Below are 255,822 nucleotides of genomic sequence, written 5' to 3' on the forward strand. Positions count from 1 at the left end.
CAACTACCGCGTAGCACTCTGGTGATGCGGCTGTTAAAGGAACAGTAACATTAAATCACCGAGCTCCATAGGGGTGTGGGGATGGAAGGAGGGAAGCCAGGAGTCTGGTAAGGCAGAGAGCATAAAATAAAATAAAAATATCCCTGCAATGCGCCCATAAGCCACTGTCACTAAGGGGAAAGAAGCCGCCCAGAGTTACAGTGTAGATATATAGATATAGATATATTAAAAAGGTAAATGATAGCACATAAGCCTTTGGAAAACATAGGTGTTTGGGGAACATCATTGCTAGCGCTGACCTATTGCTACTAAAATGGGATATAGCTTTTTCCTCTCGCTGCTTCTCCCCCCGCCCTTCCCTAAGCAATCGTTGTCGTTCCCCCCGCCCCCAAGGGAAGCATGATAGTACTGGAGGGAGGTTTTTAGTTTTTTCTTTGACAAAATAATCCATCCATTCCTCCCTCCCCTTTCTCTGGTTGGCCACTGTGAGAACAGGATGCTAGACTAGACTAGGCCATTGGCGTGATCCATCAGGCTTGTCTTATGTTCTTAATCTAGGGATGGGGGAAGAAATCTTTTGACAAAATGCTTCTGGGGGATGGAGAGGCTTTTTCAGCCCAGGGGCCACATTGTCTCATAGGTCCAGGTCTCGGCACCCAGTACAGGTGAACCAGTTATGCTCTCCTCTGCCTGCCTGAAACCCCGAAGAGTCGCTGCCAGTCAGTGAGGACAGCAAGGGGGGAAAGGCTAATAGCCACCACCTTCAGCTCTTTGGAGAGAAAGGTGGGATATAAATGCAATAGAACAGAAATGAATACAGTGGTACCTCGGGTTAAGTACTTAATTCATTCTGGAGGTCCGTTCTTAACCTGAAATTGTTCTTAACCTGAAGAACCACTTTAGCTAATGGGGCCTCCTGCTGCCACCGCTGCACGATTTCTGTTCTCATCCCGAAGCAAAGTTCTTAACACAAGGTACTATTTCTGGGTTAGCGGAGTCTGTAACCTGAAGCGTATGTAACCTGAAGCGTATGTAACCCGAGGTACCACTGTAAAACCATGGGACAGGCCAATAACCAATATTGATTTGCACCTAACTAAGTTTCACCCATCACAGATCCATTGAAATGAATGAATTTCGTCTGGCAGATCCCAAAGGTTTTCAGGCTACCGTTCCCTTGGTTCCACAAACTCATCCTCACTCGGTAAGAAGCATAATGCAGAATAGCATTTTGCACAGCCCACAAAGGAAGATAGCAGCACAGTAAAATTCAAAATGGTCACAACAAATAGCAGATTTATTCAAAATCCAATTAAAACTATTTAGTTTAATGAATTCAGCAACTTGATCCAGTGATGCCAGCTTTTCATTTTTCAGATATATTTAATGCATTTCCAGAAATTCCACATATACATTCCAATACATAATATATTTTTGTTTTGTTTTGACTTCCCATCCTATTTTCCATGGTGTTTTTTTTAAAAAAATTCTCCCTTTTTCTGAACTCTATCTTCTCTCTCTTATATCATAACAATAGTACAATATTCTCTAATACCATCTGCTGCTCATAGTTCAAATCCTGCTCCTGAATTCGTCACGCTATAATATTTCTTTAAAGAGTCCAAAAAGGGCTTCCCTTCTTCCATAAAGCAATTATCATTAAGTTCTCTTATTTTAGTTGTTAGCTTTGCCAATTCTTCACAGTCCATCACTTTACTTATCCACTCTTCTTTGGTAAGAACTTCTTCTTCCTTCCGTTTTCGTGAATAAAGAATCCTAGCTGCTGTAGTTACATACATAAACAGCTTAATCATCTTTATTGGAACTTCTGTCCCTATAATCCCTAAAAGAAAAGCTTCAGGGTTGTTGTTGTCGTTTTTGTATAATCACTTTAAACATCCTTTTTTATCTCATCATATATCATTTCCCAAAATCCCCTCACTTTCTTGCAAGTCCACACAGTGCCAGCTTTTCAAAGTCTGATAGTGATTGACACCTCCCCCTGCCAATCCCTTGCCTCTTACTGCCACCTCTAGGTAACCCCACCACCCGTTACTGCTGGTGTAACCTAATGGCCTTTAATTTCAATAGGCCTACTCTGAGTAGGAGTAACATGGGAGAAAATCCATTATCTCTGAATATAGATACATTTCCCCTCCCATTCCTTAGAAAAGAGAGTTTTGTAACTTTTAATAAGTTCTTATCCATAGCACAATTTCTTCACCATCGATGGGGTTGAACCCGGAGTGAATTTGATTCAAAGGTAACCAAACTCTGTTCTCCTGTGTTCAGTCTTAATGGTTATCTCATTGGCAGAGCTAGTCCTCTCCCTCCTCCCTGCCCCGCCGCTGCCTCCCGCCTTTCAGAAATGGCCACCTTGTCCGAATAACTTCTATCCGTTTCCCTAATACAGTAATTCAACAATAACAGCCACGGAGAGCGGCTCCTGCACGAGCCTGGCCCGGATTATAAAGGCCTTCGCGAATGCTCTCTGCGGACAGCTGGGGGCTGTATGGAAACCAGATGAATGCTCTGAAAATCGGAAACAACTTTTTAGATGTACTTGCGCCCTGATACGATCGCATCACCAGGATGGGTTGAATTTGCAATCTTTATCCAGGAGTTTCGCTCATAATCAGCACCAGGTTGGCTGCTCCTCCGATGCCGCGCGAGATTTCTTTGTGCTATCTAGAAAAGGTTAGGACACCAAGAAATAGGAAGCAACAGGATAAAAACTGACTTCGTTGTGGTGTGCAAAGGTAACCTTTTTAAAAAATCATCTCATTTCTTACATTCACAGCCAATCGCTGCAGTCTGTAGGAGAGGGCATGCTGGAGGTACCATTCTGCACAGTGATGGAATCAGGCCTTCACTGTGGCGCTGCCTGCCCTTTGGAGCTTGCTCCCACTATATGTCAGACAGGAACCTTCCCTGCTATTCCTTTAGTACCTGCTAAATGCATTCCCCTTTCAATAAGCTTTCCCAATGGTGATCTTTATTCCAGCAGATAACCGTATTGGATCTGGATTGATTTTATATGTGTGCTGCTGCTGTTTTCGTTTACATAACAAATTTAGTTATTATGCCTGCAAACAAAGAGGTATTTATATATATGTGTGTGTGTGTGATTATTCTGTGTTTGTTATATTGTAAATCACTTTAAAGTGTCTCGTGGGAAGGGATTGATAAATGAAATAAGTAATAATAATTTACTATATATATTAAGGATAGTTGTTTGCCCATTTGGACATCTCTAAAGCATCTTAAAAAGCAGAGACATCACCTTGCCAACAAAGGTCCGAATAGTTAAAGCTATGGTTTTCCCAGTAGTGATGTATGGAAGTGAGAGCTGGACCATAAGGAAGGCTGATCGTCGAAGAATTGATGCTTTTGAAATATGGTGCTGGAGGAGACTCTTGAGAGTCCCATGGACTGCAAGAAGATCAAACCTATCCATTCTGAAGGAAATCAGCCCTGAGTGCTCACTGGAAGGACAGACCCTGAAGCTGAGGCTCCAATACTTTGGCCACCTCATGAGAAGAGAAGACTCCCTGGAAAAGACCCTGATGCTGGGAAAGATGGAGGGCACAAGGAGAAGGGGACGACAGAGGACGAGATGGTTGGACAGTGTTTTCGAAGCTACCAGCATGAGTTTGACCAAACTGAGGGAGGCAGTGGAAGACAGGAGTGCCTGGTGTGCTCTGGTCCATGGGGTCACGAAGAGTCAGACACAACAACAACAACAACAACAACAACAACAACAACAACAACAACAAAAGATGTTACAACCAAATGGTGCAGGGTGGTTCCTGTAATCAAGAAACGGTTTTTCATTTATGCTTGGATACAGTTAGATGCCAATTTGAATCAATGTGGCAGACGGAACCTTTCAAAACTGCACTGATTTTAACCACTGATTTCAAAACTACACTGATTTTGTTTGAAAGGGAGGCACAGGTATCTGTCGAATGGTTTAAATCTCCATCTGCACAATGTGCATCTATGCTTTTAAAAAGCCAGTGGCTTGAACATGCAAGAAAATCAATTGGTTTAAGATTAGGCATAGCATGTAATTAAACTATGGAACTCACTGCCACAAGACATAGCCATGGTCACCAAGTTGGACTCCTTTTTAAAAAGGATTAATAGATGAGGAGGCTATCAATGGCTACTAGCTATGTTGGCCATGCTTTACCTCCACTCTGAGAGGCTGTATGCCTTTGAATACCAGTTGCTGAGGAACATAGAATAACAGAATTGTAGAGTTGGAAGGGATGCCAAGGGTCATCTAGTCCAAACACCTGCAAGGCAGGAATCCCAACGAGATCATACATGGCAGATGACCACCCAACCTGTAGCTCTGGGTTCCCTGGGTAGAACAGAGGTTGAACTTAAACGGCTCAGGATCGCAATACTTCAAGGACTGCCTCTTTCTATATGAATCAACCTGGACCCTGAAATCATCTTCTGTTTTAAGTGAGGACATTAATAGACAGGACATTAAACTGTTTTTATACACAACAACAACAACAGCAAGAGTATTGTTGGCCCAGAAATGGAAGCAAGAAGAAATACCAATGAAAGAAGAATGGCAGACGAAATTAATGGACTGCGCAGAATTGGACAAAACGAGATTCACAGAAAACTGGAAGAAATATATGAATTATTTGAAGAGCAACCGTAATCAACAAATTATGCTAGTATAACTACAAGAAGTTTTGTAAGGAGGAATATATGAAATATTGCAAAGAAGAGAAAGAAGAGAGATATTAGTTATGATATATAAATGTAATAGTGAAAGTAAGAAATGTAAATTAAGTGGAAAAGATTGGAAAATTTTCAGATGTGATTGATGGAAGTCAAAAAATTGAATAAGTATGTTTAATAATTGTTGAAAATGATATGTTAAAACACACACACACACACATATATGAGATCATCTTCTGAGACCCTCCTTCATGTGCCTCCTCCTCGAGAGGTCTGGAGGGTGGCAACACGAGAACAGTCTCTGCAGTGGCTCCCCGCCTGTGGAATGCTCTCCCCAGGGAAGTTCACTTAAAGGTGCATAATGAAGGCACCAGGCAAAAAAGTTCCTTTTTAACCAGGCCTTTGGTTGACCTGATTGACATCCTATAACCTTTTAAAATGTGGCTCTTTTTAGGGGGGGTGTTATTGGGTTATTGCTCTTATTTTGATTTTACATATTGTCATCTTTTCTGTGAACCGCCCTGAGACCTTCAGGTATAGGATGGTATATAAAATAAATTAATTAATTAAACTATGCCACCCTCAGGCTCAAGACGGTTACCCACCTGAACCCTGAACATCCAATGAAACTTGACAAGCAAGTGAAGGGACTTCTTCACATAAAACATTGTTAGCCTATGGAATTCACCCCCCACAAGATGTGAAGATAAGACAACCAAAGGTTACCAGCCACAATGACTATATTCCACCTCCACTGCTGGAGGCAGTCTGATGCTGAATACCAGTTGTTGGGGATCACAAATGGGGAGATTGGCTGTTGCACGCAGGCCCTGCTTATGGGCTTCTCTGTGAGAACAGAATTCTGGACCACATGGGCCATTGGGCTGACCCAGCAGGCTCTTCTTAAGTTCTTAGTGCTGCCTTCCGGCTTGCATCAGTCTCAACTATACCCATGTAATGAATCAGCAGGCTCACCGACTCGGGAAAGCTTTTTGCGGGGTGGGGGTGTTACAATATTCCACCTTAACAGATATGTGGAATTGTTGTATGTCACATGTCTGTTTACATTCCAGCACAGCTTGCTGGGAACGTCCATTGTGTGTATATCTTTTGCTTATGCTGCTTGCTTGGACACAAAGAGGAGAAGACATGTTTTTCCTTTGTCCTGATGCTGAATAAAATGCCTGTAAATACGCTTTACACAGCCTCTACCTGCCCTTCTGTTGCGAAGAGTTCTTATCTCTGCTGAAGGTTTCTGAAGCTCGAGTCGCAGTTACATGCTGATCCAAGGACCGGAGATCACCCGGCTGCCGGCCGGTGGGCTGGAGCTAGCTGGGGGCCTGTCAATTGCCCCCACTTCCTTGGACGCATCCCAACAGGGGGTAGGGGTGCTGACGTCATGTGAGACGTCACGCCGACGTGTCTGGGCATCGTGAGCGACATCACAAGGTTGTGTATGACGCCTGGACACTGGACGCAACTCCCAGATTGTCAGGGACTGGACAGAGGAGGAATGGTGGAGACCGCCTCCCCAGCCTGACCCTTCCAGAGAAGAGGAAGACTGTATAGGTTTACAACAGTGGTTTGCGGAAGGTCACAGCTCAGAGGCAGAGGAGGGGGAAATAGTTGGGAAATGATGGGAGTAGAGGAGGACAAGGAGGCAGAGCTGGCTGACAGGTTATCACTAGAAAGCATTCCAGACCCCCCCCCTTCTCCCAGCAAGCATTGAAAGTAGGAGAGCAAAGTGCTCAGAGATAGATGACTGTCATAGAACTGGACTCTCTGACAGGCAGAGACGAGACAGATACAGTGGAAGAGGGGGGAGAAGCAGTCAGCCACAGGAATTTGACCTTTGTACACACAGAGACACAGAGAGCTGAAAAGCAGCTGCAGAGCTCAAATAGTGAAACAGACAGAGAAATAGTTGGAGTACAATCTCTCCGATCTCGTAGTCTCACGAGATTAAATGAGAAGTGTGAAACTAACAGGAAGCGAAGTGGGGGTTTTCCTGTTGGGGAAAAAGGAGGCGGACCTTAGTTTCAGCAACTGTGCTATCTGAGGATATAATAATAATAATAATAATAATAATAATAATAATAATAATATATTATTTATACCCCGCCCATCTGGCTGAGTTTCCCTAGCCACTCTGGGCGGCTCCCAATCGAGTGTTAAAAACAACACAGAATTAAATATTAAAAACTTCCCTAAACAGGGCTGCCTTTAGATGTCTTTTAAAGATAAGATAGCTGTTTATTTCCTTCACATCTGCTGGGAGGGCATTCCACAGGGTGGGCGCCACTACCAAGAAGGCCCTCTGTCTGGTTCCCTGTAACCTCACTTCTCTCAATGAGGGAACCGCCAGAAGGCCCTTGGCACTAGATCTCAGTGTCCGGGCTGAATGATGGGGGTGGAGACGCTCCTTCAGGTATACAGGACCAAGGCCATTTAGGATGATGAAGATTAGCTGAGCTCTGACCTGGGGCTTTGTTATTTGGCTAATAAATCTGAAATAATTAATTTCCGGAGTCGTCTCACATGTGTGGGAGAGACCCAAGCCAGTACAATGGCCCTAAGCAGCAACCGTAAGGTGGGTGGTGCTGTTGACGTTTGAGGAGATAAGAGGGGTGGAGATTACTCAGAGCAACACCATTGCTCCAATAGGCTGCAGTTCTAAGCCTCTCTCTGTGATGAATATTGAATAAAAGACATTGGTAAGAACTTTCCTTGTCTCATCCATTCCTGACAACCTACTGTTGCTCCTGGGAGCTGCTTCCCCTCTATGGCAGGAGGAGGAGGAAGAGGAGCTGCCCCATTGCTGGCTTGCTCTACAGCGTTGCATCCAGGAGTCATGTATGATGTCGTGATGTCACATGTGATGCCCAGATAAACATTGAGGGAGGCCACATTCACCCACTAACATATATAGCCGAAAGGAGTTCAGCCACTAGAAGTCGGTGCTCCTGCCCATCAGAGAGAGGAAGCGTTGCAACAATATCAAAAGCTTTGGGGCATTGCTTCATGATATGTGTTAAATGTGAAGCGGGTCATCACTGGGAGATACAAACCAAAACCTTTGTCAGAAACAGGTGTATGGTGAGCCTAAAAGATTTCACATACTGATAAAGTTTTAGAGGACAAATGGCTTCAGGTAGTAGCTATGCAATATGAAGTATAGAAACAAAAATCACATTATTTATTATCAGTGTTAGTGAGTTGCAGCCAATTACATTTTACTCACAGTAGATCCACTGACATTAAAAGATCTACGTTTGTCATGTCGATTAATTTCAAAGCGTCTTCTCTTGAATAGGCCTAGCATTGGATACAACCGAAGATTGTGAGTGTTAAAGTTCAACACACACAACTTCCTAAGCACTTGAAGTGAAAGATATTTTGAAAAGGTTTCAAAAATCGAAAAACCTGTGTTAAAATCAGAGCTGTGTGCAAACGGCCTATCACAATTCTCTGCCCTCTTCATGACCTGAGAAATCATTTCACTGAACTTCACTAGGGGGAGGATATATTTTCCAATAGTTTTGAGTGTGCGCAGGGTGTGTGTGTGTGTGTGCTTATCATTAATGGCTGTATCACTGCTTGTCACACATTCACCCTGGGCAAACTTTGGGGAACATTTTTCAGCCTGAAGATCTAGATAACCTTCCAGGAGACCACAGGATTCTATGAACTTTCTTTCAAAGGCTGGAGAACCAAAGCTTGGAGGTTGGCTGAAGCAGAAAAGTTAATGGGGTGGGACAGATGTCTGAGGGACAGGCCTGGCCCACCTGTGCAACAAGGTGAGGCAACTGCCTCAGGTGGCAGAATTCACAGGGGCAGAAGATATGGCCTCTAAGGAATGCATCACTGGCTGCTACTGCTACGGTGGCAGAGACAGCTGCAGTGGGCTTCTTGGAGGCTGGATCTGTCTCCTCCTCAGCAGCCCTGCCTTACAGCAAGATTTGGAGCACACACTCCCTCCCCATGGTATTTGATTCCCACTTCAACAATCACTTTGATTCCCCCACTCCTTGTTCCCAATGTAGATTTTTACTCACTCGCTTGATCTGGATGGATATATTAATCCTTCCTTGTTTCTGATATAGATTTCAGATCCTCCAAGTGCCCCTGCTTTCCAGGGACATCCCTGATTTAGAGAAGCCATCCCGGTTTCTGATTTGATCCTGGAATGTCCCACTTTTCCTTAGGATGTCCCTATTTTCACTGGAAAAATGTTGGAGAGTATGGAGTTATCCAACCCCCAAGCCATCTGAACATAGCTGTCGATGTTTCCCTTTTTTAAAGGGAAATTCCCTTATTCTGAATAGGATTCCTCTCAAGAAAAGGGAAAAATTGACAGCTATGCATCTGAAGGCAATCCTGTATAGGGAAGGGTTTTGGTTTTTTTAATGTTGAATGTTTTATTATGTTTTTACAGTCAAACATCGGTTGTCGAACGTAATCCATTCCGGAAGCCTGTTCAGCTTCCGAAATGTTCGACAACTGAGGTGCAGCTTCTGATTGGCTGCAAGAGCTTCTTGCACTCCAGCGGAAACTGCGGCGGACATCTGGCTTCCGAAAAATGTTCAAAAACCAGAACACTTATTTCTGGATTTTTGGAGCCGAAATGTATGATAACGGAGGCGTTTGGGAACTGAGGTTTGACTGTATATATATTGAAAGCTTCCCAGAGTGGCTGTAACCCAGTAAGATGTGTGGGGTATAAATACTAAAATTATCATTATGGAATGGGACTTCCCTATTTTCATCCAAGAAATGTTGGAGGTATGAGATCTTCACTCACCCCTTCTACCCTGGCAGGGTGGGGGCACCGTTTTGTGGTTTGCCTCAGGTGCCACAATGTCATCTCGAGAGGAGTCAAACTGAAAAGTCTTTGCTACCTTCTCACAATTTATGCCATCCAGCCACAGGCCCAGATTCCTCCACCTGCATATCAAAATTTTATGTGGCTGAATACAATTCCCATGCAGTCTTGGTTGCTGGATTGAAACTACAGATGCTAAGACAAAAACAGCATATGAGGTTTATAAAGCCCTTTCCATTTTTATTGTGAATATGCAAAAATGATTCCCAACTCTCTTGCTTTCATCGTAATGCTGGAGTTTGTGAATAAACACTCAGCCTATCTTTCCTTTTGGTGAGTCCCCTGTGTTCATTCTTCTTCACTTATATGTTGTATTTGTTTGTATACTTTGCAAAAAAAAACCCCCACAAACCCTTCTATAAATATGGGGGGGTGGGATCCTTCATTGGTGATCATTGCTGAGATGGGAGGTAGAGAAATATGCTTTGGATTTTATTCCTGATGAATACCCAAGCTCTGCTTTGCCTCCTCCACAATGAGTTCTACTTAAATTCTGGCAAGGTCAAATGCCGACCTTTTTAAAACTGGTCAGCCAAGTTGCCTGGCAATGAGCATTAGTACCACATCATTATGTTCTGATAAAACTCAGTTACTCTTCAGCAAAACCCCATAAATCATACGACTTCAGCCTATCAGGGTTCTGTCACTGTAACTAAACAATGACTCAAGAAACACCAGGTTTCTATTGGCTGTGACAGGGTGATATAAATTTCCCCCTGGCCAATCCACTGCAGGCAGCAGGGCATGTCAAGAAGAGTTGACAGCCGATCAAGGATTGTGTACCTCGGAGATCAGCAAACTCCCCCTCCTCCTGACTTGATGAAAGCGAAGCTCACGATGGTTTCAGTTTGTAGTGCCTGTCGTGCCACTAATTTTACAATATGGCGAAATGTTATTTCACTTATCACTATTGGGAAAGGTCAGAGTGTTTTGTACCAGAGAAAGGGGCTGAGCTTTTGTGTAGCAGGAGGAGGCAAGGATAAGGTGAAGTGTTGCCTCTGTTTGAGAAGCTGAGCTGTTTTGCTTGTTTCTTTTGCGTAGAATTTGCGAAATACAAGTTAGTGAGCTGTTTGGAAGGCTGGATGGCTGTTTCAGTGAGGGAGGGATAGTTCTATCTTCCTGCTTATCTAAGCTATGGATTTCCAACACTACACTTGGCCATCTCCATCCTGAGTGTCTTGTTTATGGACTGATACCTCTTCTTTACCTGGTCAGTGGACAGGGCCTTTTCAGTCAGGGCCCCTAAACCAAATAACTCTTTTTTGGGGGAAACGACAGCTCATCAGTTTGGCTTGCCTTCCTTCCTTCCTTCCTTCCTTCCTTCCTTCCTTCCTTCCTTCCTTCCTTCTTCTAAACTTTGGGAGGCAATGACTGAAGTCATTGTGCACAGCAGCCATGAAAAAGGCAAATTCTGTGCTAGGGATCATTAGGAAAGGAATTGAAAATAAAACTCCCAAATCATAGGTGCCAACTCCTAGGGGCCAAGCAGTCTTTGTCCTGCCCCCACCCTCCAATGAAATACCAGTTGCTGGAAGCCACAGGTGAGGAGAGAGCTCTTGTGCTTGAATCCTGCTTTATGGTTTCCAGCAGGCATCTGGTTGGCCACGATGAGAACTTGATGATAGATTTAATGGGCCATTGGCATGATCCAGCAGCGCTCTTCTTATATTCTTATTATTTGGTAAATGGCTCAACCTGATGCCCTCCAGATGTTTGGGACTATAACTCCCATTAGTCCTAGCCAGCATGGCCAAGGATGATGGGAGCTGTAGTCCAAAACATCTGGAGGACACCAGCTTCGATGCTCCTGACCTAAAAAGTGTCCTGCTGCAACTAATATATATATTAAACAGTTTTATTTGTGGCATTATGCACTGTTTGTTTAAGATCCTTTAGGATACCAGTGTTAGCCATTTCTGGATTTTTTTCCTGCTTTATATATATATAACAACGCTGTGTAATAACAATATCGGGAACAATTGATTATCGACCAGCCTAAGGGCACAAATTGGACATACCAATTTTTCACAGATTTAAAACAAGATATTAGCCCTAGCTTATATGAAATCCCTGTTCTGAGGCTTCTGGAAGGTACAGTTACATCAAGAGCCGTATGGCATCTCAGCTTTATTAAGAGCGGTGCAATTTAATCGGACTGGAGTAATATGAACTTGGAAATGCAACATCAGGGCAAAAATGCATGTCAAATTGGGTTGCTCCTCCAACCCTACCGCCGGCAGCCCGCTGCCTTTCTTGACCATAATTCACACAGTGCCTGTGATCAGAGTTGCTTGTTTACTTTCTCTGAAAGATCAAGAAAGGAGAGTCTTGCAATTCAGGTAGCGTACCTCCTGGAAAACATGTCAGAAATCCACCCAGCCCAATGGACACTGCTCTGTTAGAGAAAGTGGGTTTCTGCCCCACCAACCTCAGTCTGCCCTCATCCAGACCCTACTTGCCTGCCTTCTGACCAGCAGTGTAGTGGCAAATTCAGAAGTGCAGGGTCCCTCTATGATAGTCGTAGCCACACTCCCTTAATGACATACTCCTTGTGTAATCAGAATTCTACAATTTTAGAATAATTATGATGCACCGCAGTGATCAATGCAGAGCTCCGTGTTTGCTTTTCAGCTAGATGTTACTAGATGCACATACAGGAGGAAATGATTTTGAGAGCTCCAATTTCTTTTTTCAAAGGAACTTAAGTTATTTTTTTTAAAGGTTCATTGTACGTAGCAGAACTTGCAAACCATTCTCTTGAAACTTGAAAGCTTGTGTTTTTTTCAGCGTCCCTAAACGCTTCGCTTTAGAGCATGTAGAACAACTCCTTCATGTTCTCCCCTTGTACCTTCTCCAGAGTGACCCTAGGAGCCAATACTCAGTGGCGGACTCACTTCCTTTCACTCTGATTGGCTCCAATCAATGCAAAGTGTGATAAGTCTTCTTCTTCTTAGCTAGAAAAATCCTCCTTTCATGCCAGTTGCTGGGCTCTAGTACACTGGAGGCATGGACCCTGCTGGGTCTTTTTACCTCCTCCATGGCCTCAGACCACCACACCATTGCTTCTGACTTACAAGCAATTCAGATGGTAGCACTGCTTGTTTGTTTCCTTCTCCTTCATCTCACTGCTGTTCTTGATGGCTGATGGGTGTTGGAGTCCAACAACATCTGGACGTAGGTATGCTGACCTCAAGTATTGGCTTCATTTCAAAATAAAGGAAGAAGTGGCAGTCTCAGAGGTTTCTGAAGCCTTCAAGTACAGCTCCAGACAGTATGGCTGGTGGGGTTCCCTAACCTAGAGGAAATTGCATGTGCAAACTGAAAATCCCATCTGTTGGGGTGGGACCTTCACAGATGTTGCTGGACTACAACTCTCATCATCCCTGACCACTGGCCATGCTGCCTGGGGTTGATGGGAGTTGGAGTTGAACAACACCTGGAGAGGACCAGGTTGTGGTGGGCTTCTTCTTACCCAGAGGCAGGGAACCTGTGGCCCTCCAGATATTGCTGGACCTCAGCTCCCATCCTCTCCGCCCATTGGTCATATTGGCTTGGACCAATGGAAGTTGGAGTCCAACATCTGGTGGCTCACAAGGTAACCACCCTTGTCATAGGGCTTGGTCTCCAGGTCCTTCAACATCTTTGTTGCTCTCTCCGGACACAACCTGGTTTGTTGATATCTTTCTAGTTTGCCAAAGCACATTGATAAGCACTGCTGGAAAAAAAGAGAAAAGTCTCCTGTGATGTAACTGTACACATGGTTACATCAGCACCACATTTTTGTACGGTGTTTTACCAGAGTGCAACAGGGATGGACAAATTGTCAATGTCAGTTTCTCTCGGTTTTCCATTTTTCCCCAACTCGAAGTTCAGGTCTTCACATTTGCACACCAGGTTGCAGTTTCGCTGCACCCGAAGTTTGTCAGCGTTTCAGGGAAACTTTCTCCTAATACAAACATGCATTTTTGCCTTAAAATGTAGTTTTTGCAAGCAGTTTTCCTTAATTTAATGCCTTTTTATTTGTTTGATTCAATTTATGAATGACTTCATGGTAAAAACATCAAGGTTAAAAGCAATTCCACATGTAAAAACGTTTTCAAATGTGCTACATATACAGAGTGGGGAAAAGTTCTCCACTTAAAGGGCTTGATGAAAAAAGGAAGGTCTCCAGTAGTCAACAGAGACAGCACCTGCTTGATGTGGAAAAGGAAAGAGTTCCAAACACTGGGTGCCACCACACTAAAGGCCCAGTTATTGTATCATACAGAACTAATTCTATGATCCTGTGTCCCACTTGTCAAGGTGAAGCACAAGGAGTCAGGCAGTTCTTAGGGCCCAAGTTGTTCGAGCTGTGGGCATTAACACATGACCTTTGAGCCCAGCCCAGTGGCAAATGGACAACCAGAGCATCTCTTTTAAGAAAGGAATGGTGTGTTGCCAGTAGCTGTCGACTACTGTCTTCAGAGGTTGGCTCCCAGGAGTTGTTGTTGTTAGACCCTTTCCATAGTATTCACCAGTGCAGACATTATTGCTAATACAGCACTGTCCAACAAACCAAAATCAAGCACAGGGAAATCAGTCTAGGTCAAAATGCATTTCAGAATCAAGGTCAACAAACAGTCCAAGGTCACTGTCACAGGGAGTTCATCAAGGGACAATACAGCAAGGAGGAGGGAACATTTATATCTTACCTTTCTTCCATGGCTGAACTCAAGACAATGTGTTTAGGGCATTCATAGATAAGCTGCTTCCTGACATCTGGATCTACTTTGGTAGGACTACGTAGCATTGGACCTGTGGTCTAAGGTGGCTGCATTGATGGACCCTTAGACCATAGGTCCATTGTTAGTCCTAGCCAGAGTAGACACATTGCAACTAACTTGGGTCCATTAATTTTATTGGGACTAGTCTGAATCAGACTTCATTAGATGCAAACCCATACTTTCTTTTTTAAGGGAACTTTGATACTAATAAGATGCTCTGGTAAGGGAGGAAAGTCTTACTGAAATCTTTTTGTTAGCTCCCAGAAATCCTCATATAATTTGCTTGAGGATGAACCCTCTGAACTTGTTTCTAGTTTTTATCTGGATTAAATTTTAGTGGCAAAATGAAAAGACATGGCTTCACCTTCTAAAAATGACTAGTAGTTTTGTTTATTGACTTGTAAATGATCTCCCACTTCTGAAACATGGCGGGAAAGAAATTTATATTCTGTTTTTTTGTACAATCCCAATTCACTCAGTTAAAGGATTGATTAACTACTTAAAAAGACAGGTGATTAATAAACTGAAATCATTTCATCTGTTGACTGCCCTAGTTTTTAGTTTGCACTGTGTTCACAAATAAATTTCAAGAGAGTGGTAGAATTCTTTTTTTCAGTCTCCAGCTCTGAAAGTAAAGGGGGGAAAGCATGCTGTTTGACCCAGACAGTAGACAGATAAGTGTCAATTTCAATATTGATTATGATCCTGGGATCTTTCTAACTCTCTCCATACATCCTTGATAGATAATGGTTTAATAAAGCACTCTGGTTTTTATTTAAAGGGTCGGTAGTAAAACCCAGATCACATTTCTCACTTGGTGGGTTAAAAAACCGCTTACGCTCATTTCTGCAATGTAAAACGACACTATATCAAATCAAACATTTCCAGATGTGGCCAGCTTGGGCATATTAGTGAGAGATGGGGAATCGGGAGCAAGAAACATGTAGGCGAGAAAAGGGGATTCCCAGGGTGTTTGGGTAAAATAGGACTGGAACCCCACCTACTGGCCAAGATGGTTATAGAAGAAAATCAATGGGAAGACTGGAAGGACCTTCGTTTTATGGCACCTTTGAACTAGCAGACAAACATAGCTTGGAGATGAATGATGGCCGCAGCCCCTACTAGGCAGAGATAGCCTAGCCACAGTTGTTCCCCACCGTTTGGTAACTGTGAGAGGCAGTGTGGTGTAGTGGTTAGAGTGCTGGGCTGGGACAAGTTTTCCGATGCCCACTCAGCCCTGAGTATCACTGTGTGACCTTGTTCCAGTCACCATCTCTATGCCTAACCTCCCTCACAGGGCTGTTGTGTGGCGAAAACAGAGAGGGGAAAGATCCATGTGCACCACTCGAGCGCCTTAGAGGGGAAAATGGGACAGAAATGGAATGGTGACAATAACTGAAATCAGAGGAATGCTGAATATTTCTTTTTCAATTATTGGAGGGAGCGAAATGAAAGGAAGAAAGGAGGGAGACATTTTACAGATGGTTTTCCCTTACCCTACTTAACCTTTTGAGCATGGGCAGGCAAACTAAAGCCCAGGGGCTGGATCTGGCCCAATCATCTTCTAAATCCAGCCTGTGGATGGTCCGGGAATCAGTGTGTTTTTATATGAGTTGAATGTGTGCTTTGATTTAAAATGCATCTCTGGGTTATTTGTGGGGCATAGGAATTCGTTCATTATTATTTTTTTCAAAATATAGTCCTGCCCCCCATAAGGTCTGAGGGACAGTGGCCCTCTGCTGAAAAAGTTTGCTGATCCCTGCTTTTGAGTCAGCCACTTTTTAAAATGAAAGCTCCACACAATTTACTGAGGTGTAGGGCTCTGTCTATAACTGCCCATGAATTTTGGATTGCTGTAGCATATGGGATGGATCTGCCAATTTTGGTTCCCTCAGCTTCTCATAGTTCCCAATCCTGAATGCAATCTCCAATTTTTGCAGCACTTTGCGTTTTTGTTTTAAAGTCCTCATGAAAATTTATCGGCATTTTAATGTGAATTTCTCCCAATAAACACAACTTTATATGGAGTTTTGACTAATGTATGCATTTTTGCAAGCAACTCCCCCGAATATAATGCATTTTTGTATGTTTGTTTTCAATAAGATCTTCATTTTAATGCATTTTTTGAGAAATGCAAATTTCAAAGGATAGCACTGTTTAGGTTTGGATATAGTTTTGGAAACTGCAGATTTGATTGATTCGGCTTTAAATGCATCCCAGATCAAATTTATCATCCACCGCTACCTGGGAGTGATGCTCCCAACACATTCTAAGAAGTATGTGTGGCAGACAGGAAGCATTCCCTGGGGAGACTCAGTAAGCGAAGAAGCCCCTGTTTTCTTTTTCTTTTTTTACAGAGTGGAGAGATTATGCTAGGGAATTTAGGAAAGGGTATGTGAAATTTCAGGATAGCCTTATTAGTCTGGATATTGAGGATGTACTTGAAGCTGTCTTTGAAGGAGAACACTTTCTCAGGGCCACATTCCTGTCTGGGCAACCTTCTGGGGGCCGGTGGTAGGCGGAGCAGCAGCAAAAGTGGGAGGAGCAATGGGTGTAAATTATACCTTTGTACAGTAAGTGTCAGGGACTGGCTAGATCAGGAGGAATGGTGGGAAGCTACAGCCGGGGGAAATATAAGAAGGGGAAGGCTCCGAACCAAGAGAAAGGTGGTGAGATTCAGAAGAGAGGTCAAGAGGAGGAATATAGGGCAGATGGGTTGGAGGCTGAGCAAGCAATAGGTTTAAGTGAGAGTGAGGCAGCTGAGGAGGAGGGGCCAGAGGCTGTGACAGATCTCCAGACACCTGCCAATTCCACTGTCTCCTTCTCCCTTCCTCCTCTGTCCCCAAGAATGAGGAGTCTCCCCTCCATCTTCTGAGCGCTCCTCTCTCCCCAGAGCACTCTCTCCAAGGAATGCAAGTCTGTGCATAGGCTCATTTCTTCTCTGTTATCACCTCGCTGGTGGCTGAACATTTGCTTGTGTGCGCAACTGCGGGCTTCCTGTGCCACTGTGCATTGGCACCTAGTCGCACACAATTTGCTGATGATTTACAGGTGCCTTTTGTTATGGAAACTGGTTCGCGATTCCCCCTGCTACTTCCTTCCACATGTTACAATTGAAATCATATGGGTGATTTCACACAACAACAGCCCCATCCATTCAGATGTGGCTGTCAATAGGTACTAGTCACGATGGGCTATGGATCAGGCATGGGGGAACCTCTTTTAGCCCAAGGGCTGAATTCTCATCTGAGCAATCTCTTGAGGGACACATGCCTTTGGTGGACAGGACACAGTGAGCTGAACAGCAAATGTGAATTTTAGCTTTGTACAGTCAGCTAGCTTCTTCATACTCACACATGCTTCTCTATCTGCCACCCACACAAGCAAGAGGCACTATCAGAGTTCAGGGAATCAGTGGACTGGAAGCTATTTTGGCAAGTAAGTCATATAAAAATGTGATGGTGATGGGTTGCATCCAACGGCGGTGGCATATCATGGGTTGCTGGTGCCAGGGGTGGGGCAAAGGGTGAGCCCCTCTGGTGGACTGGGCAGTTGGGGTAGAGATGTGTACCACAGCTTCGAAGGCTCCCTATGGCTCTGAAAGGCCGCAGGAGTTCAGACAAACCCTGGTTGCACCCCTCTAAGGTGCCCGGGGCCACCTCTTCTCTGCCCCTCTCACGCTATGCCACTGTCCAATGGTAGTCCTACTCAGAATAGATTCATTAACGTTAATGAACATGACTAACTTAAGTCCATGAATTTCACTGGGAGGATTTCAATGTAGCACTATGGAAATGGTTGCGACAGTACAAGCACTTCAGCTTGGCAGACAGAATGACACCCCTTACCACCACCATGATGATGATGATATATACCCCACCCATCTGGCTGGGCCTCCCTAGCCACTCTGGGCAGCTCCCAACAGAATATTAAAAACACGATAAACATCAAACATTAAAAACTTCCCTAAACAGGGCTGCCTTCAGATGTCTTCTAAAAGTCAGATAGTTGTTTATTTCCTTGACATCTGGTGGGACGGCATTCTACAGGGTGGGCACCACAACCGAGAAGGCCCTCTGCCTGGTTCCATGTAACCTCACTTCTCACAGTGAGGGAACCGCCAGAGGGCCCTCAGAGCTGGACTTCAGTGTGCAGGCCGGATGATGGGGGTAGAGATGCTCCTTCAGGTATACTAGGCCGAGGCCTTTTAGGGCTTTAAAGGTCAGCACCAACACTTTGAATTAAGCTCAGAAATGTACTGGGAGCCAATGTAGGTCTTTCAGGACCATGTGCTTTTCTGGGGGTTCTCTGGACTGCCTGAAATCATATAAGGGGCATGAGGGCAGAGGTGAAAAAGAATAGCCCCGTTGTGTGAGCAGAAGTCCTTGCATGGGTTTCTGCTAGCAAAACGTCTTAGCTGAATCTGGACCAATAGGTCTGGTCTCAGTAGGACTTGGTAGGCTGTAACCTAATAATGATAACACATTCCAGCCAAGCAAAAATACAGGAGCTGTAAGAGGTGTGGCCTTGGGCAGAAGGGATGGAGAGTGTCCCAGAAAGTGTCCAGAAAAAGAGGACTGGTTGATTTCCTAGAGCAGAAGCCAGCAACTTGCAGCCAGCCAGGAGTCAAAAACCAGCCCTTGTCCCACCCAGAATTGCTTCCCCTATGCCTGCTTCAAAAATGACTTCTTCTAGTTAATGAAATCAATGAAACAATTGTGTTTTTTATTTATTTTGAAAGCAAGAATAGAAATCTCTCTTTCTGTCCCGGCTAGTGGAACACAAGCACCAAGGGGGCGTGTGCTGGGTTCTTGCGAGTTGTCAGCAAGCAGTGAGCAAATTGGCAGAAAAATAAATAAATTCAAAGAAAGAATTTGGCTCCATATCCCAGCACCAGCCAATAACCATATTTTTCCTGAGTGACCCTCTGGCAGTGTTGCTGGTTTCTATAACAACTCTGCATCACAGTAGGCAAATAAAACATAACGCACTACTTATGCTATCTCTTGAAATCCCCGTAAAGTTGTAGGTTCAAGCCCCCAAAGGAAACTCTGAGCTCTCCACCTGTTAATTATATATTCAAACGGCAGTGTCTTAAAATTGCCTATTAAAAGCCATAAATATTGGAGGAGGGAGGGTGGGTGCAACATGTTCTGTTTCAAGCATGCTTTAACACACTCCCAATTTCGCCTTTTAACTACAGCCCGGCTCCTGAGGGACTGCAAAGCAGCTGAAAAAGCGAATGCTTAAAAATGAATCTCACGGAAGAAAATAAACTCCAGCTTGACTTTCTTAAGTCTTGCAGTGTTTTCATCCTGTGGATTTAGGGCGGGGGGGCGGGGGTGGACAAGCAGGTTTTAGGAAAAGCCCTTTTGACAAGTGAGATCACCATGGCCCTGATCCGCAGGACTGCGCAGCCAGTTCTGCAGGCTCAGAGAAGTCTTTGGGTGCATTCAGACGCAGGGAAGTCTCCGCTGGTTTTCCTTGATTATAGTGCCAGCTCTTATTTCCCATTTTCCAACATTTCTTTACCTGTTACATTGTGGTTCTGTGGCTTTTTGAATGCTATACAGTGGTACCTTGGGTTAAGAACTGAATTCGTTCTGGAGGTCTGTTCTTAACCTGAAACTGTTCTTAACCTGAAGCACCCCTTTAGCTAATGGGGCCTCCCGCTGCTGCCACGCCACCAGAGCACAATTTCTGTTCTCATCCTGAAGCAAAGTTCTTAACCCAAGGTACTATTTCTGGGTTAGCGGAGTCTATAACCTGAAGCGTCTGTAACCCGAGGTACCACTGTACTGACATATTGCACTAAATTTTATTCATAGCAGTGGGGTTTGGTGTGGCACAGCTACGAGTGTCATTGGACAATGCCACTACTCCCTCATACTTTCTGCCAGAGGTGCCAACTCGAATAAAAAAAAAGGGGGGGAGTAAGCCCCGCCCAACATAACTGATCACATGACACAGTGTGCACACACTATTTGAAGGGCATGCCCATCAACTTTGGTGGGGGCAGCCCCCTCAAATATTTTATGGAGGGGGGGCTGAAGAACTCTTGGCCCCTAGGAGTTGGCTCCTGTGCTTTCTGCATATACATACTTTCGTTCTCCTGTGAAAACAGCAGGGATGGAATGTTTGCCACCCCAAAGGCCATCGCTTCCCTTCCATGGTTTTCTGGGTTCATGGGGTCACAAACATGTTTATTTCTGGGACCAATAAACACGGAAATAAGCGCTGAACTTCTACTGGATTCCACTAGGTTTCTGGAAGTGGCTTTTACATTGTGCAAGCACCCATATACAGTCAAACCTCAGCTCCTGAATGCCTCTGTTTTGGAACGTTTTGGCTCCTGAACATCGAAAACCCAGAAGTAAATGCTCTGGTTTTCGAACGTTTTTCGGAAGCCGAACGTCCAGTGCAACTTCCGCTTGAGTGCAGGAAGCTCCTACAGCCAATCGGAAGCTGCGCTTCAGTTGTCGAATATTTCGGGAGCCGAACGGGCTTCTGGAATGGATTACGTTTGACAACTGAGGTTTGACTGTATAATAAAGGAAAGAACAGTTAGGAAAGCATCAGGGAAACGGAATAAACTGCCATGTGAATGAAGCCTTGGTCTTTCAAGTCTTCAAGAGCCCATGCAGCATGGGAAATTGTTTTGGAAAACGAAGAGGTTTTCAAATAAAGATGGACAAATCTGTCAGTTTTAGGTGTACAAGCAAAGCATTTTTATACCATTTTAAAAGGCATGGCTTCCCCCAAAGAACCCTGGGAGAACCATAGTTTGTTCATGGTACTGGGAATAACAAACTGTGGTTCCCAGGATCCTTTAGTGGAAGCCATGGCTGTTAAAGTGGTATAAAAGTGCTTTAAATGTATGGCATATGGATGTGGCCTCAGCTTCTCACTTTTTCTCCAATCTGAACTTTAGTTCACCATATTTACACAACACTTTGCATTTTTTTTAAAGTCCTTGTGAAAAATTAATAAGCATTTCATTTTTGTGTTTTGTTTTGTTTTACTTTTTGTTTGACGCTAGCGTAAATCGGCAAAAGCCTCTAAGCAATTTTGCGCAAGTTCCTGTCCAATTTAAAAAATAGTGATAAAATCAAATATTAAAAGCAGATTGACACAACATTCATCAAAATATCAATAAAAGCAGTGGTCTTAAAACAAACAGACTATAATAAAGCCCTATGCCAAAACTGCTTGCTAAAATTCCACATCTGGGTAGGCTTGCCTAAACAAAAATGTTTTAGTGGCAATAGATATCTTCAGGACTCAATGATATGTGGCCTACAAAGCCAGCTATCCCCTTTGCTTATTTTCCAGAAACAAAAGATCATTCTGGACCCACCACGCAGGTACCTGTTGACCTTTCCTCAATGGTCCTGATCAAAAGTTAGGGCATCACAAATGTTTAAACTACAGAGACCATTCAAGACTGTTCACTATCCTTGACCCAATGTTCTACTCTCTCAGTTTGCCATCTAGATGCCTCCAGGAAACCCACAATAGCACTTCTATGCTTAAGATGATCCCCCTCAACTAGCATCCTCCTGTCTTTGATGCTGGAGGTACCATATTCTTCTGCATAAGACTATGTTTTTTTGCTGGAGGGGAGATAGCCAAAAATTGGGGGTTGTCTTTTACACGGATGGTGAATGCACAAGGGTTCGGGCTCTGGCTTTGGCACAGGCAGCCAGGCCTCGGGCTCAGGCTCTTGAAATATGGCAACCCTAACTTTGGCAGAAGGGACGCGGTTGTCACTGTGGTCTAATCCACAGAGCCTAGGGCTTGCCGATCAGAAGGTTGGCAGTTCGAATCCCCGCGACGGGGTGAGCTCCCGTTGCTCGGTCCCTGCTGCTGCCAACCTAGCAGTTCGAAAGCACATCAAAGTGCAAGTAGATAAATAGGTACCGCTCTGGCGGGAAGGTAAACGGCGTTTCCGTGTGCTGCTGTAGTTCGCCAGAAGCAGCTTAGTCATGCTGGCCACATGACCCAGAAGCTGTACGCCGGCTCCCTCAGCCAGTAAAGCGAGATGAGCACCGCAACCCCAGAGTCGTCCACGACTGGACTTAATGGTCAGGGGTCCCTTTACCTTTACCTTTAACTTTGGCAGACCTCCCCCCCCCCAAAAAAAAGCTCAAATTTGTTCTGTTTGATGTTTAAAATATTGATTTCTTAATTTGGGGTTCAAAAATATAGGCGTCGTCTTATACATGGGGGCATCTTATACACGGGAAAATACAGTAATCTCCAGCAGTGTTGTGAGGAACAGCACCCCCTCTGTAGCACATCAGTAGGTACTTTGGGGTGGGTTACACCTACTCGCCATGATGGTTATGTTCAGGCGCACCAACTCCTAAGGATGGTGGAGTCTTCAGATCCCTCAATATTTGCCAGCAGGGAGCTGGGTCCCCTTTATATTGAGGGGAAAGAGGGGGCCAAGCATGGCATTGTTCAATGACTGGCTCCTTCTGAGCATGACTGGGGAAAACTGCACCATGCTGGGCTCCCTGCTTGGCCTTCTCTTGATGATGCGTGTTGCACGAACACCGCATGCACAACATCAAATTGTCAGAAGGAGGCTGAGCAGGGAGGCCAGTGCGGTGTGGCTTCTTCTCTCACATACGGGAGGAGCCAGCCACTAAACTGTGCTGGGCTGGGCTCCCTGCTCAGACGTCTCCCAACAATGCAACATTGTGCATGAATCACACATACGATGTCACACGCCCATTCGCATCACACATATGATGTCATGCGTGTGCAACACCCACTGCCCCTGGCAGCCTTGGGTGCAAGATGACTCCTCTGGCTCTGTTTCACCTCCACTGTCAGAGGAATCATGGCTCTGGCTACAAGTTGCTGGGAACTGGAGGTAGGCTGAGTGCTCTTGTACTCACGTCCAGCTAAAAGGCTTCCCACAGGCATCACTTCAACCTCTGTTAGAGCAGGATGCTGGGGTAGATGGCCATTGGCCTGATCCAGTCAACCAGAGTTTCCCAAACTTGGTTTCCAGCTGTTTTTCATCTACAATTCCCATCACCCCTGACCACTGGTCCTACTAGCTATGGATGATGGGAGTCATAGTCCAAAAACAGCTGGAGACCCACGTTTGGCAAACCCTGCAATAAACTCGTCATATGTTTGAAATGTCTGAGGTTCCTCCCTCAACAGCAAGGCTGGGGAACCTTTGGCCCTTCAGATACTGTTGGAGTCCAGTTCCCATGAGACAAACACCTAAGGAGGATGGGAGCTGTAGTCCAGCAACATCTGCAGAACCAAAGGCTCCCCAACCCTCTTCTTTAGGCTCATCACTCCTTTCCAATAATTGGCTCTCTGACTGTTATTTGGTTTTTGTTTAGGAAGGTGGGTGTCCTTCTAAAGCCACTGCCCCCACACCGCCCCCATCACGAAGAATCCTGGTCTGGCCACTTCCAAGCTCAGGGATTTTTTTTACAGCTGTACCTTTAAATTGCTTCCATCTCTTTGTTGGCAATCCGCACGCCCGAGAGGCTGGCATCGCCTGTCAAAGCGTTTTTAGCATTTGTTTTGCGTTTGGCGGGGGAAGGGGGGCGGTGGGAGCACAACCAAAAACCCTGCGGTATGAGGGTGCACTAATCTTTAAAAAGGTTAATTTATTCATAGAGATTTTGACAGAGATGTATGGGTAGGCTGCAGTCCCTGGCATCTCTTCCCGAGGGGAAGAAGCAAGCGCAGGCTGCTTTTCCTCAGATGCAAAGAGGGAGACCTTAGAAAGAGGCCCAGACTGAATTAACTCTGGGTGGGTGGGTGGGATGAGAGGAGGTGTGTGTCTGTGTGTGTGTGTGTGTGTGTGTGTGTGTGGTGCACCAAGACCAGAAGTTTCATTAGCTCGTCTTTAAAAGTAAAGGTCCATAGCTCAGTGGTAAAACAGCTACTTTGCATGCAGAAGGTCCCAGACTTAATCCCTGGCATCTCCAAGTAGGACCTGGAGAAACCCCTGGACAGCCACTCAGCCGTAGACAATAGTTGTGATTCCCATGTTGCAGGGTGAAATGAGCCTTTGGGTCCCTTCCAACTCTACGGTCCTATGATTCTCTACTGAGAAAGATGGACCAAATACATGGTCATAGGGGAAGGGTTGTGTGACACGAGCACACCAGGTGACCCCAGCTGCTCTCTTCTGACCCTGCTTTCTGGTTAGGGTTGCCAGGTTAGGAGCATCCCAGAACCTGATATTTCAGGATCCAGACTGGATACCTTGGGGCAGCCCCTGGTGATGTCATAGGGGGTTCTGGAGACGGAGGTTAATTGGGAGAGGGGAGCAGAGGAAGACAATCCCCACCATGGGAACAGGTGAGATAATAACATAAGAAGAGCCTGCTGTGCCAGGCCAATGGCCCATCTAGCCTAGCATCTTGTTCCCACAGTGGCCAACCAGATGTCATGGAAAGGCTGTGAGCACAAGATAACTCTCCCCCACTTGCAAATTCCCAGAAACTGGTATTCAGAACCTTTGCTGTCTTTGAGAGTGGATGGAGGGAGAACATAGCCATTGTGCCTACTAGCCATTGTTCTTGGTTTTGACCTTAAATAAATAAAAACTGTGCACATCTTTTACAAAGCATGGCAGGGCTTTTCAGAACTTTTGATCCCTCTTTTTAACCTTCCTCGAGGAAAAGCTTTTTAGTCTCAAAGACATACCTCTGTGGAAAATGCAGGAAGTCTCTCAATCATTTCGTAATTGGCATTTCCATTGAATTACACCTCTCCACTTGGGGCTCCCCCTTTTCTCGGCTTTCTTTGTAGAAGTTCCTGTTTCCCTAGGATAGATCAAGGAAAGGTCAGCCTTCCTTCTGTGTCTGCAAGAAGTGGAGGGACTCCACTGATCTTTTCCAGGCGGTCCAACCAAGGGATGGCAATGGTGGGTGGGTGTTTTAATTCCCCCACCCTCCACTGTTCCTTTCCGCAGACGAGCTGGAGAGCGGAAGCTGTCTGCTATTGGAGGAATTAGCCAAATTCCTTGTCAGATGAGCAATCCCATTAAAAATGCACTATCTGTTTTCAGAGCTTAAAGGCTGGTGTCGATGGAGAGTCTTTCAAATATTATTGTAAACTTTCACTGAGAAAAAGTATCCCCTGAGTCTTTCATGAAGGCTAATCCAACTTCAGCTACCTAAAACCACCCCACCTCTCGGGTGGCCTTTCTAAGCAATGTTGGATAGAAGTTGAAATCCTGGTTCAGGAAATGTTTCGGAGTGCCTCTGTGTTCGTTGTTGGGTACATACTGTATTGGATTGGATTGGATTCATTTATTATTACATTTTTATCACCTTTCCTCATGAAGGTGTACATGATTCTTGTCTTTTTAAAATTTATTTAATCATTTTTTTCGATACAAACAACAACCACAAAGGACACTACAACGAAAACCGTAATAACAATAATAACACAACTTGACAATTCAGATTTAAATACACTGATATACCTATGACTGCATCCTTTTAACAATATTTTCCCACCCCCCTCTCCTCCCCCCACTTCCCACCACTATCCGCCTTATCGCTTAAATATTCATTCCAGATTTCTTCATATTTATCCATTCTTAATTTGTGTCTACATGCAATCTGTCCATATTATCAATCCATGTGCTCAATGGAATCTTTTTGTGGCTCTTCCAATTCATCAAAACAAGTTTTTTTGCTTCTAATATAGCACGGTACATCCATTTTTTTTGACCCCTTGAAATCTCCAACATTCCCAGACTATAATTTAGAATTGAATTCAATTCCCCTAAATGACAATTTTTTCAATAACAATATCCTCACCTTGCACCAAAATGATTTTATCATCGGACAGTTAATCATCATATGTACTAAGTTCGCATTTTTACTCCCACATCCCAGCAGCTGGTGTACATGATTCTTTCCCCCTTTCCATTTTACCCTCACAACAACCCTGTGAGGTAAGTTCGGCTGCCAGGTGTTCACCGGCCCAAGGTCACCCAGTGAGCTTCATGGCTGAGCAGGGATTTGAACTCTAGTCTCCAAGGTCCCACCCCAACAATCTAAACCATTATGCCACCCTGGCACTGGGTGCATTGTTGACCATGCTAGAATTCTACAAATTCACTGAGGGGTGACACAAGAACAATGGCTTCTTTGACTTCTACACATAGAAATTATATATATGAATGTTCTCCCATCTGAAACCCAGGACAGCCACTGTCTGTATGGACAGTACTGAGTTATGAGCCAATGGCTCCGACTCAGTCAAAGGCAGCTTCCTATGTCCCTACAGTGCAGCACCAACACCACTGAATGATAGCTGGGAGGGAAATGCCACAGAACATCCTTTAGGCAGAAGGTTGGCGGTTTTAATCTCTGCAACAGGGTGAGCTCCCATTGCTCGGTCCCTGCTCCTGCCAACCTAGCAGTTCGAAAGCACATCAAAGTGCAAGTAGATAAATAGGCACTGCTCTGGCAGGAAGGTAAACAGCATTTCCGTGCACTGCTCTGGTTCGCCAGAAGCGGCTTAGTCATGTTGGCCACATGACCAAGCTGTACGCCGGCTCCCTTGGCCAATAAAGCGAGATGAGTGCCACAACCCCAGAGTTGGCCACGACTGGACCTAATGGTCAGGGGTCCCTTTACCTTTACCCTGAGAGGGCCCCCACTCGGTGCCTACACTCAGGGCCGGATTTAGGTTTGATAAGGCCCTAAGCTACTGGAGGTAATGGGGCCCTTTATATGTCCAGCTGTCCTTGTCAACAACAAATTGTCACTGTTTTTTTGTGTGTTGGATATATGCTATATGGTAATTTATGGACCTAATAGGTATCTAAAGCCATAATGGGATCAAAATAAATAAATTATGTATTACATGAAATCAGTCAGTAGGCATAAGACTCATACCCCTAGTCTATGCTGCCTGATCATCAGTCTACAAGCACTCTTTAATATTAGATAACAGGTACAACAGCTTGACCTACATTCAACTGTGCTGCACTGCAGTCTGCAGCTACATGCTACATGTTGCCATAAACCAGTCCATGCAGAATGTAGGCACCCTATATATAGAAATGAGCAAACCAGTGATATTTTAGGGAGCAGGCTAGCAGGCGGGGCCCATTACTTACATCATAGGAGCTTATACAACACAAAGCACTGTTACTGTATGTAGGTTTTATTTTATTTGTTTTTATCTTATATTTTGAAAATGTACATCCAGGTTTTTTCCCTTTAAATTTTTTGGGGGCTCCCAAGAGAGTAGGGCCCAAGGTATAGCTCAGGCAGGTCCAATCACCTTCTAAATCCAGCCCACGGACAGTCTGGGAATCAGCGTGTTTTTACATGAGTAGAATGTGTCCTTTTATTTAAAATGCATCTCTGGGTTATTTGTGGGGCATAGGAATTTGTTCATTCCCCCCGCCCCCCAAAAAAGTATAGTCTGGCCCTCCACAAGGTCTGAGGGACAGTGGAGTGGCCCCCTGCTGAAAAAGTTTGCTGGCCCCTGCTATAGCTTGTTTAGCTTATATGTAAATGTGGCACTGCCTACACTAGACACCTCTTTCTTTTCCAGGTGGGTAGCAAGTTCACATGCAGTTTCCTGTACATTTCATACCAGTGCAGGATTAAGCCAAATTATTCTCCTAGAATGATGACAAATTATTCTCCTAGAATAAGCAATGTGGTCTAGGATCCACAGGGCTACAGTTAAAATAGAAGACGAAGGGGGATTTTCTTATAACTTTCTGATTTTTCTCTTATTTGGGAAGCACATTTCAAACTGTTGGGAGAATTTCACACAGGATATTCTTTGCTGAAATGCCCACCAACAACTTCTCTCTACCCATGAATGAAGTAGAGATAATAATAATAATAATAATAATAATAATAATAATAATTTATTATTTGTACCCCACCCATCTGGCTGGGTTTCCCCAGCCACTCTGGGCGGCTTCCAACAAAGATGAAAAATACACTAAAATGTCACATATTAAAAACTTCCCTGAACAGGGCTACCTTCAGATGTCTTCTGAATGTCAGATAGTTGTTTATCGCTTTGACATCTGATGGGAGGGTGTTCCACAGGGCGGGCGCCACTACCAAGAAGGCCCTCTGCCTGGTTCCCTGTAACTTGGCCTCTCGCAGTGAGGGAACCCCCAGAAGGCCCAGAAATGGTCTGGCACTGTTGGTGATCTGATTTTAATCATTGCTTGATGTTATTTTAATCTCGTTGAAGGAAGCAATGGACTTTAGCCACCAGCCTGAACTTATTATTTCAGTTCATGTTATCCCCCCTCCTTTTTAAAAAATCAAATGAGACTTTTCTATATGACTTCTTCCCTGATTAGGGTGAGGACTATTAATGAGAAGTAGGGTTGTACACCAGATCTGCCCAAATCCCAGATGCCACACTAAGGCTGGATCTACACTGATCTGGAAAACGCTATTAAAAAATGTCAATGCAATTTTACATTAACCACAGATCACTGCTCTATAGCACCCTCTGGTGTCACATTTTTATAACACATTTTTAACATTTTAAATGACCAGTGTAGATTGGTCCTAAATTGGGCTGATTCACACCAACCCAGGATTCTTCAGTTTTGCCTTAGCATGCACATTTTTGCAAGCAATTTCCCTTAATGTAATGCATTTTATTTGTCTGATCTGACTTATGAATACCATCACCATAAAAACACCAAGATTAAAAAGAATTCTTTTGCAAAAACAATTTCAAATGCAATACAGATACAGACTAAGATAACATTATCCCCTTAAAGGGCTTTTCTGAATCAGAATCAGAATAATCGTTATTTGCATCAGCCACCAGCCATAGCAATAAAATAAAATAAAATGTACAGAAGATAAAGGTAAAAACCTAACTATATAAAATACATTTGGGGGGTTTAGGTCAATACTCAAATGATAGCTCTTATTCTAATTGCCCCTGCTAAAAACCTTGCAGTTTTTGCTGTTACCTGTTGATCTTGATCTGCCAAAAGAAAGGACACTCTGTAGCAATGGTTGAGTGACCCGACATGGATAGTAATAGAATCAATTTGAATCAATTTGCCCTGAATCAATTTGTGGGGTGTGGGGAAGCTAATATTTAATGAGGATGAATTTGGTCTGCCATCTTGATTCAAAATGGTGCCCAGCACCCAAATGTAGATGAATTCCTCTACCTCAGGAATGCTCATGCCAATTTTGACAACAATATCTTGAGATGAACCCAAACCTGTAGAGAACCAACGGACAAATGGACAAACAATCCACCTTCTAAAATATATAGTAGCTATAAGGTACTAAATAACATATATCCCAGCACCTCCATATGGCGGCTGTACATTATGTACGTATGGGTGAAAACCTGGCTGGCATATGTCTCTGGATGCTGTTCATTTAAACACAAACTCTCTCTCTCTCTCTCTCTCTCTCTCTCTCTCTCTCTCTCGTTTGGGGGGCTACAAGGGGCAGATGTTGTCACCAAGGCCACCCTTGTAAACAAGACGTGGAGATGGTCTGGATTGGGTTACCTCCATAAAATATTTTAAAATAAATAAACTGGGGTGTTGGTCTCTTTCAGGTGAATTAACTTGATTGGAGCTGTCAGGTTTTCTCTCCCCCCCTCCTTTCTTCGTAGCCTAAATAAACAAAGTTCGTCATCCACCCAGAATGGAGTTAAGAGGCTAGGACTGCAATCCTATACTCACTTATCAGGGAGCCAGAGCTGTTGAAATCAATGGGACTTATTTCTGTGTAGACATGTAGATAACTGTTTGAGACACAGATCGGACTGGGAAGGCAACAGTGGCTGAAATGCTCCTCGAAAGAGACAAGATCTACTTGACCTACTGATAAAATGCTGCAGGAAGGTTCATCTTCCACATCTCCTGAAATTTTCAGTGAACTTGAGACTGGTTTGAAGTTGTTGGGTTCCCCCCCCCCTCCCATTTTCAACTTCCTCTACTAACAAAGCTACAATGGCTGCATGAAGTTCACCTGCAAACTTCTGAAGACAAAGATCATGTGCAAGACCACAGAGGGGGAGGCTTTAGGATTATGGGAATATACATGACTACAATTGTGTTATCTTGGAAGTAAATTATGTATAGGGACCCTTTCAAAATTCCCTTCACCTGAATAATCCTTTGGGCTGCAGAGTTCTGACTTATTATCATCAGGGGGAATGGTGCATTAAGAACCTTCTGCTATTGTTTCCCCCCTCCAATTTTTTGTTTGATGGACTGCTATGCTGGGGGGGGGGTTATTTTGTTGGTGCTTTCAGTGCTCTTCTGCTAAAAAAACAGCTTCTGCTTTCATATTAATGAGAAACTACCCAATTTACACCAATGTACAAACCAAGATGAAGCTGTCCTCCAAAATTCGCACTACTCTGAATTTCACACTGCACTTCTCCACCCTAACAGAAACAATAAAATAACATCCAAGAATGCATTAAGAGGACATTGCTTGCAAAAACATCTGGAGCGTTGCAGGTTCTCCACCGCTGCTCTAAATGTGTTGCCAGGCAGAGAGACAGGAAGACCACCAAGGAAGGGGGGCAGGTTTCGAATGCATGAAGTGCTTACAGCGTTTATTTTAAAACACAGTAGCTCACAATGCAGTGCAAAGGATTGCAATGTGAAGCTTCCAATGTGTGAGGTGAGAGAAGGCAGAGGTAGGTAATGGGTAACCTAGGGCAGAAACAAGGCAATATCTAAATGCATGGACATTAGCCTTCCTCCTAGCGCACCCACAAGCCACGTGTACCACCCGGAAGCTGATCTATACCATGCTGTGAAGTTTAGCCGTGGATATACATAAAGACATAGGCAAACATCCTGATAGCTGGTACCCACTGGGACCAATAGGGTGGAAGGCAGGAAGCCTAGACTCTCGTTTGGTCCCCATCTTCCTCCCTGCTGCATCATGGAATCATGGAACAATAGAGTTGCAAGGGATTCAAAGGGTCATCCAAAACGACCCCCTGAAACTGGTTCTACAAAAGCTGAGATGGAGAGGGAAGGTGACAGCCAGGGCCACCTTCAGGTCTTCCAGGAAACAGGTGAGGGCTGGCTGGGTGCAGATGGAGGTTGGTGGGTGATGCCCCACTCACCCTTCCTGGCCAGCCTTCTGCTGAACCTGAATCCTTGCAGACCATCACAGAGGAGAGAAGGATTACAGCCAATGCAGCAAAGACCAGGGAGTCCCTGGAATAACTGACGAGCCGAGTGGTTTACTTATGGCAGTAAGGCTTGTTAAAAAAAACCAAGGTAGTTGTCCAAACACCAAAACGGATAGGTTTGCCAAGGAAAACACGGAGCAGGCTGAGTGTTGGGGGGTGCCCTTACCAAGTACAGCCCAGACCTGCCTGTAAATTACATGGAGCCGGCATGAAGTGAGTCTTTGTTCCATTTGTGTGCTTAAAATCTGAGGAGGGCTTCAGCGTATCAATCACGCCTGTCAGATAGCACAAGGGCAGATCTGTTACACTTAAAGGGGCGTCAAATGAGAAATGATTTAATTTGTCATCTCTCTCTCTCTCCCTCTCTCTCTCTCGCGCACGTGCTCTTCATTACTCTTCCATTGCTGGGAAAATGAATATGGGTTTTGTAAATCTGACTCTTTCCCCTTTATTTCACAGGGTTAGTTTGTTTACCAGTTACCTAGCTCTTGTTAGGAGATGGCTACCAGCTGTTGCTCACATACCCATCTTGGCTGAGGCCCGGAACTGAATACTTGGGAGGATATTCTGGCCGTGCTGAAAAACACATAGGTTGCATTCTTGAAAAGAGACAAGAAATCCAAACGCCGTGTTGAAAATGTCAATGGATACAGATGGTATTTAGCAGGACAACGCCAAAACAATTCACTGTTGTTCATGGACATTTTCCACAGTGTAAAAAAAACACAACCCCACGCACAATAGGTTTCTATGTTTGTATGTTTGTGGTTTGCTTCAGGTTTTACAAAAATGTCTTCGCATGTCAGCAGCGAGCCAGCAGTAAATCACATGAAGGAAGTGCATTTAACTCTTTATTAGAAAAAGCAGGATCTGCACAGGAGTGAGCACAGCGACTCTTCTTCAGTAGGTCTTAGCCCTATAAAGCAGTTGCAAAGACTGAAGGCTCCTGCCCTCCCATAGCTGCCTAAGTCCCCTCCTCTCCAGGGTTCTGAGACTGTGCTTGTGTGATGCTAGTTTCTCCTCCACTCTCTTCATACCTCTCCTGGTTCTGGGAGACCAGCTGTGAGGGAAGCTTGTCACAGCAGAAGGGGGAGACACCTGTGACGCTTCACCAGCTGGACTCATCTCTTGGCCTTCCTTCTCTCCTGCTTCTGCTTCTAGACTTCTCTCTGCCACCGACTCTCCCAGCTCACGAAGCCCTGTTACCTCTTCAGCTTCTGACATCTCCTCCCAGTCTTCTCCCTCTTCTCCTTCTGACTGCTCATTGTCGTCCCACTACTGCTCCCCAGGCTCTGAGCCTTCTTCTAATGGGGGTTCCCTACTGGTTCCTCTCACCTTCCCTTTGTGTCTAGCCAGTCCCTGACATCGCATTGTCATCCCTTGCTTTTGCTTTCCATTGCTTTCAGGGACACCATCGTGCAGCCATTTTTGATTGGTTGTGATTTTATTGGTAGGCATTTGATGGCATCGTTGTGTCCACTGTCGTACTGGGCCACCATCCAGGACTCAGCGAGACAGCTGCAAATAAAGTGTGTTCTAAGGTGCCATATACAAATGTGACACTAGATGGCGATGGTGAGCTATGGCAAATTCAATATATTTGTCAAAACATTTTTTAAAAGCATTTTCACAGTGTTTTTATAGCTGTGTAGATTCCACCCCAGTTCACTGTGATCTTTGATAATGAAATCAGATTCCTCTTGTTGCAATCTTGAAAGGAAACATGAGAAAACCCAGTCTCCTTTAACGTTCTAGCAGCTATTCCTGCAAAACAGAGTTGAACAGTCATTAGATGCGAAGACCCAACTGAAGACAATTCCCTTGTCTTATCAAAAGGCCTGTTGCTTCACTCAAACAGGGGACTTTGAAATATTTTCAAACAGGGGACTGCCAGGCCCCATCTCTACTGTACATTTAAACCAGCAACATACACCTTTAAACAGTTATGACTTCCCCACCACCAAACAAATAATGGGTACTGTAGTTTCTTAAGGGCACTGAGACCGCCATTCCCCCTCCCACTGGAGAGCCAGTGTGGTGCAGTGGTTAAGAGAGGTAGTCTTGTAATCTGGTGAACCGGGTTCGCGTCTCCGCTCCTCCACATGCAGCTGCTGGGTGACCTTGGGCTAGTCACACTTCTTTGAAGGCTCTCAGCCCCACTCACCTCACAGAGTGTTTGTTGTGGGGGAGGAAGGGAAAGGAGAATGTTAGGCACTTTGAGACTCCTTCGGGTAGTGATAAAGCAGGGTATCAAATCCAAACTCTTCTTCTTCTTCTTCCTCACAGAACTACAGTTCCCTGGGAAGATTGATTGAATGTTAAATCACTTAACAGTAGCTCTTTAAGGGTCTCATAACAACTCTTGGCCCACTTCAAAAACTGCATTTCCCAGGGTTCCTTGAGGGGAAACCAAGGCTGTCAAAGTCCTGCCATAGTGCTTTAAATGTATGGGGCACATGTGGCCTCAGAGTAGGGTTACCTGAACAAATAGGCATCTTCCTCTGTTCCCCTTTCTTTTAATACTTTGCATCTGTCAAGCTGTTTTCTCTACAAATCAGAGCTAAGTCAACTCAAGAAGTGCATGTCCTCTAGAGGATATCCCCAACATTCAAGAAGGGCTGTCCAGTTTTTTCTAAAAGCCAGTCTCAGGTTAACATTCTGCTTATATCTAGCATTTCCTATGGAAAGATTTTGTTTTTTTAACATGTCCCCAATGGGAATGATCTTGAATGAAGTACAGTGTGAACCTGCATGTTCCACCAGGATAAATTAGCTAAGCTCTGCGCGCTCTCTCTCTCTCTTTCCCTCCAAGACGCCGCTTTTTAATTTAATGCCTTTAGCTTATGAGCCTAATGATACATCATTTTTGAAATTTGCAAAGTGGTAACTGTCAGCACATTTTTCCCGCATTTTGGTTGGCAACCCGGGTGGCTGGGAGCTCCGCGAAGAGGAGGTTGCCACCCCTAATTTAAACATGGAAGGGAGAGGATTTTGCACACACATGCCCATGTGGGTTCTATAAGGCCTGTTTGTTTGTCGATGTCCCTTGAACTTGTCTGGAAGCTCTTAGAGGAAGTTTTAATTCAGTTAAACTAAATAGCCAGCTATTGGAATAATTGGACTAAAGGTTTAACAGGAGAAGTAGAGAGGGGCCAAAATTAATGGGAAATCCAAGAAGAGGAACGTACCAAGGCAGACCCTTGATCCCTCTAGCTCAATATTGTTCACACTGACTGGCAGCAGCTCTCCAGGGTTTCGGATAGGGATCTTTCAGAGTCTGATCTGGACCTGCCGGGTTTTGACCCAGGATCTTCCACATTCAAAGCAGATATTTTCTCGCTGAGCTACAGCCCTTCCCCTCCTGCAAGATCCAAGCTGGGTGTCACAGATTATACAAGATTATTCTGGTAGATCCACTATATACAGTGGTACCTTGGGTTACATACGCTTCAGGTTACATATGCTTCAGGTTACAGACTCTGCTAACCAAGAAATAGTACCTCAGGTTAAGAACTTTGCTTCAGGATGAGAACAGAAATTGTGCTCCGGCAGTGTGGCAGCAGTGGGAGGCCCCATTAGCCATAGTGGTACCTCAGGTGAAGAACAGCTTCAGGTTAAGAATGGACCTCTGGAACAAATTAAGTACTTAACCTGAGGTACCACTGTACTTTCTTTCTTTTCTTTTCTTTTGTCAAACATTTTAATTGATTTTTACATTGCAAATTTAAATTCAAACAGTAAACATCAACATCATCATTTAGGATTCGCTGAATCCTTCGACTCCCGTCCTCCCTTCCATGGTTACCATTTTCAATCTTTTTTTTCAGCTGCTTCCCTTATTTTCTCCATAATCCATTTTTACCATCGTACATTACAAGCATTACTCAAATCCTGCCAGAGTTTTTAGTTGTTTGTAGTGTTCTCTTAAGTGCATTGTGAATTTTTCCCATTCCTTCTTAAAGTTCTTCTCTTCCTGCTTTCTGATTTTCCCAGTCAGTTTCACCATTTCGGCGTAGTCCATCATCTTCATCAACCATTCATCTCTGGTTGGGACTTTATCTTCTTTCCATCTCTGCACCAGTAGTATCTGCGCTGCTGTCATTGCATACATAAAATGGTTTCTGCTCCTTTGGTATCTCTGCGCCTAAAATACCTAATAAAAAAAGCCTCTGGTTTTCCCCCACAAACGTTATTTTAAGCATTTTCTTCAACTCATTATAAATCATTTCCCAGAATGCTTTTGTTATCTTGCACATCCACCACATGTGGTAGATGTGCAATCCACTATATACTTTCAATCTGTCTGTTCACTTCAGGTTTGGCCACCTCTCAGAATATCTCCGCCAGATTTGTCACAACGGATCCCAAGCTGCGGGAGGCAGATTTTTCTATGTGTTGGAATGGCAGGCGCCATTTTGAATCAAGATGGCAGATTGAAATAGGAACTTGGCATGACTTCACCAGATTTTTGCCACGACAGCTCCAGACTAAAAAAAAAGACACAATCCTTTAAAAAATAATCATATTTGGGGGCTTCTAAAAAATTCCCCAGGGCAGAATATTCGCAGCCTGAAGTCATTGCAATTTTGGCTTTATGGTGGTAGGTATCATTGGATTGTTTTTTGCCATAGTACTGGAAATAAAAGAAAGGGTAATTTTACTGCCCCTTCCCTTCCCTTCCCTTCTCTTCCCTTCCCTTCCCTTTCCCTGCCCTGAACAAAGAGTCACCAATAAGAATGTGTTTTATGGAGCCTCCCTATTGTTCCAGACAAGGTCCAGGGACTGCATTGATCCATATGCACAGGTTTTGTTTGCCTCCAGGTTTCCTTGAGGGGAGATGATCGATACCATTGAGTAAATCTCAAGCAGAGAATGTCAGATTGGCAATATCAATATGTGTTATATAATAAACTGAAATTGAAGCTGCCTTTCCTTCATCTCGGCATAGCTTTAAGGCACAAAACTGGGCTCCTTTCACACCTGGAAGAATGAGTGGAGAAGAGGTGATTAAGAGGCAATATCACTGAAGGCCCTACCAGCTGTGGTCTGTCTTCAGCCAGCCCTCACCTGTCCAAGAGGTGGCACTGGCAGGCTGGTTCTTCCTCCTTAGTCTCAGTTCTGCCCTTGTGCCACTCAGCCAAGTGCACAAAAGTCAAATTGGTCAGCTCTCCCTGTCATTGGCTCTAGCGCCACCTACTGTTGAGCTCCTTGCCTTCCGCCCTACCACTTACCAATGGGCACTGGAGACCATTGGATGATATCATCACCATGTTCAGTTTCAAGGGGTCAGTACAGAGTCAGACCCTCCAAGTGCCCCTATTTTCCAGGGACAGCCCTGGATTTACAGAAACCACCCAACTTTCTGAAAGGAGATTAGTAACTATGCAACCTTTAGAAGACATCTGAAGGCACCCTGTATATGGAAGTTTTAAAAAAATGTTTTGTGTTTTATTATGTTTCTATATACAGTGATACCTCAGGTTAAGTACTTAATTCGTTGCAGAGGTCCGTACTTAACCTGAAACTGTTCTTAACCTGAAGCACCATTTTAGCTAATGGGGCCTCCCACTGCTACCATGCAATTTCTGTTCTCATCCTGAAGCAAAGTTCTTAACCTGAAGCACTATTTCTGGGTTAGCGGAGTCTGTAACCTGAAGCATATGTAACCCGAGGTACCACTGTATGTTGGAAAGGGATGCGGGTGGCACTCTGGGTTAAACCACAGAGCCTAGGACTTGCCGATCAGAAGGTTGGCGGTTCGAATCCCCGTGACGGGGTGAGCTCCCATTGCTCAGTCCCTGCTCCTGCCAACCTAGCAGTTCCAAAGCACGTCAAAGTGCAAGTAGATAAATAGGTACTGCTCCGGCGGGAAGGTAAATGGCATTTCCGTGTGCTGCTCTGGTTCGCCAGAAGTCATGCTGGTCACATGACCCGGAGGCTATGACTTAGAAGCCGTACACCAGCTCCCTTGGCCAATAAAGCGAGATGAGTGCCGCAACCCCAGAGTTGGCCACGACTGGACCTAATGGTCAGGGGTCCCTTTACCTTTACCTTTACCTTTATATATGTTGGAAGCCACCCAAAGTGGCTGGGGCAACCCAGTCAGATGGGTGGAGTATAAATAATAAAATTATTATTATTATTATTATTATTATTATTATTATTATTATTACTATTATTATTATTATTAGACACCCCTATTTTCATCAGACAAATGTTGGAGGGTATGCATAGTTAAACTATGGAACTCACTGTCACAGGGGGCAGTTATGGTCCTCAACTTGGATTCATAGAGAAGGCTAACAATGTCTACTAGCTATGATGACTATGCTTTCCCTCCTTGATCAAAGGCAGCAATGCTTCTGTTTTTTTTTTTTTTAAATAATATTTATTAAAATTTTCAAAAATACAGAAAGTAAGAATTAAAATACATTCAGAGCCTTATTTTCATATATCCACTTTCTGGGACTCCCCCCTTCCCCCACCCCTACCATATTCCTTTTTCATGTTGTTGGCTCCACAAGCTCTCGGTTCTAATTAAAAACTTAATTTGTTTAGAGCATTATTCGAATTTAAAATTTCTACATTCCTCATCAATACCCTTAATGAAAAACAAAAAATTTCTTTCCCAGGGCCCACCCCATTTTTATTCCACAATTTCCCTTTTTTTATTAATAATAAAGACACCCCACATAATAGAAATATCAGAAATAAAAGATGAAAGATATAATAGATGAAACAAAGCCAGTTCAAAAAAAAAAAAAAAAAAAAAGTTGACAAGCCTTTGGATTTTAGTTCTCCCCCCCTGTCCCCGGTTTAATTTCCCCCTGGCCACCAAACCATGTTATTCGCCTGGAATTCTTACAATCCAAAAATCGCCTATCTCCCCCAATTCCTTGCTGACTCTTTTTTTTTTTTTTTTTTTCCCTTCACAATTATTTTTAAAACACTTAACTTCAAATCTTTAATAAAGCTCCCCCCATTGTTCTTTCCAAATTGTAGTCCAGTTTCCTCTTGTTCCGCTGCTAAAACGTTCTAATTCAGAAGCTTAATAAGTCTGCAGGGATTATTGTTATTCAGGAACAAAAACTTGCGTTCAGTCCCTTCCTTTCTTCAATAGAAAATTCTATTGTCTCCTTTAGCTGAACACCCTGTAGACAAAATATTATTTCCGTTTTGCAGCTTTCCCAGAAGATAACCAGTCCTGTAAAATTCCAATGGTATTTTTCCACTTACGACCATCTTTGTAATGTCCCGAAACTCCTCTAGGGGGATTGTTGTAACTTTGTTTTCTCTAGTCCAAAAGTCCGATTGTTGTCCATGTTTTCGCCATTTTGTATCCGAGTTTTAACAAGTTGTAGCAAATTGTAACAAATTTAGCCAGCAAAGTTCTCATAATAAAATCCTCTCTGCTTTCCGACTTTGACAGCTATTTTGACAGCTGTCAAAATCTCCGACTCTTTTCACCAGGCTCTCTCTTCAATCACCCCGGCTCCCAGGGGGGGGGGTTACGTTTCTTCTCCCTCAGTTCGTCCTCCAGCACAGTTCTTATAATTCCCCATCGTGGAATTCTTAGTTTTTATCAGCAATACAAATCTTTTTGGACCTTGGTTTCCCCGTCCTTGTCTTGAAAGGTTTACAATAGGGGGGGGGACTGACTTCCTTTTTGGATCCCCCCCCCGCTCGTGTCCAATTCGAAAAGAAATTCTTTTTTTTTTCCTCCTTTTAAACCCAGTTTCCAAATTACTCACGGGTTGTTGTTAAAAAGTCCGAATTTTCAATGGAAGAAGTCAGCGCTCTCCGCCGGATGGCATGCGGCTGCGCTCGGCAGGGATAGCAGAGGACTCAAAGCACCACGCTTCTCCCCGGCACCCGATCCGTAGCCTTTAAAAAGGCTCCTTCACGAGTCGGGAGGGCGCTAGCGGTGCCAGCCGAGTCTCCATGTCCACGGCCCTCGTGGCCGTGGTTTTTAAGGGTCCCCGCATCGCCGGTGCGGTAGGACCCAGCCCCTGCCGAGCAGGCTCCCTCCGGAGCTCGGAGGGAGTCCGCCATTCGGCGATGGCGCCAACCCGGAAGTCCAAAAGGCAGCAATGCTTCTGAATACCAGTTGCTGGAGACCACCGGACAGGAGAGTGCTTTTCTCTTGTGAGAGTGCTTTTCTCTTTTGACTGTGCTTTTCTCTTTTGAGAGTGCTTTTCTCTTGTGAGAGTGCTTTTCTCTTTTCCCTTTTCTACTTGTGGGCTTCCCATTGAGGCATCTGGCTGAGAACAGGATGCTGGACTAGATGGGCCATTGGCCTGATCCACCAACAGAGCTCTTCTTATGTTCTTAAGTTCAGTAAGGCTGTTCCCTTCTGGTTCATTCCCAAGAGCGTGAAAGATGTGGCCTTGCAGTTAGCTTGATGGCCCGATCATTTTTCGCACCGCTCATGCCCCCTCCTGCTGGTGATGGATATTAGCTTAAATGCAAATGTTTGGGTCCACCGTAATCTATACAAGAGAACAGATTTTCTTCCCCACTGCAACGAGGAAATGAATTATTTTATCACATTTTCACAGCTCATGCTTCTGCCTGTTCGCTAAATACTTTACTGATGTTCCTCAAGAAAGAACATTCTCATAAAAGGGGGCGGGCAGGAGGGAGAAGGGGAGGGAGAAATCTGCTTGGGAATTCCTGTTGATGTGGTGGTTTTGATTAGTACTAATGTTTCTTTGGCCCTGCTGTGAAAACGCATTTAAGCGTAATTGACTCAGCATTGTTAATTCCTGTGCTTTTGCAATCTTCCGATGAAATCTGTAAAGGAAAGAAGGCAAATACAGAAGATTGATCTAATATGGATCAATTGGATGTATGTTTCCCGGCCATATTTCAGAGTTTTGACAGGGGAGGCAGGGAGCCCTGTGCAATGCAGCTCTGATCCGATTCGGGGCAGTGAGCCAACATTTCCCCCTGTCCATCTGATAGTGACCTCTCAGATAGTGACCTTCAGCCAAGATCATCTGATGGATGGGGAGCAGGGATGGGGAGAGAGGACTCCCAGCCCCCAGCCCCCAGACTAAGAGCTGGAGAGACACAGAGAAAACACTATCCTCCTGGACTTCTATCTGCCCTGAAAATGTACCCTTCAAGGGATACATAGCAGTTTCAAAGCAATTTTGGGAGGGGAAATGGCACACGTGGGAGAATCAAACCCTGACAATGCACTCTGGACCCAGTTTGGATGGAAGAGGCTCCTACCTGCAGCAGTTATATCTTCCTTCGAAAATCCAACAAGCCAAAGATAGATGATCAGATGGGAACAGTGCCGGATTTACATACAGTGGTACCTTGGGTTAAGTACTTAATTCGTTCCGGAGGTCCGTTCTTAACCTGAAACTGTTCTTAACCTGAAGCACCACTTTAGCTAATGGGGCCTCCTGCTGCCGCCGGAGCACGATTTCTGTTCTCATCCTGAAGCAAAGTTCTTAACCCAAGGTAATATTTCTGGGTTAGCAGAGTCTGTAACCTGAAGTGTATGTAATCTGAAGTGTATGTAATCCGAGGTACCACTGTATAAGCTAAACAAGCTATAGTTTAGGGCTCCACTCTCTTGGCCCCCCCCCAAAAAAATTCACTATTAATATACTTCTTCTTAATTGTATTTCAGTTCAACAATTACTTTGATAAAATACATATTTTGTGCAAATGGCTTTAGATACCTATTAGGTCCATAAATTATCATATAGCATATATTCAACAGAAAAAACAGTGACAATTTGTTGTTGACAAAGGACAGCTGGACATATAAAGGGCCCCATTATCTTCAGTAACTTAGGGCCTCATCAAACCTAAATCCAGCCCTGGATGGGAAAACTATTATCTATTCTGGGGGGGGGGGGTCTAGAGTGCAAAAGCAAATGAAAAGGTCCCCACTGGCCTCCCATCACTTACAACAGCTCAGACAAGCCCTCCCCCCGCCAAAAAAAAATTCAACCCAACACTCCAAATTTCCCACCAACATTTTGTTCTGGATAGATGATCCCCTGAAAATGGGGTGAGGGTCCCATTAACTTCTTACCGTCCACTTCCTTAAACAGTTCCCCTTTTGAAGGTTAAGGGTGGTGAGAGTTGTTAAGAGACCCCATTTCCCGTCATGGATGTATAATTCCCAGAATCCCCTGGGAAGAGGGGATTGGTTGTTAAAACTCATCTGAGAATTGTAACTCAGGGAGAATTGGAGCCTCCAAACAATTTTTAGCACCCTTAACAAACTACAGCTGTGAGGGAAGCCGTGACTGTTTAAAGTGGCATGATTCTGCTTTAAATATATAGTGCAGATGGAGGAGTTTAGGGAGTTTTTGAGGCATAAAAGTCTCTGTGACTGATTGCAAGCCAAGTGCAATAGCACTGTGACCAGCAGGTGGCAGTACCAAGGCCTTTCCTCTGGCTTTGCAAAGCCATTGAAATCCACAAAGACTCTGTCGTGTTGCTTATGAGATGGTGGATCATGTTGTGTTGCGACAGCAGGGCATTGCCATTGCATCACCATTGTCCTTCCTGGAAGGAAAGTGCTAAGCTAAGCAGAAGCTCATGGCTGGATTGTAAGGAAAGTGAGAAAAAGGTCTCACAGGTAGGAAGTATTTTCTACTTGTCCATTTCTTGAAGGTTTTCAGATTTCTAATCAATGGGGATGGATGAAACACATAGTTGATGTGTAGGATTTTGATAGGACAGTGTATACTCTGTGGGGTAATTTGTTAAAGTTGGAATAACTGCCACTCACCTTTGTGATGTTTCTGGCATGGAGGAAACAGTGGACCATGCAATATGGAGCTGTCTGAGATGCAGGCAGCAACTGTTTTCTGCGTGTCTGATATGTGCAGTACCATGTAGGTGTGCATTGCACTGAACCCATAAGTGACCAAAAAGGTCACAGAAATGTCACAAAAAGGGACAGAACAGGGCAGGGCGGGCTTACATGCGCCCTACCAATGCGTGAGGGGGGGTCTGAAATGTAACTCCCGTGCAAATTGGTTGCTGCCTGTACAGGGATCAAAAGGACCCTTTCTTCATGAGCTTGATGACTTGGGCATTATATACTTGCCTTCAAGGCCTGACTTTCAGAACAAAAAACTTTGCTGGTCAGTACTTTCCATTTTAAATGAGTTCATGTGAGATGCTAAATTTTATGAGCCACTGCAATTGAGAAGTAATGACATTGCAGCTAGTAGGTGGTTTCGCTAGGGCCTCCTTATAGTTTTGCAACGCCATCACAATCTGAGGAACAGACTCTGTTGAAGTAGTTGTCCTGGAGGTATCAATGGTTTGCTCTTCTAGCCTGACTCAACCTACCTGACTGAGACTCTCCTGAGAGGCCATTGTGCCATATGGAGTCTAGACTGTGGTCGTTATGCCAGGTGGTGACCAGAGAGAGTGGTGTTCTGGGTCTGTTGTCTTTTGAGCACCAGGTGAAGACATCATTTACTCCGGCCTTTGATTATGTCAGGAATTTTGTTTCCTGATATTGTTAAGTCACCTTGGGGAGGAAAATAAATGTAAAAGTAAAGGTAAAGGACCCCTGACAGTTAAGTCCAGTTGCGGACGACTCTGTGGTTGAGGCGCTCATCTCGCTTTACAGGCCGAGGGAGCCGGCGTTGGTCCGCAGACAGCTTTTCCGGGTCATGTGGCCAGCATGATTAAGCCGCTTCTGGCGAAACCAGAGCAGCGCATGGAAACACCATTTACCTTCCCACCGGAGCAGTACCTATTTATCTACTTGCACTTTTTGAGCGTGCTTGGACAGCACTAATCATATCAATAACGTTTTTATTACGAATATTGCATTGTAATATTCACTTTGCTAATGACTCTTTATCTGATGAGTGGCGCACACAGACATTTTGAAAATGAATGGATATCTTATGGGATACAGATTTTTCTGAACATGTATGCTGTGATCATAGTCACACTGCATCATGGGCTTTGTAGTCAAAATTCAGGAGGATATTTGACAATGTCATTACCACCGTGATCATTCCTGCTTTTAGTGTTAAAACTATCTGTTGATAGATTGAAAAAATTGTTTTCTCAATTTTTAATGCATATCCTCTTCCTGAGGGGCATAGCCAAGTCTAGTGATGGTTCACCTGGAAATATTTCTCCCCAAATTGGATATCTGCCACTTCCACACACCCCGTCAAAAGAAAAAACAAAACAAAAAACCCTGCCTAACCTTTCAACGTGTTGGAAAGTGAATTTTTACATCACTGCTCATCTCTCCTGGACTGCTTGGGCAGATTTGTGTTTATGGGGAGAGTACAGCAATGGGATGTTTATAAGTGTTATAACAGCTGGAAGGAAAAGCTCCCATACTGTAGTTTTGTAAAGACTACAGTGGAACCAAATCCTAACTTAAGATCTCCTCGAAGGAAAACCAACCCGCTGGGACAGCTGCCCTTGTAACATGTGAAAAGGGGAGTTTAGCTGTTTGGTAGTAACAGTGACAGCATTGATTTAGTTCAGGATACTTGATGCAAAGCTGAAAGGTGACCATAAAAACTATGAGTTGTCCAGTCAACAATTGGAATTACCTTGAGAATTACCTTGTACTGAGTCTGCCTGTTGGTCCATCTCACTCGGGGTTGTCTGTGCCAGGAATAGTCTGGGTGTTGCCCTCCAGATGTTGTTGGACTACAACTCCCATCATCCTTAACCATTGGCCATGTTGGTTGGGGCGGATGAGAGTTGTAGTCCCACAGCATTTGGGGACACCACACTTGGTCTTCGCTGTCTGGCAGCAGCTATCCAGGATTTCCGGCAGAGCTTGATAAGACTTCTATCTGCTGGGAATTGAACTTGGAACCATTTTCAGGAAAATCAGGTTCAGCCCCAGTGCAGCAGCCCTACAGAAGCTATGCCAGCAGTCAGTTGGCCGCCTTGCTGATTTGCATGAGGGGTCCAATCCACCATAATGCAACTATTTCAAAGCAGCAAACGGCCTTTGGTAAGTAGCATATCTCATGTGCAATATCCCGCGAATATTCCAGGCACCATATTTCCAATTTCCAAAAGGAGAGGGTTTATAAAATGCCAGGGGCACATATGGTTGGGGGAAGCTAAGGAACAAAATTGCAAAGTGGGTTAGGGGAGCAAAAAAAAGGCAGTATCAAATCAATTAATGTGACTTCTTCCTAGCTTTTTGCCTTCAATTATCCGAATCTCAATGAACCCTCCTTTGCAGGCCCCAAGCGAAAGCTATGCAAACTTTCTCCCTCCTTGTTTTAATCTTTCACCAAGTCCTGACTTTCGCCTCCAGCCCATCTAATTGAAACTAATCTTCCCGGGCGAGGCCTGTCTCTTTCCTCTAATCCTTCTCTAAGGAGACTCACATGGTCCCAATTAGAACCACACCGGCCCTTTTTATTCCCTTCCCCATCTCCTTCTGCCAGTTTCATTTTTTTCAAAAGTTTGCGTTATTAACTCCATCCTTGCAAGTTCCTGCCTGTCACGGGGGCCTGGAGATCTTATCGCTGTCCGCTGATGTCTTGGGTTACCATGAAAGCATTTTATGGATTACATTTTGCAAAAAGGCGATAGAGGGCATGATAGCAAGCATAGTGGTGAGCTTTATGGGCGTTTAGATCAGCAATAAATGAGGGGGCTGAGGAAGTGTTTATCTTGGACTTAAGCATATACCTGAAGGCAGGAGACAATATAAGCTAAGAAGGCACAGCTACCATACCACAGGAGAGCTTCACAAAGAGGCCTCAGCAAGAGGAAGGATCTGGAGAAGTTGGAACATAAGCATCGCCTTCTGGATCAGACCCAGAGGAGAGCAATCTTCCCCCATTCCATTCCTTCAATTTTCTGTGGTCTCCCATTTGGGATGGTGGGATGAATTCATTTATTTCATTTAGCTTACTTCTCAATTATTCACTTCCTGAAACAATATGTGAACCAAAACACCATTCTTGAAATTCTCAATTCTCCTGAATATTGCATTGTTATTGTCCAACCAAAGAATGCAAACCCATCCAGCAGAAATTCAGTATTTCATAGACACGGGACATGCATAGGGTCTATTGGGAAGGGCCATAGTTCATTGGTAGAGAATCTTCCTTGCATGCAGAAGGCCTCTGCTTCAACCCCCAACATCTCCAGGTAAGGCTAGAAAAGACCCTTACCTGAAACCCTGGAGAGCTACTGCCAGCCAGAGTAGACAATACTGAACTAGATGAACCAATGGTCAAATATGGTATCAGGCAGCTTCCTATGTCCAAAAGATTTATTCCATCTTCTGTAAAACAGCCCACTGAATATCTGAAAATGATGATCCTACCATCTCAATCTTCTCTTCTCCAGACTAAACATACCCAAACTCCTTCAACTTTTCATAATCACACCTGGGCTCCAGGTCTTTGCTGATATGTTCTAGCACCTCAATATCCATCTTAAACTGCACAGAACTGGACACAGGACTCCACAGGATGTCAGCCCAAAACAGAACAGAGCACTACCATTATTTCTTGAACTCTGGACACAATGTTTCCACAGATGCAGCCAAGATCCCCTTAGAAATTCACAAGAAGGATGAGGGATCCTTAACCAACAACCCCATCTTAATGTTTCTGTTGAATTATGGCTTCTGAATCATCTTATCAAGCATCCACAGTTGCATCAATGTGTCAGCATTTTGCCATTTTTTCTGTTTTGTTTTAATTTCTGGACTTTCATCAGACCGCTGTGCATGCACTATTGTCTGAAATAATTGGAGACTGCAACTAACAGATGCAAAGGAAAGAGGTGGATTTGCCCTGCCAGACCTTAAACTTTATTATGAATCAGCAGCCTTTTGCTGGTTGAAAGAATGGCTACTTCTTGAAAACACTGACATTTTGGACTTGGAAGGTTTTAATAATGTATTTGGATGGCATGCATATCTATGGTATGATAAGGTCAAAGCACATAAAGCATTTAAAAACCACATTGTCAGGAAAGCGCTATTCAATGTTTGGTTAAGATATAAGGATTTGTTAGAAAACAAAACCCCAAGGTGGCTGTCACCAATGGAAGCGAAAGCCTTGAAAAAGGTCAATATGGAGGTCAAATGGCCGAAATATTGGGAAATTTTGGAACAAGACGGAGATAGACTGAAATTGCAGAGTTTTGAAAAACTAAAAAACAAAGTGCGAGACTGGCTTCATTATTATCAGATAATGGAGGCATTTAAATTGGACAGGAAAATTGGCTTCCAGGTGGAAAGATCCAAATTAGAAACAGAATTGTTAGAACCCAAAACTAAGAATTTGTCAAGAATGTATAACTTGCTGCTGAAATGGAATACTCAAGATGAAACGGTAAAATCGGCTATGATTAAATGGGCACAGGACGTTGGTCACAACATTATGTTTGCTGACTGGGAACAGTTATGGACCACAGGTATGAAATTTACGGCATGTAATGCCTTAAGAGAGAATACTATGAAAATGATATATAGGTGGTACATAACCCCAGTCAAGCTTGCGAAAATCTATCACTTGCCCGATAACAAATGTTGGAAATGTAAAGAAACTGAAGGTACATTTTTTCACCTTTGGTGGACGTGCCCAAAGATTAAGGCTTTCTGGGAAAAGATATATAATGAATTAAAAAAGGTATTTAAGTATACCTTTCCTAAGAAACCAGAGGCCTTTCTCCTGGGCATAGTGGGCCAAATGGTGTTAAAAAAGGATAGAACTTTCTTTATGTATGCAACAACAGCAGCAAGAATACTCATCGCTAAGTATTGGAAGACACAAGAACTTCCCACGCTGGAGGAATGGCAGATGAAACTTATGGACTATATGGAATTGGCGGAAATGACTGGTAGAATCCGGGACCAGGGAGAAGAGTCGTTGGAGGAAGACTGGAAGAAATTCAAAGACTATCTTCAGAAACACTGCAAAATTAAGGAATGTTAGAGTGATGTTGGACTGAAAATAAGTGGTTTCCAGCTGTACAGGTTAAAGTTAAGGATAGATTAAGTTTAAAGATCAAGATTAAAGATGTTTAAAGAAATGGAAATTTGATAATAAAAGGGAAAAATTTAAAGGTATATAACATTAAGAATAAGGATTAGGCTTAAAAAAGTTGAAGTTATATATTTTAACATTTTATCAAATTAAAAGATTGGGTTTAAAAAAGTGGAAAAGAAACTGCTGGACAAATAATGTAGATTGGAATACAAAAGAGGGAGGTATGAGGAAGTCCAGAAAATAAGTAATTTAAAATTGGGAATGGAAAAGAGAGTTTGTTTTTAATTGTTACATTTTGTGTTTTTATTGTTAAATTTTGTATTTTTTTTTCTGTGTGTGTTGTTTTTCTTTTTTCTTTGTTTAAAACCTTAATAAAAAATTATTTAAAAAAAAAAAAGAAATAATTGGAGACTGCATTCCTCTGAACACCAGCTGCCCTGCAGCAGAAGTAGGAGGGGGTTACTCCATGCATCTTCTTTGGAGCTTTCCAGAGGCATCTGCTGTGACACTCTGGGGAACAAGATCAGAGGAAGGGAACCTTTTTCACGCTGAGAGCCTCATGCCATTCTGGGCAACTTTCTGGGGGCCACATGCCAGTGCTGAAGAGGGCCAGATGCAAAAGTGAGGAGAGCAATGTATTTGAATGTTGCCTTTGTACGGAGGGCAGAGGGGTGGGGGTCATTACGTGGTCCACCAAGATCCTCAGAAATTTTCAAGCAGATCATGCGGGGAAAAGTTCAGGAGCCACTGGCCTTGTTCCAGACACTGTGATATTTATCTTTATGATAATTTTCTGGACTTCTATCTCTTGGTGGCTTCATGCATTTTAATTGTGCTTTTACAAAATATTTAATATACACATAGCATAAGCTTCTTTGGACAAAAAAGAGGAGCAGAAGCACCTACACTAATCTGTGCAAAATGGAAACTCCATCTTAAGCACACATATTTGGGAGTAATTACTCATTGAATTAAGCAGTGATATATTAAGCAGTTTATAAATGTTTTAAATAAATATTAATGTGCAGGGTGTACTCTAAAGTCCTTTCAAGTAGCTGGTGATGCTACTTACCGTACTTTTCCATGTATAAGACTAGGTTCCCCCCCTTAAAAATCATGCTGAAAAGTGGGGGTTGTTTTATGCATGGGCAATTGGGCAGGCAATTGGCAGCTTCTGCTGGCGAGGGTACAGATGGGAGTGGATTTTGCGACATGTTCGGGTGAGTGATTTTTGGTATCTCCCCCCCCCCTTAAAAAAAGCTCATCAACTTTTTGCCATTTCCCCCCATTTTCTGAAATTTCAGTCCCCCCAAATAGGGGGCGTCTTATACACGGAAAAGTACGGTATTTGTTTATTTAAATTCATATCTCAGTCTCAAAGGATACTGTTGGATGCTTGGAGAAGCATTCCAAGTTGTTAACTGATCCAGAAACTAGCAAACAGATTAATGCTCAGACATCCAGTGGGAAACTTCTGCAGCCTGCTTCTCACTGAGGTGGCAGATTTGGACAGTAGCACTTCAGAGAGCAAGTTAAGGTGTTCAGTGCTGAATCTTCTGCACAAGGAAAACTAGGATGTATAGGAAGAAGGGTTCAAGCCTCTTCCTCTAACATGCTGGATGTCTATGTGTGGGGATTCTTAACTTTATTATATTTCCTCTTGGTGTATGCATATGAGCATGCCAGTGATAGCAGTCCTCGTTTAAAGTACTGCAGCCCAGACACAGTTTTAGTCTAAACAAGGGCTGAATTAATCATTCCCCCCCCCCCCCACATCCCACGCCACTGATCAATTATGAATCAGAGAAATAGGTATGGTGGGGAGGGTTGCCCATTTCTAGTTAATTCAAAATAGACACTTTCCGCCTCTCTCTAAGTTTTTTTTCTTTAAAAAAAAATCCTTTGAGTGCTTTGCTTAAACAAGTCTCGGGCAATCGTTTTGCCTTCTGCAAAGCCCGTGATTTATTGCTTGCTTATATCGTTTCTGCTCGAGAGCTGGGCGCATAAATCAATCAAGACGTCTGTTGCTCGGAATACATTCGGCTCTTCAACCTCACTCTTGCATGGCCCTGAGAAAAGCCACAAAACATTGCCACCCTCCCCCCAACCCCTCCTGCCCAAAAACCCAGTCGAAATGAGTTCACGATGGATCTGACAATGCCCATCCCTCGTCTGAATATTTGCAAGATGGCTAAAGCTAAAAATTAGGGAAGGCTTTAAAGGATCCCTTAAGGAATGTTCTTTAAGAACATGATGCCTCTGTCGGACATGGAGACCCATCAGCTCTCTAGAAATACCCACTGCAAAACTCAGTAATGAGCTACCTAGAGTTGTGAGAACTATTGCAGAGAGAAAACCCCCCACCCTGCATAGTGAAATTAAAATGGTCATGATGAGAGCAAAGCAAGCCCGGGGCAGGGGGTTGAATTGGTCTGGTTAGAAGAACCTTACACCCTGATTTTTATGGGTCAGCTTAAGCTGCGGTGATCCAAGTGGTGACAGGCCTCACTGCAGCTGAAGTGTGATTGTGTGCCTGGGAATTGGAACCCCTTTGGTCACAGGGGTGTGATAAATCTGCACAGCTGCTCTGCTCCCTACCTGCTCTCACTAGGAACACACACACACACACACACACACACACACACACCCCAGCAATTATATCAATCCATCAAACACACATTCATATGTACAGGATATTGTTGTTGTTGTTGTTGTTGTTGTTGTTGTTGTTATTGGCTTGCATTTTGTTGGGAACACCAGAAACATGGTGCTTGCTTTTGTGTGTGAATGTACACATTTATTTATTTCATGAAATTAACTTACCACTTTATTGTTTTTTTAAAGAAGGGGGGAAACCATCTGAAATGGCTTTACAAAAAGAATGTGCTGGACCATATTAGTTGTGTACAGAATCATAGAACTGTACTGTTGGGAGGTACCCAAGCGTCATCTAGTCCAACCCCTTACAATGCAGGAATCACAGATAAAGAATCCCAGGTAATCAGAAGCACGCTGGCTCTCATCCTGGAGATAGTTCGCCATTGACTATTAGCCATTGAAACCCCCATATTCCATGATTCTGCCTAAGACCCTTTTAAAGCAATCCACGTTAATGCCCAACAACTCATCTTGTGATAGTCAATGCCAAAGAACCAGGCTGTGTTCTAGGATTGGCCATCTGTTGGAATGCTCTCTCCTCCAACAAGGCCACCCACTACTCTGGGCCAGTGGGTCAGAAGCTTAACGTTCATTCCCAGGCCATGGGTTGAAGAAGGATATTGACAAGTTGGAACACGAGCAGAGGAAGGTGACCAAGATGATCAAGGTTCTGGAAACCGAGCCTTATGAGGAATGGTTGAGGGAGTTGGGTATGTTTAACCTGAAGTAGAGGAGACTAAGAGGAGATATGATAGCCATCTTCAAATATCTATAAAGGGCTGTCAGAAGGAAAATGGAGCAAGCTGCTTTACTCTAGCTCCGTAGGGTAGGACCCGAACCAATGGATTTAAACTACAAGGAGATTCCAACAAAACATTAAGAAGAACTTTCTGACAGTAAGAGCTGTTCAACAGTGGAATGGACTCCCTCAGAAGGTGGCAAACTCTCTTCCCTTGGAGGTTTCTAAGCAGAGGTTGGATGGCCATCTGTCATGGATGCTTTAGATGAGATTCCTGCTTTTCAGGGGGCTGGACTAGATGGGCCTCGGGATCCCTTCCAATTCTATGATACTATTAGTCTAAGACAACTGTCAGAAACATGCTCTCTCCTTCAGCAAAGCCACCCAGCGCTTTGGTCCCGTGGTTCATAAGCTCTGTGTTACAACTTGTAGAGAGGATCAGGACCTTTCCTAGTCATAGAAATGATAGTCATAGAAATGCTCTCTACTTCAACACCGAAAGTTTCTGAAAGAGCTCCAAAGTGTGCCCCAGGAGAGTTGTGAGAACGATGAGATCAGAGATCCACAGAAGCCACAATAACACAGGCCTGAGATTGTATCAGGGAGGTATAATTACCCATGAGTTTCCCAAGCAGGTTTGAAATAGTCTTAGTTTTCATATCAGAGTCATAACTGAAACATAGCCCAAATAGACACAGAGTTTCTCTCCCCCCCCCCCCATCTTTCTGGGTGGAATGAATGCTTTGCTGCTTAAGAGAGACAATGCGCATGACGCTCACCAGACCTCTGGCACTCTGTGAAAATCCACACCAAGCCTTCAGGGAAATGAAGAATGATGCAGCCAAAACTCTAACCCCAGGTACTCGCTCCTAATAAAGCTGCCCCATATTTTGACTTGAAGTGGACTTTCCCATAACAAACCTAATTGACGAAGCCTTGAAGCGGGAGGAAGACGATCATGGTAGCCCGAACTCCAGGTCTGCTGTGGTTCACTCTTAAATTTTGCATTAGATGTTGGCGAAGCAAACTGAAAACGAGATCAGCTTGGCTTGCCAAGAGAGACAAAGCATCAAGGGGAAGTTTTTCTCCTTCTCTCATAATACCAGAACTCAATAACAGCCAATGAAGTTGAATATTGGAAGAATCGGGGACAGACAAAAGAAAGTACTACTTCACACAGTGCTTAGTGAAAACAGTGGAAGTTGCACCTACAAGAGGTAGTGACGGCCAACAGCTTGGATGTCTTTAAAAGAGGATTATAAAAATGCATAGAGGATCAGGTCATCACGAGCCGCAATGGCTATGCTCTGTCTCCACTGTCGAAGGCAGTATTCCTCTGAATGATGGTCACTGGGAATCACAAGCGGGGAGCGGGTTGTTGCAGTCAGGTCCTGCATGTAGGTTCCCCAGAGGCACCTAGTTGACCACTTGTGAGAACAGGATGGTGGACTAGATGGGCACTTGGCTTCATCCAACAGGGCGCTTATTAAAATCTGAGGGCCACAAGTGTCCTGTCAGCACCCATGACTGATTCTGCACTTGGAGTGTGTCCTCTTCGGCGATCACTTATAGCCGAGTAAGATTGTCTTCCATAAACACAGTTTTAACAGTGAGTCCGTAAGTGACTGTGGAGGCCAATTCTGGATCCATACATCCTTCCAGAGTGGGGACATTGGTTTCCGGGCCAGAGTTGATCACGGTGTGGATTTGCCAAGCGTGCCTTCCACTTAGCACGTTTCTCCCTTGCATCCTGAGTTTGAGCGTCTTCAAAGCCCATGACACCTTTGGTAAAGGCTGTTCTCCAACTCTAACTTTCCCAGTTGTCAGTGTGTATACTACTTTTTTTTAGATTTGCCTTGAGACAGATATTTATTGGATTGATACCTCACCTTTTACCACAAGGCAAGAGGCCACCTGAGTGATGCAAATACTTCTTAATTAGAAAATGAAGATCAGAACCTATTTTGTTTGCTTCATATTTTAACTGGAATAGTATTTGCTTCATTCATTTAGGCTGCTGTCCTTCAGTTATTTAGGCTGCTTCATTCATTTAGGCTGCACGGTTCATCCAAGTGTTGGCAAACAACCAACTCCCATCAACTCCTGAAAATGTGGACTATGGGAGTTGTAGTTCACCAACATCTGGAGGGCCACAGGCCCCCTACCCCTGCTAAATGTACACTTACTTGGGAGTGAGACCCACTGAACTAAACAAGAGTGTCTTATGAGTAGACATGTTTAAGATTGAGGCAAGAGACCGAGTCCAGCAACATCTGGAGGGCCAAAGATCCCCCATCCCTGCTGTAGGGCATAAGGGCATTTAGCAGTCTCTTCTACTTTTCTCCTCCTGGATGCAAATACCTCAGATAAGCAGATCACCTTGACTGCCTCTGTAGGCAGCTGGGAAGAGGTCTGAATCTCCTAGCATGGCGTTACTTCCCCGGGCAAGCTGAGCAGAGGCCTTCCCTTGATTTATGTGAACTTGGTGAATGATTAACTGACAGGGATAAGGGAAATGAATCTGTCCAGCGTATGAGAGGTTGGATTCTCCAAACCAAACAAATGGCCCTCATTTCAGATTTATGCTCTTCATGAATTTCCACAATGGTGAGCGATGACCTATCTTTGGGTTATTACGACAACTTATCACCAAAGTAACATAACAAGACCAAGGGTGTGTGGGAGGAAATCTGGAATGAAAAGTGGAGAAACTATCTTTTATTTCTTCAGGAAGTTTCCCCAAATCCATTTTTTTAAAAAAGTATCTGTATCTTTGGGTTCTCAAGTCGTGGCATTGAGCTACCTATAGTAAAAGGAAATTGATATGCGAGAGAATGAGGAATTATAAATCCAGGGAAGGGATAATTCAGTGGCAGAGCATCCGCTTTGCATGCAGAAGGTCCCAAGTTCAATCCCGGGCATCTTCAAGTAGGGCTAGGCTGGGAGGCACTCCTGTCTTCAGGAACCTGGACAGCCACTGCCACTCATTGCAGACAATACTGAGCTTGATGAACTAACGGTCCCATGGACTGCAAGAAGATCAAACCTATCCATTCTGAAGGAAATCAGCCCTGAGTGCTCACTGGAAGGACAGATCCTGAAGCTAAGGCTCCAGTACTCTGGCCACCTCATGAGAAGAGAAGACTCCCTGGAAAAGACCCTGATATTGGGAAAGATGGAGGGTGCAAGGAGAAGGGAACGACAGAGGACGAGATGGTTGGACAGTGTTCTTGAAGCTACCAACATGAGTCTGACCAAACTGCAGGAGGCAGTGGAAGACAGGAGTGCCTGGCGTGCTCTGGTCCATGGGGTCATGAAGAGTCGGACACGACTAAACGACTAAACAACAACAACTGCTGCACTAGCTCACAGTTATCCAAGGCTATTGACTGCTAAGATGGAATCAATGGATTGGTCCAGGCTAAATTAGTTAGTCAGACCATTGATCCATCTCACTCAGTATTCTATGGCAGCACCTCTCCAGAGTTTGAGATGGGAGTCTCTCCCAACCCCACCTGGAGGTGCCAGGGATTTCAACATACAAAACCGATGTTCTTATACTCAGCTACAGCCCTTTCCCAACGGATGCACTTATTTGAAGAGTCGAACAAGACTATATGACTAAACAACAACAACAAAGAGTTGGAAGGAACCCCAAAGGTAATCTAGTGCAACCGCCTGCATTGCAGAAATCACAGCTTGAAAATCCCTGACAGATAGCCATCCAACCTCTGTTTATAAACCTCCAAGGAAGGGGAATCCACCACCTTCCAAGGGAGTCCATTCCACTGTCAAACAGCTCTTACATTCAGAAGGTTTTTCCTAATGATTAGTTGGAATCTCATTTCTTGTAATTTGAATCCCTTGGTTCTATCCTCCATCCATGCAAGCAAGTAGCATTACTGGGGTCCAAGATAGAGAGACCCAGATGATAACATTCAGCCTCCCAAGCATGAGTTTCCCTACCAGCAATATGGGAATGGAGCATGATTGAATGGCGTTAGCAGATTGCAGCTCTCCCAATGCTGTTGGACGACATTTCCCATAATCCCTCACCATTGGCCTATGCTGACTGGGGCTGATGGGTGTTGTGTCCTCGCCAACTTCTGGAGGGTGAAAGGTTCCCCATCCCTCTCTTGGTTCAACACATCAGGATTTTGGAGCACTGTCAGCACTGATCACAACTCCAGGGTGTTGTTTGATGTTTTCAACATAGTACTTTAGACAGTCACTTTTCTCAGGACAAGATGTAATTCCCCCCCCAATAAACGTATCTAAGAAAAGTAGCACTTCTGGACATTTTTTTCCCCTTCTTTCCAGCATTCAAAAAGGTTTTGGCTACAGGGATTAAATTATGGACTCCAAAATTCCCTGCTCTCCTGTTGCTCTTGCTCAGGGGTCAGCAAACGTTTTCAGCAGGGGGTCAGTCCACTGTCCCTGAGACCTTGTTTTTTTTAAAAAAAAAATGATATTTATTAAGAATTTTAAAATTACAGAAAAAACAAAAAAGAAAAAGAAAGAGAAAAAAGAAAAGAAAAACAAACCACAATCAAACAATACAAATTGATAAAAATCAAAATCAAAAAATAACAACAAAACACGTAACAGAACACAATCAAAAAACAAAAATAAGCCACAAAAATTTAAAAACAGATTCAATATTCTCAAATCCTTAACTGTCATTGCCTTCTTTCATTGACCTCCTCACTCTTCCCTTTTTTTGTATCCTAGTTGTTAATTATCACTGCAAATCCTTTCCATTTTTCATAATATTCTGTCATAACATTACCTTAGTCTATTTTAACCTTATCTTACTATAAAAAACCCTAAAACTTAAAACTTACATCTTATTTATACCAATTTCTCATAACCATAACATATTCTTACATAATTCTTTTAACATTTTTGCTAAAGCCAAATAATTTCGTTCCAACATTTTTCTAACATTCATCAATTTTATAAAGCAATCCTAATAAAAAAAATAAATTCAAATTTTCTTCCAATCTTCATCCAGCGTCTCTTCCTCCTGGTCCCGGGTTTTGTCAGTCCTTGCTATCCCATCAATCTGGCGCATTAACCTGGTAATCTTATGTCCGAGGCCCTTAAGTCTCTTCCATGTCCCTTCCGCGGCACTTCTTCATGTTTATACCTGTACTTTACTTTGTCTCCTGCTCCTTTCACTCGTGGGAACTCCAACTTGACAGTGTTTTTGACCCTTCTCGACAAATCAGCCCCTTTTCCATAGTCCACACTAAACTCCATGTGGTATTTAAAAACATGTTTCAAAGTCCCTCCAGAATTAAGAGCCCTCACAACCCCAAACATCTTGCGGCCCATTGCCAGACTTGGAAAGTCAAAACATCCCTGCATAGGGGGGGTCTATCCAACCCCCCATTTCCAAACCAAGCAAAACTCTATCTCTCCAAATCTGGCTTTTCCCAAGTTCATTTATCAGATCCAACAACTCATGTTCCTGCTGGGCCACAACTCCCTCCATCTCTGGCACCCGAGGTTCAGCAACATCCTCTTCCCTCATCTGATCTGTCAGAGCACACTCCTGATTTGATTCCTGGGTGGGCTCTATATAGTTACCCACTACCTGTCCAAACTTCTGATCGCAACAGTCATCAAGTCCGTCTTCTCATGTAGCTGTTCCAATAGGGCACTTGTTTTGCAGAAAGCACGCACCAGAGCTTCTGGATACATTGTTCTGCAAGGCCAGAAGTCTGTTCCCACGATCGTAATCTGTTGCAGCTGCAGAGCTCCCTGATTCAGATTTAGTAACAGTTTCACAGGCTCCCTCTAGGGGAATAACTTCTATTTGTTCTTTTCTTTTAAAGGCAGATTTAACAACAAAGTTTCCTTTTTCAGATATTTTGTCAATATTTGTTCCTTTAAAATGCGAAGGAGAACAATGGAATCACTATGTTTCTCTTCTTTTAACTATCTGTCAAAGACGTTTGTCTATGGTCAATGAGCTTCCAAAAGAACGTCAGTCCTGACACCCGGCTCCCAGGTTCAAGACGGTGGAAAATTACTTTTCTTTACACTCTCTTCTGCAGGTTTAAACAGTCCGGAAAAAATCCCCCCTCTTCTCCTGCTTCCGAAGGGGGTTCAACAATTTTAAATGATGAAAGTTAATCCTTTACAAACGATTTTCTGAACTCTAGTTTGCCATGTCTTTGCTTTAATCTATCTACAAGAAACGGAAGGCTGACTTCCTGTTTAGATCTTCCCGTTTCAGTGCCAAATTGAGAAGAATTTCTTAGTCCAATTTTCCTTCCTACTTGCAGATCATTATTTAAAGTCCAATTGTCCGAAATTAAACTACTCACGGGTAATTGTTTTAAAAGCCAAATTGTCCCAGGAAAAAGGCAGCACTCTCCGGCAATGGCTGTGCGGCTTTGCTCCACAGAAGAAGCAGTTGACTCTCAGCACCGCGCCACTTGCCCCTCTTCGCTCCGGAGCCCGTAACTGGGTTCCTTTACGAGTTGGGGGGGCGCGAAAGGTGCCCGCCGAGTCCCATGGTCACAGGCTTCATCCGCCTGTGATTTTTTCAAAGGGTCCCCGCTTCGCCGTAGCGGGAAGACACGTTTTCCGCGGAGCTAGTCCCTCCGGATCAGAGGGAGTCCGCCATTACCTATGGCGCCACCCCGGAAGTTCACCCCATTACCGATGGTGTCACTGTCCCTGAGACCTTGTGGGGGGCTGGACTATATTTTGGAGGGGGGGGATGAGCTAATTCCTATGCCCCACAAATAACCCAGAGATGCGTTTTAAATAAAAGCACACATTCTACTCATGTAAAAACACCAGGCAGGCCCCACAAATAACCCAGAGATGCATTTTAAATAAAAGGACACATTCTACTCATGTAAAAGCATGCTGATTCCCGGACCGTCCGCGGGCTGGATTGAGAAGACAATTGGGCCAGATCCGGCCCCCGGGCCTTAGTTTGCCTACCCATGCTCTAGCTCCATGCTTTCAAAAGTTTCCCTCCCTTGCTAAACCAGGGACGGTGCTGTATTCAAATGCGAGCCCCAGCTTTTGTTGGCTGCTCAAACAGCAGGCGGGCAAAAGATGTTGTCGGATGACTGTAACTTTTTCAGCTTGCTGCTAGAACCTCTGCATCTTGCTGAGAGCAGCTGCACTTAGGAGCTGGGCTGGCTCTGGCGTTGACTAATGAGAAGGCATCTTAAAAGGAATTTGAAAAGGGTCAGGGGTATATCAGAAAGTGCACACCCCTTGAGGGCTCTACATAGCCCGGGGGGGGGGAGTTTCCCAAAAGTTGGACTCTGCAACCTGCATAATGTATGCAAACTAGTGAGCTGAATTTGCATCATTACATTTGCATTTGTAAAGGAAAACAGTTAAGAATTAAAGCCACCTCTTTTCTTTTTCTTTTTTTTATAAAATATTTATTGAAATTTTCAAAGTGTTACAACATAAAATAAAAGCAGAAGAAAATACAAAATAAAAATAGTTAACAAAGTAGAAAAAGAAAAGAAAAAAAACCCCTTCCGACCATACGAATACAAATTCAAAAATAAGAAAAAAGACACAAAAAAACAAAAATACAATTTAAGAACATTTAAAAACAAATTCATTATTCTCGAATCCTCAACTGTCATTACCTTCTTTCTTTGACCTCCTCCTCCTCCCTTTCTTTGTATCCTAGTTATTAATTATCCCAGCAAATCCTTTCCATATTTCATAATATTCTGTCATTACCCTAAACAGTTTTAATCTTATCTTTCTATAAGAAAATAAACCTTAAAGCTTAAAACTTAAATCTTATCCTTACCAACTTCTCATAACCATAATATTCTTTCATAATTCTTTAAACATCTTTACTAAAGCCGAGTAATTTCATTCCAACATTTTTCTGACATTCATCAATTTTATAAAACAGTTCTAACGGTAGAAAAAAGAAATACAAACAGATCCAATCTTCATCCAACGTCCCTTCCTCCTGGTTCCGGGTTTTGTCAGTCCTTATTATCCCGTCGATCTGGCCCATTAACCTGGCAACCTTATATCCGAGGCCCTCAAGTCTCTTCCATGTCCCTTTCGCAGCTCTTCTTCATATTTGTAACTGTATTTTCCCTTGTCTCCTGCTCGTGGTAACTCCAGCTTGGCAATATTTTTAACCCTTCTCGACAGATCAGCCCCTTTTCCATATTCAACACTGAATTCCATATGGTATTTAAAAGCATGTTTCAAAGACCCTCCAAAATTAAGAGCCCCCACCATCCCAAACATCTCACGGCCCATTGCCAGATTTGAAAAGTCCAAACATCCCAGCATAGGGGGGTCAATCCAGCCCCCCATTTCCAAACCAAGCCAAACTTTTTCTTTCCAAATCTGGCTTTTTCCAAGTTCATTTGTCAAATCCGAAAACTCATATTCTTGTTGGGCCTGTTCTGTCAGGACACACTCCTGATTTAATTCCTGGGTGGGCTCCACATATTTTCCCACTGTCTGTTCAAAATTTCCCACTGCCTGTTCAAAATTTCTAGTCGAAGTCGTCATCAAATTCACCTTCTCATGTAACTGTTCCAGTAGAGCATTTGTTTTGTAGAAAACACACAACAAAGCTTCTGAATACATTGTCCTGCAAGGTCAAATGCCTATTCCCACGATTGTAATCTGTAAACAGCTGCCGGCTCCCTGGAGTTAGTTACAGTTTCACAGTCTCCCTCTAGGGGGAAAACTTCTATTTGATCTTGCAACAAAGTTTCCCTTTTTGAGATACTTTGTCAATATTTGTTCCTTTGAAATGCGAAGGGAAACAGTGGAATCACTATGTTTCTCTTCTTTTAGCTATCTGTCAAAAACATTTGTCTCTGGTCAATGAACTTCAAACATCAGTCCTGACACCCCGCTCCAGGATCAGGACGGAGGAAAGTTGCTTTACTTTAAACTCACTTTAAACAGTCCAAAAAAGATCCCCCTTCTTCTCCTGCTGTCGAAGGGGGGTTCCACAATTTTAAATGATGAAATCCAATCCTTTAAAAGCGATTTTCTGAGCTCTAGTTTACCTTGTCTTTGCTTTATTCTGTCTACAGAAGAACGGAAGGCTGACTTCCTGTTTAGACCTTCCCATTCCGTACCAAATTGAAATAGATTTTTAAGATCCAATTCCTTTCTGCTCGCAAGTCCCCATCTAATGTCCAGTTGTTCAAAGTCTAAGTACTCACGGGTGCTTATTTTAGAGTCCAAATTGTCCCAGGAAAAAGGCAGTGCTCTCCGGCAACAGCTATGCGGCTTCGCTCCACGGAAATAGCAGTTGACTCACAGCACCACGCACTTCCCTCTCTTCACTTCGGAGCCCGTTAGTGGGTTCCTTAGCGAGTTGGGGGGGCGCTAAAGGTGCCCGCCGAGTCCCATGGTCACAGGCTTCATCCGCCTGTGATTTTTGAAAGGGTCCCCACTTCGCCGTAGCGGAGAAGACCCGTTTCCCACGGAGCTAGTCCCTCCGGTTCAGAGGGAGTCCGCCATTGCCGATGGCGCCACCCCGGAAGTCCTAAAGCCACCTCTTTTCCCAGTCCTTCTGTTGCTCCGCTATGCAGTGTCCAAGTGTCCACAGATTTTTAAGTAAGAAGAGCCCTGCTGGGTCAAGCCAGAAGAGGCCCATCTAGTCCAGCACCTAGTTCTCATAGTGGCCAAGCAAATGTAGGAAGCTGCCTGACATGACATCCATCTAGCTCAGTATTATGGTTCTCCTGGCTCTCCCTACCTGGAGATGTTTGAGACTGAACCTGGGACCTTCTGCATACAAAGGAGAAGCTCTACCACTCCGCTTTCCATACCTGCTATTCCCAGTATTATTGCCTCCAGCTGTCAGGGTACAGCATAGCCGTGGTGGCTAGCAGCCATTGATGGACTTCTCCTCCATGAATTTGCCCAGTCCTCTTTTAAAGCCACCCAAGTAGGTGGCCATCACTACATGGAAGGAGCTTGACAGAAAGTTACTCTGCAGAAAATGCTCTGCAACAAAGCTTTGTGGAGTTTTTACATCAAGAGACCAATTAAGAAAGTAAGATGGGTTTGGGTGCTGGATCAGGCCAGTGGCCCTCCTTGTCCAGCACACCCTCTTCTCACATGCCCCTGAGAAGCCCACCAGCAAGACCTGAGTACAATAGCCCTCTTCTCTCTTCTTTTATATAATTTTTATTAAATTTTCTCTTTCACAATTTAGAATATTCATTTAAACAACCTTAAAATATCAATGACTTCCTTTCTTCTCTTTCCACGGTTCATTTTGCACAGCATAAATCCCTGCATATTTTATATAAACTAAACCATTCCGTATTCCATTATTACTTCCTTCAAAACTTATTCACACTGTTGCATTTATCTTAATGCTGCCAATCCCCCCCATATATTCAATAAACATTTTCCAATCTTCTTTAAACGAATGTTCTTCTTGTTCTCTTATTCTATAAATTAGATCCACAAGCTGCACATATTCTATCAGTTTAAGTTGCCATTCTCCTTTGGTTGGGACCTCGCTCGTTTTCCATTTGGGGGCTAAAAAAACACAGGCCGCCATCGTGGCATACATAAATAACCTTTTTTTGACACCTGGGAATTTCCATCTGAATTATTCCCAACAAAAAGGACTCTGTTTTGGGGTTGTTGTTTTTAAGAAAAGTGCTTTTAAACATTTTTTTTTTTCAATTCATTATAAATTATTTCCCAGTGCTCTTTTACCCTTTTACAGATCCACCACATATGAAAGAATGTACCCTCGACCTCATTGCATCTCCAGCACTTATCTGATTCAGTCTTATACATCTTCGCAAGCCTACTCCAACAGCCCTCTTCTCTCTTGCAGTTTCCAGCAAGTGGTATCGGTCCTTGGTTTGCTCCAGCAGGGCTCTTCTTACATTCAGAGGCATTCTTGGGAAATTAAGGTGGCAAACACTGCAGCTACTTCGCCTGGCGTTTTCAGAGGTCTGGGCTGCTTGCTGCTGCTTGACCCCACTGGTGCTGAATCACTCTGCTGCCAGCCACTGCCCACCCAGCTGTCCTGCCCTCTAGCAAGCACAGCCCAGGGCCCCTTCCAATCAAACACCAGCTCTGCTCTCCCCAAACAAGCCCTTTCTGCTACAAAGGAAGCTACTCTACTTCTGAGCTGCAGACCCCCCTCTAGGATAAAGTACGTTTCCAGTCCTCATGGTTCTAAATGAACAGCTGTTTAAATGGGCTCCATTCATGAGACACAAACACAGCCATAAGAGCATAAGAAGGGTCCTCCTCGATCAGGCTTATAGGTCCAGTCTTCCCCAAACTTAGGTCTCCAGCTATCTTTGGACTACAATTCCCATCATCTTCCACCACTGGCTTTGCTAGCTAGGGATGATGGGAGTTGTAGTCTAAAAACAACTGGGGACCCAAGTTTGGGAAACACTGATCTGGTCCAATTGAAGTTGGCGGCCATCCTTACCTCTTGTTAGAGCAAATCCTATAGTTTTATCTATGCACTATGTAAAGACTCCCTGGAAAAGACCCTGATGTTGGGAAAGATTGAGGGCACAAGGAGAAGGGGACGACAGAGGACGAGATGGTTGGACAGTGTTCTCAAAGCTACCAGCATGAGTTTGACCAAACTGCGGGAGGCAGTGGAAGACAGGAGTGCCTGGCGTGCTCTGGTCCATGGGGTCATGAAGAGTCGGACACAACTAAACGACTAAACAATGTAAAGATGTTCTTCCCGTGGTCTGTTCTGAATCTTCCATCATGCAACCATATCTGCCTCCATAAGGGCTAGAAACTTGTGAAGAAAACCAACAGTTGAATGCTGAGATTCTCAAGAGAATATATTGGGTGCCTGAATTACTTTTGATAATGGGACTTGACAGTTGCATCTATCAGCTGATAACAGGAAATGACAGTTGTTATCTATATATTCAAGGGCATGGCATGAAACTACAGGGAGTCATAGGAGATGAGCAATACTGGAGATGGAAAATGGAGATTTTGCAGATGCCCTCCCTCAAACCTGGGCTGGGCATCCTTTATGAAAACGTTTTGGCAATGAAGCATCAACAATGCATCTCATTGTCCTTTTTAAAAAAAAAAAAAAAAAAAACCTCCTGCCCTGCCCAGACAATAGGTTTGTTGTAGTGCTGATAAGCCTGAGCATATCTCCTCCATGTTGTGCAGGGGATGAATGAGGTTAGGCTAAGGGTAAAAATAATTTGGCCTTCCCTGGTGCTGAAAGCCCTTTCACTGGGGCCTAATTTAAGGACGGGTGTGTGTGTGTGTGTGTGTGTGTGTGTGTGTGTGATCCATCACCTGGTTGGCAGTGGAGATATAGTTACACCATTGTGGTGTGTGTGCGTTTGTGTCAATGCACCCGCACCTCTGCAAAGGAGCTTGACGCATGCAGCTGACTGCAGGAGGAGTTAAAGGAAGCCTTTCCAAAGAGAGGTGAGATTATCCTTGATCTGCAGCTACAATCAGCAGCACAGAGGGGGCCCAAGACAGCCATCCATGGTGGCCCCGTGCCAGGCAGCCTGCTCTTCCGCACGCACAGAGAGCGCCTCAGGTGGAGAGCACCGTAGCGGCTTGGCAGTGACCCTCCATTCACCTTGGCCACTGGGACAGGAACACAGGGTTGGTTTTGTTCTGGCCTAAGAGTGGAGACGGGCTCTGACAGCCAACGTTTGCTGAGGGCAGAAAGAGCCTTTGAAGCAAATTCTTGGGGAAAGAACTGGAAATTTGCTTAACTTACCATGTCTCCTGCTCTCCCCCCCCCCAATCCTCCTATAAACTTCTTCCTTCTCTCTCTCTCTCTCTCCTCTGCCAAAATTGGGCTTTCTCTCCTTTCTGTCTCTCCTGCTCGAAATGCGATCCCTCCACGTTCTATGAGCTGACTCACAGCGAACAATCTTCTCCAACCTGGTGCCCACCAGCTGTCTTGGACAACAACTCCCATTAGTCCCTTCTGATGGGTGCCCCAGAATCCTCTATGTTGGTGTGGGTGTAAACATGCCCATGTTGAAAAGTATTTCCTAAAGATAGGGAGCTTGCAGAATGTGGATTGGATGGTAGGCATGATGCCTTCCAGAGATTTTAAACAATAAGCAGACAAGACTGATCTAGATTGGCTCAAACCTCTCACTCTGTAGATGGTAGTTTCCTATGTTCCTAGAGCAGCAGACCCTCCAAGTGTCCCTATTTTCCATGGACAGTCCCGGATTCACAGACGCCATCTCAGTTTCTGATTTGATCCCGGAAGGTCCCACTTTTCCTTAGGCCGTCCCTATTTTCATTGGAGAAATGTTGGAGGGTATGGTAGGACATCTCTATTTTCATTGGACAGAATGGAGTTATGTGATCCACCCCCCAAAGCCAAGGAGATAAGTAACTATACAGTGGTACCTCGGGTTAAGAACTTAATTCGTTCCAGAGGTCTGTTCTTAACCTGAAATGGTTCTTAACCTGAGGTGTGCTTTTGCTAATGGGGCCTCCTGTTGCCACTGCGCTGCTGGTGTGCAATTTCCATTCTTATCCTGGAGCAAAGTTCTTAACCTGGAGCAACCACTTCTTGGTTAATGGAGTTTGTAACCCGAAGCGTCTGTACCCCGAGGTACCACTGTACAACCTTTGGAAGACAATTGAAAGCAGCCTTGTATAGGGAAGTTTTGTTTTAATATATAATCATTTTTTTATATACAGTGGTACCTCAGGTTAAGAACTTAATTTGTTCTGGAGGTCCATTCTTAACCTGAAACTGTTCTTAACCTGAGGTACCACTTTAGCTAATGGAGCCTCCCGCTGCCGCCGTGCCGCCGCCGTGCGATTTCTGTTCTCATCCTGAAGTAAAGTTCTTAACCCGAGGTACTACTTCCGGGTTAGCAGAGGGTGTAACCTGAAGCGTATGTAACCTAAAGCGTCTGTAACCTGAGGTACCACTGTATGTTAGAAGCCACCCAGAGTGGCTGTGGCAACACAGTCCGTTGTGCAGGGTGTAAATAGTAAAATAATAATAATAATAATAATTATTATTATTATTATTATTATTATTATTATTATTATTATTATTGAATAAGATGTCCCTATTTTCATTGGAGAAATGTTGCAGCAGGAATGGGGAACCTTCAATCCATCAATTCCCATCTATCTGTGGATGACAACTTCCATCAGCCCCATCTGGAGGGCACAAACAGCATCTAGATGGACTAGTTGATACCTGGTGCCCCTTCCAAGTCTACAATTCTGTGATTCAATCAGAGGCGGAGGAAGTGGCGTGTGGTGGGGGCGGACCGCCCGGGTGTCTTCACTGAAGGGAGTGACATTTGGCACGCCGCCTGCCCGCGACTCCCAAGCCTACCCCGAGCCATCAGGGGAAGGGGCAGCCACGCCGCTTTGCTGGTGGTATTCCCCTCTTCCCCCTTTGTTTTGACAGCTTGAGGGAGGCTTGGGAGTTGCATTTGGGCGGCGTGCCAAATGTGTGCCATCGGCGGCCCACTCCACCACTGTGGGTGGGTTGCTCCGCCCTGGCACCCTCCGCATCCTGCACCCCCCCGGAGCACCCCCCGCCTGGGAAGCGTGGGCATATACTCAGTCGCTGGATTCAATGATACTTTAAATGCTCTGGAAAACATTGTTTGTCAGTGCAGTTAGTAGGCTCCCTCTGATGGCCACCATTTTGCGGCCGCTGTTCCCAGAATCCCCTGGAGCAGCATTGCAGTTAAAGTCCCATCACACTGCAAAGTGTTTGCTCCCCAATAACTCTCACTGGAGTGCACCCCCATTGTAGGAGAGTCCCTTTTCACCTAGCACCCCAAGATTGCAGCTGAAAGTATTCTGAGAGAACGCTGAGCTCTACCTTAGACAAAGCATACCTGCATCCTGAGAAATACTGCTTGCCTCTGTACACTATTTTCAGATTTCTATTTATTGATGTTTGGTTCAACTTTGACTCCAAAGCTCACTCCGGGCAAAATCTAGTGGCAGCTAGGGATGGTCAGATCCATTTATTCCAATTGTGTACATGTTTGTCCATAAATCCATTTCAACATTGACCTGATTTTTTTTAAGAGAAATCTGCACACAAAAACTGTATACTTCATTCTATGTTGATTTTATCAAAAAATATTTGCCTTGATTTTTCATAGCATCTTTTTTCTTAATGTATGGAGGCTCCAACCCATTTAGATCCTTCTTTTTGAGCTTTAGACTATACAGTGGTGCCTCGCAAGACGAAATTAATCCGTTCCGCGAGTGTCTTTGTCTAGCGGTTTTTTCGTCTTGCGAAGCAACCCTATTAGCGGCTTAGCGGATTAGCGCTATTAGCGGTTTAGCGGCTATTAAAGGCTTAGCGGCTTAGCTGCTAAAAGGCTATTAGCAGCTTAGCGGCTTAGAAAAAGGGGGGGGAAGCGGGGGAAAAATCTCAAGACTCGCAAGACATTTTCGTCTTGTGAAGCAAGCCCATAGGGAAATTCGTCCTGCGAAGCAACTCAAAAACGGAAAACCCTTTCGTCTAGCGGGTTTTCCGTCTTGCGAGGCATTCGTCTTGCGGGGCACCACTGTATCTAACAGTTCGGAGACATGCAAAATCTGAACAACCATTACCTTCCAATCTGCTCATTGGCCTGGGAAGAACAGATTATGTCTGTGTGCTTTGGAATTCACAGATATTAAATTCCACAGACATCCCTAGTAACATGTCAGTGATCTGCAGATGATCCCCCAAAATGTCACCGGTCATTTAGTGGACATTTAAAGACAAATCTACCTATTTTTGCACTTCCTGAAATTGTACGTGAACTGAAAGCACAGCTATCCTTCAAAATCTGCACTTCTCCAAATTTTGTGATGTGGTTCCCCAACCAAATAGTGTGTAAAGAAATGTAAACATCAGGTTAAAGTATTACTGAAAATAACATACAAAAGATGCAATGTGAAATGTGTATATTAGGCAAAATTGCATACAGAAATGTGTGTATTAAAAGAACTATGAACTAAATTTCTGACAAATATTCATAAGGACTTAAATAAATAAAACTGAAGCTGATGTAAAAATGTGGAGACCTGAACTCAAGATCTGGGGGGGGGGGGGGATGTGGACTGAAATTGACAGATTCTCCCATCTCTTCCGCTTGTAATATAATCTTAATTTTGTTTCTTACACAAGAATTGGTTTGGGTTGCAGCCAGTGCATGCTCTACTCAGAATAGACGCACTGGAGTTAATGAACTTGGGTTTATTTATTCCATTGGGTCTACACTGAGTAAGAATAGAGGAGAATTTCAGTATGCATTTAAAACTGAATCTATCATTATCTTCAATTTCTGAAACAATCTATGAACCAAAAAACAGCTACCATTAAAATTATGCACTTATCAAAAATTTTCAGTGCAGTTCTTCAACCTATGTTTACAAAGAAATGCACACATGAGGATATTAGTGAAAATAACATCTAAAATGCATTATACTAAGGGAAATTGATTGCACAGATGGGTACATTTGTCAAAGCTGTGTAAAAAAAAAAAGAGTTTATTAGGAAACAAATCACACCAAAATGCTAATGAATCTTCATGCGGAGTTTTTTTTAAAAAAATCAAAACATTGCAAATGGCTGCGAATTCTGGAGAACAGAATTTAAGATTGGAGAAATGAGAAACTGAGAGAGTGGAAATTGGCAGATCCTTCCATCCCTTGCTCTGAGAAAGGACTTAGCCACATGCAGCCCTGCCATGCCATACATTTGAAGCAGGATCATGCCACTTCAAACAGTCATGGCTCCCTCCTGAAGAATCCTGAAAGCTGCCATTTGTGAAGGGTGCTGAGAGTGGTTAGGTAACCCCTATTCCCTTCTCCCACACCTACAATTCCCAGAGGGGTTTAGCAGGTAACTTGGGAAATTGTAGCCCTGGGAGCAGTGGGGACAGGGATCTTCTAACATCGTTGGACACCCTTAACTACATTTTGCAAAATTATTTGTGGGGGATTCATGACTGCTTAAAGCAGCACCCTAGCTCTTTAAAGACATGGTTTACATGTGGCCCTGTTCTCCTCCGGTTTCGCTACTGGTGAAATACTGGCGTGAATCCTGGGAAGAGAGGCGAGGTTGGGGTTGGCCAAGGGAGGTTGGGTCCTCTGCCCCCCCCCCCAATCTGGCGTTTTAATGACATCTTGTTAAAGTGAAAAGGGAATGTGCATCGCCTCCTGCCTTGCTCCACCTGTGCCTGCCTGTCATTATGTCAAACTTTTTTGGAGCTGCGCCGTGTTTCTTTTTATTATTATTATTTAATTTTCCAGCCAGCACGCTCTTTTATCATCCGGAACCGTGAAAGTAAATTAAGAAGAAATGGTTTTCTTTCAATTAGGCCCGCAGTTGCTTTGAGTAACTGCCTATAATTCTATTTAATGAAAAAATAAAATCATTATTTCAGTCTCGCTTCCCTCGATTCCTTTCCACCCAATGCAACACCCGCGCGCACCCCCCTTCACCCGGTTGCAGGCTCACAAGGCTGGCTGCTGCTAATGTGGGTACCATACGTTTATTTAATTAGAAAAATATTTTGTGCTCTCCTCTCTCTCTCTCTCTCTCTCTCAGAGTTAGTGGTGGGGCAGAGAGAAAGAGCAGGGTGTGCGTGTGAAGCAGGTGAAGAGAAAAACCTCCAGGCGTGAAATTGATCAGTCTGTTACCTGGTGATGAATAACTTATCAGCTGCCAACATACATCACTCCAATGGTGTGGTTTCCCCTTGAACTATATACATGTCAGCGTTGTGATTCTGTCAACGGACTCTTGTCTTTAACATTCTAATTTTCCTCCACGGTTCTAACCGGTGGCTTTTCTGGTGGTGGGAGAAGCAGCAGTTGCTGAAGTTCTCTCTCCTGCCTCCTGCAGGAGGAGGAACTCAAAACCAGGTTGCAATTTCTACAGAAATCTTTAACGTTCGAATCGGCTCAGCCGGCTGTCAACATTGTAACAACAACAACCCAGGGTTTCCCACCTAAATTAACTGACATAGACCTGAGTGAAAACTATACAGTGGTACCTCGGGTTAAGAACTTAATTCGTTCTGGAGGACCGTTCTTAACCTGAAACTGTTCTTAACCTGAGGTACCACTTTAGCTAATGGGGCCTCCCACTGCCACCATGCGATTTCTGTTCTCATCCTGAAGCAAAGTTCTTAACCCAAGGTACTATTTCTGGGTTAGCGGAGTCTGTAACCTGAGGCGTCTGTAACCCGAGGTACCACTGCACATAACAGAAATGTATCACTTTGGGGTGCCTCATGGGAAGTGACGCATAAACCAAATCAATAACTATATGACCACTGGAGGAAATATCCCTATGAATGCCAGAAACTGGCATTCAGAAGTGGCGAGAGATGCTGTTGCACCCGGGTCCTGCTTGTAGGCTTCCCTTGGGGCTTCTGGTTGGCCACTGTGAAAACAGGATGCTGGACTTGATAGGTCTTTCCCCTTCTCCAGTAGGACGACTTCTTATGTTCTTAAACTTGAGGGAATTGTAGAGCAGGCTGGGCTTGCAAGGGGGTTGAGTCTTGCAAACTGTTGCCTGATGAGAGGGTCAAAAGTGCAGTTTAGCATTTCTTACACTCTGCATATGCTCTCATTAGGATTCTATAGCTGGAATTTCTACAGTGCCGGGGGTTGGACTAGATGATCCTTTCAAGTCTACAGTTCTATGATTCTATCTTTTAAAAAGCCCCACAAAAATAATCTGGGGAGAAAGAAGGACTTCTTAGAGCAGAATCCTATTGTGTGAATACTTTGAAGCAAGCATCACTTTGCTCCATGGGGTTTACTCCCAGGTAATTGTGCAGAGGACCCATACTCTTAAGATGGCTGAGATCTGTAGTGAAAATACTAATGCCCTCTGTTAACACTTCAAGGTTTTCCATCCTTTTTCCTTCTTCCTACAGACAAGGGGTTTCTTGAAATGATGCACTGAATGGTCTCCCTCTTCTCTCCCTTCCCCATCACAATCCACCCGTTCCTCCCCTCCCCTCGCTTTCTGCTTCTGGTTTCTGTTCAGCCCGAAAGAAGAGGAAGTTTAAATTAGGATGCTGAAATCCTGGGCTGTAATTTCTACGGCTTTACATTAACATATAGCAACTTGCTCCAGGTACTGTAACAAAGTCAATGTTCAGCAAGTCTGTCTCAGATTACCCAGGCTGATAAGAGATCTACTGACTATAGAGCAAAGGAAGTCTGCTTTCTCCTGTTCTCCCAATTTAAAATTGGATGCTGGTCTAGAGGGCAGGCTGAGACTGTGAGAAAGCATTTGGAGCCACTGAAATGGGAAGTGATGGACGTATTTTCGTTTAAAACGAAAACTGGTCGTATTGCATTGAACAAGCGCACCACTAATTTTACAGGCTAAGGCAAGAATAACCAACACAATGCCCTCCAGTTGTTTCTGGACTGCAGCTCCCATCAGTCCTAGCAGCATGGACAATGGTCAGAGGATGATGGGAGTTGTAGTACAGCAACACGTGGAAGCCACTGCATGGGTTAGCCTTGGGCTAAGAGCCGTGAGGAGCAAGTTCAAGCCACAGAAGATTTGTAGCAGTTTCAAAGCTTCCAGTGGTTTGTGGCCAGAGTTAGCCCTACTCAGAGTAGACCCACTGGAATTGATGGTCATGGCTAACTCAGAGCCAATCATTTCAATGGGCCTCCTCTGTGTAGCGCTTAGCTGCAGACAAGCTGCCGCTTCTAGAGCCCTGCTGGCTTAGCCAAACAAGTGCAAACAAGTGTTCCTCATAGACCTGAAGCTGGTTCATGCACTCCATCACATGATAGCTTCAATGTCAAGTGATGGCTTTTATTTAATTCTATGTGTTGGAATATATACACCCCAACAAAAAAAACAGTATTTAGAAAACACAGTGCAAATTTCACATTTGATACCGTTGCAGCTGATGATGGTAATCATTGCCATAGCAATAGATTCTGCATTTTTAAGTAACACAACTAAGCAACAATCGATATTTACAGACAATATGTCTAGGTACACAAATAAGTAAAATAGATAATAATAAAATTATAGACAGAACATCAACATGTAAAATAATTACAGCATATAGCTAGAAAATCTAATAAATATTACCCAACTATTGCTACTATTACTACTACTACTACTAAAAATAATACTTGAATTTTTATCCTTCCCTTCCTTCCCAAGGAGCCCAGAGCAGCAACCAGATACATAATTTTAAAATGAATGCAGAGAAAAAAACAATCTGAAAGAGTTAAAGCATTCTAAAAACTGTTACAATTTTAAAAAAAAACAACCTTTGTCCATCCAGTGATCTCAGGGATGTCAGAAACAGTATTCTCCAGCCATCAAGTGCCTGGGTAAACAGGAATGTTTTCAAATCCCTCCTGAAAGTTATGAATGATGGAGACAGGCACGCCTCATGGGCAGGGCATCCCACAACTGGGGAACCACCACAGAAAAGGCCCTTACGTGTAATACAATCATTAAAATTTTATCAGTGTGGTTTCAAAATTCTTTTCTGATATGTGTTTGATTCAGCTCTGTGGTGAAGGAGCCAAATGTAAGACCCCAAATGCAATATTCATCTCCCCTTAAATGCATACTGTTCAGTCAGCAATTCACACATTGGCTTGGTTTCATGCAGTTTCATGTGGGCCTCTGGGTGTTGCTGAATTACACCCACCACCATCCCCAGCCATTGTTTGTGCTGACTGGGGTTGGTGGGAGCAGGATTTCAAGAACATCTAAGGGGCCATGGGTTCCCTATCTTCAGTTTAGTGGAATGTGAATTCAACACTCCCTTCTGCCTTTGCCTGGCAGACCCATAATGAAAGCTTCCACTTCCTAGTTTAAACTAACCACAGTTTGTTGTTATTTCCAAATCAGAAACCATGGCTAGTTTAAACTCTTTTTGAAACATTGGAAAGCACAGCTTCCATCTTGGCTTGTTTTAATAAACCATTCTTTAATCAGTTTTCAGTTTGAACGTAACAACAAACTGTGGTTAGGATTACAGTGGGAAGAGCATGCTAGAAAGCTCCTCTACATAGTTTTGTGGAGGGAGGAAGAGGAGAAGAGAGAAGGAAGTGTTTAAACTTGAGGCCTGTTGATTCTTGTTCCCATTGTGCTAAACAACAGGCCGCTGAGTTGCTAGTCTTCAAGGTCATTGTGGAATAGTAGATTAGTAGATTAAGTAAACAAATTAACCCCTGGAGAAGGCATTTGGGATGACATTGCTAGCTCAACCCTTGACCTTTGCAGCTGGTCAATAGCTTTTTTCCAGCGCAAAGGGTCCAGAGTTAGTTTCTTGGGGAGAAGCCACACCACTGCCTCTCTCAAGGTAGCAGGCAGCATTAACCACATGTTAGACCCAACCAATCAAACCCCACTCTACTAGATTTAATAAGACAGGGGGGACAAGGGTCAAGAGGGCATATAGTCACTGTATAGCTGCAAGCACCTTGTCCACATCAGCTGACTACATCAGCTGAAACTGATCCCACAACACACCACCAACTCTGGCATTGGATACATCACCTGGAACTACAATAACTGAAGAGTCAAGGTCACTCCAAAGTCAAGTGACTTTATCCTCAAAATGTGTGGGTGGGTGGTTGCAGCAAGTTCCTCCCCTTCAGTTGGAGTCAGTAACTTCCGGACTGTCTGAAATAACACAGCTGGCCAGCTACTAGAGGAGGCAATGCAAGCTGTGGAATGGGCCTTCTTTGTAGCCTGCACTGCCACATGGAAGGCATGATTAGGTGCACTAACCAGTTGTCTGAGCAGAACTTGCACCACTTGCGGTCTAGTCTTCATCCGGCTTGCTATGTAGACCAAAGCTTCCCAGAATACCAAGGACCCACTTGGGCCAAAGAGGACACTTGGGAGCAATTGTTTCAACAACCCCTTTCATATTGTCATTCCATAGCGAAACCAGGGCTTTGACAGGATTCTCCACTGGAAAATCCCCCCTACCATTCAGGAACCCTATCACCCTCTGGTGTGGTCCTTCCATATGGGCCCTTCAGCTTTAGAGGAGCAAATTGTCCATCCCTCATATTGCTTGGTTTAAGGCTGCATCAAGGCTGTACCCTTTCCCGATGCATTGGACTGATGACCGTTTGAGACAGCCCCATGGTTGTCATGGTGGCCATGAAAAATGCAGAGAAGAAGGAAGGAAGGAAGGAAGGAAGGAAGGAAGGAAGGAAGGAAGGAAGGAAGGAAGGAAGGAAGGAATGTCCCAGTGCCAGCACAGAGGCAGCCTCCATGTGGATACTGAAGTCTTCTAACACAAAACCAGAAATCACCTTGGCAAGTTTGGTCAGAGATGGTACTAGGCTACAGGGTCCCCTGCATTCCCCTCAGCCCATCAAAACTCGGTATTTTGTGCCCCACTGATGTCTTTAAGCTATTTCCACCCTAGCTTTTTTTCTAAAGTTATTTAACACCTAGGCAAACCTTAGAGTCCTCACCACCCCACCACAGGAGACACGTTTTCAGCTCAGCCTATGTAAATAGGAGTCTTTATGTTGGTTTAATTTTTTGAATGCTTTAGATTATTGTTCTTAATTGTTTTTGCCAATCATTTTATTGTTTTACCTTTTTTTGTAAATTGCTTTGAGGGCTTTCCCCCCCACAATCAAGCAGTGTATACATTTTATGAAATAATAATAATAATAAGGGAGAAATGATCAGAACCATAAATAAGAATGAACATTTCAATAACAAGGTTGATGAATTTGATTGCTGTTGTAGTTCTTAAACTATTTTTTGTTTTCTTCCCTATAAACTGGCCTAAAACAGGTGAATAGGTGCAAAGGTGAGTGGAGGCCCTGAGGCTGAAGTGACATTTTAGAAAAGGATGGATATGCTTTGCTTCGAACAGTTCTTTTTGAGACCGGTCCAAGGAGCCCCTTAGCTTTTTTCTTCTTGCTCTAAGCCACCCATTCAATGCAGATTTCTGGCTGCAGAAAAAGTAGCCAAGATCCCCTCCATCACACTTTCCTCTCATTAATTCTGCTTTTTCCAGCTCAAACAGGCTTCCTATGTTTGTTTGGAACTTTTAAGAACTACATACAGAATGCTGGCACCCTCTAATGGCTTATCATGAAATGGCAGGGGGGGGAATGATTTTGCATCTACAGTTTGGCCAGCTAAAAAACCAGTGTTTCCCCCAAAGGCCAATGGTCAGAAGTAAGCATGGTGGAGAAACTTGATTCAGTTCACTTTCTGAAACAATGTGCAAAGCGAAACACATCTGCCCTTTGAAATTTGCAGACAAATGCATATGTTAATGAAAATAACATACAAACATAGAATCATGGAATCATGGAACTGTGGAACTGGAATGAACAAAGGTCACCTAGCGCAGGAACCTCAGCTAGAGTCCCTGACAGATGGCTACCCAACCTCTGTTTGAAAACCTCCAATGCATTGTTAGGCAAGATTACATATAAATCTCACTAAATTTTCACTAAATTGCTAGTGAATTTTCATGAGGACTTAAAAGAAACAACAACCATGAACCGATGTGTAAAGTGGAAAGCTGAACTTCAGATTGGGAAAATCAGATTGCATTCTATCCAGCTAATCAGATTGCATTCTATCCATTCTAACTTAGCATAGATCCATTGGAATCAATGAACCCAAGTTAGTCATGCCCATTAATTTCAATGGATCTACTCTGAGTCAGACTAGCATTGTATGCAACTCAATATCTTTGTTTTAAAATATATATGTATTATGGGTGGGTGGATTCTCAATCAAATCAGATCCACAGTGAACAGAGAAGGGGAGGTTAACCCTTCCAAAACCACCCTTGCCACAGTCTCAAGAAAAATCCCCTCTGAACCAGATGTGTGCCCTAGAACAGTCTCCCTTCTGCAGAAAATCACTGAATCATGGAAACATAGACTTGCAGAGTTGGAAGGGACCCCAAGGGTCATCTACTGGCAATGCAGGAATCAACTCCATGGATTTTCAGCAAGTGAGCCACTTGTGATGCAAGAGATCTGATTGCAGAACTCCTGGGTGCAAAGGGATCCAATATCCATTGCAACAAGAAGGCAAGGGAAAGGAGTCTGTAAGCCATTTCTCCCTCTGCTGTTTTCTGGATATAAATCTCACCCACCACAGCTTGCTATCAGCTCTTCAGGAGAGGGGCTTATAAGCACCTGTCTCAAATGCTGCCACCACAGCCACCAGCCCAGCCAGGTAAAAAGGAGTGAAAGGAAAGGAGGGGATGATTCAGTGGATGTGATGGGGTGGGTGAATGTGAAATCGTTCAGGGGGTGATGCCCTTTGGGGTTGGTAGGGCAGAAGGCTGGGAACCCAACAGCAGGTGGAGCCAGAGCCAATGACAAAGTTGTTCCAACTAAGTTTTGTCCCCATCGTCTTCCTTGCTGAGCTCTACAAGGGCAGCATGAAGACGAAGGAGGAGGAATTTTCACAGTCGATGCTGCCTCCCATTTGGAGTGGAGGTAAGGAAGAAGGCAGGCAGGTGAGGTTCAGCAGAGGTTGGATGGATTTCTGTCATGGATGCTTTAGCATTGAGTGGGGTTGGACTGGATGACCCTGTTAGAATATTCCGTTCCACCTTAAAAAGAACAAGCATGATTGTTGTGTGTCACATGTCTGTTTACACTCCAGCACAGCACAGCTTGCTGGGATCTTCGGTTGTGTGTATAGCTTTTGCTTATTGCTGTTTGCTTGGACACGAAGGGGAGAACACATGTTTTCCCCTTTGTCCTGATGCTAAATAAAATGCCTGTAAATATGTTTTACACAGCCTCTCTCTGCCCTTATGTTGCTAAGAGTTATTTTGTCTGCTGGCTTGCGTGTTCAGCTTCTGAAGGTTTTTGAGGCTTGAGTCGCAGTTTACTTGCTGATCCAATGATCGGAGATCGCCCGGCTGCCGGCCGGTGGGCTGGAGCCAGCTGGGGGCCTGCCAATTGCCCCCGTTCCCTTGGATGCATCCCAGCAGACCCTGAGGTCCCTTCCAGCTCTATGATTCTATGAGTACTGAGAGGGGGGAAGTGGAAGCTGACATGCTCATTACCCATTTACCTGCATGGACCAACTTCCCCAGGGCTTGAGGGATGAAAGGGCTACCAAATTTGGCTGGGTTCTATAATAAACCAGACTATTTTCTGATTCTGGGTGGGTGGGTGGGTGGGTGGGTGGGTGGTGGGTGAGGGAGGGAGATAACTTGGCTTGCAGTCATACACTGGGAAAGTGATGCCAACAAGTGTCGGGTTGTTTCCTTAAGGCAAAGCTGAGGGACCTGTTGCTGGACTACAGCTTCCACCCTCCCTGACTATTGACCATGCTGACTAGGGCTGACAGGAATTGAAGAACAACAACACCTTAATCAATTGAAGAACAACACCTTAACCAGTTGAAGAACAGCAACACCTTATCCAGCATAGGATGACAAGACGTTCTCAAGAAGTACATGATGAAGGAGACTATGATCTCCTGGTTCTTTGTCTCCAGCATCTGGTTCCCCACCTCCGAACATGGATGCTCCGAATGTGGATGCTCAATTCTTATTACAGTAGATAACATATTTATGTATTTAACACAATTTATATGCCTCTTGATTATAGCAAAACCTCTAAGCACCCTACAAAAAATTATAAAACTATCAAGTTAATATGTGGAGGGGAGAATGAAGCAAGCTTAGCTGTTACAGATATGAATTTGGTGGGGTTCTGGCTATTTCCAAATATTTCATAGTATTGGGGGGGCAGTTGATAAGATGTCTATGATAATAGTTCACAGATGGGGTTGGACCCAACTTGGATGGCTTTAAAAGAGGATTAGTCAAATCCTCAACGATAAAGCTAAGAATGGCTATGAGCCCCAATGGCTATGTTCATCCCCCTCTGTCGGAGACAGTAGGTTGTCTCCAGCTCAATCCTACTCAGAGAAGACACATTTTAATCGATGGATCGAAATGAGTCATGTCCACCAACTTCTGAGTAGGAGTAGCAATGGATACAGCCCAATGTTCTGAGCCTCCACATTCAGAAACAACATACCTCTTATTACTGAGCATTGTGGAATAACTGTCTGGATTTATCATGCTTCTGGAGGTATTGGCGTCATCAATTCCATGCCTGTGGGTGCAGTGGTGCCCTTGGGGTCTTTTCCTGGTGCCAATGAAGTCTCTGAAACCCACCCACACTGGTGACAAGGTGGAAAGAACAGTGAGCTGGAGGAGGAACTTGGAAGAGTAATACTCTTCCCCATTTCATCCTCCAGCTCCATGTCCTTCCCAAGGTTCAGATTACTGGACATGACCAGAGCAGAGGTGGCTGGCACCCATGGCATTCACTCAAAGATCCATATGTGGTGATGGGCCCAGAAAGGTTGGTGACTTAGCCAATGTTGCAGACTGAATGCTGGAATGAATTAACCATTTGTCTCAATCAGCCAGGTGGTTCTTATATGCACCAGAGCTGCTGGATTGAACTTCTACCCCTTTCTGTGATGGCCTGGGATTCGGACTCAGAGGCTGAACCTGAGGAATCCCAGCCCTCACAGGATTCCCCGCCTCCAGAACCAGCTGAGCCGGGGCTGGGGCTTGAGCCTCAAAGGTCCTCACCTGTGCTGGGTCCTCAGGTGCAGGCACCAGCTGAGTCTGCTCTGGCTCCTGAATTGATAGAGGACCCATTGCCCGCAGGTGCTCCACTCTCAGCCCCGTCAGGGGAAGCTGAGGTTGCCTCTGGGTCTGGTAACCCTCCAGCCTCTCCTGAGCTGCAGAGGCTCAGGGCAGAGAGGTGGAGGGAACTAAGTTCCTGCAGGAGGAGTGCTCGCCTCCAGGCCAGGAGAGGCGAGCCACCTGTGGACCGGGGCCGCCCTATGCCTTGGGGCAGATAAAAGCCAGCCAGCCCCAGCCCCAAGTTGTAGGAGCAACATTGTTGGTAGTCAGTTCCTGCCTGCACCCTGCCCTGCCGGATCTCCTGAACCCACCTGACTCCCTGCCTTGGACCCAGCTTCAGCTTTGATGGACGGCTTCAATACAGCACCCTCGACCTCGGACTGGACTCTGACCTCGCCTCTTGGTTAGCCCCTGGGACCAGCACACTTTCCCTTTAACAATGAACTCAAGTGGTGTGTGCCAAAAGTATTGGAGCAAAAGAGGGCCTTGAGGAAGGAGAGAGTGAGATTAGCATGCCTGGAGAAATTCTGCCAATTTTCAGAAATACCTATATATATATTTGATAACCTATACCTCCCAAAACCTAATGAGGGCTGGCTAAGCATGCATAGTAGCCATAGAATACTGGGTGCCATAGTTTTTTTTGGGGGGTGGGGTGGAAAATGGAGATTGTAGAATGGTGTCCGGGATGAGGACATGGAGAGCAGGAACCATGAAATGGAGCATTCCTGGTATGAGGAAGGATAGATTGCAGCATTTTGTTTCAGGTCTCACCTGCTTGTTACTGCAATTGGGCTGCCAATTTTCTCTGCAAGTTCCTCTCCTCCCTACTTTTAAATCAAGAACAGAGAAAGCAGCATATTATTGTTAAACGATAAGTTATTTGGTTACACTAGCGTACCCAACTTATATTGGTTTTTGAACTAAGTTTATCAGCCAAGCATAAAGACATTAATCACCTGGGGTTGGGGCTGGGGTGGGGGGGGGGGAGAGAAACATAGAGCGAAAATGACTTTTCAAAATGTCGCTGGCATAATTATCAGCTTGCCCATTACATTAAATGCCACCATTTATAACTGTAATGTTTAAGTATGCAAACAGTAATTAACTTCGTAATGAACTGAGGACCCCTGCGCCTCTCTTCCCTCAGCTAATTTGCATGTTAATTATCATTAGCAACCAGGGAAACAAGTTATAAACAGCTTAATTAGCAGCTTAATCATTTTTACAAGGAAATGCGCTACACTTTGATATATGAGCAAGAATTAGATTAATGAAGTCAGAAGGGAATGGAGGGTGTTTTTCCCTCCTAAGTACTCCTAAGTATTAAGAAATGGAAAAGCTGTTTTTTCACACTTGTGTTTGTGCCCCCTATTTCACAAAAAAGACATTTTCTCCAACAGTTTCCTTCCAAATTCAGACGAGCTGACATTTAGCTTTAAGTAAAATGAAGTGAAAAACTTAAGTCAGTGGTGACCAAACTCAGCCCTCCAGCTGTTTTGGGACTACATTTCCCATCATCCCTGACCACTGGTCCTGTTAGCTAGGGATGATGATAGTTGTAGTCCCAAAACAGCTGGAGGGCCAAGTTTGGCTACCACTGACTTAAACCAGTCTTTCTAAACTTGGTTCCTTCTAGCTGCTCTGGACTACAACCTCCATGAGCCCCAACCAGCATGGCTATCCAGGCAGGGGCTGATGGGAATTGTAGTCCAAAACAGCTGGATGAACCCAGGTTGCAGAAAGGCTGACTTAAGTGCCAGCACTGTTTGATTAGAAAGTTTTCCCTCTTTCCAGAAAATTGCTTCTAATGACAGCCAAGCATATACCTTTGGGAGCTTGGTATAAATAGATGTTGATGATTGCCCATCCCTGTTAGTTCCCCTTAGTGTCTCATATTTAGTGCTGTACTGCTGCAGTGCATGCAGGTTCTATTTAGTTCAAAAGTAATAGTAGTTAATAAATCTGTCCTCCATACATTTCCCCCCGATATCTTTTGTTAAGAGCTATAAAAGCTACAGGATGGAGGACAATTTCACCCAGGAAGCATTTTTAAGTGAATTGGCCTGATTTTCAGCTCTCAGAATAATGCATAGGTTGGAACCCAGAGACCATTTAGACTCTGTACTTCCCCAATATTTTTGATGCAGTTTTGTTTAAAAAATGCATACAAAAAGTGAGTATTTTTTATGGGGGAGATGTGCACAATTTTGCATATTTTAGAAGGGTGAAAGCATACAAAAATGTGTGTATATGAGGGTGTGGGAGGGATGCCATAATTGCTCCAGACCAGGAATCCTTGAAGCTAGAGTCCTCTGACAATGGCAGTCCCAAAGTAGAGATGAACCCACTTCCTGGTTCATTCCATATGGAGTCATGGTCACTGGAACTGCATCTCCTTCCTTGAACCCTGAAGAAGCATCTCTGCTACCAGACTCCGATGACTGGTCCACAGATTCCCTTGGAGGATCAGGAGAGCCCAGAAGAAACAGCCATATGAAAGGGGCTGAAAGAAGTCGTTGGCTGCAGAAGAAGGCAGCGGCCCTTTAATTGGACAGATGTGGCATTCAGAGGGATGGGGGCTCTAGTTCAGTTGATATCTGACATAGCCTGTAAAGATCTGCCAGTTTCACCAGGTCACTGCTGAAACAACTTTCATGTTCTGGCTCAGCAGCAGGAACACAAAAAGTGGTCCTGAAACCTGCATCCAAATCCCTCTCCAAGGTGCTGATCCTACTTGACTTGCCTTCCTGAAACTACTGACCTTCCATTTGCTTTGACTGTCATCTACCTGCAGTGGTGGGCATCTCTATATAGTAAGACACATACAAAAATATGCTATTGTAGAGGAAAATGCACAGGAGCCATATACAAATGTGTGCCTTAGGGGCAAAGTTACACCCAATTCTAAGGTCCAGGTAGGTAGCCATGTTGGTCTGATGCAGTCAAAATAAATAAAATAAATAAAAAAATTGTCCAGTAGTGTGCATGCACACGGAAGCTTATACCCAGAACAAACTTAGTTGGTCTCTAAGGTGCTATTGGACAATTTTTTTTATTTTTTTATTTATTTCAAATTCTATGGGGAAATGTATACAAAGATCTGTATTTTATGTGAAAATGCATTCAGTTTTATCGTAAATATAATATATATTTAAATCCACAGAGAATGTGTTGAAACAAATTTATGTTAGAACACATGCAAAACTGGCCTTGGGGCAACTGGTTGACCACTCTGAGCTCAGGATGCTAGATTAGATGAACTAGTGGTCTGATCCAGCTGGGATGTTCTTATGTTCTTTATGTATTTAATGAGGAGGAGGAGGAGGAGGAGGAGGAGGAGGGTTTGGATTTGATATCCCACTTTATCACTACGCTAAGGAGTCTCAAAGCAGCTAACAATCTCCTTTTCCTTCCTCTCCCACAACAAACACTCTGTGAGGTGAGTGAGGCTGAGAGACTTCAGAGAAGTGTGACTAGCCCAAGGTCACCCAGCAGCTGCATGTGGAGGAGCAGGGAATCGAACCCGGTTCGCCAGATTACGAGTCCACCACTCTTAACCATTACACCATGCTGGGTAGGGAAAGATTAGGAAAGTTCCGTTTCTACTTTGTGGCAGCTCAGTGCCCCCAGAGGAAGGCTTGGTGTGGTGAAATCCAAAGATGTTCTTAAAAAAATCCTGGTTTGAGTGGTCAGGTGCCAGATACTGCTATGATGAAAGAGGAAGGTGTCACAGGCATGTGCAGAAATGGATTGAGATGGAACAGCTTATTTGGTCCTTGATAACTGTTTGTGTTTCTTTCTTGCCCAGATGGAGGACAGAGAGGGATGAGCACACATGAATTGCTGTACTTTTGCCCACTGTACGCAAGGTAAAATTCACATGCCTTGCCCTGTCCACTTTTGCTTCTGGGAATGCCTACCACTTGCAGGTAGCCCTGGCAGATAACCCAGAAGTCCATCCCTAGGATACACCACTTCTGCTTCCATCGAAGGGCGAAGGTTCTCTTTCCTTGGTGTGACAATGATCATACCACCTGGGTGCCTCCTCCTTTTAAAAAATTCATGGTCTGCGCAGTGACAAAAGAAATACCTTGTAGCATGCTTTAATATTTAACCAGGGTTCTGGAGAGCTGTATTCTCTTCCTCTCCCTCTCCCTCTCTCATTCTGTTTCTGATACAGTTTTGGAGATATTCTGAATGCAAGAATCTCAAGCCATGCGAGAGAAGCACCTCATCGCAATTACCTGGCCATGGCAGATCCTGTAGGAAATTCTGGTAAGCTGCATGCCTGATGTTGCTGTGGTTGCTCTGAGTTGTCTCCGTACAGTAGACCCACTGAAAGTAACCTACATCATTTATTTAAATGGGTCTGCTCATCTCCACGCTGTCTGCTTCCAGATCCATTTGCTAAGAATACGGAAATGATTGCCAAAACTTGAACTATATTCCGCTATAGTTCAGAACCGGCTGCTGCATTGCATGAAAGCGCAAATATAACGTGGAACTTAACAGTTGGGGAAACGTTAAGGAAATGAAATAAACTGCCACATGAATGCAGCGTTAGCTGTAGACAACCTTTCACTTTCTGATAATAATAATAATAATAATAATAATAATAATAATATTTATCCCAGCCACTCTGGGTGGCTTACAGCATGATTTAATCCTCTTTTAGGCCACAGCGCTCTCATCAGGCTCAGGTCAGTGGGGATGTTTTCAAGATGGGAAGAAGTCAGCAACTTGACCCTTCAGCCACCCACCATTTTCCCCCGACCTAGAAAATGAACCCCTCTTAAGTCATTTGAAATTAACTCTCCCCCTACCACGCCATTCCCAGTGAAGTGGGAAAATCAGACACAAACTCAGCTAAGTGGAAGCAGTGGCTTTGGGCAAGAACTATAAGAAAATTGTCAAGTTGGCTCTGCCACTAAGTGCTCCCCATCCTGCATTCACATTCATATTTTTTTTAAAATAATATTTATTGCTTTTAAACCTTACAAAAAGAAAAAAAGAAAAGAAAAAAGAAAAGAAGAAGAAAAGCAAGAGAAAAAACAATACAATACAATATAAAAACAATACAGAATGCAACATTAAGATTAACACATTAAACAAAACAAAAGGAAAAACAATTCAAAAAACACACATCATACCATCTCAATATCCTCTCTTTCATTCCCTTGTTTCATCGACCTCCTCTCACCTCCCTTTTTGTATTCCATTTCTATTAATTGTTTCAGCAAATCCTTTCCATCTTTCTCTATTTCTATCATGTAATTATCTTAACATATTTTAACCTTATTTTCCATTAATACTATAATACTTATTTATACTTAATTCATTAAAATATTTATACTAAAGCCGTATAATTCCCTTCCAACATTTTTCTAACACTCATTAATTTTACATTATTTCCATATATAGATTTTAAACTTTTTCCAATATTCTTCCACCGTCTCTTCTCCCTGCTCTCGGGTTCTGCCAGTCATTTCCGTCAATTCCATATAGCCCATCAACCTGGTGATCTTCTGTCCGAGGCTCTTAACTCTTTTCCAGGTCCCTTCTGCAAATCTTCTTCATGTTTATACATGCACTTTACTTTGTCTTCTCCTGATCTTGTTCTTACTTTCCTTCCTTTGATGCTGAAAAGTAGATCTCCGGGAAATTCCCATCTAGCAATGTTTTTATTCCTTCTCGACAAGTCAGCCAAATCTCCATAGTTAGAACTGAAATTTAAAAAATATTTCCAGTCGTGTTTCAAAGTTCCTCCGAGTCTGGCAGTCCCCACAACTCCAGTCTCCTCCTAACGCAAGTCTAGGTCCCAAAGGTCAATAAACCCCTGCATGAGGGGATCTGTTCAACTTTCTTTCTCCAGTCTAAGCGGGGCTCCAATCCTAAAAGTCTGACTTTCTCTAAATTCAGTCTTGAAAGGCATCAACTTATAGTCATCGAGTTGCAACTGTACGGCTGGGGCACTCTTCCTCTCCACTTGTGCCACTTTAGGTTCCACAGCAAAAACTTTCTCCCCCGCCTTCTCCTCAATTTGCCATATCAAAATAGATCCCTGTATCGATTCCTGAATAATTTCTGTATTAATATTGACTTCTTGTGCCAAATTAGTCACTTTTTGTTCCAAGTTATCAATTTTTATAGTCCTTGCATCTGTCTTCTTGTAAAGCTGTTCCAGTAAATCATTAATCTTACAAAATGCAACCACTAAGGCTTCTTCTGTCAACATTCTTAACGGTTCAAGGTCGATCCCAGATTCTCACAGTTTTATCTTGCAGGTGGAGATGGAAATTCCCCCAGCTCAGCTCTTGTAACAATTTCAAAAGCTTCCTCTAGGGGGAAACAATTTCTATTTGTATCAATCCTTTTAAGCACAGTTCAAACAATAAAGTTAGTTTCGATTTTCAGTTACTTTTACTCCTTTTTAAACGCAGAAGGAAACAATGGAAACAATGTATTTCTCTTCTTTAACTTACTGTCAGCAGACGATCTATTCACAGTCAATGAGCATATCCAAAACTTCAATGCTTACTAGCAGCCCGTTTCCAGGTTCTGAGCGGTGGTAATTTGACTTTCTTCACTCTCTCCTGCAGGCTTACGCGATCTTAAATTTCCCCTCTCTTCTCCTGCTTCCAAGGGGGGGGGGTTGATGGTTTAATCGGTGGAAGTTTAATCCTTTATAAGAGACTTTCCAAGGCTTTAGCTTGCAGCCTCTTTGCTTCAATCTATTTACAAAAGGGGGAGGCGGACTTCCTGTTTGAAACCTCCCCATCCGGTGCCAAATTAAGATGTTTAAAAATCCAATTTTCCATTCTACTCACGGATAGTTGTTTTAAAATCAAATTGTCCACAGGAAAAAGTCAGCGCTCTCCGGCAACAGCAATGCGGCTTCACTCCGTGAAAGAAGCAGTCGATTCAAAGCACAGCGCCACTCACCCCACGTCGCTCCGGATCCCCGAAACCGGGTTTCCCCGTGAGTAGGGGAGGCGCAAAAGGTGCCAGCCGAATCCCACGTCCACAAGCTTCTCCCGTCTGTGGTTTTTAGTGGGTCTCCGCCTTCGCCGTGGCGGCCAGACCCTGATTTCCACGGAACGGATTCCTCCCGATCAGGGGAATTCCGCCATTGCCTGAGACGCTAACCCGGAAGTCCCCTGCATTCACATTCAAGGCAAACACAGTTTTCGGAACATACCATTTGCCAAGAGAACATGTTGGTAATTTGTTTGAATTGTACACTGAGCTCACATATATGGATGGACATAACTGTTAGGCAGGGTTTTTCTGTTTGTTTGCTTTTTATCTGAAGCATAGGTGCCAACTCCCTGGGGCCCTGGGTGCCCGAGCACCCACAAAATTCCTCATGAAGGGGCCAGGCACCCACAAATTTCAATGCCAAGGCCATGCATGCATGCTGCATGGCACCCACGGCCCTGGGCACCCACAGGTGTGGGGCTAAGCTGGCACTCCTGATCTGAAGTGCAGTTTTCTGCATTTATTCCACAATTTGGGGTTTTTTTATTTAACTTCTCATGAAAATTTATCAGTGTCTCTGCAGATTTTTCCTAATATACACCTTTTTGTATGCAGTATCGATTAATTTGGGGCATTTTCTGTGTGCTGTTTTAACTAAACTACACACTTTCCTCTGATGTATTTTTTTGTACAAATTGCTTGAAGAACGAAATTGCAAAATTCAAAGAATAATTGTGTCCTGGTTTGTATATTGATTCATTAGAATTAATGGACCAGAGGCAGCATGTCCATTAGTGTTGAGGGGTCCATTCTGAGTAGCACCAACATTAGATACAACCCATTATCTATGTATGTGGATCTGCATAGGAAGGCTGACTTATACCAAATCAGACTATTGAATCCATGTAGCTCAGTATTGTCCACACTGACTGGTCTTTCAGACAAGGGGACATTTCCAGCCCTAACTGGAGATGCTGGGGATTGAACCAGGTACCTTCTGCATGCAAAACATGTTCTCTGCCACTCAGCTACCGCCCACAGACACAAATTGCTTCTCTGGCTGAAGTCCCAGGGCCTTTCATGTTCTCACTCTCTCTCTCTCTCTCTCTCCCTGCTGGGACCAAGCGGTCTGAGGCAGTGTTTACTGTCTCCTGGGAAACAGCTGAGCATGTGGTTGTCTGAGCTGCTCCTGCTCCCCCCCCCATGCCTTCCTGCTTATGGGAGACAAGTTCTATGGTGGAGACATAGCCTGAAACAGGTATCCATTCTCTCCAGCGAAAGCAGGATGGGGGCCACCAGGAAACCCCAGCCAAGAATTCAAGAAACTGCTTTTCTTACATGTGAGTCCCCACCCCTTTGACAGACTCTTGCTTTCTCTGTTCTGATTTTTTTCCACTGCCATCAGCAGATGGGGAAGGTGCCAGATAAATGGGAAGAGGATTTCCCCCTCCCACTATAAAAGCCCACATTTGCCCATTAGGGCTCAGAGGATATGTGAGTCCCTGCTTACAACCCTCACCCCCACCCCAAGATAGAAAATTAGGGGAGGTGCATGGGTTCATTATTCTAGCATAATTTCATGGAACTGGGTCTCTTCCTCATAAACAAAAGCAGGAGAGAGAGTTGTGCGTCCCTCTACCAATATTATCTTTAGATCTGTTGGCAACTGGGCCCTCAAAACTCTCCCATTTGTGGTAGAGGAATTGAATTTCTCCAAGGGAGGGACAAATTATCCAAAGATTCCTCAGAGCTGAAGCTCTGGCAAGAGCACAGCTTATGTCTTCTTCCTTTTTCGTGTGGTGCAATGGGTTGGAGTGCCTGGCTGCTAACCAGAAGGCTGGTGGTTTGAGCCCACCCAGGGATGACTGTGGGCAGGATCCTGCATCGCAAGGGTTGGACGAGATGGCTCTTGGGGTCCTTTCCAACTTTACAATTCTATGCTTCTAGACAGTACTTTTTATCTGGGGGGATGCAGGGGTACGCATAACCCTAAACATATTGTGAATCTAACGGAAGAAGAAACTTTTTTAAAAAATTACATTTTTTGTTTCTTCTCTAGCACGGTGAACCATCAGTTCCGTTGCTACCCCTGATGGTGGCCTCATTTCCTGTCACGGTGTTTCTTGAGTCTCAGACAGAAGCGAGTGTTTAATGTGTGGGGTAGGAGTTGGAATCTAGCACGGTGATTGGTCAGTTTCGTTGTTACCACCTCCGATGGCAGCTTCTAAACCTTTTTTTTAAGAAAAAAAACACACCTTCTAGGAACCTCCAGCCTGTGGGTCAAATGTGACTCTCCAGACCTATCTGTGAACTGCCCTCAGACTTTTCTGTGAACTGCCCTGAGACCTCTGGGTATAGGGCAGTATATAAATCCAATAAATCCAATAAATGCAATAATAATAATAATACTAATAATAATAATAATAATATCTGTGTGCCCCTTGGAATTCTCCTCAGGCCACACCCTTCACCAGCCTTGCTTCACACCATCTTTGAGTATTTTTGCCTGGCTGGGATGTGTCCCTGGACTCTGATAATGCCTTTTGCTTGCTGGGATGGAGGATGGAAACAGGTTAGAGAGAGTGTTGTAGAAAAAAGCCAGCAGTGGTCTTCTTATGACCCCTTCAGGTGTATTTTGATGGATTGCAGCCACGTAAACAAGGTAAGTCTTGACATTTTATATCTGTTTTTCTAAAAACATATATATTTAAAAACCAGGCCTGGAAGTGGAGTAAACATGGTTGCTGATAACAGAGAGGGCACCATGTCCTCTAAGGACAAGGCGATGCAGCTCTGTGATGCGGCGGAGCAACAACTGGCTGCAGATGACCCTTCACTTGCCACTGCCTTCTACACAGCTGCATTCAGCTGCAGCATCCCAACAGCTGTTGAAAAAGTGGCTTCCCTGAGAGAAGAGTCACGTGCCAAAGTGACGGTCACTTTATCAAAGTGGTGTCGGGATGGCGGCCCCATACCAAAGATTCAGTATGGCGGCCTGAATTACACGTCTCTCAGCATCGAAATGGCAGCCATTTTTCTCTCAACCCTCAACCCCAACAACATGGCTGCCTCTCTCTGCAAGATGGAGGCCCTGCTCAAACTGGGCCGCTACGAGGAAGTGCTGCGGCGTTGCGACTCTCTACTGGACGCCCAGCCTTGTGTGGAGCTGGCCCTCACCAGGGCGTTGGCCCAGGTGCTGTCGCGGACCCACTTCCAAAATGGCGTCACAGGTTATCTGCGTGCTTTTGCGGAACGCCAGGATGAGACGGTGAAGTTTGTGCGCAGTCGGCAAAAGGAGCACCTTCAGAGGATCATCCAGGCATTTTTTGACTTTGTCTCACTTCAGGAGAAGACTCACTACGGCAAGGGGGGCTTGGAAAACTGGCGGAGTGACTGCTACAACTTCCTGGTTGCCATTTCACCAGAAGACATCCACACCTGCCAGGCCCAGCCAGCCCACCTCTTGGAGAAGCACAAATGCAAGGAAGGCATCTCTGCCTACAGCGAGGCAGCCAGTGGTGCATTCTGGGATGAAAGAGCGTCTGGACTCCTCATGGACAGGGCTGCTGTGTACTTCTCTCAGGGCGGGAGGGTGGCAGAGATGATACAGGACATGACAGCTGCCTTTGAGGCAAACCCCAATCTGGCAGCGAGGCGCTTTGAGGCCCTTTTCACCACCGGGGATGCTGAGAGGATAGAAAAACATGCCAGAGCAGCTCTGGATCTGGAGTTTGCTGCTTACAGAGAAGCTGTGCGTGCCAGACCTGAGGTCCGAAGTGATAGTGGCAAGGAGCTTCTTTCCCCAGTGATCCGAACCCTTCGCTTCCTCATTCAGATTTCTCCAGGTGCCGGGCGCGAACTAAATGTCCGCCTGGCAGACTGTTCCCTCTTGGAGGGCAATGTCCAGAGTGCCTTGGAAATCTGCAACCACCTTCTGGATTCTGAGCAGGAGACCTATTACAACACCCTTCTTGCCCTCCGGGGGTTCTGCCACCTCCATGACAAACGCTGTGCAGAAGCCCTTCAGGATTTCCAGAAGATCATAGAGTACAGCTCTCCACACCCCAGCAGTTGCATCAAGGCTCTCTGTGGCCGTGGCTTAATCCGAGCTTGGGGCAGTAGTCCTTACCTGACCGCCCTGGATTATATCACTGCCTGTAGGTTTAGATTTGAGGAAGCCAGCTTTGTCATCAAGTCCTACATACCGTGGAACCAGAGAGGCTTCCTGTTGATCGTTCTACAAGAGGAAGCAAGGAAGATACTGGAAAAGAACCGAGACCCCAGGGGCACAGCTGCCTTTCAGAACAAACCAAGAGGGCTGGATGGATTCCAGGTGAAAGAAGGGTAAGCAAATCTCCCTGGACCAATGCTTTACAAGACAAATGAGTTGATATTGTAGTGCAGGGGTGGGGAATCTCTGCCCTGTGGGCCAAATTAGACTCAGCAGGCCTCCCCAATTGGAAATGAATGCCATTTCTGCTCTGCCACACTCACCCAGACATCCATCTGGCATCATTATACCTATAGGGCAGGTTAAGATGCAGCTAGGCCTGGAAAAGTGTTTCAGGCACCTTTCAGCAGATTGGTGGCACCTGCAAAGTCCTGTGTTCGAATGGGGAAGCTTTTTGGCCCAGCAGGTCAAATCTTTATCTCCCCATCTGCCCACAGGCCAACTTCGACAGGTGGGTGGGGCCAACCACCTCTCATGAGCACTTCTCCATTGCATGTGTGAAGCTCTCCTTGACTTTTTTAAATTAAAAAAATATTTTATTTTGACAAAGTAATAACCAAAAATAAATAAGGATAAAAATGTGCACCCCACCACCAAGACCATTCCATTGTAACTATCCAACCTCCCAAAATTTCAACACCTCTTGAGATGGTTTGACCCCTTTCCGTTTATTATTATTATTATTATTTCTACCCCACCCAACAGTACAAATTCTACAAACACCTTCCATATCTCCTCAAAATCAACTCTCCTGCATATTCCCCGTCTTACCGTAATGGCACATGTTAATTCATCATTAATAGCTATATCCCACATCTGTTTATACCATTCATCCATTTTACATTCTGCTGGCCCCTTCCACTTTCATTCAGCTATCAATAAATTTGTGAGCAAGTCCTTCATAGTCTGCGAACCTTCCACCCCATCGTAAATTGATAATAATGCTGCCTCTGGACCTTCAGTCAGCTTTAACTCAATGATTTCTGTTATCTCCTTAAACACCCTTTGCCGGAAAAATAGTACATATTTACACCCCCACCACATGTGAATATAATTCCCTGTTTCCTGGCATCCCCTCCAACATAACACTGAATATTCCTTGTTCTCCTTGCCTTTTAAGCCTCTCCTTGTGCTTTGCACATCCTGCAGAGACCTAAATAATGCTGTCCATCTTTCTTGGGCTGCCTTCAGGGCTACTGTAGACATGTTGTTTGGATACTGGAAAGACGTAATATACAAGTGTTAGAGAACAAGAGAGAGACAATCTGTGGGAACACCCCTACTTCCCCCCTCTTTTTTCCAGCGATGCATCTGGAGCTCACCAGCTGGCTTCTCTCCTGTTGGATCTGGATGCTTCAGATGAAACATCTCAGCTCCTCAGTGCTGATGCTCTGTACCAAATGGATCGATTAGATGAAGCTCACAAGGTCCTGTTGGTGGCTCTCTCCAAAACCTCCCAGAGATCTGCCTTCTTGGCCAGGCTGGCTCTGCTTCAGTTGAAGAAAGGCTTTCTATATGATTGCAACCAGGTAAGAGCAGCGGGATGGGGAAGGCATGCCAAAAGAAGGGGAAATCATCACTAAGGAAGCAACAAGGTAAAATGATAAAGGGTAACAAAGTGAAATGAATTTTTCAATATATAGACAGAAAACCAAATGACTTTGATACCCATAGATATGTTAACAACATTTATTACATGAAAATGGGGTTGAATCTTAAACAAAAACAAAAACACACACATGAAGAGACAAACATCCAGAAAACAAAAGGCAGTGGACAATCTTTCATTGGCGGTTTGTAAACAGAGTCTGGATGGCTGCAAGTCAGGGATTCTTTAGCTGAGATTATCAGGGGTTATATTAGATGACACTTGGGATTCCTTCCAATTCTATGAGACTACCAAATATAAAAGCTCTATAATACAACAACTGAAACAGATAAACATGCAAACTGAACGTATGTCAAAATAATATATCCACAGTGTGTGAACAACCATGGAATAATCTAAGTGAAAAAGAACCCCTCTAAGCTGTGTATGATATGTTCTTGTAGATCCTCAGTCATATTCTTTAGATATGCTGAAATGCCACCAGAATATGATCTTGGTCAGGTTTTCCAGTCCAGCCCACAACTGCTTCTTACCCTAGAAAGAGAGACGCGTTCACTGTCTGAGTGACTGTACTCCAAATGATGCTGCGCTATAATAACTTGCTTTTAACACACAACGATTGCATGGTAGCTGAAATAATCCACAATGGTAGTTCTACTCTGCATAGGCCCATTGAAGTAAATGAGTGTGACCAACTTAGCCCCATTCATTTCAATGGGTCTACTCTGTGCAAGACTCAGTTGAATACAACCCATTGCCTTTAAGCTATCAGTTAAGACCATGGGAGAGTGGGGCAGAACATCTGCATTGCATTCAGTGAGTCACTGTTCAGTCCCTGACTTTGCCACTTAAAAGGGTCAAGTAGCAGGCAAGGGAAAAATCTTCATCCTGAGACCTTGGAGAGGGGCTGCCAGTCAGAGCAGACCAGAAGTAGCCAGTGCGGTACCCTACAGATGCTATGAACTCCAATTCCCCATTCCTGCTGTGTCCTAAATCCCCATTCTGAAATCCAGATGTGCGGCGAACCATTGGCAGGGCAGGAATTTTTTGCAAGGGTCATCCACGAAGTGCTTAAAAGAAATCAAAAATCAAAAGCACGTCCTTTGGCCATGAATTAAGATTGTTGACTTTTGGAAAGTTAGTTCAGAACAACCTATCACTTAACAGCAGAGGGCACTCTTATCTTTGCTTAGGACTCACAGAAAATCACAGTGTCCGCATAGGAACCTATTTTAGCTGCTTTTTGTAGAGATACTCAAGACATATAGCCCTGGCTTACATGCAAGGGCATGGCTGTCTAGGCTTTGGAGAGCTAACAAAAACATCTTAATCCTGTGCTATTTTAACACATCACAATTCTGAAAAAAGATCCTGTAATCTGTAAGGAATTTGCTTGATTGGATCTGCTTCTTCCAGGCATATTGGGAAAGGAGTTAGATGGGGCAATGAAATCTCTGCCCCCAGCTGCTGGAAATCTTACTCTATGTACCCTGCTTCCCAGAAACTATCTGCATGGACCCACTTTGCTCTTTCCAAAACAATACCTGAACTGAAACACAGCCATCCTTCGGAATTCACACTTCTCCACATTTTGCAATGCCTTTCTCCAATCCAAAAATGTGTGTATTGGGGGGAAGAGTGAATAATAAATGTAGTGCATCTAAATATGTGATGTTGGGGGAAATTGCTTGCAAAAGTTGTACATTAGGAGAAATTTGCACTAAAATGCTGACACATTTCAACGGAATTTATTTATTTTTTTAATTGCAAACTGACATGCAAATGTGGAGAACCGAACCTAAGACAGGAGGTGAGGGAATGAGAAATGTCCGAAACCCAAAATGGACAGATCCACCCATCTGCCCGGGTTTCTTTAGTTGTGATTCCTGCACTATAGATGGTTCTTGGGGTTCCCTTCCGACTCGACAGTTCTGTGATTCATCCCTAAATCTTGGTGCTGATTCATCTTTTCTCTGTGTTTCCTTTACTGAAGCTGCTCAAGAAAATGACCCAAACTGGGGAGACCTCCTGCCTCCTGACGGTCGTGAAGATTTTAAAAGAGGAAGATAGAGCATTGTTGCAAAGCCACTGTCACTCCAGGGCCATGACGATCCTAAAGAACAAGCAAGGGGGAGGTTACATCAAAGAAGCCATCGTCTACCTCTCCTTTGCCATCACCGCAGCAGGTGAGACACCCCACTGTAGTCAACTTTGCGCAAAACCAGGCACGCAGGTCAATACTAATGGGCAAAACCTATCCCTCCCCCTTTATTTCTACAGGTTTTTTAAATTCCCCATGCTCTTGAATACATATGGGGACTGGACTACTTCAATGCACTCTTTGTGGGGCTGACCTTGAAGATAATAATAATAATAATGATAATAATAATAAAATAATAAAATTTTATTTATATCCCGCCCTCCCCAGCCGAAGCTGGGCTCAGAGTGGCTAACAACAGTAAAATAATAGAGCATACTAAAATCAATTCAAGATGGCAAGGGAACTTCAATGGCTTCCAGATCATAGCAGCCACATTACTGCCTGGGGTTGCATTCAGATCTCATATATGTCAGTTTGCATTTCTTAGTACAGAAAGCATTGATCTGATAGTGTACAGATCTTTCCTATTCTACTTAATTCAAGAGGGTTCTGGAAGCTTCTCTACGTGAAAGAAACAAGCAGAAGGTTCACGATGTTTGGGTTATTCCTTCAGAGAAGCTGAGTTCAGCTGGTTTAAACTGGTTCTGTTATATCTTTCTGTCAAGGTCATGCTGACTATAATAGTGAGGCCAGAAGGAGCCTGGGTTTCATTCTCTCTCTTTCTCTCTCTTTTCCTTTTGGTGTGGTGTTCTGTATATAGTGTTAAGGTTTAGTCTTCTTATAAGTACAGTATTGTAAGTTTAAAGTTAAGTCTGCTGCAACTGGATTTTTTATGGACAGTGCCAATCCTGAATGTATTGGATTTGTGACTATTATGCTCATTTGCCTTCAGTAGCAATAAAGCTCTACTGGATGAAATGCCTCTGCTCTATTTTGGGGGGAATCCTGCAACGTGTTTAAGTTGTTACTCTGCTAACTATACATTGGAATCTACTCAGGATCAATATTGAGTAGAATTTAAATGTCAATGTAACCCCCCACCCCTACCCCCATTTTAAAACAGTTGCATTTGTCAGTTCTTTCTGGGCCCACTTCAAGATACTCACATTAGTGCTTAAAAGCCCTAAATGACTTGGGCCCCAAATATCTGAAAGATCTGCCTGCTATCTTTGCATATTTGAAAAGTCTGCCTGTTATTTCTCCAGATGCCAGGTTCAGAATTGGTTGTTTTCTGGGCCCTGGGCATATGGCACGAGTTCCTGCAAAAGAATAAAGCTCCATTTTGTTCAGGGAGATAAAAGGCACCCCTGTCTACCCGAATTGCTTGCAGCTAGAGCATATCACGGAAGAGACTTGTTGTACCTCGCAGGGAGGATTGCTGAGGCAACAAGTCTTTTCAAACTGGGTCATGTGATAGTCAGTTGACAGTCACTGAGAAGCAGTCAAGAGCCCAGCGGAGGAACCAATGGGTGTTAGGTCTAGTTTCTACCAAACTGGCGAACCTGTGTCTGGGCTACATCACTTCAAGATTAAGTTGGGGCTCAGCAGAGCCAAGGCACATCTAATCATAATCATAATCCTGTCCAAGCAGCAGTTAAAGCCTTGGGACTAGGACCTAGGAGACCAGGGTTACAAATCCCCACTCAGCCAAGAAACTCACTGGGTGACCTTGGGCCAGTTACTGCTTCTCTCAGCCTCATCTCCCTCACAGGGTTGTTGTGAAGCTATAATGGAGAAAGGGAGAGAAGCCATGCACACCACCTTGAACTGCTTGGAGGAACGGTGGGACCAAAATGCAAAATTAAAAACAATAACAGAAAAAAGCAGCTATTAAATACTAATCTTAGATAGAGCCTAACAAGTACGAATCAGAATTAATTAGGATGATGGAAAAGGTTCTATCTCAGATTAGGCATGTAAGGATCTGTCAAATTCACTTCTCCAATCACTAATTTCCCCAATCTTAAATTCACTTCTACACATTTAGCAGCAATTTACAAAAAGCAAAAACAAACCAAAAAAAACCCTACGATCCTCATGAAAATTCATAAGGATTTTAGTGCAAATTTCTCTTAATATGCAGCATTTTGACTGATGTAACATTTGTGCAAGCAATTTTCATTAATGTTTCACTGATAATGTTTCATTTTCATGCACGCTTTCTGTTTTGCTCCAGGAGGTTATGCTGTCGATTCGCTTCTTAGCAGGGCCCGCTGTTACGGGCATCTTGGGCTGAAGAAAACTGCCATATTTGATTTCAATGCCATCCTAAAAGAAGACCCCACAAATGCCCAGGCCCTGAGTGGGAAAGGATTTGTTCATCTAGCTCTGAACCAGAAAAAGGTAAGAACAGGGTGGTTTTATTTTTCTGTTTATTTACTTACTTACTAAACAAGACTTTGAGCCAGAGGAAGAATCATAGCTCAGTTGGTTAGAGCATGGTGCTGATATTGCAAGGTTGCAAGTTGGACCTCTGTATATTCCTGCAGAGGGTTGGATTAGATGATCTTCACCTGAAGTTAGGGGAAAGTGGGTGGACCAAGGATGTAAATCAGCATTCAATGACATAGTCCAGCCAGGCAAAAGCATTCAAGGAGGGTGCAGAACAAAGCTAGTGAGGGACACGTCTCAGAGGGGTGTGTGGTCTAGGGAAAGTATGAAGGGCAAAACAGAGAGGCAAAAAGGGCTGTGTTTGGTCTATGGGCCTGAGGTTTTCCCCATCCTGGCCTAGTGGATATAAGGACAGTCCAAGACGAACCATAGGATCATAGAACTGTAGAGTTGGAAGGGACCCCAAGGGTTATCAAGCCCAACCCCTGCTATTGCTGGCTGAGGCAAAGGACAAGATAATGCTCTCAGTCAGAGTCTGGGAGTCAGCTGGGCTGGTGGGGCTGACAGATCTCTGCCCTCCAATAGGACCCCAACCTCCGTTGCCCAATTATCCCAAATGGCGGTGCCAAGTCTGATTTTTTGGGGGGCGGGAGGGGGAGTTGTGCAGGGCTGCTCTAACCACTGCACCACTCGCTGGCTCTCAGGTCATGCCAGGATAATGATGTGAAGAAAGAGGAGGGGAAGAATAAGAGGCCTGAGGGACAACAAGAGAGAGAAGATCTGACTGAGCTATAAAGGCTTTCCTTTCTCTCTCTGCTAAATCCCATAAAGGCCTGGAAGGGGACAAAAAGGGATATTTTGATAAAGGTTAAACAGGATTAACATTTTGAAAACCCTCCCCCCCCCACTTCTCTCCCCCCTCCCCTTTCAACCATTAAATGCAAACTGTGTCTGTATCAGCAGCCCCCAAGTGGCCTGTCTTAATGGGGAAGGTTGTGATGGCTAGCTTATCTGCCTTCCGAGATAGCAGGCGCATGACAGTGAAGAGGCTTTGATATTCCCTGTCGCATGCATCTTGCATGCATCTTTAATACCTCGGGATTGAAAAGAAAGCCCTTTGTTTACCAAACTAATAGAAAAGGCAGATAATTAAATGTCATTTTGGCTTTGAGCAGGACAGGCGGGCAGGGGAAGCATAGAAATTAGCTCACAATACTTTTGCTCTGGCTAATTAAACTCTTTTAGCGCCTCCTTTGATTTTGAAGGGCACACAGGAGTGTCTTATAACACCTGGTAAGGGGCAGGAGCCAATCTAGGGGAGAGTGACTGGTCTGTGCGCACTGTGCGCTGAGCCAAGAGGGTGTCGCAACCATGACTTAGAACGGAAGGCAAGAGGTGACCTTGAGCGAGTCGCTGACTCTCAGCCTGACGTACCTCACAGAGTCGTTGTATGCCCTTGAGCTCCTTGAAGAAAATGGTGGAATATAAATGCAAATATTGCTGTTGTTGATAATGATAATCAGGGCTTTTCCCCCCCAACCAGAGTGTGCTGGAGCACAGTTCCAGCACCTTTTTCCGGAGCCTCCAAACAACAACTCATGGTGCTGAGCCCTGGCATGAACCAACTCCTGAACCAATGACTCTTCCTCCTTCTCCCTCACACACACAACCAATGCTGAGACGACTGTGCTATTGCTCCTCCCCACAGGCAGAGGCCGCTGTGAGGCCTACCCGCTGGCTGCTGAGCCATCCCTTCTTCCTCCTCACTCTGGCTGCTCTAGCAGGAGGCAGCAGGGAAGCCCATGGCGCTGGAGGAAGCAAGTGAGGAGAGAGGGGGGAGGGGAGAAGAAGCCAGACTGTGGTGTGAGCGGATCACTGCAAGGAGGAGGAGGAGGAGGAGGAGGAGGAGGAGGAGGAGGAGGAAGAAGAAGAAGAAGAAGAAGAAGAAGAAGAAGAAGAAGAAGAAGAAGAAGAAGCAGCAGCAGCAGCAGCAGCCCAGGTGCCCAGGTGCCCAGGGATGACCACAAGCCTGTGGATGGGAGACAACTGATAATAATGACAACAGATGATGTAAACCAACCAGAGCTGTGCTTTTTTAAAAAAACTACTCTTGTTTTATCCACATAGGAGGCTGTGCACGATCTGACCTCAGCCCTAAGAGCCAACCCAGCCGTAGCAGTTCAAGAAATTCTTTCATTAAAGGAGGAGGCCCAGGTGTTGATCCATCAGTGGTTGTATGACCACTGCTGGACTAGGCTGTCGGAGTTCGTTGCTACCAAAGAGCCACCCGTTGGAGATACACTGAAGGACCTCGCTGTAGCCGGGGCATTGCTTGTGAAAATAAAGAGCAAGGACACAGAGAGTCACATGCTTTATGTGGACCTTTTAGCTGCCGATGGTAAGAGAACTTTCAAATATCTTGGAGTACTGTCTCATTATTTGGCATTACTGTCACCCACTGTTTCTTAGCAACAAATGGAACCTGGTTAGTCTTGCCAAGGTGTGATGATTATCAGCTTATGATAGTGCAGAAGCCCCAGTGTTGCAGGATGCGCTCCCTGCTGAAACATGGAAGAGGTCCCATCAGCATTGGCATTCTGCCGGCTTTCGATAATGCAGCTGTTTACCCAGGTGTTCCCTTGATCTCTTCACCTGAGTCTCCTGTTTGAACTGCTGTGCCATTATTGTGCATTTTAATTGTGGTTGTTTAGATTGTAATGTTTCTGTAGCTTGTTTTTATACTTCGTAAATAGCTTAGAAGTCTATTCTGACATTACGCAGAATGATGATGATGATGATCTAGGGTTGCCATATTTCAAAAAGTAGAAACCAGGACACACCAAACATTTTAACAAAAACGCACACACAAAAAAGTGATTTTTCGATTGACTTGCCTAAAATCCAGGACAAAGCGCCACATGGAACACCATCAAAATAAGCTCCAGGTGAGCTTCCCTGATGGGCAGGGAGAGACTGAGGAAATAACTTTCCCATTTTGCTCACGAAGGGGTTCCAAAAGCTTCCTTATTTTATCAACAGCAGTTATGAACTGGTTTTCTAATGGAAAAATCCCTTGTGTCAGTGCATGGAATATTAAAATCACAGTTTGAAATGTGGGCACACATTTCAATTTAGTATGTTCAGAGTATGTTGCATGTGGATGTCTCATGTCAGTCACCTTTACAACAGTTTTGTAAGGTAGGCTGATAGCAATATTCCCTTGGAGCCCCTCAGAGATCCATTGGGCAGGCAGCTGCCATTTACTGCATCAACAGAAGCATAGTGACCAGATTGAGGAAAGTAATAACACCACTCTGTTCTGCTTTGGTTGTACAAAAATGTCCATGTTAGGAGAAAGTCATGCTAAGATTCTGATGAATTTTCGTGAGAATGTCATCTTCTTTCTTTTAAGTTCAAATTGATGTGGAAATTTAAGAAGGAAACATTAGAAACTGAGAGAAGCAAGAACTATATTAGCCTATAGTAACCAGTTTATTGATGTTCATTGGCAGGGAGAGACAATGAGGCTCTGGCGCACCTCCAGGGAGAGTTTGGTCACTCTGCACCCAATGATTCCATCAATGCTCGCTTTGGAATGCTCCAAGCCAAGAAGAGCCACATGAATGTCGCAGCCCATATTTTGGCCAGTTTGGCCACAAATTACAAAGATATAGGATACCTGATGAGCTTCCTGGACACCAAGCAACGGCAAAACCTTGCTCAGGTAAAGCTGCCTGCTTGATGCAAATTATGTCTGTTTTTCAGCTGAAGTTATCCCTGCTTCTCCACCAGTGAACATACCAACTCGTCTAATGGAACACTATCATATTGGGAGATATGCTGGAGAAACAAGAGAGCAGTTGAACAGATAGATCTGGGATGGAGAGCCTGTGGCCTTCCAGATCTTGTTGGGCTGCAGCTCCCATCATCCTTGACCATTGTCCAAGCTGGCTGGGGCTGATGGGACTTGGAGTTCCTATCATGCATGGAGGACCACAAGTTCCTTATCTCCAGATGTTGCTGGACTCCAATTCCTATTGTGTCTGACTCTGTTCCTACATTCTGTGTTCCTCAGCAGGGTTGATGGGACTTGGAGCCCAGAAACACCTGGAGGATCACAGGTTCACAATCTTTTCTACAATGCAAGCTGGAGAACCTGTGGACCTCAATATAGTGCTGAACTGCAGATCCCATCATCCTTGACCATGGCTTCCCAGCTGTTTTGGACTACAACTCCCATCATCCCTAGCTAGCAGAATTAGTGGTCAGGGATGATGGGCATTGTAGTTCAAAAAGAGATGGAGACCCAAGTTTGGAAAACCCTGTCCTTGAATGTATAGAGTAGCCACAGGTTCCTCATCACCATATTTTTGGACTACAACTCCTATCATGTCTGTTCCTACATTCTGAATTCACCATGCTGTTCACCATGCTGGCTGGGGTAGAAGGGAGTTGGGACCTCATCTGCGTTCATTCTCTCTCTCTCTCTCTCTCACTCTGCTCAGGATTGCACCAATATCAGTTTGGAGGTGAAAGAGAGATCCCGCATCCTGGTTCTCCCAGATGATACCTGTTCAGGTTACCCAGGATGTTGGCTTTGTTCCCCTGATCCTGTTCTCTCCCATTGCAAGTGACACCCATCCTTTTTCAAAAACAAACAAGCTGTTTGTGGATTCTGTGAATCAGGCTGGCCTGAACAAACACAAAACAGCTCCTCCCTATAAATAAAAAAAACAGCCACAAAAAACACCACCCTGTGTTGTGTGCTGATATGCTTAATAAATAAAGGGCCTGGAGAGGACTGTTTTGTATGCACCCCTCGCAAGCCAGCAGGAGGGTGTTAAGTAAGCAAGTATTAATTTATCAATCCCTGAGGCAAAGAACCTCTCTTCTCTAAATCAGGCAGGCAGTCGGAGGGGGCATATCTCTTCTGGGAGAAAGAAGCTGGGAGATTTTAAGAACTAATTGCCAATCACCGACTTAATGTGGGAGTTAAAAGGACGACCAAGAACATTACTCCAGGGGGGCAAAGTGACTCCTTACTTAGAAGCGAAATGTTTCTTAGCTACATGCATTTAGCTGCCTTTTCCCTAAGAGGTTTGCATTTCTAGCAAACTAGATTTGCAAGCCTTCCCCCTCCCAAGGTGTCAGGGATCAACCCTAGCCTATACCAAATAAGCCAATTTTTTTTGGCCTATTCCAAATAAACAAAGGCACCGGGGGGGGGGGCACAAATGAGGGACACTTCCAAATTGACATGCATAAGTGGACTTGTGTATATATTCATAAAATCATAGAATTGTAGAGATGGAAGGGACCCTAAGGATCTTCTAGTCCAACCCCCTGCAATGCAGGAATATGCAGTTGTCCCATACATTCCTTCCATGTTGAGATGCATCAGCAGCTTCAGCATCAGTTACACTCAGGGCAATGTTCCCTTCTTGGGGGCTGCATGCCGGTGGTGGGTGAAGCCAGAGAAAAACATGGGAGGAGCAAGGAATGCATTTTTTAAAAAAACTTTTGGGACAGTAGGTGATTTTCTAAACACCCCCACCCACCCTTCTCTGTCCTCCTCCAAGGCAGGTAAGAAGCATTCTCAGAATTCAAGGACACATTCCTCAAGGAGGATTCAAAGCAGGGTTGGTGAGGCGAGTGGCTCAGAGACATGTGTGGCGTTGGGAGAGTCCCAGACAGTAAATTCAGGGACACCCCATGACATTTTCTTACCTTTTGTCAGGGATTGGCTGGATGAAGTGGAGTGGTGGCAGGCACCAGCCAGAAACCCAAGGGAAACTCCAGAGGAGGAAGGCTCGAAGCCTGGGGATTGGTGGCAGGACACCGAGGAAAGGTCAAAAGGAGAAGATTGGGAGGAGAGGCTGGGTGCTGAAGGGGCAGAAGGGGTTAGTGAGCAGGAGGAAACTGTGACAGGGAGCAGTTCAGGCTCTGAGGCTGCAGCAGAGGAGGGGGGTCAAGGGACAGCTGAAGAATCCCTCTCCTGCTGTGACAAGCTCCCCTCCACCCTGGTCTGCAAGAACACAGAGAATAATGAGGAGAGCAGAACAGAGGCCAGAGGTGGGCAGATGCAGTTTGAGACTGCCTGGGAAACAGCTGGAAGAGGAGGAGCCTTAGAAGGGGTGGAAGGCAGGGACCTGGAAACAGTTCCATAGGGGCAAGAACCTACTGGGAAGTGTTAACTTCACTAGCATGGCACTCTGCCTCGGGCGTGGTGACCTGCATCTGACTCCAGCCCTGACACCTGTGCAGAAGTCCATTTTACTGACGAGCCCTGCACACCTCCGTCCACCAACAGCTGCCCTGTTTTGTCTAGTGGTGGTGCCAACCCTGATACTCCCAGGTCACACAGGACTGTTCTAAGCACTGTCACTCTCAATGATTCTCAGGTCATGCCAGGAGGCATGAGCCAGGCTTAAAGACACATTGCAGCCAGGGAAAAACTATTGGGGAAGGGGTGAGGCACAGCAAGTGAGGAGGTGTGCCCTAGGGAGCAGATAGAGAGGACTGGAGGGCTGCCTGCAGTTTTCAGGCCTGCAGTTCCCCACCCCTGGCCTGTGACATTATGGGAAATTTGAACAGTGGGTCTGTTTCCCAGTCCCAGCCGTTGCCCCATGGAAAAAGGTGTGAGACCTTCAACCCCAGAACCCCCTGCCTTGATCCCCTACAGTCATCAATCAGCAACCAACCAAAAAATCAGTATAACTATACAAGTTATTTTGGCATCCCTCCAGTTGCCCTGATATTTTGGGAGCTAAATTAGGCTGCCGTGTGCATTAGCAGTAATTTTAACAGAAGCAATTTTCTTTCCAGCTCGCGTTGCCAGCTGTAAGATGTGAGATGCAATAAAGGAACTTACTGGCAGCTGGTTTAAACATGAAGCATTTCCCTGGCCTTGGTCAAAGTCTTCAGCGATAGCTCTTTTCAAAATTCAGAGCTGCTGTTCCAGTGTGGAATGAAAAGAATGAGGCAGGTGGGTATGTTTAGTCTGGAAAAGAGAAGACTGAGAGGTGAGATAATAGCTGTCTTCAAATATCTGAAGGGCTGCCAAATGGAAGATGGAGCAAGCTTGTTTTCTCCTGCAGGACCTGAACCAGTGGATTCAAAGGACAAGAAAGGAGATTCCTTCTAAACATTAGGAAGAACTTTCTGACAGTAAGAGCTGTTCAACAGTTTAATAGAATCCCTCTGAAGGTGGTGGACTCCTTCATTTGAGGGGTTTTTTAACAGATGTTGGATGGCCACCTGTAAGGGACTCCTTAGCTGTGATTCCTGCATTGCAGGCGGTTGGGCTAGATGACCCTGAGGGTCCTTTCCAACTCTGCAGTTCTATGATTCTGTTAATATAGCCAGTGATATAGTCACTTTAACCACAATGCCACACTCCTTCAAGAACACAAGGCATGGATGAGCTCATTTTAGTAAAGAGTAGAATAAGGCAAGAAGATCAAACCGATCCATTCTTAAGGAAATCAGCCCTGAGTGCTCACTGGAAGGACAAATCCTGAAGCTGAGGCTCCAATACTTTGGCCACCTCATGAGAAGAGAAGACTCCCTGGAAAAGAACCTGATGTTGGGAAAGATTGAGGGCAAAAGGAGAAGGGGATGACAGAGGACGAGATGGTTGGACAGTGTTCTCAAAGCTACGAACATGAGTTTGACCAAACTGTGGGAGGCAGTGGAAGACAGGAGTGCCTGGTGTGCTCTGGTCCATGGGGTCATGAAGAGTCGGACAACTAAACAACAACAACAACAAAACAAGGATTGTCAACTAGGGTTAGGGTTAGGGTTAGGGTTAGGGTTAGGGTTAGGGTTAGGGTTAGGGTTAGGGTTAGGGTTAGGGTTAGGGTTAGGGTTAGGGTTAGGGTAGAGGAGACCCACTGAAATTAATAGATCTAATCTAAGTCATGTCCATTAATTTCAATGGGTTCATTATTTACTTCAGGATAGATACATTCAGAGTAGACCCATTGGAGTTAATGGTCTTAAGCTAGAGGCAGAGCCATTCTAGTTGCATCCCTGTCCTTCTCCCTGCTGAGTTCTACTGGGACAAAGAAGGAAGAGGATGGGCAATACCACCCTCTAGACTGGTTGTAAGTAAAAATGACCAGCTGACAGAAGATTCAGATTGGTGGGGCAATACCCTATTTGCCCTGATAAAGCAGCCCTCTGCACCGCTTGCCGGTGGCATTGTTTATTACTTAAACATTTGCTCTGCAGCAGTGTGGTGAAAGCGCTGTTTTCGTTTCTGAGCACTAAAGGAGCAGTAATGAGAAATCCATTAGAGCCACGGTGTCCTAATGAAGGTCTCCTGATTGAAATGGAAGGAAAGAGCTAACTCCTAGGGGCTGTGGGGGCTTCGGCCCCCATAATAAAATATTTGAGATATTTTCTCCACGTGATGTTATCTGAGTTATCAATATTCTTCCTTGTTCAACTTTAAATAGTTTTTTGGGGGGTCCAACTCTGGTTTTATATACATTACAACTCCTCTCTTTTTTGTTAAATCAGAGGTTGCAAAGTCCTTTCCCAGACTTCGATTTATCAAAATTCTTCTATGTTTCTTTGCAATGTGTGTTTCTTGGAGGCATATCACACCCAAATTTATAGCTTCTTTACAACATGTTCAATTTTATTCCTTTTAGTCTTATTATTCAGTCTGTTTACATGCCAAGTTAGAATTTTCAAATCCATCTTGTTCCATATTTATTTCTCTTTCGCCTCCATTTCTGTTGAATCTTCCTCTTCCTGTCCAGCTTCCAGTCCCCTGTCTGGAATCCTAGAGATGTCCAACACTCAGTGGTAGAGCATCTGCCTTGCATGCAGAAGGTCTGTGTTCAGTTCCCAGCATCTACAAATAGAGCTGAAAAAGTCCATCTGAAACCCTGGAGAGCCAGTCTAGACTAGAGTTTCCCAAGCTCGGGTCTCCAGGTGTATTTGGACTACAACTCACATCATGCCTAGCTGGCAGGACCAGTGGTCAGGGAATTGTAGCCCCAAAATAACTGGAGACCCAAGTTTGGGAAACACTGGTCTAGACATTACAGAGTTAGATGGACCAATGTTCTCACATGATAGAAGACAGCGTCTTGTGCGTCTATGGCACTACAATGAGGATGATGAGAGTTGTTAGGAGACTCTCTACTCCCCCCCCCAAAGAGCTACAATTCCCAGAGCTCCCTGAGAAGAGGGATTGTCTGTCAAACCACTCTGGGAATTGTAGCTGCGTGTGAAGAATAGGGGTCTTCTAGCAACTCTCAACATGTGTTGAGTGTTAAAGTGGTATGATACTGCTTTTAAATGTATAGTGCAGTTGGGGTCTTAGTATGGTGCAACTGGATTTTCTGTATCCTTTGCATGTTGTGATTGATGAGCTATGATGTGATCCTTCCTCCATTTCCTCAGAATATTACTCAGAGCTTCTAGTTTGCACTATGAGAGCAGGATGTTAGATCAGATGCTCCTTTGGCCAGATCCAGTAGGCGCTTATTATTTTAGTTTCACCCACTTCACAGAGAGCTTAATTCATCAGCCCCAGGATTCCTAGAAAGACATCCAAAACTGGTGAGAAGGAGAAAGAACAACCAAATTACTGCTTTAATTTGTGCTGGTACATGCTGACCTCCCCACCCACCACCCCTGGCAGAAATGTCGCTACGGCTACTTAAACCTCTTCTTGCATAGCTCACAAGTGTTTGGCGTGGAAAATCCAGATTGGTTTCAAATTGTCACTTCAGGCTGAATTCTGTGTTCCCTTTAGTAGATGACATAGAGCATACTATCCGAGAGCAACAGTGGTGTCGTGCAAGCAACTTTAAAAGCACACGGTCCTCATTTATGTATTTTTCTTCAAATGAAAGCATCATGAGTTATTGGATCCTAAGCATGTGTGCTTGGGAAGTAAAGTCATGGTGAATTTACAGGAACATAAGATGCTATCTTAGGTCAAGTCAAACCATTGGTTCATCTAGCTCAGTATTGTCAACACCCACTGGCAGTGCCTCTCCGAGGTTTCAGATAGGGGGTATTCCCAGTCCCACTTGAAAATGCCAGGGATTGATCCTGGGGCAACATCCATGCAAAACAGACAGAGGGAATTCCCAGTGTTGTCCAGAAATTCAAGAGTTTAAAATTATAGAATCATAGAATTGTAGAATGGAAATGGATGTCCAAGTTCATCTAGTCCAGGGGTGGCCAACTCCCAAGAGACTGCGATCTACTCACAGAGTTAAAAACTGGTAGTGACCTACCCCCCTTTTGGGGGTTCAGGTCAAAATTGTTGAGCTTTTCTTAGGGAGGAGGAAAGCCCCATTTTTCTGGGGTTCAGGTCAAACATGTTGATCTTTTTTTAGAGGAGCCGAAGTTGTTGAGCTTCTTTGGGGGGAGCCAGTGATCTACCAGTGATCTACCACAGACGTGCAGTGATCTACCAGTAGGTCTCGATCTACCTGCTGGACATGCCTGATCTAGTCCAATGCAGGAATCACAGCTAAAGAATCCCTGACAGATGGCCATCCAACCTCTGGTTACAAACTTCCAATGAAGAAAAGTCCACCATCTTCCAAGTGAGTCCATTCCACTATCGAACAGCTCCTACTGTGAGAAAGTTCTTCCTAATGGTTAGTCACAGTCTCCTTCCTTGTCTTTTGAATCAATGGGTTCAGGTCCTACTCTCTGGAGCAGCAGAGGACAAACTTGCTCCATATCACAGTCTCCAGACTAAACATACCCAAACCCTTCATAGCCAACTTCTTGGGACTTTCGGCATGCAAAGCAAATACTCCACCACTGAGCTACAGCTCTTTATTCAGACTTACTTCTGAGAAAAGAACCTAATTTAGGACTGGGGGTAACCAATATTCTTCCTGTCTCTAGGTTGCTTCCAAAGAAGGAAATGCACTGGTGAAGGAGCAATTCTACACAAAGGCTGTTGGCTACTACTCACTGGCCGTCTTGGCAAGTAATGGCAATCCACGATATCTCCGCCAACGTGCTGCTTGCCTAGCCCATCTGAAGGACTACAATAAGGCTTTGACGGACATGGACAAGGTGATCTCCAACCACGGGAAGAACAGCCTGAAGACTCAGATTGAGGATTACTGCTTGCAGGGACATCTGCTCTTGTCCACCTCCAAGGAGGAACTGGCGGTCAAGCGGTACATCCAAGCTCTTCAGCTGGGACAGTCTTTGGCTCTGACCATCATTGCTGCCGATCACGATGGGGATGCACTGTCCAAAGCATTCCTGCAAACTGCTCAGTCCTCCTTTGCAGCAAAACGTTATGAAGAATCCTGGAAGACTGCAGAGTATGGGCTGATGATCAACCAAAACAACGCTGAGCTTAAGAGACTTAAAATAAGACTTAAACGGGAGGCATCTGGATGCAGAGTACAATAATTTATTCAGTCTGGGTCACAGGAGGCTTTCTCATGACCTGCATTTTTAAATCAACCATCTCAGTTTGCATTTCCCAAAGTAACATATTTACTAGAACATAGTTACTCATCAGTTTTCACACATTGCTCAATGTTGTGATACTATAGCTCCCCAAAAATGTAGCAGAGAGCATATATTAGAGATGAGACATACAAGTGTGTATTTTATGAGACAGTGTGTTGAAAATTAATGTGATTTTTTGTGCATTTTTTTAAATTGCAGAGTAGTGCAGAAATGGACTTAGGAATGAGCACATTCAAAGCAGACACAGACAGACAAATGAATGGATCCATCCTTCCTTATTCTTCAGTGCTTTTGTTCAGCAAACCTCCACAAGCACACACTTTCTTCTTTCTTTTCTCTCTCTTTTGCTTGTAAAGACCAGAGAACAAATATGGAGGTGCCTTTTATTCTGTAGCACCCTGTTTCTTGAATGCCCCCCATATAACAAAATCATACTGTCCAAGTTGTGAATTTTTATTTTTTTAAATCAAACGAATATTCGAAAGGCAGGAAGAAGGTAAGAATTTTCTTTTTTTCTTTTTCTTTTTTTAAATGATATTTATTAAAATTTCAGAAAAAAGAGTTACATAAAAACAAGAAAAGCAAAAACAAAAGACAGAAGTAAAAATACAAGAAAAATACAAAATACAAAATACAGAATAAAAGAATAAAAAACACTTTAAAAAAATAGATCAATCTTTCCATGCCTTACATTCATATCCTTGTTTCCCTGACCTCCTCATACCTCCCTTTTTTGTATTCCAATTCAATTAGTTAATTCAGCAATTTTTTTCCCTCTTTATTTTCTCTTAATCCTTTAACTTAATATACTATAACTTTAAATTTTCACCTGTTATCAATCCATTTTTACATACACCTTTATAACATTACTGCTTAAACCACCTAACTTCATTCTAACATCATTCTAACATTCATTAATTTTGCAATATTTCTGTAGATAGTCTTTAAATTTCTTCCAATCTTCTTCCACCAACTCTTCTCCCTGGTCTCGGATTCTGCCAGTCATTTCCGCCAATTCCATGTAGTCCATCACCTTCATCTGCCATTCTTCCAGATTGGGTAGTTCTTGTGTCTTCCAATACTTTGCAATAAGTATTCTTGCTGCTGTTGTGGCATACATAAAGAAAGTTCTATCCTTCTTTAACACCAATTGGCCCACTATGCCCAGGAGAAAGGCCTCTGGTTTCTTCAAGAAGGTATTTTTTTTTTAAATGATATTTATTAACGTTTCAGATAAAAAGAAACACATCAATAAAAGAAGGTATATTTAAATACCTTTTTCAATTCATTATAGATCATCTCCCAGAAAGCCTTAATCCTTGGGCACGTCCACCAAAGGTGAAAGAATGTACCTTCAGTTTCTTTACATTTCCAACATTTATTGTCGGGCAAATGATAGATTTTTGCAAGCTTGACTGGTGTCATGTACCACCTGTATATCATTTTCATAATATTCTCTCTTAAGGCATTGCATGCCGTAAACTTCATACCTGTGGTCCATAACTGTTCCCAGTCAGCCATCACTGTGTTATGTCCAACATCTTGAGCCCATTTAATCATAGCAGATTTCACCGTTTCATCCTGAGTATTCCATTTCAACAGCAAGTTATACATCTTTGACAAAATCTTAGTTTTGGGTTCTAACAGTTCTGTTTCTAATTTTGATTTTTCCACCTGGAAGCCAATTTTCTTATCCAAATTATATGCCTCCATTATCTGATAATAATGAAGCCAGTCTCGCACTTTGTTTTTTAATTTCTCAAAACTCTGCAGTTTCAATCTATCTCCATCTTGTTCCAAAATTTCCCAATATTTCGGCCATTTGGCCTCCATATTGAGCTTTTTCAGAGCCTTCGCTTCCATCGGTGACAGCCATCTTGGAGTTTTATTTTCAAGTAGATCCTTATATCTTATCCAAACATTAAACAATGCTTTCCTGACAATATGGTTTTTAAATGCTTTATGTGCTTTGACCTTATCATACCACAAGTATGCATGCCACCCAAATACATTGTTAAAACCTTCTAAGTCCAAAATGTCTGCGTTTTCCAGAAGCAGCCATTCTTTCAGCCAGCAAAAAGCTGCTGATTCATAATAAAGTTTAAGGTCTGGCAGGGCAAATCCACCTCTTTCCTTTGCATCTCTTAGTATTTTAAATTTTATTCTAGGCTTCTTGCCCTGCCAGACAAATCTAGAAATATCTCTCTGCCACTTCTTGAAACAGTCCATTTTGTCCACAATTTGCAATGTTTGAAACAAAAACAACATTCTAGGCAATACATTCATTTTTATCGCAGCAATACGACCCAGCAGTGAAAGCTTCAAATTAGGTAAGAATTTTCAGCCAACTAGTGAACACAGTATTTTTCAGAATCATTTACAGCTGCTGTTCGTATACATATTTATTGGGGAGTAAGACTGATCTAACTCAATGGGGTTTACTTTTGAGCAATAGGATCAGTGGACATCATTTTTTATCATCCTTGCTTTCCTCAGCCAAGGATTTTTGCTGGTCCCAGTTCATAGAAGATCTTCTCATAGAAAAAGCTGCTCCATACTACTTCACGGATGGCAGGAGGGTGGGCATTTAGCAAAATGGAGAATCTCAGTGAAATGGTCTCTCCAATTTCTCTGCCTGCACACAGAGTGGAGGATTTCAAGAGGGCGTGTCCTAGTGCAAGGCAGCTTTCATGTTAGCATGTATCAGCGATAGAGAACCTCAGGTCCAGAGGTCAAAATGTGGCCTGTGGCTTCTCTATATGGCCTCTGGAACTCTCCCCACACCACACCCCTCAGTGGTTCTGCTTCATATCCTCCTTGAGTGTTTTTGCCTGGCTCGATTGTGTCGTTGAATTCTGGTAATGCCTCTTGCTTGCCCAAATGGAAGAGGTGTGTTTGTAAACTATGTGAAAGATGAAGTTAATATTCGTTGCTCTGACCACCTTTGCCCCATCCTCATCTGCTACTTGCATGTGGCACCTGGAAGGTTGTCCAGGTGGGAATGTGGTCCTCATATTGAAAAAGGCCCCTTATAGAATCACAGGGTTGTAGAGTTGGAAGAGACCCAAAGGGTCCTCTAGCCCATGGGTAGGCAAACTAAGACCCGGGGGCCAGATCCGGCCCAATCGCCTTCTAAATCCGGCCCGTGGATGGTCCTGGAATCCGTCTATTTTTACATGAGTAGAATGCGTCCTTTTATTTAAAATACATCTCTGGGTTATTTGTGGGGCCTGCCTGGTGCTTTTGCATGAGTAGAATGTGTGCTTTTATTTAAAATGCATCTCTGGGTTATTTGTGGGGCATAGGAAGTCGTTCATCTTTTTTTCCAAAATATACTCTGGCCCCCCACAAATTCTGAGGGACAGTGGACCGGCCCCCTGCTGAAAAAGTTTGCTGACCCCTGTCTAGCCCAACCTCCTGCAATGCAGGGATCACAAGCCTCATCCCTTTTGTGTATCATGCAACTGTCTTGCACTGTCTGTAGGAGTAAGCCATACTCAGCCTAGTAGGGATTGCTTCTGTGTAGGAATGAGCTGTGTAACTTGAGTATCACTTCACCACCTCCCCACACCACCGCAGTTGCACCAGGTTCCCTGGCTGGTTGTACCAAATTCTCCTTCCAAAGCCAAGCAACCTTTGTGCAAAGACCTCATGGCAGGCGGGGGTCACTGGTGCATAATTGTTTCTCCTGATCAAAAAGAGGGAGGGGGAAATCTGCAGAACACTTTCTTCCCAGGCACATGTTCTGACTTCCATTCCACCATGCCCACACGCTTCAAGTGGCAGACATTCAATGAAAGAGTTTTACTGTTGAAGTTTTGGGGAAGGAAATGTGATTGACTCGTGTAATGAGACCCATCATATCCCCCCTCCCTGAAAAATGTCAGTGATTCCGCCATATCATCGCCTCCCTTTTAATTGCTTCTTCTGTTCTGAACAATTGGTGTCAAAAGGAACAGCTGACAGCCTTTTCTCCTTAGCAAACGTGCCTCCCTTTTCATCCATCGGAAGATGGATATGATACCCTCATTCCCACTTTGCAGGCGCTTTTGTTGCCGTACGGAGCCACTTCTGCGCTCTGACAGACAAATTGGAGGGCGTCTGGTTGCAATCAAGTCTTCCCAGGTATTTTGCAAGCAGAGTCTCCAGCTTACTGTGACCTGGGGTTGCTGCAATTGACAGGCCTTTAATTTGGGAAACAGAAGCCCCCAGATTTCTGCAGCTGAAGCAAATGATCGTAATTAGGTTACTTTCCAAGTTTCTGCAAGAACCCATGTTCGTAATCGCTAATGTGATTTTCAGCCGTGCTAAAAGAGCTGTTGTTGCCAAGCAATGGGACATAATGGTTCTGCCTCATTCCACGCTGGTTTAACGTCTTGTAGAGGACCGTGTCTAGTTCTGGGATGTCACGCTTTAAGGAGGGATAGAGAGAAACTGGGACAAGAGTCAGTGTGGTGTTGTGGCTAGAGTACAAGACTGAGACCTGGCAGGCCAGGGTTCAAATCTCCACTCAGCCAGGACCTTGGGCCCAGGCACCATCTCTCAGCTTAACCTGCCTCTCACAGGGCAGTGGCATAGCATGGGGGGTTGCCCTTGGCACAAAATTGTTAGGGGGCACAAAATTTCAAAACCCAGAGCTGCCTCAATACAGCTGAACGCTTCCATCACTGGGCTCTGCTGAAAGTGGCTTCTCCCTGCAAACCAGGAAGTGACCTCTCTAGAAAATGGAACAACCCTTCTTTTATTTCTTTTTTCTTTTTTTAAAATAAAGTTTATTCTAGAAAATATATGCACAATCGATATACCATCCTTTACAAAAACATAAAATAAAAATTCCACCGCTGTGACTTCCCTCCACCTCAACTTGACATCTTTTGATATTCTATGTTCTTATTTACATTGTGTTTTTTATATTATTCAATATTCACCTATGATTAATTTTGTCGTGATCCAGTTCAGCTTTACATACATATCCATGCATATCAACAGATTTTCTTTGAAACAGTGTTTTTTTCATATAATCCTCAAAACACTGCCATTCCTTCCTTAATTTCTGGTTTGACTGGTGCCTTATGGCTGCCGTTAATTTAGCCAATTCTATAAATTCACATAGTTTACCTAACCAATCTTCTTTGGTGGGGATGATGTCCCTTTTCCAGTTTTTAGCAAGTAATAATCTGGCTGTGGCTGTGGCATATAAAAATAGCCTTTTCTTATCCTGTGGAATGTCCTTTCCTAAAATGCCCAATAAGTATGCTTCTGGCTTTTTTTTCCTAAAGAGGCTTTGAGCAACCCTTCTTTTCTTATCTCTGTGACTGCAACCTCTTGGGTGACACAGGCTCCATTAGGCAGTTGAATGTACATGTGTACTCTGTCCGTGTTCTCTCCCTCCCACTCCTGCTCTGTGCAGCCCTGGGCACTAGTAATCCCCGCTATGCCACTGTCACAGAGTCATTGTAAAGACAACATGGGGAGGGAGAGGATGCCACCTCAATTTCTCAGAAGAGAAAGGTGGGATATAAATGTAATTTATACAACAAAACAGGAGAGGAGGCATTCCACAGGAGGAAAGAGAATAATCTGTGGGAAAGGTTGAAAGAACTGGGTATGTGTAGCCTCGAGAAGAAGATAACTGAGTAAGAACATGAGAGGACTCTTCAAAGGTGTGAAGAGTCGTCATATAAATGAAGGCAAATCGTAAAATTGCAGAGTTGGAAGGGATTCCAAGGGTCATCTAGTCCAACCACCGCAGTACAGGAATCACAGCTTATCACAGGAATGATTGCCATCGTTTCTGTGAATGCTGCCTTTTCAGAGTTAAAACTGCTTGTGGCATCAAAGATTTGCATAATTAAATGCAAACTAACAAAATTCAATTAGTCATAAAGAGTAAATGAAAACATCCCAGTAAATGCACAGCAAAATTAAGCAATCCTCACATAATTCATAATAAGATCTAACAATAAAGATGCAAAACCATAATGCCAAGAGCAGCAAAGTTAAATATTGACATTCCCCACCAACAGTAACTCCTAAACAACACCCCATCCCTAGAGTCTCTAGGCATCCTGAGCAGCGGGTCCTGCAGGACTCACGGGTAGGATGATCATGGATCCCTGCAAAAGTAGCAGCAGACCATCTCCAGGTTAAATTAACCAAATTTGGGTCCCACAGAAGTCAATGGGGTAAACTAAGCATGGTTAACTTAAGCTCCATTCATTTCAATGGGAACTAAGTGCAAGTAAGTGGTAAGTAAGAAGAGGGAGATCACAGTCCCTCCAAGTGTCCCCATTTTCCAAGGACGTCCCTGGTTTAGAGAAGCTGTCCCAGTTTTTGACTTGACCCCGGAATGCCCCACTTTTCCTTAGGATGTCCCTGTTTTCATTGAAGAAATGTTGGTCTGTATGGAGTTATCTGAAGGCAATCCTGTAGAGGGAAGGTTAAAAATAAAATTTATTATGTTTTTTATATATGTTGGAAGCTGCCCAGAGTGGCTGGGGCAACCCAGTAAAATGTGTGGGTTATAAATAGTAAAATGATCATTATGGAATGAGACGTCCCTATTTTCATCAGAGAAATGTTGGAGGGTGTGAGCTCAAGAGGCAGAGATGAGTCAGGCTGGTGAAGAGTCATGAGTGTCACCATCTCCTGCTGTGACAAGCTCCCCTCCCCTTCTCTCCCAGAACCAAGGGAGGCATGAAATGGGCAGAGAAGAGACTGACTGCATGATGGTACAGTCTCCAGTTGCATGGGGGGAAGCCCTGGAAAGGAGGACACAGGCAGCTGTGGGGATGCAGGAACCTTTAGTCCTGGCAACTGGTTTCATGAAGTAAGACCCACAGGGAATGAGCTGCTGTGCTCAACAGGCCTGACACTCAGCCAAGTCTGTGGAGATCATGTTTTTGCTAATAAAGAGTTAACTCCAGCTTGAACTGTATACAGTGGTACCTCGGGTTAGGTACTTAATTCGTTCCGGAGGTCCATTCTTAACCTGAAACTGTTCTTAACCTGAAGCACCACTTTAGCTAATGGGGCCTTCTGCTGCCGCACCGCCGGAGCACGGTTTCTGTTCTCATCCCAAAGCAAAGTTCTTAACCCAAGGTACTATTTCTGGGTTAGCGGAGTCTGTAACCTGAAGTGTATGTAACCTGAAGCGTCTGTAACCTGAGGTACCACTGTACTCTGTGACACTCTGCTTGTCATTGATTCTGGTACCACTTCCCATTGGCTTTCTGTCTTCTGCCCCACTAGTCCCAAAGGGTGCCAGCCACCACCGTGTCTATTTTGCCTTGCCAGACTTAGCTCTAAGCATGACTTCCAAACTCAGCCTTTTCCTCGCAGGGCAAAGATGTCCAGGGCTCTTGCCTTGCCCCACAGCCACCTATACCTTCCTTTTGATTTCTATTTCCCTGGGAGTATATAAGGACACCGTTCTGAAGCCGGGAGGCAGATGTTTCTGTTTTAATGACAGCTCATCTAAAAACCATTTTGTTTTACTACCATCGCCCCAGGCAAGATTGGAAGCTGCGTTATCGTTTGCATTGTCTGAGCCTTGAGCAATTTCCAATTTGCCGAGGTTCTGGGGAGCCGGCATCCTCATTAATTTAATGTGCTATGCAAAATTACCGTTGGCATCCCAGCCATGCCTTTGGAGACATGGTTCCTTAATCACATTTTGACTCAACCGGTCTGCATCAGAACCTGCCGGTCCGCAAAGCCATTTGTCAATGCCATCTCAAATAAAGGAGCTTGTTGTTTTCGGGAGGCTCGCCTCCCAGGGGTCCAAAGAAACCTCATCAGCCCATGAGCACCATAAAGAGAGAGGAGACCCTCATTGCATCCTAAGCTTACAGAAACACTTCTGCATGCAGAGAGAACCACCCTCTAAAATGCCAGCAACTGAGGAGTTTTCTGAGACATTTCTTTTTTTCTCATTGCCCTAGAAGAAGAAGAAATTTGCGCCATTTTCTCGGAACGTTCGCCACCATTTCTTTGCTTTGTCTCTCATTAGCTGTGATTCCGGCAATGCAGAAGGTTGAACTCAATTGACCCTTTGGGCCCCTTCCAACTCTAAAGTTCTACGATTACCAAACAAATGTGCATGCACACTCACACAAAGAAACAAGCAGAGTCCCCGGACTGGGAAATTGTAGAGTTGGAAGGGAAACTGAAAACCATCTAGTCCAACCCCCTGCAATGCAGGGCTACGCAGCTGTCTCATATGGGGATTGAACCTGCAACCAGCGCCGGATTTACGTATAAGCTAAACAAGCTATAGCTTAGGGCCCCACTCTCCTGGGGGCCCCCCAAAAAAATTAAAGGAAAAAACTGGATGTACATTTCCAAAATATAAGATAAAAAACAAATAAAATAAAACCTACATATTGCAACAGTGTTTTGTGTTGTATAAGCTCCTATGATGTAAGTAATGCTAGCTTGCTCCCTAAAATATCACTGGTTTGCTCATTTCTATATACAGTGGTACCTCTGGTTGCAAACGGGATCTGTTCCGGAAACCCATTCGCAACATGAGCAGAACACCACCCACATCTGCGCTTGTACAGGTCACGATTCGCCGCTTCTGCGCATGCGTGTGACGTCATTTTGAGCGCGAGCGGTGAAACCCGGAAGTAACCCTTTCTGGTACTTCCGGGTCGCCGCGGGATGCAACCTGGAAAGATTTAACCTGAAGCAAACGTAACAAGAGGTATGACTGTATAGGGTGCCTACATTCTGCATGGACTGATTGCATGGCAACATGTGCAAATGGCTTTAGATACCTATTAGGTCCATAAATTACCATATAGCATATATTCAACACAAAAAACAGTGACAATTTGTTGTTGACAAAGGACAGCTGGACATATAAAGGGGCCCATTACCTTCAGTAGCTTAGGGCCTCATCAAACCCAAATCCGGCCCTGCCTGCAACCTTGGCGTTATCAGCACCATACTCTAACCAAGTGAGCTATCCAGGCTGAACCTCTGGCCCAGGGCCTCACTAATCTGGCCCTTGGGATTCTCCCAAGCTTCATCGGTTCCCCACACCCCTCACTGGCCCTGCTTCACACCCTCCTTGAGTGTTTTGGGGTTTTTTTGCCTAGCTGAGAATGCACCATTGAACTCTGATCATGCCCCTTAGTTGCCTGGATGGAGTTTAGAGATCGGGGGCGAGTGAGCATAGAAACAAAGCCTACAGTACAAAGGTAAACTTTGCACCTCTCATAATATAGAACTTATGGACAGACAAATGAAGCTGCATGTTGCAAGATTCAGGACAGATGAAAGAAAATATATCCTCACACAGCTTATAGTTGAACTATGGACCTCTCTCCCATGGGAGGCAGTGATGGCGCACCAACCTAGATGGCTTTAAAAGAGTATTATACAAATTCATGGAGGAAAAGGGCTATTCTTTGCCCACACAGTCAGAGGTAGATACACTTCTGAATGCCAATTGCTAGAAGGTGGAGGGGAGAGCCCTCTTGTACTCAAGTCCACAAAGTTCCCAGGATAACAATAAAATACACAGAGATGAAGTATTTTGTTTTATGGGTTCAAATAGGCCACAACTTTATTGGTTACAGATGTGAGCAGTTTGGCGTGGGCATTGGGGTGAAGCTGGCAATATCTTGACTCCTGCCTGTCTGCAAGGAGTCCACTTAAGAGTAAACCCCCCGATAGGGGGTGCCCTATGACTTACATCAAATAAGGGCACCCCAAGTGGTCCCCATAGGAGTTTGATGCGCAGTGTAAATTAATAATGCAGAGTTTTAAAGAATAAAAGCTTTACTGAATTAAAATAAACTTCTTCATAAACAACATGGTTCCAAACAGTTTGACTGAGATTACATACTCTGTTCATAGCTGAATCAGACAGACTCTGAAATCTTACAGAGAACACAAAAGAGAAACTGGCTACTAAGTCACATGTCGGAGTGACTCAACAGTTAGCAGTTAGGCCTGAATAACTTTAGTAGGCCCAAATGACTGTGCAGTCCCAGCACTTCCCAGCCTGCTTTGCTGTTTCTGCTCTCATGTGTCTTTGTCACATGACAGAGTTGTGACATGGCCCTAGCCCACACCCAGGCTTTGGACAGAATTCACAGCCCGGATCCCTTTAATAGGAAACCCGTACTGAGGAGGGGCAGGTGAAGGCAACAACCTCCCCTCCAACCAAACAAAGGCTTACCCAATGCCTAACCTCACAAAAGTTGTGACGATTGTTACTAGGTAGGCAAAAACCCAATGGCCGGTGCCAATTTGCCAAGTATAAAAAATTCCTACCCAGCCCCAACAAAATGGTGACCGACAATTGTCCATAGCAAGGTCATATCTGAGCAAAGCATGAAAAGAGGGTGGGTGGGGCGATCTGGTAATCTGGTTCTTAAGTTCTTATCAGAGTCTGCCCCACCTCATTGAAATGAGTTGGGCTGTTTTAACCGAAGAGACATCTGCCACGGCAAAGCTTGCAGCTGAGACCAGAATGGCTGCTCCTATATGAAGCTCAGTTGCTGAAGCAACATTAGAGTTTTGCCCTCTATACAGGCAGCCTGACCACTTGCCTTGCATGAGGTCAGTGACTGCATCATAAAAGGATGCTCCTTAAATCCTGACCCAGCCAAAAGGTGAGTTGGCAGTGTTTTGTGCCAGTGGGAGCTTCTGCGCTGTGTTATAAAAGGAAGCCCCAGCCAGAATACATTCAATAACCAAGGGCTGCTTGAGGGGGTATTTAGCAAAGCACATCCTGGTGCATGCCCTCATTTGACAATGGGTTTTGATATGCTTCCTTGTAATAATTCTACATGGTGCCACAGGGTGGTGTTAATTTAGGGCATTGTGGGGAATGTAAATGGATGAGCACTTAGAGCTCATTGGAAGAAAGGCCAGGTATAAGCATATAATTCAGTAAGCAAGGGCCATTATCAGAGTTCAAAGACACATTCCAACCAGGCAAAAGTACTCAGGATACAAAGCAGAACCCAAGAGGTGTGTGGCCTGGGTAGAGCTCCAAAGACCAGATGGAGAAGCTTGGAGGGCCACATTTGGCCCCCCAGGCCTGTGGTTCACCACCATTGATCTTAGAAAAAGGTCATAGCTCAGTGGTAAGTGTTATTAATATCATGGGGTTATATCCAGTGGCGAAGGAACCCTCTCCGGCACCAGGGGTGGCGCAGCCTGTATGGACTGCGCATGTGCGGCATCCCGCGCATGTGCTCTCCGTACAGAATGTAGCACATGCGAAGTCAGTATGGGCTGCTGCTCATGCGCGGTGGCCGCATGGGGTGCCGCGTCCACGGCGACCGTACAGACGGCGCAAGAGTAGCGCCCATACAGACTGTGCACACCCACAGCCACTCTGCAGCTGGGGGGAGGCAGGGGCCATCTTGTCACCCCTCCCAGAGTGGCACCTGGGGCGACCCACCCCTTACGTCCCTGGTTGTATCCAATGAAGTTCTAATCAAAATAGACCCATTGAAATGAATGGACTCCAGTTAGTCATGTCCATTAACATGGCTAACATGTTACTGCTTTGAGTAGAATTAGCATTAGATGTAACTCTTGATGTCTACCAACAGGAACTATGTAAAAAGTTGTGGCAGTGAGGCAAAATGGTGGCTGTGGGATTTGGAGATAGAGTGCACACTTGTGCTCATGTGCTGCTTTGTGGGCTCCCAATTGGGGCATCTGGTTGTCCACAGTGGAGACAAGATGTTGGACTAGATGGGCCATGGACCTGATCCAGCAGGCTTTTCTTGTGCCCTTTCTGGTGCTAGCATTGGTTCAGTCAAAAAGCATAGCTAGGGGGTAGACCCTGCAAGTGAGGAGGCACTGGGCAGGCTGCAGCACCAAAGCCAACCTGAGAGAAGTTGGCTGGTGGGTTCCAGACCTCTCTTTGAGAAATGCTCTTCTGCAGCCTTCACAGGTGCAAAATGCTTGCACTAAAATGTGATTGATTTTTTTTCTCCTGGGCAATTTCAGCACAAGGACGGAATGGGTAATTAGCATTTTGCCAATGTTGCACACAGCCTGGTCCCTTAATGGACTTGGAGTATGATTATTATTGTTATCTTAATTGACCGCCTCCTCAACTGCCTGAGACTGACCTAAATGCCTGCTAATGCAATCCAATTTAGTTCCTCTTAATCAACCTTTTCTGGCAAACTGCAGTAAAAAGCAACAGTTACTATGGAGGCATGCAGCTGGTGTGCTGCCCCCCAGCGGTGAAAGAGGGGCAATGCTGTGATTCTCTAAGCTAAAATGCCCAGCTATGGGTTTGTACAGTGCTCATTGGGAATCTCTCTGATAGTCTGGAAACTGAGACTTACCGGTACCTGCTCACAAACAGTCCTAGTGGAATCCCATCCAAAATGTATATAGCAAGGAGGGAGTTGAATAAGGGTTTAACTCCAGTTCCCACCAGCCCAAGCCAGCATAGTCAATTATGGAAGTTGAAGCCCAATATCTGGAGGGCTAGATGCCCCAGATGTAAACTCTCAGTTGCTGCTTGCAAGCTCCCAGTCTAGTTACTTTATGGACAGCACCCCTCCTGCTGGACAGCTCCCCAGCCTTGCTTGGAAGGCTGAAATGGTGTGGCCAGCATGAGGTTTAGTGTCACCTTCCAGCTCCCATCAGTCAAGGGACCAGGGCTTGGGTCATGTGCCCAAACCATGGGTTGTATTCAGTGTCACTCCTTCTCAGAGTAGACTCGTTGATATGAATGGATATAATGAAGTTAAATGCATTTAATTTCAATGGGCTTATTCTGGTCGAACTTAGCTGGAGACAACTATCTGTTTCTTGCTCCATGGTTAACCAGCATACCAAATCAGTGGGATTGATTGGAGAATTGAAGGTTTTTATCCTCCTTCATTGGAGGTTTGTAGACAGAGGTTGGATGGCCATCTGTCAGAGATTATTCAACTGTGATTCCTGCATTGCAAGCGGTGGACAAGAGGACACTTGTGGTTCCTTCTGACTCTACAGTTCTATGGTTCTGTGACTGGTACCTTGTGTTTTTGCTATTTTACTTTGTTGTGTTTCACTTATTGAACTTTGAAGCTACATTACTTTTGAATCAGGAAGTGTTTTTATTTGTTAATGAGGTGCCATTCTTGCGAACTACTTTGAACTCAGTTGGTGGGGGAAGCAGCATACAAAAATAAAATAAAATCTTCCAGAATGGTGTTTGACAGGACTGTAAGCATAGTTAGTGACCCAGGGCCACCTATGAGCTTTGCAGTTTATCAGGCAATATTTGTGGATATAGAAAAGTTCTTCTCCCTCTCTTCATAACAAGAGAACTCGTGGACACCTAAAGGCTCTAAATATTGGAAGACTCAGTAGAGACAAAAGAAAGTACTTCTTCACAAAGCGAATTGTTAAACTATGGAATTTGCTCGCACAAGAGCCAGTGATGGCCACCAATTTGGGTAGCTGTAAAGGGGGATCAGAACACTGATGGAGGATAAAGCTATCAGTAACTACCAACCCTGAAGGCTTTGTTCTACCTCCATTGCTGAAGAGAGTATGTCCCTGAATACCAGATTCTGGAAGTGGACGGAGGAGAAAGTGGAAGCTGAACTAGATGGGTCAATGGCCAGATCCAGACGATCTCTTTATATGTTCAACCCACAGCTGCCTACACTTGTATTTTAATTTCTGCACTGCCTTTTTGCTAAATGATCCTCCTAATGTTTCTCACAAAGGTTAACAAATAAACAAGTTTAAATCAATAAAATACAGGCAAAATAATCACAACAACAGAACCTAATACCCAAATTGGGGACAGGCAAATCTATCGATTTCAGTTTCTCCTTTTGCCCTGTCTGAAGTTTAGATCTCCACATTTCTGAATCACTTTTATTAGGTTTAGTCCTCTTAAAAACCCATCAGCATTTTTGCTCAATGTTAACATTATTGCAAAGCAATTTCCCCTTCGATGGTGCATTTTTTATGTTACTTTCACCAATGTGTGAGTTTATATGGACACTTCTGACCCCATTACATACATTTCTATGCACATAACTTAATAATAATAATAACTTGACAGGAGAACCACACTTCAAAATCCAGAGAAGTGTGGCTTTCAAAAGATAGTAGTGTTGTGGTTCGTATAAGTGCAAATTAGGGAGGTTTGCCTTTCAATGCAATCTGAATCAAATTTCTCCCCCTTCTCTAACACACATACAGTCAGCCACTCACCTACCTAAATGCTAGAACCACGATTCCAAAAAAATGTCTGGGAGAAACCACCTCCCATGCAGTAGCTTTTCCTTATAAAGACCCCAGGCTAGGGGTGGATAGAGCAGAACAGATAGGAAAGCTTGACCTTTGGTGGTCCATCATGGTCTCCCCATTGCAGCCATTTTTTTACTCTCCTTAGGGGTGTAGCTCTAGGCAATTTGGGCATTGCAGGAGGTAGGGCAAGATGACCCTTTGGGTCTTTCCAATTCTACAATTCTATGTTTCTATGAGCCCTTGCACTTCAAAATAAACCCTTGCTTCACTTTCTGGATACAAGTCTACATGAGAGCCAGTGTGGTGTAGTGGTTAGGAGCGGTAGACTCGTAATCTGGTGAACTGGGTTCACGTCCCCGCTCCTCCATATGCAGATGCTGGGTGAGCTTGGGCTAGTCACACTTCTCTGATGTCTCTCAGCCTCACTCACCTCACTTGGGTGTCTGTTGTGGGGGAGGAAGGGAAAGGAGAATGTTAGCCACTTTGAGACTCCTTAGGGTAGTGATAAAGCAGGATATCAAATCCAAACTCTTCTTCTTCTTCTTCTACATCTGAAGTCCTACATGCCAGGGATTCTAATGGATGATGGAACAGCCATTTTGTTGTAAACCCTGCTGATCTTCAGCAGCTCATAATCAGAAGCTACCTTATACCAAGTCAGACAAGTGGCCCATCAAACTCACTGGCCAGCAGTGGTGCTATCTGGAATGATGGGGATTGAGCCTGGGACTCATGCAAAGCAGCTACGCTACAGTTCTTCCCTGAAGACATAGGAAGCTTTCTTATGTTGATCCAGATCATTGGTCCATGTAGCTCAGTATTCTCTACTGACAGCAGCTCCCCAGGGTTTCAGACAAGGAGTCTCTCCCAGACCAACCTGTAGATGCTGGGGATTGAACCTGGGACTCTTTGCATGCAAAGCAGATGCTCTGACACTGTGCTAGTCTATGGGGGGGATCTTCATATGGAAACATTTGAGGAATAGATGGTTAGTTTAGTGTTTAGGTTGGTCAGGAAACATCCATGTACCGCTTTCCTGTAAGAAATGCAAGAGAAGTCAAGAGAGTGCCAGGGGAATGTTGCCTAATTTAAATAACGCTTTGGTTCTTTTTGTACTGAATAAATAAACAAACCCGCTGAGGAATTGTGCTAGCAATGCAAATGGCCACACCCACTACATCTGATTGGGTGGCCTGTGGTGGGAAGCAGTCAGCTTTTTATTCCATCTCTTTGCAGTGGACTTTCATTCTCTGGACATCCCAGGGCACCTGTGAGCAGACGTGGAAGAACACCACAAGCCCGATGTAGCCTGCATGCATGCTTTTGACACCCAATGGGCAAATCTGCAAAATAAATACACTTCCTACCAGAGGACATTAGGAGCAAACCGATATCCCAGTTATGTTGCTTGTTCCTGAAAAGAAAAGGAAAGCAGGTAAGAATGCTCCACATTTTAAATATGTTTGTGCTTGCATGAATCCTTGCGCATGGACAGCTGTCCACCTAGAATTTGGAAAGCTAAGAAAAGAGCTTTGAAAAATCATGCAGTCTGCTCCTGAATGTCAGTTGCTGGGAATCACAAGTGGGGATTTTGATTGCGGTTTCGCCCATGTTCTGCTTCAGAACTTCCCACAGGGGCATCTGATTAGCCACTGTGAAGACGTGATGCTCAAGTAGATGAAGGGTTTTTTTCCCAATGGGCTGCATCTAGTTAAGTCCTACTGAGAGTAACCCCACTGAAATAAGTGGACATAAATTAGTCATGCCCATTAATTTCAATGGGTGTACTCTGAGAAGGACTAGGACTGCATACAACACGTTCAGCAGGATTCCACTAAGTTTTTGCCTGTGTAGAAGGAGGGCTTCTTCTGAAACTAAACTCTCCACCCCTCCCCTCTTCCTGCACCCCTCTAAATCTGCTCTGGAGTGTTGGAGCAAAATCCAGAATAGCCTTAGGAGGCCATGGAGAGGAAGGAGAGTGGGAGTAAGTCCCATTGCACAAGTGGTCCTCAATTCCCTGCACATCTATCCACTTAGTGCCATGTTAAATTCTGCACTGTGTTCTTAAAAACCTTTTGAGATTTCTTTCTTTCTTTCTTTCTTTCTTTCTTTCTTTCTTTCTTTCTTTCTTTCTGCTTCATTGGGAAATTTTACCTTTGAGGATTGCATATCCCTATCTGATATACAGGTTGGGAGCCTTGAGTGTGACTTCTTATGCATCACACACAAGAGGGAGATATCTACAGGCTTAGAGAAAAACCAAAGTCTGCAGAAGTAAATATACAGATCTATCTGAGGGGGGAAACCTAAAAAGACAGGACCCCAAAAAATCACTCAATTGAAACTGAACACACTATTAAGGCGCTGTGGGTTAAACCACAGAGCCTAGGACTTGCCAACCAGAAGGTCGGCGATTCAAATCCCCGTGAAGGGGTGACCTCCTGTTGCTCGGTCCCTGCTCCTGCCAACCTAGAAGTTCGAAAGCACATCAAAGTGCAAGTAGATAAATAGGTACCACTCTGGCAGGAAGGTAAACGGTGTTTCTGTGCACTGCTCTGGTTCACCAAAAGTGGCTTAGTCATGCTGGCCACATGACCCGGAAGCTGTATGCCAGCTCCCTCGGCCAATAAAGCGAGATGAGCACTGCAACCCCAGAGTCAGCCACAACTGGACCTAATGGTCAGGGGTCCCTTTACCTTTACCTATTAAGACACAGAATGCTGGCTGACTGTTTTTGTGGGTGAAGAGGACAGAAAACGAGAGTGACAGGGTACAGAATGGAGTGACCTAGGGAAAGGCCATGACTGACTGGAAGCCTGAACTGGAGCACTCCAGGCCCCACTTACAAGGAAGGATGAAACTGTCAATGTGTCGTGAACTGGCAGGGCAATGGATAGGAGGAAGAGGATCCTAGTGAGGGGTGTAGCTGGGACTGGGGCACACCAGGGCAAGCTGGGAAAGGGGAAGGAGAGGTTGGTGTAGGAAGTACTTATGGGGTGATGGAGGATGGCAAGAGAATGAGGATCAGTGCATAGGAACCAGAGCAGCAGGACCCACCACCAGAGCCAAAGGGGCACCTGTCTCCATGAATACAGCAGTCTCTGAGGAGTGGGGAGCAGTGGGAGGGGTGCTCCAGTAGGCTGAGGCGGGCAAGGGCCCACAGCCCAGCTCCGTAGCTGGCCAGGTGGGGCTCGCTAGCTCTAGTAGTATGTGGTTCCTCAGATTGAGTGTGCTGGGAGCAGGTGAGGGTCGCATGCCTCATCAAGCCCAGATGCTGCAATCAGCATACAAAGTATAAAAGGGCAGCAGAGCTGAGGTGCTGTGTCTGCTCAACTGCCCATGTTGATGTGCCTCAACTTGGATGCAAGGCTTTGCTTCACTTTGGACACTTGGATTGACCCTGGACTGGGGACTTGACAAATGGACTTGCCGCCAGGTAGGCCAGGGGTTCAGGGAACAATGTTGGCTTGTCCCTCGGCTTCTGACAAAGTTGAAGGACACATTCTAACCAGGCAAATTAACTCAAGGAGGGTATGCAGTAGTAGGGCTAGTGAGGGATATGAGCCTGTGGAGAGTTCAAAGAGCTGAATAGTGAGGCCTACCAAACTGCATTTTGCCCTCAGGCTTCAAGCTCCTCATGCCTGCCAGTTGAGGAGCCCATTCCATTTGTTCACAAAGGTGTTTATCCATTCCTTTGCATTTCTAGGGAACCCATTTCCAACCAACAGCAAATTTGCTCCCCTGATACCCTTGAGTCTTCATCTGCAAACCATTTTTCCATTTCCAAGTGTTCCTCCGAATGAAATATCTGTGGCAGTAAACTGCATTTGCTCCCAAGTCATGTGGACTCCCCATTAATCTGAGGCGGAAAAGTTCCCACCAGAAAATTGGTGAGAATGTGACGTCCTGGACATCTTCTGAGTCTGAGGGCATCACATGAAGCCTGGAGAGGGACGGAACTTTCTTTATAGCTGACGCTTATCTTGGTCCGTTTGAAAGGCAGACTGGCCTTAGGCCCCTGTTCCTGAAGGCTGTAGTGAAAACCGTCACATTGATCCGGGGACATTTGGTGCTGTGGTTAGCATTTGTCTGATGATCAGGGTGGAGAGAAGAAAATGTCTTTAAGAGAACCTGAGGCAGTTTTCCTCTTTCATGTTGGCCAGATGTCAAGAAGACCATGTGCAGGAGTGGGGAAGGACGGTGAGCATCTCAACACCACAGACTTGAACTGGCTTGAAGGAACTTTTCCTTCTCCTCAGAGATCTCTGAAGATTGTAGGTCGGGGGGACATAAGACGCTTCCGGCCAGAGGCCCATCTACTCCAGCAACATATGTTCATCATAACCAGTGAGGTGCCCATTATTGGAAACCCTCAACCAGTTGCCTATTATGCTTCTCTCACATGATTCCCAGCAACTGAGATTCAAAGCCATACCATATGACAGTGGAGGGAGACATAGGTGTTGTGGCTAGTAACCACTGACAGCCTACATGAGCGCAGAGGCAGGATACTAGGGAATACTTGTGGGAGATAGACAGGCCTAGTCTCAGCTGGCACCGCTGCCCTGAGGTCCCCTTTCTGCTGCTTCACTGGGTGCCCTTGTGAGCAAATACTCTGGGAGCCTCCTGACACCCATAAGAGCAGGAGTCACCAGTGTACTTGCCAGTAGTAGTAATAATAATAGTAATAATAATTTATTATTTATACCCCGCCCATCTGGCTGGGCTTCCCCAGCCACTCTGGGCAGCTTCCAACAACGTATTGAAATACACTAATGCATCAAAAATTAAAAGCTTCCCTAAACTGCTCACCAGCAGTTTCCCTCACTGCTGGTGAGCAGTGAGGGAACCGCCAGAAGGCCCTCGGCGCTGGACCTCAGTGTTCGGGTAGAATGATGGTGAAGTGAAGGCCCAAGACAGGTGTTGATCATAATGTGAGCTGTGCACAGGTGGGCTGTAGCGAGCGAGCTACCACCATTCCTGTGGAGCCTCCTTTTATTGAGACAAACATGCAAGCTAGGCAAATACATTTTTGGGCTGTGACCTTTACACATCTTCCGTCCCGAAATCGTGGGGTGGTACAGAGCTATTTTGGCACCTGTTCCACAGCGTCATTTTCCCCTTGCACAGTGTATGACGTAGGAGACAAAAGGTCTCAGGGGAAAACTTACAGACAGGACACCGCTGACTCTGAGACCGCAAAAGGTCAGACATGGGTGGAACGATGTACCAGACAGCTGTGGCTTGTCTGGGGGGGGGGGGGTTCCCTGCACCCCAAGGTCATGCATGCAGGCAGATTGTGGCTGCCTGCTGGTGGGGAAGTGTGCTCCCTCCGGACCCCACTCCCCACTCCGCGATATCCCTACAGATGGGGGTGGAGACACTCCTTCAGATGTACTGGACTGAGGCCGTTTACTTCCTACGAAACCAACAAAAGGTAAATATTCCCTCATAAAGTCACTCTAATTCAGGAACAGGAACCTTTTGTTTCACCCCAAGGGCCACATATTACCTAAGAGGAGGAGTTTGGACTTGATATCCCGCCTTTCACTCGCCTTAAGGAGTCTCAAAGTGGCTAACAATCTCTTTTCCCTTCCTTCCCCAATTTATGTTGAAACACATGCAAAACTGGCCTTGGGGCAACTGGTTGACCACTCTGAGCACAGGATGCTAGATTAGATGAACTAGTGGTCTGATCCAGCCGGGATGTTCTTATGTTCTTTATGTATTTAATGAGGAGGAGGGGGGGGGGAGTTTGGATTTGATATCCCACTTTATCACTACACTAAGTAGTCTCAAAGCAGCTAACAATCTCCTTTCCCTTCCTCTCCCACAACAAACACTCTGTGAGGTGAGTGCGGCTGAGAGACTTCAGAGAAGTGTGACTAGCCCAAGGTCACCCAGCAGCTGCATGTGAAGGAACAGGGAAGCAAACCTGGTTCACCAGATTACGAGTCCACTGCTCTTAACCACTACACCATGCTGGCTAGAGAAAACTTAGAGAAAACTTCCTGCAACCACATACCAGTTGTGGGTGGGGCAAAGGTGGGCAAAGCAAGGAATGTAAATTTTACCTCTCGTACAGTACGCTAGAGGGATGCGGGTGGCGCTGTGGTCTAAACCACTGAGCCTAAGGCTTGCCGATCAGAAGGTCGGCGGTTTGACACCCCCCCCAAGACGGGGTGAGTCCCCGTTGCTCGGTCCCAGCTCCTGCCAACCTAGCAGTTCAAAAGCACATCAAAGTGCAAGTAGATAAATAGGTACTGCTCCGGCGGGAAGGGAAACGGCTTTTCCATGCACTGCTCTGGTTTTGCCAGAAGTGGCTTAGTCATGCTGGCCACATGACCCGGAAAAACTGTCTGCGGACAAACTTCAGCTCCCTCAGCCAGTAAAGCGAGATGAGCGCCGCAACCCCAGAGTCGTTCGCAGCTGGACTTAACTGTCAGGGGTCCTTTACCTTTACCTTTTACAGTATGCTAATACACACACTCCCACACCCATCTCTATCCTTCATGAAGATTAGAGTTCAGGGACATCCCAGCCAGCCAAGGAGGGTGTGAATCAGGGCCATTGAGGGGCATGGCCTGCAGAGAGTCCGAGGGGCCAGACAGAAAGGCCTAGTGCAGGGCCGGAGGAAGGGGGTGTAGTGGGTGTGGGCCACCCCAGGTGTCAATGCTGAGGGGGGTGACAAAATGCTGGGCAGCACTCACCGCGGGGCCCGCAGCGCGCTTGAGCCACACGTCTCTCCTGGGAAAAACGTGGTAGCTTGGGTGCACGCAGGCTCTGCGCTGCCCAAACGGTCTGCCCGTTGCCTCCCCCCAGCTGTAGGGCAGCTGAGTGGGAGGAGGCAGGCAGACTCAGGAGGCCCCGCGGTGCACCGCAGTGCACCCCATCCCTATTGGCGGCTCGCCCCGCCCCTGGGCATGCCGCCCAAGCGGCTTCCTCCACCACTGGCCTCATGGCCACCAGGTGTGAGGTTCCCCCATCCCTGCTCTTATCCTCCATTCCAAATGCCATTGCAGCCAGTTCCTCATTGCTACCCACACAAGTCCTGAGCATCCCTCCTAGAATGGTGATCCAAGAGAGGAGGAATAAACATGGCTAGTAATTTCAGCACTTGAAAGGGAAGGGAAGATAGTGGTGTGTTTTTTTGTGGTGGTGGTGTTTTTCAATCCAAGGAGCATTTGCTGCTGCTCTCTCCTTTTGCAGCTGACAAGACCAAGGCAAATGATGTTCCTCCGCTTGCTAGCTTGCTCCCCAGCCCCCAGGTCTCTGTAGCATTGTAGCACACTCCTGCCATCAGCTCTCTGATTGACAGAGCAGTCTGATCACCTGGAGAGGAGCAAAAGTGCATCCATTAGCTCACGAGAGAGGGCTAGGTAGAATCTTATCTTCTGCTGCTGGCTGTTTATGAGCTGTGTGGTTGCAAAAAGGCAAGCCTCCTCCTCCCTTCTCTTCTCACTCTCCTCCTCCTCCTCCAGCTCATTTGCTGGAAGAAAGCAGCAGCAGGGCTGAGCTGAGAAGTTTTTGGCATGGACTTGAGAAGGCAGAGGGACTTAAGCTCACCAGCTCCAGCACCCCAGCAGCCAGACTGCTCATCCATAGCCTGGACAGGTTTCCAAGCTGCTCTGTTTTCTGCTAGGGAGAAACCAAGCACAGGCATGTTTCTGGGACTTGGTTTGGAATCACAGCATTTTAGCCAAAGTTGATGGGACTATCTGAGGTTGTGGTTTTTTCCTCCCTCCTCCTTGTGGTGAGAAGATCCCAAGAAGTGTCAGCGGAGAAGTGGGGGTGTCTTTGAGTCCACCCCTTTTGGTGGGGTCAAGGAGGTTCTCCTTCCAAAGTACCAAAGAGGTCTCTGTTTGGATGTAAGCAAGATCACCAAGACATCCCTGCTGATCAAAGCTCGTTCTGCAGGAACTGGAGATGGAGAATGAGGTTGGGAAATCTGTGGATAAGCAAATGGATAAATACATGTAATTATTCTGGTCTTTTTTTAAAAGCTCACTTTCTTTCTCTGTTTTCTGCTTTTGCACCATTGCCCTCTCCATTCTCCCATCTTCTGTTCTTCTGGTGTGTGTGCATATCCCTTTAGAAAGTCAGAGGGACATGTGATTAATCATTTTGTGCCCTTCTTCCACAGAGTGACCATAATGGGGAAATCAGAAAGCCAAATGGATATTGTGGAGAAAACGACCAGATCTGGACAGAGGTCCTGGAGCTTGGTTGCTCTCAGCTTGTCTGTCCTCCTAGTCCTCATGAGCTGTGCTGTGGTTTCCTTAGTAATCCTCTACTCGAAAAGCAGAGGTAAGAGAACAACTGTTACTTATGTGGTTTCCTTCTTTCCTTAACTGCATATTTGGGTAAATTGTATACAGTGCTAAAAAAAACTATATAGGAAAAAATTTGTTACCATTGCTTTGGGGAGGGATTGGGGGGATAATTTGTGAGATCTCTTCTCCTACTGTGTGTGTGTGTGTGTGTGTGTGTGTGTGTGTGTGTAAACATGAATAAGCTCACCACAATCCCATCTGCAGTTTTCAAGGTAAATCTCAACTTGACAAGAATGAAAATCAAGAAAGGAGTCCCCGTATAATCACGGGCATTCTCCAGCATACCTTACAAGGGGTGAATAGTAATCCCAGATCCCAGGCAAAAAAGATAGCTGCCATTACCCAGCATAATATAGCAGATTAATTGTTGAGTTTCAACACAGAACACCAATATTTAAATACTCGCTGCTCCACAGAGTCTACTAAGTGGGAAGCTCTGGGATTTGAGCAAATGAGAATACACACACACACACACAGAGAGAGAGAGAGAGAGAGAGAGAGAGAGAGAGAGAGAGAGAGAGAGAGAATTTATGTGGAGAGAGAAAATTTAAGAGAGAAAAGCTGTATAAGTGAAACAGAGGGGGGAAATTGAAATATCCTCCTCAGTTAACAATATTGAAAAGCTTGGTTGAGTTAACAAGAGCCCAGATTCTCAACATTCAGCTGGTAGACATAAGAATGTGTGTTTGCATCTGTCTCCTTGAGACAGTGTGCAGTGGAGAAAACGACTCCTTGTGCAGTGTGGATTTTAGGCAGAATGAGGAGAGGGGCTTATTTAGATGTAGACAATTTGGGATCTGCTACGCTTATCACGCTAGAGCAGGAGATGCAGTAAGCTTCTAAGAACTGAATAATTTTGTACCTTCTGCAGAAGCCCAAATGCAGTCTGTTGCTAGAAGAGTGAGTTTTAAAAGAACTCCCACACAGAACTGGGAAGGAGGGGGAGAGCGACATGCTGTATTTATTCTGCCTTTAAAAGCCTTTTCTTTATTTAAAAAAAAAAAGGTTCTGATGGCAGCACTGATTTCCTCCTCCTTGCCACTGAAGTGTTGCCTGAATATTTTGTCCCTGAGTTCATAAAAATATACATGTTGTTGTGGAGGACAGAGTGGATACAGAGAAGCTTTCCCACCTCCATTCGTAGAACTAGAAATCAATCGTTCAGCAGAACCAGCTCCCAGTAGATCTAGGGAAAAGGAAAGGATTGTATTTCATTGATATCTCATTTTTAGCCTAAGAATCTTTAGAAGTAGTCTCTAAGAAGCCCATGGGGGACACATTCTCTTCTGGGCAGCATTCAGGGGAGGTACATGCCAATGGTAGGCAGGGCAAGAGGCAAAAGTAAGCAGAGAAATGAATGCCTTTGTATGGTAGGTGAGTTTCTGAACACACACAAACAGCCTTATCCCCCAACCGGGCAAACAAGGGGCATTATCAGAGTTTTGTTGTTTTTTTAAAAAAACCTGTTTTTATTAAGATTTTCATGGGTAATAATAATAATAATAATTTAATATTAATACCCCACCCATCTGTCTGGGTTTCCCCAGCCACCCTGGGCAGCCTCCAACAAAAGATTAAAAATACATTAAGACATCAGTCATTAAAAACTTCCCTAAACAGGGCTGCCTTCAGATGTCTTCTAAACATCAGATAGTTGTGTATTTCTTTGACATTGGATGGGAGGGCGTTCCACAGGGCGGGCGCCACTACCAAGAAGGTACATATAACGTCTCTGTTTTCAGTTCATAGATTCTTTTCTGCATGTCAGTTACATTCAATGTGAGACATTGCTGCCATGTGCATTCTGAGGTTGGGGGGAGAGAGAAGTAGGTCCAAGGAAATATTCCAGCCAGATCGAAACACTCAGGAAGGGTGCAAAGAAGAGCTGGTCATGGGGTGTAAGAAAAGCCCTGCTGGAATCAGGTAAGAGGCTCATTTGCTCCAGCACCCTGTTCTCACAGTGGCCAACCAGACAGTGATGTAGCATGGGTTGCCGGTGCCCAGGGCAAAGCCAGTGTTGCACCCCCACCCCCCAGGTCTGGGCAACTGGGGTGGAGGTGTGCACCCCAGCCCCAAAGGTTAAGCTTGGGTGCAGCTTGCCTCCCCATGACTGCGGAAGCCAGCAGGAGCTCACCCATATGGCCTCGGTGAGGGAACCTGTTGTGGGGGCGCCTGGTTTGCCTCTCTCAGAATTTTGGAACCCAGGGCCACTGTTAGAATTCCTGCTCCGTGATTGCAGCCATGGGATTGTTGTCTATCACATGACAGTGTATGTTTTGACTCCACAGAGTGGGAAGAGACAGGATGTTTGTGTTACTTTGTTCCGTGATATGGGACTATTTCCCTTTGTTCTTTCTCTTTGCTGTCTGACGATAGAGAAAGAGAGGGAGCCATGTTGCAGTTCTCCGTGTGTGTTTATGTGTAAATAAAGTAGATTAGCCAAAATGCTGAGTTGCTGAGATCTGTTAAGCAAGCTGCGAAGACTCTGCGGATCCCTAAGTGTGCCGATGTCTGTTGGCATCAGTCGCTGTGATGTTCGGACTGAAGAAAGCTTTTGAAGCTCCCAAACGATCGGCCAGGAGGGAAAGAACATGCCAGTTCGGCATGTGTCTCTGCCAGGGTCCTACTCGAGTGTAGGACAAGCTCCTGACAGCCACTACCCCTCCACCCCCCCATGCTATGCCACTGCAACCAGATGCCTGCAAGCAGGACCTGAGTACAACAATCCTCTGTCCAGTGATTCCCAGCAATGGTTATTCAGAGAAATATGGCCTATGACAGTGGAGGCAGAGCACAGCCACCATGGGCTTTCTTTCCAGGAATTTGTCCAATCCTCTTTTATAGCCACTGGAGCCAACTTCAGGGGGCTATGGGCAGTGGTGGAGGAAGCCGCTCAGTCGCCTGGGGCGGGGCGCCCAGGGGTGGGGTGAGCCGCCCATAGGGGCTGGGCACACTATGGGCCTCCGGAGTCTGCCTGCCTCCTCCCACTCAGCCACCCTGCAGCTGGGGGGAGGCAGCAGGCAGACTGTTTGGGCAGTGTGTAGCCTGCCTGTGCCCAAGCCACCACGCCTCTCCCAGGAGGCCCCGCAGTGAGTGCCGCCAGGCATTTTGTCACCCCCCTCAGTGGTGGCACCTGGGTCGGCCCGCACCCACCGCACCTCTCTTCCTCCACCCCGGGCTATGGGTGCTTTGGCATCCACAATAATGTATTTGTGGGCTGGGCCCCCAGAAAGTCAACGGGCAAAGTTGAAGCCCTTCATTGCAGGTGCCCACAATCTTCAGCGCAAGATAGCACCGATTTACAGCCTTCCAAGTAGGTGGCCATTGCCGCCTCTTATGTCAAATAAATCTTGGCTTTGTCCCTGTCTTAGAAAGGTATTCGGGGTGACAGGAGGGTTAGGTCGGGATAAATCACTGTGAAATAGCTCTGAGAAGGGGTGCTCTTTTGACAGATTCAGTAAAAATAGTAGGCTCCCCCCACACACACACACACATATAGACACACTCACAGAAGAAGAGCCCTGCTGGGTCAGGCAAATGACCTATCTAGCCCAGCATCCTGTTCTCAGAGTGCCCAATCACATGCCCATGGGAAACCTGCAAGCAGGATTCAAGCACAGAAGCCCTTTCCTCTTCTGTGGCTCCAGAAACTGGTATAGTGGTACCTCAGGTTAAGTACTTAATTTGTTCCGGAGGTCTGTTCTTAACCTGAAACTATTCTTAACCTGAAGTACCACTTTAGCTAATGGGGCCTCCTGCTGCTGCTGCACCGCCAGAGCCCCATTTCTGTTCTCATCCTGAAGCAAAGTTCTTAACCTGAAGCACTATTTCTGGGTTAGCGGAGTCTGTAACCTGAAGCGTATGTAACCTGAGGTACCACTGTATTTGGAAGCATGGCCCTCCAAGTGTGGAGGCAGAGCATAGCCATCCTGGCTAATAGCTATTGATAGCCCTCTCCTCCACGAATTTGTCTAATCTTCTTGTAAAGCCATCCAAGTCGGTGGCCATCCCCGCCTCCTGGGGGGAAGTGAGTTCCATACTTTAATTGTGTGAAGAAGTGCTTTCTTTTAATCTGTCCCGAATCCTCAAACATTCAGCTTCCTTGGATGTCCATGAGTTCTAGTGTCATGAGGGAGGGAGAAAACCATTCCTCTATCCGCTTTCTCCATGCCAGGCATCATTTTATAAACTTCTATCGTGTCCCTTTTTACTCTTTTCTCTAAGCCAGTGTTTCCCAAACTTGGCTTTCCAGCTGTTTTTTGGACTACAACTCCCATCGCCCCCAGTGGTCAGGAATGGTGGGAACTGTAGTCCAAAAACAGCTGGAGAGCCAAGTTTGGGAAAACACTGTTCTAAACCAAATGCTGCAGCCTTTTCTCATAGGGGAGTCGCTCCATCCCTTTGATCATTTTGGTGGTCCTTTTCTGAGCCTTCTCTAAGTCAACTCAGTATATATATATTTTCTAACTATAAGAAAAAACAAACTTCACACATTGGCGCTTGTGTTATCGGTGCCACCCAAATCCTCCAAGTTCAGGAACACTCTGCAGAAAGTTTGCACATTTATATCCATTCCCCATGGTGATGCAAATAAAAATATCCTGCTGGTTCTGGGTCTCGGTGATTTTCACACCTACATAAAAAAACAAGGGCTACTGAAACCAAAGATGGCCATCAAGCTGGATTGGATTGCAGGAGTTCTTGGTGAGGAGAGCAGGAGGGTGGGAATCCTAAGGAGTTGTGTTATGTTTGCTGGGAAAAGAATGTGGTTGAGCTGGCTTGACAGGAGGCATTGCAAGATGGCCAGGTGTGTCGCATATTTCTCAAGGACTGAGTCTGAAGAGACAAAGATGCCTGCAAACTTAGCTCTAAAGGAGGGGAACCTCAGACCTGTGGCCCAAATGCTGTCCTCCAACTCCTCTATTTGAACTGCAAGGCATTTCCTCAGGCTTCATTCCCTCTCAGAGGCAACTTCATCCTTTGGTGCTTTTTCATGGTTGGAATGTGCCCTGAATCTCTAACGATACCTCATGGTTACCTGCAAGGAAGATGGAGAGATTGGGGGTAGGGGTGGGTGTCTTACTCCACATAGGTAAGAGTCACATCCATTGCCCATAGGCGCCAACTCCTAAGGACTGAGGTCCCTTTGCCCACCCACCCATAAAATATTTGAGGAGGCTGCTATCCCCAAAGTTGATGGGCATTGCCATTCAAATGGTGTGTGTGTGCATCTCATGATCGATTATGCAACGCTTACCTGCCCCTCCCCAAATTTTTATTCAAGTTGGTACCTGATCTGGCCTCACCCAGCAGCTATATGTGGCACCTGGAAGGGCACCCACAAAAGAACAAAGAGTAGGGATGAATGGGACTCTGAAGATCTTGGTCCACTGGCAATATCATGAGCACACTGCCTCTGAACCTAAAGGCTGGATATCTATTCATCCTTACTAGGTTAAGAGGTCCCACTGACAATGTCCTGTCTAAGATCCCCTCCAAACCCTGGAGCCATCAGTGATGAAGCTCCTGGAATACACCATTGACACAATGCCAGAATAATCTAAGGAGATGTCAATAACCTTTTGGTGGAATTCTGAAGAGCAGTTGCTGGGAATCACAAGTGGGGAGAGTGCTGTTGTGCTCAAGTCCTGCTAGTGGGCTTTCCATCATGGGCAACTGGTTGGCCACTGTGAGAGCAGGGTGGTGTGCCTGATCCAGAAGGGCTCTTCTCATGTACAACAGGAGACATGATAGAGGTGTATATAATTATGTATGGTGTTGAGCATAACACTAGAACTCAGGGCCATGCAATGAAGCTGAATGTTCAAAGATTCAGGACGAAAGAAAATATTTCTTCATGCAGCACATATTCGATCTCATGGGATGTAGTGATGACCACTAACCCTGAGAACTAGCCTCTTCCTCCAGGATTTTCTGTCAATGGTAGCTAGCCACAATGGCTATGTCCTGCCTCCCCTGTCAAAGGCAGTATTTCTCTGAATATGAGTTGCTGGAAATTTCAGGTAGGGAGAGGATTGTTGGCATGTGGGGTTTTTTGTACAATCCTTGTGAATGGTCTGTGTTTTATGTGCTTTTCTTATATCCACAGATTTACAGTATGGTGCCAGTCCACAGAACGTATGTACCACCCGTGGGTGTGTAACAGCAGGTAAAAATGATATTCTTTCCTGAATCATTCTTTTTTTTTTTCTGCTGAGGTCCACTACAGGGAATGTGCTGGCATAGCAGACCAATGAAGTCAGCAGGATTGAACCCTCCACTCATCAGCTATGGGTAGTGCTCCACTATTGTGTTCTCTGCAGGGAATGTACTGAAAAAGCAGATGTCTCCCAACTCCACCCACCAACCAACTTTGACAATACCTCCCACTTTTGAGCCACTAGCTGTCAACATGATGTCAAATGATTGTTGGCCCCGCTTGGAATCCCTAAGACAGTTGGATGGTGCCCTGTACGCCATCTTCCGGCAACTCCTGCAGCCAAGCTGGTGCCAAAAGTATTGCTTTGCTTTCCTTTGGACCACATTGACAAGACTGAGAGGGGTGGGGTCTTGTCATCTGGGCAGCCCAAGACCTCCTTACACACTGCCAAGGTTTGTGCCCTGGGGAGGTTACTTTGGTACTGATAATGCAGCCGTCTGACTTCACCCCCAGAGGTGCACTTTATTGTATCTCAAAACAGACAGATGCCAACAAGGCTGTCTCCACCCACTTGTCAAAGTTGTGCCGTGGTGGTGGGAGAGATAATGGTCTGTCCCCCTGGGCCAAAAATGTTCCCCATAACCCTGGGTTAGGGGGAGCCCAGAAAAGGCAAATGATCAGGTAACTTAATCAGAATATTCTTCTGAATAAATTTTGGCTCTGTCCTCATTTTGATGTTTATTAGATACAATAGGAGTGGTGGACTTTTTCAGTCTGAGGGCCATATGACCTTCTGGGCAACCTTCAGGGGGCCACAAGCTAATGGTGGGTAGAGCCAGAGGCAAAAGTGGGAAGAACCACTAATGTAAAGCAACTAATGTTATGTTTATACAGTAGGCTGGGTTCTAGACATACCCCGCTATATCCCATGTTCTAAAACAAACTGGTTGCTATTTTGTTTGCAGTCCCAGTTCAAGGGGCTTGCATTAGCATGGGGGGAGCTATTTAATTACAGCATTATTGGTGGGGGTTTTTGCAAACAGTTACCAAGTGTGTAGTGTTGTCTGCCAGAACAATTCCAGCTCTAGGTGAATTCTTTCTTCTTCTCCTTTCTTTTTTGCCAATTAATTTTTATTGCTTTTCATTTTTTAAATGAATTAACATCAAATTAATTCCAATTTAATACAAATTTAAAAGTTGACTTCCCATCCTGCTCCCTTGATGTTTCCCTCCCCACCCTTAATTGCTGCTCAATATTACATACATTTCCAAATTTCATTTCAAAATATTTTGGCCTTTTAGCCTTAATTTTTTTCTATTTTCTTCTTTACTTCCCATCAGCTGCTCTTCTTCGATCTCTGCCAGACTTTTACTTAGCTATAACATATTCACAAATGTCAAGAAGAATTGCTCCTCACTTTGTCAGCCCACATGCATCCTTAACTTTAAAATCAACAAACCACAAACACAAAAAAAGCTCTAGGGGAAATTCAAGCTCTAGGGCAGTGATGGCCAAACTTGGCCCTCCAGCTGTTTGGGGACTACAATTCCCACCACCCCTGAGCACTGGTCCTGTTAGCTAGGGATGATGGGAGTTGTAGTTCCAAATCAGCTGGAGGGCCAAGTTTGGCCAACACTGCTCTAGGGGGATGTGCTGCCTCTAGGTACAAACTGGCACGCAACAGTTGGGAATGGGCTTAATTATTGGACACCACAAGGGTACTTGCAAGCATTCTGCTTCCCCAATAATGGACACTTTTATGTTTTCATGACATGCAGCTGCCAGAATAATTCAGAACATGGACCCCACGGCAGAACCTTGCCAGAATTTTTACCAGTATGCCTGTGGAGGCTGGCTCAGTCGTCATGTCATCCCAGAGACCAGTTCCAGATACAACATCTTTGACACACTGAGGGATGAACTGGAGATAATTCTCAAAGGTGAGGGTCTCTTTTCTGTACTTTCCCATTGCCTGCCTACTTCCCCACTCAGTGCTAGATCTGTGCACAAGCCAAGTATGCTGCAGTTCATGGACTCGGATTATGATGTTCATGTGTATGTGTGTGTTTTAACATATCATTTTCAACACTTATTAAACATACTTTTATATCTTATACAATTTTTTTGATTGCAATCAATCACATCTGAAAATTTTCCAATCTTTTCCAATTAATTTACATTTCTTACTTCCACTATTACATTTAAATATCATAACTAATATCTCTCTTCTTTCTCTTCTTTGTAATGTTTCATATATTCCTCCTTACAAAACTTCTTGTAGTCCTGCTAGCATAATTTGTTGATTACAGTTGCTCTTCAAATAGTTCGTATATTTCTTCCAATCTTCTGTGAATCTCTGGTCCTGCAGGTTTCGAATCCTTCCTGTCATCTTGTCCAATTCTGCGTAGTCCACAGATTATGACGTTCTAAATACCTCCCCCCAAAAGAAAATACCAGTTAGATTGTTAGCCACCTCCATCCAAGGTCTGGATATGCCAATGGAAAGTCTCTGTTCATTGGCATTATGCATGGTTAATTCAACAATACTGTCAAAGAGGTGGTGTCCTCTGCAAGTTGCACAAAGATGCAAAACCTTGGAGAGCGTCGCAACAGAAAATGCTCTGGCAGATGGCGGTAGAAAACTTGAGTGCCTTGTTCACTATTAAGTTGTATTTCAACCAGCAGGTGGCTGTAAACAGCTTCCAGTATAGCCTGTTTCAGTCTCTGCAACTTCAGCCCATAGAAAGTGCAAGCAAGAACCCAGAAACTGGTGATTTCAGCCAGGAAGAATAGGCCCAGTTCTCAGTGATTTCAGCCAACAGGTTAGCAAATCCCTGTTTCCAGCATTAAGAGCATAAGAATAACTTCCTGGATCAGACCAAAGGTCCTTCTAATCCAGTGGTTCCCAACCTTTTTTTGGCCATGTCCCACCTAAGCATCTCTAAAATCCTGTCCCCCCCCCCCCGATGACATATAATTATTATTATTATTCAGAAAGTGAACTCCTGTTCACATGGAGTGTGATGGGACGATGAGCTGCTTGTGTGTAAAATCCTAGTCCCTCAGAGTTTGGTCAAGTTTGCAAACCTCTGTCTGTAACGGAGCCCCTTAAACATGGCTCCGTCAGTCGCTGGCAGATTCCGACAGTGGTTGCTTTCGGAATCGCTTCCAACATAAAAGCTCCTTAACGGAAACACGTCTTCTGGACTCTCTGCGTGACAGTTTCCGGCGAGGAGTGGGTGTCCCTACAGGAGGTCCTGAAACCTCCCCACTGTTTTCGCTGGAAGTGTCTCTGAGCCATCCCTCCAGCTCCCTTTCCCTCAGCTCAGCTCCTCTCCCCCTACTGGTTCCCTCTTCAGCTGCTGAGTCTCTCCCAACCTGTGTGAGCCCTTTCACTTCCCTTCCTTCCGATGGCAGTTCCCTGACATCCACCTCCCCTCCAGGGCCCCCTTCATCCCCTCTCGCCCCCTCCTCTACGGGCGGTGAGGAGGCAAAACCCCGGAATGAACTTCCTTCATCTTCCGATGTCCCGAACACTTCTCTCCACCTGTTGCGGTTCCTGGTCTCGAAGTACTCCTCCTCCTCAGAGTCCATCTCCCCTTCCCCTTCCGATTCCGAGAATCCTTCCAACTCCTCCTCCTCATCGGTGGTCCCAAAGTATTCCCTCCGGAACCTCTCCACAGGCTGAGGTTTCCTTGGGAACCTTTGATGGAACGTTTCTATCAATACCTCGTCATTGATATCTTCTGCCATTACCCAAGTGTTTTCTGACTCCGGTTCTCCTTCCCACGCTACCAAATACTCCACCTGATCCCCCTTCCATCTGGCGTCGAGGATTTCTGCCACATGGCTGCTGCATTCCCTTTCTTCTATGACCGGTCCCCGAGTGGCCATCCCTTCTCGTCCCCCCTCATACGGTGACAGTAACGACCTGTGAAATACTGGGTGCAGTTTCATGTGGTTGGGTAACCGGAGCCTGAAAGCCACTGGGTTGACCTGTTGAATGACCTCAAAGGGACCCAATCTCCTGGGTCTTAATTTCTTACAACCTCCTTTGAACGGCAACCCTTGGGTTGACAGCCACACCCTATCTCCCACCCTTATGGTTTCACCTTCCCTTCGGTTCTTGTCTGCCTGCCTCTTGTATTCTTCCTTCGCCCTTTCTAAGTTGAGTTGGAGCTGACGATGGATTGCTTCCATTTCTTCTACAAAATGCTCGGCTGCCGGGACACCCCATCTCTCCCCTTCTCCCCCTGGGAAAGCCCTGGGATGACACCCATAATTAGCCAAGAAGGGGCTCATCCCTGTGGACACATTCTCGGCATTGTTGTAGGCAAATTCCGCCAGCGCCAACTTTTCTACCCAGTCATTCTCTCTGTCATTGACATAACACCTCAGGTATTGCTGGAGGACCCCGTTTGCTCTTTCCGCCTGCCCGTTGGTTTCAGGGTGCCGGGCAGTCGAAAAGTTGACCTCCACCTGCAGTAAGCTCATGAGCTTCCTCCAGAACCTGGAAGTAAATTGTTTTCCTCGGTCTGAGACCACCCTCAATGGCACCCCGTGCAACCTAAAAATGTGTTCTACAAATAACTTCGCTGTCTCTTCCGCCGTGACTGCATGCGAGCAGGCTACAAAGTGGCACATCTTTGTTAGTAGGTCTACCACCACCATGATGGCTGTTTTCCCCTTGGACTTCGGCAGATCAGTCATAAAATCTATCGACACTGCCTCCCAAGGTCGTTCTGGGGTTGGTAAGGGTTCTAATAGCCCCGCCGGTGCCCGCCTCTCCCCTTTGGCTCGCTGGCATTGCTCACACCCTCTTACATACTCCCGTACATCTTCCCTCACCTTAGGCCACCAAAATTCCCTGGTGACCAACCACATGGTTTTGTGTTGTCCAAAATGCCCCGCCGTGGGGCTGTCGTGCAACTGCTTGAGTACCCTCCCCCTCCAAATATTCAGGTTTGCGTGAGAGAGCGTCCGCCCTAATGTTCTCTGGGCCTGGCACGTAACAAATCTCAAAGTTAAATTTGGAGAACTCCTGGGCCCATCTCACTTGCCGTTGGTTGAGCACTCGTGCCGTCCTCCAATACTCTAGGTTCTTGTGGTCAGTGCACACTTGCACCTTATGTTGTGCGCCAATTAGCAGGTGCCTCCATCTCCGGAACGCCTCATGAATGGCTAGTAGTTCTCGGTCATACACCGTGTAGTTCCTCTCGGATTTGTTCAGCTTTCGCGAAAAAAAGGCACACGGTCTCCACTCTGACTCCTCCTTCCCTGGCTGCAGAAGCACCGCCCCAATAGCTCTGTCTGATGCGTCAGTTTCCACTCTCATCGGTTTTTGTAAATCCACATGCAGGAGTTGTTGTTCCGAGGCGAAGGCCCTTTTTAGTTCCTCAAATGCTCGCTCCGCCTCCTCAGTCCAAACGAACTTCTTCTTACTGCTGAGACAGTCCGTAATGGGCGCCGTCAGGTGGGCAAAGTTTCGGATGAACTTACGATAGAAGTTCCCAAATCCTAGGAACCTCTGCACATCCTTCCTTGTTTTGGGTGTTTTCCATTCCAGCACCGCCTGGACCTTGCCGGGATCCATGGCCAATCCCTTGTCTGACAGGCGATACCCCAGGAATTCCACCTCCTTGGTATGAAACTGACACTTCTCCAGTTTCACCCACAGCTGGTTGGCTTGCAGCCTGCTCAACACTTCTCTGACGTCTCTCACATGCTGCTCCTCATTCTCAGAATACACCAACACGTCGTCTAAGAAGGCCACACAATTCTTGTAAAGCAAAGGCCCCAGGACGTGGTTCATAAACGATTGAAAGCACGCGGAGCCTCCTTGTAGGCCGAAGGGCATAACTAAATATTCAAATGCCCCCAAAGGGGTGAACATGGTGGTTTTCCATTCATCCCCCTTCCTTATTCGTATCAGGTTGTACGCCCCCCTTAGGTCCAGTTTAGTAAAAATCTTTCCCTTCCTGACCCTTGTCAAAATGTCGTCAATCCTGGGCATAGGGAAAGCCACTGGTTCTGACACTGCATTTAAGGCCCTGAAGTCACACACAAGCCTCGGCTTGTTCGTGTTTTTTTTATCCACAAAAAACACTGGGCTGCCCCCCACCGCCCTGGACTCTCTGATGAACCCTCTCTTCAGGTTCTTGTCAATGAACTCTCTTAGCTCCTGCATCTCTCTGTCTGACATGGCGTACAGCTTGCCTACAGGGAGCTGTGCCCCAGGGAGTAAATTGATTTGACAGTCAAAGGGTCTATGCGGGGGTAGTTGGTCAGCTTCCCTTTCGCTGAAGACGTCGCGGAGATCTGCGTATTGTCGTGGTACCTTCACGTTCTCCGTTACTTCAGTCCCTGCTAGGGTGGCTTGGGCCCCTGCCAAACCCTTTCCCTCTTTGCAGTGTTCTAAGCAATGTGCTGAACCAAAAGAAACCACTCTCTGATGCCAGCCCACCAGCGGATCATGTAACGCTAGCCAGCTCATCCCCAATATAATGGGAGCTCCTCCCAAGGTGGCCACATTAAACGCTATCAGTTCGGTGTGCCTTGCCACCTTCATTATCATTGGGACGGTCTGCAAGCTGACTTCTCCTCCCAACAGCTCCCTGCCATCGATCGTGGTCACCTGCAGGGGGTTGCTTAAAGGGATCGTCTGTATCTGGTGTTCAGCTGCAAACTCTTTGCTCATGAAATTGCAGGAGCTGCCTGAGTCCAACAGCGCCTTTATCTTTAGAGGGTGTCCGTTTGGCAGCTCTAGCGCCACTTCTATCACTAGGGCGGGTTTAGGAGGTTCTGGCGTGGGCACTTTCACTGCTCTTTGGCCTGGCTGCTGTGCCCCGACGGTGGCAGCCAGGCGTTGGCTTTTACTTGCTTCGGTATTTCTTCCTCTCTTCCCTCCACAGCTCCTACCATCCCTTGCCATTCCTTCCTCTGGGGGCAGACTCTGGCAAAGTGACCTGGCTGTTGGCAGAGATAGCATTTCCGGGCGCCTTTTCCCTCCTTCTTTCCCCCCTCACTGGGCTTTGAAACTGCGCGCGCGCGCGCTGTTCCGATTTCCATCGGCTCTGCCGGCGGGAAAGTTGGCTCTGGAATGTCTGGAATGCGGAACTCCTTCCAACGTTCCCCCTTCCCTTCCCGCCTCTCCAATGCTCTCGCCTCCTGGCGCGCTCCTATGGTCAGCGCTGATTTGGTCAGCTGGTCCATAGACTCCGCCCTGGGCGCCCGGGAAAGTTCGTCTTTCACAGCCAAAGAAAGCCCTTCTTCAAAGAGCATTTGAATGGGTTCCGCCGATAGATCCCACCCCAATTTATGGATCAACATGGTGAACTCAGTCCAGTACTCACGGACAGATCGGCTCCCCTGTTTGCAAGCCATTAACTGTCTGCGGACCACTCCCTGTTCAATATCGCTGGAAAACATCAGATCCATGGCGCGAAAGAACTTCATCGTGTCCTTTAGGACGTCACTATTCGCTGCCATCAGGGGTCTAACCCAGTCTCTCGCCCCCTTTTCAAGATGCCCAATCACGAAAGCCACTCGTGATTCCTCGTCAGGGAATTCATCAAACTGCAGATTGAGGGCATATTGCATCTCTGTCCGAAAGCCATGATAGTCTTTGGGCTCCCCCCCAAACTTCTGCACCAATCCTGGTACCTTTCTGACGAGCTGGGTGTCTTTCCCCTTTTTGTCTGCATCCTGAGCCCTCCTCTCCTCAAGCCTCGCCGTCTGCAGCGCTAGCTGGACCTCCAACACCCGGTACCTTTCTTCCAGGCTTGGACCCGCTCCAGCTCCTGCTTCTCCGGTTCCGGCTGGGTTGCTCATGATGCCTTCTCCTGCACAAGCTGCTCACGAAGACTGTCGGAATGCTGTGATGGGACGATGAGCTGCTTGTGTGTAAAATCCTAGTCCCTCAGAGTTTGGTCAAGTTTGCAAACCTCTGTCTGTAACGGAGCCCCTTAAACATGGCTCCGTCAGTCGCTGGCAGATTCCGACAGTGGTTGCTTTCGGAATCGCTTCCAACATAAAAGCTCCTTAACGGAAACACGTCTTCTGGACTCTCTGCGTGACAGTTTCCGGCGAGGAGTGGGTGTCCCTACAGGAGGTCCTGAAACCTCCCCACTGTTTTCGCTGGAAGTGTCTCTGAGCCATCCCTCCAGCTCCCTTTCCCTCAGCTCAGCTCCTCTCCCCCTACTGGTTCCCTCTTCAGCTGCTGAGTCTCTCCCAACCTGTGTGAGCCCTTTCACTTCCCTTCCTTCCGATGGCAGTTCCCTGACATGGAGGAAGCCTAAAAAGTCATACATTGTTAATAACTCATTCTCAAATTGCCCCCTCCTTAAAAATCAAATTGTCCCATGCTGGGAACCATGGTTCTAATCCAACATTCTCTTCTCACAGTGGCCCAACCAGCAATTGCTATTCAGAGACAGTGGAGGCCGAAACCACAAGTGCTTTATCATCTGTTGCAGCCATGACCTCACCTGCACCAGATTGCAGGTCATTAAGCTATCATGACCCTTTTCTTCTTCCAGGTGTGCTAGAGACACCAGAGCAGGAAGATCGGGAAGCCTTCCAAAAGGCGAAAATGCTTTATAGATCCTGTATGAATGAAAGTGAGTCTCCTCCTTCTCTTTATTCACCCATTTGCCCTATTTATCAAGCTGTTTTCCCTAGCGGCCACTTTTAGTGAATGGAGTAGGGTGGCGCTATGCTCTAAACCACAAAGCCCAGGGCTTGCAGATCAGAAGGTCGGCGGTTCGAATCCCCTCGACCGGGTGAGCTCCTGTTGCTTGGTCCCAGCTCCTGCCAACCTAGCAGTTCGAAAGCACGTCAAAGTACAAGTAGATAAATAGGTACCACTTTGGCGGGAAGGTAAACGGCGTTTCCGTGCACTGCTCTGGTTTGCCAGAAGCAGCTTAGTCATGCTGGCCACATAACCCGGAAGCTGTACGCCGGCTCCCTCGGCCTATAGAGCGAGATGAGCGCCACAACCCCAGAGTCGTCCGCGACTGGACCTAACGGTCAGGGGTCCCTTTACCTTTACCTATATATGGTTTACAATGTAGCTAAAGAAATAATGCATTGCATATTTTATTGGTTAGGGGAAGGGAAGCTCAGTGACAAGGCATCTGCTTTGCATGCAGAAGGACCCAGGTTTGGACCCAATAGTCGGACAATGTATGGTAGCTTCCTATAGTCATTTCTTCTTTCAGATACCTGTTTTAGATGCACTTATTTCTATTGTCTCCAATGTTGTTTGGTGACATGCTACATATTGCAAGTGTTGGGATGCAGCTTGCGCTGGAGGCTGGTGTGCCTGCGTGGGAAAGAGGAGAGAGAGGAACCTCCAGGCATATTCAGCCAGGTTCAGGAGGGAGCTGTCTGAGGTCCTGGACAGCCACTGCAAACCTAAGGAGATAATACTGAGCTCTGAGTCAGTATGACGAAGCTTCCTTTATCTTCACAGATCTGCCATAGCTCAGTGGCTGGAGCACTGGCTCTGCATATAGACACTCCCAGGGTCAAACCACAGCATTTCCAGCTGCAGCTGCAAATCTCCCTTGTCTGAAACCCTGTAGTGCCTCTGCCAGTCAGTGTAGGCAACACTGAGCTTGATCTTCCAATTCCTTGGTAGAAGGCAGGATCCTCCACCAGTGTGCTAGGATCCCTATTCTCATTCACTTTTTTTCTTTCCTGCTGCTTTCCTTTCCTTTCCCATTCATAGGCATCATAGAGCAACGCGACTCATTGCCTCTGCTTGAGGTCTTGCACACGGTTGGAGGCTGGCCAGTGGCTTCTGCAGACTGGAATATTACAAATGGTAACAAGGAGGCCAGGGGAACTTTGAGGTTGTTGTTGTTGTTGTTGTTGTTGGCAACCAACTAGTGTATACATTTTATGAAATAAATAAATAATAGTAAATAAAGGAGGGTGCCCATCTTTGAACAGGGATGAGGCAAATCTAAAAAAATATATATGTAGTATAAACACTGACAACTGGGAAACACTGGCCTGTGAGCGCTCCAGTAGGAGAACAGCCTTTACCAAAGGTGTCATAGGCTTTGAAGACACTAGAACTCAGGACGCAAGGGAGAAACATGCTAAGAGGAAGGCACACTTGGCAAACCCTCACCATCATCAGCTCCCACCTGGAAACCTATGTCCCCACTGTGGAAGGACGTGTGGGTCCAGAATTGGCCTCCACAGTCACTTACAGACTCATTGTTAAAACCGTGTTTATGGAAGACAATCTTACTTGGCTACTAGTGATCGCCAAAGAAGAAGAAGCTATAACACTTCGAATCCCAAACTCTGGCACTTGGGTGAGGACTGAGGGTGATGCCCTATGGGGTGAAGCCCTGCCCTTCCAACTCTTATCATTCTATGTGGATTATATGGGTGGCCAGTTGGGGACAGCAGATTCAACCTGCAGGGGCAGCGTGCCCCATTTCTCTGCTTGAGACGAAATGGGGAAGTGCTGCCCCACACTGCTGTGCCACCCACTGCAACACCACCACCACCTGCACCACTGCCACATCACCCACCTCCATTGGCATCACACCACCTCTGCTGCTGGAAGAGAAGCAGCACCGCCAACAGTATTCAGTGAGACCTTGCCAAGATCTCGTGAGATCTTCCATGCTCCCTGAGATCTCATGAGTTTTCCACAAGATCTCACCGGGCATTGACGCCAATGCCAGCTGGCTTTCAGTGGCACAGTGGTGGACCCTAATTCCCAATGTGTCTGTTGACTGGTGTAGGTCTATGGAGCCGATGCAGCTGAGGCTACCGTCCAACATTTGGGTCTAGGACGTTGAAGCTTCCATGCCAGGTTAGTAGGGCTGGCCCATTTACTCTGAGGCAGAGTAAACCTGAGGTGGCCTCAGGTGGTGGAAGCCCCCAAGGCAGCACCCCACCCTACTGCCTCCAACACTGGCATTGGCTTAGATTAACACCTGGGAAGATTTCAGGGGCCCTAATCAACTTATCCATCTTCCTCATTGGATGAAAGAACTCAAAGTATTATACAACTGTACACCGCAAACATATGTTACTCATTTATTTCCCTCCTATCCCTGTGACCTTGGAAAGGCTGTAGGAATTTACACTGGTGGCAACTTGTACATTTGATTTCAATTGGATTTAGTCATGTTATAGTTTAGAGATAATTGTGATACATAAGTAGTTGAAATAGGATTATTATTATTATTATTATTATTATTATTATTATTATTAAACTTTTTTTAAAATCTCATTTTCTTTTCTTTAATCCTTTTGCCACAGAGCCTAACTGGAAAATAGAAGACAAGCTTGCCTTATTGAATTTCCAATATAACGCACGGGTCCTCATTGACATGTTTGTGTGGCATGACGACCGGGATTCCAGCAGAAATATAATTTATGTAAGAAAGCATCAAATCAGGGAATTGTGGTACTTTAGGTTGGTGGGCTGCTCTTCTTTGCCCATTACATGCATTTGTACATTTCACTCCCCCATACCCAATATTTTATGGATATTGTCTTCTACTAATCCTCTTCCATCTGTTTAAGATTTCATCACCATCATCATCACTTTTAATTTGTATACCGTCTTTCTATCTTATAATCCCCAAGGCGGTTTACAAGCTGAAGAAACAAAGAATGTACACCTTATAACAATCTAATGCAATACAAAAATGTGATGATAATAAAACATAACTTTAAAATAAGCAACCTACATCAAATAAAGTCAACAATCATTAGAATAGTACAGAATAATATTAAATATCAGCATATAAAAATTAAACAGAAATCTACTCATAAAAATTACAGTAAATAATTTCTAAACTATTTCAATTTCATTGAAACACAGCCCTTCTAGGCAGGTGGAAACTGCATGTACATAGTCCTTGAAATAAACAGCATCTCCAAATAAAGAACTAGAACAGTAAGAAGCTGGTATGCTATGCTTCGTGTGCTGTTTCCCCAAACAGAAAGGACTGGGTTATAACCAATGCTCCTTATACTCCCAAGTATACCCATTGAAATTAATGGACCTGGCTAACTTAGATATAACCCACTGTATTGCAAGCTGTTTCTGCTCAGTATTGAAGGACGTCAACCATCAGCTCTAGCAAAAGACAATCATTTTGTGCATGTGGAAGACAGGTCGTGGTGCCTTCCTGATGTTGCTGAACTATAGCTTCCATCATCTCAGACAATTGACCATGCTGTCTGGGGCTGATGGGAGTTGTAGTCCAACAATATCTGGAGGGTGCCTATCCCTGCTATATGTGGTGTGCCACTTGAGATCCTAAGGATGCTGTGGATTGAACCTTCACTTGGTTCCCTAAAGCTATTGTATGCTGAGTCACACGATTGGTCCATTAGCTTGGTATTGTATCTTCCAATTGGTAACAGCTCCTCTGCATCTTAATAAGAAATGTCCCAGAGCTGGACATACTTTGAATTAGAAATGTCAGCAATTGAATCTGGGGCCTTCCATATGCAAATCATTTGGTCGTTTTCTAAGCACTGGGTTTTTGATACTGACATCTTCTGTTGAATCCTTTCCTACACAATAAGAGAGATTCTTTTCCTCCAGATTGACCAGCCTGGGTTGGGAATGCCCTCAAGAGATTATTACTTTAGTGATGGCAACTACCAAAGAGTAAGTATTTTAACAGCTTCCAAACTTCACTTTCACCTTTTGAACATCACAATATTGAAAGATTCCAGGGATCCCACACATCCTGTCAACAATCTACTAAAATAGCTTCTGTTCTATTCTCTGCTCCATTCATGGTTTATGTGCTGGTCTGAGGGAGATCTCCTAAAACATTGATGGGGATTATCACAATCTCTACACATCCCAGAACTTTTACTACTCTTGGCAAATGCTTTCAACTCTTATTTCAATCTGAGACAGAGAAGAGTTTGGGTGCTCATAGGAGGTCATCTCTTCTTCTTACTTACAAGACCCCAAAGTTCATTTTCTGGCCTGAGCCTACTAACCTTTTCTTGCATCTCTGCTGATTAAAATATCAACAGCCAACCTCAACCCTAAGGTGGTCCTTGAGAGACACCAGTCCCAGATAATTTAGAACACGTTTGGGGGGGCTATGTTCTTTCAGATGTTGTTGGCCATCAACTGCCATCAGCTGCAGCCACCACTGTAGATGGTCAGGCACGGTGGGAGTTGTAGTCCAACATCAACTGAAGGACCACAGGCTCCCCATCTCTGGTTTAGATATTTATACTTCAGATGTAAGACTATCAAATGAATTGGAAGCCACTGAACTATCTAGTGGTAGTCTCTACCTTCAGTGTTTCTGAAGGTGTTAACAACTTTGCCTGATGAATTTATTGCCTCTGGACTGTGCTTAAATGCAAATTTCTAACATCTTCTCTTTGTCCTCCTCTGTTTAGGTGAGGGAAGCTTACTTCCAGTACATGGTCCTCATTGCCAAGATGATTAGAGAAGATATGAATATGTCCAAAGATGAAAACTTTGTCCAGGAAGAAATGAGAAAGGTTATGGAGTTTGAAACAGATGTAGCAAACGTGAGTACAGCATTTTTTTGGAAAGCTGAAGAGTAAATCCAAAGGGGAATGAGGACAGCAGTATATATAGTGTTATAGCCAATGTTAGCACACTCAGATGTAGACCCATTGGGTTGTATCAACTGTAGCACTAATTTAAAGTCACATAGGGGTGTACTTGTTCCAGTGGTGAAATGCTTTGTGCCAGTGGAACATTGTGGTGCATGAGAATGCATAAGCACATTGTTGGTGACTTTGTTGTGCAATAGCCGGAGCAATGAGTTTCTTTCAGCATAACTTTTCCATTGGATTCCTCCACTGCACAATGTGATAACTCAACAAAGAGCCCTTGAGCCAATGGACAGAGAACTTCCTGGGTGCCTCAACCAAGGAGTAACTTCCGAATTGTCCTTGAAATTTCCATTTCGGCACAACATGGGGGCAACTCTGATCTTTGCTTTCTAGGCTACAGTGCCCACAGAGGAAAGGCATGATGTGACTTTGCTATATAACAAAATGACTGTTGCTGAACTCCAGGACAAGTTTGAACTAAACGTAAGTGTTTGAAGACCTGCTCCCTATTGTGCTGTTGGAATGACAATCTCAGATTCCAAAACATAAAATGTTGTTTAGTAATAGCAGTTGGGTTGGGTGAACTTGACAATGTTGGTTTCTGTCCATTTTTGGGTTTCACACTCTTAAGTTCAGTTCTCCACCAGTTTGCAATTTTTGTGTGCCTGGAGATCTGCTCTGCAAAATTCAGAGATGTGTGAATTTCAAAGGGTGATTGTGCTTCTGTTTGCAATTTGTTTAAAGGTAAAGGTAAAGGTACCCCTGCCCGTACGGGCCAGTCGCGTCCGACTCTAGGGTTGTGCGCCCATCTCACTTAAGAGGCCGGGGGCCAGCGCTGTCCGGAGACATTTCCGGGTCACGTGGCCAGCGTGACGAAGCTGCTCTGGTGAGCCAGCACCAGCGCAGCACACGGAAACGCCGTTTACCTTCCCGCTATGAAGCGGTACCTATTTATCTACTTGCACTTAGGGGTGCTTTCGAACTGCTAGGTGGGCAGGAGCTGGGACCGAAGGACGGGAGCTCACCCCACCGCGGGGATTCGAACTGCCGACCATACGATCGGCAAGTCCTAGGCACTGAGGTTTTACCCACAGTGCCACCTGCGTCCCTAATTTGTTTAGGAAAGTACTAATTAGGTCTGTTCGTCTTTACATGTGAAATGAATTGAAACTCCCCCAACCCTAGTTAGCAGTAGAGGAGGCCATGACTATGTTCCGAAGGAAGCCTCAGAACCTAGTCCTGCTCTGTCCAATCGAGGCACAGGCAAAATGAAGCGTACCAGTAGTAGCTGGTGGGGCAAATGGGGCTGTGTTGCTCTCCCGGCTTTCTAATGCCACACATCATTACCACTTCCTGAGAAGAGGAAGAGGGGCAAGGCAGTGGGGATCATGCTATGGGTGCAATGGTGGAGCTAATCTGATCCTCCCAGGTGTGCCTGCACCTTGCTGAGCTCCCTGCTGCCTTGCTCCCCTCCCTCCAGTAAGCAACAGTGATGTGCAGCATTAGGAAGTCAGGAGAGCAACACAGCCCCACTTGCCCCACCAACTACTCCTGGTAAGCTTCATTTGGCCTGTGCCTTGATTGGACCCAGAGAGCAGGCCTAGCACCAATGGGTGGACATTACAGGGAAGCAGATTTCAGCTATACATTAAGTGACTTCAGAATGGTTAGAGCTGATCAGTGATGGAGCAGACTGCCTCAGGAAATGGCATGAAGATGCTCAGGCAGGGGCTGGCCACCTGTCAGGGATGCTTCAATTGCATCCTACAGTACAGGTTGTGCATGGAGCGTGGAGGGCTCAGGGAAGATGTGAGCTGTGCTCCAACAGCATCTGGGCAAGGCTGAAGAGCACTGGACCAGGGTTCCTTAGAGCACTACATTCTATGGACTCTCTCCCTATGAATCCTTTTCTGCATGATGATAAATACCTTTGAATGGGACGTGTTGAGGAATGCATTATCTAGGGATGCTTAAGGAATCCAGTCTTTGTGATTTGATATAAACCAAACTGGATCTCCTGAACTAGTGTATCCACCAGCTTTTGCACTTCCTAATCAATTCCCCCACACTTTTTTTATATATTGTGAATATATCGGGAATTAAAATCATTGAGCAAATCCCTTTGCTATGTCAATTTCAAGGAAAAACAATTTCAACAGGACCACGGAGGGATGAAAATGGAATTTCCCAATATCTTTTTTAAGGACTTGTTTTCATTTTCCCCCTTCCCCCACTCTCTCTCTCTCATCTAGGGGTTCAATTGGACACTCTTCATCCAAAATGTAATGTCTTCGGTTAACGTTGAGATCAGTCCCAATGAGGAGGTGGTCGTGCACGGAATGCCATATCTTCGGGAGCTAAAAGCTGTCATCGCCAGTTATTCAGCCAGGTAGGGATGCCAGATTTCTTGGACTGAGGTGGGAGAAGGGAGGGAGAAGAAGGGAGCATATATAAAAACATAAAGAGAGAGAAAATGAAACAGTAAAAGAGAAGCAAAAAGTAAAACAGAGAAACAAACAAGGAGAAGAGGAGTTGGGGAGAAATACAATTCAGTCCACATTTAGAGGCGAATTTACTTAATCTGCATTTCCCCAAGCAACACACAGATCAAAACACAGACATCTTTCAAAAATTCACACTTTTCTGAATTTTTCTTTCCAGTTTTCCAGCCAGGTAATATGAACAAAAATGCATATGCTAGAGTAGAGTGTGCCTATAAATGCACGTATTAGTGAAACTAACGTACAAAAGTGCATTATTTTAGAGAAATCGTCTTGCAAAAAAACCCAACACGGTTATTATTGGTGAAACAAACAAGCAAAAATGCATTGTATTTATTAAGTTATATGGCTTTGCAAAAAAATGTGTATATTAGGCAAAACATTATCATCATCATCATTATTATTATTTATTTGCAAACTGATGTTGAAATGTGAATACGTGAACTTAAAGCTGAAAAAAAGAGAAACTGAGTTAAACTAAAACCGACAGAGCATGACTGAGTAAAAGAGAAACACAGAAAGAGGGAGAGAAAATGAATAGAAAGAGACACTGTGAGTGAGTGAGTGAGTGAGTGAGTGAGTGAGTATGAGAGAGAGAGAGCAGCCCATCTGCACTATACATTTAAAGCAGTATCATGGTGCTTCACAGTCATGGCTTCCCCCAAAGAATTCTGGGAGCTATAGTTCAAGTGCGATGAGAGTTGTTGGGAGACCCGTATTCTTTGAGGGAAGCCATGACTGCTTAAATTGGCATCATAGTGCTTTCAGTGTATGGGTTGAAAGTGATCTCAGTGTCACTCTTTAAATGATGACATTGGACTTATTATGGCTGCAGCGCTATGTGCACAGCTCCATTAAACGTTGTTGTTGTTGTTGTTTAGTCGTTTAGTCGTGTCCGACTGTTCATGACCCCATGGACCAGAGCACGCCAGGCACTCTTGTCTTCCACTGCCTCCCGCAGTTTGGTCAAACTCATGCTGGTAGCTTCGAGAACACTGTCCAACCATCTCGTCCTCTGTCATCCCCTTCTCCTTGTGCCCTCAATCTTACCCAACATCAGAGGTTTTTTCCAGGGAGTCTTCTCTTCTCATGAGGTGGCCAAAGTATAGGAGCCTCAGCTTCAGGATCTGTCCTTCCAGTGAGCACTCAGGGCTGAGTACTCATTAAACATAGCATTAAACATAGCAGGACTTAATGGCTGAGTAAATTGGCTGAGGACTGCATTGCAAGTTATAGCAGAGCTTATGCATTAGATATGCTTCAGAGTGTCTTTTACTGAATGATGCAGTAATGGGAGCAGTGGGGAGGAAAGAGACAATCTAACCCCTTCCTTCCTAGATGTTTATCAGTTCAAAATCACCCCGAGGGGTTTTAAATTTCAAGAGGGTTTTAGTAATTAAATTATGTAGTGAGCAACCCGTTTAACAATTCCTCACTTCTGCTCTTCCTGTCCCCCCTCCCATGTATGCATACACCCCCAGCACAATCCAGAACTATCTGGTGTGGCGCCTGGTACTTGACAGAGTCAGCGGTTTGAGCCGGCGTTTCAAGGAGGCCAGGGCAAACTACCGAAAGGTAACACTCTCCCACTTTTTACTCACAGGTTTTACTCATATCATTTTGGGCGGAGCCATTTACTAGTGTTATAGGTACTTTTCACTTTCTTTGGGAGGGGGGAATTTCTAGGTCTATGTTGCAATTGGATTATCAAGATGGCCACTGACCTCTGAGGCAAGGCGAGGCAGCTGCTCTCACAATTTTACCGTTTTATTGCCCTATTTTATTATTTTATTGTTTACTTCCTTGTTATTTCACTGGTAAGACTCTGATGGGATTTCTGCTGAGACACTAAAAAAATATGCAGATTGGTGAGCATCACCACTTGCTAACCTTTTCACTCTTATAGACCAAAATGGAATTATAACAAAATCATGGTTAACTTTTGTAATTATCCCAATTTATTTTTTTTTTTTTTAAAAAGCTATCCTGAGCAGCTGTGTAACTACCGCCCTATTAGTCTCCTGTCCACTATAAGCAGTGCTTTTTTCCTTAAAAAAATGTTTAGGGATACTCTCAATTTGACTCAAGAAAATCACCATTTTTATAGCTCAAATCAGGAAAAATAAATAACAGTAAATGGACAAATGTACAAAGATTCACAAAATGTTTAGGGGTATGCGTACCCCCGCGTCTCCCCCCACCCCAAAAAAACACTGACTATAAGTAAACTCCACTCTAAACATTTAGAGCACTATCTATTGGATTGGATTAAAATGAATAGAATTACTGGCCCTGAGCAGATCAGATTTACAAAACAGAAATCAAATGCCAGGGATTGAACTGGGAACCATCTGCTTGCAAAGCACATGCTCTGCTACTGAGCTCCAGCCTCTTGGCTCTGTATCTCGATGTCTTACATATTTTCTTCTGTGGCTTGTATTTATTTCACTTGTGTACATTTATTTACCTAATAGCATTGTTTTGAGATATGCTCAGAGCATAGCGCTTCACAATACTTGACAATCAGCTGATAGTCGGGTATTACACAGCCCCAATCCAAGCACTCTGCGAGCTCCAAGGATATGCTGATGAAGGCTGCATCTTTGCCAGGATGTTTTGCTTTCAAACTATGCAGGCAAAAAAAAAAAAAAAAAAGGGTCATCTGATATCATTGCGATGGCAGGTGGTTGATGGGTAGATGACCTGTCAAACTTGGCCTGTAGCAGGTGGAAGTGATAAACATTCTGGCTCCCCAGCCAGATCTAATTCTCCCCATCACCACCACCCTGCAGGAGGGCATTAAGATAGTCTAAACCAGAGGTTGTCAACCTGGTTCCTACCGCCCACTAGTGGGTGTTTCGGGATTCTAGGTGGGCAGTAGGGGGTTCTATGGCACAAGCTGAATTCTCCTTCCATCAAGCACTGGTGGGCGGTAAGGAAATTTTACCATCAAGAAAGATGCGTTAGTGCAGACATAGGCAAACTCCGGCCCTCCAGATGTTTGGGACTACAGCTCCCATCATCCCTAGCTAACAGGACCAGTGGTCAGGGATGATGGGAATTGTAGTCCCAAACATCTGGAGGGCCGGAGTTTGCCTATGCCTGCATTAGTGGGTGGTAGGTATAAAAAGGTAGACTACCCCTGGTCTAGACTGTGGACAACCTTAGAACAAAGAACAAGGAGCTTGTGCTGGGCAGATAAGGAGTTCGGAAGCCAGCTGAAGGGATGTTGGGAGCAGGCATGATGTGGTCTGGATGATGAGAGAAGTGTTGGGACTTCTTTTCTCCAAGGCACTTTATGGCATGATGCTAGAAGAAGCTCGATGGCGGGAATGTGTGAGCTACGTCAACACCAACATGGAGAATGCAGTAGGAGCTCTGTATGTTAGAGAGACTTTTGCTGGCAAGAGCAAAAGTATGGTATGTTGTTGTCTCTTGATTTTCTTATTTTTCCATGTTCCTACACCCCTCACCGTCCCAGCCACTGTGAAACTGGAAGTGAAAATGACTGACCTCATCATAGTCATATGAAAGTGTGAATTTCAGTGATGTCCAAACAAGCCCATGGTTCTTTCTTTTGATCATGCAGCAATATAGGAGGGAACTGACACAGATACATTTCTGCTAGCAAAGAAACAACCTTAATGTGCCTAGCTTAGCCCACACCAATGGCACTGACTTGGGCCACACACTGTAGGTGCCCAACGTGACCCAACCACACCATAATATCATGACACACATGCCGTGACATCATGACACACGCTGTAGTGTCATGATGTCATAGGGCAGCAGTTCTCAACTTGTGGGTCCCCAGATGTTGTTGGACTACAACTCCCATCATCCATAGCTAGCAAGGCCAGAGCTCAGGGATGATGGGAGTTGTAGTCCAATCACATCTGGGGACCCACAGGTTGAGAACCGCTATCATAGGGTGCAGCGCAAGCCCCAGTGGCACAGCAACAATTGCACCCTTCCCGTCCAAATGTCACATTTTCTCTCTCCCCCAACTCTGTGTTCTCTTCCACCTCCCCAAATCCATGCTCTCTCTTCCCTCCTGCCAGATATCTGCACTCTTTGCACACCTGCCCCCACATTTTGTAGATGCACAGCCCCTATATGGGTAATTTTGTGGGAGCTCAGGCACCCAGAGCCCTGGGGAGATGGGGCCTATGGCCCAGACCTGATGGAGCTTCACTTGGAGCTCTACATTCTGTTATTGGAAACGGCATGAGAATTATACCTCCCCCATCTATTTTTGCCTCAGGTCCGAGACCTCATTGAGAAAATTCGTGAAGTGTTTATCGAGACACTGGATGAATTGCAGTGGATGGATGAAGCATCGAAAGGGAAAGCTCGGGAGAAGGTCAGAAGAAATGTGTGTCTAAGAATAGTTTTCAGTAATGAAATTTCACATGACTGGGTTTTTTTTCCATATTTTAAAAAATAGCAAATATATCAGACGTTCATATATCTTATGAAGACCATTTCTCTGTCTGTCTCAAATATGAAGCAATGGAGAATTTCCATACAAGATGCAGAATAGGGGTGAGCAAGCCTAGGACGGGGGTGAATGTGGCCCTCCATACACCTCTATCTGGCCCCCCAAACTCTCCACAGATAGCATCCCCTCCCCAACCACACACCCCTCACCATCGCTTATTGCATCCTCCTTGAGTGCTTTTGCCTTGCTGGGATACGTCCTTGAACTCTGATGATGCTTTTACAGAGGACAGAGTGGTGTGAGTCCACTTAGAAACTAGCCTACAGCACAAAGGGGGGAAATTGTATGTGTTGCTCTGCTCACTTTGCCTCTGGCCCTGCCCACCACTGACATGTTGTGTCCAAAGGGTTCCCCACAAGGTCATGTGCCCCTCTGGTTGAGAAAGAGGGGAAAGCAGGTATACAGTAAGTTGCATTTCAGCTCTGCAAAAATCAGAGGTTTCTATACATGTTTGTTCCAGAGGATTATCTCAGTTCAAAGACAGGCAAAAGCACTTGAGAAGGATGGGGAACAGGACCAGTGCGAAGCCTGTCCTGAACACGGGGAATGGTCAAGGGTGATGTCCATGGGCCAGATGGAGAGGACCCCCGGATTTGGACCCCCAGTCCTGAGGTTATCCCCCACCCCCAGTTTGCACCTTCATTGAGAAATAAATATTGGTGTGCTTTGGATCTTCTGAAGTATTGTAAACTGCCTCGACCATGGCAAACAGTAGTGTAAAATAAATATTGTGGTGTTTTTAAAAAATAAATGAATGTGAAAGGTTGGAAAAATTGTATACAGACACTGTAAAATAAAATAAACAAACCCAGTAGATGGATATGATACTGCCTGGACCTGGAGAAAGGCAGGAAGTGAGGGTTTGGTTTCTGCTGTCTTCTTCTAGGTGACTGCAATTAAAGAGCAGATAGGTTACCCGGACTACATTCTTGAAGGTCAGAATGAAAAGCTAGATCGGGAATACACAAATGTAAGTGTGAAGGCGATACCTGGACATTTCCATTAAGGACAGTTTTGGGATTGTAGCCAATTGGTGGTCCTACTCAGAGTACACCAAATGACTTTAAGGGATATGACTAACTTGGGTTTATTAATTTCGTTGGGTCTGCCCTAAGTAGAACTTAGAATCATTGAATTGTAGCATTGTAATGGACCACAAGTCATCTAGTCCAACCCCATGCAATGCAGCAACCTTTTGCCCAACATGGGATTTGAACCCACAACACTGAGATTAAAAGTCTCATGCTCTACTGGCTGAGCTATCCCTTCTTCATTGGATGTAACATTTTGTCTATAATTACTGGTAAAGGTAAAGGTAAAGGGACCCCTGACCATTAGGTCCAGTCGTGGCTGACTCTGGGGTTGTGGTGTTCATCTCGCTTTATTGGCCGAGGGAGCCAGCGTACAGCTTCCGGGTCATGTGGCCAGCATGACTAAGCCACTTCTGGCAAACCAGAGCAGCGCACAGAAACGCCATTTACCTTCCCGCTGCAGCGGTATCTATTTATCTACTTGCACTTCATGATTTTGAACTGCTAGGTTGGCAGGAGCAGGGACCGAGCAACTGGAGCTGACCCTGTCACGGGAATTCGAACCGCCAACCTTCTGGTTGGCAAGTCCTAGGCTCTGTGGTTTAACCCACAGCGCCACCCACAATAATTACTGGTAGACATGCTTTATAAGACAATTGTTTTTACACAATCATACTCCCTTTGGTTTTTCTATGTAACTGGGCATTGGTGTCTACTTGGTAATAGGGGCAACAACTCAGCAAAAGGACCTTCAAGACAAATGCTTGTATTATTATTAATTTTTACAGCTGAACTTCAGTGAGCATGAGTACTTTCAAAACATCCTGCAAAACCTCCAACATGGAGCTCAGAAAAGCCTGAGGAAGCTCCGGGAGAAGGTTGACCAAAACCTGTGTGTATCTCTATGGATTGCATAATGTCTTGCAACAGGACAGGGGAAGCACTTTCAGCCTAGGGGTGAAACAATCCAGGGGCAATAATCCAGGGGCCGCGTGCTAGCGGGTTAATGGGGAGAGAAGCAAAAGTGGGCAGAACAACAAATGTAAATTCTACTTTCGTAGAGTAGGCTGGGTTCTGTACACTCTCTGTCCTGCCTTCATCCAGGCAAGAAGCATTTTCAGAGACCCAGGTCACATTCCAGTCAGACAAAAACATTCAAAAGAGGGTGAAGTTCAGGGAGAGTAAAGGGGGGAGCCCCAGGGGTCAGACAGAAAGGCCTTGAGGGCCACATTTATTCATTTTGCCAAGATAATATGGGTATTCAGGGAGCAGAAGGCATCTTTAGGGGACACTCAGCAGCTCAGCAGCTCTTAAACCTCCAGTGCCTGCTGATTATTCCCTACAAACCAGACTTTGGGGCAGAGATCTAGGGCCTCACTCAGCAGAATGAACCCCAAAATGAGTGAAGCAATTCACATTTCCATCAAACGAGAGGGTGTGTGTAAGATCATGAAGTCCAAAATCTGAAACTAGGCCACAGAGCATCAACTTTGTGATCAGAAGGTCCAAGGTTCCATTCTTACCATCCCCAGGCAGGGATGGGAAAGACTCCCTGTCTAAAACTCTGGAGAGCTACTGCCAGTCAGTGTAGACAATACTGAGTTAGATAGACCAGTGGTCTAACTCAGTATGAGATTTTCCTATGAACCTAACTGCACCTCTGCTATGGGGTGGGACATGATTTGCTTAACATGGAGGGGAATCAGAGGGTGGTAGGCCCCCTCAAACTTTTTGCCCCAAATCCAAACATTGTTTCAGAATCTTGATGAAAATGAAATGATGGGGGAAGCTTGCAGATAAGAAATATTAAAGAATTCCCTGCCCTCTAATGCTTCTATGACATTTACCTAATGAGGGTCAGCACAGAGTTCAGAAGCTCAACCTTCCAATAATAGGATATTTCTACTGCTTTATGTTAGCAACTGTCCCATTGTTGTGCTGGGGCCCCTCCTCTGTTTGTGTGGTGTTTTCCTCCTTGCATCATGCTACACGAGTTAGCACTGATCCTGACAACGGCTTTCATCGCTGATCTCTTTCAGATGGTTAATTGGTGCTGCTGTGGTCAATGCCTTCTACTCCCCTAACCGGAACCAAATTGGTAAGTCCCAAAATATTCCAACAGATTTAGGTGGCAACCCTGAACATACCTACTCAAAGTAAACCAGTGGGACTTACTCCGAGGTAAGTTAGCAGTGAAAAATGCATGTTTTAGTGACGAATCAAAAGGGAAAAAATGCATTTCAATAGCTTTGCAGGATATTAGGCAAAATGGCATGCAAAGAAGAAATTCAGACTGAAATGGTGCTGGATTTTCCTGAAAACTTTTTTTGGGGTGGTGGTGGGGAACCCCACAAATGTGCGTGGAAATGTGGAGAACTGAACTTTCAAGTGGGACAATAAGAAACTGAAAGTAAGATTCACCCCTCCCTGGTGCACGCCTGTAGACCATGTGATACTCTTGGCAATGGAACACACTTGCTGGGCAGGGATATGTGGAGCTAGGAAGACCCTTAGGTAGCCAAGTTGCTTTAAATGCTGAAAGAAGAACCCTGAACTGCACCCAGTAGCATGCCAGCAGCCAATGTAGCTTCCACAGCAGAGGCTTAGCATCCAGGAAATCCATGCAGTTCCTCAGTCACCCTCAAAATCTATCACACTGAATGATCTTCCATTGCCATCATAATTTCCCTTTTCATCTATTTTCTGTAGTATTCCCAGCCGGGATCCTGCAGCCTCCCTTTTTCAGCAAGCACCAGCCGCAAGCCCTCAACTTTGGAGGTATTGGGATGGTAATCGGACATGAAATCACTCATGGGTTTGATGACAATGGTAAGGCAAGTCAGCAGAGCAGCTTGATCTGCCCCTTCCCTGGTAGCTCGCTGGGTTGGGAAGAAAGGACGGGGAGAAAGGGGGTTCAGAAACAGAGAGAGAATTAGGTGTCAACAAAAGAGAGGGGAGAAAGTCGTAGGGATGTTTGGAAAAAGAGAGAGGTGTTAGCAGTGCTATTTTTGTAGAAAAAGAGGTGCCAGAGCTCAAAATGAACCCTTGTTGCGTGGCGAATTTTCCCCCCAGTGGAAATAATGACACATGACACAATTATTAAGGTTAATGGGCTAAATAAGGCCACAACTTTATTGGTTACAGGTGATGAGCGGTATTGGCTTAGGCATTGGTCCTAACCAACTATATCCAACTTCAGCCTGTCCGCTTGAAGTCCAGGAAGGGTTAACCACCAGTAGGGAGAGTCCTGCTGATGCACATCAACTAGGAACTCCCCCAGGGTCACCGATTGGGGGTGTGCCTTAGGCCCTCACCTCCATAGGCTTCAGACAGGGCCACGTCCCCTGGAATCCTTTTTCGGACTACCCTTCAATATACGGGGCAGGTGATGGCGTTACCTCCCCTCTTCCATCTACAGTACCAATACCAATGCCTAACCGCCAATACCAAGAAAGTTTTGGTGATTTGTAGGCGAAAACCAAGTGGCTGGTGCCAGTTTGCTAAGTGGAAAAATTCCTACCAGGCCCCTCAACAGTGACCAACCGAGGTCCATAGCAAGGTCAAAGAACGAAAACCTTATAGGGCGGGAGGGTGGGAAAAGCAGGAACAGCTGGCAGGTGGCAAAGAGGGAGATCCCCAGCCGTGTCCCGGTTTAAATAGGGCAGGCCACACCCCCAGAGCCAGCCGATTGGCTGGCCAGGAGGTGACACAGCTGGGAATCCCCCCAATCGTGCGGTGGGGCCATGAAGCCCACAACTCCACCTCCTCTGAAGGGCAGAAGTGGCTTTCTCTTAGAACAGCAATGGCGCCCACCTGAGAGGTGCCAGAGCTGAGCTCTGGCTGCAAAAAAAAGCCCTGGGAGTTAGAAAGAGTGAGGGAGAAACATGGGAGTGTTGGAGAACGAGAGAGAGAAAAAACAACATGGTGGGTTGGAGAAAGAGAGAGAAATAAAACCATAGGGGTGTCAGAGAGAGGAGTGTCATAGCAAGCCTATCCAGTCAAATAGCTTAGTTCTCTTTCTCAAGTCTGGCAGATTTTGGTATGTGTTTTGTTGGAGATATATATATATTTATATATATGAGAAGTGGATTTTAGCTGTGTTTCATATATAATTTTAGAACTTAGAACTTTTTTTGTAAGTGCTCTACAAATACTGTGTTTCCACATAAATAAAAAGGAGGTGGCCCTGCCTACCATCTCTGGCCTAGGGCCCCTGTGTTGTGATGTGAGTCCCTACCAAGTTGCTCATTTCTTTCTCCTCCTCCCCAAACAGGCAGGAATTTCGACAAAGAGGGCAACATGTTTGACTGGTGGAGCAACTTCTCTGCCACACACTTCAAGGAGCAGTCTCGCTGCATGATCTACCAGTATGGCAACTACACCTGGGAGCTGGCAGGGGGACAAAATGTGAGTTGGGGCCACGGAGGCACTGCCCCACCAACCTCAGTATGCTCTCAATCAGCCCCCACCTTCATACCTTCTTACTTATGATGAGTCTAGGGGGTGCCCATGCCTGTCACCTTCCTTCTTCTCAGTCTCAGTGTTGCCCTTGCAGAACTCAGCAGAGGAGGAGGATGGGGGCAAAACTAGAATTAGCTGGCCCTGCCTCTGGCACCACCTGCTGGTGGGCTCCCTGCTTTCTGCCCTACCAGTTCCAGTGGGCAGCCACCAAAGGCTCCACTTCCTAGCCCATCGTTCATTAAGACCAGATTGATGAGTATCTGGGAGAGGCCCTTTTTTGTGGGTGGTGCCACGTATTGTGGAATTCTCTCCACAGGGAAATCCACTAAGTCAAGGGTTGCCCTTGGGGGGGGGCAGTGGGCACATCTGAAATTCTGAGTGCATTGTCACCCGTCACAAAATGGCTGCTATGTAGTGCAATGATTTCAAAAGTTCAAAATTATTTCGAGCTATAATACAACCGTATGTGGAACTGAAGAGCATTTGTTGTCGTAGGTCAGTGGAATCAACACACTGGGAGAAAACATTGCCGATAATGGAGGCGTCCGTCAGGCCTACAAGGTGATTTGAAACTGTTGTGTGTTTTCACTGAGAGGTTCTGCAAGATTACTTATTCACGGCTGGAAACTGGGGGTTGAATTTTCTGCTTCTGGGTTGTATATTATTATAGATGTTGATGATGAGAATAGTGGGTGAGATGCTCCTAAGACGTCCCATCAGCATAATGATTTCTGCATGTGCAATGGGGCTTTTGCTCCCTTCTCTTCACCCTTCACACACCCCACACCTCCCAAAATTCACTTGGGGGGCAGGAGAATGCCCAGAACAGCCCACAGGGAGGAAGAGAGCAGATTGTTCTGCCTGACAAGCTGACATGCTTGACCAGATGAAACTTTGTCAGTGTGTGACATTGGCTTCCACCCAATGTACTGTAGCCAACTGAGTTTGCTCAGAGTAGAACCCTAGTAGTAGTATTAATAGTATTTTATTAATCACCTTCTACACCAAGATTTCCCAGACTTGGGTCGCCAAGCTGTTTTTGGACTACAGTTCCCATCATCCCCAGCCACTGGTCCTGCTAGCTAGGGATGATGGAGGTTGTTCTACCTACACTATCGTCTCAAGATGACATCCAATAAAAACAGCCCAAAAAAAGCATTTAAACAAAAGGGTGGGGGTGAGAGGAAGCCAATTCATGTCAAGCAAAACTAAAACAATATACAATACTCATAGCAAAAGTCCATTTATCTCGCCGGGAAAACTTGTCGGGACAAAAATGTCCTCACTTGTTTCTGGAAAGTGCAGATAGTAGATGCTATTTTACAGAACTGAAAGCCCTGCTCTGAGTTACTATGGAGTGGGCTTCTGAGATCTTCAGAATTTGTAGGAGAAACTCCACTGACAGCCCTACAACAGGTGGATTTCGTATTTAGCAATTAGGGCATCTTGAGGCGGCCATCTGTTTTGTGAAAATAACAGGGGTGGGATAAGAGTTCATTTTTACTATTAGCCAGAGGTGGTGTAGTGGTAAGAGTATCAGGTCCAGGGCCCAGATGACCAGGGTTCAAATCCCCACTTGGCCATGAAGCTCTCTGAGTGACCTTGTGCCAGTCGCAGTACCCAGCCTAACCTACCTCACAGGGTAGGTTGTTGTGAGGATAAAAACAGGAGTGGGGTAGAGGCCCATGTGCCTCACCATAAGCTCCTTGGAATAATTTTGTTGTTTAGTTGTTTAGTTGTGTCCGACTCTTCGTGACCCCATGGACCAGAGCACGCCAGGCACTCCTGTCTTCCACTGCCTTCCACAGTTTGGTCAAATTCATGCTGGTACTTTGACAACACTGTCCAACCATCTTGTCCTCTGTCGTCCCCTTCTCCTTGTGCCCTCCATCTTTCCCAACATCAGGGTCTCTTCCAGGGAGTCTTCTTTCCTCATGAGGTGGCCAAAGTACTGGAGCCTCAGCTTCAGGATCTGTCCTTCCAGTGAGCACTCAGGGCTGATTTCCTTCAGAATGGATAGGTTTGATCTTCTTGCAGTCCATGGGACTCTCAAGAGTCTCCTCCAGCACCATAATTCAAAAGCATCAATTATTCGGTGATCAGCCTTCTTTATGGTCCAGCTCTCACTTCCATACATCACTACTGGGAAAACCATAGCTTTGGAGTAATAGCGGGATATAAATGTAACAAGTGGAATGGTGGAGGATATTGTGTTTTTCAAGCTACTCATTTGGGTGTTTTAATTATTATTATTATTATTATTATTATTATTATTATTATTACAGGCCTATTTGAAATGGGTGGCAAAAGAAGGACAGGAACCAAGATTGCCTGGGCTTGATCTAACCCACAACCAGCTCTTCTTCCTCAACTTTGCACAGGTGTTTTTGGTCATGGGAAAAGAGGATATTTATTTGGGAGCAGGGAGAGAGCTTATTTAATGTAATGTTATGCATTTGTCTGGCTTGTACGCTTTCTCCTTCTGAACCACATCGGCTCCTTAATGTGGGAGAGGTATCGGTCAGAAGCTCAAAAAGTGAATGAGATTTAATACCCTGAGGTTGGTGTGCCTGGCCCCTTCTTCCTGTGAGGAATCCCTCCAATACGCTGCGAGGGGTGGGAGCGAAATCCACAGCAAATATGCCTTCCAAAAAAATTGTGGCATTTGAGGCCACTGTGCTCACCTCATGTCTATTTGCATCAATTATCCTGCTGCTTTGCAGTCCCAGAGCTGTACTTGCACCCACAACATGGGTTGTAATATTCAATGTTCAGCTGTCTCAAGCTTTGGGGTCAATGCTGATTTTGAATGGTTTTATCTGGGTATTCTGAAGCTTTCTAGACTCAGTTACAATCAAATTCATTGTCCATCTCCCAGGTATGGTGCGGTTCCTACAGGCCAGAATACGCCAGCCAGTCTATTAAGACTGATGTCCACAGTCCACTGAAATACAGGTAAAGCCCCCGTGAAGCCTTCTCCCACCTTCTGCTCACTCACAGACCGCCGCTGATCCAGTGGACCAGTTCACTACCTTTGCAATACTTCCAGCTTTCCATTTCTCTGCACCCATTCTCAACAACAGCTCTCTCTTTCCCTGCTTCGCCAGGATTCTCAGCGGGGGAAATGAACAATTGGAATGTTCATAAGCATTCCGTAGCAGCTCAGCAGCTGCACTAGTGTCATTCCTCTCGAGCTGAGCACACTCAGCCAAAAAAGCAAGAATGGTTGCCAAAACTATAGTTTACTTTCTATTGCGAAGTGTTGTTTTGCCAAGTTTATTACATCCATTGATTGTCAGATTGCAGCCACAAAGTTACAATTCCCAGAGTAGTTTAGCAATTGATCCCTCTTCCTGGGGAATTCTGGGTGGGGAATAGGGATCTCCAAGCAACTCAGCACCCTTAGCAAACTGTAGCCCACAGGATTATTTGTGACCGTAGGAAGTGAGAAGAGTGTGCCTTCAATGTCTAATGTGGCTGACAAGACACATTGTGAGGGGTGATTGTGCTCAGGCACACGAGGGGGAGTTTAAGGCTTCCTTCCCTAGAAGCAGTTTTAGTGAAAATCCTCCCTCCCCAGGCAGCAATTAGCATCCTGATAATGTTTGCCAAAGGGGACGCGGGTGGCGCTGTGGGTTAAACCACAGAGCCTAAGGCTTGCTGATCAGAAGGTCAGCGGTTTGAATCCCCGTGATGGGGTGAGCTCTGGTTGCTCTGTTCCTGCTCCTGCCAACCTAGCAGTTCGAAAGCACCTCAAAGTGCAAGTAGATAAATCGGTACCACTCCGGCGGGAAGGTAAACAGTGTGCAATTAAAGCCATAAGTGGCAGGTCAATTAGTGGTGAAGCTGCCATAAGGAAAGATCACTTTCAGCCATTCCAATTTCTATGCATTTTGTAAAAGAAAAGGCCCTCCTGTGGTTCTCACCTAATCCCACACATTCCTTTCCAGTCCTCAGCTTCTCTCTCTCATCTATTCTTCCCTCCTAGGGTGATGGGCTCCTTGCAAAACTTTGAAGCCTTTTCTGAAGTGTTTCACTGCAAGAAGGGCACCGCCATGCACCCCGCTGAGAAATGCAGGATCTGGTAGCCAAAGGACTTGGCCTCTACAGTCAGACCTCCGTTGTCCGAATTTGTTCGGGTTTCGCCAATGACGTGCCTGGTGGTCTATTTTGTCTCTTCCCCTTGCCTGCTCCAGTTCAATCACAGCCACGGTTTACGGTGCAACTATCGCAGCAATGGTGGGTCAAGCTACAGTTGTGACTGCGGTGATTCAAAGTGGACTAAGCACTAGTGTTTTGACATGCCACCTGTGTTGCTTCAGGAAAGAAAAGAAAAAAAAGACTCTCTCAAGACATTGACTGTTATTAAGATACATCAGGGTTCAAATGATTAGCTACTTCAGAACAAAAGACAGTTCTATTTTTCAGCAAGGAGTATTACTTTTAATATGTCTTATGCCTTTTGGAAGTTTGGCAAAGTATCATTGAGGCTCCCTCACCCCATGCTGCTACTGTGTTCATCTTTGTCCGAGGATGGGATCGATCCACCAGCCCCTCCTAGCTGCACAATCTCATTTCATTCCCAATTAATGCTGCTTTTTGCATACAGCCTTGCTCTCAGACAAGTATGCATATAAGTCATAGAATAATGGGGATGTATCCCTGAGACCATCAAGTCCAACCTCCTTACTCAACACAGAATCTGCTGTGCAGGATGCGATTCCAGCATCTCTGAGGGATTCCCTGCTTCAGTACCTCCAGTAAAAAATAATTGTAGCATTGTAGGGGGTTGGACTAGATGACCCTCTGGACCCAGTCCAACTCTATGATGCTGTGATTTTCTGCAGCAGTCACTTCGGCTGTTGATAAGCCTGTTAAACCTAAGACCATCTGCCTATAAGCAGAGGCTCTACCACTGCGCTGCAGCTCATTAACTTCATGGTGCTTGCCAGCCATGTCCTCTTCCAGGTACTCCATTCCATCCCCCGTATCAGTTTCTTTTCCTTTCTTCCTATTTTCCTCTCTCTATGATCCCCAAACCTGCTCAGCCCTCATTGGGCTGGGAGTTTTTTTGCAGCATGTGTGAGGGAGGGTTGCATCCATTAGGTTCCCATATATATATATATATATATATATATATATATATACACACACACACACACACACACACACACACATATATATATATATATACTCTATTTCTGCAAACCATGAGTTTCAAGCATGCCAAGACCTCCTTCTCAGTGGCCCCATTTTGTTTTTTTATATACATTTTTATTAATTTTTTAACATATCAGTTCCAACAGTCATACAACATATCTTCACATCTTATACAATATTTTTGACTTCCGTCAACACCTCTGATGATTTTCCGTTCTCAGTGACCCCATTTTGAGCTGCAATCCTGCTGGCACTCAGCAACAGAGTTTGCCGACAGGGGGACCAGAGGTGCTTGCACAACAAGCCTGCCTGGCAATTCTACATGCCTTTTTTTTTCCAGCCAGGAGGGGTGGTGGGGGTTAGGGTGTGCTACCCATGCAAGTCCAACCAAAACAAGCTGGAGGAACTGCACAGCAGCAGGGGGAGTGTTAGGGAACGTCCATACCCTCTACCCAACAGTAGATCGAATGGCTCGGTACACTGCCATGAAATTCCCCGCAGCTTGCATTGTGATGACCTCTTGTGAAAGGTAGCAACATGTCTTGGCTTTCATATGGTGAACTGTCCCTTCAGCCTGTCAGCTTTTGCTGTAAAGTGATGCTAAAATCCATTGGTTCCCTGGCACATCTTTTCTTTTAAATGCTTTCCACTGGCTTACTGGAATACAGAAACTCCACGTCGTCCAGAAGGCTGGGTAAGATAGAAGGCCCAGCAGCACAAATGCAGCACTCCATATCTTTCTAGAGCATGGTCTGCACCAATTTGCAGTAGCCCTCTGAGATGAGGGGACAGGGTGGTCTTTCCCAGCCCAGGCAGAGTAGGTCCTCTACCACTTGCTGCATGCGGCCCCCAACCCAAACAAATGCCTAAGGAATGAATGCTTGAACACCCCATTTTCACAAAGCCAGTTGTAACTATTATAGAACCACAGAATTCTTGAGTTGGAAGGGTCCCTAGTCCAAAGCCCTGTAACTTAGTTTTTAAAACCTCCAATGAAGGCTAGTCATCCACCACCTTCCAAGGCAGCCCATTCCACTGTCAAAGAGCTCTTACCACCAGAAAGCTCTTCCTAATGTTTAGTTGGGATCTCCTTCCTTGCAACTTGAATCCACTGTTTTGTATCCCATCCTCCAGAGCAGCAGAAAACAAGCTTACTCCATCTTCCACATGGCAACCCTTCAGATACTTGTAGATGGTCATTATATCACATCTCCTCTTCTCCAGGCAAAACATACCCATCTGAAGCATACCCAGCCTTAGTGAGCACAAGGAGACGTATTTCCCAACACTCACTGTATTCCTCTTCCTCCTGTAGCTTGTACCTACAGAGGAAGCTGCCTTGTCCTGTGTCAGGCCATTGGGTCCATCAAGCTCAGCACTATCCCCACTGATGGCCAGCAGCTCTCCAGGGTTTGGGACATTCCCAGCCCTACCTCAAGATGGTGCGGATTGAACCTAGGACCTTTCTGCACACAAAGCAGATCCTCTACCACTGAGCTGTGGCCCTCTCCCATAGAAGCACTCCACACATTCTAATTTGCAGTCTGCAGAGAAGATTGCAATGTCTGACAAGACTGGCCAACTTCTCCTTCAAACCTCCACAGGCAAAGGTTGCAGGGGAAACCCCTTGCAAGATCGCTGGCCCATTAGTAGTATACAAGCAAGAGATCAAAGCAGGAGTGGGGCAGCTGTGGACCCTCTGCATGTTGCTAGACTACAACATCCATCATCCCTGCCCATCCTCTGGCTGGGGCTGATGGGAATGCGCGTCCAACAACATACAGGAGAGACAACCAAAGACTCCATATCCAAGTGTTATGGAGACTCAGATTATTATTTTTAACAAAAAGGCTGCTCTTGTTTCTTTTCTAAATTCGGATGCACAGAAAATGAGGGGCAGGTGTGGGAAGAGAGAGGGAACAAAGAGAACCAGGAATGGATTTGCATGTGTGTTCCCTTAGAGAAGCAAGAACTCTCAGGAGCAGTGGTGGGGTCCACCAAAATTGCACAAGTCCACCAAAATTGTCCCCACAAATGACAGAGTCAAATTGGAAGCTCCACATCAAGTGCACATCATGTGTTGAGGAGATGGACACCACAGGACATTGTGCTTCCCTGCACCAGAAAGCAGCTGATTAACACCAGTAGCATGGTAACCAATTGGTAACAAGTTTATTCATTCTTCGTCGGGCAGATTTACAAAACGGGACAGAGCATCATCACCCTACTATGACAAACAGCTTGGTCTTCATTTGAAATGTGAAAAGGGGAGACGGATGGGAGAACAAGAGGCTCTTAGCAGTTTGGTCGCTTTCTTCTTCATCTGCTACAGGCCTCGCTGGTGCACTGCAGAACAGAGAAAGGGACTTGGTCCAATTGTTTATTGCAAAAGAAATACTCAGCCCCTTTCTCCCCCCACCCCTGCACAATGCCTGGTATATTTAGCATCTTCAGATTTAAAACGCCATCTGTTTTTCTGTCTCAGCTTTGCTCATAATTGCTGTGTGACCTGCATTAAGTCGATACAAGGTTTCACCACCTAATTTTGAAGAGCCTAGTTTCCAACTGCACATTTGCTAGAGTCGTCAAGAAGCCCTCCTTATACAAGGGAGTATAGGAAGTTGCCTTAGGGACGCGGGTGGTGCTGTGGGTTAAACCACAGAGCCTAGGACTTGCCGATCAGAAGGTCGGCAGTTCGAATCCCCGCGACGGGGTGAGCTCCCGTTGCTCTGTCCCTGCTCCTGCCAACCTAGCAGTTTGAAAGCACCTCAAAGTGCAAGTAGATAAATAGGTACCACTCCGGCGGGAAGGTAAACCGCGTTTCCATGCGCTGCTCTGGTTCGCCAGAAGCGGCTTAGTCATGCTGGACACATGACCCGGAAGCTGTACGCTGGCTCCCTCGGCCAATAAAGCGAGATGAGCGCCGCAACCCCAGAGTCAGTCACGACTGGACCTAATGGTCAGGGGTCCCTTTACCTTTACTATAGGAAGTTGCCTTAGGCTTATACCAAGTTGGGACCATGGGCCTACATAGCTCAGGACTGTCTGCAGTAGGGATGGGGTACGAATGTAAGAACCTTGCAGCTGGATCAGGCCAATGGCTCATCCAGTCCAGCATCCAGTGGGAAGGGAAGCCTGCCAGGAGAACCCAAGGATAACAGCACTCTCCCCTTCTGTGTTTCATAGCAAGTGGTATTAAGAGCTTTACTGCCTCTGACAGAGGAGATAGCATGTGGTCATTGTGGCTAGTGGCCTCATGCTCCAAAGATTTGTCCCCTTATCTTCTTAAAGCTGTCCAAGTTGGCAATCATCACTACACCTTGTGGGAGTGAGTTCCATAGTTTAACCAGGCACTGTGTGAAGAAGTATTTTCTTTTGTCTGAACCTTCCAACTTCATTGAATGTCCGTAAGTTCTAGCGTTATGGGAGGGGGGGGCTGTTTTGCACTTACTCTACATAATGAATCATTTTATTTATTATTTTTTCCACTAAGGTTTTATTAAAGCTTTTTCATGATTAATAATAATAATAATAATAATAATTTTTATTTCTACCCCACCTATCTGTCTGGATTTCCCCAGCCACTCTGGGTGGTTTTCAACAGAACCTTAAAAACAGAATAAAACATCACACATTAAAAACTTCCCTATACAGGGCTGCCTTCAGATGTCTTCTAAAAGTCGGATAGTTATTTCCTTGACATCTGATGGGAGGGCCATACAATAAAATAAACTCATCTGAATAAAAACAAAATCAGAGAAAGTAAAAGCAAATGGAGAGCCCTCTCTCAAAGGTAGCTCTTAACCCTTGTCTCACACAGAAAATGGTGGACCCTCCCAGCTCTCACCTGGGAGCTTTCCTTTCTTCTCAGTCTCTCCCCCTGGGCAGTCTTCCCTGCCTACACCTTGCATCATTTTAAACACCTTTAAAACACTCCTGGGCAGCTCAAGTCAGCAGAGCATAGGACTCTTAATCTTAGGGTTGTGGGTTTGAGTCCCACGTTGGACAAAATATTCCTGCATTGCAGGGGGTTGGACTAGATGACTCTTCTGGTCCCTTCCAACTCTACAGTATTATGATTTCATCATGACATTGCCTCAGATTTGCCTTTTCCCTAACCTAAGAAGTCTATACTGTTCTACATTTTCCTCACAGGGGATTTACCCATCCCCTTGATCAGCTTGGTGGCCCTTTTTTGAACATTTCCCAGCTCTACAGCAGACTTCCTCAACCTCGGCCCTCCAGATGCTTTTGGCCTACAACTCCCATGATCCCTAGCTAGCAGGCCAGTGGTCAGGGATGATGGGAATTGTAGTCTCAAAACAACCAGGCAACCAGAACTGTACACAGTACTCCAAATGTGTCCGTCCTGTAAATTTGTATGATGAAGTGCCAGTTCAGGACAAACAGATGTACTTCTTTCACACAGCACATAGTTAAACTATGGAACTCCCTGCCACAAGGTACACAGGGTTACCTTTTCCCAGTCCAAGGGCCACAATCCTGTGTGGGCAACCTTTCCAGGGCAACAAGCTCATGGTAGGTGGGACCAGAGGTATGAGCATAGTTTGAGAAACCTTTCTGCCAGGCATATACAGTGGTACCTTGGGTTACATACACTTCAGGTTACAGACTCCGCTAACCCAGAAATAGTACCTCAGGTTAAGAACTTTGCTTCAGGATGAGAACAGAAATTGTGCAGCAGTGGTGCGGCAGCAGTGGAGGCCCCATTAGCTAAAGTGGTGCTTCAGGTTAAGAACCGTTTCAGGTTAAGAACGGACCTCCAGAATGAATTAAGTTCTTAACCCGAGGTACCACTGTGCACTCTCAAGGAGAGTGTGCGGCAAGGCTGGTAATGGGTGGGGCCCAAGGGCCAGGGGAAGAAGTGCAGAGGGCCTCATTTGGCTCCGCCCCTGGACTACCGGTTTCATATGATGTCCCCAAAGTCCTTGGAGGAAGGGTAGGAGCCAAGGGTGATCTCCAAGACAGAGAGCTGCTCACCTGAGGCTTTGCTCCTTCTTCTACATTTGCAGAGATGCCAAGGGCAGTGACGATAGACTCCAACGGAAGGTAGTCACCAGGGGACTCCTGCGCAGAATACAAAAGCAGATTCTCCCCTCCTGGAATGAGAGGGGAAAGAGAGAGAAGAGGTAAACAGGTACTAGCTGTGGAACGCTAGTCTTAGCCCCTGTTTTGCATGTAGAAGGTCCCAGGTTCAATGCCTGGCATCTCCTAGTAGGGCTGGGAGAACGTCCTGTTTCTGAAGAGCCAGTCAGTATGGGCCAAGCTTCCTCAAACTCGGCCCTCCAGATGTCTTGAGACTACAGTTCCCATCATTCCTGACCACTGGTCCTGCTAGCAAGGGATCATGGGAGTTGTAGGCCAAAAACATCTGAAGGGCCGAGTTTGAGGAAGCCTGGCTGTAGGCAATGCAAGGCTGGATGGATCATCAGGTCTCCCCTCCCTTTAAAAAGACATTTTGTCTTTTTTGTCTCTTATTTTTGCCATCCATTTTGCCATCTCCATATAGTATAATAGTTTGAGTCCCACTATTTCATTGAAACTTCTTTCATTTCTGTGCATATGGAATTTCGGCTGTAGCAGCAGCATACATAAACAACTTTTGACCAACTTTTTTGAGGCCCACCCCATTATTCCCCCCAAAAATGCTTCAGGCTTTTTTTTGGGGGGGGTGACTATTTTAACCATCTTTTTCAATCCATAATGTATCACTTCCCAAAAGCCTGTTGCTTTTTTTACAAGTCCACCACATATGAAAAAACGGCCCTTCAGACTTCTGCATTTCCAACCTTTACTTGATACAGTTTTGTACATCTTGGCCAGTTTATTAGTTGTTAAATACCATCTGTATATCATTTTCCAATAGCTTTCCTTTAACATGTAGCAGGCTAGACTGGTGACTGGGAGCAGCCACCGAGACAACATAACACCGGTCTTGAAAGAGCTACATTGTCTCCCAATATGTTTCTGAGCACAATTCAAAGTGTTGGTGCTGACCATCTCCACCCCCATCATTCAGCCTGGACACTGAGGTCCAGCTCTGAGGGCCTTCTGGAGGTTCCCTCGCTGCAAGAAGCAAAGTTACAGGGAACCAGGCAGAGGGCCTTCTCGGTAGTGGCTCCCGCCCTGTGGAATGCCCTCCCATCAGATATCAAAGGAATAAACAACTATCTGACATTTAGAAGACATCTGAAGTTTTTTAATAACTGATGTTTTAATGTATTTTTAATCTCCTGTTGGAAGCTGCCCAGAGTGGCTGGGGAAACCCAGCCAGATGGGTGGGGTATAAGTAATAAATTATTATTATTATTAATTATATTTCATATCTACTCTCCACAACTTTTCCCTAGCAGCTCTCCCGAGTTTCATGCAAAATTATTATCCCAGCCCTACCTTCAGGCATTGGAGATCGAACCTGAAACCTTTTGCATGCAAATCAGATACTCTACCACTGAGCTACATCCCTTCCCCCAAACAAGCTAATGTTATATATTTTCTAAGCCATTTATGTTGTCTTTGCAATGTGCAAAAAACCAATCCCCATTAACAGAAATTGAGCCTGGGCAGTGGAAGGTTGCCCCCTTACCTTGGCCAACTATCAGCGTCCCACCGCTCTGCAGAAGATCTCCAGAAAAGTTGCCTTGAATACCGGCGGCGTTTGCCTGCAGCGGGGTGGGGAGGAAGAGAAGATAAAAGTCCAGGCCCCAATCCCCATCCGTTAAAGAGGCTTTTTCAGAAGTTACCCAGCATCCTCCAAGTCCCACTGGAGGCCACGTCTAAGGACAACCCTTCATATTTCTGGAGGGTCCCTAGCTCAACGGTGAGGCCAAATGGTGGGCCAGAAGTTTCAGCTGGAACATTTTCCAGTGCTTTTGGAGACCATTTAAATGCAATGTTTGAGGGGGCTCACACTGGAATAGGAGCTGCTTGTTCCCCACCCCGAAATCTTTAAACATACTTTTTGCCAGCACAGCAAATCAGAAAAGTGACAAACACACTTGGACTTGGTGGTTTGGGAATTGCCAATAAGGCTTTGAACAGGGATGCCAAGCCTCAAGCCCAGGAGTCAAATCTGGCCCTCCTGGCCTTTCCATCAGGCCCCTGGAGCTCTCCCAAGCTACACCATTCATCCATCCTGCTTTGTGTCCTCCTTGAGAGCTGTCTGGAGGGGACCACAAATTCACTGCAGCTAGTGCAAACAGCACAGGCTAGGCGGACCACGGTCCTTCAATTTCATGTAGGGCATCATCCATTGTAACTAACAACCCCCAGGGATGTCAAAGTGTTCCTCTGTTAGCAACAGTCTTCACCAACTGACCTTTGTGATGACCTGTCGGACAGGCTTCCCCAGAGCTGCAGGGACTATACTTAAGGCATTGTACCTAAAAGGAGGAAGGCAAGTTACAAGAGTCAAAACATTAGGGACACAGGTGGAACATTATTTTCAAGAGTGGTGGCTTTGCAGGCAGAAGGTCCCAGGTTCAATCCTAAGAATCTCTAGATAGGGCTGGGAATGTCCTCTGTCTGCAGTGCTGTAGAGCCACTGCCAGTCAGTGTAGACCAGTGTTTCTCAAGCTTGGGTCTCCAGCTGTTCTTGGACTACAACACCCATCATCCCTAGCTAGCAGGACCAGCGGTCAGGGATGATGGAAGTTGTAGTCTGGCAACAGCTAGAGACCCAAGTTTGAGAAACACTAGCATAGACCAGCAGTTCTCAACCTGTGGGTCCCCAGACGTTGTTGGACTACAACTCCCATCATCCCTGAACTCTGGCCTTGCTAGCTAGGGGTGATGAGTTGAGAAAGGCTAGCATAGACAGTTTTGAGCTAGATGGACCGATGGTCTGACTCTGTCTAAGGTCACTTCCTGTGTTCTTAAGACTACATGCCCCAGCTTTTGGTATGGAGATTTGTGCGAATGGCACCCTGAAATTCTCTAACTGATTCAGCGGCTAGAGAAATTGAGAGGGGGGTGGCATTTTGCCAAATGTCTCCAGGAGGAGGAGATGATATCTAGGTTTCTCAGGGTGGGGCTCACCATTAGAAGTGGCAAGAAGAGTTTTATTTTCTGGTGCTGTTGCGAGTGCAGAAACCGTGTTGAGAGCATGGCTATTATTTTGCAACCACAATGCTCTGGACCTAGCATCATTTCAATATTCTTTGAGGAAGAGAGGAGAACTAGCCCCACTGTACATCGGGAAAGGCTGTGTGGAGAGAGTCTCTTCCTTTAAATTCCTAGGAGTTCATCTCAGTGAAGACCTTAGTTGGAAAATAAATACAACCCAGGTGGTTAAGAAAGCCCAACAGAGACTCTATCTCCTCAGAGTATTGCAGAAGAATGATGTCAATCAACATTTGATGATCTCCTACAATAGAAAGTGTCCTTTCATACTGCATCATGGTATGGTACGCTGGTTTGACATCAACTGATAGGAAGTGCCTACAGAGGGTGGTGAATACAGCACAAGATATTATGGGCTGTCCTGTGAATCCGCTGGATGAAATAGCGGAAGAACGTTGCCTCAGGAGAGTGAGGAAAATTCTCAGGGATGATTCATACCCTGGCCGGCACTTTCTTGATCTCCTGTCCTCAGGCAGAAGATATAGAAGCATGATTAGTCGCACCAACAGGGTAAAGAACAGCTTCTATCTGTGGGCTGTTAGGCTGCTGAATGAAAAGATAACAACAGGGCAACTGACTTTCGGGTTTGGTGGGTGTACGTCAGTAAACGAGGGGAATTAAGACTAAGAGAGCTGAGTGGGGAGTGCTAGTGTAATCTCACTGTATACAAGTTGTACAAGTGCCAATAAAGTATTTCAATTTCAATATGTTTATGGGGAGAGAGGAAGTAGCCACCACATAAAAGAAGAAAGAAAAAAGTGCAGAATATTCTTGCGTGGGTGCAGGACTGAGTATGCAGTGTAAGTCTACACAGAGATTAGCCTACTGTGCAAAGGTAAGCTTTGTATTAGTAGCTCCACCCACTTTGGCCTCTGGCCCCTCCCACTACCGCTGCACGGTCCCTGAAAGGTTGCCCAGAAGGAATTGTGGCCCTCATTCTGAAAAAAGCTGCCTTACGTCATCAAGAAGAAAAGAGCCAGACACCTTTTTAAAACCCCAAAGCTCACATTTCAGAGAAATGGCCTGAGTTATCTGAGGGGCAAGGGGAAGAGCCACAGACCTTTGCCTAGGTTAAACTGTGCAGAATCTCTCACCAAGGTCACAGGTTCGATCCCCGTGTGGGACAGCTGCATATTCCTGCATTACAGCGGGTTGGCCTAGATGATCCTCAGGGTCCCTTCAAACTCTACAATTCTATGATTCTATGGCACTATGGCCATGGTCCAAAGCACACTTAATATATGGTTACCAGATGTCCCCGTTTCCTGGGGACAGTCCCCAGATTTACAAATCTGTCCCCGGACAAAATCCGTCCCCGGAATGTCCCTAGATTTCATTTAATGTCCCCGGATTTATATTTGAAGTGTTGCAGATTTATAAGTAGGGAATGAATGTTGCGTGACTGGTTCAACGGCACAAGACACAACATATGGGGACTTCCGGTGAGGCCAAATGGCAGGCGTGACGGAAGCGAGCAGCTCCTGAAGTCTGCCAGAGCCAACTGTTCTACTAAGCTGGCTCCGGGCTGCTGAGACTGCAGCTGCCACTGCCAAGGGGGAACCAGGGACACCCGGCGCATCAACTGGGGGAATCGCTGACCCTCCTGTAACCCAAATTGAGCCGGGAGTGAGAGCGCCTGGCCACCCGGCTGACTGCCCAGCGACGCTCCGGGGCCAGGAAAAACCCCAGAGCTGATGCAGGGAGACGGAGGAGAGGAGAAGGAGAAGGAAGAGAGAGAAAGAGGAAGGAGAAAAAAGAGGGGAGCCCCGACTTTGCCACACCGCTGCAGCTGCTGAGGAGAAAAGATAGGAGAGCACCGGGAGGGCAAGGACACGTGGCCGAGCCCAGGCCCGACCTGAGCCTACTCCATGGTGGCTAGCGCTCCTAGAGAGCAGGATGGGGCCCAGAGGAAGGCCGCGCAACAGAGGAGACCACAGAAGAGAAGATATTTAAAAATAATAATTAAGAAGAAATAACTTTTAAAAAATAATTTTATTTATTTTCAAAAACAAAAGTGTCCCCGGATTCTTTGAAAAAATCTGGTAACCTTAACTTAATAGGGAGACAAATGCTCGATTCTTTTTTTTTTTTTTAATGATATTTATTGAGAATTTAAAATTACAGAGGAAGAGAAGAAAAGGGAAAAAAAGGAAAAGGAAAAAAGGTAGACAAAAAGAGAAATTAAACAATACAAGTCAATAAAAAGAAAAAGGGAAAAAAAGAAATAACAAAACACACAATACATCAAAACCAAAAACAAAAATAAACAAAAAATTTAAAGACAAATCCAATATTCCCAAATCTTTATCTTTCGTTAACTTGTTTCATCGACCTCCTCACACCTCCCTTTTTTGTATTCTAGTTATTAATTATCTCAGCAAATCCTTTCCATCTTTCACTATATTCTGTCATTAAATTACCTTAATTTATTTTAACCTTATCTTACCATGAAAAGCCCTAAAGCTTAAAGCTTAAAACTTATTTATACATAATTCTTTTTAACATTTCTACTAAAGCCAAATAGTTTCATTCCAACATTTTTCTAATACTCATTAATTTTACAATGATTTTCTAAATGAATTTTTAAAACTTTCTTCCAATCTTCATCCATCGTCTCTTCTTCCTGGTCTCGGGTTTTATCAGTCCTTTCTATCCCTTCCATCTAGTCCATCAACCTGGTGACCTTCTATCCGAGGCTCTTAAGTCTTTTCCATGTCCCTTCTGCAGGTCTTCTTCATATTTATACCTGCACTTTACTTTATCTTCTGCTGATCTTATTCTTAATTTCCTTCCTTTCTCTCAGGGAGACTCCAACTTGACAATATCTTTATCCCAAGTCAGCCCATTCTCCATAGCCAGCACTGAAATCCAAAAGATATTTGAAGGCATGTTTCAAAGTCCCTCCAAGGTTAAGGGCCCCCACAACTCCAAACTCCCCCTGGCCCAAAACCAGATCCGAAAAGTCAAAACATCCCTGCATAGGGGGATCTATCCAACTTCCCATCTCCAGACCAAACAGTACTCCATCTCTCCAAATCTGATTTTCTCCAGGTTCAGTCGTCAGAAACAACAACTTATGTTCCTGCAAGGCCGCAGCTCTCTCCATTTCTATTACTTGAGGTTCAGCAACAACCTCCTCCTTTATCTTCTTCACAACTTGCTCTGTCAAAGCACATTCCTGGGTTGGTTCCTGAGTGGTTTCTATATAGGTATTCACTGTTTGTCCAAAATTGCCAACTGCAACAGTCATCAAATCCATCTTCTCATGTAGCTGTTCCAGTAAAGCGCTTGTCTTGCAAAAAGCAAGCACTAAAGCTTCTTCTGGGCACATTCTTGTTCAAGGTCAATGTCTGGTCTCACGATCTTTAATCTCTACAGCTGTAGAATTCCCCAGATCGACTCCAGCAACAGTTTCACAAGCTCCCTCTAGAGGAAACAATTTCTGTTTGTATCCGTCTTTTAAAAAGCAGATCTAGCAACAAAATTCCTTTCGTTTTTCAGATATTTTGTTCCTTTTAAGTGCAAAAGGGAACATTGGAATCAATATGTTTCTCTTTTTTAACTATCTGTCAAAAACGTTTTATCCACAGTCAATGAACTTCCCCAAAGCATCTGTCTCTGACACCCTGCTCCCAGGTTCAAGACGGTGGAAATTTATCTTTCTTTACTCTCTCTTCTGCAGGTTTAAACAGTCTAAGATTTCCCCCCTCTTCTCCTGCTTCCAAGGGGGGTTAGTAATTTTAACTGATGGAAATTTAGTCCTTTACAAACGAGTTTCCAGACTCTAGCTTGCAATGTCTTTGCTTCAATCTATTTACAAAAGCGGAAGGCCGACTTCCTGTTTAGACCTTCCCGCTTCGGTGCCAAATTAAAAAGTTTCATAGTCCAATTTTCCGTTCTGCTCACGGGCAGTTGTTTAAAATCCAATTGTCCACAGGAAAAAGTCAGCGCTCTCCGGCAACAGCAATGCGGCTTCACTCCGTGAAAGAAGCAGTCGATTCAAAGCACCGCGCCATTCACCCCACGTCGCTCCGGATCCCCAAAACCGGGTTTCCCCGCGAGTAGGGGAGGCGCAAAAGGTGCCAGCCTAATCCCACGTCCACAGGCTTCTCCCGCCTGTGGTTTTTGGTGGGTCTCCGCCTCGCCGCGGCGGTCCAGACCCTAGTTCTCACGAAGCGGATTCCTCCCGATCAGAGGAAATCCGCCATTGCCGGAGGCGCTAACCCGGAAGTCCTCACAAATGCTCGATTCTTATGACTCACCTTATTTTAGTGATTGTAAGATGTTTCAAACTGTTTTCAATGTTGTGTTTTAATGTCGTAACCTGCCCTGGGACTTTAGGGTGGGTAACTAATAAGAACAATAATGCTCAATGAGACTTTCCAAGTCCACAACACACATGCTAAAAATGCAACATACCTTTTGAATCCGAGATCTTGGTAGCACTGTTTGGTTTCATCCAGATAGAGTTCTGAAAGAAAACCAGAAGTTACTCAATGCAAAGGCTAACATTTCCAGCCATCTAAAAGCCTGGAGGAGTATCCGTTGTTACTCCTACTCAGAGTAGACCCATGGGAATTAATGATGACTAATTGCTGCCAGGCTGCCTCAGTGGGAAAGAGATAATAAACAGGTCCATTCTATCTGCTTTCCTGAAAGTCCAGTTCCATCAGTCATCTCCTATCCCCTGAACTGTTTCTGTACCAGCCGCTCATTACAAGAGCTATTATTTAAGAACTGGTACCTGGGTTTGTTGGGTTTCCTCTTCCCTCCCTGTCCCTTTTTCCTTTTCTGTCATTTTTTTTTCCAGATTCCAAGCCTGTGGGCAAGGGCTGTTTTGTTTTAGTGGCAGTACGTAAGCCCCCCTGGCAGTCTTTTTCAGCTGAAGAATGAGGCATAAATGCTCTAAATAAAAATAAACAACTTAGGTCTATTAATTTCAAGGGGCCTACTCAGAGTTGAGCTTAAAGGTAAAGGGACCCCTGACCATTAGGTCCAGTCATGGCCGGCTCTGGGGTTGTGGCGCTCATCTCACTTTATTGGCCGAGGGAGCCGGTGTACAGCTTCCGGGTCATGTGACCAGCATGACACAGCTGCTTCTGGCGAACCAGAGCAGTGCACGGAAACACCATTTACCTTCCCGCCGGAGTGGTACCTATTTATCTACTTGCACTTTGACATGCTTTCGAACTGCTAGGTTGGCAGGAGCAGGGACTGAGCAACGGGAGCTCACCCCGTTGCGGGGATTCGAACCGCCAACCTTCTGATTGGCAAGTCCTAGGCTCTGTGGTTTAACCCACAGCACCACCCGTGTCCCTCTGAGTTGAGCTTAGCTGGATGCAAACTACTGCATTTGTCGGGCTCAGTTTATACCCTATGCTTCTTTGTCTCCCAAAGACAGGAGAGAGTCACGAAGGCATCCACCTTTCAAGAAATACAAAGCCAACACAATTTCACCCAAGATGGGAAACCTGTGACCTTCCCAGATATTGTTGGACTCCCACCATCCCCAGTTCACAGAGGCTGATGAGAGCTGGAGTTCCAACAAGATCTGAAGGGCCCCATTCTTACACATAAGTTAAGACTAAAAACAAACAAAACCGTTCCATACAATTTTAATGTGGAGTGGCAGTTTCCGACAACCTTGCACAGGTCTAGCAAGGCAGATTCTGCTCACATGCCAAGCACAGAGGATGATTGGCTGGACAGTCAAACTTCTGCATTCTTGCTTTGAGCCGAGGTGGGCAGGGGCAGCCAGCAGTTAGCTTGGTGGGTTGTAAGCCAAGCCTTCCCTACACGAGTGGCATGTTAGTAGAGGCATATGTAATGAGTTGGAAGGGATATCTGCTGCACAGCATCCCTGACTGGCTAGCCAGCCAACCTCTGCTGACAACATCCCCCATTGGCTAGCCATCCAACCTTTGCTTGTGGCATTCCTGATTGGTTGTACTTCCAATGTCTGCTTCAACACATCTCCAAACAAAGGAGAGACCATGTGCTCAGCTATCAAACAGCAGGTTCCCTTAAGTCAGGCATGGCCAAACTTGGCCCTCCAGCTGTTTTTTCTTTTCTTTTGTTCAATTTTATTTATTTTGTTTAAATAGGTAGTTCAGGAAAAAAACAACCCAAAAAAGAATAGATTGAAGACACTCCAAAAATATTGAAAGCAAATATTACATACTTATCATATAATATTCCTCCACACCTGCAGCTTCCCTCCGCCACAATTCTACTTCTTTGAATCTCTATTTCCACCTTTATCTTTGCATTCTCCAAATGTATTATTCTTTGTATTTCTTTTATCTCTTCTCTTTTGCGGTTCATAGATACTGTATACTTTACATTTTTATTCTAGGCATATTAGCATATCATTCTTAGAACAATATTTTAACATATAATCTTCAAAACATTTCCATTCCTTTTTAAATTTTTGATTTGACTGATATCTTATGATTGATATCAGTCATAAGATATCAGCCCTCCAGCTGTTTTGGGACAACAACTCCCATCATCCCTAGCTAACAGGGACCAGTGGTCAGGGATGATGGGAACTGTAGTTCCAAAACAGCTGGAGGGCCAAGTTTGGCCATGCCTACCTTAAGCACCCCACAAAAGGTCTCTCTCCCCCTTCCTTCATGGGGCTCCTACGATCCAAGACCTACCTCCCGCAAAGTAATTTCCCTCCAGGAACTCCTGCAGGCCTAGGCTTTCTGGCGCAACACCTATTAAGCGGACACCATTACTCTCCAGCACCTCTCTCAGCTTGCTGGTTTCCTTGGCAATCCAGCGGCACACCTGGCACCCAAGGCGGCGCAAGAACAGCACCACGCAAGGACAGTCCCTCCAAATGCTCCTCAGCTCCACCACCTGGAAAAACCAGACAAGATCATAAAAGTTGATGCCTGCACAAGATTCCTTCTTGTGGAACATGATGAGGCTTAAATGCCCAGCAAAAGAGCTACTGGATAACAAAGTGGGCATAACAGGGGCTTGATCCTTATTTTTTGCAGAGCCAGATTTCTCAGACACCTCAGAAATGCAGGAGGATGTCTTCCACCAAGTCCATCTAACACAGAATTGTTTGTTCTGGGTCCCTCCAGAAGTTTTTGGACTACAAATCCCATCATCCTGGCTCTCTAGTAGTTTCTGAACTACAACTCCCATCATCCTGGCCATTGGCCATTCAAGCCAAGGATGATGAGAGTTGGAGCCCAGTAACACCTGAAGAACATCATGATTGGCCTACGTTGACTAGCTGTGGCGCTTCAGAGCTTCAGTCTATCCCAGCCCTACCTGGAGCTGCCCGGCACTGAACCATACATGCAAAGCAGATATTCTTTTCCTTGAACCCTTGGCCTGAAGGTGCATAGGAAGCTGCCTTGTGCAGGGACGGACTTTGCCTCTCTTGCTCCATGTTGTCTACTCACTGACAAGACAGCAGATCAGCATGGACAGGAGTCTTTCCCTGGAGATTCCAGGGACTGAACCTGGTACCTTCTGCATCCAAAGCATGTACTAAGCTGTTGAGCCTCAGCCTCACAATTAAGGAGGAAAAAACCAAAGGCTTCATGTGGAAGGTTCCGCTTAAACCAAGGTTTATATGCAGAACCTTTGGCTCTCCAAATATTGTTGGACTACAACTCCCATCAGCCCCAGCAAGCATGGCCAATGGTCAGGGATGATGGTAAATGTAGGCCGACATTTGGAAGGGAAAGGGTTCGCCACTTTGACATTACCTGTGACATAGGTAGTGTTACAGCATGGAAACAAGGACTTTGACAGGTGGGCAGGACAAACCACCTGTCCATCATCACCTGGGGTCCTCACAACATCAGGTGGGTGACGTGTGGATTCTCCCTGCCGCCTGCCAATGTTGGCCCACAGTGGTCAGGACAGAGAAGAATCAGGCTTGCAGAGCCAAAGAGATTCCCCAGTCCTGCTCTGCAGTATCCTCGTTTTGAAAGGGAGCCCAAGCTTTAGACTGAAAGAGTGGGAAGGTAATTGCTGGGATGCGGTGTTGACGAACTGTGAAATCCTGACAACGGCAGCTCAAGCAACAGCCTGGCAGATGGTCAAAGCACGACTCACAAGACTAGACCTACAAAACTCTGACGTAACAGGCAGGAGTGTCCCCAGATGGATTTCACATGCAATGTTTTATTTAGTGGTGACCAAGGAAGGCCAGGCTGAGGAATGCACAGGTCTTGGCACATGCAGGGCTTTACCCAGGCGCCAATCAGCTGATAGATGGTGCCTGCACGTCCCTTTCAGTCGATCCCCATCATCAGCTCTGCAGCTGGCATGTCAGGTATAAAGGTAAAGGGACCCCTGACCATTAGGTCCAGTCATGACTGACTCTGGGGTTGTAGCGCTCATCTCATTTTATTGGCCGAGGGAGCTGGCGTACAGCTTCCGGGTCATGTGGCCAGCATGACTAAGCCGCTTCTGGTGAACCAGAGCAGTGCAAGGAAACACCGTTTACCCTCCTGCCGGAGTGGTACCTATTTATCTACTTGCACTTTGACGTGCTTTCAAACTGCTAGGTTGGCAGGAGCAGGGACCGAGCAACGGGAGCTCACCCCGTTGCGGGGATTCGAACTGCCGGCCTTCTGATCGGCAAGTCCTAGGCTCTGTGGTTTAACCCACAGCGACACCCGCGTCCCAGGTATGTCAGGTATAGGGCAGGGATAATGGCTTGGCAAAACAACCACCACCAGCCAGGTGGACCAACTCAAGAGGTCTAGTGGGTCTAATTAAGCCAACAAGCCAGATGTTCTGCACCACTGGTTTATTGCATGATTGTGCCCTGCAGATCTTGTTTTTCCAAATAGTATGTACCAAACAAGGTAAATACCATGTGTTCTATGTAAGTTGAAACTAGGAGCGGTGCTAATTAAGGCAGCTGCTTTCTCCCTATTGGGAAAGGGCATCTTTGCAAATCATGATTTAAGAAATCCGACCTTGGTAGTTTCACACCACCTGGGACTGTATTTGGCCTCTGTGAACCAAGCAGGGTGTGAAAAGTATAGCCCACTTCCGATATCCATCTCCAAGACCAGCGGCTCAAGAGGACCGGGCATCCTTAAGACAAGTGTTGAAAATAAAACTGCCAGGATCATAGATAGCTCTCTAGGAAGACCAGGGATAGCTCAGTCAGTAGAGCATGAGACTCTGGATCTCAGGGTTGTGGGTTCGAGTCCCACCTTGGGCGAAAGATTCCTGCATTGCAGGGGGTTGGATTAGATGTCCCTTGGGGGCCTATTCCAACTTCACAATACTATGATTCATAATGCCTTTGTACAGATCTAGGGTACAACTGCACTTGGAATGCTGCATGCATATGTTTTAAGAGTCAGAAAAAAGTTTGGAAAGAACAGTAAACGTGATCGAGGTAACTCTCATTTCAGATATTCCTCAAATGCATCCTTGGACAAATAAGCAATACTCTTAAGAAAATTGCATTTATAATTGTGGCAGCATCTACATTGCACTTGAGAAAACAAGTCTCTGTCTCCAAGGGGATACAATCTAGAAACAGACACAAAGGGAAACCACAGAAGAAAGGGTAAACCAGGGAATAATGGGCATTAATTTTACAGATTTTATAAATAATTTTAATTTTAATTAAATTATAATTATAATATTTAGACCCCTCTAGTTTTTTGGTATACATAAAAACTGGACAGAACACAGCCAAAATTGGCAGAGCTATTTAAAAACCACACACAAATATAATAATTAAAATACAGATAAAATCTGTAAAACTTTCACAACAAATATAGGCAGCTAAATCATATGTTTGGGTAGTCTTGCTGAAATAATGAAGTTTCCAGCAGGGGTCAAACACAGTATAGCATAAGCTTATACCAGCACGATACTGTGAATTAAGTGATAAAGTTATCTCAGTCTCTATTCCTTCTCTATGGCCCCTAGAGCAGGCAAGAGGCTGCAATCCTACACACACTCATCTAGAAGTAAACCTCACTTAACTAGCAGGACATAATCCTGAATCAAGACAGATATGGTTGCATTATTAACCAAGCTCAATATGTCGTTTTGGAACTATCATTCACAAAGCCCAGTGTTCAGATCTCACACATAACAAGGCAAGCTTCTCTCAGCCCTACAACCACTCACCAGAGAAGTTTCTGAAATATGGGAATAAAAGTAATTGGCCCTTAGGACTGCTGGTGAGTCAGACCACACAGAGTGATTTTCAACCCGCCAGAGTGCAGAATAATGAGGATAGCAGGATGCTAGGTTTGCTAAAAATAAAATAAAAGATGTCACGTCGTTCCAGTACAGCTAGCTAACCAGCAGATACAACGCACAGCCTCCTTTCCTCTTCTGGAGGAAAGATCAGAAAGCAACCAAATTAAGCCACCCCTGTAGAGTGGACCTGTTTCAAACCCTCTCCCCGATCCGCTTCCATCACTGCTCCCTGCCCCCTTAAAGCAAAGAGCATGTCAGTTCTGCGCTGAAGACGCCCAAAGACAACGCACAACAACCTCTTAGAAATGGGAGACGAATAGCTCAGTTGGTTAGCTGGTTAAACCAGAGTTCAGCAGCAAAGCTCATCCTTTTGCATGCAAAGGTTCTGGGTTCAACCCCCAGGACCTCTCGTTAAAAAGGATCAAGCAGCAGCAGGAGAGACGACGACGACAGCGTTTCTCCCAGGACTCTTGAGGGGCGAACAGGCTGGCTGAGCGCAAGGCAAGAGCTCGGAATATTTAGGCAGTTACAAAACCACAACGCTTTTCCATGCAGGTAGCTGAAAATTTCAAGCGACTTGCCGGATCGCACCGTTTGCTATGCAGCTGCGGAATTACAAAAATCGTAACACACACGCCCCGCCGTCTTATGTAAAGGGTCTCACCTCCCCACTGACTGCATGCTTCAGCGTGTTGGCTCCCACTTTGGCTAAATCCACCGCCATCTCTGCTCTTCTCAAACTGCACCCTTCTCCCTGGGTCTCGCGCTCCCTTTCCCTTTATGGGCTCTGCGTCAGCTGATAGAAAAGCCACGCCCCCTGGCTTCTGCAAGTCTCCCTCCTCCAGGACTCCTTATGCATATGCATAACCTGGGCGGAGCCAGCCAGCAGCTCCGGGCAGGGAGGAGATATCTCCTCCCACGAAGAGGAACATAGATATTAAGAAGCATCTGGTGGCGGCAGAAAGTGCTGTTAGCTGCATGTTGAGAGCTGAGCAGGGGCAGAAGCGGGTTAGCAGGGCAAAGGACAGGATGTGCTATTCTGGGGTGCTGGGAACTATAGTCTACTCCCTTGCAGTGGCGGAGCTTCATGCTCCGGCACCTGGGGGTGGAGAGCAGGCGGGGGCGGGGCTGGCACGCATCCCAGGGGCGTAGCATGCCACCTGCGGGGGTGTGGCTCCAGCGCAGGCTGGGGGGCAGCTGCGATGGCACCCCACTGGGATCGCGCTGCTGGGGGCGGTGCACTCCCCCTGCACCCGTCTTCCTCCGCCAGTGCTCCCTTGCAGAACTAAAATTCCCAGCACCCTTATCAAACTACAGTTCCCAGGGTTTTCTGGAGAAAGTAATGTAGAAGCATAGAACCGTAGGCTTGGAAGGGATCGTGAGGGTCATCTAGTTTAACTCTCTGCAATGCCAGAATCTCAATCACACACGACAGCAAACTGCTTTAAAACCACCCAGGTGCTGACCTTTAAAGCCCTAAACGGCCTCGGTCCAGTATACCTGAAGGAGCATCTCCACCGACATCATTCTGCCCTGGACCTCAGTGTCGAGGGCCTTCTGGCGGTTCCCTCACTGCAAGAAGCCAAGTTACAGGGAACCAGGCAGAGGGCCTTCTCGGTAGTGGCACCCCCCTGTGGAACACCCTCCCACCAGATGTCAAAGAGAAGAACAACTACCAGACTTTTAGAAGACATCTGAAGGCAGCCCTGTTTAGGGAAGCTTTTAATGTTTAATAGACTACTGTATTTTAATATTCTGTTGGAAGCCACCCAGAGTGGCTGGGGAAATCCAGCCAAATGGGCGGGGTATGACATTAAAGCATGAAAGACTCACCTTCTAATAATAATAATAATAATAATAATAATAATAATAATTTATTATTATTGGAAGGCAAGTCTTTAATGCTTTAATGACATGGGGTGGATGTGCAATCCTCTAGATACAGGCCAGTATCTTTCAACATCAAATGGCTGGGTAAAGGGGAATGTTATTAGGGTCACAGTTTAGTGCTGTATGTTGAGTCAGACAGTTGTTGAGCCTGACAGCAGAGTTTCAGACAGGGTTCTCTGCCAGCCCAGCTTGTATGTTCTGAAGATGGAGCTACTGGGCTGCTGCTCTTTTATCTGGGATTGTGTGTGACAGGCCTGGTTCGTAACTTGGTTCCTCCTGAAAGTTAATAATGTGGGTGACAGATGCACCTCAGCAGGGAGGGTATTCCACAAATGGGGAGCCACTACCAGGAAGACCCTGTTATGTGTCAATGCTAACCAGCTAGCACTCACCAGCAGCACCAATAACGGGACACTGTCAATTCCCATGGTGTCTTGGCAGGAACGTTGTGTGTGTGTTAGGTCAAGGGGAATAGTGCTGTAATATGCTTGAGGGGCGTTATTTAAAAGGTGCTTTTTCTGGTCTATTTTAGTTTATGGGGAGCAATAAAGAACATTGATCTGCCAGGTGCTCAGTAGGAACCTCGGTTGCCTGGCAACAGCTTCGACTTTAGCAGGTACCTATGTATGACAGCCCCTGGGAGGGAGGAGGTCAGTTACTCAGTTACTTAGCCAGGGTTCTCCCACTTTTCCAATCTTAAATTCAGTTCTCCACATTTCTGCAGCAATTTGTGGTTGATGAGTTTTTGGGAGGATTTAAAAACCAATCAGCATTTCAGTGCAATTTTCTTCTACTCTATTCTGCCTGGGTCAGACTCTGCCTGGACTAGATCACCTTTGAGGACTCCTCTGACTCTACAATTATATGATTCTCTTAATAAATGCATTTTTGTACATAGTTTTGACTAAGGTGGATATTTTTGCCAGCAATTGCTCCTAATGTAATGCATTTCAGTATGTTATTTTCACTAATAGGTTTTTTCCTCCCGCACACTTTCCTCTGATGCACACATTCTTGTAATCATTGCTTGGCTGGAGAACTGCTTTGCAAAATTCAGATACGTGCAAATTTCAGAGGTTCTCATTATGTTTTGGAATGTGCAAATTTGATAGAATTGGCTTCACGTTCAAATGAGTTGAATTTCTCCCCCATCCCTGTCTCCAACTCAGTCTCTTCAGTACTGCCAATGGCTCTACTCTGAGTAGGTCTAACACTGGATACAGCCCAAGTGTTCTCATCCTGGTAGCTAAATAGGAATCTGGGCAATCAGAATGTTCAAGATTACCATTAAAAGAACGAACGTGAAGTGGTCTTTCCTGGGAGAATTGTAGCCACACAGAAAATATGAATCAAGTTGTTGTAGTTGTTTTTTCATTTTTTAAAAAAAGACTAGTTTACTTCAAATTACAAAATATTATTTACAAAATAAGACGAAATGGTGTAAAAGCAAAAAAACAGGCAAAAAAGACACAATAACAGTAGTTGCAATAAGTAAAGATGCAGATTGTGCATGCTACATACATTTAAACCATATTTAAAACACATATGCCCCCCGCAATCCTAGGAACTATAGTTTATCCTCACGGATCTACAATTTCCAGCACCCTTAACTACAGTAGACCCACAACTTACACTGTGATTACATTCCGAGAATAGCTTGTAAAGCCATAATCGTGTATAGTCAAATTGCATTGGGTGCAATGACAGGGGGGATTGCTAAAGTTATTTTCCCCGGGTGCTCACCCTGTTTCCAACCCTATTATATTATATTATATTATATTATATTATATTATATTATATTATTATATTATTGCCAAGTGCATAAAACTGAATATGCACAAGTTAAATGTGCGCAAGTTGTAGGTCTACTATACATTTCCCCAGGAATCTTTGTGCAGGGAGAAAAGTGTTTTATATGCATGGCGTGTTTGCAGCGATCGTCACATTTCGAAAACATTCTTAGACTTCAAAAGAGTATGCTTTCCCTTACAAAATCTTGCTGACATGATTATTATTATTTTTTAGCTGTCCCCTTGGAGAAGAGGTGCTGCCATTCTTAAGGAGCTTTCCTGGCACCCAGTGAGGGAGGTGCTAATGGAAGGAACCAAACGCTGTACAATTTATGTCATAGAACTTATACCCCCAGGCTCATATGTATCAGCAATAATTCGCATTTCAAAAAGTCTTGACATCATTTCAACTCATCATGGTTGATCATTAACAAGTGGCAATTGAAGCATTATGGATGGATAGATGGGAAGGACCCTTTAGAAGGCACTTTGATCTGTTGTCAGGATCTTTGCAGCTACTGTGCTTCCAGGAAAGGGAATAGTCCACCCTGAAGTGCTTTGCCTTAGGCCCATCCCAAAGGCAGGAGACTTCTTTGAACATAAGAAGTGCCTGGCTGGATCAGACCAAAGGCCATCTAGATTCTGTCCTCAAAGTGGTCACCCATACATCTATGGGCTACACCCCATACCTTCAAGATCAGATACAGTAGGCCTCTGAAAATCAGTTCCTTGTTAGCAATAGGTAAGCAATAGGCATCCCGTCCTGAGTTTGTGCAGTGCTTATACATCTTCCCATGAATCAGTTGTTCATCCCACACATTTCAATGCATTTCATTGTGGTTTCCTAATCACAAAAGTCTCTCTCTGTATTTTTTTCAAAGTGGATTTGTTGCACCCGGGCAACTGAATGCTTGAATCCACTTTAACTGAGCGAGCCTAAATTTCAGGTTAGCACCTGAACTCTTTCTGCAAAATAGTGATCATATGATGACAGCACCATGGGGAAAAGTGCCAAGATCTTGTGACCCCCTTAATGCATTGGCTTCTGATCTGTAAAGGTAAAGGTACCCCTGCCCGTACGGGCCAGTCGTGACCGACTCTAGGGTTGCGCGCTCATCTCGCTCAAGAGGCCAGGAGCCGGCGCCATCCGAAGACACTTCCGGGTCACGTGGCCAGCGTGACGAAGCTGCAACTGGTGAGCCAGCACCAGCGCCGCGCACGGAAACGCCGTTTCTGATCTGTAACTGAGGGCAATTCAAGGTGATGCGTATCTATTCTATAGTTTAGAAAATGTTGGTTTGCTCTGCATTTGGACACGCCTTAAGATATGGTCACCAAATTTTGCACAAAAGTTCCTGAGTTCCAACAGTAGGTTTTCCTCTGCATCTGGATACAACTGGGCACCATTTGGATCAAGAAGGTGCACTCAGCCTTGCAGAACTGCACTGATTTTTTCTGCTTTCTTAGAATTTCCCAAGGAAAGCCCAAGGCACAAGGCTGCTATTTCCCTATACCAGGGGTGTCAAACTCAAATTCATCGGGGGCCGCATCAGCAGTTTGGTCACCCTCAAAGGGCCGGTTGTATCTGTAGGACTATGTGTCCACTCTTTATTATCATAAATTATTGTCACTGCATTCAATTATTACTGTTTTTTGTAATAATGTAGACGGTCCACTTTACATTTATTTTAAGGGTGTTTGGAGTGTGCGCGCGCCTCTCTCTCTCTCTCCCACTCACCCCCCCCACCAGCCACCCCATATTCCCAAAGAACAACTTGATCACGGGCATCGTTGGTCCTGGAAAGGCTGGCTGTGCAAAGATGGAGAGGGAGGTGAAATGAAGAGGAAGGGAAGCCCCGGGCTGGTGAAATCCAGCGCGGAGGAGAAGAGGACGCTCCCGCAGGGCGAGTTTGCACGCCGGGAAGGATCGGGAAGCAATAGCAGGACGTGCGAGGAGAGGGGGGCTTTCAAAGCCACCCACCCTGGGAGCGGACTTTCCTTTAAAAATAAATAAATGATGATGATGGATTCTTAACATCTGGTGGGAATTTTATTTTCTCTCTCTTCCTGCTTTCTCCTCCTCCCGCCACCAAGCTCGCCGCCGCTGCCACCATCAGCATCTCTTTGCATTTGATGTGCGATTCTGGGAGGGGGGAATGCAGAGGAGTTGGAGGCAAGGCGAATGAATATAATAACGCGGGGAGTTTGGGGAGGAGAAGACGCGGATGTTCCGGATTGCTGGCTTGCTCCTGGCTGAAATCAGAAATCCGATTGCGCACTGGGTTGTGATTGGAAATCTAATCAGATCCTGGGATCGGCAAGGGGGGAGAGCGTGAGAGCAGCGGAGGGGGGGCAGAGAGGGAGAGAAGAAAAGAAGAGCCCCAAAGTTGGTGTTTCTGAGAAAATAATTTCAGATGTTGCAAGGGGACGCGCCTCGGTGGAGGGCGGAGGGGGAGACACGGGAAGCGCGGCCGTGGGAACCCCCGATGTAACGTGGATGCACATGGATCCGCTCACAGAGAAGGAGCCGCTTGGCCGGAGCTGAGCAGACATAACAAAACAGCGGCCGTTTCAGACAGACGGGGCTGCCGCTGCTGCTGCTGGTGGCGGCGGCAGCAAGGGAAACCTTCCGCAGAAGCCAAAAATGCTTCTCTCCCACCAAGAGGGATTCCAAGGTGGCTGAGGATTGGAAGAAAAGGGGAGTTTGGGGGGCAGGCGTGGAGGATCCAGCATCCCCGGAGAAGATCCAAGGCTGGAATAAAAAAGTTTCTCCGAGGAGAAAGACTCCCCCTCCGCGGCGCAGAGAGACCTGACCTCCTTCCGCTTGCTCTTTTTGAGCAGTGAGCGGGAGAGAGAAGCCAGCTGCCCGCCTCGCTTCGGCCCCCGACGACGAAGGTGCAAGTTGAGAGACGCGGGGACATTTGAAGCAGCAGCCACGTCCTTAAGAGCGACGGGGGGAGGCGAGTAGGGAGCCGCACCATGTAAACTTTCTTGTGTCAAAAAAAAAAAAAGCGAGAATAAAAGGTGAAGGCTGGCAGCCGGCGGCGGCTACACGGGCCACATGACAAGGTCTGGCGGGCCGGATTCGGCCCGCGGGCCTTGTGTTTGACACCTGTGCCCTATACAGTGGTACCTCTGGTTGCGAACGGGATCCGTTATGGAGCCCCATTCGCAACCTGAAAGGAACGCAACCCATGTCTGCGCGTGTGCAGGTCGCGATTGGCCGCTTTTGCACATGCGCGTGATGTCATTTTGTGCATCTGCACATGCGCGAGTGGCGAAACCCAGAAGTAACCCTTTTCAATACTTCTGGGTCGCCAAGGGATGCAACTGAAAAAAACGTATGATGAAGCAAATGTAAAAAGAGGTATGACTGTAGTGTCCTAAACGGCTTGGGACCAAATTCCTTGAAGGACCGTCTTCCTCTCTTATGTGAATCTGCCCAGCTTTTCGGAATGGCACTTGTGTCCTTCTTGCATGTGCCATTGGCATGGCAAGACATGAGAGGCCATCCCATGCAGTGGTGCCTCGTATGGGGAAGGTCCATGGCTCAGTGGCAGAGCACCTGCTTTGCATGCTGAAGGTCCCAGGTTCAATCCCCAGCATCTCCAGGTAAGGCTAGGAGAGACCCATACCACAAATCAATACAGGCCACACTGAGCTAGATGGACCAACGGTCTGACTCAGTCCAAGGCATCTTCCTATGTGGAACCCCCTGCCTCAGGAACTTGAGTTCCCTTATTCCTTATTTGTGCTCTACAGTTAGTTGAAAACATGCCTTCTTAAACTTAATTGGGAATGCCATTCTTTCATTTGATGTTTCATTTGTTTTGGCTGCTGTTCTCATAAAATCATATAATTGCAGAGTTGGAAGGGACCCCCAAAGCTCATCTAGTCCAACCCCCTGCAATGCAGGAATCTCCACTAAATCCTACAAGATAGATGGCTATCCAACCTCTTCTTAAAGACCACAAAGGGAGGAGACGCCACCGCCTCTTGCGAGAGTCTGTTCCACTGTTGAACAGCTCTTTGTTTTTAGTTGTATCATTTCTGTTTTAATAGTTGGGTCACTTTTTGGTTTTAAATATTTGATTTTCTGTTTGTAAGCCACTTTGAGCAACTCGCTTGTGGAGGAAGAAAGTAAGGTATAATTACACACACACACACACACACACACACACACACAAATAAATAGAATATTATTTACACAGACTCACACCACCATTTAATTTATGTTAATATTAATCCTTAAGCAAAGGATCTAAGCAACAATAAACTAAGATAAGCAAGAACAGAACACCATGTCAGTTATGCATAGGGTTGTAATGGCATGTTTCAGCTGTACATTTTTATTTATGATTGCATTTGTAATCCACTTTCCTCCAAGGAGCTCAAGGTGGCCTACATGGTTCTCCCCCTCTCCATATTATCCTTACAACAATGAAAAAGGTGTGGGATTTGAACTGTGGTTTCCCAGGTTCTAGTCCAGCACTCTAACCACTACACAACACAGCCTACAAAACACATGCAGATATAAATACAGAATCGCTATGAAATTTTGTTAACTGCAGGTGGTGGCTGCAAGCCTGAGAGTTCTCATCCCATCCCTTGGCACATTTAGTTGTTCTTTTTAATGCAAATCTCTCCCATAATATATATGTAGCTAGCCAATGGAAATTACTCTCTGCTTTTCCAGAGATCACCTTGTTCTTAGGAACTGAAGGTTTCACATTATTCTGAACTGAACACCTACAAGGCATTTGGGTCTTCAGCTGGGGACTTTGCCAGAGATATGCACACGATTCACCCTCTATGATAGTTTAGCAAAGGAAGGAACTGCTGCCTTGCTGTTTCCTGTTCCACACTGCTATTGCTCTGCAGCACTACCACTGCAGCTGGCCAGAGAGTAGAACTGCAGCTTCTAATTCAGCAGGTGCTCAAATTACTTACAAAGCCAGTTGGGTTCCAACCAATCAAATAACACAGGAGTAGGAACCTTAGGCCCAGGGAACAAATGCTGGCCTCACCTGAGTTACCTGAACAGTGGCAACTGCTCATTTCCAGACTACCAGACTCACCTTTCCTCACGTTGAATGAAATCAGTCCCTTCTGGTCTGCACAGTCCAATTCATCCTAAGAAGGCCAATGTTGGAATGTCCAGCTGCTGTAGTATTCTAAGCCTCTCTGTCTAGACCTCTAAGCTCTGAAATTTTGATAATGGGTCTTGCCGGCTTGCATGAGGATAGAGACGGGTCATGCATAGAAACTAGCCTGCTGAATGAAGGCAAATGTGATTTTTGTTGCCCACCCTTCCACTCCTGCCTCTGGCCCTCTGGTATGTGGCCCCCAAAAGGTTGCCTGGAAGGGAATGTTGCCCTTGGACTGTAAAAAGTTCCCCACCTCCGACTTAAGAGACATGTGGCCCTTGGGCTGAAAAAGTTTCCCAATTCCTGGTCTGTGGTTATCTTGATATCTACCTGCACTCTGAATCCTGCTCTGCTCTCAGCTGCCTCTTGGTCTTGCTGTCTGTGACCTAACCTGGACTCTAGCCAAGCCTTGCCAGTAGCCCAGGATACTGCAGCGTTCTCCCTTTCCCTATGTCTATCCAGCTTCAGATCCCATCTGGTAGGCCACACATGTCTCTGTCACACCCTAAGGCACCGCAGACATGGAAAGGCAAAACTCCTACACTGCTGGCCTGGAGAACCTAAGAACATAGGAGATGCCCTGTTAGATCAAGTCAAAGGCCTGTCTAGTCCAGTATCCTCTTCTCAGTGGCCTACCAGATGCCTCAATGGGAAGACCACAAGCAGGACCTGAATGCAGCAGGGCTCTTCTCACTTGTGATTCCCAGCAACTGGTATTCAGTATCATACTGCCTCTGATTATGGGTGCAGCCTGCTCTTTCCTGCTGCCTGGTTGCTTGGACAGACGGTGTTGCATTGGCTAGTCACTCAGTGCTCTGCTGGTTGCTCTCCATTTTGTCCATTATCTGTCAGAGTTTAGCCCAAGTCTGTGAGCTGGGATTGGACCCTGGATACTGCCTCTGACAACATTCTTGCAAAGCAGAACTCATTGTGTTCAGTATGGAGTAATGTTACACACAGAGACACACAGACATACAGACACAGACACACACATGGGTTTTTCATGCTCCTGGTATGATTTCATCCCTATTTAAAGAGCAGGTAAATTTGGGTTTCCCTGCCTCCGCCATCTGAGAAATATTGAGTGAAGCTTATATCATTTCCTGGGAGAGTTTCCAGGCACAAGGCATCGCCCAACCATTCCCTGCACCATCTGATATTAGTGTCAGAACTCCATAGAAAGAAAGCACCAATCTCTGTGAAGGCCTGACTGGAGGAGGAGCAAAGGGACAGAGCAAAATCCTCCCCCAGTTCCGACTTGGTTTCAGACCCTGGAAAATGCATTGCTTTTATTGATGTAGTGAACCTCCTGTGTCAGAAACACTCTACCTTCTTTCAGAATACCAGAAGAGCCCTGCTGGGGATCAGACCAAAGGCCAATATGCCCTGCCTTCTGTTCTCGCAATGGCCAACCAGATAGCTACAAGCAGGACCTGAATAGTGTCCATACAAATCCATTTCCTTCATGAATTTGTCTTTTAAAGTCATCCAAGTTGGTGGCCATCACTGTATCTTCTGGTATGAATTTCATAGTTTGATGGTCTTCTCCTTTTCCACTAGATATGTTCTCTCTTCAGCCTTTATCTGCCCTTCAGTGAAAATTTCCACATCTCCCACTTTCGTCACTGAAACTTGCTTCTTCAAGATGGAAGATGAGAAGCTCAGAGGGGAAAATAGCCACTTCCTGTTTTCTATTGCATTTACTAATGTGTTCATCCAGTGCATATGTCCATGGCTGTTGCTTGCAAGGGGCACCAGGGCTTTCCGAACCAAAAATTCTGGTCACTCATGCCATTGTGAATGCTGGTTCTCCAGGGTGTTGACCCGTTTCCTGCATAGGTGCCACCATATTGTTGTCATCCTCTTGAACAGGGAGATAAACTCCATTTCGTTGTTCCTCCTAGAACAAGGCAGATTTGTTTAAAATCAATACAATATATTGATGGATTCAGGCAATGCTGAATAAGTAGAAATGTGACTTTCCTCCAGACCCCACTCTGATTCCACTTCTGATCACAGCAGCACCACCAAGGGGTAAGGTTAAAAGGTAAAGGGACCCCTGACCATTAGGTCCAGTCATGACCGACTCTGGGGTTGCGGTGCTCATCTCGCTTTATTGGCCGAGGGAGCCGGTGTACAGCTTCCGGGTCATGTGGCCAGCATGACTAAGCCGCTTCTGGTGAACCAGAGCAGTGCACGGAAACGCCGTTTACCTTCCCAGTGGAGTGGTACCTATTTATCTACTTGCACTTTGACGTGCTTTCGTACTGCTAAGTTGGCAGGAGCAGGGACCAAGGAATGGGAGTGCACCCCACCGCAGGGATTCGAACCGCCGACCTTCTGATCGGCAAGTCCTAGGCTCTGTGGTTTAACCCACAGCGCCACCCGCGTCCCTAGGGGTAAAGTGCTTTACTGAATAAACACTGGATATTTTTTACACTATGTTGAAATCAATTTTATATCAAGGTAACTGTCCTAGTTTTCCCACAAAGGATCTGGGGATTGCAGTTTGGTGGGAGGTGCAGAGAACTGCCCATTAGAGATCCCCCGTGTCTCTCACAAATGTACAGGGTTGTATGCAGTGTTAGTCCTCTCATCTGTGGGGATCCATTTAAATTAATGGTCATGACTAACTTGGGGTCCTTAACTTTGGTGCGTCTACCCTGAGTAGAACTTGGTTGGATGTTACCCACAGTTCCCAAGTCTTCCTTCATGGATGTAGACCCAGGTGGGGAGAGAATCTGGTGCCCCCCAGATGTTGCATGACTACACTTCCCATAACTCCTGATCATTGGCCATGCTAGTTGGGACTGACTGAGAGCTGGATTCAGCAACATCTGGAGGGCAGCAGGTTCATCATCCTTGGTGTAGACACCAACATGCTCAGTTTCTGGAGACTATTCTTCCCCTGCTATTGAAAAGAGGAGAAAACGAAAACAGGGGTGGTTTTCCTGCTACTTCCTTGGGGAGGCGTGGAATTTCTCTGACACTTTCAGGAGAGGTTGCCCCACATCTTACTGAAGAAAACATCAGAATGCAACTTAACAAGAAAAAATACAACAAATAAAAGCCTGAGTTTCCCCATCCCTGTGGCAGATAATCCAGGAAGAAGTTGCAGGCAAAGTGGGCAGTGGGTAGCAGAGACGCCAAGTTCCGCCGAAGATTGAAGGGATCTGTCACATGTCACACACATGTGACTTTGCATCTTCATCAGCATCTATAGCCAGGGGCTCCTTCTCTCGTGCGCTCAGAAGGAGCCAGTAACTGAAGCCGTTCCAGGGGAGCCGTTCACATGTGGCCTCCCCTGCCCTCTCAACATTGAGGGGGCCCAGCCCTCTGCCAACAGTATTGAGGGGGGAGCAAAGGCAGTTCAGCTCCATGGAGTCGGCACCCCTGGTGGGTGGGGGTTAGTGGAAGTCTTTAAGAGAGCAGGAAGCTTAGAGGGGAAACACTGCAAGAGGGAGAAAGAGAAAGTGCAATAGCAACCCTTAATATATGTTGAAATTGCATGTTGAAAGCAATATGGGCAGAAGAAAAGAAGTTGTAAAAGGCTTATATAAAAGAATACTCACCTGTACTCTGGCAGCACCTGTGAAGAAGAAGAGAAGAGCTTTTTTTTTCTTTTCAAAAACCCAGTAGAAGACATTTCTAGATGAGATTTTCTAAAATGTCTCCATTTGAGAATAGAAGGAGCAGCATTGACCAGGCAGACTGGCCCTCCTTAATGTTTAGCTAAAAAAAGGCAAAACCAAAAACCCCTTTCTCCTAATTTGAACCTGTTGGCTTGAGGTTGCAGCCAACTAAGTTCTACTCAGAGTAGACCCATAGAAATTAATGGATATGACTAACTCAGGTCCACTAACTTCAGTGGGTTTACTCTAATTTAGTTAGATACAACCCATACTAATCCACTGAGGTTAATAAGAGCCTCAGTGGTTCCTTATCCTCTGCACATCACAGGTGTGCCATAAAAGAACCAACTTGCATGTGTTAAGGAGACATCACTGATCAAGCAAGCCAGAGAGAAGTTGAATGACATCTGTCCATCAAAAGTATTTCACTTTAGACAGGGCTTGGTAAACCCTTTTTTCAGATCAAGGGCCGAATTCCCTTCCAGACAATTTTCCGAGAGTCACATGGCAGTAGTGGATGGAACCAGATAGATAAATGGGCTGAGGAATGAATGTAAAATTTACCTCTGTACACCTGGCAGTTTCTGCACTCCTTCCCCCTGTATCCTCCATCCAGGCATACAAAAAGCATCTTCAGATCTCATGGACATGTTCCAGAAAATGCAGAGCAGTGCCAATGATGGGTGTGGTCTGGAGAGAGCTCTGAGGGCCACTTAGAGAGGCTTGGAGGGCCACATTGGACTCCCCCAGGCCTGATGTCCCTTGTCTCTAGCTTAAAAGCCAAGTATACTTTCTTTGTCCTCTCCAATCAAGCAAAAGGCAAGCAGACCAAATGAACTGGGGTTGGGGGAGATTTTTGACTGCTCAAAGTAGAGTTCCACTTGCAAGACACAGGAATGCAGGTTCTGGATTTGTTTTTGCTTAACTACACATGCACTTGTTGCACACTTACGTTTTTTGATGCGCTTCCTCCATTGCCATATTATGAAGCCACATATTAAGGCAAGAACCAGCAGAGCAAGAATGGCAGTAGTAGCTACAAATACTGGCACAGGCACGTGTTTCTGGCCGACACATGCGCAAACTGCATTGGAAACTGCTGTGCCTGCTCGTTCTTCTATCATGCCTGCCTTACTGCAACTGAAAATTAAACAGAAAGGGTTAAATTAGGGGTGAATGTTCAGAAGAAGGCTTGATATTTGTGGAGACTAACAGAAGGGCAGTAAAAATGGACTCTGCAAATGCTTGTGGCTGAAATGAGCTGGATGGACAATCTACTACTCAGTGATAGATTTCTCTGGCCTTTCTGTGTTTGTGCATACAGATTATAATTGTCAATTTCACTTGGATACTTATTTGGGAATACCCAGGCTGTCTTTATTAACTTACGCATTTAAATTAGGTTCAGTAAGATATAGTTATTGTTAATGTTAGCTGATAATCTTGCTTGCTTGCTTCCTCCCTCCCCCTTCTAATTTGCAAGAAATTAGCGAATCAGTCAATTTCAGTTTTCCCCAGTTTCTCATTTTTCTTATCTTATATCATGTGTGTGTGTATATTGGGGGGGGGTGCATGAAACTGCAATTTTTCTTTTTTAAAAAAAATCCTCATGAAAATTACATAGTCATTTTAGTGCAAATTTCTCCTGATATACACATTTTTCTATGCTGTTTTGACTAATGCACACATTGTTGAAAGGCATACTCCCTAATGTAATGCATTTGTGCATGTTATTTTCACCACTGTGTGCATTTTTATGCACAGCTACCCCTAATATATACATTTTTTGTAGTAAACATTGGTTGTAGAATTGCATTGCAACATTCGTGGTACTGGGAATTTTGAAGGATAATTGTTTTCTGAATTAAGTATTGATTTGAGAAGCAGAAAATTGGTAGCTTTGTTTCAAAAAGCAAACAAAATAGAATTTCTTCCCCCATTCTCAATGTACTTTTATCTTTAAATATGTCTTTTAAGAGAAAACAACTGATATGTTATTTCAGCCGACAGCTGTATTGCAACATTCAGGAATTATGAAAAATGGAAAATAAACAAGAGCCAGTGTGGTTGAAATATACTCAGAGTCGCAAAGTGATTTCATGCTCTTTATTCAGCTCATAGTGGTGAGGAGGAATGAATGAATGTCCCCTCAAAGTATCTGCTTTATATACATTATTTACACAATGGGCTGCACATGATTGGTTAATTCTGGAATTCTACTGTAAGCCAATCAGGTTGTGGATTCACTTATATCTGGAGCATGATTGGGTGGTTCCTGCCAACCAATCATACTGCTGCATTGTTCTTGGACCAATCAGACTGCTGCATTCTGAATCCTATTGTTCTAGGACCAATCAGACTGCTGCAATTTGGATCCTATTGTTCTAGGACTGCTGCAGTTTGGATCCTATTCAACTCAGTACATAACAGTGGTGTAGTGGTTAAGAGAGGTAGACTCGTAATCTGGTGAACCGGGTTCGTGTCTCCACTCCTCCACATGCAGCTGCTGGGTGACCTTGGGCTAGTCACACTTCTCTGAAGTCTCTCAGCCCCACTCACATCACAGAGTGTTTGTTGTGGGGGAGGAAGGGAAAGGAGAATGTTAGCTGCTTTGAGACTCCTTTGGGTAGTGATAAAGCTGGATATCAAATCCAAATCCAAACTCTTACACATTCGTCTGCCAAATGTGGACCTATTTGTCTTGAAGTTTTTCTGGACCTGGATATAATCTAACCTCTGTTTAAGCTTTGTACAAACCAAGGTAACAGCTCACTAAGTATGTCATTTTCATGCTTAGTTCTTTAACTTCCTAGCAGTAATGGGAAGGAAACAGCGCTGAATGGAAAGAGGTGTATGTAGAATTAAGACTATGTGGCACCACACAGCCACAAACTGGAAATGCAGCTGTTAGAGAGTCTTTAGTATCACCTACTTAGTCCAAGGTTCACAGGAGGTGGACATCTCGGTCTCTGAATAGGTCCCAAGAGGGCAGGGTACGAACTGGGTGTCACTGGTTTCTGTGCCTGAAAAAGAATGAGAGGAGCGGAATATTTTAGATGCTGCTACAAAAGATAGAGCCCTCTGCACCTTTCATGCTTATGTCCTGCTTGTGTGTTGGGGCATCTGTTTGGTCGCTGTGAGATCAGGATGGTGAACCAGAAGAGGCCTTTGACCTGGTCCAACAGGCCTCATCTTGTGTCCTTATGTCTTATTGTACAGTGGTAAGTAAGTACCTAATTCATTCCGGAGGTCCGTTGTTAACCTGAAACTGTTCTTAACCTGAAGCACCACTTTAGCTAATGGGGCTTCCTGCTGCCCCGTCGCCGGAGAACGATTTCTGTTCTCATCCTGAAGCAATGTTCTTAACCCAAGGTAATATTTCTGGGTTAGCGGAGTCTGAAAGTGTATGTAACCCGAGGTACCACTGTAGTCCCTTGTTGCTTTGAGAGTCAATAATCTATTCACATAAGAACCATAAGAAGAGCCAAACGCCCATCTCATTCAACGTCCTATTCTACCAGTGGTGATCCAACTGTGTTGATGTATTAAGCCGAGGGTGGGAAGCCTTTTTCAGCCTGAAGACAACATTCCCTTCTGGGCAGCCTTCCAAGGGACACATGTCAGTGGCTGGTGAAGCCAGAAGCAAAGGTGGGTGGGACAATGGATGCAAATTTATGCAGCAGACTAGTTTCTACACATAGACCATCCTCCATTCAGAGAGGCCAGAGGATCAGATCTAGCCGGGCAAAACGGTCAGGTGGAAAGCAAAGCCAGAGAGGGGTGCAGCCTGGGAGTAGTCTGAAGAGCCAAATAGAGTGGCTTGGAGGGCCACATTTGGCTTCTGGCTCTGAGGTTCCCCACCTCCCTGTATGAAGCACATCTTAAGTCGGATGGTTTTACGATTGAGTTTATGCTCACTGTGATGATTATTTTTCTTCTGAACATGGGAGCTATAAATAAATTATTTTTTAAGATCGGCAGAAGAGTGGCTGCACCAAATCTCTACTGAGACAATAGCTGCCAGGATGCTCATAGCAAAAACTTGGAAAGGGAGAAAAATTCCATCAATGAAAGAATGGCAAATTAAATTTTGTGAATATATAAACCTGGCAAGACTCACAGCATTCATAAGGGGACAATCGGACCAAAAATTATTAAAAGAATGGGGATGTGCTAAAGAATATATGAAAAAACATTGTTCTGGAGTAAGCATATCGGTATGTAATGAATGATGCTTTGCAGGGTTAAAGAAAGAGAAAAATGGTGTAAAAAGTATAAAGATAAAGGTAATCTACATTAGACACAACAACTTAGAAAGAGTAAAAATTTCGAGGTCTTAGAACAAAGGAAAGAAGTCAATATGTGTATATGTATGTAATGACTAGATTAGAATGATGATATGGTTTTATTTGTAGATGTGTGTTTTTGTTTTTTTGTGTTCTTTTTTCTCGTGTGTTTTTTTCTTGTTTGTACCGTTTTATTTTGGATTCAATGTTTGTAATTTTTGTTGTAATTTTGCATTGAAAATATTTTTTTAAAAAAATAAATCTCAACTGAGACTTACCTGGCTGTGTCACCATAAAACCAGGTGGAGAAATGGTGTGCTTTGAGCACTGTTCGCAATCTTGGTTGATGAACTGAGTGCAATAATAGCCAGGCTTGCAAGAGCAGACTGTGTTCTTCGTATACGTGCATTCTTCTTTAACTCTTAGATGGGCTCCTGCCGGGCACAATCACAGATATGAGGGTTTGTGGGGGCCGCTGCTATGATTGTTATTATTTTTACATGCCACCCCAATCTCCAAGTGGTGGCAGAATCCATGAGTTCTAGGTGTTTGCTCTGCTTCTGTTTCCTTGGCAGGAAGGTCAATGGAGACTGTGGTGTCTTTACGATCTATGGTTTTATCTGCACATATATATAGGCTGAGCATGAGATGGATCACAGCATTAACCCCTACAGATCTTTCTTCTCCATTAGCCACAGCTTTGGATCCAGCACAGATCAGGCATGTCTCTGTGTCCCCAGCTTCCATTCTGCCTGCACCTCAGCACACACACACACCTGGCTATTCTTCTCCTACCTATCAGCTAGACAGAAGAAATGCCCACCCACTAGCCATCACCTAGCTCTTAAACCTAGCTCATTCTTTTGTGATGCTGATGAGGACAGTTAAGTAGCCAGCTAAGGCCAGACACTGGTCTTACAATAAATCAATAAATGTCTGACCAGTTCAGCAACATTGACCAATTATATATGCATAATTTAAATAATCAGTAAGACAAGACATTGAAATATGAACACACTTAATTAAAGGATCCTAGTCTTTTTGCTCAGCACCTTGGACGGGTCCCCAGACTCAAGAGCCCTCCTTGAGTACCTTCTAGTGATGACACATGTCCCCAGGGGCCCTGCCTGGTGGTGGCAGGCAGCCATTTTAAAATATCACTATAACCCTGTTATAGCCTTGAACAAGGGCATTGTAGGAAATGAAAACAGTCTCAGGCCATTTCTGCCACTCGAATAACCTTGTGGCCAAAGACCCTAAGCCATGGAGGTGGCGGGCAGCAAAGACATTCTGCGAAAAGATTCACCTTACATCCACTAAGAGCAAGGCCTTGACCAAAGTGTACAAATCTAGATCAAACATCTGTTGGAGATGCAGGGAGGCGGAAGGCACCATGATCCAAACGTGGTGGAATTGCAAAAGAATCAGGGAATTTTGGGAAACAATATATAATGAACTTTTTTAAAAAAAATGTTTACATGTTCCTTTCCAAAAAAAACCTGAAGTCTTCCTGCTAGGCATAACGAGCAATGAAATTCCAAAAAGGGTAAAGAAAATGTTTATGTATGCGGTAACAGCAGGAAGAATTTTAATTGCTAAGGTATGGAAAGGAGATTCTACACTCTCAAAATTAGATTGGCAAAATAAAATGTTAGACTATGCAGAGCTAGCAAGATTAACAGCGAGACTCTGAGACCATACAGATCAAATATTTAACAGAGAGTGGAATATTTACAGAGGATACTTAAAAGAACATTGTAATAACATAAATGATTTGGCAGGCCTGGATTGATTTCTGCATGAATTAAGAGATCGCTACAGAATTAACATAACAGAATAATTTAGGGGAGATAAAGTTAAGTGTGCAGCTGTAATGAAACTTAGGAATCACAATGGGGGGGGTCGGAAGTCATGTTAGAAATAGTGATGGATGAATTCAATCTTTTCTTTTTTGCGTGCACAGGAGTGTTAATTTTGAATCGCTTTTCATTGATCATTGTGTATTGCTTTGTTTTTGTTTTGTTTTTAAAACTAATAAAGCATTTTTTTAAAAGAGCAAGGCCTTGAGGGTTGCAACCAGTGCCAATCCTACTCAGAGTAGAGTCATTGCAGGTAATGGACATAACTGAGGTTCATTAAATTTAATAAATATACTCTGAGGAGGGCTTAGCTGGTGGCTCAAAGGGTGGTGACAAGGGAGAGGGGCTTTTCGGTTGTGGCTCCCCATCTGCAGAATGCCCTTCTTAGTGAAGTCTGCCGAGCGCCTTTGCCGGCTGAAAACCTAACCTCCCCCCCCCCCCAAGGTCTTTGGATAGACTGATATGGTGTTGTTTTCTTACCAGTGTGCTGCCTGTGTATAATGCATTCACACTCATGTTTTGAAATGTATTCTAAGTCACTTCGGTAACAAACAACAAGAAGAATTTTTACCTGATTCACATTCTTGACATGTAAAGCACTCTCTCAGCCCATTTGACTGGTTCGTGTATGTCCTCCAACCACAAGCAACACACGTTGTACTGGAAATAGAAGTGCAGTCTCTCTCGACTCTGTATCCTGTGGACAAATAGGAAAATGGCGCCCCTCCTCTGAATCCTAATTTGTTAAACAGGCTCCTCAACCAGGTCTGGGTGGGGACAATGCTGGGAACTAGTGTGGCCAAGCCGGTGAATGAGGGGGGCAGTGGAGCAGTGGCTAGGACCTGTGTGCCCCACCCCTACTCCCTTCTCCACTTCTGCCTGGGGAAGGAGTCTCAAAGCGGCTAACAATCTCATTCCCTTCCTCCCCCACAACAAACACTCTGTGAGGTAAGTGAGGCTGAGAGACTTCAGAGAAGTGTGACTGGCTCAAGGTCACCCAACAATATGGAGGAGTGGGGAATCAAACCCGGTTCACCAGATTACGAGTCTACCGCTCTTAACCACTACACCACACTGGCTCTCAGAGAGGAGTAGGTGGTCACAGTTCCTATCCATAGCTGAAGGAGAAACAGCAAAGTTGTGTGAAGATGCCCCTCTTCTTTCTGGATCTGCCACCCCGCCCGGTTGTCCCCAGCCTACCGCCTGAGGCAACTGCCTCTACCAGGCCAATGGATGGGCCGGCCCTGTTTACAGGGAGAAGAACAAGGGTGCCATGCCTTCTTACCTGGATTACACCTGGGGCAGCATTCGCCACGGATATTGTACTCTGAATCAGTACAGGAGGAGACTTCCTGGTAGAGAAGAAGCTGTGTTGTGAGGAAGATGCAGAAGCTCTTTCAGGGAGAGAGAAAGGAGACTTTAGTCTCACTGTGCCCGGCTCAGTGCATTCTTGGATTAATCCTATCATTCCCCCCAGCCCACCCCAGGGAAGGCAAAGAAGGATATGAAACAGCAGCCTGAAAAGTTTGGGCAGGAAACAGGGATGCTCTTGAACTTACAACTTTCTCCTCCAGATTTTTGGAGTTGTGAAGCAAAAAGATATGAACCTCCTGTCAGGTTGCTGCTTCACTGAGTCCAGGTTTAGGAGCCTGAGAGCCACATTCTAGGCAGGCTTCCATGCTAGCAGTGGGCTTGACCAGTATGAATTTTACTTTTGTACAACAAGTTCATTTCTACAGGGGTGGACCTTGGTAATATGCCATCTTGCATGGAGGCATTTGACGCTCTCCCCCCCCCCCCAGCCTTTGCAGTACCGGCTTAAGCCAGGCTTTCGAAAGGAGGTGTCCTAGAGCCCTCCCACCTCATTCCCAAAGCCTGGTAAGTGCTTGCCCACCCTTGGGAAGGAGAAATGTGGACTCTAGGGCCCTGTCAGAGCCCTCATGCCTCCTTGCCGAAGCCAGGCAAGTGCTTACATTTGCTCCAATTGAGTGTTGAAGATCGGGTGGGGTGGGGGGTGGGCAGTGGTGGGACAAACAGAAGTCTGGATGAGAGCTTACTGTGGAGTAGCCCCAGCTGAACTGGGAAACTCCAGCATCCACTGCATCCAAACTCTCTAATCCCAATAGATCTTGGGTTTGGATTGGTTAAATATGTACAGTCATACCTTCGGGTTACAGACACTTCGAGTTGCGCGATTTCGGGTTGCGCACTGCACACCCGGAAGTACCGGAACTGGTTACTTCCGAGTCTCGGTGCATGTGCATGCGCATAAGTGCTAAATCGCGCTTTGCGCATGCGCAGAAGAGCCGGGTCGCAACCCGTGCATTCGCACACATGACGCTGCGGGTTGCGAATGCTGAGGGTTGCGAACATGCTTCCTATACGGATCACATTTGCAACCCGAGCGTTCACTGTATTTGAATAGTTACTGAAATACGAATTTACATGTTTATGTATTTATTTTTAAATCAGACCTTAATCCAGAAACGGTACTGAACAGACTTACGAATTAAGACATGCAAAACAAACACTGACCAGAAACTGACTAGCATAGTAGCCAGGGACTTTCCTGAGGACAATGTCAGCCTTTGGAACAGGAAGTGCCATAAAGCATTTCCTTTTGCACTCACAACTTCTCCTAAGCAAGAACAACCTCTTCCTGGTTTCAATGTGCCTCTCTGAAGCCTGACTTGGATTCTCACCTCTTTCCCTCCAACACACACACACCAGCCAGAGCCTTGCTGCCCTTTGACAGTTGCTCAGACCTGCCTGGCTAGGTAGGCCTGATCATGGTAGTGGCAGACTTTGGGCTCTCAAATTTCGGTGGCATTCTGTGCGACACTAAAATTCAGGGGGAGGGCTGCCTCTCCTGTTGTGTTTTACAGTGTGGTTGTATCAGCCGTGCTACTCCAAGATTGCCTCTGCTGATGGTGCCCTCAAAGCCCAGTTGATAACAAAAATGCCTTGAACACAAGTGGCTGGAATTAAATGCACACCAAATGTGGGACAAATTTAGTACACCTATGTTAATCATTAATTTCAGTGGGTCTACTCTTAGGACTGGCCATAGATGCAACCCAGTGGATCTACTCTGAGCAGGACTTAAGATATCACCCAATGCATTTTTGTATCTTATTTTCATGAACATGTGCCTTTCTATGCATCCATCCATGGCTGAAAAGCTGCACTGCAAAATTTGGAGCAGTGCACATTTTTAAAGGAGGCTCATATTGTGTCGGAACAAGTGAATTAGGGCGATTTGCTTTCAAAACTGTACTGAGCTGACTTTTTCTCCCATCCGTACATCAAATGCATTCCTGTGCACACTTGCTTGGGAGAAAGCCCAATGAATACAGTGCGATTTACTTCAGAGTAAACATGCTGAGAATTGTGCTGCTAGAGAATGTTTTTAAAATGTTCAGGGGGGGGGGCAAGGCAAGGAACAGGAGGTCAAAAACATACTGTACTTCTTTTATTTCTCCACAAGGTGGCATTCTGTGCCTGTCTATCAACTATCAAAGTGGGTGGGGCGGAGGAAGTAAACAAAGAATCGACCTATGCACCGGGAAATTCCCAGAGCAAACAAACCTGGAGTTGTTTCGTGACTTGTAAAGGCGTTTTTCGGAATGCTCATTAGCAGTCACGGTGTTCAAACCTATATTGTTGTCAACTGCGTGAAGATTTCGCATGCAAATAAATTCAATGGTAGGTATGAAGCAGGAGAGAACTTGAACACTGTTGGACTCAAACTCTAATCAGCTCTGGCATGCATGCCCAATGACCCAGGATGATGGGAGTTGTAGTCCAACATCTGGGAGCCCATAGGGTCGCTATGCTTGACATAAAATTAGAGGACTGTAATCCCAAACCTACTTAATAGGGAGTAATATGATAGGAAGAGTTGTTGTTGATGTTGTTGTTGTTGTTAGTCACTTTTCTCACAGAACGGCCCAAAGTAACGTACAGTGGTACCTCGGGTTACAGACACTCAGGTTACAGACGCTTCAGGTTACAGACTCCGCTAACCCAGAAAGAGTACCTCGGGTTAAGAACTTTGCTTCAGGATGAGAACAGAAATCGTGCCACAGTAGTGCAGTGGCAGCGGGAGGCCCCATTAGCTAAAGTGGTGCTTCAGGTTAAGAACAGTTTCAGGTTAAGAACGGACCTCTGGAACGAATTAAGTACTTAACCCGAAGTACCACTATACATTAAAACCAATTAAGAACATGCAATAAAAACACAGCTATCCAGACAAGAGGCAGGACTTACAGATCACACCCTGCTAAAAAGAAAGAAAGAAAAAAAGAAGGCTGCAATCCTATCCATCATATAAAGGCCAAAAGCCCGGATAATGAGAGAAGCCTTTCCAGCCATGGCTCCCTGGGGAGAGCATTTCACCAGCAGGGAGCCACCACTAAAAAGGCCCACCCAAAGAAGGGCTTCATATTGATTACAGGGTCTGGGTTCAGTCATGTGGGGTTACTAGCATTGTTGAGCAGATTTGTATTGAATTCTGCTGCAGACTGTATTATTATTATTATTATTATTATTATTATCATCATTATCATCATCATCATCATCATCTTATATCCTGCCCATCTGACTGGGTTGTGCCAGCCACACTGGGTGGCTTCCAGCAGAATATAAATAAAATAACGAAACATTCTATGATCAAACATTAAAAACTTCCCAATACAGGGCTGCCTTCAGATGTCTTCTGAAAGTTGTATAGTTGTCGATCTCTTTGACTTCTGACGGGAGGGAGGGCAACAGGGTGGGTGCCACTACCAAGAAAGCCCTCTGTGTGGTTCTCTGTAATGTCACTTTTTGCCATAGGAGCCAACTCCTAGGGGGTGAGGTCCCTTCACCCTCCCCCATAAAATATTTGAGGGGGTGCTCCTGCCCCAAGTTGATGGGCATTCCCCTTCAAATGGTGTTCATGTGCCATGTCTTGTGATCAGTTATGTGGGACAGGGCTTACCTGCTCCCCAATACTTTATTCAAGTTGGCACCTCTGCTTCCTGCAGTGAGGAAACCGCCAGAAGGCCCACAGAGCTGGACCTTAGCGTCCAGGCTGAACAATAGGAGTGGAGTTGCTCCTTCAGGTATACTGGGCCAAGGCCATTTAGGGCATTAAAGGTCAGCACCAACACTTTGAATTGTGCTCGGAAATGTACTGGGAGCCAATGTAGATCTTTTAGGACCAGTGTTATATGGTCCAGGCAGCTGCTCCCAGTCATCAGTCCAGCAGCCGCATTCTGGATTAGTTGTAGTTTCCAAGTCACCTTCAAAGGCAGCCCCACGCAGAGTGTGTTGCAGTAGTCCAAGCGGGAGATAACCAGACCCAGGGATGCAGAACCTACCACTCCCACCATCCCAAGCCAGCACAGATAATGATCAGCGAGTATGGGTCTTGTAGTCCAACAACATCTGGAAGGTTACACAGGTTCTCCTGGTCTGGCACTGAGGAAGAAATGCAAGCATGGGAGCGGGGGGAAAGCTACAAAAATGTACAATGTGACAGAGCCAAGTATATATAGTTATAAGAAGAAGGGCAGAGAAATAGCTGTGTTGTGCTAACTGAATGTGGGTTGGGAAAACCATGGTTACAAGTGAAGACCGAAACTAATGGAATCACATTGGCTGGGAAATTCTGGTTTCACAATGTTGCAGCCTCATGATGGAATCTTTTGAAATCTTTCTGCTGAAATCTGGTGACTAGGGGTCAGCAGCACTGCATTCACAGAAGGGGACGGATTTTTTCTTCTGCTGCTGCTGACTTTGTCAGAGACCAGCTGCGCCAGGAAACCCGCAGCTATCTTGGATCCCACAGCTATTTTAGTCTACCCAGTGTGGTGTAGTGGTGTAGAGCCAGCGTGGTGTAGTGGTTAAAGTTCTTGACCTGGGAGTCAAGGGTTCAAATCCCCACTCGGCCATGATGATGAACTGCTGAGGGACCTGGGGCCAGTCATTGCCTCTCATCCTGACCTACTCTCAAAGGGTTGTTGTAAGGATGAAATGGGGAGGAGGAGAACCAATGTATGGCACCTCAAGCTCCTTGAAGGAAAAAAGGTGGGATATAAATACAGTGGTACCTCAGGTTAAGTACTTAATTCATTCCAGAGGTCCATTCTTAACCTGAAACTGTTCTTAACCTGAAGCACCACTTTAGCCAATGGGGCCACCCACTGCTGCCGCGCTGCCGCCGCGCGATTTCTGTTCTCATCCAGAAGCAAAGTTCTTAACCCGAGGTACTATTTCTGGGTTAGCGGAGTCTGTAACCTGAAGCATCTGTAACCTGAAGCGTATGTAACCTGAGGTACCACTGTACAATAAATTAGCAGAATGGTGGAGGATGTTGCATTTTTCAAGCTATCAAGGATATTTGGGGTTTTTTTGCATCTTAAAGCTGATCTTGGTTATAACTTTAGTCCCTACTTTGGAAGTGCTTAAGAGATTTATTTTCACACCTCTACACATGTGGGCAGTGCTGGATTTATGTATAAGCTAAACAAGCTATAGCTTAGGGCCCCACTCTCTTCGGGGCCTCCAAAAAATTCAAAGGAAAACAAACCCTGGATGTACATTTCCAAAATGTAAGATTAAAAACAAATAAAATAAAACCTACATACAGCAACAGTGTTTTGTGCTGTGTAGGCTCCTATGATGTAGGTAATGGGCCCCGCCTGCTAGCCTGCTCCCTAAAATATCACTGGTTTGCTCATTTCTATGTACAGATACCTATTGGGTCCATAAATTACCATATAGCATATAAAGGTAAAGGGACCCCTGACCATTAGGTCCAGTCGTGGCCAACTCTGGGGTTGCGGCGCTCATCTCGCTTTACTGGCTGAGGGAGCCGGCGTACAGCTTCCAGGTCATGTGGCCAGCATGACTAAGCCGCTTCTGGCGAACCAGAGCAGCGCACGGAAATGCCGTTTACCTTCCTGCTGGAGCGGTACCTGTTTATCTACTTGCATTTTGATGTGCTTTCGAACTGCTAGGTTGGTAGGAGCAGGGACCGAGCAACGGGAGCTCACCCCGTCACGGGGACTCAAACCGCCGACCTTCTGATCAGTAAGTCCATTCAACAACAAAAACAGCGTCAATTTGTTATTGACAAAGGCCAGCTGGACATATGAAGGGCCCAATTACCTTCAGTAGCTTAGGGTCTCATCAAACTGAAATCCGGCCCTGCATGTGGGTGTTTTATTATGTTTGTGTACACAAAAAGAGATACATGGTGATATTATTTTATGTAGTTTGGTATTTGCATTTGATTTGTATTGTGCATCATCTGGAGTAGAAGTGGGGAAACTTTTTTGGCTTGAGGGCTGCATTTCATCTCCCATCCAGATAAGCAAGATGCATTATCAGGGTCCAAAGATATACACCATCCAAGTTATGAAGCTGGACCAGTGAGCAGTGTGGCCTGGGGACAGCCCCCAAGGCCTAATACAGAGACCTGGACCTGACGTCCCCCACCCCTCAGCTAGAGAACTTGGTTCATATTTGGCCAATGTGTGCCAGCAAATAAAGGAATTCCAAACCGAATCCAGTTTCATAGTTTCTGGTGAAGATGTGGTGGAGCAGTATTTCAATTATTTTGACCAACAAGATAGCACGATGAGAAACAGCTTCGTGGGGGGCTATAAGCAGGGCTTTCTTTCAGCAGAAACTCACTGGAACTCAGTTCCAGCACCTCTCAGGTAAGCGCCATTGTAAGAGAACAAGGGAGGTGTTTGTGGCTACTTCTGGCACCTCTTTTTCTAGAAAAATAGAACTGGCTGTAAGGGACGCTGTCATCCAAGAAGTCATGCCAACAGACCCTGCGGAAGTGAGACACCACAAACCCACATTGTGACCCAACATGACTCAGGAACATTTCTTCCCCTTCGTGTGTAACATTCTCTGAGACATTAATCGTGCTACACAATGGGATGCAGAAGTGAACGATGCCTTGCCAGACAGGAAATAACCTTTGCAGTTAAGAGAACTTATTGTTATGTTCAGGGCCACTTCTTCCTATCAGTTTTTCTTCTGTTTCTTCTGCTGTCAAAAACTGGGAAGCTTGACAGTGTGTGGGGTCTTTTACTTAAGAGTAGAGGGAAGTGGGGTTATGAGCAGGGAGTTTGTGGGTTGTATAGTAGAAGAAGAAGAGTTTGGATTTGATATCCCGCTTTATCACTACCTGAAGGAGTCTCAAAGCGGCTAACATTCTCCTTTCCCTTCCTCCCCCACAACAAACACTCTGTGAGGTGAGCGGGGCTGAGAGACTTCAGAGAAGTGTGACTAGCCCAAGGTCACACAGCAGCTGCATGGGGAGGAGCGGAGACGCGAACCCGGTTCACCAGATTACGAGTCTACCACTCTTAACCACTACACCACACTGGTAGATTCTCTGGCTGCCCATCTACAACAAAGCCAGTTCATAGTCCTTGTGTTAATTTGCAAAGCCCTGAATGACTTCGGTCCGGGGTACCCTGATATCTAAGCTCGATCACTGAGATAATTGGCAGGACCATCATTGGTTGCACCCTGAGCTGGTGATGCTCACCTGCCCACAGCAAGAAACCAAGCCTTTCATGTCATTGGCTCGGTCCTGTCGAATGCTCTACCAATAGAGATTCAGCCTCGACTTTAAAAGCTTGGTGGGAGGGGCATGCCAACTGTCAGGACATTTTCACAGCTTGCACCTTGGAATCCTGACTTCTGGGCTTTGTGCTTGCAGCTGAGCCTGTGCCACAATCAGTCTGAAAACAGATCTCCTCCTTGATCTCAAGTAAGACTTTCTATCATGGTGTTTTGGGATGGGAGGCTGACAGCTGGCGGGGCAGTGCCCCATTTGCTCTCATGCATCAGCCAAGGTGGCGATTCTGAGAAATTCCTGGAGGTTTGGGAGGCATTTGTTGCCATTAACATAGGGTTGCCATCCCCAGAATGTCCCCAGATTTGCAAATCTGTCCCCGGGAAACGTGGCAGCGGCAGCCTCAGCAGCCCAGAGCCAGCCTGGTAGCGTAGTTGGCTCTGGCTGGCTTCAGGAGCTGCTGGCTGGCTTCAGGAGCTGCTCGCTGCTGTGGCACCCACCATTTTTCCTGCACCACAGCAGCGAGCAGTTCCTGAAGCCAGCCAGAGCCAACTGCACTACCAGGCTGGCCCCTCCTGGGCAACGGCCGCCCGCCCGTGACTCCCGAGCCTCCCCTGATCTGTCAAAACAAAGGGGGAAGGAGATCGGGGAAGGCTCAGGAGTCACAGGCGGGTGGCGCACTGTTGCCCAGTTTTTTTAAAAAAACCTCTGTGCATTTATGTTTCACAGGGTGCAAAAGAAGGGCTTTGCACCTTTATACAATATGCATGTGTGCTTGGGCCCAGGATCTTTTGCCTCACCACCCAGCACTACTGACTCCCTGTTGCTACTCAGCTTCAAAAAGAAAAAAAGAAAAAAGTGTCCCCGGATTCATTGAAAAAAATCTGGTAACCATACATTAACGTCCTTCTCTCTTTATGTTTGATGCCCTTGCAATGAACAGAATGACTTAGTGAACATTCCTCAAGGCGGACACCTTTCAGAGTTCCCCTTGAAGACAGGTAGCTCACTGGGTACAGTGCAGGTAGCCACCATATTGCCACTGAACCTACCTGAAATGGTTATTGAGGAGATAAAGTGGGATAACCCACCCACCCAACTATGTCATCCTCAGCCTCTCAAAGGAAGTTCAGGGTACCCTGCGATAGGTAGCTTGATGAGCACTCCTGTAACATACAGACTGGCCTGACAGGTGAGTGTTCACCTTTTGAGGTTTTATTTTTAAAAATAGTAATCATGCGGCTTTCTGAGTACAGAGAGCGACTCACCAGAAAGGTGAAGATTTGTCACTCATCGCACCAGACATCACAGGCACTAGCCAATAGGTGCCTGTGACACTTCTGCACCCACGCAACTGCTTGCAGCCGACACACACACCCTCCATCGTCCCACATTTATTTCCACCACAAAAAAAGAAGGTCGCTGAGAGAGGATGTCTAGATCATACTCAGTGCCTGAGTAATGACGGTGTTGTGGTTGTACTAAAAGTAGAAGTCAAAAACCCAAGAGGCCTGTCATATAATTGGGTGCACTTGTGGGTTTCTTAAAAAATAGCATCAATTCCCATGCCATTGGCAAACGCCAGTTTTGAAATGAAAGGTGACTTCAAAGGTAGCCCAGGCTTCGATCAGATGGGCCAGGAGGCTGGAGGACTCAGGACAGAAGTGGAACATGCAAGGTTTGGGATACACACAGATCTTGCCATGATCTAGGAAAACCGAACAATAATTCCTGTCTTTGCGCAACCTTAAAGAAAAGGTTTCCTAGGGCAGTAAACAAAGGCTGTTAGGCTCAGATCCTGCAACCATCTACCCGGGAGGAAGTGCCACAGAGTGGGCCTTACTTAAATATGCACAGCCTTCATGGGAGATTTGTGGCCCTTGAGTTGTTATTGGACACCATCTCCCATAAGCCCTACCCAGCACTGCTAGTTATCAGGGGTGATGGGATTTGAAGTCTGAGGATTTGCCTGCCCTAGTTGTTCAGGATCATTGCTGTTACTAAGGATGGGGGAGAAATCAGATTTTGTTTGCATTGAGAGGGAAACCTACCTCAAATTCACTTTCTGAAACGATACACAAACTGAATCACAGTTGCCCTTCAAAATTCGCACTTCTCCATGCAGTTCTCCAGGCAAGTAATGTGTGCAAAAATGCATCTGTTAAAATGCGACCCATGGAGAATATAGCATACAAATATGCATTATATAAGAGGGAATGGTTTTGCAAAAAAAGGTATACATTGGGCAAAATTGCCTATGGAGATGTGTTCTGTCAGGAGAAATGTGCACTCAAATGCTCGTGAAATCACAAACCAATGTGAAAATGTGGAGAACAGAACTTATGAGCGCAAAGATGAGAAACTGAAATGGACAAATTTCCCCATCCCTCCTTTTGACCCAATAATCTTATGATCCCCAAATAAATTTGCACATTACCAACAATTCCATTGTTTAAAATCCTAAGCCAAGTGTACCTTTTGACTTAGTGGAATAAGCACCAGCTAGCAGTTACTGCTCATAGGAAAAACCACCTTTCACTTTCAGTTACTGGAATACTGAAGTCTTAGAAACAAACAAGTGGGACCTGAATTCCCAGTCCAACCCCTCACAATGGCTCCCAACCAGGTAAACCAACAAAAGCTTTAATTTCTCAAAGGCGATGTTTGCCATCTGCCAGGTGTATTCTCCCTGCTACTGTTCCTAGTGGAGACTGAGCCACACACTGGTCAGCTGAGAACAAGTGAGCTGGCAATATCCTCTGGCCCAACACCCACTCTCCTTGAAGCCCTCATTTTTTCAGAAGGAAGGAGGCAGATCTCTTTATTGCACCCTTATAGCATGATAGGCTGACCCGGGGGAAGGGGACACAAAGTTTCAAAGTTTGCTTACCAGATGCATGGTGCCAAAAAAGGGGTTCCTGGAGGTTTCCAATTTCATCCAGTCACGAGGCAGACGAAGGTCATTACCCTGTAGTTAACTGCAGTCTTGTGTTTACCTCCCTTCGGTTCCTATAGATCCAGGATTTCTGGACTCCATATTCCCAGCACCGAGCACATTGCATTCTGAAGTTCCCACTGCTCCCACTGCCTTTGCCCTCTCGGCCTTCAGCCAAGCGAGACCAAACTTGCCAGGCCTGTCCCTGAATCTCCGAGTCCCGTCAAACGAAGCGGTCACAGCTCGACGATCGCTAGCTCCAAAAGTGAAAGCAAAATAAAAAAATAAAAATCTCCAGCTGTGGTTTCTTTCTTTTCCCCAGAGGCGGTTAAATAATCGCACTCAGTTCCAGATAACTTCTCCCCAGCCACTTCATTTCTCGGCACTGAAGCTCGTCTGCCTTTCCTCCTTTTATGCAAACTCTGCTCTGGATCCTGTCTTCCCAGAACTGTTTACAGACGGGAAATAGCAGACAGGAAGCAGGAGGTGGGCTCCAATCACAACAGAGGAGGGAACGGCCCAGTCCTTCTGATCATGTTTTTTTAACAAAGTACCTGGCAGCAGGACAGTGAAAGGAAATGACCAAGTGAATCGGTCCACCGGAGCAGTGAAGAGTTGGGTGAACTTGAAGCCAGGCAAAAACACCACCTGGCTCTTGAACTCTGACCACCAGACAACTGCTGACATTGGCAAACCTTTCCATTTCAGTATCTTTCATTTCCCCCGATCTTAGATTCAGGTCTCCACAACAATCTGTGGGGTGTTCTTTTTTCTTTAAAAGCACTATTCCTGTCGTATGAATTCACTCGTGCAAATTTCTCCTGGCAGTTTCATACGCAGTTTCAATTAACGTACTCATTTTTGCAAGTCATTTCCCGTAATATAATGCCCTTTTGTTTATTATATTGCATGTTGTTTGCACCAAAGTGTGTCATTCTATGGCACCACCACCACCACAATGCATTTCTGTACACATTGGCTGGAGAACTGCAACTTTCGCAGAACTGCAAATTTCAAAAGATATTTGTGGTTTCTGATTTACATGCCAGTTTGTGAAGTGTGAATTAGCTAGTTCCTCGTGTGAACAAAATGGAATCTCTCTCCTCACCCACCACCCCACAATCCCTACCTGTCCACCCTTGTGTGATAATGGATCAGCCACAGGAGAAATAAATATTTCTGCTAGCCTCGGATGCAATTTGATCCTAAGAATACTAGGCTATTCAAACAACCCTTTCCTTGCCCTTGTGGTTCAATGAGTGTGTGAGGAAGAGAAAAAAGGAATGTGCCCAATAGTCTTCATTTGATTCATTTGAAGCTTTTTCACTCTGGTCTTCCTTCCCTCCCCCCACCAAAAAAAAGGGGAAAAAAGGATTCCTAAGGGTCAGTGGCAGATGATCCCAGTTGCACCTGGTGAGATGTAGGTCGCATCAGTGAATGGTAGCTGTAGTCAAGAGTCACAGTAGGTGGAGCCAATGTTAGGCATAGCAGCTCCTCCCCCTGCCCATTTTTCCTCCCCTTTCTTACTCCAGTATCTTTAATAGCAACCCGACATGCCCCCCCCAAAAAAATTAGGGATGCGGGTGGCGCTGTGGGTTAAACCACAGAGCCTAGGACTTGCTGATCAGAAGGTTGGTGGTTCAAATCCCCGCGATGGGGTGAGCTCCCATTGCTCGGTCCCTGCTCCTGCCAACCTAGCAGTTCAAAAGCACATCAAAGTGCAAGTAGATAAATAGGTACCACTCGGGCGGGAAGGTAAACGGCATTTCTGTGCGCTGCTCTGGTTCACCAGAAGCAGCTTAGTCATGCTGGCCACATGACCCAGAAGCTGTACGCCGGCTCCCTCAGCCAATAAAGCGAGATGAGTGCTGCAACCCCAGAGTCGGCCACGACTGGACCTAATGGTCAGGGGTCCCTTTACCCTTATGCCAAAATTAAACATAATAAGAGCCTCTGTGGATCAGGGCAAAGGCCCATCTGCTCCAACATGCTGTTCTCTCTTGGTGGACAGCCAGATGCCTCAATGGGAAGCCTGGATGCAAAACTTGAGTGAAAAGCAACTCTCCCCACCTGGTTTTCAAAGGCATCCTGTCTCCAGTGTGGAAGGTAGCTCATTCATTGTCATGATGGCTCATAGCTGCTTATAGCCTTGTTCTCCTCCAGGAATCTTTCTAACCTTCTTTTCAAGCTATCCAGGAGAGTGAGTGTCGCTGCCCTTTTGGGGAGAGAATTCCACAGCTGAACAAGTGCTGTGTGAAGAAGGACTTTCCTTTGTCCGTCCTGAACTTTCCAACTATTCATCATGGCAAGATGGCTATATGAAAAGCTTCCAGCCTGAGGTTCTGCTTGTAGATTCAAAAGCACAAATCTGGGGCAACTGATGCGACATGAAACATCTTTCTTTCAGATGGTCAAAGCTATGAAGACATAGGGTTGTAGCCAACTATGCTTTACTTCAAATAGACCCATAGAAACCAATGGACCTGTTCGTCATGGCTGTTCATACCAATGGACCTACTCTGAAGAAGACTAGTATTGGATACAACCCAACTAAGTCCTACTCAAAGTTAACCCATTGAAATAAACGGAAATAAGTTAGTTATGGGCATTAATTTCAGTGGGTCTACTCTAACTACTATTTGCTAATTACCAGTACTGTAACTATTGACAGGGACTCTCTAAGGTTACAAGAGATTGGACTAGATGACTCTTGGGGTACCTACCCACTCTACAATTATTGGATTCTATACTACCCATCTGATCACATGCTATCATTTCATACAGCCCATTTACTCCCAACACAAGAACAAGAGAAGCAACTATTTAGAATCGGGGTGGGGAACCCCAATGCATCTGATGACACCAGTTGACCAGGTGATCTGTGGGGTGAGGGGAAGGGATTTGCTTTGTCGGCACATTCCTGGCAGGGAACACCCTGGCAAAGCAGCACAAAGCAGGATTGAACCCTGTGTAAACAGAGATAACCCCAACCCCACAGAAATGGATACTGGATTTTGAGATGTGTAGGGATGGAAGCTACATGTAAAACAAACAAACAAACAAAAAACCACCTCATTTCGTAATCTACCTATCTATTAGTATTATTTTGTAGATGTGCAGTTTCAATATGATCTATCACTGGCAGGAAACTGACTCAGTCAATGACTTCTTTTCAAGAATGAGTGTGAAGAAAAAATCCCATAACTGAAATGAATACCTACGCGCTTCCAACATTTATTTACTTATTTGCACTTTGTGAACTTGTGAACTGATACACAAGTGGAAACTTGCTAGTTGTTGTTTTTTCAAAGCTTGCCCTGCTTCAGATTTTGCAATGCAAAAAAAAAGTGCATGCTGGGCAAACAGGTGTGTGAAAGAAGGTATATATTTGTGAAAATAATGCACCATATTAGGGGACATTGTTTCCCAAAAATGTGTATATTAGACAAAAGTCCATAGGGGGCAGGAAGCATATTTTAGGAGACTTAACTTTTTTTAAAATGCAAGCAGATGAATTCTATTTCAACATGCAATGGTGCCGTGTCGCTCAAGGATTCTTGATTTTGAAACAGTCTTTCCTGGCAGCAGGCAGGCTTGGAACAGCTAACTTCCAATCTCTAATTTCAGAGTCACTCTCTTTCTTGGAGCTTGGCTGCCAAGGACGCCATCAATGTGGCAGGTTGGTATTCTTGTGTTCTTTAGGGGATTTCTTTCCACTGTGTATGTGTATACAGTGGTACCTCGGGTTAAGAACTTAATTCGTTCTGGAGGTCTGTTCTTAACCTGAAACTGTTCTTAACCTGAGGTACCACTTTAGCTAATGGGGCTTCCTGCCACCGCCACACGATTTCTGTTCTCATCCTGAAGCAAAGTTCTTAACCCGAGATACTCTTTCTGGCTTAGCGTAGTCTGTAACCTGAAGCGTTTGACACCCGAGGTACCACTGTATATCAAGGCCTCTCTATCTGGCTCTTGGAACTACAGTGGTACCTCAGGTTAAGTATTTAATTCGTTCCGGAGGCCTGTTCTTAACCTGAAACTGTTATTAACCTGAAGCACCACTTTAGCTAATGGGGCCTCCTGCTGCCACCGTGCTGCCGGAACACGATTTCTGTTCTCATCCTGAAGCAAAGTTCTTAACCCGAGGTACTATTTCTGGGTTAGCGGAGTCTGTAACCTGAAGCGTCTGTAACCCGAGGTACCACTGTATTCTGAGACCACGCTCCATCTCTCCAGGCCACGCACCCCTTACTCAGCTGCTTCACACTCATTTCCAGCATTCCTCCCTGGTTGGATAATGCCCTTACTATCCAACAGGATCTCTTGCTAGCCGGGGTGGAGGATGGAGCTTGTGAGCATGCGCAGAAACTCTGCGAGGGTAACATTCACACGTGTTGCTCCTCCTACTTTTACTTGTGACCCCGCCCACACCTGGCATGTGACCCTTAAAGAGTTGCCCTTAGATGTGGCCCTCTGGCTGAAAAAGCTTTCCTGCCTTGGCGTAATAGGAGTCCTCTCTGTACTTTGTAAACCACAGAAGCCCATTTTGGCATTAAGTGGTATTCACATTAATAAATAAACTGTGAATCTTAACAAAATGGGGTATGTGTCTGACTCTTCTTGAACCTTACAGGCTGGATCATAGAACCATAGAGATGGAAGGGACCACAAGGGCCATCTTGTCCAACCCCCTGCAATGCAGGAATCTTCTGCCCGATGTGGGGCTTGAACCCACGACCCTAAGATTAAGAGCCTCATGCCCTACCAACTGAGCTACCAAGGCAGATGAGAACATAATACGAGCCTACTGGAGCAGGCCATTCTACTCTAGACATCCTGTCCACCTGTGGCTTCCAGCAACTGGTATTCTGAAGCACTGCTGCCTCCAGATGTGGAGGCCTAGAATAAGCCACCATTCATAGCCTTGTCCTCCATGAATTTGCCTAATCTGCTTTCACACCAGCTGTCAAAGAGAAAAACAACTACCAGACTTTTAGAAGACATCTGAAGGCAGCCCTGTTTAGGGAAGCTTTTAATGTTTAATAGATTATTGTATTTTAATATTCTGTTGGAAGCTGCCCAGAAAACCCAGCCAGATGGGTGGGGTATAAATAACAAATTATTATTATAATTATTATTATTATTATTATTATTATTGCCATCCAGGTGGGTGACCGTCACTGCCTCCTGGGGGAGTGAGTTCCATAGTTCACTAAGAAGTCCTTTCTATTATCTCTCCTGAATCTTCCAGCTTTTGACTTCGTTGGGTGTCCACAAGTTCTAGTGCTGGGCAGGGGTGTTTGCAAAAGGGCTTTCAAGCAGCCCCACACTATGCTTTGGCTGAACACACCTGTTCCCACCAGGGGAACAGGTGTGTGCACAGTCGAGCTGAGCAGGATTGAACCAACAGGGACCTGCTTTGCCAGTGCGTTCCCTTGCAGGGAAGGAGCTGGGGAAGTCGCCCCCATCAGGAATGAACCAGGTCACCACCTGGTTCAATCCTGATCTCTGCAGTGTGGTTAGGAGGGGGAAGAGTCACAGGGCCTCCTTCTCCCATCGCTCCCTCCCAATTGCATGTTTAACTGGGGCTTTTAAACCTCTATGTAAACTAGATCTGCCCCTGAATCCATTCAGGGACGGATCTGGGTTGGACCCAATCTAAAATCCAAGATCAGGCCCTGGATCAGGTTGTGGGGCATGAATATTGGCAGTAAGAGCTGTTTGGCAGTGGAATGGACTACCTCGGAAGGAGGTGGACTCTCCTCATTGTAGGTTTTTAAAGAGAGGTTGGGTGGCCACCTGTCGGAGACTCTTTAGCTGCGATTCAGGGGGTTGGACTAGATGATCCTTGGGGGGGGGGGTCCCTTCCAATTCTATAATTCCATGAATACACTTCTCCAGCCAGATCACACCACCAGGTGCAGCCGCATTCATTCAGTTACAGTAGTACCTCGGGTTAAATACTTAACTCGTTCCGGAGGTCCGTACTTAACCTGAAACTGTTCTTAACCTGAAGCACCACTTTAGCTAATGGGGACTCCCACTGCTGCCGCATTGCCGGAGCCCGATTTCTGTTCTTATCCGGAAGCAAAGTTCGTAACCTGAAGCACTATTTTGAGGTTAGCAGAGTGTGTAACCCGAAGCGTATGTAACCTGAAGCGTATGTAACCTGAGGTACCACTGTATTTTAATTAACAAAATTTGTATACCGCTAGTTTGTAAGAAAACCTCTAAGCAGTTAACAAAGCTATAAAATACAAAATATGGAAAGATTCAATTTAAAAGTACAAGATAGCATGCACCATTTCATTGCCAGCATATCACACCTTTAAGTTGTCTCAAAACCTCGCTGACAGGAATTGGTCTTATCTGTCAAGGAAGGATTTGCTTAGTCTATTTTTCTACCAAGTTTGGCAGGGGTAGCGAAGAGCAGAAGAGTTAAAAGGTGCTGACTCAGACTTAGATGATCTGCAAAAAAAATGATTAAATCAGCTTATGCAGGAATGCTATTTCTATACGTGACCGAAGCCCATGTGTTTTGAGGTATTTCCCACCAAGTTGCTGAGTGTGCAGGAGTCAGATTGTACAACTTTGGTTGCACCCGAGATAAGCTTATGAGCTCAAGTCATCCTTGCTCCATTGCATGGTTTCTGTCATGGTGGGCCTTTGACGCATCGTATTCTAGTTTTATTATTATTCATTTCATTTCTGCCCCACTTTATTTTAAGGGGGGTGGGGAATCTCAAGTCCGTTTGCAACACGTGCAAATATCAAATGACACAATCCAGAACAAAACATTACTGACGAAAGCCAAATATAAAGCATGCATTTGGTGCACCGTAAGGAACAGGAAACTGAAATGTTATCTTAAAGATTTCAAACTAAAACATTGCAAAGGAGGTCAACTACAGAATGCACATGCAACGCAGGCCTAGCGACCACAGCAACTCTTCCCAATAGGTGTTGCTGCAATGAGGCAGTTGCAAGGACTGAAGGTCCCTGCCTTCCCACCGTTCTCTAAGGTTCCTCCCAGTTCCTTCCCCAGCAGTCTAAGGCTAGTTTGCCTTGTCTCTCTTTGCTCCACCCTCTTCATATCTCCACATGTTCTGGGAGACCAGACAGGAAGGGAGTTGGATGCATCAGGAAAGGGAGACTCCCTGGCTTCTTCAGCAGCCTGCCTCCACTCTGCCTCTTGACCCCGCTCTGCTTCTGCCTCTGATGCTGGACTGCTCTCTGCCCCAGCCTCTTCCCTCTCACTAAATCCTGTTATGCCTTCAGCTTCTGACACCTCTTCCTCCCAGTTTGCTGCCTCTACTTCCTCTGACCACTCATCATCGTCCCACCACCAATCACCTGGTTTCGGAGCCTTCTTCCTCTGAGGATTCCCTTCAGGGTTCCCCAGCTGGTGCCTCCCCCCAGTCCTCTGCATCCAGCCCGTCCATGACAACTGCATGCAAAAATGTGAGTGTTGGAAGAGATTTGCACTAAAATGCCGACCGATTTGCAAGTGCCTGAATTTTCCGACGCAAAATTAACATGCACATAAGTGCATACATTAAGGGATGCGGGTGGTGGTTCGAATCCCCGTGACGGGGTGAGCTCCCATTGCTCGATTTCTGCTCCTGCCAACCTAGCAGTTCAAAAGCACGAAGTGCAAGTAGATAAATAGGTACCACTCCGGCGGGAAGGTAAACGGCGTTTCCGTGCGCTGCTCTGGTTCGCCAGAAGCGGCTTAGTGATGCTGGCCACATCACCTGGAAGCTGTACACCGGCTCCCTCGGCCACTAAAGCGAGATGAGCGCCGCAACCCCAGAGTCGGCCACGACTGGACCTAATGGCCAGGGGTCCCTTTACCTTTTTAAGTGCATATATTGTAGGGAAAGTGTTCACAAAGATGCATATGCTGGTGAAAATGATATGCAAAACTGCACGACGTTAGGGGCTATCACTTGCAAAAATGTGTATACTTGCAGAATTGCTGGCGAGAATGCTGACTAAAAACAACAAGACAATAAATCATGAACTGATGCGGAAATATGTCAAACTGAAAGGGATATATTTCCCCAAACCTTCTGAGGATAGAGGAAGCAAGTTAAAAAGAAAACACTTCTTCATGTAGCACATAGTTAAACTACGGAACTCACTCGCACAGGAGGTGGTGATGGCCACAAACTTGGGTGGTTTTAAAAGAGGATTAGACAAATTCATGGAGGAGAAGGCTATACATGGCTACTAGCCATGATGACTATACTCTGCCTCCACTGTCAGAGACAGCAATGCTTCTGAAACCACAGGAGGTGAAAGGGCTCTTGTGCTCAGGTCCTACTTGTAGGTTCCCCTCAGGCATCTGGTTGGCCACTGTGTGAACAGGATGCTGGTGTAAATGGGTCACTGGCCTGATCCAGAAGGCTTTTCTGATGTTCCTTGTGACTCACTTGTAACTTCACCATATTTTGTGAAATGTGCTCCATCTGCTGGCCAAGCTGACAAAGACACAACAGTGAGTTTCAGGTCACAAGAGTGCCAGTGGGTCTTGTAGACCATGGGTAGGCAAACTAAGGCCCGGGGGCCGGATCCGGCCCAATCACCTCCTAAATCCGGCTCATGGACGGTCCGGGAATCAGCGTGTTTTTGTTAGGATATTTCCGTTCCACCTTAAAAGGGAGCAGGATGTTTGTGTCACAGCCTGCGTATTTCCTGTTCACAGGATGTTTCTGTTGTGTCTATGCTTTCATTTCTCTCTGTGTGTCTGAGACACTGAAGCAGGCAGTCATGTTTTCTTTTTGTTCTGACCAACGCTGAATAAAGTTGTAAATATGCTCTCCTGAGTGCATCTTTCGCTGTGCATTATCTGCTGATTGAGCGTGCATCAGCTCTGGAATGTGGCAAGCTATTTCTGGAGCTCGTGACGCTAATTGAATGATACTGCATGTCTACGGGAGATCGATGGACGTCCGGAGGCGGCTTGGGGGCCATGATGGACTTTGTCTCCCTGGCAGTATCCCAACAGTTTTTACATGAGTGGAATGTGTGCTTTTATTTAAAATGCATCTCTGGGTTATTTGTGGGGCCTGCTTGGTGTTTTTACATGAGTATAATGTGTGCTTTTATTTAAAATGCATCACTGGGTTAATTGTGGGGCATAGGAATTCATTCATTTCCCCCCCAAAAAATATAGTCCGGCCCCCTCACAAGGTCTGACGGACACTGGACCAGCCCCCTGCTAAAAAAGTTTGCTGACCCCTGTTGTAGAGCATCTAATCTAAAATGTAACTTTACCCAGTAGGCTAGTTCCTACATTCACTCACATGCCCTTTTCTATCCACCAGGTAAAAAGGAGGCAACCTCAGAGCTCAAGGCCACATTCCAGCCAGGTGAAATTGCTCCAGGAGGGTGAAAATTTGTGCTGATGAGGCAGTCCTGGGTGCAGCCCAGGTTGCGCTGCTAAGAGGGCAATTGGTGTGTGGCTGTTGTTTTTTGACGTTTTGATTTTTAAAAAATGGGTCCCCACTGGAATTGAACCTACTGGGTAAGTTTTCAGGTTCGCTCATAGTTCTTAAAGTGGCACAAAAAGTATTTCAGGGAAGGATGCATTCAGGGAGCGAGGCAGATGAAAGGTGACTGGGGAGCCAAGTCCAGTGTAGTGGCCAACATGCGCTAGGACAGGGGTCAGCAAACTTTTTCAGTAGGGGGCCAGTCCACTGTCCCTCAGACCTTGTGGAGGGCCGGACTATATTTTGAAGCTGCTTACCTGTGTCTTGCAAACAGCAGGGGCTGGAAGTGGCGGCAGCAGAGGGACGATAAGCAGCGTGCGAAAGAGCTCTGGAGAGGGGCTGCTTAAAATGGCGGCCGCTTGAGTGCTGCTGCTGGCACCAACAAAGCCCAGCTTCCTTCCTCCTCTAGGCATGGTGGGGAGAAGCCAGGAGGAGGGAGGGAGGAGGTGCCACCACCACTGTGAGAGAGAGAGAGAGGGAGAGAGAAGGAAAGAACACGCGTGCTGGTGATCCACAAGGCAATTCCTGGACCGTCCGCAGACTGGATTCAGAAGGCAATTGGGCCTGATCTGGCCTGCGGGCCTTCGTTTGACGACCCATGCGCTTGTTGTTTTTGTTTAGTCATTTAGTCGTGTCCGACTCTTTGTGGCCCCATGGACCAGAGCACGCCAGGCACTCCTGTCTCCCACTGCCTCCCGCAGTTTGGTCAGACTTATGCTGATAGCTTCGAGAACACTATCCAACCATCTCGTCCTCTGTCTTCCCCTTCTCCTTGTGCCCCCCATCTTTCCCAACATCAGGGTCTTTTCCAGGGAGTCTTCTCTTCTCATGAGGTGGCCAAAGTATTGGAGTCTCAGCTTCACGATCTGTCCTTCCCTTCATGGATCACTGCCTTGCCGTGGCAAAGGGGCTTGAATAACTCAGAGAAGCTGTGAACTATGCCAAGCAGGGCACCCAAGATGGTCAGGTCATAGTGGAGAGTTTAGACCAAACGTGATCCACCTGGAGGAGGAAGCGGCAAGCCACTCCAGTATCCCTGCCAAGAAAACTCCATCGACAAAAACAACAAACCCATGCGCTAGGAGCTGGGACATGTGAGCTCAAATTCAAGAAGCTATGTATATAATCCAGGCTAAGCTACTGCACTGGGTTGAGTTATGAGAACCATGTCAGCTTCCCTGTGCTCCTTGCAGGAAGGCTGGGATAAATACACAGCAAATAAAGACCGACGTCTGTTGGTGAGTCCTACACCAGGTTTGGAAAGTGAAGCTGGGGAGGGGGAATCCCAGCATGTGCCACAAGAGGGCAGCATTTGCTCTTCCTTACAGGAAGGGAGATCATCCAACTTCCTTTGGGTCAGCTGTGAAGAAGGCAGAAAGTGTTGAACTATACAGGAGTGCAATGACCTTGCAGAGATCCCAATGTGACAGTCTCCTGGTTTAGCACAATTGCAGCACTGACATTGTGGGATGCAAAGCTGAGAACAGAAGGAAAGAGCCTCGAGGGGGCACAACTCCTCCATCCCTACAGTACTATCTGTTCTGACCCATATAAACCTTTGAAGGATCCAGGCAGACATTTGCAGCCTAACTCTCTAGATGGGGGTGGCAGGGTGTGTGTCTATGGTGCTCTAAACAGCTGGCCCAAAGGAACCTTTCATACCAGTGGCGTAGCAAGGTCAGATGGTACCTGGTGCAGAAAATTTCTTGTCACCCCCTGCTTGAAATTCTTAAAAGAAGGAGAAATAAGATACTTACAGTTGAAAATGTTGCTTTCTGGTTTATTTACTTAACATTGTGAGCATAAGCACTTAAAACCTTTCCCCCCCCCCACCAACTATGTTCTCTGCAAATTTTGAAATCACATCATCAAAATCAATTCCTTTCGCTACTTTGTTTTCAGTTGACAAGATGGTTAAGCCGGAGAGCTTTGCCAATCCCAACCTGGTGCCCTTTCTGATTCTGTTGCCAGTCTTTGTCTCCCTGCCTCTGCTACCCGAAAATGTTTGCTAAGCACCTAGGCCTGTGATATAGCAAAGGCCAAAGAAAGAGAGAAAGGGCTGGCCTTCCTGTTAGGCAGGGAGACGAGGCTGCTTCAGGTGCTAAAGTAGGGGGGGGCAGCAGGAAGGGACTGGAGGAGAGAGCCCTGTGGGGGCCATGCAGGCTGCACTGTAGCCCCCTAAGCTAGTCTGCAGCCCCCAGAGTTGGTGGAGCTAGAATAAAACCCAGCCACCCCTCCAGCTGGACTCCGTACACGGAACCAGTGTATGTGTGCACTACCTTCTTCCATTTCAGGGGGATATGTGGGCTAGAAGACCCTTGGGGTCCCTTCAGCCCTACAGTTCTAGGATTCTGTCGCCAAAGGCAGAAAAATGTCTCAGGCCAAACAAAACGTGTGGGCAGCAATCCACACGGCTTCATAAGAAGATGAGAGACATTCATGGAGGGGATGGTTACCAATGACTACCAGCCAGAATGTCTCTGCTCTGCCTCCACAGCCAGAGAAGATTTGCTTTCTTGCTTTTTCATAAATCAGCAACGGAGGCTGCATTTCCTTATTTACAGGTGGGCTGCTGCTAAAGCACATAACATGCCCTTCACGCTTAGTCATGTGTTAGGAATACAGGCACAAATTATTGTGTATGTATGTGTTTGTATTTGCAAACTACCCCAGTCTCTGAGCGGTGAGACTCCAGGGGTCTTTGATTTCCCTGGAATGAAGGTCAGCAGAGACTGTGGTGTCTTTATGATATATGGTTTTAGGATGGAGGGGCTCACAGCATTGACAACCCCAGCAGATCTTGCTTCTCCATTAGTTGCAGCTTTGACTTCAGCACAGAGCAAGCCGGTCTCTGTGTCTCCCACAACTCTCTCTGGCTCTTGCTCTCCTACCTAGCAGCCTGGTGAGATTGGGGGTGGAGGGAGGACAGCCCCACCCCCTTTAGCCTGGGTTGCCCCATCCCTTTGGTGCAGCTTTTGCAACCCAGCTCATTCTTTGGGAATGCTGAAGAAATCACTCAAGTGGCCAGCGAAGGTCCTTGTCTTGCCAAGAAACTTGTCTGTGGGAATCATGCATCCATAACGGTATGGAATGAGTTGATGTCATCTAGAATTCTTTGATGTCATCAGAAGAGTAAGCCGTTTTTCCCTGTTAGGTCTGTTATCAACTGCAGAGGATGAGTAGCTTTGGGAGCCTCTTGGGGAAATGGAAGGATTCAAAGGACTAAATCCATGAAGGAGAGCTACTTGCTCTGAGATGGGGGAACCTTCGGGCAAAGGCCAGTTGGCAGCCAGGTTTTTTGGCTCCCCACTTTCCTCTATGGAGTAACATAAGAGGTCCTGCGGGAGGAAAGAGCATCTCAGGGTCAGGGGCTAGTCTGGGCCAAAGCAGCCCTCCATTGCCCCCACCATGGAGTCCCTGGCATCCCTTTATCATCTCCGATGCTATCAGGACACTTACGTTAAGCAGGAGGAGTAGGTGTGAAGCATTGGGGGTCTCTGTCAGAAGCTCCAGAGCAGATGATGGAAGTGCCACTTCAGTTCTTGTGTGTGATGCCCATGTTCAAGCCAGCAGGTCCACAAAGCGCAAGGAGGGGAAAGGGAGAAGAGAATAAAAAGTAAAATAAAAGTGTTAAAATAAAAAAGTAAAATAATAAACCAAATAAAAGTGAATAAAATCAAATGAATCAAAAAAAAGTAATAAATCAAAATCAAAATAAGAAACTGGAAAAATAACAATAAACCAAACTCCTCTCCTAATCTCTAGCAACCGCCACTAATGCCTCTCTCCTCCACTCACCTCACTACTAACCCACAATGGTTGCCTGCAAGTTTGTGGCTTTTAAATGAGAAGCAAGAGATGTCACAAAGGAGGGTGGGTCATTGTCACCGTGGCAAAACCCTCCCCCCACATGGACCTGCTCCTCTGTCAGAACTTGGAAGCACCTGCTGTTCTGCCTGCAGCTGGGCTGCATCTTCATTTCACATCCTTCTTCCTGAAGCCCCATTCCCAAAGGGAGACTACCCCCACATCCTTCCAGGCAGGCTGGGGTCTCCATAGTGCAGGATTGGACCATCTGCTTTGCATGCAGGTCTTCTGTCCTGGGCGGCATCTCCGGGGGGAGGCTGGCAACGTGTCCCCCCCCCACCCGTCCGAAACCCTGGAGAGCTGCTGCCGGTCAGTGCAGGCATTGTTGAGGTAGGTGGGTCACAGGACTGACTGCGTCCACGGCAGCTTCCTAGGAATATTCCTCTTAAGTTCTTTAGCTGAAGAGGAGCAAGCTAACGTCTACGCAAGACCGACCATCGTTTCATTTCTTTAAGAGACAATCTGGAAAAGTCCCTGTTTAATATACAACAATGCAAGGGCAGAAATCCTGAATGTGAGAGGAAGCAGAATTCTTCCCTCCCTCTGCAAGAAAGCCATAGGCCAAGGGACACCCCCCCCGGTGGACACCCCCCTGGTGGGTCCCTTCCAGCTCTACCATTCTATGGTGTCAACTGCAGCAGACCCTCCAGATTTCAAAGGGAGCTGTTGGAGCATCTGAAGGCAGTGGCACCTTCTTCTGAGTTCCTGCACAAGCCTCGATTCACCCATTCAGGCTGCAGCCCCTCTCCTGTTGTCCGCCCCCCCCCCCAGGGTATTCAGAGGTACACACCCCCTGAATATGGAAGGTACACACCCCCTGAATATGGAAGCTCTCCATTCATTTTATTTTTAATTTAATTATATTTATATAAAAGGTGCTATACGAATTCTAAGCTCTCAAATCTATAAAAGACATGTTCATAAATGCACAAGGCAAACACATAAGTTCATATAAACCACAGGTCTGAAATAGTACAGGAGAACAATCCTGAAGTCATTCTGATTCTCCCAATAACCTTCAAATATTCCTCTGCAGGAAGGGAGGCAAATGGGGAAACCCTTCCCATTGTCTTTGTGCTTGCAAATCCTGTCTGAAGGCCATATTTGTGTATAAATAGAGTGAGCCTGTGACCTGGACTCAGGAACTAAAGTATTTACCATCGCTAAAGAATGGCCAGGCTGCCCAGGTAATGCAGTCAGTGACCATGATCAGGTATCCTGGCAGGCAGGATTTCTGCTGTAGACTGCCTCCTTCTGTGATGTATGTATGATTTTTTTGGGGGGGGGTGTCTTGAGCTACAGGCTGGGCAATTTCAAAAGTCTACATAAGGGCTTGTGCACCATTGTTCGGGGTTCCTCCTCCCTCCTGCGTGTGGTGAGTGGGGAACCTGTTGCAACAGTTTAATAAAGATCAGGCTTACTAGCCGCTTTGCTTCCTCTGGTTGGCCTCTGTTATTTTCATCATCATCATCATCAGGTGTTATGTACTGAGTTGAATAGGATCCAAACTGTAGCAGTCTGATTGGTCCTAGAACAATAGGATCCAAAAGGCAGCAGTCTGATTGGTCCTAGAACAATAGGATTCAGAATGCAGCAGTCTGATTGGTCCTAGAACAATGCAGCAGTATGATTGGTTGGCAGGAACCACCCAATCCTGCTCCAGATAGAAGTGAATCCACAACCTGATTGGCTTACAGTAGAATTCCAGAATTAGCCAATCATGTGCAGCCCATTGTGTAAATAATGTATATAAAGCAGATACTGTGAGGGGACATTTATTCATTCCTCCTCACCACTATGAGCTGAATAAAGAGCATGAAATCACTTTGCGACTCTGAGTATATTTCACTGGCGACGAAGGTGGGATCCCGCTGAGCTGACTGCCACACACAGCACCGCAGCACCGCCAACTGCCGCACCGCTGCCTCGCACCGTGTATCCAGGCTTCAGCTCCGGGGCACAAGGAACTCAGAATGGCAGCCAACAGCAGCTTCTCGCCATTCAACCCAGCATCTGGAGACTGGGAAGCGTACGCCTCCCGTTTCACCTTCCTCCTAGAAGCCAAAGGGGTCACCGACGAAGAAGACGCCAAGAAGAGGGCGATATTCTTCAGCGTCTGCGGAGAGGAGACGTTTGAAATCGCCCGGGCTCTCCTTGCGCCTGAAGACGTCGCTACTGTTCCATACAAAACAATAATGGAACAGCTGAAGGGGCACTTTTCGCCGCAGCCCTCAGTGGTGGCTCGTCGAAATGCCTTCTACGCAAAGCGGCAAGCCCCTGGGGAAACCATAACTGGGTTTGTGACCTCTCTCCGCCAAGCCGCCCGGTTCTGCAACTTCTCAGAGCTGGAGAACATGCTTCGTGACCGCCTCGTCGGTGGCCTGAAGGATGAGAAGCTGCAACGGCGCCTCTACGCTAAGAAGGACCTAACGTTCCAGGTCGCTCTGGAGGAGGCCCTGGCAACAGAAGCTGCCGAGAGGTCGACCCAAGAGGCACGGCCGAGCCTGCCATCCCAACCGAGGGTCCACCATGAAGACCTCACCGACGACTCAGGATCCGACAGGGAGGAGGTGCACCGAGTACAGCAGCGCACTCAAGCAGCGCACAGACCACAGCTGCCTCGACGAGAAGGAGGGAACTGCGCAAGCTGCGGGGAGAGTCACGAGAGGAGGACCTGCCGTTTCCGCAACGCAGAGTGCAGGCAGTGCAGAAAATCGGGACACATCGCCCGGGTGTGTCGGGCTCGGCCCACCCGACACCAGGCATCAGATGACCAATCCAAGAGCCCCAGGTCCCGGGGCCCAACGCACCAAGGCAACTCGACGGAGCTCACGGACTTCCAGGTATACCAGTTGCCCCACCCCAACGTAGAGAAAATTTATGTAGAGGTACAGATAGAGGGGGCCCCATGCCGCATGGAGCTTGACACGGGTTCAACTCTATCCATAATCTCGGCAAGGACCTTAAGGAAACTGTGTCCCACTGGGGGTCCCAAACTCAGGCCGGCCCCATTCACCCTCCGGGACTTCCAGAAACGTAAGGTCCCCACAATGGGGGTGGGGACCTTCAGGGTGCAATACCGAGGGCGGACGCGGCAACTGGACTTGCTTGTGGTCAAGGGCCCCTACATTAGCTTACTGGGATTGGCATGGTTTGGACCACTGGGGCTAGCTGTCACCGGGGTGAACCACACTAGCTTACAAGTGGACGTGGACGCCATATGCAAGGAATTTCCAGGGGTTTTCGATGGGAAATTGGGACAGTATACGGGCCCCCCCATTGCGCTACAGCTTGACCCCGCAGTACGACCGGTCAGGCTCAAGTCCCGCCGGGTCCCGTTCGCCTTGAAACCCCGTATAGACGAGGAATTGGACCGACTCGTAGAGCAAGGAGTGCTGGAGCCGGTGCCTAATGCTCCCTGGGAAACCCCAATCGTCACACCCGTCAAGCCTAATGGTTCGGTCCGCATCTGCGCAGACTACAAATGTACCATAAACAAGGCCCTCACGGCCCACGCATACCCAGTGCCAGTGGTCAGCCATGTCCTTGCCACCCTGGCTGGGTCGAAAATTTTTGGCAAGCTGGACTTGGCCCAAGCATATCAACAGCTGCCAGTAGATGAGGCCACAGCAGAGGCACAGACGATTGTGACGCACAGAGGAGCGTTCAGGGTAAAGCGGCTGCAATTCGGTGTCAGCGTGGCACCAGGCATATTCCAGAATATAATGGACTCTCTCCTTAAAGGGATTCCTGGCGTCACCCCCTTCTTCGATGATGTGTTGATTGCCGGCCCCACACCAGAGGAGTTTGAGGACCGCCTCCGCACCGTTCTGCACCGTTTCCAGACGGCGGGTCTCAAGGTGAAGCGGGAAAAATGTCTACTAGGAGTGCCTCAGGTGGACTTTCTGGGATTTATGGTGGACGCAGAAGGGGTCCACCCGACTGGGGACAAGGTACGGGCCATTTGTGATGCCCCAGCGCCCAAGAGCAAGACTGAACTTCAGGCCTTCTTGGGACTATTGAACTTTTACCATTCCTTCCTTCCCCACAAGGCGGCGGTAGCGGAGCCCCTACACAGACTCCTGGACAAGCGGGCCCCTTGGGTGTGGGGCCAGCGCCAGGAGGCCGCATTCCAGGCAGTCAAGGACTTGCTTGTCTCAAACTCGGTCTTGGCACACTTCGACGAGAGGCTGCCGGTGGTGCTAGCATGCGACGCCTCACCCTATGGCATTGGAGCTGTCCTGGGGCACCAACTCCCGGATGGAAGAGAGGTACCGGTGGCGTACTTTTCCCAGACACTCAACACAACCGAGCGGAACTACTCGCAAATCGACAAGGAGGGTCTGGCAATCGTAAAGGGAGTAAAAAAATTCCATGATTTCTTGTACGGGCGGCCCTTCACCGTGGTGACTGACCACAAGCCGTTGCTTGGCTTGTTTGCCCCCGAAAAGCAGACCCCCCAAGTGCTGTCTCCTCGCGTCCTCAGGTGGTCAATTTTCCTTGCCAGCTACCAGTATGCACTGATTCACCGACCTGGGAAGGCGATGGGCCATGCGGACGCCCTCAGCAGGCTACCACTACCGGAAACAGGCCCTGACCCAGCACCTGCACAAGAGGTTATGAGCCTGGAGCTGCTTCCCGACCGCCCCATTCAGGCACAAGAAGTTGCACACCATTCCAAGAAAGATAGGGTCATCTCCCGGGTCCTGGACTGGGTGTGGAAGGGATGGCCCAGCAGCAGCCCCGGGCCAGAATTCGCCGGCTACACAACCCGCAAACATGAACTGTCGGCCCACAAGGGGTGCCTGTTATGGGGAAGCAGAGTCGTTGTTCCCCAGCCCCTCTGAAAAAGGGTCCTCACAGCCCTACACGAGACACATCCAGGGGTAGTAAGAATGAAGGCCCTTGCCAGGAGTTATGTGTGGTGGCCGGGGATCGATGGAGAGATAGAGGCCTGGGTCAAACACTGCCAGGCCTGCCAAGAATCCCGCCCAGATCCCCCAAGGGCCCCAGTCCAGTCCTGGGAGTCCGCCCGAGCACCATGGTCACGCCTGCATGTGGATTTCGCTGGCCCCTTTCAGGGGAAAACATTCTTCATAGTGGTGGACTCCTACACCAAATGGCTGGAAGTCGCACTGGTACCGTCCACTTCCACGTCCGCAGCCATCCGGGTACTACGCAGGCTGTTTGCAACCCACGGGCTCCCTGACACTCTCGTCTCAGACAACGGGACTGCATTTACGTCAGGAGACTTCCAAACCTTCACAGCGCAGAACGCCATCCGCCACATCCGTTCGGCGCCGTTCCACCCTGCCACCAATGGCCAAGCAGAACGCATGGTGCGGACCACCAAGGACACCCTTCGCCGCATGACGCAAGGGGACTGGGAGTACCGCCTTGCCACATTCCTTCTAGCACAGCACAGCACCCCCAGCTCAACGACTGGCCGGAGCCCCGCTGAACTACTAATGGGTCGGCGCCTTGCAATCAGATTGGACCGCCTTCACCCCGATAGAGCTCAGGATGAGGTAGTGGTGGGGGAAGGCAGGAACCCCCGGACCTTCGAGGCCCAGGACCCAGTGTACGCAAAGAATTTTGGGGCAGGCCCAGCATGGGTACCCGCCACAATCACCAGGGTCACTGGCCCCGTGTCGTACGAGGTGCTAACGGATGGGGGGCAATGCTGGCGCCGCCACTGCGACCAGATACGGCGACGATTCCCGGGAGAAAACCAGGAGGAGGACAGGTCAGAGGAGTCCCAAGGGAACAGCGGGGCAGTGAGGCCCATAGAGCAGGAGGGGCCAGCAGGAGAGGCAGAATCAGTAAATACAGAGAGGACCCGTGAGGCCGAAAGGACACCGGAACCAGAACCACGACTGAGCGAGCCGGTTGCACCAGACCAAACAGCCGCATCACAGCCAGCATCCTTGGAACACGAGCCAGAACCCGGAGCCCGGACCAGGGAACACCCCAGGCCACAACGCACACGTAGGCCGCCGGCATACCTTGAGGACTATGAATGCGACCTCCCGGGCAGGACTGGAACTTAGAGGGGAGGGGTGTTATGTACTGAGTTGAATAGGATCCAAACTGTAGCAGTCTGATTGGTCCTAGAACAATAGGATCCAAAAGGCAGCAGTCTGATTGGTCCTAGAACAATAGGATTCAGAATGCAGCAGTCTGATTGGTCCTAGAACAATGCAGCAGTATGATTGGTTGGCAGGAACCACCCAATCCTGCTCCAGATAGAAGTGAATCCACAACCTGATTGGCTTACAGTAGAATTCCAGAATTAGCCAATCATGTGCAGCCCATTGTGTAAATAATGTATATAAAGCAGATACTGTGAGGGGACATTTATTCATTCCTCCTCACCACTATGAGCTGAATAAAGAGCATGAAATCACTTTGCGACTCTGAGTATATTTCATCATCATTTATTTATACCCTACCCATCTGCCTGGGTTTCCCCAGCCACTCTGGGCAGCTTCCAACAAAGTATTAAAATACAGTGGTCTGTTAAACATTAAAAGCTTCCCTAAAGAGGGCTGTCTTCAGATGTCTTCTAAAAGTCTGGTAGTTGTTCTTCTCTTTGACATCTTTGACACTGAGAGAGAACCTACATAAGGACTCTATATGGGCTCTTGGATACCCCATAAGGGAAAAAGGAGGAGTTGTTTTTTTTCTTGCAACAAAGGTAAAGGACCCCTGGAAGGTTATGCCCAGTCAAAGGCGACTATGGGGTTGTAGCGCTCATCTCGCTTTCAGGCCGAGAGAGCTGCTGTTTGTCCACAGACAGCTTTCCAGGTCATGTGGCCAGCAGGACTGAACCGCTTCTGGCGCAACGGGACACTGTGACGGAACCCAGAGTGCACAGAAATGCTGTTTACCTTCCTGCCACAGAGATGCCTATTTATCTACTTGTACTAGCCTGCTTTTGAAATGCTAGGTGGGCAGGAGCTGGGACAGAGCAACAGGAGCTCACCCCATCACGGGGATTTGAACCTCTGACCTTCTGATCAGCAAGCCCAAGAGGCTCAGTGGTTTAGACCACAGTGCCAACCAGCGTCACCTTACCTTATATTTATATACCACCTGGATCTTCCAATGATCTCAAGGTGGCTCACATGGTTTTCCTCCTCCCCATGTCCTCCCCCACAACAACCTTGTGAGGTAGGTGAGGCTGACTCCAAGGGCACCCAGTGAGCTTCATGGCTGAGTGGGAATTCGAACCCAGAGGGCATCAGAGGAAAGACGGAAGAAAAGAGAGACAGAGGCCAGTGTTGCCCATGGCACCCCTGAGCATCATTCAAGGTACCCCAGGGTGCCATAGCACCCTGGGTGAAAACCACTGGCTTAGATAATTCTTGAACTAGAATCGGTAGGGACCTCAGGGTCAACTAGCCCAACCTCCTGCTACTGTGCCTCCAACTTTGCTCCTATATCCTTTGCAGGGGGTTGGACTAGATGGCCCCTGGGATCCCTTCTGACTCTACAATTCTATGAGTCTATGATCTTCCTTTGAGCCCTCCTCCTCTTTCTTTCTGTGGAGGCTTTAGCACAGGGTTTCCCAAAACTTGGGTCTCTGGCTTCTGTTGAACTACAACTCCCATCATCCTTAGCTAGCAGAACCAATGCTCAGGGATCATGGGAATTGTCGTTCAAAAAACAGCTGGAGACCCAAGTTTGGGAAACTCTGCTTGTTCCCATACCCCACTCTTGCTTAGTTCGCATAAACAGCAACACTCGCATATCCATCCCTGCTATCCCATGCCTCCTCTATCTTTATTGTCTCCCTAGATTGTAGGCGCATCGGGGCAGGGGCCTATCTGCTTTGTACTCTGTTAAGTACCTTGCACATAAATGGGAAAGGGGTGCAGCTGAATGGTAGAACATCTGTTTTGTATGTGGACGGGCCCAGGTTCAGCACTGAGCTTGATGGACCAGTGGTCTGATTTGGTATAAGGCAGCTTCCTGTGTTCCTGTGTCTTAAGGGGAGGGCTATAGCTCAGTGGTAGAGCATCAACTTTGCATGCAGAGAAGGTCCCAGGTTCAATTCTTGGTGTCTCCAGGCAAGTCTGTACCTGAAATCCTGGAGAGCCTCTGTGGTGTGGGGAATGGTTGGTTCTTCAGACATCCCCATACATTCCGGAACTACAACTCCCATCAACCACAGCAAGCATGTCATATGGCATGGGATGACAGGAGTTGTAGTTCAGCACCATCTGGTTCCTCACACCTGGGTTGTAGCCCATACTAGTCATAATCAGAGTAGGGTCACAGAAGTGAATAGACATCACTGCCATAGGATCATCAGTTTCACTGGGTGTACTCTGAACAGAACTTTATTGGATACTAAATAATAATAATATGAAGAAGAAGAAACAGTACTGAGTTGTTTTCAACGTGGCCATCGATTCCTCCCCACTTCCAAACAAAGCAAGGCCCAGAAAATTGCACGGTTTATTTTAATTTTTATTCTTTTGCTTTCAAATGGCGTATACAAAAGGCATACACAGTATGCACTCAATATATTGATCCTGGCATCAGGATAAAAAAAAACACCAAAAAAACATACACCACCCATGACACGGGTGGCAACATTCCCCATCCAAGAGGAAACACCATTATTTCAATGAAACAAAAAAACAAACAAACCACAATCGAGAACGAATCGTTCTTACTCTCAGAATGTATGACATTGAAAAATCAGAACCTCTCACTAGACTTTTTTCTTATTTAATAGAAAGGGAGAGAGTACCGTTTCTCTAAGAAACAATCAGCGAAACATCACAGCATTCTTTTTGTCCAAAACAGAAGACCTGAAGTTTCTATCAACCAGACAAAAATTAATAATAATCATCATCATCCCACCAGGAAACCAGAAATCTGGCTTCTCAGAGCAGGAAGAGAGCAAAAGCCAGAAGCTTTTTACAGGCAAAGGGAGAATGATCTCCTACTGCAGGGAGGGGGACCTGTGAGCCTCCAGTTGCCAAAATGCTTAACCATTGGCTAGGCTGGCTGGGGATTCACACCATGTAGAGGCCCTTTCAGTTCCCCATCCCTGTCCTGCTGCCACCTTTGGCAGCTTCAAGATTCTGAAAAATCTTTCTACACTTTGACAGCATACAATTTGCTGTTCAAGACATAACACCCTCCCACGCCGCCTTCATTATGAAGATACATGTCCCCACCCTCTTCTCCAGAGTGTGTGGATTTTGCCCATCAAAGATGGGCGTTCAACAGACTACACGAGTCCAAATCATTCTGTTTCTCCCCGAGAATAAATAATTTTAAAAGGGGGGGAAATAACATTCCCTACGAAGAAGAAGACCAGGGCTGGATGATTGGATGGAGTCCAGCCCTCCCTCTAGAAACAGAGTCCACTGGCAGCTTTTGAGCAGCCTACCAGGGCCTCCAAAGAGCATGGATGTTCTTGGAGGAAGAGTGCTTCAGCCTGGACGTTGAGTGGACGGCTTCAGGCAGAGATAGCTGGTTCCTTTGGAAGTGGTTCACGAGCTTAGCCTGAGTTTCTGCATGGACTTTGTGGCGAGACATGAACTGGAAGGCTTCCTGTATGCATCTGGAATACCCTTCGGTGAAGTCCACCTGTGTATCTTTATGAACAGGCCCCAACGCTGGAGAAGGAAAAGGGAGAAGAAGAGAGAGATTTAATATTCATGCGCTGGCTTGGGGGAACACTTTTAAATCACATTCTCTAATGCCACTCCCTCTGGTGTCAAAGTCAGGTGGTGAGTGCTGAAAGGACTGCAGCCCAAATGGGGCCAATTGGGAAGGGAGAGTTTGGATGCTTGGGGAAACCCCAAGATTTGCAGAAGTGCAAACGAATCTTCACCAAAAGAATAACTGGGGGGGGTGGGGGAGGCAGCCTCATGATGACTGAATATGCTCATTTAGCCAGAGAACTTTAAATATTGGCTGGGGGGAAATGGGAAATGGAAGGGGACATGTGAAATGGCCTTTACTGGAAGAGGGAATTTGAGGGGAAGGCTATATAGCTCAGTGGTAGAGCATCTGCTTTGCATGCAGAAGGTGGCAGGTTCATTCACCAGGCAGTGTAAGTTAGATGAGCCAGTGGCTTAGCTCAGTAGAAGGCAGCTCCCTATGCTCATAAATGACATTGCTCCAACGAGTGCGAGGCAGAGATATACTGCAACATTTTGTAGCCACACACCCCACTAGTCTCAAGTCTCTTTGAACAGGCCCTATCGGTCTACTCACTTTTGGTTTGCTGGCTCTGCTGCCTCAAGTAGTCCACGGTCATCTCAAGGATGTCGGCTTTCTCCAGCTTGGAGTTGGGCTGGTGCCTCTGAAACTCCTTCTCCAGCAGAAGCTTCAGCTGCTCGATGCTGCTGTTGATTCGGTCGCGGCGCATTTTCTCCACCACCGGCTTTCTAAGCTGCAAAGGAGGAGGGGGGGGGGAAACACAGATACACTTAGCTGAGATGTTCGAACGGAACCCCATTCTTAATCCACACACTTGCTAGATTCCCCAGCAGGTGGCATGCAAAAATAATAATAATACATTTTGCCATTTATAAACAGCGGCTTATTCTTCCTAGCAACTCTGAAATCAACAGTTTGCGACTAGGAGCTTACTTTTGGGAGATTTTAAATTTGTTAGCAGGTTGCTTTAAACTGTGTTTTAGAAGTAATAAGTGCATTGCTGTGGTATTTGCATGCCCTTTGGAGGAAGGTTCGGGATATCAATTTGACGTTAAATAAAAACGATCTCTTCAGGGGAAGAACACGCTGAGTTTCTACTCAGGGCTAGCCTTACTCAGAGCCATAGCTGTCAACTTTTCCCTTTTCTTGCGAGGAATCCTATTTGGAATAAGGGAATTTCCCTTTTAAAAAGGGAAACGTTGACAGCTATGCTCAGAGCAGACTCATCAAAGCTAATAACTATTGCTAACTTCATTAATTTCAGTGGGTCTATGAGTTACCCCCAAAGAATCAGACAGGTTTTAGTTTAAGTGCTGAGAATTCTCCATTAGAGACAGTTACTGTTCTTTTCCCAGAACTACGATTCCCAGTGTTCTCTGGGGTGAATGACTGTTAAACCCCGCTTTTACCCTTAAAGCAGATGTACCCCGCTAGAGCACCCCACATCCATCCATTTACTTACTTTATTTTTCTCTTTCGGGGTGAGCAGGCCATTTTGATCCATGAAGACAAGACTGGAAGGTGCCATCCTTTTCTCTCTCTCTCTCTTTGCCAAGCTACAGAGGCAGATGTTGCTTAGGAGGAGATCCTTGGGCGAATACGCTGTGAGAGATGGCTTGCTCCTGCCTTCTATTTATACCAGCCGGGCTCCCTGAGATGCTGTGGGTCTGTGCTTCCTTCGAGTTTCCCACACTCGGGAGCCAATCAGAAGGGGCCGGCGGAGACAATAGAGGAAGCAGCTCGCCTTGCATGCTCCGTTGGCAGTGAATAGCTTCAGGATAATGACCTTTTCCCAGATGAGCAGGTGGGGAGTCTGCGCTACGTGAAAGATTGGGATCAGGGATTACACACACGGGGAGCTGGGAACAGGCTGCCCCTCCACTCGCAAAGGCCACGGGACAGATTAATCACATTCCAGACCATCACAAGGTGCATCTCGCAGCCATTAGTGGGCACGGGGGTGCTGTCAGTGCATGTATGGCAAGCGATGGCAGGAGAGAGCCTTCGCTTGCCTAAAGAGGGGGAAAAACACACACACACGTCCAAACGAGTGCCGTGCATAGGCCTCAGAATTGGCATGGGCAAATCTGTCCATCTCGGTTTCTCACTGCTCCAGGCTTCTTCATTCTTACACATTTTCAGCATCAGATTATTATTACTACAGTGCTACCTCAGGTTACATATGCTTCAGGTTACATACTCCGCTAACCCAGAAATAGTGCTTTAGGTTAAGAACCTCGCTTCAGGATGAGAACAGAAATCGTTCTCCGGCAGCACGGCAGCAGCGGGACGCCCCATTAGCTAAAGTGGTGCTTGAGGTTAAGAACAGTTTCAGGTTAAGAACGGACTTCCGGAACGAATCAAGTACTTAATCTGAGGTACCACTGTATTACTATTACAGTGGTACCTCGGGTTACATATGCTTCAGGTTACATACGCTTCAGGTTACAGACTCTGCTAACCCAGAAATAGTGCTTCTGGTTAAGAACTTTGCTTCAGGATGAGAACAGAAATCGTGTTCTGGTGGCGCGGCGGCAGCAGAAGGCCCCATTAGCTAAAGTGGTGCTTCAGGTTAAGAACAGTTTCAGGTTAAGAACGGACCTCCGGAACAAATTAAGTACTTAACCTGAGGTACTACTATATTACTATTACTATTTATTGAAGGGCTGCTCAGCCTCAGGTCCCAGGGCAGGTGACAACAATTGAAGCACATTGTTACACAATATTCACAACGGTTTGAAACAACTTTGAAATGCAGAAATACGGTGGGTGCTAAAAATAGGCCTCTGAAGTGTTATCTCAAGAGCGATTGCATCATAAATCGCCTCACTTGCACGTCAGTTTGAGGCTCCTTGTAGGCATCTGGTTGGCAACTATGAGAACAGGACATGGGACAGGGTGAACGAGTGAGGCTATTCTTATTATGTTCTTTTCTCTCTTTATTCCTCACGAAATTTGTCAGCACTTTAGTGCAGATTTCACCTAACAGACACATTTTTACATGCAATTTTGCCTCATGTGCAAATTTTTAAACATGCATTTTCCCCGCTGTAATGCATTTTTTTGTTTTGTTTTTTGCTTTCATTAATTCATGTTTATATGTAACTATGCATGCTTCACCCTGCCCCAGTAAATTTGCATTTTCAGAGAAATAATTTGGTTGGAGAACTCATGGCAAAATTCAACTCATGTTTCGGTTTTCCCAGGAAGTAGAAACGAGGTGGATTCACCTTTAAATGCAAACAGAATCAAAATTCTCCATACCCCAGTCTCACACAAGTGATAAACTGAATGCACCTGCAATCAAAATAATAATAATAATAATAAAATTCTGCACATAGAAAGCTAGCCCATCAGGGAGAAGATGCTACTTTCTGCATGCGGTGTGTGGAAGAAAGTTTTCCAAATGGAAGGTCACGTGGTCGTGAAGCTCAGTCTTTGTGCCAGTCACTGACTCGCAGCCTAATCTGCCTCACAGGGCTGTTGTGAGAAGAAATTTAGATAGTGGGGGAGGATGGATGATGTAGGCCATTTTGAGTCCCGCAATGAGATGCAAAGGAAAAATGAATAATCATCAGGGACCTGTGAGCTGTAGCTTAATGATGTCCGGGGTGTGTTAGTTAGTTAGTTAGTTAGTTAGTTAGTTAGTTAGTTAGTTAGGATACCCAATAAATTTCATGGCTCTGGTAGGGTTGAAATTACTTATCCTTATCCAAAACCAGCATGATCAAGTATTCCAAAAGGATTGGAGTAAATTTTTACGATACCTGAAAGATTATTGTAAGCAATTAACATCACTAGCAGGGTTGTCTGAAGATTTGTAACGAGAAATTTTCTACCTTTCTATATTTATTTAAATTTTGAGTTATTTTGCAAAGAGTGTAATTAGAATTGGAAAACGTACGAAATGCAATGATATGAAGGTTAATTTTGAAAGCCATTAGGTGGGAGGGAAGGAAGTTGATAGGCTCTAAAGAGCCAAGGAGGTAAAGTGGATAATAATGATGTGAATGTATATTATTAAATGGAAAATAAATAAAAAATATATATTAACAAAAAGAGATTACTTATCCTTACCTCCAACACAAAAACACCCTGCCTATGAAAGAACACTGAGACTGTCATTTTTTTATATATATAATAGCTTTTGCTTATAATAATGAATAGCGGTAATAGCAGTAATATAATCAGGGCATTTAGAATGGTTTAGTAGCCTAGTATCAGAGGGACTATTTGAACATCGCAAATAACAGCCACAACATTTAGCTATAGGTGTGAATTAATGCTTGCACTGGGCTGGACCAAAGACCAAGAGAGTAAACTTTGTTCCCATTGAAATCAATGGAATCCAGTATCTTGCCCTCCTGCTGCCAGTTTCATTTAGTGGACAGAGCCTAATTGCTAACAGTGCAATCCTGTGCATGTTTACTCAGCGTTAGGCCCCTTTATTTCAAGGGAGGGGGACTTACTGTGAAATTAAGCATGCAGATCTCTGCACCAGCCCTTTCCCAACCTGGTGCTTTCCAGATGTTTTGGCCTACAACTCCCATCAGCTCCAGCCAGCCTGGTCAATGGCCGAACATCTGCAAGGCACCAGGTTAGACAAGACTTCACAGATTGCTCTGAATTCAAGGGTATTTAATGCTGAACTAAGTCCTGCTGAAAGTCTGAGTAGGCACGCATATAATTTTACCACGTGATCACAACAATATTTATATAACGTTTAATTGCAGTAAGATTTATATATGGTTTGATTGCAAGCCTACCCAGATATTTAGAAAGCTGGTGCCGTTTTAATCTTTTTGTAATAGGCCTTTATTATTATTATTATTATTATTGAATGTTTTAAATTGCTGTAGTTAATTCCCTTTATCAATAATGTCACTGTTTTGCTTTACAGTGGTACCTCGGGTTAAGAACTCAATTCGTTCCAAGGTCCGTTCTTAACCTGAAACTGTTCTTAACCTGAGGTACCACTTTAGCTAATGGGGCCTCCCGCTGCTGCTGCACTGCCGGAGCACGATTTCTGTTCTCATCCTGAGGCAAAGTTCTTAACCCGAGGTACTATTTCTGGGTTAGCAGAGTCTGTAACCTGAAGCGTCTGTAATCTGAAGCATATGTAACCCGAGGTACCACTGTATTTATGTATTTTGTAAACCCCTTTGAGGTTTTCCCCAATAATGCAGTGTATAAATTTTAGGAACCAACGAAACAAGGCAAAACCTCAAAGCGGTTTACAGAACAATTCTCCCCCCCCCCAACACTGCAAGTTCTTGTATGTTATTTTCAGTAACATACGCACACATCTGTATACGATTGTTTGGACAGATTACCTGACATTGCAAAATTTAGAGAAGCGTGAATTCTGAAGAACCACTGACGCTTCGGTTCACATCTCGTTCGGGAAGGTGTGGATTGTGTAGGTTCGCCTTTAAATGCAAATGATTTGGAATTTATTGCACTAAGCACATGTGCACAAGCCTTTCCCTCCTCCCTCGAGATCAGGTAAGGGGGGAAGGTGACCTGTCTCTCTAGCACACGCTTCTTCTTCTTCCTTCTTCTCACCCCCCCCCCCCCGTCCTACACACACCCAATTGTTCCAGCCTTGAAAAGCCTTGCCACCTTTTGTTTGGAATGGCAGCTGTTGAGCTCAAAACCTTTTATGTCAAGTGGTGGGAAAGTTTATATGACCTCATCTCCCATGTACTCCTCCAAAACCACACCGATAATCTCTCGGCACATGTGCTCTGTTTTGGAAGGGTATAATTTTTGGGGGAGAGGGGGGTGTTTGTTAGTTTAGAGGACACTTCAATCTACATATTCTTTGATCTCCCCTGCCCCAAGTGCTAGGTTTACATTGTAAAAAAATAAAAGGGAAAAACCATCCTTTTCATTTAGGGTGGAGTGTGAGTAAAAAAAAAAGAAGATTGTTTATTTGCTTGTTTGTTGTTTGTTTGCATACCTTTCCTCCAAGGAGCTCGAGGTGGTGTATACCGTCCCGTCCCCCGTCCCCCGATTATTCTCACAGCAACCCTGCAAGGGGGTGTTATTGGGTTGTTGTTGTTTCGGTTTTGATTATATATTTTGTGGTTTTGTGTTTTGGTTTTGTTCTGTGAACCGCCCTGAGACCTCTGGATATGGGCCGGTATAATAATAATAATAATAACAAGAAGAAGAAGAAGAAGAAGGTAAGCTGAGAATGACTGACTCGCCCAACATCACCCCAGGAGCTTCATGAATGAGTGGGGATTTGAACCCTGGTCTCCTGGGTCCTAGTCAGGCACGCTAACCTCTACTACACACTGGCTCTGATGATGATAAGTGGAAGAAAAGGAGGAGGGAAGTGTGGCTGTTGCTTATTTGTACAACTGCCTTTAAGGTAGGCCGGTATTATTAACCTGTTGTTCCGGCTGGGAGGCCAGAGATGGACGTCAAACTAGGAGCCATCACTGCTGTTGGTTATAGAGCAGCCTCAGTGAGTGCAGCACTTGACTCACTGCCAGGCCCATCCCACCCATGAGGCAAGGTGAGGCAACCACCTCAGGCAGGCAGGATCCACAGAAACAGCAGATCCGGCCCACAAGGAATGCATCGCCTGCTGCCACTGGCATGGTGGCCTCCTGGCCTTCACTCACTCCTTCCATGGCAGGGTGGGGACGCCATCTTGTACTTCACCTCAGGTGCCCAAGTGTCTTGCTCTCTGCCCTGAGGAGCTCACAATCAAATCCAGAGGGGCAACAAGAGGAATATGGAGAGAAGTCTAATCAGTAAACATAGACGTTCATTTCAGCTATCCATACTTAAAGTTTAAAACTAGGGATGGTTCAGGCTAGTTTGTGGTTTCTGTCACTTTCGTTTTCTCTCCATGTTCATCCGGTATTTTTTGAAAATAAGCCACACTAAATTTTGTGCTTTTAAATGCATCTTTTAAAATATGTCTTCTCTCAGATTCTGCGTTTCGGTGTGTATAGGGGTAGTAGAGGCCCTGGGTTGTAGTTTGGTGAGCACCCCTCGTACATAGGACAGCCTGACTGATAGTGGCTGGAATGTAGTAATTTTGTGGCTTGCAGAGGTGGCTGCATTTCACTAAGTCCTACTCAGAGTAAACCCACTGAAATTAAGGAAGCTTCATAAGGTTCCCACTGCACAATGCATTTAAAGCTATTTTGAACAAGCATGGCTTCCCTCAAGGTATCTTGGGAACTGTAGTTTAGGGTGCAGGGAGTTGTTAGGGAACCCCTCACAGAGCTGCAATTCCTCCAGTAGTTTAATCATCAGCAATGCCCAATGCCCAAACCAAGAAAGAGAGCCACCTTTCAAAATTCTCTCTTCTCTGAATTTTGCAGTCCAGTTCCCCGGCCATGGAATGTGTGCCATAATGCATATAGTAGGCTCAAGCATGCAGGAAAATCCCTCTATTCATGAAAATGATAGGCAAATCTGCATTGTATTAGGGGAAAACGGCTTGTGCAAAAAAAAAATGTGTACATCAGGCAAAAGTGCCTACCAAATGCATATATGAGTGCTAAATTGCTGGTGAATTTTCATGACTTTAAAAAACAACGTATTATGGTGTGGGAAGCTGAATTTAAGATTGGAGAAAGGAGGATTGTGGAGGACAGATTTGCCCATTGTGAGCGTTGGCGTGTGGCTGCTGGCGCCTTGATTGCGGAACCCCGGCGATGGTGATAACAAGCCTTGAGAAAGCGCCGCTACAAAGTGCCCGTCCCTTCTGCAATCCCTGCCAGATGTTCCCCTCCTTTTTAAAAAGGAGATTTACCGCATAGTCAAACCTCCCCCAAACCCCCCGCAAAAAGAGAGAGAGAGAGAGTTGCTGTCTTGTTGGGAGCTACTTCCCAGATGGTCTTCTGGGACTCTGCTCTTTCCCACTGAACACAATGGCGAGTCAAGGACCATGGCTAATGTGCTTGTTGTGGACAGGCACACGTCCATGGTGGAGAGGATGAATGTCATTAAGAAAATGCGTGGGAAACGCAGGAGGTTTCGAACTTCCTCTGCCCAGAGAGGAATAAGCTCCTTAGCCAGGAGGCTAGGAAGCTTGAGAGCTAGGAAGCCAGGTTTTGAGAGAGGGAGCAGCAGAGGACGCTGCTTTATACTGAGTCGAACCATTCGCCTCTCAGTTGTTTTTGCCCTCTCTGGTGGCAGCTGTCCAGGGTTCCAGGCAAGGGTCCTTCTCAGTCCTACCTGGAGCTGCGAAGGGTTGATCCTGAAGCTTTCTATGTCTGCTCCAGAGCTAATCTATGGTCCTTCCTTGCCATCAGGGTGGCGAATTCCTTTTTTTTCCCTTCAAAGTTTTTTATTCATTTTATAACACAAATAATAAACACAAACAGAAAAGACAAACAATACGAACAAATTCTTCTCATATCCTTATTTTTCTAAACATTGTTAAGTGGGCTTCCCCAAGTCCCACCTATCTGATTTTCATTTTACTTCATCTTTAGCAGTTTACATATATCATAATGTCTAACCATTTTTTTTATCACACTTAAAATAACTTCACATTTTATCACTTACAAATAATACTATTTTAAAATACCCTATCTTCTACTTCTAACCCTACAGCCTATATCCACTTCCAAAGCTATTCTAAGGTTTAAATATTAACATATTTTTTCATATATTCCTTAAACTTCTTCCAGTCTTCTTCCACCGTCTCTTCTCTCTGGTCTCAGAGTCTCCCGGTAGGGTGGCGAATTCCAAGTCTGATCCCAGGTGACTTTAGGGAAGGCGCTTTGCTTATTCCCAGAGGCCCTCTTTTTTTGTCAGCTGACCTACAATAACAAAATGGCGTGCTCACAGCAAAGACCTTCACAAGAACATAGGAAGAGCCTTCTGGATCTAGTCCAGTATTCTGCTTTTGCAGTAGCCAACCAGGTGCTCTTGGCCGAGCAGGATCAGAGCACACAAGCACTTTCCCTGCTTGTGATTCATGGCGACTGCTATTCAGAGACCTGCCACCTCCAATAGTGGGGGTATCACAGAATTCTGGAGTTGGAATCCTGAGGATCATCTAGTCCTGTGTTTCCCAACCTTGGGTCTCAACCTGTTTTTGAACTACAGTTCCCACCATCCCTGACCACTGGTCTTGCTAGCTAGGGATGATAGGAACTGTAGTCCAAAAACAGCTGGAGACCAAGTTTGGGAAACACTGATCTAGTCCAACCCCCTGCGATACAGGAAAATTTCACTCAGAGTGGGGCTCAAACCCACAACCCTGAGATTACTAGCTGAGCTAATGGATGCTGATGGCCTTATCTTCCATCAAGTTGTCTAATCCTCTTTTAAAGCCTGATGTGATTGGGAAGAGGTAATAGAAGCCTAAAATCGTAGATTTGGAAGGGACCCTCAGGATCATCTATTCCAACCCCCCTGCAATGTAGGAATATGCAGCTGTCCAGTACAGTGGTACCTCAGGTTACATACGCTTCAGGTTACATATGCTTCAGGTTACAAACTCTGCTAACCCAGAAATAGTGCTTCAGATTAAGAACTTTGCTTCAGGATGAGAACAGAAATCGTGCTCCGGCGGCGCGGCAGCAGCAGGAGGCCCCATTAGAAGTGGTGCTTCAGGTTAAGAACAGTTTCAGGTTAAGTACGGACATCCAGAATGAAACTGTATCCTTTTTGAGGTGAGGTGTCCAGAACTGGTACCTCGGGTTAAGAACTTAATTTGTTCTGGAGGTCTGTTAACCTGAAACTGTTCTTAACCTGAGGTACCACTTTAGCTAATGGGGCCTCCTGCTGCCGCTGTGCCACCGCCGCACGATTTCTGTTCTCATCCTGAAGCAAAGTTTTTAACCTGAGGTACTACTTCCGGGTTAGCAGAGTCTGTAACCTGAAGCGTCTGTAACCCGAGGTACCACTGTACTATTCCAAGTGTGGTCACACCATGGATTTGTATAATAGCATTAAGATATGGGCAGATTTAGTTGTGGCTCCTTTCCTAATGATTCCCAGCGTGGAATTTGCCTTTTACACGGGCATGAGTAAATTCAACGGTAGTGCTCAGTAGAGACTATTACCAGTTCAGTCTGCCCTCTGCTTACTTCTCCCCCTTCCAGCCAGTGTTAGTTGCCCTTGTACGACTCAGCAGGGGACAAAACTGGAATTTGTTGGCTTTGCCTGTCATTGACTCTAGCGCCCCCTACTGTTGGTCTCCCTGCTTTCTGCCCAAACAGTCCCCAATGAGCACCAGCCACCACTGGTAGTGGCTAAAACCAGGGCTTTTTCTCTCTTTTTTGAGCTGGAACTCAGTTCCGGCACCTCTCAGGTGGGCACCATTGCCATTATAAGAGAACAAGGGAGGCGTTCATAGTAAATTCCCGGATCTCTTTTTCTAGAGAAATAGCCCTGTCTAAAACCACTTGTGACCCCAGTGTCAATCATCTTGGGCCTTACACTTGTCAGCGGAGGTCCTGTTGATGGGTGCTGGTTGCCTTGTGCTGTATCAGAAAGTGCACGTTTGATATACAGTGGTACCTCGGGTTAAGAACTTAATTCGTTCCGGAGGTCCGTTCTTAACCTGAAACTGTTCTTAACCTGAAGCACCACTTTAGCTAATGGGGCCTCCTGCTGCTGCCGCGCCGCCAGAGCACGATTTCTGTTCTCATCCTGAAGCAAATTTCTTAACCCAAGGTACTATTTCTGGGTTAGCGGAGTCTGTAACCTGAAGCGTATGTAACCTGAAGCGTATGTAACCCGACGTACCACTGTATTTGACATCGAAATGTGGACTGAATTGCACTTCTTCCCCATCCCAGGCTCACAATTCTTAAAGGGAAGATGAGCTCTGAGTCATAATCGCCAGTATTTTGAAACTATTTCTGATCGCTGACATTCTATTTCAAGAGGTACCTCCTCCGACCATGTACCTTGTGGTGGTTGCTTTTCTCTCTGCAGCAGCTGCCATGAAAACCATTGATTCGATCCAGTTCTAATTCTTATCCAAGGAGAACCACTGGAATCAATGGGCTGGGTGAGGATAGCCCCATTAGGCCTGCCCTGGATGGTAGGATTTCGCTGGAAACAGCCCCCATGCTGTATTTGATGTTTATAACTTATGCCCAACCAAGTCCTACTCAGAGTAGACCCACAGGACAGTAACGGGACTCAATGAACCATGCCCATTGGTTTCAATGGGCCTACTCTGAGTAGGACCAGGTTCAGAGGCAAGCCACTGTATCTGTTATTTGTGGCCTGTAGACCAAGCAAACAAAACTGGCGTTTAATAATAAAGATTAGCAATAATTGTCCTTGTGAAATTCCTCCTGCGGTTTCGCCTCACTGTTATTACCCTTCCAACCCCCTCCTCTTCCCCTCCTCAGCCAGTTTAATCTGATTCCCCACTCTCCCCACCCTCCTCATGCCTGACGGCTGCAGGCAGATGTGTAACTGAGGCCCTGGACTGTGAGTGTGGAGTGGATTTGAGTTTCCCACACTGCGTCCCTATTCAAGGCATTGAAGGCCTCCGTAAAAAGGAAGTGTGCCAAGCTACAAGCTGAATTAGAAATGCTGTTTGACTTTCCTTTGTGCCGGGGCGAAGGGAGCCTTGCTTTGGGTAGGCCATCTGCATAGCATTTACTGTGTGGGGCTGGGGCCATTGATCAAGAGCTGTCAAGCTGGGCTGAGACATTTTGGGAAAGCCCTGCCTTTATCTCTGGAGGGCTTAACATCTGGCAGGGGATGGGAACAGCGGCAGAGGAGGAGGAGGAGGAGGAAGAGAAGGAGAGCACCTGACGTTTTAACACAAGACCTTCTACAGCCCAAGGGCCACATTGCCATCTAGGGAGCTTCTCGAGGGCCACACACACCAGTGGGGGGAACAGGGGTGGAGACGGGCAGAGCAATGGATGCAAATTTTGCCTTTGTGCAGTAGGCTCGTTCCCGCACACGCATGGACACCCATCTCTGTCCGCCCATCTAGACATGCAAGAGGAATGATCAGAGTTGACAGCCACATTCCAGCCAGGCAGGATGCAGAGCAGGGCCAGCAAGAGGCGTGGCTTGAGAAAAGGGGTGTGGCCTGCGGAGAGAGACAAGGACCAGGTACATACCCTCCAATATTTCTCTGATGAAAATAGGGACATCCTATTTAATAATAATAATAATAATAATAATAATAATAATAATAATAACAACAATAATAATAAATGTTATTACAGTGGTACCTTGGGCTGCATACGCTTCAGGTTACATACGCTTCAGGTTACAGACTCTGCTAACCCAGAAATATTACCTCGGGTTAAGAAATTTGCTTCAGGATGTGAACAGAAATCGTGCAGCGGCGGCGCAGTGGCAGCAGGAAGCCCCATTAGCTAAAGTGGTGCTTCAGATTAAAAACAGTTTCAGGTTAAGAACAGACCTCCAGAACGAATTAAGTTCTTAACCCGAGGTACCACTGTATTTATACCCCGCACATCTGACTGGGTTGCTTCCAATATATATAAAAACATAATGAAACAATAAACATTTTTAAAAAGCCTTCCCTATACAAGGCTGCCTTCAGGTGTCTTATATATCTCCTTGGCTCAGGGGTGGCATAACTCAATACCCTCCAACATTTCTCCAATGAAAATAGGGACATTCTTAAGAAAAGTGGGACATTTTGGGATCAGATCAGAAACTGGGGCGGGGGGAATCTAGACACATATAAAAAGTGCTGTGAAAATGCTTTAAAAAAAAAAAGTTTTGAAAAATATATTGAATTTGCCATAGCTCACCATCGCCATCTAGTGTCACATTTGTATAATGCACTTTACAACACACTTAAAACGTTTTATTTACAGTTGTATTAGCTGAGTCCCTGGGGCAGTTTCTGTAATTCCGGGACTGTCCCTGGAAAATAGGGACATATGGAGGGTCTGCAGGTAGAGATGGCTACATTTGGCCCTCCATGTCTGAGGTCTTACCCCCACCCCTTGTTTTACAGATCCTTTTATATTTTCATTTTACATATTTCATTTCATTGCAATTACATATATCACAGCCTTCTCCCAAAGAGCTCGAGGTGATGTGTGTGGTTCTCTGCCTCCTCATTTGATCTCCACAACATTGAGAGGCAGAGACGAGCCTAGGTTTCCCAACAAGGCTGCTCAAGGTTTTGAACCCTTGTCTAGCCCTAGTGCCACATGCTAAGAACTGCACCACACTGGCTTTCACTGGCTCTCAGACTTCCAGTGTGATCAAGGAAACCGATCTCATGCTTGAAGTCTTGGAAGAAGGTGAGGTTGTGGGCTCTCCTTCCTTGGAGCTTTTAAAACAGAGGTTCGATGGTTTAGCTGAGATTCCTGCAGGGCAGGGGGTTGGATTAGATGACCCTTTATGTCCCTTCCAACTCTACAATTCTATGATCTGCTGGTTTAGCAGCTCTATTTCGGTTACAAGAAACATAAACTCCAGGCCTGAGCGCTGTTGGTTCCTGTGCAAGGGAATACAGGAGATGTGCAGATGTGTTCGAATGCCCGTCCTCATTTGTAAACTCTTGGCCATGTGCCGCTGTCCAAAAAAGTGGGGTTCTCTTGAACCCCATGATGCGAAAAAACTTTCAACACCTGCCCCTCCTCCTTCACCGCCATACATGCTGGGTCATAAACCTCCTGCTTTCAAATATAAACACACACACAGGTCTTGTGCATATAGCCCACTTAAAAACCGGGTTTTCTGGCTTCCCTCTCTTCTTCTCTCCTTACTGGAAGCCGCCATCTGCCTTTCGTGGGAATCTCCCTGCCTTACTGCTCGCTGAGCACGTCCACGAATTCTTTGACGTCCCTCCAAGACCCACCTGTCCAGCTACGCCGAAACCATCACTTCCCCCCATGATAGTTTCCCAAGACACACGTCCTTTGTTCTGGCTGCTGCATTGACTGACAGGCACACAGCCTGAGAAAGTGGAGGTAAAAAGGACGTCTCTCTCTCACACACACACACACAGAGAGAGAGAGAGAGAGAGAGAGAGAGGGAGGGAGGGAGGGAGGCCAGCAAGTCCAAGGATGCCAGAGAGTAGCATGATGGGGAAAATCAGACAAATCAGACTTCTTTATTTATTTAAATACTTATTATTAAATTTTGCAGTTTTATTAGTCAGAATTGGCATTATTTCAAAAATGAAATACAATATCATTCTCCAACCCCCAACCCCCTGGGACTTCCCTCAACTTCCTTTTCTGGTTCTTAAGTCTAGACAAATCAGATTTAGAATATTAACACACACATACACAGCTATCATTCTTTCCAACGGCAAAATTAGGAGGTGAGTGACCCTAGGATTTGCAGCCGGATGGGGTTAAGCAATGTTTCTGAACATCAGTTGCTGGAAAGGTTTTTTTAAAAAAAGGGTAAAGGACCCCTGGACAGTTAAGTCCAGTCAAAAGCGACTATGGGGTTGCAGCACTCATCTCGCTTTCAGGCCAAGGGAGCCGTCGTTTGTCCACAGACAGCTTTCCAGGTCATGTGGCCAGCATGACTAAACCACTTCGTGGTACCTATTTATCTACTTGTACTGGCATGCTTTCGAACTGCTAGGCTGGCAGGATCTGAGGCAGAGCAACAGGAGCTCACCCCATCGCGGGGATTCGAACCGCTGACCTGATCGGCAAGCCCAAGAGGCCCAGTGGTTTAGACCACAGCGCCACCCACATCCCCCTTACGTAGTTGCTGGAAACCACAGGATGAGAGAGGGCTCTTGGGCTCAGATCCTGCTTGCAGGTTTCCCAGAGGCACCTGGCTGGCCAGTGTGAGAACAGGATGCTGGACTAGACGGGCCATTGGCTTGATCCAGCAAGCTATTCTTATCATCTTAATTCATCCCCTGCCCTATCCCATAGATTTCTGGCAGGAACTAAAGGAATAAGGAAGGTGGGAAAGTTGCAGGCAGTTCCCATTGGTCAGCTAACACAAATACAGTGGTACCTCGGGTTACAGACACTTCAGGTCACAGACGCTTCAGGTTACAGACTCCTCTAACCCAGAAATAGTACCTCAGGTTAAGAACTTTACCTCAGGATGAGAACAGAAATCACGTGGCGGCAGCGGGAGGCCCCATTAGCTAAAGTGGCACCTCAGGTTAAGAACAGTTTCAGGTTAAGAACGGACCTCCAGAACAAATTAAGTTCTTAACCTGAGGTACCACTGTATATCCATATCATAGAATCGTAGCATTGGAAGAGACCCTGAGGATCATCTGGTCCGACCTCCTGCAATGCAGGAATATGCTTCTGTCCCCTACAGGGATCGAACCTGCACCCTTGGCATCATCAGCACCACACTCTAGCCCACTGGAAGAAGAAGCTGGGGAAAAGTATTCTCCTATTTACAAATGCAAACTGACCTTGTGCTTCAGAAGTGTTACGGTTGCGGAAACATCCCATGTGACTTTGCCTTGTTTGGGAATTAGTACCAACTTTGCTAGATCTGAATTGTGTACAGCGGTACCTCTGGTTGCAAACGGGATCTGTTCCGGAGGCCCGTTCACAACATGAGCAGAATGGAAGCCATAGCGGTGTGTCTGCGCACACGCGGGTTGTGATTCGCCGCTTTTGCGCATGCGCGTGATGTCATTTTGCACGTCTGTGCATGCGCGAGTAGCGAAGAGTGGCGAAACCTGGAAGTAACCCTTTCTGGTACTTCCGGGTCACCGCAGGACACAAGCTGAAAAAACGTATCATGAAGCAAACGTAACATGAGCTATAGCTCAGAGCTCTGGTTGTGCAAGCATGAAGAACATGTGAACGTGAGAAGAGGCTGCTGGATCAAGCCAATGGCCCATCTAAGTCCAGCATCCTGTTCTCACAGTGGCCAACCAGATGCCTGTGGGAGCACTGTAAGCAGGATCCAAGCATGAGAGCCTCTCTGGTCCTGTGGCTCCAGCAGCGGGTATTCAGAAGCATCGCTGCCTCCAAGTGTTGAGGCAGGGCATAGCCATCATGGCTAGTAGCTCCCGGTATCCCTCTCCTCCATGAATTTGTTCAATTCTCTTTTAAAGCCATCTAGGTTGGTGGCCCTCACTGCCTCCTAAGGGAGTTTAATAGTTGTAGGGGGCTGGGACCACAATTTTGCAACAGGGGGCATTTTATCTGCCCTTCAGGATATAGAGAGCTGTGCACCTTATATATCAGAGAGAGAGAGAGAGAGAGAGAGAGAGAGAGAGAGAGATTTAGCTTCAAAAGAAATTTCAAAGGCAGCAGAGAGAGATCCGGAAACGTAATTTATATGTGCATGTAAATGCTTTCTTTTTTGGTCGTTACTGGGAGGGGAGGGGGTGGAAGGGGCTTGCATGGATGGGGAGGGCTCCCCCTAATGTTGGCTCCCCCCCCTGCTTATACCCCCAGAGCAATGTGTTCCTTTGAAACATAATTGATTCCTACCATCAGGCACCAGCCTGCTATCTCGGAGGGTCAGCTCTTTCCCACATCCAAATACATTATCCCACAGCCCCGGCCTTTTGTACAACACACTCCGGCGATTCATGTGCAAAGCAGCCGTAATCCCTGGGGCCTTTCAGAGTCAATAAACCAGGAAATAATAAATCCCTCTTGTACACCCAATAGACAGGGCTTGTGGGAATTTCTGCGAGTTAGAGGAAAGGGGGGGTGGGCAGAGACGCACGCAGGGTGGGTGGGGGGAAAATGAATGGCCCCGAGAGGTGCATTTAAACAGAAGCTTCCCACCCTCTTTTTCCTTGTTCAGGGCTTTGCTGCTAAGCCAGAAGTGTGGGAGACACACACCTTCAAAGCCTCATCGGCCCTCCGGCAAGGGCTGTGGGTTGCACCCAACGCTTGACCCTACGCTGAGCAGAATCTCCATTGAATCTCCTTCCTTGGAGGTTCTTTTAAGCAGAGGTTGGATGGCCTTCTGTCATGGAAGCTTGAGCTGAGATTCCTGCATTGCAGGGGGTTGGACTAGATGACCCTTGGGGTTCCCTTTCAATTCTATGATTCTATGAAATAGACATGGGTAACTTAGCTCCACTGATTTATATGGATTTTATTTGCATACGGTAGAATCCAGTGTGTCACACAGTAAGTGCTGAACTGGTGAATGGAGCATTAATTAGGGATGTGGTCCATTTTATAGATAGATAGATAGATAGATAGATAGATAGATAGATAGATTAAGAGAGAGAGAGAGAGAGATGATGGGATTTGATATGGTTGTAGCCAATTAAATTCTACTCAGAGCAGATCCGTTGAAATTAACAAACCTAATTTAGCCATGCCCATTAGCAACAATAGCTCTACTCTGGTGTAGGATTCATTTCAGTTGTAACACATAGGTTTTTTGGATCACTGAGGGGGCCTTGCAAGGCAGCCAGTTCAAGCTCAAGGAAAGAAATCAAATTTGTCACTTTTGATTCTTCTCGGTTTCTCGTTTTTCTACCCTTATTCAGTTCTCCACATTTCTACATTAAGATTGCATTTTTCAAAAAGTCTTCATGAAAATGTCATACGCTCATAGAAGTGTAGAGTTGGAAGGAATTCCAGGACTCACCTAGTCCCTGCAATGAAGGAACCACAGCTAAAGAATCCCTGATAGGTGACCATCCAACCTTCCTCCACTGAAGGGGAGCCCACCACCTTCTGAAGGAGTCCACTGTCGAACAGCCTTACCCTCCGAAAACTCTTCCAAATTTTTGGTCAGAATCACCTTTCTTGTAATAGAAATCCACTGGTTCGGGTCCTACCCCCTGGAGCGGCAGAATACAATTCCTGCTGCTGCATCTTCCAAGGGAAAGCCCTTCAAGACCTCATGGAGGAAATGAGGAACCACCACCCCTGACAAGGCCTTGCTGTCCCTTGTCGCCACCCTCCAAATGTCACTCAGAGGCTGAACCTGGAGAAGGGCCTCCAAGGAAAACATCTAAGGGTCCTGGCAAGTTTACCCCGGGAGATACATTTTAGGAGATATTGGGGTCTTCCTGAGACACAAAGAGCTTGATGGGTCAAGATATAAGAAGAGTCTTCTGGAGAAGACACATCTAGACC

General features: G+C 45.6%; 5 protein-coding genes and 3 long non-coding RNA genes across 14 annotated transcripts; 4 read left to right on the forward strand and 4 right to left on the reverse strand.

The window, feature by feature from the left end:
- The first annotated feature begins 85,755 nt into the window (after positions 1 to 85,755).
- Positions 85,756 to 106,577, forward strand: TTC34 (tetratricopeptide repeat domain 34). Of its 3 annotated transcripts, XM_081016028.1 has the most exons (9): positions 85,762 to 85,900; positions 87,018 to 87,132; positions 87,279 to 88,904; positions 90,095 to 90,320; positions 92,394 to 92,586; positions 94,678 to 94,844; positions 96,960 to 97,230; positions 98,345 to 98,556; positions 105,720 to 106,577. In XM_081016028.1, exons 2-9 carry the CDS (start codon positions 87,116 to 87,118, stop codon positions 106,239 to 106,241), a joined length of 3,234 nt encoding a protein of 1,077 aa, XP_080872154.1. In that variant the 5' UTR covers positions 85,762 to 85,900; positions 87,018 to 87,115; the 3' UTR covers positions 106,242 to 106,577. The 3 variants fall into 3 exon arrangements, with proteins under 3 accessions (XP_080872156.1, XP_080872154.1, XP_080872155.1); XM_081016030.1 differs by lacking the exon at positions 87,018 to 87,132 and having other exon boundaries at positions 85,756 to 85,818; XM_081016029.1 differs by lacking the exon at positions 87,018 to 87,132.
- A 15,212-nt stretch (positions 106,578 to 121,789) lies between these two features.
- Positions 121,790 to 166,902, forward strand: MMEL1 (membrane metalloendopeptidase like 1). Of its 4 annotated transcripts, none has more exons than XM_081016103.1 (23): positions 121,790 to 121,980; positions 128,689 to 128,852; positions 134,988 to 135,047; positions 136,818 to 136,979; positions 143,577 to 143,657; positions 144,770 to 144,865; positions 146,329 to 146,447; positions 147,629 to 147,694; positions 148,453 to 148,587; positions 149,032 to 149,121; positions 150,891 to 151,027; positions 152,621 to 152,714; positions 154,431 to 154,559; positions 155,404 to 155,502; positions 156,527 to 156,610; positions 157,460 to 157,563; positions 158,711 to 158,769; positions 159,381 to 159,500; positions 160,945 to 161,078; positions 161,628 to 161,693; positions 163,418 to 163,513; positions 164,011 to 164,087; positions 165,121 to 166,902. In XM_081016103.1, exons 2-23 carry the CDS (start codon positions 128,699 to 128,701, stop codon positions 165,218 to 165,220), a joined length of 2,262 nt encoding a protein of 753 aa, XP_080872229.1. In that variant the 5' UTR covers positions 121,790 to 121,980; positions 128,689 to 128,698; the 3' UTR covers positions 165,221 to 166,902. The 4 variants fall into 4 exon arrangements, with proteins under 4 accessions (XP_080872229.1, XP_080872230.1, XP_080872228.1 ...); XM_081016104.1 differs by lacking the exon at positions 121,790 to 121,980 and adding an exon at positions 127,517 to 127,649; XM_081016102.1 differs by lacking the exon at positions 121,790 to 121,980 and adding an exon at positions 128,016 to 128,483.
- A 1,538-nt stretch (positions 166,903 to 168,440) lies between these two features.
- PRXL2B (peroxiredoxin like 2B) lies at positions 168,441 to 185,462 on the reverse strand. The gene is made up of 7 exons (XM_081016316.1): positions 185,311 to 185,462; positions 181,097 to 181,301; positions 178,854 to 178,905; positions 173,632 to 173,695; positions 172,900 to 172,975; positions 171,294 to 171,412; positions 168,441 to 168,638 (listed from the first exon to the last, which is right to left on the reverse strand). Exons 1-7 carry the CDS (start codon positions 185,368 to 185,370, stop codon positions 168,612 to 168,614), a joined length of 603 nt encoding a protein of 200 aa, XP_080872442.1. The 5' UTR covers positions 185,371 to 185,462; the 3' UTR covers positions 168,441 to 168,611.
- Positions 185,463 to 187,971: 2,509 nt separating this feature from the next.
- LOC308483108 lies at positions 187,972 to 189,961 on the forward strand. Its single transcript, XR_013989588.1, has 2 exons — positions 187,972 to 188,649; positions 188,683 to 189,961. It is a non-coding gene; the product is annotated as an uncharacterized lncRNA (long non-coding RNA).
- A 2,669-nt stretch (positions 189,962 to 192,630) lies between these two features.
- Positions 192,631 to 214,868, reverse strand: TNFRSF14 (TNF receptor superfamily member 14). 2 transcript variants are annotated; one of them, XM_081016267.1, is made up of 8 exons: positions 214,728 to 214,868; positions 204,536 to 204,644; positions 203,822 to 203,947; positions 201,670 to 201,825; positions 200,038 to 200,128; positions 198,058 to 198,245; positions 197,046 to 197,062; positions 192,631 to 195,373 (listed from the first exon to the last, which is right to left on the reverse strand). In XM_081016267.1, the coding sequence occupies exons 1-8, from the start codon at positions 214,773 to 214,775 to the stop codon at positions 195,260 to 195,262; spliced, it is 849 nt and encodes a 282-aa protein (XP_080872393.1). In that variant the 5' UTR covers positions 214,776 to 214,868; the 3' UTR covers positions 192,631 to 195,259. The 2 variants fall into 2 exon arrangements, with proteins under 2 accessions (XP_080872393.1, XP_080872394.1); XM_081016268.1 differs by lacking the exon at positions 203,822 to 203,947.
- LOC308482819 lies at positions 211,251 to 215,067 on the forward strand. The gene is made up of 2 exons (XR_013989421.1): positions 211,251 to 212,032; positions 214,853 to 215,067. It is a non-coding gene; the product is annotated as an uncharacterized lncRNA (long non-coding RNA).
- A 5,870-nt stretch (positions 215,068 to 220,937) lies between these two features.
- On the reverse strand, positions 220,938 to 228,051 carry LOC308482825. The gene is made up of 2 exons (XR_013989432.1): positions 222,917 to 228,051; positions 220,938 to 221,240 (listed from the first exon to the last, which is right to left on the reverse strand). It is a non-coding gene; the product is annotated as an uncharacterized lncRNA (long non-coding RNA).
- An 8,546-nt stretch (positions 228,052 to 236,597) lies between these two features.
- On the reverse strand, positions 236,598 to 239,430 carry LOC308483923 (transcription factor HES-5-like). The gene is made up of 3 exons (XM_081018259.1): positions 239,283 to 239,430; positions 238,376 to 238,553; positions 236,598 to 237,771 (listed from the first exon to the last, which is right to left on the reverse strand). The coding sequence occupies exons 1-3, from the start codon at positions 239,346 to 239,348 to the stop codon at positions 237,539 to 237,541; spliced, it is 477 nt and encodes a 158-aa protein (XP_080874385.1). The 5' UTR covers positions 239,349 to 239,430; the 3' UTR covers positions 236,598 to 237,538.
- Between the last annotated feature and the right edge of the window lie 16,392 nt (positions 239,431 to 255,822).

Source organism: Podarcis pityusensis, assembly GCF_964106645.2.
Source record: "Podarcis pityusensis genome assembly, chromosome: 8".
Lineage (NCBI taxonomy): Eukaryota > Metazoa > Chordata > Lepidosauria > Squamata > Lacertidae > Podarcis > Podarcis pityusensis.

Excerpts from the sequence above, each read along its gene's own strand:
- LOC308483923 (XM_081018259.1), bottom strand. The coding sequence starts at position 239,348 with ATGGCACCTTCCAGTCTTGTCTTCATGGATCAAAATGGCCTGCTCACC. Across the intron at positions 238,554-239,282 it reads CCCCGAAAGAGAAAAATAAA|CTTAGAAAGCCGGTGGTGGA; the intron begins GTAAGTAAATGG and ends CCTCCTTTGCAG. Across the intron at positions 237,772-238,375 it reads GCAGAGCCAGCAAACCAAAA|CGTTGGGGCCTGTTCATAAA; the intron begins GTGAGTAGACCG and ends TTCCTTCTCCAG.
- PRXL2B (XM_081016316.1), bottom strand. The coding sequence starts at position 185,370 with ATGGCGGTGGATTTAGCCAAAGTGGGAGCCAACACGCTGAAGCATGCA. Across the intron at positions 178,906-181,096 it reads GGGAAATTACTTTGCGGGAG|AACTCTATCTGGATGAAACC; the intron begins GTAGGTCTTGGA and ends GTTTTCTTTCAG. Across the intron at positions 168,639-171,293 it reads AAGAAGGAGCAAAGCCTCAG|TGCACCAGCGAGGCCTGTAG; the intron begins GTGAGCAGCTCT and ends TCTGTTCTGCAG.
- TTC34 (XM_081016028.1), top strand. Across the intron at positions 88,905-90,094 it reads GGATTCCAGGTGAAAGAAGG|CGATGCATCTGGAGCTCACC; the intron begins GTAAGCAAATCT and ends TCTTTTTTCCAG. Across the intron at positions 98,557-105,719 it reads AACGGCAAAACCTTGCTCAG|GTTGCTTCCAAAGAAGGAAA; the intron begins GTAAAGCTGCCT and ends TCCTGTCTCTAG.
- MMEL1 (XM_081016101.1), top strand. The coding sequence starts at position 128,472 with ATGGAGAATGAGGTTGGGAAATCTGTGGATAAGCAAATGGATAAATAC. Across the intron at positions 135,048-136,817 it reads CCGTGGGTGTGTAACAGCAG|CTGCCAGAATAATTCAGAAC; the intron begins GTAAAAATGATA and ends CATGACATGCAG. Across the intron at positions 151,028-152,620 it reads ATCGCCAGTTATTCAGCCAG|CACAATCCAGAACTATCTGG; the intron begins GTAGGGATGCCA and ends ATACACCCCCAG.
- TNFRSF14 (XM_081016267.1), bottom strand. The coding sequence starts at position 214,775 with ATGAAATTGGAAACCTCCAGGAACCCCTTTTTTGGCACCATGCATCTG. Across the intron at positions 204,645-214,727 it reads TTTTTGGCACCATGCATCTG|AGCTTCTGCATCTTCCTCAC; the intron begins GTAAGCAAACTT and ends TCTCCCTGAAAG. Across the intron at positions 198,246-200,037 it reads TCCTGTGAACCTTGGACTAA|TTGCAGTAAGGCAGGCATGA; the intron begins GTAGGTGATACT and ends TTTAATTTTCAG.